The 283,875-nt window shown below is 53.5% G+C and overlaps 2 protein-coding genes and 1 long non-coding RNA gene across 4 annotated transcripts; 1 reads left to right on the plus strand and 2 right to left on the minus strand.

Moving 5' to 3' along the window:
* The first annotated feature begins 429 nt into the window (after positions 1-429).
* On the plus strand, positions 430-139,536 carry PEX14 (peroxisomal biogenesis factor 14). Of its 2 annotated transcripts, none has more exons than XM_070404063.1 (9): positions 430-473; positions 23,729-23,776; positions 60,100-60,184; positions 112,894-113,022; positions 129,120-129,205; positions 131,903-132,005; positions 133,092-133,189; positions 136,230-136,321; positions 138,415-139,536. In XM_070404063.1, the coding sequence occupies exons 1-9, from the start codon at positions 438-440 to the stop codon at positions 138,854-138,856; spliced, it is 1,119 nt and encodes a 372-aa protein (XP_070260164.1). In that variant the 5' UTR covers positions 430-437; the 3' UTR covers positions 138,857-139,536. The 2 variants fall into 2 exon arrangements, with proteins under 2 accessions (XP_070260164.1, XP_070260165.1); XM_070404064.1 differs by lacking the exon at positions 430-473 and adding an exon at positions 23,354-23,379.
* On the minus strand, positions 85,479-88,801 carry LOC139001615 (uncharacterized). The gene is made up of 3 exons (XR_011470078.1): positions 88,599-88,801; positions 87,678-87,843; positions 85,479-85,706 (listed from the first exon to the last, which is right to left on the minus strand). It is a non-coding gene; the product is annotated as an uncharacterized lncRNA (long non-coding RNA).
* A 5,639-nt stretch (positions 139,537-145,175) lies between the features above and the next one.
* CASZ1 (castor zinc finger 1) lies at positions 145,176-201,736 on the minus strand. The gene is given in 20 exon segments (XM_070404065.1): positions 145,176-148,772; positions 151,591-151,732; positions 151,843-151,994; positions 154,031-154,202; positions 155,138-155,336; positions 156,853-157,191; positions 158,041-158,163; positions 158,301-158,455; positions 159,697-159,760; positions 159,994-160,129; positions 162,435-162,546; positions 162,548-163,307; positions 163,522-163,694; positions 164,645-164,809; positions 165,841-165,931; positions 167,412-167,480; positions 168,737-169,571; positions 172,742-173,221; positions 201,093-201,131; positions 201,599-201,736. Coding segments are annotated over 20 exon segments (5,355 nt in total). The 5' UTR covers positions 201,648-201,736; the 3' UTR covers positions 145,176-147,672.
* Positions 201,737-283,875: the final 82,139 nt, after the last annotated feature.

Consider the following 283,875-nt stretch of genomic DNA (forward strand, 5'->3'; position numbering starts at 1 on the left):
TCCCTGCTTCAGCCGTGCAACTAGGGTTGGACTCATAACAAAATGCGTAAGTAAATAGGTAAATATTACGGTCTAAATGAAATCAGAGAGGAAAGTGGAAATGCGAGCCACATCACTGAGATTATATATATATATATAATAATAATATGTATATATGTGTATATATATGCATATGTATGAATATCTGTATATATATATGTATATATGTATATATATGTATATATGAGTGCAAAAAGGACAGGCCTCGGATCTTCCTGGAAAGCAGAGACCTGATGAAAATTGTGCGAGGTGATTCGACGTGGGAGTTCCCCTGCCTCCCCGGGTGGCCTCCATCGATAAGCTCGGTTCGGCTACTTTAGTCTGGGCGGGAGAGCGAGAGCGAGGGCGCCTGGGAGAAGCCTCGCCCCGCGGCGATCGATTAGTCAGGCCTCGGAAAGATGGCGTCCTCGGAGCAGGCAGAGCAGCCGAGCCAGGTGAGGGGAGCCGGACGGCCCGACCGTGGTGGCGGGGACCCCCGCTGGAGGGGGCGCTCGGTGTGCGGCTGGGAGTCGGGTGGGGACCCTGCGCTTCGGAAACCGGGGGCCAGACCTCGCTTGCCCCCTCCTTCCCCGCCCCTCCCCGGGTCCTCGCCGCCCGGCCCCTCCCCCGTGACCCCTCTTTGACCACCTTCCCGAGCCCGGGCCGCCCGCAGGTGCCACTACCCGCCTGCCGGCCCCTGGGGTCTCCCTTGCGCTGGGCCGGGCCGGTGGCGGGACCCCGAGAAGCCCCCAGCCCGGAGCTGCGAGGGCTCCTGCTCGAGGAGGGAGAGGCGCGGTGGGTCTGGCTATCCCTCGGGGAGGGGCCTGCCTCCCTCGGGGCTCGCACCCCGCGCCGCCTCAGCCTCAGGGGTGGCCCCGTCGGTCCCCGCTTCGTTGTCAGTCACCTATGCGCGCCCCTCGCCGAGTGGGAGGGTCGGGGTGACCCGCTCTGCGTTGGTGGGAAGGGGCTGACTCCATGTAAACAGCCGCCACCACGCTGTCTGCTCAGGACCCGTCCTCGCTCCCCAGGGTTCGGTGTCTCCACCACGAGCTCCGGTGTAGCGGTTCGGCCACAGGTTCAGCCGCACCTCATCCGGTGCGGGGACCCCAAGTGTGGCGGGGACCCCGACGGCCCGTGCCCATGCCTGTGGCCCGCCGTCGGGAACAGTGGGTGGCGCGGCTCCGCAGGGGTCGGCGGTCCGCGGTGGAGGGGCTGGGGCGGGGGTGAGCGGCACCTTCCTTGCCTTTACCGAGCGTGTGCTGCCATTGCTGCCAGGCCGAGGACAGATGGCGTGTGTTGTCTCGCCATCTGAACCCCTGAGAAGCACAGGCCATTAACCACCATGTTGCAGAAGCGGATCCTAAGGGTCTGCCTGAGGGAGCCTGGACTTGCAGCCACGCGTGCGCGACTCCACCCGTCGGCCAGGCGTGCGTGCATTTAGTTGGGATGAGAGAGAGGAAGGAGGAAAGGGTTGCAGCCCGGACCGCTTCGCTCATCTCTCACCTCCAAGCACCTGTGGACTTCCGGGCAGCCTCCCGGTGCTTCGCGTCCTCCCCAGGCAGGACAGCCCCGCTCAGTTTTTCTTACTGTTTTGTTCTCCCCGATACGTTTATTAGGGGAGTTGCACGTAGAGGAGTGGAGTGCTCCCCACACCAGCTTCCGTTAGAGGGGTGAGTGGTCAGAAAGATGGATGGTAAAACAGGGGAAGCAATGAAGGCTGAGTGTGGCCTTCTCACTGTCAGGAAATTCTGGAGTGCGAGGCTGTCCCGAGAGAAGGGCCCTCCTGTCTTGCCTTACCCCGTACGGCTCGCTGAAATGCCGGGGCGCCTCGGAATCTGGGCTTCTCCCGACTGTTAAATGTCAGGAGTGCCCACGGGCTGGGATGCTATTGGCATAGAGAGGGCAATATGCCAATGGAAGGGATGAAAGGGTGCCTTCAGGCCCTGGGCGTCTATTTGCCAGTGCCACGTGGAGCCATGGTAGGGCCCAAAGGTTTCTTTGGTTCTGGACTTGCCCCCTCTGTCCCCGTGGAAAGGCTCTAAGGTCCTCCAAGGGGACGTGGCCAGGCCTGTTTGGTTTCAGCTCTGCTTCTCCTTTGCCCTCTTTTCCAAAGTCGATGGAGATGGGATTGCATCAGAATATGCTGGCAGCCCGGAGGAAAACTTGGACTCTTCATGCCAGATTCTCTCACTGACAAATAAGCTGCAAAAGCACACTTGTTAAGTGAACCAACTCTTTTTACCATTTATTGATTTTTAGAGAGAGAGGAAGGGAGAAGAGAGAAACATCGGTGTGAGAGCAGAACATCAATCAGCTTCCTCCTTTATGGCCCCGGGGGCCAAGCCCTCAATCCGGGCAAGTGCCCCGATCGGAACCGGACCAGCAGGCCTTTGGTGCATGGGGCAACACCCAACTGAGTGACCCAGGCCGCAGGTGCCATTTCATTTTTAAGTCCTGATCAACCTGTTTTCTTTTTCTCTAGTCAAAGTAAGTGGAATCGAAAGAACTGTTTGGAGAATTCCCCCAAACTTGGTTTGTATGTAAGAAGAGCTGCATTACTCCTGTGGGGCGGAGTCAGTGTTCTCTCTCCCACAGGAAATTTGTTAGTTGTCTTTGTGGAATCAATATCTCATTTCGAAAGATTAGGAGTGAGTAACCAACTGTTTCTTCCTTAACAGGCAATGAGGAGCAGTGGTTAAAAGTATGAGCTCTGAGGCCATCCCCACTGGCTAGAATCCTAGCCCCCACTATTACCAGCTGGGTGATCTTAGATAAATTACTTAATTTTTCTGGCCTTAGATCCTCCATCTGTAAAATGGGAACGAAACTAGTGCCTATCGCATGGGTTGTCCTTGAGGATTAAGTAAGTTAACATTTTAGAAGAGTGCCTGATATAGTGTCTTATCTATTTTTTTTAATTAAATCTTTATTTTTCAGATTATTACAGTTGTTCCTCTTTTTTCCCTCCACCCGGTTCCCACCCCACCCTCTGCCCTTACTGCCCCCCCCCACTGTCCTTATCCATAGGTGTACTATTTTTGTCCAGTCTCTTCCTGTACCCCCCCGCCCAGAATAGTCAGTCCATTCCCTTTCTATGCCCCTGATTCTATTATATTCACAAGTTTATTCTGTTCATCACTTGATTTTAAGATTCACTTGTTGATAGTTGTGTATTTGTTGTTCATAATTTGTATCTGTACCTTTTTTTTCTTCTTCCTTTTCTTACAAGATACCTTTCAGCATTTCATATAATGCTGGTTTGGTGGTGATGACCTCCTTTAGCTTTTTCTTATCTGTGAAGCTCTTTATCTGACCTTCAATTCTGAATGATAGCTTTGCTGGGTAAAGTAATCTTGGTTGTAGGTTCTTGGCATTCATCACTTTGAATATTTCTTGCCACTCCCTTCTGGCCTGCAAAGTTTCTGTTGAGAAATCAGCTGACAGTTGTATGGGTATTCCCTTGTAGGTAACTGACTTTCTTTCTCTTGCTGCTTTTAAGATACTCTCTTTGTCTTTTGCTCTTGGCATTTTAATTATGATGTGTCTTGGTGTGGTCCTCTTTGGATTCCTTTTGTTTGGGGTTCTCTATGCTTCCTGGACTTGAAAGTCTATTTCTTTCACCAGGTAGGGGAAGTTTTCTGTCATTATTTCTTTAAATAGGTTTTCAGTGTCTTGCTCTCTCTCTTCTTCTGGCACCCCCATAATTCGGATGTTGGTACGCTTGAAGTTGTCCCAGAGGTTCCTTACACTATCTTCATATTTTTGGATTCTTTTTTCTTTTTGTTTTTCCGGTTGGGTGTTTTTTGCTTCTTCGTATTTCAAATCTTTGACTTGATTCTTGTGATCCTCTAGTCTGCTATTGGGAGTCTGTATAATATTCTTTATTTCAGTCAGTGTATGCTTAATTTCTAGTTGGTCCTTTTTCATAACCTCGAGGGTCTCACTAGATTTTTTGAGGGTCTCACTAAGTTTATCGGCGGTTTCTAGAAAATTCTTGAAAAACCTTATAAGTGTGGTTTTGAACTCTATATTCTGTAGTTTGCTTTCCTCCATTTCTGTCATTTGTGATCTGTTTCTTTGTCTCCGCATTTTTTATGCTTCCCTTTGTTGATAGAGTGGCTTTCTGTGCTAGGTGTCCTATAGGGCCCAGTGGCTCAGCCTCCCCAATTACCTGGGGTGGACACTCTTGGTGCACCCCTTTGTGGGCTTTGTGCACAGTCTTGTTGTAGTTAAGCCTTGATTGTTGTAGGTATCACTGGGAAGAATTGACCTCCAGGCCAATTGGCTGTGAGAATCAGCTGTGTCTGCAGTGGGAGAACTTCTGTGCTGGAGACACCCTTCTGGGGCAAGACTTGCTTCAGTGGGGCTTTGGTGCTCACTGAGTCTGCCCCCTGAGTTTGTCCCTTATGGATCTGAGGAGTTGTAATCTGCATGGTCCCACTCTGACCACTGGGTACACTGGCTCTTGGATTTAAGGAGGTGCTAATTTAGCCTCTGCCTGAGGCTACCCAGCAGGAGCTATGGAGGGATCTGCAGATTCCTCTTCTTTGTTTGGGGTTTGGAGGTGCCCAGATGAGGCCCAGCTGTGAAGCAGTGCAAGCTGCTGTGGGGCCTTGGGCTTTCTTTTGGAAGTTCTGGGTCTCTCTGACCCAGCTGCAGTTTGTTAGGTAATTTTCAGATTGCAAAGGGCCAGGCCTTTCATATGCAAAAGCCTCTGCGCACAGCTTGGGTGGGGCGGGGTCTCAGGGAATCAGCAGGGCGGAGCAAACAGCTATGGCTGCTCCTCAGTCCTACCCTAAGAGGCCCCGGGTCTCAGTGTCCTGGTAATCGCTGCAAGCACCTCTGAGAGAAAGCTGCCCTCAACTTCCGAGTTCTGCCCACTGCCAGACAGTCCAGTTTCTCCCCGTATGAGTCTGGGTCCCCAGAAACTTGCCCGGAACTGGAGTTCAGAGCAGTCGGGAGCTTGTGTCTCCCTCCCGATTGAAAAAGAACCGTTTCCTCAGTTGCCAGCCCTTTCCACGTGCGCCTCCGTACTTCTGCACCTCCTCTGAGTCTCAGTGTGCTTTTCTCTTTCCTTCTAGTTGTAGAATATCCACTCAGCCAGCCTTCCTGTGGTTCTGGATGATGTCCGTTTTGTCTTTTAGTTGTATTTTTGAAGTGGTTGTGTGAGGCAGCAATTTCCAGTGTTTACCTATGCCACCATCTTGGTTTCTCCCCTAGTGTCTTATCTATTATTAGTCCATTCAGTAAACTGCATTTTCATTCACAAGTGATCTAAACCTTTCCTCAAGCCCTATTATCATGTGTTAGGGTATGATTTTTCATGTTGTCCATTAAAGTTCTTTATTTATTCTGAAGTAATTTCCTTGGAATTTAAAGCAACACCCCAAATGCTGGTGTTTACCTTAGCTGTTCTTTGTGACTTTTAGATTTCAATGCATACTTGCTTTTTCATAATGGCATAGTCATTTTAGTCTGTCTCCAAGATAGTCTGTTGGAATTGCATTTATTGCTTCCTTTCCTTGTTCTGTTTTCCCCATGTTACTGTCTGATCTCTGATCAAAGTCCCATCTAGTCTGTGCATGTCATATGTCATGGCCCATAGGAAGAGGAAATGTTACCCTATTTCTATACTTTCCCACTAGCTTTTCTGTTTTCAGTGGAGAGAGAGGCTAGTTCAATCTGATTGTCTAATGGTTATTGAATATTGAGTATTATTACAGAACATAAATTTCAAATTTGTGGGGCTCACTGGACATAGTAAATTTTGGATTGAGAAAACACAGAAGCAGGGAAAGGAGATGAGCCCAAGGAAGACATTATGGAGTGGACTAGCAGGGCCTTATGCCTGACACACCGGTTTGAACCCTAGCACTGTCTAACTACAGGACTTGTCCCTCCACCTCTCTGAGCATCCGTTTTCTCCTCTGTGAAATGAGAGTAATAACAGTTACCCTGGAGGGTTGCTCTGGGTGTCAACTGGAATCACAGATGTAAAGAGCATGTTGTACCCTGGCCGGGTAGCTCAGTTGGGAGCAGTGGTCACCAACTGATGGTCCGTGGACCACTGGTGGTCCATGAGGTGCGAAAGGTTGGCAACCGCTGGGTTAGAGCACCATCCGGATATGCTAAAGTTAATGATTTTGATCTCTTCGCCAGGCTACATACAATATTCAACCAATGGCCCTAGCTGGTTTGGCTCAACGGATAGAGCATCGGCCTGTGGACTAAAGGGTCCCGGGTTCGATTCCGGTCAAGGGCAAGTATCTTGGTTGAAGGAGGCAACCAATCAGTGTGTTTCTCTCACACTCATGTTTCTTTCTGTCTTTCCCTCTCTCTCCCACTCTTCTAAAAATCAATGGAAAAATATCCTTGGGTGAGGATTAATAAAAATAAAAAATCAACCAATGAATGCATCTATAACTGGAACAACAAATCAATGTTTCTCTCCCTCCTTTTCCCTTCCTCTCGCTCTCTAAAGTCAATAAATAATAAAAATAAAAAAGCATGTTGTGCATACTGAGTGCCCAATGAGAGTTTTCTTCTCCAAGTCTCTACATGCAGGTTTGGAAGGCTAAGAACTCTTGAATGATAGCAGTGCAAACAAGAGCTTTTCCCCTTAACTTTAAAAAAAAAAATTGATTTTAGAGAAGAAGAGAGAAGGAGAGTGAGATAGAAGCATCAATGATGAGAGAGAATCATTAATCGGCTGCCTCCTGCACGTCCCACACTGGGGATTGAGCCCGCAACCCCGGCATGTGCCCCTGACCAGGAATTGAACTGGCATGAGGGCTCCTTATATATCTTTTTAAAAGGATTTGATAGTAACAGGCATCACAGTATTCGTCCTGTAATGCTTCACCTTGTCTTTCATAAGTGTAAGGTTACACAACTACAATATCATCAGCACATAAGAAATTTAGTATTGACAAAATATTAATACAGTCTACATTCAAATTTTCCCAGTTAAAAATATCAGGATCCAATTAAGAAACAGAGATTGTATTGATTTATTTCTTTAGTCTGCTTTAACGTAGAGTGATTCCCTAACCTTTAACATTAAAAAAAAACACTTTTACTGAAATTTAACAAGAAAACACACAAATTATGTGTCCAGCTTGGTGAATTGTAAGCAGTACTCAGATCAATAAATCAGACATTACTAGGACCTCAGAAATCCTAGGGTCCCTCCCATCACTCTCCAACCCCCAAAGGTTGCCCCTGTTCTGACTTAAAATCCATTGGCTCAGTGGCTGCTTTCACTCAACATTACATTTATGAGATTATCCATGTTGTGAACAGTGACAGTTCATTTTTACTTCTATCTGTAGTTCTTACATTGTGTGAACATACTTGTCCATTTGTTATTAACCATTCTGCTCTTAATGGTCATGTAGGTTGTTTGCCTTTTGGGTTGTTACTGTTAGTGCTGCTGTGAAAATATGCTACATGCCTTTTGTGACGATATAGTATACATTTCTGGTGAGTTCATCTGCCTTTTTGTTTTCATGATACTGACTCTGAGGAGAGGCCAGACCCTTGTTCGGTAGTGTCTGCTATGTGGATTTCTCTGATTTGTTTCCTCACGTTTAGCTCCAGGTTCAACATTTTTTGTGAGAATACTGTATAGTTGTCCTTCTCAGTGAGTCACATCAGGAGGCGTGTGCTACCGGTTTGTCCCATTATTGAGGATATGTCTGATTGCTTGTTAAGGTGATGTCCATCGGATTTCTCCATTGTGAAGATCACTTTTTCCAAACTGGTCACTTTCTTTTGCAACTTTGCTAATATTTGTAATACCTTCTATTAAATATCTTACTGAGTTACAAAGTTCTTGTGGCCAAAAACTTTACTGTGGAATTCAATAGGTATGTTGTAGGTATGTTGTGGTCAGTTTAGTGAGTATTGACAAATATATACATACATCCTATCTAATGAAGAGGGAATATGCAAATTGCCCATCACACCATAATGGTCAAGATGGCTGTGCCCACAGTGGAGGCCGAGTTCCCATAAGGAGTCTTAAGCAATTAAGCAATCAGCAGGGACCTGAGGCTGCATGGTGCTGGGCCAGGGCAGGGGACCTGAGGCTGTGCCCCCCGCCTGGTGGGGCTTGACAAGGGACCTTAGGCCATGCCTCCTGCCCAGCGGAGCTTGATGGGGGACCTCAGGCCATGCTCCCCATCTCGGTGCCAGGCTGGGGGACCTCAGGTTGTGCCCCCCGCCTGGCAGGGCTTGACGAGGGACCTCAGGCCATGTCGCCTGCCCGGTGGAGCTTGACCTCAGGCCACCTCCACCACCCCGGCACTGGGCCAGGTGACCTGAGGCCGTGCCCCTCGCCCCGGCACCAGGCCGGGGGACCTGAGGCTGCGCCCCCACCTGGCGGGGCTTGACGGGGGTGGGGCTGGCCGGGTCTGGATCTAGCCCAATGGGGGTGGGGCTGGCCGGGTCTGGGTCTCGCGAGATTTCTAAGTGCACTTGGCGTGCCCCAGACCCTGACAGGAGGAAGATTTTCATATACATTTTACTAATTTTCTTTCATCTCTGACACTTCTATTATAGAGAAAGGGCAAATAGCAATATTAAAATATTTCCTCTAATAAATTCCCTTTTAATGTGCATGAATTTCGTGTACCGGGTCACTAGTATGTGTGTGTGTGTGTGTGTGTGTGTGTGTGTATATATATGTATATATATCTGTGTAACCACCACCACAATTGAAACAATTCCAATATTCCTAAATGTTCCCTCATGCTGCTTCCCAGAAATTCCCAGCCTTTGGCCTCAGGAAATCGGAACTGCTTTCTATCACTGTAGTTTATAATGTCTTTCCTAGAATTTCATAAGTGAATTCATAATATATGTATTCTTTTGTTTCATTTCTTTTGCTTAGAGTAATGTTTGTGAAATTTATATTGTTGTGCGTGTCAGTAATTAATTTTTATTAGTGAGCTGTGTTCCACGGTATAGTTGTACCAACATTTGTTGCTCTATTCATCAGTTGATGGGAGTTTGGATTATATTAATTACCTATTCCCGCATAACAGTATTACCACAAACGTAGCAGTTTAAAGCAACCTGTATCTATTGTCTCAGTTTCCATGGGTCAGGATCAGGACACAGTTTAGCTGAGTCTCACAGGCAGCTATCAAGGTGTCCGCCAGGGCTGTAATCTGAGTCTGGATGGGGAAGGATCTGTTTCTAGCTCATGTGGTATGAACAGAATTCAGTTCCTTATGGACTGCAGACTGAGGTCTTCTTGACATGGCCACTTGCTTCCTCACAGCCAGCAAGGGAGAGAATCTCTTAGCAAATTGGACATTACTGTCATATGCATCGTTCCCATGTACATGTAATTACATGCATCCGTCGCCTTTGCCAGGAGCAAGCACAGATACACCCATACTCAAGGGGACAAAACCAGCGCATGAATGCCAGGCGGTGGGGATCATCAGAGTCAGCTTAGATTAGAGACTGTTTCTAGTTTGGGGCTACTATAAATATTCATGTATAAGTGTTTGTTTTTATTTTTCTTGATAAATATCTATGAGTGCAATTGCTGGGTCATGTAGTTGCATGTTTAGTTTTATAATAAATTGCTTAAGAGTTTGCAAAGTTGTGCTAGTTTTCATTTGCTCCATATTCACAACAATTCTTGGTGTTATCCGTCTTTTTTCTTTTAGCCATTCTAGTGCGTGTGAGGTGGTACTGTGGTTGGAGTTTACATTTCTGTGATGGCTAATGCTGAGCATCTTTTCCTATGCTTATTGGTGAAGGCTGAGGTCCCTTTTCCCCGTATGCATAGCAGTTCCATTATCATTTGTTGAACAGATTGCCCTTTCTGCATTGAATCATCTTGCCACCTTTGTCAAAAATTTAAAAACATTGTGTACACATAGATCAAGTTCTGGACTCTATTTTGTTCCATTTGTCTATACATTTATCTGTCCTAATGCAAATTAAATAATCTTGAAATCAGGTCAAGTCTTCTGACTGTATTCATTTTCTGAATTGTTTTAGCTTTAGTCTGTTGCATCTGTATATAAATCTTGAAATCAGTTTATCACTTCCTACAAAAAAGCTTGGTGGAATTAGGTGGAATCTATAGGTCAATTGGTGGGAGAATTGACATTTTAATATCGGTCATTAGCATGGTATATATCCCCATTTAGGTTTATTTGATTTTTCCCAATAGTGTTTTTTAGTTTTAAGTGTGTAGGTCATGCATGGTCTCTATTATATTTCTCGACAAACATTTCATATTTTTGCAGGTTATTGAATTCATGAATTTTAGATTTTATTTTTTTTGTTCTTCAGTGCTAGTATATAGTAATAAAATTGATTTTGTATGTTGACCTTACTTTTGCAACCTTGTTAAACTCATAATCTAATAGCTTTTTTGTAGATTTCTGCTAAGATGATAGTGCTGTCTGCAAATAAGAACAGCTTTAATTCTTCTTTAAATATGTTTTTATTGATTTCAGAGAGAGGAAAGGAGAGGGGGAGAGAGATAGAGACATCGATGAGAGGGAAACATCAATTGGCTGCCTCCAGCAGCCCAGGCATGTGCCCTGGCCAGGAATGGCACCGGTGACAAACTGTGCATGGAATGATGGTCAACCAACTGAGCCACACCGGCTGGGCAAGACAACTTTAATTCTTGCTTTCCAATTTATATGCCTTTATTTTTCTTATAGTATTGTACATACAGCCTAGGACTTCTAGTACAAAGTTAAAAGACATAGTGGGAGTAGACAGTCTTACCTTGCTCATCTTGAGGGACATGCATTCAGTCCTTCACATTTAAATATGATGTTAGCTTATAGCTGTTTTGTTAGGTGCCCTTTATCAAGTGGAGGAGATTCGACTTTTAATTTTAATTATCTGAGTGTTGTCAGGTGCTCTTTTTGCTTTCTGTTGAGTTGATCTTACTGTTTTCTTCCTCTATTCTGTTAATATGATGATTTATGTTGATTGGTTTTTCAAATGTTAAACCAATCTTGCATTTGTTGGATAAGTTCCACTTGGTCATAATGTATTATTACCCTTTTTATATATTGATGCGTTTTGTCAATATTTTGTTATGGATTTTTACATTTATGTTTATGAGGAATATTGATTTATAGTTTTATTTCTTTCTTGTTTTAAATTATTTAATTGTGTATTTTAAAGTAGATATAAGGCTATTAAACTTATCTGTTTTGCCTAGTTGGTGTAGCTTAGTGGTTGAGAGTCTACCTATGAACCAGAAGGTCACGGTTTGATTCCCAGTTAGGGCCCACGCCCGGGTTGTGGACTCAATCCCCAGTAGGAGGTGTGCTCTCGTCATTGATGTTTCTATTTTTCCCTCTCCCTTCCTCTCTTAGAATGAATAAAAATATATTAAAAAAAAAACTTTTCTGTTTTTTTCTAGTGTCAATTTGGTATGTGTCTCAAGGAATTTGTTTATTTTAGTTGTGAAATTTGTTGTTTTAAAGTTTTTTTAATATCCCTTTATTATTTTTAATGTATTTATTGATTTTAGAGAGGAAGGGAGAAAGAGAAAGAGAGAGGGAGAGGGAAACATCTATTTGTTGTTCCACTTATTTATGTACTCATTGGTCGTTTCTTGTATGTGTTGTGACCAGAGATCGTACCTGAAACCTTGACATATCAGGAGGATGCTCTAACCAACTGAGCTACCCTACCCGGTCAGGGCCTTATTATCTTTTTCTTTTTTTAATATTTCTATTGATTTCAAAGAAGGGGAGGGAGGGAGGGAGAGGGAGAGAGAGAGAGAGGAGAGAGAAAGGAAGGAAGAGAAACATCAATGATGAGAGCATGCCCCCTACTGGGGATTGAGCCCACAACCTGGGCATGTTCTATGACAGGAATCGAATCGTAACCTCCTGGTTCATAGGTCAATGCTCAACCACTTGAGCCACACCAGTCGGGCTGCCTTATTATCTTTTAAATGTCTGTAGAAATACAGTGGTTTCCCCTTTTTCATTTCTAATAGTGGAAATTAGTGTCTTCAAAAAACCAGCTTTTATTTAATTGATTTTCCTCTAGTTGTAATTTTTATATCATATATTCCTTTCCTTTTATTTCCTTTGGATTTCATTTGCTCTTACTTTTTTCTGTCTTCTTTTCTAAAACCAGTGCTTAAAACTGTAAATTTCCCTCTAAGTACTGCTTTCGTTGCATTCCATAATTTAGATATGTTGTATTTTCATGTTCATTTAGTTCAGAATATTTTCTAATTTCCCCTGATTTCTTCTTTGACCCATAGATTATTTAGAAGTCTGTTGTTTAATTTCCAAATATCTGGGACTTTTCCAATTTTTTTTTTCTGTTACTGATTTCTAGTTTAATTCCGTTGTGGTCAAAAATATACTGTGTATGTTTTCAAATCTTTTAAATTTGAGATTTGTTTTGTGGTCTGTCTTGGTGTATTTTTCTTATGAACTTGAAAATAATGTATAGCTCTGGCCGGTGTGGGTCTGTGGTTAGAGCCTTGGCCCGCCCACTGAAGGGTCTTGGGTTTGATTCCCAGTCAAGGGCACGTATCTAGGTTGCAGGTTCAATACCTGGCCCTGGTCGAGGTCAGTGTGGGAGGCAACCAATTGATGTGTCTCTCTCATCAATGTTTCTCTCTCCTCCCCCTTCCACTCTCTCTAAAAATCAGTGGAAAAAATATCCTTGGGTGAGAATTAACAAAACAAAACAAAACAAATAAAACAAAACAAATAAGATAAAATATGAAGTATATTCTGCCGTTAGAGTGTTCTACAAATGTCGGGCTGTGTGGGTTGATAGTGTTATTTAGGCCTTCTGTATCTTTACTGACTTCTGGTTAAGGAAAGAGGAGTATTAATGTCTCCAACTGTAATTGTGGATTTGTCTATTCTTTGTAATTGTGTCTGATTTACTTCATATATTTTGAAACTGTTATTGTGTGCATACTTATTCAGGATTACTATGTCATCTTGATTGACTCCTTTATTTTTGAAATTTCCCTGTTTATCGTTGGTAATATCTATTATTTTGAAGTTGACTGAGATTTATATTGCCACTACAGCTTTCTGATGATTAGTGTTTGCATGGTATGTAATTTTCCATTCTTTGGCTTTTACCTATATGTGTCTTTTTCTTTAAAGTGTTTTTTTTCATAGATAGCATACAGCGAGGGCTTGCTCTCCCCCAGGCTCCCTTGCTCAGCCTGACACCTCTACCTTTTAATTGGAGTGTTTTGTTTATGGTTGGATTTAAGTCTACCATCTTGCAATTTTCTAAAATCTGTTTGTTTGTTTTTTTGTTTTTGTTTTTGTTTTCTTCTTTTGGGTTGAATTGTTTGTGTGTTTTTTTTTTAAATAAAATCAATTTCTTTATTGATTTCAGAGAGGAAGGGAGAAGGAGAGAGAGTTAGAAACATCAATGGTGAGAGAGAATCATTGATCGGCTGCCTCCTGCATGCCCCCTACTGGGGATTGAGCCCGCAACCCAGGCATGTGCCCTTGGCCGGAATCGAACCTGGGACCCTTCAGTCCGCAGGCTGACGCTCTATCCACTGAACCAAGCCGGCCAGGGCTGGATTGAATTGTTTTTAAGGATTTCATTTTATATCTGCTATTGGTTTACCGCTACTTTTTAGGTTGCTTTTTGTTTATTAGTGATTGCTCTAAGGCAGTGGTTCTCAACCTTCCTAATGCCTGATCCTTTAATACAGTTCCTCATGTTGTGGTGACCCCCAACCATAAAATTATTTTCGTTGCTACTTCATAACTGTAATTTTGCTACTGTTATGAATCATCATGTAAATATCTGATATGCAGGATACATTTTCATTGTTACAAATTGAACATAATTAAAGCATAGTGATTAATCACAAAAACAATATCTACACTAATAAAAGAGAAACATGGTAATTGGCGTACGACTGCTACCCTTCCCATTGGCTAATCAGCATATCCTTATGCAAATTAACTGTCAGCCAAGATGGCGGCCGGCAGCCAGGCAGCTGGAAGTGAGCATGAGGCTTGCTTGCTCCAGTGACTGCAGACTCCAATGTTCCCCGTTCCCCGCCTGACTTGCCGGCCTCTGAGCTGCAACTCTAAGAAACTATGTTGCAAATATAGAAGCTAAACAAAACCCCAGAAAAAAGCTTTCAGCCAGCCGGGATCTCAGAGCTAGAGTTATACATTGTTTCAATTATAGCAGCGGAAGCCTCAGAGCTAGAGCCAGAGCTAAAGCTGGCCCAGAATTAAAAAAAAAAAGGAAAGAAAAAGAAAAAAAGGAGTGGTTGGGAGCTTCAGTCAATTGCCAGCCTGAAAGCAGCCCTCAGCTCCTCACCCAGACTGGCCAGGCACCCCAGTGGGGACCCCCACCCTGATCCAGGACACCCTGGCACCAGATCAGTGTGACAGGGGGCAGCGCCCAAACCCCCTGATCGCCCTGCAGCTCTGTGTGTGACAGGGTGCGGTGCCACAACCCCCCCCCCCCCCAAACGGGCCCTGCTTTGTGTGTGACAGGGTAGAGCCATAACCTTCCCATTGGCCCTGCCCTGAGTGTGACAGTGGCGGCACCCCAACCCCCTGATCCGCCCTGCTGTGTGTGTGACAGGGGGCGGTGCCCTAACTCCCCTATCGGCCCTGCTGTGTGTGTGACAGGGGGCGGTGCCCTAACTCCCCTATCGGCCCTACTCTGTGAGTGACAGGGGGGAGCTCCTCAACCCCCTGATGGGCCCTGCTCTGTGCATGACAGGGTATGGAGCCCCAACCCCCCTGATGGGCCCTGCTCTGTGCGTGACAGGGGGCAGCGCCCCAACCCCCTGATTGGCCCTGCTCTGTGTGTCACAGGTGGTGGCGCCGCAACCTCCCCATCGACCCTGCCTTGAGTGTGATAGGGGGCGGTGCCCCAACCCCCCAATCAGCCCTACCCTGAGCGTGACTGAGGGTGGCATCATAACCTCCCAATCCGCCCTGCTCTGTGCATGACAGGGGGCGGCGCCCCAACTCCCCAATCAGCCCTGCTCTGAACCTGACCAGGGGCTGCACCTAGGGATTGGGCCTGCCCTCTGCCACCCGGGAGCAGGCCTAAGCCAGCAGGTCGTTATCTCCCGAGGGGTCCCAGACTGTGAGAGGGCACAGGCCGGGCTGAGGGACCCCCCTTCCCTCCCCCCCCCCAGTGCACAAATTTTTGTGCACCGGGCTTCTAGTGTAATTATATATGTGTTTTCCGATGGTCTTAGGCGACCCCTGTGAAAGGGTCGTTCGACCCCCAAAGGGGTCGTGACCCACAGGTTGAGAACCGCTGCTCTAAGATTTATAATATGTTACTTGAAGTTATTAGACTACTTTCAAACGATAGTTTACTAATCTACACTAATAAAAGAGAAACATGGTAATTGGCGTACGACCGCTACCCTTCCCATTGGCTAATCGGCGTATCCTTATGCAAATTAACTGTCAGCCAAGATGGCGGCCGGCAGCCAGGCAGCTGGAAGCGAACATGAGGCTTGCTTGCTCCAGTGACTGCAGACTCCAACATTCCCCGCCTGACTTGCCGGACTCTGAGCTGGCAGTTTGAAACATTCTAACAAATATAGCCGGCTGGGATCTCAGAGCTGAAGTTATACATTGTTTCGATTACAGAACGGCAAACAAACCAGCAGCGGAAGCCTCAGAGCTAGAGCCAGAGCTAAAGCTGGCCCAGAAGAAAAAAAAAAAAAGAAAAAAAGGAGTGGTTGGGAGCTTCAATCAAAACATAAGCCTGAAAGCAGCCCTCAGCCCCTCACCCAGACTGGCCAGGCACCCCAGTGGGGACCCCCACCCTGAAGGGTGTGTGACCAGCCGCAAACAGCCATCATCCCCTCATCCAGGCTGGCCAGGCACCCCAGTGGGGACCCCCACCCTGATCCAGGACACCCTTCAGGGCAAACCAGCCGGCCCCCAGGCCTCTATCCTATATAGTAAAAGGGTAATATGCCTCCCGGCACCAGGATCAGCAGAGCCGCAAGGCCTCCTGGCACTGGATCAGCGTGACAGGGGGCAGCGCCCAAACCCTCTGATCGCCCTGCGGCTCTGTGTGTGACAGGGGGTGGCATCCCAACCCCCTGATCAGCCCTGCTCTGTCTGTGACGGGGTAGAGCCATAACCTCTCTATCGGTCCTGCCCTGAGTGTGACACAGGTGGCGCCCCAACCCCCGATCCGCCCTGCTCTGTGTGTGACAGGGGAGCTCCACAACCCCCTGATGGGCCCTGCTCTGTGCATGAGAGGGGGGAGCTCCCCAACCCCCTGATGGGCCCTGCTCTGTGCGTGACGGGGGGGGGGGGGGGTGCAGTGCCCCAACCTCCTAATTGGCCCTACTCTGTGCATCACAGGGGGTGGTGCTGCAACCTCCCCATTGACCCTGCCTTGAGTGTGATAGGGGGCAGTGCCCCAACCCCCCAATCGGCCCTACCCTGAGCGTGACTGAGGGTGGCATCACAACCTCCCAATCCGCCCTGCTCTGTGCATGACAGGGGGCGGTGCCCCAACTCCCCAATCAGCCCTGCTCTGAGCCCGACCAGGGGCTGCACCTAGGGATTGGGCCTGCCCTCTGCCCCCCGGGAGCAGGCCTAAGCCAGCAGGTCGTTATCTCCTGAGGGGTCCCAGACTGTGAGAGGCCACAGGCCGGGCTGAGGGACCCCCCCTTCCCCGCTGAGTGCACAAATTTTTGTGCACCGGGCCTCTAGTTAACATATAATGTAAGAACCTAAAAACAGTATGCTTCTAGTTTTCCTCTCATCCACTATACTATGTGTCATTGATTTTACTTTCACATGTCATAAATCCCACAGTACATTTTAAATTATCTTTTAAAAATAAAAAAATATGTTTAAAATATCTTAGAATTTCTGGCATTGTTCTTTTGTGTAGACCAAGTTTTTATTTGGTATTTTCCTTCTGTTTTAAGAATTTCTTTGAACATTTCCTGAGGTCCAAGTATACTATTGACAAATTCTTCTAGCTTTTTATTTTTTAAAACTATATTTTTATTGATTTCAGAGAGAAGAAAGGAGAGGGAGAGAGTGATAGAAACATCAATGATGAGAGAGAATCATTGATTGGCTGCCTTCTACTCACCCTCTATTGAGGATTGAGCCCAAAATCCAGGCATGTGCCCTGAGCAGGAATTGAACCGTGACCTCCTGGTTCATAAGTGGATGCTCAACCACTGAGCCACACTAGCTAGGCCTTCCAGCTTTTTATTTTCTTTCTGAAAATGTTTTAATTTAGTATTCACTTTTTAAAGACATTGTCACTGGATATAGAATTCTAGGTTGACATTTTTTTTTTTAACCTGTGGGCATTTTAATAATACTATTCTATTTTAGTTTTGACTTACATAGTTTCTGATCAGAAGTGTAAAATCACCCTTAATGTTGACTAATATTTGTAGGTAATATTTCTCTTTTTTTCTGGTTATTTATAAGATTTTACCTTTTTTCATAGATTTTTAGCAATCTATAATAATAAAAGTCTAATATGCAAATTGACTGAACGGCTGAACAGCGGAACGACCGACCGTCTGGATGACCTTCTGAAACTGGGGCTGCGATGACCTATTCTTGCACAAATTTCATGCATCAGGCCCCTAGTTTCATGATAATGTGCTTTAGTGTGGTTTTGTTTGCTCTCCTGGGAGTTTGTTGAGCTTCTTGGATCTCTGAGTTTTAGTTTTCATCAAATTTGGAAAATTTTCAGTCATTATTTCTCAAAAAAGTTTTTTTAGTCTTTTTTCTCTGTTTTTGCTGTCATGTCTTCAAGTGCACTTACCTTTTCTTCTGCAATGTCTAATCTCATTCCATTCAGTGAAATTTTTACTTAGGATATTATATTTTTCATCTCTGTATCTTCTACTTTTTTTCAGGTTTGAAAACTTTATTAGCATATTAAAAATTTGAGCATTCCAGTTAGTTCACATAATGTGAACAGAAAGAAAAATGGCACGCTGATTAAACTGCATTTTATAGCCTGCAGGACACCTTGGACCAACTTTTTTTCTACTCTAGATTTCACTGTTGTCCCACCCAGATTGTTTTTTCACCAACGAGCAATATCAAGTCCTATTTTTACACTTTTAAGGGTAGATCTAGGGTTGCTTTTACCCCAGGGATAATCTGACTCCCCTACCCAGATGTGGCCCTTCCCAGTTTCTACTGAGTGAGCAGTGAGGACTCTGCACTGTGGTGCTTGGGATTTGTGACCCTGTGAGGCTTCTGGGCTCTGTTCAGCTCGCAGCTTCTTCCCTCTGTTTAACCTTGTGGAGCTTCATTCTGTGCATGCACACATTTTAATATTCAGCAAAGACTTAAGGGAACCTCCAAGCAGATTTCTGGAGCTTTCTGCATAGTTCTCTCCTCTCTGGAACTCTATCCTGCGACTTCAGCTGTGTTGGCCTCCCTGAACCCCAACCTTTGTTTCCTCAACTCAGTGAGACTGCCGTGGTCTGCTGGGGACACCCCCTCCCACCCCCAGCTCTCCTTGGCCTGCAATGTGCAGTCAGGGTGATCTTAGGGCTCATATTTGTTTCTGTCCTGTCAGGAATCATTGTCCTGTACTGCCTGCTGTCCAGTGTCTACAAACAGTGGTGCCGTTTATTTTATTTAGTTTTCTGGTTTACAGTAAGAAGGAAAAGCTGGTCTCTATTACTCCATCAGAGACAGCAGTCTGTTGGTTGATTTTGAGTGGAGCAGTGACACTGCCTCTTCATTTCATCCTGAGTGTCAGGTGCTAGTATTATTCCCGTTATTCCCCTAGAGGAGGAAACTGAGGCTCAGAGAGATGGAAAACTATGCCCACTGTCACTCAGTTATTAATACTAGAGTTTATGCACTTGCCGCTGTACCAGTGCCTCTCAAAAAAAATATTTGTTGAATTGAATCTTATTCTTCCTGTCAAAGACCTATAGGCCACACTGGCTTAGGACGTACCAGAGTTACACAGTCACTGGCAGGTGTCAGTGAGTACACCTAGACTTTAGACCGGGATGTCCTTTCAGTGTCCAAACCTGAGCTGTGTGTGCGGTTCATCTTTGCTGTGCAGCAAGGTCAGCGCATGGGCTTGCTCACCTGGCCGGGAAGGTCAATGCCTGGGCAGCAGGAGTGAGAGCATTTTCATCTCAATTAAACTGAAAGCCTTCTCTCTGCCACTGTGGACTTTTTTGTTTGTCGGTTTTTTAAAAATAAATAAATATATATTGATTTCAGAGAGGAAGGGAGAGGGAGAGAGAGAGAAACATCAGTATGAGAGAGGATCATTGATTGGCTGCCTCCTGCACCCCCTACAATCTGGGCATGTGTGCTGACCAGGAATTGAACTGTGACCTGGTTCATAGGTCGATGCTCAACCACTGAGCCATGCCAGCCAGGCTGTCTGTCTGTTTTTGCTCTTCTTCTTTTCTGCTCTTGCAGCCTGGCCCCGAAGGATCCTGACTGTGGATTGCCTAGAGCAGTGGTCGGCAAACTCATTAGTCAACAGAGCCAAATATCAACAGCACAACGATTGAAATTTCTTTTGAGAGCCAAATTTTTTAAACTTAAACTATATAGGTAGGTACATTGTTATTAACTTAATTAGGGTACTCCTAAGGCTTAGGAAGAGCCACACTCAAGGGGCCAAAGAGCCGCGTGTGGCTCGCGAGCCGCAGTTTGCCGACCACAGGCCTAGAGCCTACTTCTTACACCTTGGCAATAGACCACAGCTGTGATTTTTGAACCTTACTATCATTAGGCCATCCTGTCAAGATTTCTAGGAACCAGTTGGGATTTAATTTGTAGGGATTTGTCTCAAGCCAGAAAGTTGACTTGACCACTTAACCGGGGTTGATGGGTAGGCGTAGGCGTTTGAGAAGTGTTGGGCTTTCATGAAAGCTGGACTGGTGAGATTAATGAGCTTGGGAATTCCACTCTGACAAGCACTTATCTGCTCAGACCTTTGCCTCCTTTGACACAGCACGTAGGACTGCATGCTGAAGATGGGGTCTGTCCCCCCCAGCATAAGGAAGCAGTGGTCAGGATTCTCTAAGGGGTCCTGTTGGTGGTTTGAAGAACAGTTCTTCATTGCGTGCCTTGCAGGATATTTAGCCTCCCAGGCGCCTGCCCTCTAAATGGGGACTCCCTGGTCATTGTGACAACCAGAAACACCTGCACACATTTTCAAGTGCCCCTTGCGTGTTGAGAAGCATCAGGCCACAGCACAGCATTGAGAATAGGCCAGGTGTGTGTGAGGTCGGAGGTGAAGTGTTCCAGGGAAAGACAAGGCACTGCCGGTCCTCTGCTTGTCTCGCGTGGGATTATGTATACAGAGTGGTTCCTTTGTTTTAACTTTTTAGGTGAAAATATTTAAGCACGTGTTTATTGAGGACCAGTGTTATTCTAAGTGCTGAAGACCAGCCTTCAATAAAGTACAGTGCCTGTCTTCAAGGAGCTTAAAATCCAGTGGGGAGAGAGAATCAACTAGCTCCCCAGCGAAGAGTTTCAGGTGGTGGTACCGGTATGGAGAGTAGTAGGGCTGTTTTGGTCATCCAGAGACACTTTTCTAAAGGGCTCTGAGACAGGAAATGGGGGATGGACCATCTTAGACTGCAGACATGCTAGAGAATGATCTAGAATATAATCCGTATTGGGCAATTTCCAGATTGGCAAGAAGCTCTGTATTCACTGATAAGGTCAGACTGACCTCAGGCAGCACTGTGAGTTCGTTTGGGGAAACGCTTGCTCCTCTCTTAGTAGCCCTGAGATTGCTTTTGGAGGTCTGGCTTTGGTGTGCTGGGATGCCAGGCTTGAGGAAGCCAAACCTTGAGGAATTTGGAGAGTGTTGCTGTTTGAAGTTCCTTGGTGGGGACATGTACACATATATGTGCTTCTTGTACCCTTTGAATATCCTGGGAAAAATATATAAGGAACTAGCATCAGTGGTGGGTCGCCTAAGGAAGAAGGGACTGAGTGTTGGGATGAGAGGAAAGCTTCCTTTAAAATTTTTTAATATGTAAAGTTTTTTTTAAAAAGCAGAATATATTTTCATGGCTCAAAATTTAAAAAGGTACAAAAGGTATGTGATGAAAGAGACTTGGTACTGAATAGTGCTTCAAGTTTTCCTTCTGACAAATATTAGTTGTTCAAGAGATAAACTAATTTAAGGGAAGTACCTTGGTGGTCTCTCAGGAAGAAAGTTTTGGGTTAAGTCAGAATGAGGCCTCCTAAATACTACGCTGTTTGCATTGGATTGTTTCATCAAGTCAAAAAACCTACATTATTATTGATGGGGCAGCATTAAAGTTGGTGCTAATAAAATGTGGTCTAAACAAAACTTGATTATTTTGATTAATTAGAAAGGTTCAGGCCCCTTTATTATCAGTTACTAACTGAGTCATCGTGGGTGAGTATTTAACATCCCTTGCCTCAGTTTCCTCATCAGCAATAATTTTATAAATTTATTGTGAGAATTAAGTGAAGGATAAGCTAAATAAATGTTAGCACTTAGTATTTACCAAATGGAGTGAAGGCAGCTTCAGGAAGATAATCAACTTTACTATTTAGTCCAGTTGACTTAGAACCATTGCTCTCTTCTTCATTGCTCATCATTCATTCTACAAATGTCTATGGAATGCCTGGTGTGCACCTGATACTGTCCCAGGCCCTAGGGATACAGTGCAGAGCAGACACAGTTCTGGAGTTTATAATGTGGTGGGGGACAGTAGGCTGTTAGTCTATAATAGAGATTTGAGCCGTCATGGGTGTCAGAGAGGGAAGGTTTCCCTGGGGAAGTGACAAGTTAAATTGTCAGAGGGAAAGGAAGGAATAGCATGTGCAAAGGCCCATTTGACAGAGAAGGCAAAGGCCAGTGTGTCTGTTGTGGGCAGAGCTGGGGGATGTGGTGCCACGCAGACTGAGATGTAGTCAGAGTAGATGCAAGGCCTTGCAGGCCTTGCTGAAAAGTTTTTTCTGTATTAGACTTGTTTACTGGGGTGGGCAGGTGGATTCAGGGTGAGATGATTGGATTATCGCTTGGAAAGATAGTCTGTTTGCAGTGTGGAGAATGAATGGGAAGAGAGCCAGCATGGGTGTGGGTGAGCTGATTAGAAGGCCTTTGCAGCGGCTCAGGCAGATTTTGGAAGCATGGACAATGGTGCTGGCACTGGATATGGAGAGAAGTGAATGGACTGAGTCCGTGGATATTTAGGAAGGAATATTGGCAGGGCTTGATAATGAGTTAGCTCTGGCGAGTCAGGGAGAAGGAGCTGTCAAGGATGGCCTTGTGTTCACATATTTTGGTGGAAGGTTGTCCCATCACTCAGATAGGAAACACTGGAAAAGGACATGTGTAGCAGAGGGAGGAGATTATGAATCTGCTATGGATTTAAGTCCAAGAGGAGGTAGGGAGGCAGTCGGATGTAGAACTCAGAGGCATCTGGGCTCGAGATCTAAATGCAGGAGCTTATTGATGCCTGAGCCTTGGGCGGGAGGAAAGAAGGGAGGGGAAGCATGCTCACCTGCCCTGAGACTTGCTACCTGGCTTCATGCTGGCTGGCCTTGTCCTGGGACAAGAGGAGCACTTGAGACAGGACTTTGTATGAGGATGGAGTCCGTCTTCCAGCAGAGTCCTTGCCAGTGTGCATGTGCCAGCTGTGTGGTGGCATCTGGGCGTAAGGACATCGTGGGGGACCCTCTGTGGACTGCACTCTTCCCTTCCCTACCTCCTATTCTTTTTCCTAGGAGCCTACCACTTGCCATCTTGAACTGGCTGGGGGAGTGTGGAGGCTGGAGGCTGGCTCCTAAGACCCACACATTAGCTGCAGTTGTCTGGATTTTATCTGTAGATAATTGGAAATTGGCTTGAACATCAGTACAGTAAACCAATCATATCTCTCGCAAACTGCTTGTTTTATGCTTTTGGAGGTTTGTAAATTTCCTCCGAGCCTGTCTGTCTCTGTCTCTGTCTCTCTCTCTTTCTCTAAATTTTGGTAAGATCAGTCAAGGGTTGAAGGCAGATGTGAGGGTGAGGGAGAGGGAGAGATCCAGAGAAGGAAACAGAACAGATTAGAGCCAGGCGAGTGGGCCACGATGCTGCCTGCCTGCCAGTTAGTCCGTTTATCTGTCAGCCTGTCACTAGCTTATTGTGAAAAAAGAGTTTTAGCCTGGCTTTCTTTTCTGCTGTGGATCGCTGTCCTCAGAGACTAGTGTAGGAACCAGGGTAGATCTTGCTTTCCTGGTTCCAGATAGATGCCCAGAGAAAATCCCGGGTGTGGGCAACTGGGGCCCCCTTGTGGCTGGATCCGTTTCTCCACTTTTGCTCTGCCTTTCCTGGTCAACTCCTTAGCTGGGAGGAGGCAAAAAGGTTTTGCTTTCACTTAACACCTTCCTGCTGGACTTTGCTATTTCCATGGATTTGGTGATGGTCCTCAGCCCCTGCTGCCCAGCTGCTGGTCTTGGGTCCTCCTAAGCCAAGCCCAGCCTTCTCGAGGTGCTGGCACTGAACCCAGACAGCCTCTTCGTGTTCGCTGGAACTTCAGGCTCTTCGGGCCACTGCTTACAGATAGCTCACCCAGCACACTCTACAGTGTGAAAAAACGGAGGGAAATATGAGAAAGGGGTTTGTGTGTGTTGCTTGCGAGTAGAATGTCTTTGGTTTTGATGTCCATTGGGTGGCACTGTGATCTTATTTTTGTTTCTGTTTTTCTTTGCAGCCAAGCTCTAGTCCAGGAAGTGAAAATGTGATGCCTCGAGAGCCACTGGTAAGAATCCAGGTTACATGTGTATCATTTTCTAATAGTTAAAATACAATGTGAGTTTCAAGAAACCCTATGGTCTTACAGTTTTACATCAGTAGTGTCCCTTTAAAAGTAGATGTGTGTGGAGACTAACCCCATCAGTGACCCCTGACTTCCTGACATCAGGAATTAGTAAGATCTCTTTAGTAAAGCCTCGTCTTCTTTTTATTTAATTTCATCTTTATTTATTGATTTGAGAGAGAGAGATTTGTTGTTCCACTTATTTATGCGTTCTTGCACTTATTTATGCATTCATTGGCTGATTTTTGTATGTGTCCTGACTAGGGATCAAACCCACAACCTTGGCATTTCGGGATGATGCTCTAATCAACTGAGCTACCTGGTCAGGGCAAAGCCTGATCTTTTCTGGAACTGAAGCATCCACCACAGTTGGTGATGCACCACTTGGCTTATTGCTGATCAATAGTAGTTAGTGGGGCGCCTGAAACCTTTGGGGGCTGAGTTGGAGTGAGGCTGCTGGGCTTAACCAAGTTGCTGCTTGATTGTATAGAATAGCCGTTCTTTTTTCTTTTTTTAAAATATCACTCGAGGATATTTTTCCATTTATTTTTAGAGAGAGTAGGAGAGGGAGAAACAGAGAAATGTCAATGTGAGAGAAACACATCGATTGGTTGCCTCCTGCATGCGCCCCAACCAGGGCTCAGGCTGGGGAGGAGCCTGCATCTGAGGTACGTGTTCTTGACCAGAATTGAACCCAGGACCCTTTGGTCCGCAGTCCGACACTCTATCCACTGAGCCAAACTGTCTAGGGCTGGAATAGCTGTTCTTTGCCCCTAAGGGTGAGGGCACCTCAGGTGGCCTTTGAAGAACAGGTAAGGGAGGGAACTCCGTTTTGCCTGGTTAGTAGTTAGGTTTATGATATTTGTTTCCTGCTTATATTATTGTCAGGGAAGAGGCCTACTAGGTACCGAAGGTAATTTTCTTGACGAAGTGCTTTTGCTCGGGCGTCTGAGCCAGAGTGCCTGCCCGCCTGCCCCATTTTTATCCTACTTTGCATTTCAGGACGGTTGCCGGTCCTGTTGGTGGGTAGAGAGACCTGTTCTGTACAAACCAGACATGTTTTATGGAGGGGCCAGCTTTAGGTTGAACTTTTCAGAGCTTTTTCTCTCTTTGAATGTTGACAACAATTTTAGGGATGTACTGCCCAGCTTTTGTTTCTGCGGGGCCTGCTGTTTCGCCTGTTTTTCTTCCTTCTCCTTCTGGCAGTAGTGCGAGGAGGTAAGGAGAGGGCCTTAGCGTTGTGAGCAAGTCTGAATCCTAGCCGGTTCTAAGGCTTTCCAGGACAGAGGGGAGAAAGACCAGGGCGATACAAGCCCTGCCTGGACTGTTTCAGGACAGTGCTACTGCCATCATGTCACCTGTTGTTACCAAAAACGGCTCATTTCCACCTGTCCCTGCAGTGGCTTCATTTCACTCTTTTGGGATCCCCTGAGTTCTTCCTTGAGGTCACGGTGGTGTGAAAGCCAGTCTCTTAGGTAGACCTTGAGTATTTCCCACGGGGCCTGCCACACTGCCCCTCGGGCTGAAGTTATAGTTGGTTTTGGAGTGATGTCCAAATTGAACATGACAGTCCTTTTCAATCCTTTATTCCTCAGTCTCTTTAAATTTTGACCTCCTAATTTAACTATTGATCACCAGGAGAGCGGCCGGTCCATTCTGGGGGGTCATGGTTGGACAAACTCTGGGAGGTCCTTTCTAGCAGGGAGCCCCAAGCAGTTGGCAGCCTCACTGATTTCAGGGTATGTGGAGCCCTGCAGCCCCTTTGCTCTGCTAATGTTTCTGTTCATGCTCTTTTCCTGCTGCACTGTGCATCTGCTTGTTGGTTGGTTGTATTTTTATTTCTTTCTTTTCTGGGAGGCCCTGAGCAGTCTTCAAACCCTAGTAGCCTGTGATTGTCCAGAGTTCAGACTCATTCTCTCCAGGCCAACTCTACAATTACCTTATATTTAATTAATATTTTTTCCCCTCTTTACGTACTTGCTGCATAATTGCTCAGAGGAAAGAAAACACATAGCAGCAATTTATATATATATAAAAAAAACAATAATTAAAAAAAAAACCCGAAATAAACTCCCATCTCATTTGGGCTGATCCTATGAGTTGGGTAATTAGAGCCCTATTAAAAGGTAGACCCCTCTTTTTTTATTAAATTTTTTATATTAAACTCCCACAGTCTCTCAGTCATGGCCTTATTGCTTTTGGCCAACCATTTGCAGCAGCCTGATTAAATGAGGGCACCAGCCGAGTTGTATGGTCTTGTGTGAACTACTTCTGCCTCTTGGGAGTGGCGGTGGGAGGGTGCCAGTCAGAGGAGCCCGCCAGGGGCTAGCGAGAGCTCGTGTGGCAGGTTGTGGGTACAGGACAAGCTGCTCTGAAGCGGGTGCTGAGTCACAGGTGCTGGAGAAGGAACGGACGGTAGCCCAACCACAGAAAGCCCGATAGCACAGGGATTCTGGCCGGGGGTGTTACCCATTCCCTGGATGCTCGGGAGGAATAGACAATTGAAGAATAAAACTAAGCCTCTTCTTAAGTAATTTATATATTTTATCTGGGGGAGGAAAGGCATTTGTATACATGAAACAATTAGCAAAAAAACACAGGGCTGTATATAATTTAACGAACAGTATAAAATCGTGTATAATTGGTGCAGAATTGCCTGGCGTGGAGTCTGAGAGAGCCCTCATTATTCAGAGGAGGAGGTGCAGAGGAAGCGGGGTGGAGGGTGAGGGGTACTCAGGGTGGGTTTTGTGGAGCTGGAAGCCAGGTCTGGAGGAATGGGATAGTTCAGTGCTGAGGGAACACCCTGCTATGCTATTTTTGTTTTTGTTTTTAGCTGAGTGCAAAATTCCTTAATGGGAGCTGCCTGTTCTCTACAGTAAAAAGGGCTAAGCACAGGATGCTAAAGGCAAATACTGGTGTTCTTTGTCTCCAGAACTGGATGATCACTTTGGAATAACTTCCCCCTTATGAAAAACTAGAGGCCCGGTGCATGGATTCGTGCACTGGTGGGGTCCCTCAGCCTGGCTTGTGCCATCTCACAATCCGGGACCCCTCGGGGGCATGTCCCGGGCCGAAACCGGCAGTCCGACATCCCCCAAGGGATGTAGTAGTGCTTGAAGCAGCAGGTTGCTGGGGCGCTCCCGCTCATCCTGGCCCCGCTGTGCCTGAGGCTGGCGCCACTGCTGCCACAGCGGTGCTCACCAGTCGTGAGCACAGCATCTGGCGCCCGTTGGTTAGCTGAACAGCACTTCCACTGTGGGAGTGCACTGACCACCAGGGGGCAGCTCCTGCATTAAGCGTCTGCCCCCAAGTGGTCAGTGCTCATCATAGCAACTGGTCGATCGGTTGTTCGGTCGACTGGTCGCTTAGGCTTTAAATATATAGACGGGGGGTTCCGATAGAAGAGGCTCTATTGACAGCAGGTGGATGTATTTGGGCTTCTGCATGATTGTTTGCTTTATTGCTAGGGAAGGAGGGCCTGATTTTATTTCTGTCCTCTCTGGACAATACAAACAGGCTTGTGATTTTGTGCTGAGAAGTATGGTCTTGTAGTTTCTAAATGATATGTTTGTGTTTATGTCCGTCCTCTTGTCTTGATTCTACGCAAGCAGTGACACTTCATGCTACCTTCTCTTGCCCCTTAAATTCTCCCCCCCCCCCCAAAAAAAACGAACCCAGCAACCCTGACTGTATTAGTGGGATATAATGTCATAAAGTTCTCAGTGCTAGAGATTGGTGAACAGACCAGTTTGACAAATTCTGAGAACTCCCAGTTGGAATTCTAATTGTTAATGACAAAACTCTTTGTATTAGTTAAAACAGCTGATTACTTTTTCTTCTTCATTGTTTCTTTATTGAGCTTTTCCTCCAAGGGCAAAGAATTTTGACAGCCCCCCCAGCTTCTCCCAGACCTGTTCAAAGCCTTCTGTAAATTTCCTGTAGACCTGAGTTTTCTCGTCACCTTGTGGACACATGCTCAGGCTCACTCAAAGGCTCTAGGTCAGTGGTTCTCAACTTTCCTAATGCTGTGACCCTTTAATACAGTTCCTCATGTTGTGGTGACCCCCAACCATAAAATTATTTTCGTTGCTACTTCATAACTGTAATTTTGCTACTGTTATGAATCGTCATGTAAATATCTGATATGCAGGATATATTTTCATTGTTACAAATTGAACATAATTAAAGCATAGTGATTAATCACAAAAACAATATGTAATTATATATGTGTTTTCCAATGGTCTTAGGCGATCCCTGTGAAAGGGTTGTTTGACCGCCAAAGGGGTCGCAACCCACAGGTTGAGAACCATTGCTCTAGGTGGATTCACTCTGGCAGGATGAAGTCCTGCCTTGCTGATGGGTCTTTAAGGATGGGTAAAGCCTGGCCAGTGTGCCTCAGTGGTTGAGCATCGACCTATGAACCCGGAGGTCACGGTTCGATTCCCGGTCGGGGCACATGCCCGGGTTGTGGGCTCCATCTCCAGTGGGGGACGTGCAGGAGGCAGCCCATCCATGATTCCTTCTCATCATGAATGTTTCTATCTCCCTTCCTCTCTGAAATAAAAAAAAAAAAAAAAAGAAAGAAAGAAAAGAATGGGTGGACATTGTCGGCATGGAGTAACTCAGTTCCTATCTTGCTTGGATACAGAAACTGGGGTTAAGTAACCTTCCGAGAGTCCTTTTAGTCATATGATTTAGGTTATTTGAAGTAAGCAGTAAATAAGTTTCGTTTACGTGTCTACTTGTTTCAACGCAACAAATTTCTCAATATTCAGCAACACTATTGCTCATCTACTTTATATGCTTATGGGTTTTGGCTAAACTAGAATTTCAGCTTTTTGCTCATTGACATCAAGTTCTTTCTAATGGATGAGTCTTCTGCCGTGTTCTCTTCCTCTAACAGTAAAGTATAGGGTTTGTTGTTGTTTTGTTTCTGTCCTTTCCCTGTATCCACCCACCTTTCCCTGTATCCACCCACCAAAAGAATGCTAAGCTTACATGAATGTATTTTTATAAATGATGATGGTGATTTCTACTTTATCACTTTCCCTAGGACCAATATTTTTTGGTATGCTGGATTATTATTTTTTTAAAAAAATTGTATTTTTATTTCAGAGAGGAAAGGAGAGAGAGAGAGAGAGAGAAAGAAAGAAAGGTCAATGATGAGAGAGAATCATTGATTGGCTGCCTCCTGCACGCCCCCTACTGGGGATTGAGCCCGAAAACCAGCCATGTGCCCTTGACCGGAATCGAACCCGGGACCCTTCAGTCCACACGCCAGCACTCTATCCACTGAGCCAGACCGGCTAGGGCAGTATGCTGGATTCTTAAAAATAAGGACACTCGACACTTGCAGACCCAGGCTGTGTGCCGGCAGTTTTGTCCTCTAAGTAGAGGTGTCCTGAGTCCTCAGGTTTTTCCTTGAGGCTAAGATGGAACCTCGCCCACCTGGATTCTACAACGTGTATTTGATCTCAGGTCTTCTGGGGGAGCTCATCCACCTTACACCTGGACACCTAGGGATTTTCTCTTTACTTCTACGTCAGTTAACCAGAGGCCGGTAATCAAAAGGCCCTTCATATCTCGATGAATTTAGGGAGCTAGGCTTTGAGCCTCTGTTTGAGAATGCCTGTGGCTAGTCTTCTAGAGACCTCTCATGTAGTTCTGCAGGCGCCTCCCTGTGTCTGTATCTTTTGTGGTTAGAGTATTTTGGTGAACTTGCTGGTGGGCTCACTGTGGCGAGGCGGGTTTTCCCCCACCAAGACATTTCTGAAGGATGACATTCATATGCTCAGTGCATTTCTTTGTGTGTACACTCATGTGCACTATGGATGTGTGTATATTTGCATATGTAGAACATGTAACACACACCTTTTAACAAAATTCAGAGCACTTGGCGGGGAAATAAAGTTGATTTTAATATTGTATTCATGAAAGTGTTTTATAAGCATAGGGGCAATGAAACTAGCCATTTAGAGATTTCAGAAACTTGTCATTTTTCCTCCCCAGGAAAAATAAATAAATAAATATAGCAAATGTACAGTGTTAAGCATTATTATTTTAAAAATATATAGTGGTTGATTTCTACGGGCTTGTTGAATAACAGAGTTAGGTTTGCTCATGTAAGCTGTAATTTCCACCTCTGTTTCTCACTCGGACATCAGGATGTAGGTGACTGGGCATGACATTATAGGGGTAATCCTAAATCTGCTATTTATTTATTTACTTATTTATTTCTTGACTCAAGAATATGTGTTTTTTTTTTGTTTTTTTGTTTTTTTTTTAGAGAGAGTAAGGGAGCTGGAGAAACATCGAAGTAAGAGAGACTCATTCATCCATTGCCTCTCCTATGCTTCCCAATGGGTTTCGAACCCGCAATCTAGGTATCTGCCCTGTCCAGGAATTGAACCTGCAACCTTTTGGTGTACAGGATGATGCTCCCACCAACTGAGCCACCCAGCCAGGGCTATTTATTTATATTTAAGAAGTGAGTTATCTGTCGATTTGGGTACTTACACTGTTACTAGCAACACAGGCTGGGGAGGACCCCTCATAACTGCTGCTGAGAAATTTGGGACCAAAAATTAGTGTAAACAGCTGGGGGTGGGCCTCCTGGTACAGCTCTCTGCTGGGGACGATGTCGTGTGCCCAGACCCCGAGTACTGGGCCTGCGGCCTGGGCACCTTCCAAATAGGAAAAACTTGGCCGTGCCTCCTCCTCCGTTCCCCTCTCAACAGTGCAAAACCTCTAGTGAAGCAAACACTCCTCTTGTAACACGGACACCCTTGTGGGAGGGTGCCTGAGGGTCCCACCTGTCCCCCATTGGGGGGAGGAAAATGGCTTAGAACTAAATGCTGAAGAGGATGAACTGGAGAAAAGTCTCCTTCTGTCTCCGGGTGGCTTCTCTGTGATCTCTGGGCCACTTACTGATTTTGAAATGACTGCCTCTTCCTACCCGTCCTTCCTATTATGGACTGGGAGGGTTTAGTCCATAGACCAGGCGGCTGCCTTTCAAGTTCTTTCCTCTTTCAGGTAAATGAAGAGGTTGCTTTTTCAGTTGTAAGGTATCCTTTTACAAATAATTATTAGATGAATCGAAACTCTTAGGAGTAATAATTAGAGGAGTGGAATTTGAAATACTTTTTCAGCTTTGTTTATCCTTTGGGTTCCTGGCTTTCCTGGTAACACTTTACATTTGCTATAGTTCCTGTAATCAGAGGCCTGGCTGTTGGGTAACCACACAGTGCCCTCGTTTCAGAGACGTGGGAACTGAGGAACTGGGCACTTGAGGCCTCTTCGCAGAGCCGCACGGTGCCGGTTCATCTTTCATCTCGTCCCCGGCAGCATTGCTCTGGAGGAAGTGGGTCGTGTCCCCCCTTTTCTCCTGGAGACAGAGCCCTTGAGTCCTTCAGGGCGCGGCCTAACCCTTGCTGAGCACGGCTGTCCAGAGCTTTACTGGGCAGAGGGACGTTCTCAAAGGTTCTTCTTTTGCTTAAAATCGATTATTAATCTCATTTGAAAGAAGTTTTACTTACAAGGGTATTTTTAATTGTGACCTAAAATAGGGTGTTCCATGTGGCAAACTCAATAAAATCCCCCAGTCTGGGGACCACTGAATGTCAAATACTTTGGACAGCCATGTGCCCTGCGTTTTGCACGGGAATTTCAGTTTAAAGCATTTTAGCTCATTGTCAAACCACATAGGCCAATTTGGGTTTGAAAATATGATCTTGCAGTTAATCCCACTTCTACGCTGTGAGAAGCCGCAGGAAGATAAAGTGGTGCTTTGGAGAAGGACGCCTTCGCCGCCCTTCCTTCTTCCCTCCCAGCTCTCCTCTCTTTTATGGTTTGTAGTTATAACCAAGATTTATGCTTGTTGCTCCACAAATCTTCTCTCTGCCATTATGAGTTTGTCCGAACAGCCTAGAGATGGGGCCGACACTGAGTGATTCCTGAGGTAAATCTGCCCAGGGCACTCCCTGACACTTGGGCTCAGAGCAGAGCTAACTCATAGCCCTCAGGGGCCGGGCCGGATCTATTGCCTTGTCTAGAAGACATGCTGTCACCTTTGTGACCTCTTGCCTTAGCAGTGACCCTGGTGGCACAGCTCTCCTGGGTCAGCCGTCACTCCCTTCACCCAGCAGTGTCCACCACGAGGCCTTTCCCTCTCGCTCTGTGTCCCCTGTGACCTAATAGGGCCACAGCAAGAGGGTCTTGAGGGACAGGGCTGCTTTCTCCAGGCTGGTGGGGAGGATCTGCTAATAGAATCAGGCACGTAAGTTGGTTATTTGTATAAATGGTTTAGTTTTCCCACCGTTTACCAAACATGGATTTTGAGGGAGAAGGGGAAAAAGTAAGCAACCTTTGTTAAACATCTTTCCCCCCTTCCTTATTCTTTCCTTTTGCTGGTCCTTTTGTCTCGTGTGTACTTTTGAAAGTCATTTCACATCTCTTGTGCAGTACATACATTTTTTAAAGTGTTAAGAGCTTGCACTTGACACACTCCTTGAAGCAACCAGCTAGCTGATGTGGCACTGGGGGACCTACTCACCCAGGCCAGCGTGCCCTGAACCTGTGTGAGCCAATTGCATCTGTTAATGATTTAGGCTGTTTACTAAACATGCTGTCAATAGGTGAAATATAAATAAATGTGAACAGAGGGACCTACAAATATCATGTGTTTTATAAACAAATGTGAAAAGGGTTCTATGAAAACTGAGCTGAATGCTTTGGTAAGTGTGAGCTGCTAAAAAGATTGCTGTCTTTTGAGGTGTGAACAAGACAGCAGTTAAGCTAGGGGAAGATCATAAAAATCTAGAAGTATTTGGTACTTTGATTTGCTTTACTAATTTCTTTCAGTTCTGGCTTTGCTTTAGAAATGGTGAAGGGTGTGTTATGGGTGGGGTTTATGCAAGAAAGACGTCTGTCTGGGAACTTCAGTCTGTGGGCCCACACTCAAAGAAAAGGTCTTGGCTCTACATCAAAAGATTAGCAAATGACTGTACGTTTATAGGTTTTAAGTTAATGTGAAATGTGTAAGGTATGCAGAGGAGGCTCCATTTTTAATGATTCCCCGCTTTAACTGATTTTTTGATTAACTGACCAATTACAAGCTCTGATCACAAAGGCCAGTAGGGCTTGTGCTATATGAATTGCTGGCCTCGTACTGTTTCTGTATTTTTGTTATCTTGTTTTATCCTAACAAACTGGTGAGAATGACTCTTTTCTTCAGTTTACAGCGAGGAAACAAGCCCAGGGCACACAGGTTCCTATGCGAGTAAGTGGCAGGCCTGGGATTCAAGCCCCAAAGTCGGCACTGCTGAGCTCTTCTCAGGATCACGCAGTGTGTGGGAGAGGGGCTTAGGGTTAGGTCGGGGGGGCGGGGAGGGGGCGGGGTGGTGGTGGTGGTGGTGGGGGCTGCCTGGGGATCCTGCTTCCTCTGAGGCTGCTGCCTGTGCGCTCTCCCTGCGTGGAGTCTTTTGTGTGCATCTTAGCTGTTGAAAAGGCACCTATTAATTTATCACAGGTGATGTGGCCTCCTTGTTCTTGGAGGAGGCGTCTGCACCCATGCACCTCACTAATGACAGGTTACGCGATCGAGGCAAGATAATAGGATCTTTTCATCTTGTCTGTAGAGCAAGGTGCAATGTCCCTGGTAGCTTCTAGGGGGCAGCAGCCGCTTGTTCTTCGTCTCCTGCTGGCAAAGGGAAGGCTTCCACAATTGAGCAGTTTGCTTTTGACTCCAGCTCTTGAAGTGGTGCCGTGCAGGCTTCAGGGAGTCACCTGGACCCACATAGAAGCTACAGCATCCGGCATCTTCCATCTCCGCTTTCACTGCCCTCAGGCAGACCCTTTATCTGCGTCCCTGTCCACATCCACAAATCCTCACTGTCAGAGTTCTCGTGCTTGGAAATGAATAGAGATGTCTTTAAGAGAGTAAAATCTTTTTGTCAGATCTTGTTGCCATTGATAACCACTCTAATAATGTTTAGATGTTTTGAAACTTTCCCCTGTGGGTACGTGTCTTTATTCTGTTGGGAACACTGCTGTCATATGGTTGATTACCTGTTTTTCCTGTCAGCATTCCCTTACCCGCCCCCCCCCCCCAGGCTTTCAGAACTTTCTTTTCAATTCTCAGTGACTCATTTCAGAAGCACATTAAGGTGGGGGGGGGGACGACACTTTGGATTTGTCACTTTTTTAGACTTTGGGACCCAAGACTGACAGGTGTGCCTTGTTGAAGTGGGTACCTAGCTCCTGGTCCTCCCAGAGGCACGGATTTGACCCACGGCCCTGACTCAGATCTTCCTCCCGCTGTGTGGCTGAAGCAAGTGATGAAAAGGAGGGTTGGTGGCAGGCGGGACTGGGTGGTTGCAGGGCCGCGACATTTCAGCCCTGTGAGGTTTATGTAGGTTTAGGCAAGAATTCTCCAGCTTGACTCCACTGTGGAGGAGCTGGGGCCCCGGCCCTGTCTCGGGCTTTGCATGCTTGTGGGCTTTCCTCTGAGGACCCCAGAGCACTGGGGAGGGGGAGGCGTTTCCATCCTGGCTCCAAGAGGGGCTTTCTTCCAAGACAAAGGCGTGCCTCCTAACCTCACCTCCAGCTCCCGCTCTCTGTTGTCTCGCTGAAAAATGGCAGTTAATAGATCTGCTAATGAGCAGAAGAAATAACTGGAAATAGTGGCAGATCATTTGACAGGGACGCGGTTTATAACTCCTGTTTATCACATGATTATTATCATTATTGTTATTTCTGTTGGAGTTTTGAAGAACTCAGCCTGGTCTCCGGAGCCCCATTTTGTTTCTTCCTTTGGAATGTCTAGAAATGCCTTTATTTCAGAGAAATCTTGGTCTTCCCTCCTCTCCGCCCCTCCCCAGCTCCATCTCCCCTTCCTTCCTGCTCCCCTCCCATTACCTCAGCGGCTCCGTCAGGTGGGGTATCCCCTGCTGACCAGACGGCAGAGCTCGGCGGCTGGAGGGATGCTGCGGTGTTTGTTTTTGCAGTTCCTGGATTTGGTTTAATGTACAATTGATTTTTTTAAATGTATTTAATCATTTTTTTCTTACCTCATAAGGATTAACCTGCACAAACCTCATTTTATCCTAAGTGTGGCTTTGGGAGGAAGGGAGAAGAAAATTGAGTTTCTCTCGCTTATTTTATTCTTTCACTTTTTATTTTCCGAATGGCTTTTCCTGCCGAAGCAGCTCTGTAAAACACAATGCCTTTTAGTGGCCATTACTTCCTCATTACTAACTGGTCTCTCCTGCTTCCCCTTGTCTGTAAACTAAGTACAGAGGCCGAAAGGTAATTGGTGGCTCTAGCACAGACTCGCCAATTACTAGTATAGTCAACAGGGAAGCAGCCGGATGGTTTGTGGTTGGCACTGGCTGCCCACCTAGCCAATGCGAGTTGGGCTTGACTGGATGGGTCCTTTCCTAATGCTGTGCCTTGGCTTCCCTAATTGCATCACAGGGTCTCCCTGACTTACAGGTTCCAACCTCATTTTATCCCTCGTGTGGTTCTCACATCCATGTTGTCCTTTCTAATTTTCTGCCTCTTTGCCGTGTCCATAAGGTACGAACATGGAGAGGTTTGGCGTTGCGGTTCCCTGGTGCCTAGAATGGTTAGGTGGCAGGCTGCAGATAAAAGATTCTCTTTAAACTAGTAGTTTCTGTACAGTTTTGTCTGCTGAGTTCAAGCAAATGCATGTCTTTGTGGGTGTCAGTTTCGCCCCCTTTTTTGAGCATTTATCTGATTTGTGTTGTACCTTATCTACTTCGCTCTGGCTTAGGAGGAGGGAAAGTTGCTGTCACTGTCGGGCTGCCATGCCCTTGTGTAAAGCTGGGAGGTGCTCAAGTAGCAAAGGAGTCCCTATGCTGCATGGTCATATTTCCACGCAGAATATATTTTTTGTTTGTTTGTTTCCTAGGTATTTGGCACCTAGGCACTTATTAAATCCTCTAGGGGATGGGCATGTATTCTAACTTGGCTCCTGGCAGGAAGGAGGCACTCAGTACATATTTGTAGAATGTGTGCATGTGTCCTCACGTATGTAGATGGTGGTGGTGAGCCAAGGGGCTGGAGTGTACAATTGCTGCCTGGCTGCCTGCTGGGAACTTCAGGTGCCACATTTCTACTGGGCCACACACTTTTGTGGGTGTGAGTGTATCATGGCCATGGAGGCAACATAAAGCGGGCATTTTATGAAAGGGAACATCAGAGGAAACATTATAGCTGAGACCTTTATAGCCTTTCCATTATTATGGTTTAAATCTCGACAGTCTTTATGCCTGGTGACACTGGGACCAGCAGAGACAGTTGCACTCGCACCGCCCGCTCCCCACATCCTGTCTGTGCTGCGATAGGCATCGTGAAATGTGCGGCGCAGGGCTGCCTTGCGCTTTGTCTAGAAACAGCCCCTTTTGACTCAACTTGGAAACTGGATGACTCACCATTCTGTTTGTTTTATTGCAACTGTCATTTCATAAATGCCCCGAAAACTTTAAACTGTAAATGCCAGAGTGACGTTTTCGCCTTTCCTTTTTATTTTACCTCTTCTGTTATCTCGAATCTTTTTGTTCATGTCTCTCTTTTCTCCTTCCGTTTCATAACTATTTTCTCTTTCATTACTCTCTCTTTCTCCTTCCCCTCGTGGCTGCCCCTCCCTGACTTTTGGTGGCTCTCCTGGCATCTGTATTGGAGGTGGGTTTTGCTGACCTCATGGTGCATTCGCTCCAGCTGCACTGCCATCTGACTGAGAGGGACACCCCCCAGTTTATGTTGTGTGGACGTGGGAATGGCCGTGCACATCGGCGCTTATGAAGTGTCCATTGGCTTCGGCTCTAGAGGCTGAGTGCCGTGTCGGGTCAGAACAGAATCTCACTTTCTGTGCTGCTGCATTTGCTGTCAAATCATGGGTGCCTCTCTCCACCACATATCCATCTCCTCCATGGCATGGCTGCCGTGTAACATTGAGAGCAGGCGGCCGTCCTTGGATGGGCTGTAGGACCGATGAGCGCTGGTGCCCCTCATCAGATGTTTGCCTGTACCATGCCGTCGTCTCCCCTCCTGAGGTGTTACGTGATGGACTTCCTGAAGTGAAGAGCCCCTGCTCAGTCTTTGGGCTTAGGTAGGGTGTTGGGAGCTAAAATTTTAAGGACTTGAGCTCTCAAACTTTCTTTTTTCCTGCAGTGTCTGACACTGTGGCACTTTCCCGAGTCACCTGATTGATGACATGAGCATCACTGGGTGTTAAACACCTGGCCGGGGAGGCAGGGACCCTCTGTGGGTTTACCCACAGGATGGCAGACAGATTGTGGAATCGTAATGAGGCGGGAGGGGCGTCCCCGATGTTCATCTGGATGGAGATAACAGGCCCAGTATCCACCTCAGGAGTGCTGGCTGCAAGTTGGCACTGGTGTCAGTAGTTGTGTTCCACATTTGTCAAATTCATCCTCCAGCAGAACTGATTTTAGAAGTAGCTGCTTATAACGAGAAAGAACAGTGACTTTAAATGCATAGAAACTTCTCTTAATCAAATGCTCCTTGTTTTCTTTATCTTCTTTTTTAAAGGCCTTTGGTGGCGTTTTTTGGCCTTCAGAGTGAGCCATCCTCTGAATTCTCTTAAAATACAACTTCTTTCCTGTATGTCTCCAGGGAAGGAGAGTGTTTCCATGTTGTGAGTAGGGGAAAGGTGGTATCGTTACAGTAGTTAATAGGTGCGTGGCTGTGGATTTTAAAACGAGTTCTATATATCTGCTGGGCGGCATTCGACGTAGAATGTCATGCTTTTCACCCACTTGGCTAGATGTCTGATTCTGACACAACCGCTGTCCCCGCTGCTGGAAAACAGAAAACCACAGACTGTTAACTCAATACTCTTCCCTTCTGGGGCCGGGGCGGGACGAACGGGGTTCAGATCAAGGTACTCTCCTTCCGCACCCGAAACAGACGTTCCCTTACGCCTGACAGTGTGAGCAGGATTCTAGAGTCTCTGGCCATGTTAATTAAACCTCAGTGAGGCGTGCCCTCTGGCCGGCTTATCACCTGGGCATTTACTCCTTGGGACCGGGAGCAGCCTGCCAAGTGCCCCTCGCAGGCTCCTGCCTAGGATGCCTTCTCCCTTCCTGGGCAGGGCGTGTTTGAGCACAAGGATCATTCAGTGCTCATGGCCTGTTCATTCCTTGGCTTCTCTGCTGAGCTCTCCAGCAGGGGTGCCAATTCTTCCATTTAGCTGACTATTATATAGCCCTTAAAAGGGAAGGGTTTATTTTAGCTGGCTGCTATATTGATTGCTATAGGGACGTTTCTATTTTCACTGGCTGCTATATTGACTGGGAAAGGGAAAGGGGCTGTATTGCCGGGAGCTGTCATATTGACTGTTACAGAAAAGATCTGTATTTAAGCAGTACCAGTGCACTGGGATCTCCCAGGCAGGATATTAATGCTAATTCATCCGCTCACCCCCTGCTGTGAGTGTTATTTGTTTAAATCTGTAGATTCCCACAGCGCGTTTATATCCTCACTAGAGTGAGCTCCGCTCCCTGTAATTATTTAACATTATATGCTGATATAAATTGTAACAGTTAAAGAATGGTAATGAGTGGCCAAAAAAGAAAATAAAATAGAAAAGAAGGAACCAGGAAAAAAAATAGAAAAAAGATAGGGAGAAAATACATGAAAAACACAAAACATATACATATATATATATGTATGTATGTGTGTGTGTGTGTATATATATATTTATAAATGTGTGCATATGTGTGCTTGTATGACATGAGAAGTGGCAGAGTTAGATTCTAAAACAGCAGTGAGCAACTTTCTCCCACTCCAAGTCGATTTGTACAGTGTTGCCCAGTCCATGTATTGTGATCTGTGTATGCGCATGTGCTCACGTCACCTGACAGAAAGATGGTTCTGGTGTGTGCTCTCCTATGCAGTTTGCACACATGAGCATAGTTACAGAGAGAGAGAGAGAGTGAGAGAGAGAGAGAGAGAGAGAGAATGAATGTGTGTGTGTGTTCCGTGTAGTGGCAGGAAATTCATCCATAGCGACTCAGCTTTTTGATGAGCAGCTGATACCTGGTTTTCCTTTGAGCTTCCTGTTCATTTGGAACTCTGGGCCTGAGACCTATTGGGGGAAAGCTGGGGGGCGTGCTCAGCTGGGATTGAACTGATAGGCCATTGGGTGTCACTGTCGCTCTACTGGCTATAGTTGAAAGAGGGTTTTTCTGCTGTGGAAACTGGATTTCAAAAGAAAAGTTTTTTTGCTCAAGTTCAAGGTGCTGTCTGAGGTGTTTGTCTGCATTTTGAGATCCCTTTTTAAAGATAGTTGTGTTGTTTGCTCATTTTTGCTGTGCTAAACCCTGGCATTTTGATTGTTCTTGAAAACTGTATGCTGATTCCAAGCTCTGTTTGGAATCACCTGGAGCACAGCAGGTGAGGACTTCTCATGAGCAGAAAAAAAGAGGCAGCTGAACAGCATCCTGGAAACCCACTTAACAGGGAGAGAGGATTTGGGCAAGGACTTTAAAAAGGAGGAGGAGACTCTCCTGCACAGCCTACATTTGGCGGCGCCTGCAGCCCCTCTGGCTGCCCCTCCAGCTCAGAAGGTGGCTGTGGGATGCGTGCTGAGCCAGCCGCCGCTGGTCGCAGAGGAGCGGGCGTGCTCCTCCAGCTGGCTGCTCGGCAGCGTGGAGCCGTGCCAGGCTTCACCACAATTCATACTGTGTCAGTTTAATAAATGCACTACTTAAATTATGAAATTACAAAAGAAAAAAGAGAATGCACTTATTCAGACTCTTAATACATTAAAAATAAGGCATTAAAACTCTGACTTTTTTTTTTCTTCCAGAATCAATAATGAACAGGAAGGGTTGTAGACATTAACAGTCATGGACATTCAAACTCTTATACATAAATTATCTTAGAAAAATGCACATAAGACTTGAATAATGTAAATACATTAATGCATTTAATAATTTAAACATTAAAGCGCAAGCAGGAATTTGAGGCAGAGGCTGCTCTGAGGTAAGGGATTGGTCCTAGAACGCGTGTGCCTAGGATCGATGGGTGATTTCCCCTTGAGACTCCGTGGAAAGAGAGTGCCTGGCTGGCTGGTGTGAGCTCCCTGCCAAGAATCCCTGGACATTCATGATCTCAGCTACCTCCCAGCCCCTATTTTCATATATACTGACCTTCGTCCTCAATTCCGTGTTCTCTCTAGTCTTGTGCTTCTAATTGTTTGTTTGTGAGCGAATTAAATGCTTCCACTTCAAGGAACAATGAACTTTGAGGATGTCTTGGTTGGAAAACCAAACCAAATTAAAAAATCCTTCACCCACTCTGGCTGCTAGTGATTTGCAAACGGGGCAGCAGTGGCTCCCTACGATCACTCAGTCGGGCTCTCGGCCTGCAGCTCCGCTGTGGCTCCATGGTCAGTGGGTCCAGGGTGCAGTATGCTGATGATTTGGAGACGGATCTAATGGAGAGCAGAGATGATGGACTATGTTAGCTCCTGGGTGTTTCATACAGAGATGGCAGGCCACTTGCCAGGAAACAGGACATGCTATGGAGTTAGACTCAGTGATCAGTGATCATGCCTCACTTTGATTTGAGGTTTTAGCCATTGGATAGACTGATGTTACTGTTTTCCCTTTTCTTTCAAAAGCTCACTGGAATGTTGAAGTCCCCTTTTCTGGCAGAATATGAATGACCAAATTAAATTTATTTTATTATTTTAAAATTTATTTAGAGAGAGGAAGAGGGAGAGGGTCGGGGAGTGAACCCACAACCGAGGTATGTGTCCTTGACTGGGAGTCAAACCTGAGACCCTTTGGTCTGCAGGCTGATGCTCTAACCACTGAGCTAACTGGCCTGGGTCCAAATTCAATTTTTGACATCTGCCCTAGAAAGTGTCCTGGGAAGAACTAAGAAGCTAGGACAATGTGCTGCAAATTTTCACTTATTAACCCCAGTGCTGTTCTCCGGCTTCATTTTATAGCCCAAATCACAGATGAGAAACTGGGAAAATTGTAGAAAATGTGTTACTGGGTGCAGAGTCTGAGAACTTTTTCTCTACCTGTAGAAGAGGTGTGTTTACTGGTCAGTAATGCAGACAGCTCCCCACGGGGTTTGCTGTGGGGCTGAGGGACCCTTGAGGAAGGGTTACCAGGTGGTAGTGACTGAATAAAACCGGTTTTCATTATTGCCAGGTCCGTTGAAGTCTTTTACTGGATCTCAAATCTCCTACCTGAAACTTTACCTGGGGTCGTCTTGACTTGACCCAGGCCTTGTCTATTCTGGCATCTGTGGCTTTGTTTGCAACCATTTCCAGTCTTTGTTGCAGCCAAAGGCAGCCTGCTCTCCAGTGAACATGGTTCTGAGCCAACTCAGAGCCACTGGCGGGAGAGCGGCTGTAGGTTGTCCTGGCATGGGCAGCAGATACAAACAGTCCTAGGTTGTGCTGCTCAGAGCAGCCAGAGGAAAAACCTGTTCTTTAAAAACTGCTAATCAGGTATTGGCTTAGAGAAGAGTCATATCAAGAATGGGCACGGACCACCTGGGAACAGGCCTGGAGGTTTAGTTTATCGTCCTTGGGATGTGCTCAAATTCTTCTCCAGAAATTATGAACAATAGCTTCATGCTGTGACCACTTTCCACCTGTTTGCTTTAAGGGGGCACAGCCTTTTCTGCCAGTTTTATTTCAGCTCTGGGATGAGTGTCAGTCCCAGATCTGTTATGTTCATTTCTTGTCCAGAGTTTTCAAAGCCCAGGCCATTCCCTCTATTGCTTGTCCAGCCTGGTACAGCGGCTGTCTTTCCTGCCCTCACTCCCTGCTTCATCCTGGCAGAGGGAAGGAGGAAGTGAAATCCGGGGAGCACTCAAACCAGGGAGAATAGAATTCTCTTTGGATTTTGCTGGTCACACCCAGGAAAGCTTCCTTCTCTTCCCTTAAGTTCCAAGAAATGTTTTATTGCCCTAACTGTGTAATGGGCTTGTTCCAGACTGGGCTGTGAGTGCAGGCGGGGACACAGGGTGGTTGGGCACCTTCCCTCTCCTATTGGAGGAGCGGAGGGCTAGCTGCCCGGGGCAGAGGGAGCAGAGAGCACTGATCAGTCCGTTCACCCTGTGATATATCCCTTATGCAGATTTCCTTTGAAGACAGAGGAGTCAGGTTCATTAATTAAAGGAGCCTGCTCCAGCACCCTGTAATTATAGGTGCTAGAAATCTGAATTTTAAGAGGTCTGTGCAGCTGCATTTTGAAAAATGTAGGGAGGCACGAGAAGTACAGGCTGTGTGGGTAAGAATGTGGCTGAACCAGATTTGGGAGGTTTTGGTTTTGGCAGAATTCCCCTTCAAATTCATATTTATTCTTTTTTTTTTTTTTTTTGTTAATGGGGAAGCTGAAGCTTTGAATTAATTTTTGTTGTTGTTGTTGAAGGTTACACCCTGTGACAGAGAGGTCGGTATGGTTAGAGTATGGAGAGCAGAAAGGAGTTGCTGTAAAGTAGAAGATGCTTATCCGTTTTTAAGAAAGCCAAGGATATCTTTGGGCCCTCGGGATGCAGTTTCGAAAAAAATAAATAATTTCTTTCTTGAAATGAGTGAAAGGGGCAGGAAGCAGAAAGTAAGTTTAAATGTAGTGCAGGGAGGTAAGTCCCGGGAATACATGAATCTTGGTCCCCACTTCTCTCCCCTAGAGCAGTATCTCCTCCTCTGTTCACACAAATCACTTTTAGATGTGAACCCAGAGGTGCAAACAGAACATTTCAGACCTTTATGGGAAGTCCTGACCTGTCCCTTTTCTTTCTCATTTCAGTTATTTGTAGGTTGACCTTTGCTTTGGATGCTTTCTCTCTCTCTCTCTCCTTCCGTCCCCCTCCCCCTCCCCTCCCCCCTCTCCCCCTCCTCCCCTCCCCCCTCCCCCCCTCCCCCTCTCTCCCTCTCTCCCTCTCTTTCCCCCCTCCCCCTCTCCCCCTCTCCCCCTCTCCCCCTCTCCCCCTCTCCCCCTCTCTCCCTTTCCTTATCTCCCTCCCTCTTCTTTTAAAAATTTTCTATTTGATTTATAAGGTTTCTTTTTACTTCTTGTCAAAAAACTTTATTTGAGTCCGTGACCGTTTGCATCTCTGTTAATTAACCATGGCTAATTTGGGATATGAATAGGAGGGGAGAGAGTTAAGAAGAGACTAGTGGTGCGTGAGGGCTCTCCAAAGACCAGTGTAACTGACCACACAGTCGAACACAACTGAGTGCAAACCAAATGCCACCATGAGCCTCCATTCTCCTTATTGGCTTTGTCTCCTCCGAGTGTCACAAGCATTATCCCTCTGTCCCTCCTTTGGGGATTGTAAGGGGCCAAGAAAAAATTATATAGAAATATGTATATATTTTAGGATAATTCTCTGTACTTTTTCCTTACATTCTTGTATTATGTGTGTGCATTGGGAAATCTACCATAAACTGGAGTAGAAGTCTTGAAGACTGTCATTTGGTGCATTTACAATATGCAGATTGCAATTCCAATTAGATTGAAACCTCTATTTAGCAAAGTGGTTTTGTGAAATAAATAACTTTTGAAGAAGGCCTACTATATATAATAAATACATATTTTTCCTTCAGTTGCTGGCCTGGAGCTTCCTGCCTTCCAAACACTTGCCCTGAAATGCTGATGCAGAAGCAGGCGGCATCGCTGGGCTCTTTACAGAAGAAGTGCTTCTCCTTTGCTTTCCTGGCACAGGGATTTCATCCTTGATTTACAGGCTCAGCTTGTTAGCGCCGGCGAAGGGGAGCCGGTGTGAAGGTCATTCTGTCCGTTTTGTCCTCTCAGAGAGAGGAGGCTGTGAGTTTCTCCTTGTGTGCTTGTGGTCGTGGTGGGGTTCAGGTGCCCCCTACTCTGTCCGACTGAATCAGTCAAAACTCTTGCATATCTCTTTTCTACCCTCCGGACTATGTGTCCTCCAACAGGGGTGAATGGTTTTGAAAGCCTAATTCAGAATTTCAGGACGAGGAGCACACCACCTAGGAGAGACCTTCCTCCCAGTGCCCCCCTTTTCATAATCCTTCTCAGCCCAGCCGTGACAAACTGACAGATAATTAACAGATCAGTCCTCCTGTTAGCCCAGTCGGATGCTGGAAGCTGCTCTTGCTTTCTGCGGGCCCTTTAGCAGCTCTGTGCGTGTGGGTGGTGGTGCTCTAAGTGGTCCTAGCAGAGGGCAGAGTGCTTTGGGAAAAGCAAACAGAATGCTCTTTGGAGGAGAGTGCTTAAAAGGCAGAGGGGGCAGGCAGGTGCCCAGCTTGAAAGCACCTGGTGAAAATACTCGGGCTCGCAGGGCTGCGGTTCTGAACACCCCACTGTCTCGGGAACGGTGATCTGAGTTATAATCGGATGCCTGATTACAAAGAACGTTTTGAAGGCCACTTAGTCCCAGGTCGGGCTGTGCATTAGGTGTGCTAATCCTTTGCTGTAACAGTGGACTGGAATTGCAGAATGGGAGGTACACGGTCTGTGTGTTTTAGCTTTGGTATTAAATATTTCTATACAGATGCCGCCTGTGTGGCTTTCTCTCAGCGGCCCAACTTTTCTTTCCCCAGTGGAAACAAAACTCGTTGTGAGAGTATTCTCTTGTACCGACCAGTGACTTTTAAAGTACTTTTGTACTTATGTGGTCACTTTTCTCATCTTCATGATTTGAAATATTAACGTGCAGATAAATATAGCAACGTGTACGGGCTACACATAGACTCAGGTCCGTGGGCCTGGCATGTTGGAGCAGAAAGAAATACCTAATTGCATCAAAACCACTCTAAGTTCATGTATGTGGAGCCCATCAAGCTGAAAGCATCCAGACAGCATCTGCTGTTATCAAATCACTCGTGAATCCAGCTAATTAAAATAGAGCTTCATTTTTCTGAACCATTGTTTGGCAGGAATTCGAAACAGGCCTAACCCAATTTCTGCGTGTTTATGAGCCTTTATTATATCAGGGGTACTTTTCTGTAAATGTACAGGGCAGCGTTAAATGAATTGATCCACGCAGTATCACTGTAGACGCACTGTGGACTTGCTAATGATTCCTCTTCCAGCTTTCTGGTTTCCAGACACATTCTTGAAAGCTTTATGCTTTCTTTTTCCATCCTCTACTCTTCATCCTGCTCTTTAAATTTTTTAATTTTTAACTTTTATCTTTGCTGTTTTATCTTTGAAAACTGGATGCATTTTTTATTTGTTCTGTCCCTTAATAAATATTTTTTTCCATTTTTTCTTTTCGTCCTTTCTTGCTGTTTTTGCTCTTCTCCCAAGGATAGGATTTACCTTTTTAAATTTTTTTCTGTTTTCTATTCCCTTCTGTTCCTTAATTTCTCTCTTTATTTATCTCCCCTCTGTTACATTTTCTTTAATGCCTAACTTTCTCTTTCTTCTCTCTTTCTTCTTTCCACCTCCTCCCATTTTCCCCAATAAAACGTTTGTATACCTTTGTCTCCACATGCAAATACATACTAGGGCAGCGGGTGGGTGCCCATGGCGCTGGAGGGATCTGGCTGTTGGGAGATGATGTCAGCCTGTTTTGCTCCTCTGAATTTGCTTGCATGCTTGATTTTTGGTTTTTAAAAGATTTTTCAAACCACATCCCCACTTTATAGCCTAATAATCCTACTTTGAAGATCAAAAGTGTTACATAAATGCTAACTAATTACTCCTTGTAGCACTTTGGTGAGTCTCGGGGTAGCAGTAGTTCCATTTTACAGATGAGGAAGCAGAAGCAGGAAAGCTGAGTGACTCTGGGAGTCACCGAGGAAGTGGGTGACTGAGTTAGAATTAACACCCGGTCATCTTGGGCTTTGATTCTTGATCACCACCTCCTGGCAGTTCACTCTTCTCCCCCTAAGAGTCGTATATCTTTAAGATGATACTCATGTACTGATCTTCATGTACTTCAGCCTTCTGAAGTTTCATTTGTAGTCTTCCGATGTTAAATGAATTTCTAGGTAATTCCTGGGAAAGAAGGATGCCAAGCCACTTATGGGCTGGTAAAAACCCGTCCATTACAGTCTCAAAGCAGAGCGCTCACTTTCTGATTCCAGCAGCTTCCAGTAAGTGGGCCCACGTCACACGCGCTGGCCCCAGTGATCACAGCATTGTAGGAAGTGCTGCCATGTTTGATTGAATTTAGCCATTCTGCAGTGACGTGTGTATGAAGTCGTCTCTTGCATTACTGTGGCCTTTATTATTGCTAATGCATTCTGACATTACAGGTGTAGCCTTGGCTCTCCCAGAAAGGGCAAGGCTGCTCTTACCAAGCTTAAGAGCAGAATTCATGAAACCGTTATACTGTACAGTGAAACTAGTGCTCACATTTAGTTAATAAGCAGAGTAAGGGAAATGCTTTTATAGGAAAAACAGCCAAGTGACAGAGGCCTGCTGTAATTCCTCACCCAGCATTGTTTCAGAAAGCGAACCAGTTAGTATTGGTTTCCTACAGAGAACTTGGGCCAATGGTAGAAGGTTCAGGAAAGTAGATTTCAACTCAGTTTTTAAACTGAAAATGAATTGACAATCTCTTAAGAGATTGAGTTCTCTGTTCATTATAAGCATTCAAGTGGAGGCTCACCGATCATCTGTCAAGGTTGCTGGAGAGGGGAGTCCTACATCATTTGCGAGACCAGAGGGCCTACGATCTCTTTTGGCTTCTTTCCTGTCCTAGATTGTAACAGCAAGAGCAGCACCTTTGCTTGTTCTGCTTGGTTTTATAAGTGCCTGTGTACTGTGTGGACCCAGTGGATGCTTAGTAACTACTCATGATTTAATCTCTGGTTTCCTGCTTCCTAATCTGATTTAAGTAAAATCTACCCTTGTTCAGTTTAGGAAAACCACCATACCTGCCACCTCCTGGAATGAGGCACTGTGGATAGGCACATTTTCTAGAAATTGTGCCCACATATGCTAGATGGCCATTGAGGTCCACATGAAAGGAATACAAAATACTTTAAAAACTGTTGGCTGGGAATTACATAAAATTAGGGTTATATGCCTTCTTGCTTTATTAGGCAGAGTATCTGGAATATAGTTTAATCCTGATGAGTCGGTATCGTCATTTTAGATGTAAACATTTATATTGTGTTGTAAGTGTAGCTCTGTTTTCAAAGCCTATTGAAATAGAGATATGCTGCCTATTTTTCCCAACTCTAAATGCCCCCTCCTATGCTAAAAGACCCCAAGCTAATAAGCTTTTTGAGGTTTCTGTTTGCTTTCCATAGATGTTTCTCTCTTGACATTTGTTCTTGGCTTTTTTCCGCTTCATAGTATTTGTTCTGCAAGTATCTTTTTAGAGGCTGGCTTGTTTCTCTTTTCTCATTCGCAGTTTTTAATCTGTGATTTGGACACCAGCTACCCAAACTTGTATGTAAAATAAACAGTAAGTAGTGTGAGTAAAGCTTTGCTGTGCGTATAATGTATGGAATTCAGAACTTCTTTTTTGGCAGCAGTGATTTCTTCTCCCTGTCCTTCTCCTTCCTGCTTTCTGTTGGTTTTCTCCCTTTTTTGACTTGGTTGAGATTGGAAAGCTGAGCTGCAGAACAGTTGGGTCTTGTCCTTGACCCTCTTTGACTCAAGCCCATGTCCCTGGTCTAAGTATTCCAGGCTGCCTCATGGAATTAACTTAGAAATTATAAAATGGCATGACCGGAGGGTCCAGAAGGTCATCTGTTTAAGCCCTTCTATTACAGAAATGAAGGCATCGGAGGCACAGCAGGGATGGGAGAGGCTGGGTTTCAAGACATGTTAGTGTCAGGGCTGGATTCAGTGTTCAGGTGTCTTGAGATCCAGCCTACTTTCTTTCTGCCCTGCCCCTCTGCCAAGCAACTTTGAGCAAAACCTGTGTAAATGAGGAAATACATAATAGAGGGTTTGCTTAAGTAAATTCATGATGAAAATTCTCTGCTGGCTACAGGCAGGTTCAGAATTAAAGTACATAAATAAAAAAAAGGTCTTGTTTGTTGCGGTGTTTGGCTGTGTTTGCACTCAAGGCTGATATCGATATTGCAGGAGAAGCTTTAATCCTTTCATTCAAATTTACAAGAAATGCTGTTTCCTTTTAGTTAAAAAAAAAAAAAAAAGTCCAAGAGAGCATTTGATTTGAGGAACCAAAAGTCTAGAAAATGTATCCGGGAGTCCTCGTCAATTTGGGGCATAATGAAATATAAAAAATACTCAATAAAAGCTCCTTTATTACTTTAACTGTTTAAATGTGGAGTTTTTAGCCATCAGGTTAATGTTTTGGTATCATTTTTTTATTTGATTGTGAGCACTTTTCCAGGTAGCTCTGCCACTCGAGCGCTAATCAGATTCCCACAGATGAATGGTGCTAGCTGCAGCCTGACATCACCGCATTTTTGCTTCAACATTATTTTATTTGGTTTTCCTGTAAAAGTTAATAACTCTGTGTCCATGTGTTTAAACAGGCAAGAAGAGAGGGAGAGAGGACAATGAGCAGAAAACGATGAGTGATGTCTCAGGAAGCTTTTGCCAAATTGAGGAAACATAGGGGTTTTTGTAATTTCAAAGTATGTTACTCTGTGAGTGGGGTGTGGACAACCAAGAAGGTTGCAAAGCAGGATGGTAATTCCTAATTCTTCAGATAACAAAAAGTGAACTTCTCTTCCCCAGACAGAGCTGGAAGGAATTAGTAATGAGTTTCCATCGATTTAGGAGGAGGGTGCTCAATAGAACTGATTTGCTTAATGGTGAGAATTGTTTAAATTTTGTGTTACTTGTAAGTAAATTACATGCTTATGTTAGATTACGATGGTTGGTAAGAACATCAGATGTAGGGCCTAAAGACCCTCCCTTTTAACTTCCCATTGGAGGTAGGGGACCTGTAATGAGAGCCTCATAGCCACCTTTACATCCAGATGGCTCTGGTGTCTAGTAGGCCTTTGTTGAATCATTTATTTTTATTTTTTTAAAACATATTTTTATTGATTTCAGAGAGGAAGGGAGAGGGAGAGAGAGAGATAGAAACATCAGTGATGAGAGAGAATCATTGATTGGCTGCCTCCTGCATGCCCCCCACTGGGGATCAAGCCTGCAACATGGGCATGTACCCTGACTGGGAATCAAATCTCGACCTCCTGGTTCATAGGTCGACACTCAGCCACTGAGCCATGCCAGCCGGGCATTGAATCACGTATTTTTAAAAGTGTGTTTGCTTATTGGTAGCTGTGGTTGTTAGTAGAAATGCTTATAATGTTTAGTGAAAGGTTACTGAATGGTTCAGAGCCATGGCGATTACCATTTGATTCTTCCTGTGGTCTATGGATTTCCTTGCTGAGCTAAACATTTCTGGTTGGGTTTATTAGAGGAGGACTGGAGGGATATCTCTTGATTCAGTTTCTCTTCCAGATTTACACCTTGGTCCTGTAGGTACAAATCTGACAATGGGTATGAATCAGTTCCACAGTAGAAAACGATGGCTCTTCTTCACGTGTCAGAGGCTTAGCTTCTCTCTGCCATTCTCTTTGTGTGGGTGTTACTTCTGAAGTAATCAACAGAGATGGGATCTATGACAGCTAACACTTTCTCAGAAAATAGAACCTGACCACCAACTTGCTTCATATGGATGTGAGGTACATCTGACACCTGTCACCCCAGTTATTGCCAGAGTTGGTTCCACCGACTTCACAGTCTGGGGGGATAACCTGTTCCTGTCCACTCCTGGGACTGTGTGCTCGGTGAGAGGGCACCTTTCCTCCGAGGGGACTGATTTCATTCGGCCATTTGAATAGAAGGAGTTTCTAATCCCTGTCATCTTTCTGTGAATTTGAAAAATTTTGAGTCTGCTAGCTTACTCTATTCTGAGTCATACTTTTGGAACTCATACTTCTTTTTTTTCTTTAGGCCAGAGAAGAATCTAAAATAATAGTAGGAACTAGGACTTGGTGGTCTTCTGTTAGTAGCAGATCTTAATTATTTACTTTCTCCTGCTTTTCAGTGGATGTAAAGGTGATTTAGAGGCTACACTCATTTGTCATTTTATTTTTTAAATTTGTGTATGCAAAGTATTTTAAATAATATATTGTCCAGTTAAGCAGTATTTAGTCTAGAGGCCAAAGCATTTGCAGGTTAGCTACATAAAAGTCCAGGTGGGCCTCATTGAAAATTCCCCTTGTTATGGGGAGGGAGTTGTACAAAGTAATTCAGTAGGTTAAGTAGGGAAAACTACAAGCAGAGAGGGAAGATCAAGTATAAAAGCTTAAAAGGTAAGCAGAATGCAACCATATGGAAAGTGCTAGACCTTGTTTCCTCATTTGTCTTGGGCATAGTACAAAGGAAGGTCTCGAGGTATACTTATTTCTATTTTTTTTAAATTTACCTCATCTTATTTACACTACCCATCATCTGTTTGCGCAATCCCAGTATACTTGTATAGTGGTATCAGAATGGCTAATCTGTATTCCCATGGGAGACAGCTTTATTAACTCATACAGTGCTAGTGCGTAGTTCCTGTCATCCTTAGTCTTGTGTCTCTACCCGTTTCCTAAGTTACTTAGGTAAATTTTCCCCCACTTACTTCAGTGAAGTTATGCCATCCATCTGTAAGTTAGATTCTTTAAAAAAAAAGTATGCCCCCTTTACCTGTCTCCTCCCCCCACCTCTGGCAACTACCACTCTATTCTCTATCTATGAGCTTGTCGTTTTTGTTTTTTTAACTTTTATTTATTGATTTTTTATTGTTTTAGACAGAGGAGGGGGGGGGGGGAGAGAGAGAGAGAAACATCAGTTTTGTTGTTCCACTTATCCATGCACTCATTGGTTGATTTCTGACTGGGGATCCAACCTGCAACTTTGGCACATTGTGACAATGCTCCAACCAATCGAGCTACCCAGCCAGGGCTATGAGCTCGCTTTTTTTTGTTTTTTAAATATGTTTTTTAAACAATGTTTTTATTGATTTTTATAGAGAGAGAGAGGAAGGGAGAGGATGGAGAGAGAAACATCAATGTGAGAGAGAAACAGCTATCGGCTGCCTCCACACCCCCTGGGGATTGAATTTGCAACCGGGGCACTTACACTGACTGGGAATTGAACTGGTGACCTTTTGGTGCACAGGACGAAACTCAACCAACTGAGCCACACTGGTTTAGGTTACACATAAGAGAGCGCCTAAGGTATTTGTCTTTGTCTGATTTATTTCACTTAGCATAATGTCCTCCAGGTCCATCCCTGTTGTAGCAAATAGCAAGATTTCATTATTTTTTTATGGCTGAATATTCTTCCATTGTATATATACCACAATTTCTTTATTCACCCATTGGTGAACACTTAGGTTGTTTCCATATCTTGGCTGTTGTAAATAATGACACATTTGTCATTTTAAATTCTTTTCTTGCTATCTTTATTTATTTTTTTTTAAAATATATTTTATTGATTTTTTACAGAGAGGAAGGGAGAGAGATAGAGAGCTAGAAACATCGATGGGAGAGAAACATCGATCAGCCGCCTCCTGCACATCTCCCACTGGGGATGTGCCCGCAACCCAGGTACATGCCCTTGACCGGAATCGAACCCGGGACCCCCCAGTCCGCAGGCCGACGCTCCATCCACTGAGCCAAACCGGTTTCGGCTATCTTTATTTTTTAAATTTATCTTTATTTTTGAAAGTATTACAGATGTCACTTTTTTCTTGCTATCTTTTAGATTCATACTATTTCTAGGCCATGACTAATTTATTTTTGGTATTCAAATCTACTTTTTAACATTTAGCCTTTCTTCACATTTTTTTTGATAGGATGTCTGATAGGAGTGCCATTTATTGACTCCTCAAAGGCTTTTGGTTTGTGCTGTATGTGGGGTGATAGTAGACAGAATTTCTTGGTCCAGAGCTTATCTTCCTTGGACTCTAGGAGCCCATCTCATTGTCCTGAGAGCACCCGGTGCTAAGCTGCCGTGAAGGGTCCCTGTGGCCATCTATTCAGTGTCTAGCCCCCCAGTGATGACTTCATGCTTGGAGGTTTCACTGTCCACCACATAACCTTTCTTCGTCTCCTTTCTAATCACCTCACATCTCAGTAGTGCGCGCTAGAGTTCACCCATCTCCGTCTGGCCCTGACTTCAAAAGAAGGGGGAACCGAAGCAGCATTTCATCTTCTGAGCATCTGAAGGATTTCGAGTGTAGAAGAAGTAACCTTCAGAACCCTCCTGTGTGGAGAGAAAGGGACTGGAAGTAGGGGCAGAGGTATCTTTAGGAAGGGCCCGGGGACTGCATGCTACGTATTTTTAGTGTTGGAGTCACCAGCCACCGTCACTGAGTGAGCTCACATTCTCCTAGGGAGCATCCTGGACACTGAGTCATTACATTCCTTCGGAGTGATTCAGTTCAGCAGCTTGACACCTTCATTAATTTTATAGCACGAAGCCTGGGTGCTCTCTGCTTCCTGAACAGTGCAGGGAGTCAGGGGAATGTGGAAAATACAAAACCAGGGGAGACTGGAAGAAGAGCAGTCGAGGAGCTCTTCAGAGACACTTAAGAAATTGAACTCCTTTTTTTCATGTCTCCTGGGACCGAGCACCCAACCCTTGCCACATGTGTTTGGCACATAAACCCTTCATTTCTGTTCCTGGCACACTGGCTGAACCTCCGCCTCCAGCCAGCTCATTTGCCTGCTCTGCTGAGGTCACTGCTACCGTGATCCGTGTATAATGGCATTTTCCCCCTCTTTTCAGTATGGAGGCTATTACAGTTTCTTCTCTAAACAGGACTTCAAACAATTTGCTGCCAGTTGGATTTCAAAGCCAAGGAAAAGGCAAATGTCATCCTTTTTCTCTCCCCTCTTTGGGTTCCTGCTTTGTTGGTTGCATCAAGAATCAGAGGGGCTGCTCTCTAAATTCAGGTGGGGATGCATGGGGACAAGGCATTTAAATTTGCTTTTCTTTCTCTCTGAAGGAGAAAATCCGTTTCCTTTTCAACCTTTCCTGAGAAGGAACTTTGATCTTCCCAACCCAGAAGCAAGGGTTTCCTTTCCTCTCCGGCACGTGTGAGCACTGGAGCCCTTCTGTGGCGCGGTGACTGTCGCCCTCCGAATCGGCAGCGCTGCTCTCCAAGCTCCGCTCTGCTACGCAGCTGCCCCAGCTCCCTCTGTGCTGCAGGGTGGCATCCAGAGTCTTCTCCAAAGTCACCCTGACGTCCCTACGTTGTCACTTGATATTAAACAGTACATGTTGGTCAAAATGCTTTTTATTCCCACACACATTTCTGGAAAAACTAGTTTCATAAAATGACCAAACAATGGCATTCTGTCTGACAAGCAGTTCATACAATATTTTTAACTGGAAAATTTAAATGCAGAGTTATTTCACTTGGAAAGGTAGTTTTTGCGCATATGATGTGCTTCTTTTCATGAATGCTTTCACTACATATGTCAATGTGTATTTAGAGAGCCGAGGGTCAGTAATGCTTGCTGTGGAATTCCCTCAATACAGATTTACACAATAGACCTTAAAAATACTACCGTCAGTCATGTCAACTCTTGTGCACTTTAACCAGAGATGTGTTATTTCTTTAATGTGAAAAACAAAAGGACAGAGGAAAGTAAAACAAAGGAAATTGGGGCTCACAGCTTAATTAGTGTAGGGTTGAACCCAGATCAACAATGAGAAGGACACAATGACAAAAACCAGGAAATTCCAAGTTGAAAGAGAGGCTCTTTCCTTTAACTCCGTGAGTGCCAGGGCACTTGCTGGCACGCTCCTACCCAGGCTAGCCAGGCGCAGGAGGCTGCCTCAAGTACAAGTCACTGTCTTTATTTTTGAACTTCCTGGATTTTGTTGATTTTCCCCTCCACTTTTTCCCCTTGATGCAAATAAAACATACCTTTGTGTGTGTGTGTTAATTGTAGATAACCGGGCTAAAAGCACCTCTTGATTTTGTAACCCTCAGAGGAGAAAGAGTAAAAAAAAAAAAATCCTGTCACTGTCATCTGTTCATTTTTAATGAGCAATTTTAAAAAATTGAAAATAAAAGAGGAAAATGAATAGGTGTTGAACCAGCCCTGATATGTAAATGCCAACTAGTAATTACCTAAAACCTCAATTTTCATTCTGTTTCATCTCGCAAAACATTTCATTTTCCCTGAGTGAAAACACTTCATTTGGGCTGTGCGACTTAGCAGGGCGGCCACCCGGGCCTGCGCGGCCGCCGCCTCCGGCTAGGGGGCACTTTGGCTCCGCGCTGGGGCCGCTGGAGCGCCTGTCCACCTCAAGGTTATTCCCCTCTTGCCATTCCAGTGGTTTTGCTCCGAGCGGTCGGTGGCGCCCCTCCCCCACTCCCACTCGTCTGGTTTCGGGGAGCCTCACTCCTCCTTGTCCTTGCGGAGGATCGTATTGAATTTTGGCTGACGGAGCCTTCCTCTGCATATTAACTTTCCCCTCTCACCTGCCTGCTCGCCCCTCGGCTTCCCCGAGTCGCATTTCACACCCTGCGAGCAGCTTTCTGCCAGTCTCCCTTCCTCCCTTCGACATAGATGGCCAACACAATGGCCTCTATTTTCTGTTTATTGCCTCTTCTTTTTCTTCTTCCTTTTCATTTTGGTGTCCGGCAGTAGCTTTCCTCTATTGAAGCTCACACCCATTGGCTCCCTTGCCACACTTACAATGACAATTCCCACATTTCTTCTACACACCCACAGGCTTCCTTCACTCTGGGTTTAGGATCTGACACCTTGGGATGTGTTTGTGGAACATTTTGGAATGTGGCTGTGGACGGCTCTGCTTCCAGGGTGCCTGCCCTCCTCTGCCTGTCCCCTCGCTGGAAAGAGAGCCTGGGGCTGTGAACCGCAGCTCCGAGAGGATTCCGGCTGCAGAAAACCAGAATTATGTCGTCCTAGGACCCTGGCTCCGAGAGTGCTTTGCCTAGAATCTCAAGGAACACGGCCTCTTTAGCGAGATATATAGCTTCATAATTAGCCCGTTGCATTTTTTTCACGAGTGCTAGCATCAGCGTTCTACGACGCGTTTCTCTGATTAACAGCTGCTTTGCAACTATTTCCTTGTGCCACCGATGACCATATTTGTCAAGGAACTCCTGACAGAGTACTGATTTCTTACTAAAATGCAGCATTTCTGTTTGAAGAGGGTTTTCTCATTCTCGGGAGTGCCTGGTGTTGAAAGTCAGTCCTTGCTAAAACTTGAGTTTCTTTGGCTTTTCCCGCTTGTTAACAGGATTCTGGGTATCTGTCTACTTCAGAGTCCGAGTGGGGGAACCTTTCAGCTCTGAGCGGCAGGTGGAGCGCTGCAGTGTTGGAATGGGGTCTCGGCCCGCATAGCGGTCATTTTCTTTTGCCCCGTGGTTGCGATCTCCCTGGGTTAAAAGGGGCTTGGCTTTGGTTGTTAGTGTCATTAATTTTTGAATATTTTTAATATTTGAAAATGGCTAATGAATGCTCACATTTTGGGAGATAGATGTGTATGTAGCACAAGGAGTGCTGGAGTTGGTGGCATTCCAAGTGTCACCAGAGACAGGGCATCAGGTTTGCATGTCAGTGCGAAGTGGGAAGGCTCCCTCAAACCCCAGGTTCATTACTGGGCAAGCTCAGCTCTCCCATCCTCCCGGGCGGAAAATACAGTGTGCATCCCGGAGATGACAGTGTGCAGGGCTCTTGTAGGAGAGCAGAAAGCACATAGGAAGCAGCTCTTCCGCGAGGACTGTCAGGAACCTCGATTCTTCTCACCAGGGATTACTTATCCTACACAATGCATTTAACAGCACATAGTTCATCGTAGATAGCCCCTGAGTATACTGTATTCCATTGATTTATACAGTTACAAATCCTGGTCTCTCAAACACAAATCTCTCTCAGTTGGCCAATCATCTTGGATGCAAAGGTGTTTTCAACCTGAAGTCCTCTTTTTTCCCTGGGGTTGCTCACAGTCATTCCAGCAGAGCCATTGCAAAGGCAAGAATTTACTCCTGTTCTTTGTACCTCAGTTTCACCTCTAGCTTTAAGGCAGTGGTTCTCAACCTTGGCTGCACATTAGAATCACCTGGGAATCTTTTTAAAATCCTGGTTTCTGGGCCTCATCCTCCAGAAATTCTGTTTTTTTGTTACTAATGTTGTGGCCCCACCCCATAACAAACAGAATTTCCGGAGGATGAGGCCCAGAAATCAGGATTTTAAAAAGATTTCCAGGTGATTCTAATGTGCAGCCAAGGTTGAGAACCACTGCTTTAAGGGATAAACAGTGAAAATTATCAAATTCCCCTAAAATCGTGGAGTTGATGGTGGCAGGGTTGTTTTACTTTGCTTTTAGGAAGAGGGGGGCAGAAGACAAGGTCACAGGAATATGGTGGTAAGAAACTCTGCTGCTGTTTTCTCCCGAGTTCACCATCTTTATTTTTATGAAACCAGCCTCGGGTAACGAGGTGCACTCATTAGGAACTCTCACGATGCGCGAGGAGGAGAAAGGAAAGCCAGTGCCATGTTTACTGTGGTCTCAAAAGCAAGTGGCTTCCACAGCGGCATCAGGAACTTTGCGCCAGGCTTTCCCCGGGCTTGCTGCTCTCCCACAACACGCAATCAAGTTCCTGTTGCCGTTTTACGTCTTTGACATGGAGGCGGCAGATTTGGCCTGAATTTATGTAATTTAGTTGGGCACAAGTATAACCCATGAATAGTCAGTCACATTCATCTCCTAATTAGAAAATCAAGTGATAATACAGGACATGCTGCAGGCACCCCATCATTTCATCCAACAAAAGCATGTGTGTGTGTGCTGGGTCTCTGCAGGGGAAAGAGTCTGTTGAATTGCTTCATGAAGTTAATGAAAAGTGTCCAACAACAGGGGAATGCAAGATGCAGACCCAGTGCACCGCCAGTGTATTTAGTGTGTTAACACCTCTGCATTGGGGGGAAAGATTTTGGGGAAATCTAGGTATAAATCGTAGGGCTTATGAAATTCTAGATTGGACAGGCCTTCATCCCCCTATTGTAGTGCTAGTTCCTATGCGGCGGGAGGAGGAGGGTAGAGAGTAGCCAAAGAAATTAGTGGCAGGAGAGAGGCTTTCCTATGTTCACACTTACATGTAGCTGCTTAGCTGGGTCTCCTCCTTATTCAGCACATTATGTGGAGGCTGTTAGTTTGGATGCTTTATATTTTTGCATCTGGTGTAGTGATATCGATGCTGTTAAATATGTGATTTGCCTGTCGCCTGCATTTTCAGATAAAGATCAAGAGGAGCATAAACAAGCCCCAACTATACTTTATGTAGGTGTTTGGCAGTATTATTTTATATGGCATGAAATTAGTGAATGGAAACTTTAAAAGAAATTGTTCATATTTTTGCAAGTTTGAAGTGTGCCGGGACTTTGTCAAATTCCCGTTAAAATAAATACGTCAATTTCATCTCCCTTCCAAATTCATTTATCTTGCTTTTTTAAAAGGTGTTTTCTACTTTACCTGATGTTTAAATTGGATTCGCTCGTTTATGCTGTTCTTTGCTATATCCCCCACGTTTTTCTTAAATGAATTACTAATGACAGAGCACTCCATCATCCCCTCTCTACAGCCACTTTAAGGAAAGCATGGTGATCTAAACCTTTTAACCTATTAAAGATGATTTTTCCCAATTGAATCAGACCCACCACAGGTGTAATAACTAATCATTTAAACTACACCTGCTATTATGTATTTTTAAGCCATTATGCGTGTTGGATAGATGATAATTCATGTTTATTGCATTGTCCGATGGATCCGTTTTGCCTACACCAGGCTGATTAATGTATTTAAAGAAATAAGAGATGCAATTTTTTAAAAAAAATTGATGGAATGCGCCAAGCACTGCATTGAGTGCACCATTAAACCCATCAGAACTTTGCTCTCTGACCAGAAATGCATATACCAAGGACTATATTAAAAAAGCAAGGTGAAACCTGTGCGTTTTAGTGGTGGGATTCTGTTTTCTTTCTCTGTCATGGAAAATTTTGGAAGGATGAGGGGAAGGTGTATGCTTATGGGTAAATGAGCGGAACTGTGCTGTTAGCATCTCCTGCCTAGGACCCCCTTGGTGGGCCACACCGTCTGGCGCCTGGTACACATGCCCCCCCCCCCCCCCCCGAGAGCGGAGACTGCGCCTGGTGTGAGCGCTCTGACTGTCTCGTGCGTCGAGGTGTACTTTTTTCTCCAGGTGAAGAACATTGATTCCCGAGCCATCTGAGCTGTGCACGTTGGCATTGACCCCGTGGGCCGGCCCGTGCCAGTGTGACTAACTGTCCTCTTCCAGGGCACAGGCCTGTCTTCCTGTAGTTTTCTCCTTCCTCCCCACTTCTCCCCTTTCCTGTTCTTTTGCCTCCCCTTCTACTCGGGCTCCTCTGCTTCCTCTTGTCCGAATGCCCCTGCCTTCTTCTCCCCTCCCTTCCCCTACTCCTCCCCTTTCCTTTGCTTTTTTCCCTCTTCTTTCTTTCCCCTCTCCCATCTCTTTATTAAAATGCACCCATTTGGGGGATGTTTGTCCAATTCTTGATTTTGGTGCAACCTGAGATGATGTGATCGAAGGCTGGGAGGGGGTGAGTATGTAGTTTTGGGGTTCTAGACTCTTCAGCATCCGTTTTCTGTAGTTTAGAACTGGTTGGTGATCACTGCAGTTCATGATGGGAGCTAATATGTTTGCAAATTATAACCCAGTCTCAAGGAACACTAGGTTTCCTATCATTTATAGGCCCAAAACTTAAGAACTGGGATCTCTGCGTTCATCCTTTAGGGAGAATGTGTTAGGGAAATATATAAGGAATTGCCCTGGCTTTTTTTTTTCTTTTTTAAAAAAACGTACTTTTTATTGATTTTTTACAGAGAGGAGGGGAGAGGGATAGAGAGTTAGAAACATTGATCAGCTCGCAACCAAGGTACATGCCCTTGACCGGAATCAAACCTGGGACTCTGGGACCCTTAGAGTCCGCAGGCCAACGCTCTATCCTCTAAGCCAAACTGGTTAGGGCTTGTTTTTCTTTTTATTTATCCACATATTTTGTCATCAAAGAAGTCTGTCTGGTCTTAAAATTTAAATTCATATAAAATATAAAAAGAATATTTGTAATTTATGTTCCACTTGTAGTCACAGTACTTTCTGTTTGAATCTCTGTATATGTATTACTCTTAGTCTGAAGGATCTTAGAAAACTTCCTTATATTTGGCCCCTTAGACATTTTTTCTCTCAACAGCTTATGAGTGAACTGCAGGCCTGTTGACTTTACCTGTAACATGAGACTATATTATTCTTTGGTTTTGATGAGATGAATCACGGCAGTCATTTAAAACAGCCCCCTTCCTACCGGGGGCAGGTTCCCATTGCGCTGGTGTCTGGGATGAGAGCAGGCAGGCTGTGTGCAGTCACACTGTGTGCTGAGTGACGTGAAGGTGAATACCTTCAGCGCTTCTTCCGTCCTCTTCGTGGCTCCTTCACAGACATGAAGATTTCTTAACTGTCTTGCCAAGGTAGATAGACAATCTGTCAGTCTGTCAGCTTTTAGCCATAATTACTAAAGTCTTTTCCGAATCGAGCACCATTACAGGAGGGGGACCAGGGTGAAAGGCAGTGCATGTTGCCTCATAGGTGATCGGCCCAGCGGATGTTCCGCACTTTGCCGGGCTCTGCAGAGGCAGCGCAGTCTCTTCCTTCAGGTTCTTGCAGTGCGTTTGAGAGGCAGCCTGGACATTAGAAGACAGTGCAGTTATGTCTTTGGTACAGTGCACATGACACGCATTGAGGAAATTGAGAGAGTAGGGAGACCAGAGATGGCTGGCTGACCTAGGGAGGGCTTTAAGGAGTTAGCACAGGCCGTAAAAGGGCCGTGCTGGGGTGTGTGTGTGAGAGAGAAATGTTCAGACAAGTAGAGGCGGGAAAGGGAAGGCCTTCTAGAAACAGGGTATAACATGGGCACACGTGTTGTGACGTAGGTGAGCCTGGGAGGAGAGAGCTGCCTGCCGAGGAGGATGAAGAGTCAGCTTGAACAGGGAGAACAGGAAGAGATTGTGGCAGGTCTTAAACGCTAGGCTGAGGGGATTAGATTTGATAGAATCAGATACAGGAAACCAGTGAAGGCAGGGAACTGACATACGTTTGGTTCAGATAGATTTTAAATATGAGAAATAACTGCTTATAAATGTGACCCCAATGGTGTGTTATTTCTATGGACATGGAATAAACTTATAGGATTTTTAATCTTGAAATTCAGACTATTGACGTTTACTTTTCTTCTCTGTTGTATTCCCTCCCACCAGATTGCAACAGCAGTGAAGTTTCTACAGAACTCCCGTGTCCGCCAGAGCCCCCTTGCGACCAGGAGAGCATTCCTTAAGAAAAAAGGTACCGGTTCCTCGTGGCCATGCACCGTGGCCTGCAGAAAGGGGCAGGACGGGGCAGATGGACGCAGTGCTGATGAAGGGATCTCCTATAATTGTCCCACTAAAGTAGGGGTGGGTGCGAGGGGTGCCCCCTAAGGGGGAATGCTGGCTTTTTCCTAACGGAGGAGCAGAGATGATCTAATTTGGATCATTGAGCTCCAAATATAAGGCCAACTACTTAGCCCAGAACAGCCTGGCATAGCTGCATTCAGCAGCAGAGAGGCCCCTTGGATAAGACTCCTGCTTTCTGCTCCGATCTTCTGATAATGGCCCTGGCTGGAAGGCGGCTGGCCTCAGATTAGCTCCTGTAATAAAGAATGAGGAAGAAAAAAATGAAGGAAAAGGGAAATGAGATGAATAAACAAGGTCAGGTTAAGGTCAAGCTTGGGGTCCGTCTGATTTACGGATTGAAGTGGTGAATTACTGGTTTGGTGGTATTTCTGTAGGCATGGAGTAAGTGGGTCTTGACCAATTCAGTATTGTCTGAAGCAGACAGACTCTATTCTGGCTCTGTTAAAATTCAGGATAGTTTTCTTTTTGTTAAACAACAACAACAAAAAACAACTACACCAAAAGCCCTCAAAACAAAGAAACCCAATTTTTCATTTTTTTTTTTTCTAGAAAGCTCTTATAACCATGAGGGAGGAAAGAGACCCCCCCAGGCGCGCGCCCCCCCCCCCCCCCCCCCCCCCCCCCCACACACACACCAGACTCTCTTTACTTGAAGAGCTGGAATGCCAGCCTCAAAATTCTGGGTTTTGAGCTTTAAGTCATTTGTGGCTGGAAAAGCAGGTGGAGTGGTTTGGTGGTATTTCCTAGGTCTGCTCCATGGTATCCCGCTGAGGTGACCCTGCAGGACGGAGTTCCAGGGCTGGGCTCGCAGGCCAGGGCGAATACGCCCGAGCATTTCATTCACAGGCAGCGAGCTGTTGAGAGGTTGCCTCAAGACCGTCCCTGGGACCGAGCTGCAGAGGGGCGCTGTGCGCTCGCTGGCGGCATCCTGCTCGCCCCCATCAGCAGGAGATTATTAAAATTTGGAGTGCGTTGGCTGGCCTCTCCACTCCACAACCATCATGCCATAAAAGAGTTTTTCCTTGAAATATGTGTACCTATGGGGAGTAATTAATCATAAAAGCTTGGGGATTTCAGCTCTCTCATCAAAGCATCGAAGCTGGGGAAAGCTGAGCCTAAAAGCTGTGTTGATTACCCGGGGTAACCTGAGACAAAATCTATGGTTGCCGAGAGATCCTTCGCCCCAGTATATTGTGCAATATTATAACTGCCTGATCTTCTCTTCCACTGACAATGACCAGTTATTCCTCATTTTCTCTCAAACGCATCTGGGTTAGAATTTCATTTGCAGAGGGTATTTAGAGCAATTTAGAGACAAATGTCTCTGGTGTTTGCCCGGCACTTCCCCACCGCAGGCTTTGCTGAGCAGTTTTAGTATCAGGAGCTCCATCTAATCTGTTTAATTTTAATAAATCCCTGACTGGGAGAGGGAGAGAAAAAAAAGAGAGAGAGAGAGAGAGAAACTCCGGACCAAATAATACTTCTTTTGAGTTAGTTGGCTAATAATCGCTGTAGAGAGGAAACCATTTTGTATAATTGTTATTTGTTGCTCCTTTTTAAAAGAAAACACAACTGGTAGATTAATTCATCTAAGAGTGTTTACTCTGTGCCACGCCCTACGTTAGTCGGAGCCGAGGAAATCCCTGCCCTCTCAGAACTTCAGTTCTACTGAGGAAGGCAGACCAGTGAGTGAAAGAACGACATGTGTGGTATATGGTATGGCAAGTGCCCTGGCTCGGTCGTGGGTTGTGTACAGATCGTGGTGTTGGTATGGGTGTGGGTCACAATTTTACACCGACGGTTAGAGCAGGTCCTGCTCGGAGGTGGTAGCTGAGCGCAGACCTGAAGGAGATGAGTATTCGCTGGCAGTGGGCTTCACCCCTTCCTGACCCCTCGTGTGGGTTAGCGCGTTTAGAATTTTCGGCAGCAGAAACCTTGAGAGGCACCCTTCCCTTCTTCCCCAGGCGTTTACTGTATTTAAACTTGGAGTAGCTGGACTTAATCCCACATTTCCATTCTCTTTGAAAAGATATTTGATAATTATCTTTGATAATTATCAGTAATTACCCATTTCTGAGCTGAGTCACAATAGGCAAAGTTCTGGCAGGACCTTTTCTGGACAGAGAATTCTAAGGTTTGATCGGCGTCTGGGGGAGAAGAACCCATCGTGGATTTAAACTTCACTTTTAAAATTTCCTGTTGTTCCCAGGGTCAGGGGCTGATTAGTGTATCTTGGCACCATCCTGAGAATAGGATGAGGGAGGAGGGGTTTTTGCAAAGGAGCAAGCATGTGCCTGTCCCTAACAGAAGTTGGGAAGGAAGGAGACTCGGTCTTTGGGGCTGGGGAGGCTGTCTTAGGGGGTGGGGGGACCAAGGTTCTGGTACCCTGACCACTGGTGTCTCCCCGAAGGGCTCACTGCAGTGGTGGGTTGGGAGTGCTGGCGTGAGGCGAGCGCACAGCTACTGTCGTCTTGGCTTTTCCTAGCAAATGTCACTTCGGGGAATTGCAGTGGAGCTCTGCCTTGAATTATAATCTTGACTTTCTTTTTTTTAATAAACATCTCTTTCCTGAAAAGGCAAATCCAATTTTGTTTTCTTTTAATATTATTTAATATTTAATATAGAAATTGAGATCCCTGTAGTGCATGTCAGTTCGGTGGAAAATGAGGGTAACTTGAGGCGCATCAGCTGAGTTTGTTTTATTGTGAAACTGCAGCGGGAGCAGGGGCTGCTCCTGCCCCCCGTTACTGACAGGAGACGGATGCTCTGATTTCTGGGACTGGAAGGCGGGGGGAGGGGTCGTGGAGAGTGGCATAGGGATGGAAGAACGTGGTTTGCAAAGGTCTTTTGTGTTTGTGTTTTTTTATTTTTGTTTTTTGGAGATCTCTTTCGGATGCTTTAAAGTCTGAATATGGAGTCATTAATGAGAAACATGAAGTTATTAGAGTCATTTATCATTTTCTTTGAAGTTTGTACTGCCATTTTGTGTAATTTACAACATTTCTTTTATCGGGAGTTTTTTGGATGAAAGAGAAAAGCAGCTGTTCACCTTCACAGCGTTAGAAGAAATGTTTCCCCTCAACCACTCGATTCTGCAGATGACACATCAACTGCAGAGCCAGCCCACGTGCAGGGCAGTGACTGCGCGTGGGGTTTAAGCCCGCACAGAACCGGCCTCTACATGGAAGCACTTCTTGCCAGACAGGCATCATTGCCAGGCTCTCAGCAGGCTGCGGTCCAGCTTACAAGCAGCAATCGAATCAGTCCAGAAAGTTAGAGGCTTGGTCATTGTTGTCAATAGGCTTATGTTGATCTGACACCCTATCCAACCACAAAATGTAGGAGGCAGCCTGCCTCCAAACGTGTGTGGCAGGCTGAGCGTAAGGTGGGGAAGTACTGCCCGTTCGAGGGGGACGAACGGGGGCTGAGGCGCTAGGTGAGGTGGAGGCACGGGGAGTTGTCTGTCTGCTCACTGCGCTTTCACTATCACCCTGCGTAGTGCGGCCTGCTTATTGTGCCCTCTCCAGTGGATATACCTTCTCCCTCATCTGAGAAACAGTCTGGGGTGGGAGGAAAACTAAGCAAATAAATCTCACCGCTGTGCTTCCTCATTCTGAACGGTGAGACAAGACCTTCTCTTTCTTCTGTTCCTGGAAGCGGACCCCCCAGTGGAAAACTGCCTCCTTGCAGGAAGTGAACGTGAGGAAGAATCCGGAGGGTCTCAGCCTTGGGAGTGGGGCAGAGGGGAAGGCTTCTCTCACTGGACTATTTTAAAGAGATGTAAATTCTTACACAGATTTCAACTTGGCTCTCTTTTATTACTTTTCTTTTTTATCATTTACTCCATTTCAAGAGGTAGTTTGCATGTCCTTGAATGGAATCTTGTTACCATGAAAGCTTTTTTAGCATTGATTTCATAACAGTCTTAATTTAATAGTGCCATCATTACTGAGAAGCTCTGGGAGTGGGCCCCGGCTTTCCAGGTCACTGACCTTTTAATTACAAACCTTGTTCTGATGGCCAGGTTATCGACTGGACAGCTCCCAGCTTGTGCCCCCAGGATGAAAACGAAAATAACTGCGTTTCCTCCCCCATCTCCAGGAAAAAAAAGTAACCTCATGTGTCTCTAAAATTAATTTTCTCCTTCAGCAATTAATTCTTTAATGTGTCTTAGAGAAGCCAGAAGTCTTGTTATAACGCTGTTTTTTCTAGAGCGTGGGTCCAGCAGATAGCTTGGAGGGGCCGGGGAAGAGGACGGAGATCATGCCAGCTACCGCCCGCGCTTGATCGCGGCCCATTTCCTTGTCCTTGGAAAACTCCTGCGGCTGAGCTGGAAGGAATAGCACTGGCCCTGTGAGGGGCGGCCTGGCCCTTCTGACTCTTTGTTGATGAGATGTGGGATGCAGCATCAAGACTTAAATTCATTCCCGTACTGCTGGAGCCACCTTAAAAAGATGTTCTCGTTCTGAGAAAGACAAGGGTTGGATGATTTTTCTTGGCATGTGTTACTTCTCTGCTTGTCTCAGATGACTACACGAGGAGTTCTACTCAGCCTTGAACTTGAACTGAATAGGTTCTCCCTCTCTCACCATGAAGAGGGAGAAAACACGGAGAGGGCAGTGGCCCATAAGTAGGACAACCATTGGTTCTGGTTTGCCCAGTACTGTCCCGGCTTTAGCACCGGAATTCTTAAGTCCCGGGCAGCTCCTCAGTCCTGGGCAAACAGGTCACCCCAGCAGTACAGCCTTACTCAGGAGCGAGAGCTACCAGAGACAAAGTGGGTTTGTGTTTACAAGCTGGAGAGAGAAGTTCGGCAGTCAATCCCTGAGAACCCAGCTGCGGCTGCGTGACATCTTCCTCACACACTGCCTGCTGCCACTCCCCCGGCCCTGCCCTGGTTTGGGTCCAGTGCAGAGAGCCTCTGGGGGTGGGAGGCTGTGCCCTGCAGGTGTGAGGGGAGCCGCTGGTGCCAAGCAGACAGGGCTGTGTGTGGCAGCCACGTGCTTGTTCCTGAGGATGATTGAGCATCTCCATCCATCTGTTGTAAACGGACCATCTTCCTTCCCTGCCAGTCTTGCATCTGCATATCTGTCACCTGCTGTTCTGGACCAGCCCATTCATCACACTGACTGGTGTTCCCCCCATCAATTTTCCTGCTTCCCTTGTTATCCAAACTTGTCTTGAGCTCCACAGATTTTCCTAGGCATCCGGGGTGAGCTATAGCAGCTAGACCAGCTGAATGCCGTGGAAATAGGGTTTCCATGGCTTCCCCATTCAGAGGGGAGCTGATAACACTTGCTCCCCAAAGTAGGCTGAGTCAAGTAGGTACCTACACTTCACCCTATGATTGTGGGGTGGGGGGGGCAGTGGACAGCTTGGTGGGGTGGGCGGGAATAACAAAGCTCTCTGGATTTACCCAACTGCTATGAGATTTTCCCCTGAAAATGAAAAATGATTCTTCTTTTCTTAAACTTGTGTACCTGAAACAATATTACATTGTGCAATAGTCCCCCCTTAATCTGCGGTGGATAAGTTTCGAGATCCCAGTGGATGCCTGAAACCGTGGATAGTACAGAACCCTGTATACACTATATTTTTTCCTATCAGACACACCTTTTCACTTAAATGAGGCACTTTATGGCTTCTCTTTGGCATATCCGAGTTGCCAGAATCACGATTCTTGTGCTTTTACTATGAGGTAAAAGAAGGGTTTCTGGAACACAAGCACTGCATCCCGTGACAGCCAAGCTGATAACTGCGGGGGCTACTAAGTGACGAACGGGCGAGCGCGAGCAGCATGGAGAGGGTGGACAGAAGGATGATTCACGTCCCTGGAGGGATGGAGTGGGAGGGTTCGAGATTTCATCTTTCTCCTCAGAAGGGTGTGTAATTTAAAGCTTATGAATGTTTACTTCTGGAATTTTCTATTTACTGTTTTTGGACTGTGGTTGACTGTGGTTAATTGAAACTGTGGATTTGGGGGGACTACTGTATTAAAGGTTTTCTTTCATCTTTTTGAAAATGTAAGATATGTACAAGGCTTAAAAAATTCAAAACCGTAAAGAAGGATATACAGTGAAAAAGAACTTCCTCCTATCTCTTGGTCCCGTCTCCCCTCCTGCTCTTTTTCCCAGAGGATGCTATTACCAGTTTCTTATGCATCGTTCCAAAGGTAATGTGTCCATAGAAAAGTATGCCAACATCTATTACTCCCCCCACAGAAACAAACACCTTTTAAATACAGTGGTAGCAGGTTTACACTTTACACTTGACGTTGTCTTGGCAGCCATTCCATACCAATACACGGGCTTGCTTCATTCTTCTCAGTGGCTGCATAGTATTCCATTATACGTGTCTCAGTTTCTTTTAACCAGTCCCAAGTTGGTGAACATAGAGGTTGATTCTTATGTTTTGTTGTTTCAAACAACGCTGCAGTGAATATATCGTTGTGTAGACAGTGTTTGACACGTGTTAGTTTGGCACTCTGCTAAAATAAAAGCATTTTGTATATGGTGAGTAGATAGGGCATATTCTTTTTAAAAATATATATTTTATTGATTTTTTACAGAGAAGAAGGAGAGGGATAGAAGTTAGAAACATCGATGAGAGAGAAACATCAATTCAGCTGCCTCCTGCACACTCCCTACTGGGGATGTGCTCGCAACCAAGGTACATGCCCTTGACTGGGATCGAACCTGGGATCCTTCAGTCCGCAGGCCGACACTCTATCTACTGAGCCAAACCGGTTAGGGCTAGGGTATATTCTTCTTGCTTAAAATTTCATGAGATTGTGTTCCCCCAAAGAGAATATAAAACTATTTTCTAGGTAGAAAAAAGTTAATGAGAAAAAAAAGACAGCACAGGACTTCTTATGAACATAGCACAGATTTGGACTTTGAGAGGACATTGTGGTCATCGGTTACATGAAAAATGCTTTCGTTCTAAAAGAACCCTTTTAGCCTGTTTCTGAAAGGATATGGGCTCATAAATTTAAGTTTTGATTCCAAATAAACATTTAAATAAATGGAAAGCTTCAGAAACTTGAAGGTTATCTTTTTTCAGATGAAGTATACAGCTTAGTTTTCTTTGTCATTGTTGGACATTTTATGGGTCCGAGGGCATTGGTTAGGTAGTCAGCCTTTATTTAGTGCCTCTTGTGTGCAGAGTATTATTGCATTAGGCACTCCACGAAAGGAAAGCCAACTCTCCATCTTGTACAACAGGCTCATCAGGAGGTTGTGGGAATGATGCTGAGTGCTTATCAGCTAGGCCTGTGTGTATCCATGAGATACAGCAGTGCCTCAGCTAGAAGTCAGCAAAGCCAGACGGGGGAGAGGCCAGAGTATAAAGCTCACTAGACTGTGAGCTCCTCCAGGGCAGTGACCACATCTCACTCTTTCCAGCATCCTCAGCGTGCAGCTTGGCCAGCCTCAGCCAGAGACTAATGAATGAGCGAGTGAGTGAAGGCACGGCTGCAGTCAGAAGACACGGGAACAGTTTCAAAGGGGCTCGGTTATTCCTAAGTCTGTGATTTAGGTGTTTGTTCAACTCTAGTGTCATGTAAAGTAGCTTCAGGATTGCTAACTTAGGTGCCATTACCAACTAGAGTACAGTGTTTATATGCAGTTCTTTTTGTCTTCAGTCTTTTTATTTTAAAATATTTTTATTGACTTCAGAGAGGAAGGGAGAGGGAGAGAGAGATAGACACAGCAATGATGAGAGAGAATCATAGATCGGCTGCCTCCTGCACGCTGCACACTAGGGATTGATCCCGCAACACGGACATGTGCCCTGACCTAGAATCGAACTGTGACCTTCTGGTTCATAGGTTGAAGCTCAACCACTGAGCCAGGCCGGCCAGGCTTGTCTTCAGTCTTATAGTATCCAGTAAAAACACTCTTTTCCAGGTTGCTCAGGTTCAACACAGCTCACTTTTGACCTAGACACTGAGGGAGGCAGTGGGCGTAGATGGTCAGAGAAGAGTGGGAGGGTATTGTGAGTAAGGGAGGCTTATGCACAGGCATGTGTGCAATTAGCTGGGTTGGACCAGGGGTTCTGCACAAAGGCAGGGAATTGAGTTTGGTGAGATGGGCAGTGAAGGAGGAGCCAGTGTTAGGACTCAATATTATAAATAATTAGAGACCCAGTGCATGAATTCGTGCATGGGTGGAGTCTGGCTGGCCGCGCCCCAATTGGGGCGAATCGGAGCCAGGCCTGTTGGGAGGGGGAGATGATGGGAGGTTGGCTGGCTGCGGGGAGGGGCCCCGGGCGATTGGCTGGTGGTCCCCGCCCCCCGATTGTGGTTGGGGGGCTGATTGGGGGTCAGCAGTTGGAGAGGGGTCATGGGAGGTTGGCCGGCCAGCCCCATCCCCAATTGGTGTGTGTGGGGGTGATCAAGGGCGGAGCTGGCTGGAGGAGGGGCCTCGGGCTAATGGGGGTGGTGGGAGCTGATTGGGGGTGGGGCCGGCTGTGGGGAGGGGCTATGGGTAGTGGGCTGGCTGGCCCTTCCCCCAAGTGGGGCAGGGAGGGGCTGATCAGGGGCCAGTGGCCTGAGGGAGGGGCCATGGGTGGTTGGCCGCTGGCTCTGCCCCTGACCAGAGTGGGGGGGCCATTCTGGGATGGAGCTGGCTGGGGGGAGGGGCCGCGGGTCGATTGGCGTGGTGGGGGCCCATCAGGAGCAGAGCTGGCCGTGGGGGGGGGCCGCAGATGGTTAGCCGGCAGGCCCTGCCTCTGATTGGGGTGGGGGGGGGCGATCTGGGGTGGGGCTGGGCGGGGGGAGGGGCTGCAGGAGGTTGGCTGACTGGCCCCAGCCCTTATTGGGGTGGAGGGGGGGGGGCCGATCAGGGCAGTCAGTCCCCCCCCCCCCCCCCAATCAGGCCGGTTCACTGGCCACAGTGGGCATCATAGCGACCAGTTGTTCCAGTTGTTACAACGTTCCAGTCGCTGGCTTTCTATATATATATAGGTAGTCCACAGGGCTTTTTGAACCAATTGATACTGTGAAAACTCTACCTGAGGAAGTTTACTCTGGGCTCTGGATTTAAACTGAATTGGCTTGGCAGTAATAAGACTCACTATAATGAAGGTCTTGCTGAGTCCCTTGTCAGGTGTGGAGGATCTGGACTGGGAAGGTGGCAGGAGAAAAGGTAAAAGAAAGATAGAATATTTATGTAGAGACTTTTATGGCTTATAAAACACATATATTAAAGTCTTCTTCACTATAAACTTTGTAGTAGGCATGTTACTAAATACGTGTTGGATGAGTACATGATTTAATGAAGCTCCCATTTTACAGATGAGGAAACTGAGGCTCAGAAAGGTTAAGTAGTGCAAATAAATGGCAGAATCAGAACTAGGACCCAGCGTTCTGAGCTGTGTCACAGACTTTCTGGAAAGGAAGGGCAGAACTGCAGACTGTAGAAGAAACTACGCGTGCTTGTAGTGGGTTGGATGTGGAGGAGAGGGAGGCAGGACTGAAGGCGGCCCTCAGGGTTGTGCCAGTGTGTTAGGCAGCTCTGTTGGGGTATAATTCACAGACAGTGAACTATACGTATTTAATTTGTACAGTTACAACATTTTTGTGAATTTTTAAAAACTTCCAGTGAAACCATCACTGTAAGACAATGAACTCATTGATCACCCACAAATGTTTCCTCGTGCCCTTTGTAATTCCTTCCTCCTGCCTCCCCCAGCACACCCTGGATCCCAGGCGGGCCCTGATCTGCTTTCTTTCACTATAGGTTAGTTTGTATTTTCTAGAATTTTATATAAAGGGAATTAATTACACAGTATGTTCCTTTTTTTTCTGGCTTTTTTCATTCAGCATAATTATTTTGAGATTCATCCACATTGTTACATATATTATTTTTATTGCTGCTAGTATTCCATTATATGGACACAATACAATTATTTACCCATTCACCTGCGAGAGTTATTTGAGTTCTTTCCAGTTTTTAGCTATTAAAAATAAAGCTCGCCCAGCTGCGGTGGCTCAGTAGTTGAGGGTCAACCTATGAACCAGGAGGTCACGGCTCAATTCCCGGTCAGGGCATATGCCCGGCTTGTGGGCTTGATCCCCGATCGTGCAGGAGGCAGCCAACCAATGATGTTTCTATTTCTCTCTCCCTCTCCCTTCCACTCTGAAATCAATAAAAATATATTTAAAAAAAAAGAAAATAAAGTTGCTAGCCCAGCTGGCATAACTCAGTGGTTGAGCATCTACCAATGAACCAGGAAGCCACTGGTTCGATTCCTGGTCAGGGCATATGCCAGGGCTGCAGGCTCGATCTTTAGTAGGGGGCATGCAGGAGGCAGCTGATCAGTGATCATTGATGTTTCTTCTCTTTCTCCCTCTCTTTTCCTCTCTGAAATCAATAAAAATATATTTTAAAAAATAAAGCTGCTATGAATATTTGTGAATAAATCTTTGTAGGGACATATAATTCCCTTTCCCCTGAGGGGTGGAATGTCTGGGTCCTATGGTATCTGTATGTTTAACTCTAAGAAGCTTCCAAACTGCGTTTGAAAGCAGATGCACCATTTCATGTTCTTCCCAGTGGCGGTGCGTGTGTGTCCCGGGGTTGTGAGCTGGGAGCAGAGGCAGGTGCAGCTGTCGTATTTGCAGTTTGTTTCTAGTAGTGAAACCGCATGGCTTTGGAAGCATTCTTAAGAGTGACTGAACAATTGACATGTTTGGAATACTTCCGGTAGACTGCCTGGGTCCAAGTCCCAACCTCCTTTCCACGTGTGTGGCTCTTTCTCGATAAAATACTTAACCTCACAATGCCATAGTTTCTTTAACTGTAAAATGGGCTCAATGATAGTATTTGCTGCAAAAGGTTCTTGTAAGAATTAAATAAAAATGACGTGACAAGTGCTTAGCAGAGTGTCTGGCACTAAAAAGAGAGCTTCATTGACAGTGACAACGATCATAGTATATTTCCTCTTTGAAGGTTATTCTTAATGTGCTCTACTGAGTTTGCTGTAATGTTATGTTAAAGAGATAAACTTGTTGATAAAAAATTCATGCAATCGGAATCTCTACGAATTTTGAGCAGAGAGGAATTTAATACAGGCAGTTAGAAGCTTGCTCACTATTTACAGGGCCAGAGGAGTGGACTCAAGGTCAGGCCTCCAAGAATGACTTCCAGAGCATTGAAGGGTGACTTCCAGGGGAGCTGATCCCTCTTTCCCCCACTCAGGAAATTGGGGGATCAGAAGGCTACCACTGGAGCTTTTTTAAAAAATATATATTTTTATTGATTTCAGAGAGGAAGGGAGAGGGAGGGAGAGAGAAACATCAATGATGAGAGAAAATCATTGATTGGCTGCCTCCTGCATGCCCCACACTAGGGATCAAGCCCGCAACCTGGGCATGTGCTCTGACTGGAAATCAAACCGTGACCTCCTGGTTCATAGGTCAACACTCAACCACAGCCACACTGGCCGGCCACCACTGGAACTTTTGAGTTCAAGAGCACACCCTGGTAGGTAGCTATGACTCAGGGGTCAGGACCACTGTGTTGTGTTCTGACATCCGTAAAAACAGTGACAGGACATAGGAATATGAACTTGGCTTCTACCTCTGTAAGCAGCTGGAGCCTAGAGAATGGACACCGCAGTGGGGAACCTCGGTGTTTCCCTCCAGCTCACCAGTCAACTGATGTTTGCAGCAATCAGCGGCTCTAGTTCTTCTGCCTCCTTCCACTCTCCAGCTCACTGGTGAGTGCACCCAATTCCCCCCCGCAGAACTCTCACTGCCAGGGAGTCTGGGAAGTGTAGCTTTTGGCGTTCCAGCCTCTCTGATACCAGAAGGCACACTAGAAAGAGGTGGGGGTGGATGCTGAGTGCTGGCAGAGGAACCGTAGGAGGAAAAAGATTCACAAATTTGCCCCCAAACAGTACGGGCCCATTTATACAACAAGCTTTTACCAAAGGCTTAACTTAGGATTTTTCAAGCCATTTAGATAAACAGCCCATAAGATGAGGGGAGCGTTCATTTTGCTCCAGAGCATGCTAATAAAAAAAGTCAGCCAAAGAGGGTTCATGTTTTCAGTCTGAGCAGGTGGCAGTGGTTTATTGTAAATCTGAAGTATTCCATTCAACACAGCAAATGGTGTGTATATATGAGGGAAGGAGACTTTCTTAGTCAACTATTTTTGTTGTTTTTGAGAAGAGCTGGGCCCTAAATTGTTAACAAAAGCTGTAGTGATGTATCTCCAGTTTGTCCAAGAGATAAATATTGATGTGTTCTGTATCACCACTGGCTTTCTGAGATGGTTTTAAGAATACTTGTCACTCCTTCCTGCCTCACTTAGGCCTGGGAGTTCTTCTAATGAGATTGATTTGGTCAGGGCAGGCAAGGGAGTGTCACCACAGGGACTACATGATATGTGGGTTTATAGGAGCTGTTGGAAAATGTGGAAGCAGGGACTTCTGAAACTTAACATACGGTACAACATAAGGCAGCCTCTACTGGAAAATATTTTATGTTGATTGGACTATAATTAGAAAGACTTTAAAATATTGCATAGTATTCATTCGCCAATTCATTGCTTTATTAACATTTTTTGAGCCTATGCCTTATAAAAATGAATTTATCTGCTACCATTGCCGTGTGTGTGTGTGTGTGTGTGTGTGTGTGTGTGTGTGTGTGTTGGTTGGAGTGGCTGTATTTGTAAAGTGTAAGTTAGTGTGCTTTTATTTAAAATTTACATTTAATTGTAGTCTGGCTAGGTTGGTCAGTCAGCAGCTTTATCACCTTTGCATTTTTTGAGGTAAGTAGAGGTAATTCAGTAACTGTCCTCAGTAAATAAAATGATGGGTAAATTGTGCTGACACTTGAACAACACTGCTAATTTTTCCCTTCCAACTTTAGACAGACCTGTATTTGGTTTCTAAGACATTCTGGTAGAAGCTAGTCCTCTCAGATCTCACCCCTTTCATCAGACAGAGGACTTGGGAAGGCTCTAGTCTCTTACTGTTAATTATTCTTTTTAGTTTTAAAGCCCTTTAAAGTAATCTTTCTGTAATTAGATTGTTGGGGAGATGGTCTTTAGTAAGTAATATGGTGGTCTTTAAATTCTGTGTAGATTTTCAGTTTGTTAAATGATTGCAAAGGCTTTCATTTGTAAAGTTAAAGTTGACCCTGTTATGGCATTTCATGGGGGGGAAATCATGACCCTCTGTGATAAATTAAACATCACAGCCACATAAATGTCATCTTTTCAGTGAAACCTCAAGTGCGTAGGAACGGGCACTCTCCCACTTCGTTTTTGGCTTTAACAAGAAGACGCTTTACCACGGACAGTGGTAAACCTGGAAGCTGCAGAGCAAAGCCAGGCCCTCTGCTGCTTGGTGAGGCGCAAGCAGAATTGTCAATTAAATTATTCTAATTGCAAAATTGGGGGTCTTGACCCAAAGAACACAGGTTGAGTTTGAAGAAGAGGCAGTTGGAAAAAGCAGTTTAACTTACAGACGGAGCTAATTTGTACAGAATGTAATTGAAAGAGAACAAATACGGAGTTTCGTGATGACCTCTTTTGAGCCCATTTCTGATATTTACTTACTTTTTTTTTTCAATCAAAGACTTTCCTTTAAGCAGTTCGGAAAAGAGGATACGAAGTACTAAATTGGAAATAATACAAAATAGCACTGTTGTTTGGAAGACCGTAATACTTGGTTTTGAAAGATTTTTACTAATCATTCATCAGGTCGTCAAGTATTTACTGAGTGCATATTTTTTACAAGGCGCTGCACTGGCTCTGGGACAGGATATATGGTAAATAAAACAGACAGTGTTTTGGAGTGGGTACAGACTCCCCCAGAAATGTGAGATGTGCAAAATTGTTACAGTTGAAGTGCTATCTATGGTAGGGAATATTGGGAGGGCAAGGGGGCCGAGGGTGGGGCCAGAGGGTGCGGAAGGTTTGCATTGGGAGGTCCCTGGGACTGGAACATGAAGAGGAGCATCGGCAGAGGGACAGCCAGCTCCCAGGGATGCAGGAGCCCATGGTGGGACTGTAGTTGTCAGTGAAAATAAGAGGGACATCACACCAGCTTCCATCTGGAGATGCCATTGAAAATAATAGTTCTACTGAGTTTTATATCCCCTGAGCTAGACTTTTTCATGTCACCAGTGGCCAAGTTCAGCTCTGTTCACCAAGCACTCCTGGTCTGCTGTTTGCTGAGCACTGTGCTGAGTGGCATGAGGACACAGATGTCTGTGCCCTCCGAGGACTCGGTGATGAGACAGTGGAAACCACAGTAATACAGCTACTGTAATTTATCAGCAAGGCTGAGATGATTCGATGCAGACGGAGTAGTAACCATTGGCACATGTATTTTGCTTTATAGTTTAAAACCATTCTCACATACGTTTGCTCACTTAATCTTCCTGTTAACCCAAGTTATTTCCTCAAAAAATGTGCACGTGAGCATGGAGAATGACGGAAGTCCACTGAATCTGAGGACCAGGTCTCCGTCATCACTGAGCTGAATTTCAGTGCGTCTGCTACTGTGGACTAGGGCTCTCTCCTGGAAGAATCACGTGGTTAGAAATGAAGCCTAGAATGACCATGGAGGTTGTGTCATCCATGCCTTTTCATATACATTTCCATGATCGGGAATAGAAGATGAATATAATTTGAGTTTTGTTCAGCTCTGGAGATTTTCTTGCTGCCTTCCACGCGGGCTCTCGCCCAGAGAGTCTGTTCTCGAGCTGGAGAAGAGGAAGGCTTGGACTTCCCTGTTAGTAAATGCTGTTGACTTTGTTGTTCTGTGCGAGGGTTTTATCAGGACAAGAAAGGGTAAACAAGGTGATCTGTGCTCCAGCGGAGAGGTCGAATGGTTACATTACACAATCTTCCAGAGCATCTTGCAGCAAATACATGGGTTATATTAAAAATTGCAATCATATCATTTTTTATAGTAAATTGCTGACCTTATGCAGTAGAATCAGCTTTATTGAATTTCGCCAAAAATGCGTTTATAATTCTGCCATACACACATGATATTCATGTCCTTGCTGTCCATGTGGAAATGTCCCTTTTTATGATATTAAACAAATTAAATCGACTTTCTCCTGAGCCACTGTGCCTCACCTTTAAGATCCACTCTCAGGAGTCGAACCTCCACAGAGCAGAGCTCACCTCCATCAGCGCGGATGTCATTCCACAGAACAGGGGAGTCGGTGCATTAGGCGGCCCTGCCCCGGCGGCACAGACCGGTGCTCAGATTATCCCGAGGCGGCTCCAGGCAGTTAATGTATATCCCGGCCGCTGCTGGATGCTAGCTCGGCCTTGCTGTAATTACTCTGTTTGTTTTGAGGAAATGGTAGTTATTTGTTTAAAAGGATTTCATAGTAAACCAAGAGTACACAGGTTCAGTTCTCAGCTATTCACTTGTGAATGTTCACCACAAAAATTTCATCTTAAACCTGCTTTTCTTTGATTCTCTGTAGCTGTGCTTCCTTTCCAACCCATGTGGGACCAGGGATGCAAAATAATTTCAGTGTTAGTCTAACAAAAACTTAATCAGGAAGTTATAATGCATATGTTAGTAAAACATAAAAGTTTTAAAATTATCTGCTTCTTAGAGTAATTTGCTCTGGGTTTGTTGCTCCTTTTCATGTGTCTATTCTCTATATATCTACATATGTGTTTGTATAAATTGCTAGTTCCGAGACAATTTCACACATAGAGGCAGAATGATACAGTGGAAAAATCATCCATCCATCCATCCATCCATCCATTCGCTAATCACTTATTAATCATACAATTCTTTCATGTCCTGATATTTGTGCTGAGCACTGAAAATACAAAAATGAGATTGAATGTTTGTAGTCTAGTGAGGTGTCACGATATGCAAGCAGGTGTAGTAGGGGTGATGACTTTACGGTCCTATGATAGGTATGTGGAGAGAGGCGCAGAGGGGCGGTCAGTTTTGTGTGGGTGAGGAGGACTAGTGGGGAAGGGTTACTTTAATAAGGGGTCATAGACGAGGTTGCCTTTATGGGAGCCCTCCGAGAGGGTTAGTTGTGTTTAGGGCTTGGGAAGAAGTGGTGACTTTATTCCATGCAGAGATGGGGCGGGAACACAGTGTCCAAGGCAAGGAATGGTCCAGAGAATTTCAAGAAACAGGCCGATAAGTTGGAGAGGTGGACTGGGGGTCAGGCTTTATGTGTGTTTTGCTCAAAGGCTTGGGTTTTGTTATGTGGGCAGTGGGGAAGCTACTGAAGAGTTTTATGTGGAAGAGTAGTGTATCATGTTTTACTCAGAAAGCCCTCTCTGAAGGTAGACTGGGCAGGTGAGTTCACTGCAGTAATTTCGGTGAGAATGATGGAAGAACAAGGGCAGTTGTGTGGATGGAGAGGGTGGGCTAGGGAGAATGAGGTGACGAGGCGTGAGAAGAGGGAGAAGCCTGGCTTACTGTCAAGCTGCTTGGCCTGGGGAGCTGGCATGGAGGCAAACTGGAGTGGAGAGAGTGTGGGACCAGGAGTTGGAGACAGCGTGAGGGAAAGAGAAGGCTGAGAAGGAATCCCTGGAGACCTGTCATGTGGCTGGTGATCATGCAGCCGCCACTCCACGGCCAGCCCGTGTCCCCCTCAGGCGTCAAGACGCACAGCGCAGGTCTCCTGGCTTTCACAGGTGCCCCCACAGGATGACTGCTAGGCTTGCCCTCTGCACAGACACCATTAAGGGGTTTCACTGAACCCTGAGGCTCAGGAGAAAGAGAAGATGGCGTCTGTGGGGCAGGCACTCTTGCATCTGCTCCTGAGGAGGGCTCCTTTCCTGAATGGGACCATGTTCAGGGCGGGCTGCTACCCTACCTGCCGCCGAGCGCTCGGCTCCAGGTGCCCCCTCCCCTCCGTCATCCGCCCTGGTTTGCTCTTCCCAGAGTTAGAAAGGGTAGGTCGTGTCTGCGTGTTTCCACTGTCTTCTCATGACAGCCGGCTTTGCCAAGGTGGCCTCCACGGTGTCAGGCCTCCCTGTACCCTGAGTGACACGGTGGTGACAGTGACCTGGCCCTGCGTGTGCCTTGGCTTTCTGGTGGCAGAGGGCCTTCTCTGACAAGTCAGTGAGTCCGGGGGTAGCAACTGTCCTGGAGCAGAGGCAGAGCCTAGGTCAGAAGCTCCAGCCGCGGGAGTGTGGGAAAGGCCTGGTTATTAATCACAAGACTTCCTGGGAGATCCCAGAGCAGTCAGCAGAGGGTGCCAGTCGGAACTGGTTCCGGTCACCTGTAGAAAGGATGGAGAGGATCATTTCCTTCTTCCAGCCCCTCTGGTGCCGGTCCAGCCCCCAGGGCTCAGGCCGCAGCTGCGGGTCTCACAGGACGGCAGCCTCAGAGCCCGACAGCTCGTCCCGCCTGTGCCTAGGCACCAGTGGACGTGCTTTGGCAGTGACTTGGGATCTGCAGTTTTGAAAAGCATAGGGGTTATATAGTTGTTTTTAAAAGTATATCTGCAAGCAAGCTGCTTCTCTGTAAGTGTCTTGCTTAGTTGGCATTTGTCCAGCCTTGCCATGGAAAACAGCTTCCTTGTTTGACTTGGGATGGCTTTAAAGCATGTGCTGGGCATCTTGGAACTCACCCCTCCCGTCCCTCAGTAAAACCACGGAGCCCCCAGTAACCTAGCCCAGGCCTACCTGGTGTGCCTTGTGTACCTGCATAGTCTCTCACAGACCATTTCTGCCCCAGACCACCACTGTCGCAGCCCATTTGGTGGCCTTTACCTCTGCCTCTGCCTTTGGTTTTTTTTTTTAGTTAAAAATATTAAATTAAAAAGATTTTTAAATAAATGGTTTGAATGTTTCGTATTATTATCCATTCACTTCTGAACTAACCTTTCAAGACATTGACTTAAAGCGCCTTTCTCCTTCTTCCTCCCCTACATGTGTAGTGGGGGGAGGAGGGGGGAATTGTAGAGAAAAACATGTTAAAAATGGCTTTCAGTATAAAATGAGAGGGGAAAAAAAATCAACGTTTAAGGAAACCCCAAAAAAGCACTCTCATTACAGCACTTAAATGGCTGCATTTAACCTATCAGAATGTTCTACATGGGAGAGACAAGCCAGGGAGCCGTGTGTCTCAAATTAGAGCTCTGATCCTCAGGGACTAGAACAGTTAAACAATCTGTTTTTGAGGTGTAAGAGCAGAGCCGGCTAGGTGTGTGAGTGTGTGTGCATGCCCATGTGTGTGTATGTGCATGCGTGTATGCACACCCGTGAGGGTGCGGGGCCCAGGGGCCGTGCTTACGAGAATACCCTGGGGTGGACATGTGACAGCACCTGTGTGCTGTCAAGAAGAACTCAAGCTGCTGTGGCCTGTTCATTAGGTTTCCAGAGGAGTCAGGCCTCACCTGTGGCCAGGTGTTGCATCATAACAGCACAACTTGCTTCATTGCGGCCCCTGGGACACATAGGAATAGATTTGAGAGACAGAATGGCACAGACGGAGAAAGGGACATGCGGGAGTTCGGGGAAGGAAGAAAGCAGAATAATTTTGAAGAATGTGCGTGGCACAGACTCCAGGACAAAGCTTCCTGGGCTGGCACTCATGACCCAGAGTGGGCATTCCACAGAGCACTGACCAAGGGGCGCTTACAGGTGCCTTCCCCACACGGCATCCCCTGCCAGCGTTCACTGCTGTTGGCAGGATCCTCTGGGCCGTGGGGCGGTGTGGGGATTTGTGGGAATGGCGGGGATTTGCAGTGTGTCCGTCTGCCCCTGTGGTGGCACAGCCTGTCTGTCTCTCTGTCCCCCTGGCTGCAGTGTGTGATGTTGTCAGTGCTCTGTCCATTTCTCCAGGGATATTCCCAGAGCTTGGCAGCTGCCATCAGAATTCCACAAGATAGGCTGCCACGTGGCAGAGGGGAGCGTGCACATCTGTCCCTGCACCCTCCTTAGGGGAGGGGCCCTGGAGTGACTGGGGGGTGCTGAGACACGCGTCTTCCTTTTGGGCTCAGTCTCTGTGAGCGGGAAGCGTTTCTGTTATACTAATAAGGAGCCCTGGGGACGCAGGTTGCAGGGTGATGATCGTCCCGTGGAGGCAGGGGCATCGGTGAGCCTGGCTTCGTCCTGGGGGAGCGCTGATGAAACCCGGCCGCCTCACCCTGTGTTTCTTTTGCTTCATTGTTACCAGGCTTGCTTGCCTTTGGGGCATTTCATCAAAACTTCTTTAGTTTTGCTTAAGAACTTTAAAGAGCCGAGGAGCCTGATGGAAAATTTCTGTGATAATTCAGTACAGCAACACACTTCACAAATACCGCTAATTAGTCCTCAGAGCACCCTGGGGACAGCGGAGGGGGTGATAGTGGCGCTTGTGTTTTTTATCCCCACTTTATAGGCTGAGAGACTGAGGCACCTGGAAGAATCTGTGACCTGGCTGGGAAAGGGGGGCAGCGGGGAAAGGAGACACAAATCTGGAAGCTGAGGGTAGAGCTCTCTCTGCCTTTTAGCTTCTGTTGGAACTGTTGGGTCCTACCTTCAAGTCATTTAGAAAATCACCCTGGGTTTTGCCTCTCCTCCCATCCTTTTTTTTTTTCTCCTCTTTCCACTTGATGCTTCGTTTTGGGCATAATACATGTCTAGAAATACAGATCTCTGTCATCAGTTTTAATTACTGCCGGTTATTCTGCCGAGCGTATATACCATAATCTGTTTTAACCAGTCCCCTTGATGGGCATCTACATTATTTTCATTTTTCACCTTTTAACAACTCTTCCTTAATATTCTTGATAGAGGAATTTTCTTTTGTGATTACCTTTTTTAGGGTAAAAACCCTAGAGTTGGAACCCTGGGTTGTTTTCATTTTAATCTGCATTGCTGACCTGCCCTTTAGCAGGCTCTGCCAGCTGCCAGCCTCGGCGGCAGGGATCGGTGCGCTCAGCCACAGCCTCCAGAGCACACAGTTACTTACCTACTGCTTTCTTTTATGGTTTTAGTTTTCTTTTATGGAGTTTATTTTGTTGTTAGTAGAGCATCGGGCAATATAACTTTATTTTTTCCTTGTGACCAACCTGATTGTTTTAGCACCATTTATTGAACAATTTATTTCTTCCCCCACTCATTTCACCTGTCACCTTTAGTGTATATGATGTTCTTCAGTACACTGCTCTGTGATGAGGACGTCTGTTCTCATTCTTGATACACCTTTTGGTGGTTATGCTAATCCTGCAATGTTTTTATTGTTGCAGATTAGTTACACGTTATCTGTTATTGTAAGTTGTAACCTTCTGTTTTTCTTTTAGAATATTTCTGGCTTTTCTGGCCCTTGTGTACTTCTAAACTTGGCTTAGAATCACTTTATCATGTCTCCTCCTTGATCGCACCCACCCCCACCATAGCCAGTCAAAAATAAAATCCTCTTGGAATTTTGATTATCATTATATTCAATGTAGAAACTACTTTGGAAAGAATTGGCACCTTTGCAATATGCAGTTTTTCCATCCATGGATGTGGTGTGTCTTTTAAGCAAAACATATTTACATAGTTCTTGCACATTTCCTTGCATATTTACATAGTTCCTACACATTTCCTTTAATTCTAAGTTATTTATTGTTGCTATAGGGCTTTTATTTTCATTATATTTTTCTAATTTATCTTTGCTAATATTTGGGAAAGTTATTGATTTCTGTGTGCTTAAAATTATCTTTATTTTTAAAAAATATTTTTAAAATTGATTTCAGAGAGGAAGGGAGAGAGATAGAAACATCAATGATGAGAGAGAATCATTGATTGGCTGCCTCCTGCACACCCCCTACTGGGGGGGAGGGTGTCAAGCTCGCAACCTGGGCATGTGCCCTCGGCCGGAATCCAATCTGGGACCCTCTGGTCCACAGGCTGATGCTCTATCCACTGAGCCAAACTGTCTAGGGCTTATTGTATTCTTTTTAATGGTACTAATTGTTCTTATTGGTTCTCTCAGATTTTCTCAGTAGCACATCATGTGAAAATAATATTTCCCTTTCCAGTGTTCTGTGACTTTATTATTATTTTGGCTGGGCCTTCCAGAACAGGAGTAATTAAACCCAGGTGCTCAAGGAGGTAAAATGGTTATGAGCTTGCTACCTCCTTTTCTTCAAAGCATTAATTTAGAAACCCAGGGCATAGGAATAGGAAAGAAATAATCATAATGATCCCTAGACTCTTGCTGTCCAGGGCACTCTACTTTTCACCTCTTTTAGCCAATATTTATTCTTTGGCCAAAATTGTTTGACATGCTTATAACAGCCTTGCATTAGAGGAGAAAGTCTGTGTTATTTCTGTGTTTTTTTTTGTTTTTTGGGGTTTTTTTTTGTTGTTTTTTTTTCCAGACAGAAAAGCTGAAAGACAGTGGACATGACTTCCAGAGTCACTTGGCCAGTAGCTAGATGGCTAGGTCATGATTGTCGCAGCCCGTGGGAAACAGTGGAGAGGGGTGTGGACGGGCTGGGCTGGGGGTTCAAGTCAGAGCTGCCCCCTGGCCAGCACCACTGCAGCCCCTCTGGCAAACAGGGAACTCTGAGTATAAGGGCAGGTTTGGGGCTGAAAGAGTACATGAAACATGAACACTGTGGGACATCGAAAGTGACTATTTATTCTACAGAAGTGGAGAGACCTTCCCTGTCTCAAGGACAAGGATACTAATGGCAGCTTCTGTGTCATCAGGCTGCTGTTACTCTCACCCTGAGACAGATTATGGTAATGGATGGAACAGTGGGGTCATTTTATTAACTCGGGGCTGGGTAGCTGCAGGCCAGGCACTGTGTTTCCCGTCTCACCACTTCTGGCGCCCTCTGTGCACAGCCCCCAGATGATAAGACTCCAGCTCTGCTGGTAGCTGCTCTTCCTTGCTCAGAAACTTTGGGCAGTCCTTTATTTCTTTTTTTTAAATATATATATTTATTGATTTCACAGAGGGAGGAAGAGGGAGAGAGAGATAGAAACATCATTGATGAGAGAGAATCATTGATCGGCTGCCTCCTGCACGCCCCACATAGGGGATCGAGCTCACAACCCGGGCGTGTGCCCTCACTGGGAATTGAACCGTGACTTCCTGGTTCATAGGTCGACACTCAACCACTGAGCCACTGTTCTTTGATTGACTATCTGGCCGGCTGTTCTTCATTTCTTACAGGACCAAATCCTGTCTGCTCATATTCTTTCCAGCTTGATTTTTTTTTTATCTTCTTATGTTGAACAATTTCAAATATATAAAAAATCTAATGATGCAGTAAACACCCAAATACCTTTTATCCAAGTTCTTAGTTAACATTTTGCCAAATTTGCTTTATCTGTTTCTCATTCTTTCTACACACATTCTCTCTCTCTCTCTCTCTCTCTCTCTTACTGTTTAAAAGTTGCCAGTATCATGACATTTCAACCCTAATTACCTCAGCATGTATCTCCTTAAATAGGACAGTCTCCCATATAACACTGCATTATCACACCTAAGAAAATTAACTAATTTCATAAAATCATCTATTTTACATTCCATATCTAATTTCCCAGCTGCTCCTACAATTCTTTTGTAGCCTCTGATCAGGGCATTTCCCTGCTCTCTCCTCATCCAGAACTGTTCTCCTGCCTGCTCTTGTTTTCTTGTCATTGACTTTCCTGAAGTGGCCAGGTCAGTTTTATAGAATATCACACGTATGGGTTTGTCCCATTGCCTCCTCTTCATAAGAGTAAGATAAATCATTCTTGGTGCCCTAACCCGTTTGGCTCAGTGGATAGAGTGTCGGCCTGTGGACTGAAAGGTCCCAGGTTTGGTTCCGGTCAAGGGCATGTACCTTGGTTGCAGGCACATCCCCAGTGGGAGGTGTGCAGGAGGCAGCTGATCCATGTTTCTCTCTCATCGATGTTTCTAACTCTCTATCCTTCTCTCTTCCTCTCTGTAAAAAAATCAATAAAATATATATTTTTAAAAATTCTTGGCAGGAGCACTTGATAATAATATGTGTGCCTGTTACTGTGCCACGCCAGAAGGCAAGCAGTGTCAGGTTCTTCCCACTGGTGAGGCCGAGTTGATCATTTGGGTAATGAGGTGCCTGCTGGATCGCCCCATTGTAAAGGTACATGTTCCCCTTTGTAATTAATAAGTAATCTGAGAAGTGCTTCTGTGAGATCACGTTATCTTGTTACTCAACAACCTTTCATTCGGTGGTTTTAGCATTTGTTGAAGATCCTTGTTTGAACCAACTATTTCTTTGTGATTTTAAAAATTATAACTTTCTAACTTTATTATTTTTAAATAATTATCTAGTATTCTGTAAAAAAGAGCTTTCTCACCTGCCCTCATCCCTCTCTCTGTCTCTCTCTGTCTGTGTCTCTCTTGCTCTCATTTGCTTTTTTTTTTTTAAATATATTTTATTGATTTTTTTACAGAGAGGAAGAGAGAGGGATAGAGAGTTAGAAACATCGATGAGAGAGAAACATTGATCAGCTGCCTCCTGCACACTCCCCACTGGGGATGTGCCCACAACCAAGGTACATGCCCTTGACTGGAATCAAACCTGGGACCCTTGAGTCGGCAGACCAACGCTCTATCCACTGAGTCAAACCAGCCAGGGCTCTCATTTGCTTTTGAGTACCACTATATATTCAGTGTTATTATCCATTATTGTCATATTTCTTTTTTTAATTTTTATTGACTTCAGAGAGGAAGGGAGAGGGAGAATTAGATAGAAACATCAATGATTAGAGAGAATCTTTGATCGACTGCCTCCTGCACGCCCACTGCTGGGGATCAAGCCCGCAACCCGGGTATGTGCCCTTGACCGCAATTGAACCCTGGATCCTTTGGTCCACAGGCTGATGCTCTATCCACTGAGCCAAATTAGCTAAGGCGTCATCTTTCTTTTTAATGCTCACATTGTTCCAAGTTTGGTCAGTGGGTGCCTATTTAGGCTGGCTCCTGGGACCCCTGCTTTTTGGCACGAATGTCTCAGGTATACCTGGTATTGTCTGTGAATCAAGCCTGGAATCAGACATTTTCCCAAGGTTTCTTTTAGTGAGAATGATACTTAGAAGTCAGGATCTGGACACTAGTTACGTGCATTGCTCCTGGGCTGTCTCCGCTTCCTGTCTTCTTTAGTGCACAGAACTACGCATGCACACATATGCATGCACATGGTATTGTTTGTATTTATTTACATGAAACGTGTGTATACATATGCACATAATGCAAACAACATTACAGGATTTTCTTTACATCTCTTATGTTATTACATTTCTCTTTTCTAACAGTGAGAAACTGGGTTCTTCAAGTTTGATAGATTATCATTTACTGTGTCCTGTAATATAAGTAAAGTGTTTTTTAAATTACAAACTAATATTATTATCAGCATTTCTTTGTAAAGTTTAAAATTTCCTTGCATTCTTTTTGTCCTTAGATTAGATCACCGGCAGTTCTCAAAACACTTGTGGGGAGTCTGTAGATGAAGACAATTTCCATAGCCAGTAGAAGGACATTATTTGCCTTTTTCACTGTGTTGACATTTGCAGCGATAAAGCAAAAGCCTTGGTCGGTCTCTCACTGTATTTTTACTGCATGCGCTTGCAGTTTTAAAAAAGCCCATTTCACTTAAGAGTGTCCTTGAGGAAAGAGTAAAAATGAAGCCACTTGAGTATGCATCTTGGTAATGTCTGTGGGACACAGTGGGAAATGCGCATTAAGTGCTTCTGCTGTGTGCTCACGTACAGTGGTTGTCCTGAGGAGCCGTGCGTGTGCCATTGCCTGAGTTATGAGCTGACCTAGCACTTTTTTCTAGGGTATCATTTTTACTTGAATGAATGACAGAGAAACTGTGATAAGTCAGACTTCAGTATATGGAAGACATTTTCTCAAAAACGAACCAAGTGAGCCTGTTGTTGCAGGGAAAACATACTGACTATTTGTTGGTCATTAATAAAATTTAAACTTTCATATGAAATTAGAATTTTGGAAAATGTGTATCCACCATTGTGAGTTAGGCAGTTTCCTGATACTTAAAGCATCCTGAAGAGATTATGGTGATACCGAGTGTGCTTTTTGATATTGTATATAAGTATGTCAACATTTGGAAGCTCTGTGTATCTTATTGAGCTGATACTTCCTAAATTATCAATGCATGATTTTACAAAATTACATATGATTAAAATATCCATTCAAAGTGCAGGCTAGACCAATGGGATAATATATGGAAGTTTATTGATATGGTTACAGATTCCACATTGCAACTAATCCTTGAGAAACTACCACTTGTCCAGTTTGGTGTAGTATCACAGAAGAATAGCCACAATTATCTGAGAGAGCTGTTAGAAGACTCCTTCCTTCCTCCACTGTATATTTATGCGAGGCTGTGTTTTCTTCACTTGCTTTAACCAAGCCAACTCGGCACAACAGATCGGATGCAGAGCAGATAGGAGAATCCAGTTAGTTGTCTTCTATTAAGCCTGACAGAAAAGAGATTTGCAGAAAAGTTAAATTGTGCTACTCTTCTCACTAATTATTTTGTTTTGGAAACTAGTTATTTTTTAAAATACTTTTTATTGTTAAATGCATTAATACTTTAAAATTTCTCAGTTTTGATTTTGCTGTAAGTATAAGTATATATGATGCTCACTAACAAAAGGTATTTGGGATTCTGCATACTTTGTAAGAGTCTAAAGGGGTCTAGAGACCACAATGTCTGAGAAGCACTGCCTTAGCGATTACAGAGCGTCCTTTGACTGACTTATATAAGCCAGGATCCTGACCATTTCCCACAGGCTAGACCTTAGAGCAGGGGTCCTCAAACTTTTTAAACAGGGGGCCAGTTCACTGTCCCTCAGACCGTTGGAGGGCCGGACTATAGTTTAAAAAAAAATTATGAACAAATTCCTATGCACACTGCACATATCTTATTTTGAAGTAAAAAAACAAAGCAGAAACAAATACAATATTTGTATTTGCATGTGGCCCGCGGGCCGTAGTTTGAGGACCCCTGCCTTAGAGCACCCCAGTCTGGCACCCTCTGTCTGCCTTTTGTGTTGTTGTGGGATTTTTATTTATTTTTTTTACAGTTTAATACTATATAGATTTCAAACCCTACATACTGTTTTCTATAACAATATGTTTTTATATTTGTTCCTTTCTTTCCTCCTTCTATCATCCTGCATTCCCGTGCTTTGTCTAGGATCCTTTTCCTTCTGTCTGACAAGCTCCTGTAGTATTTCATTTCCTGCAGTTATGCTAGTGATGAATCCTCTGATTTTGTTTGTTGGAAAATGACTTAATTTTTCTACAGTTTAAACAAATTTGAAGTGATTCTTTAAATAACAATATTGTATGATAAATAATATATTTTAAAATAAATTGTAAGAGTAGTCCTTTGTACCTTTCATCCAGATTTCTGAAATGTTAACATTTACTTCATATATATTCTCTTTCCACTTCTTCCTCCCTCCTCTATGCCTTCCCTCTCTCTTCCCCCTTCTTCCTTCTTTTGCCCTTTCTCTCCCTTCCTAATATACATATACATATACATATACATATACATATACATATACACACGTGTGTGTGTATAAAAATCACACATATGTGTATAAAAATCAAGAAAATAATGTGATAAAATCCTATTTAATCTATAGACCTTAGTCACATTTAATCAGTTATCCTAATCATGTCCTTTATAGCAAAAAATTTATGTATATATTTTTCTAGTCCGCAGTTCAGTCCATGACCACGAGTTGCTTATGATTGTTATATCTCTTTAACCTTGAATTTGGAACAGTGTCCCTCAGGCTTTCTTTGTCATTTATGTCCTTGACATTTTTGTAGGATGTATAGGCCAGTTTTGTATCCTGCACCTGAATTTGAATTTGTCTGTTTTTGTCTCATGACTAGATTTAGTTCTTGCATTTTTTGGTAGAAACACCACAAAAGTGATTCTGTGTCACATCAGGAGGCATATGAGATTGATTTGTTCCACTGTTAGTGATTTCACTTACTCTGTTGGTTGAGGCGGTATCTCCCATGTTTCTTCACTATAAAGTTACATATTCCCCTTAGTAATTAATAAATGTCTTTTGAGGAGATACTTTGAGACTGTGTAAATAACTTATTTTCATCAACTTTTACCCACTATTTTTAGCATTCATTAATGACTCTTAGTTGTTACAAGGATTGCTGAATCCACATACCAGTTGCTTCATCTAATTTATTATGAGGATTTCTGAATGGTGATTTTCTAATCCTCTTAATTTTTACATATAGTCATGAGCCACACACCAATGTGAAAATCAGAGGTCCCAAAACATCATAAAAAACTTAAGAGAAAACAAACTATTTAGAGAAGAACAGAAACAGTGGGTCACTTATATGACGGTGGTCCCATCAGACTATAATGGAGCTGAAAAACCCCCATTAACCTAGTGATATGTCACCTAGTGATGTCGTAGGCCATGACTTCAGATGGTTTGCCAAGGAGGTTGCAGAAACCCATAAGGCTGTCGTTGAACCTTGGTGTGGGTGAAGATGACATTGAGGAGCTGCTAGAGGTGATTCCTGAGGAATTGACTGAGTTTTTGGAACTGGAACAGGAATGCTTAGCTAAAGAGGAGGAAGAGAAAAGGAAACTTCAGGAAAAGAAGGAGAACCCCCAAGAAAATCCACAGTGAAGCGTTTAGAAGGAGCTTTTGCAGACTTCCATAAGCTCCTTAAAAGTTTGAGCACGTGGCCCCCCACACTGAAAGGTTTTCATTAATAGAGAGGAATGTCCATGGTGTACTGTCTGCTTACAAGCAAATCCACGGTGAAAAAAGATAGAAACCAAGCACACCACCTCATATTTCTGAGAAGATTGGTACCTCCTCAAGAAGAGCCCCGGCAGGTCCTTCAGGAGGCATCCAGAGGAAGGAGAGGACGGTTCCATGTATATTTCTCTTGAAAATGTTTTTCTGCCCAGCTCTTTAATTTACAATAAATAGTGACACCCCCCCCCCCCCCCGTCCCCCGCACTGTCTTGTTTCATGTGTGCAACGTATCTTTTTTTTTCCCCCCCTGAGAATATTATTTCTGTTCTTCTCTAAATAGTTTGTTTTCTCTTAAGTTTTTTATGATGTTTTGGGACCTCTGATTTTCATTTTCAAGGTTTCTCTCAAAATCTGGTGATCCCTGGCTGTCTGTTATTTAAGAGAGAGGCCCTAAAAAGCTGATTGGAAGGTCTCTAGGATGAAGCCTTTTTAACATGTTAATTAATGTAGGATGAATTAAAATAAAAATCAGAACTATGTGTTGAAGCTGCCATGTCCAGCCAGAAGTCTCCTTTTCAAGAGCAATTTTGACTCTGCTCATTGTATACATACCTTTAGAATCTTAGGCTAAGATGTAATTCCATTTTGTGTTCAAGATATTAACAGTAATTGCTTCTGGATGGTGGGCATGTAAGTGATTTTTCTCATCTGGCTTCTTTCAGCTTTTCTCTATTAAAACAGTTGTTTTCAATTTTTGAATATTGCTTTCATAATCAGAAAAATATCAAAAGGAGTGAGTTCTTCATGCTCCTTTCTTCAATAACCATCAATCTGTGGGAAAAATTGAAGCAGAACCTGGAGTTTTTTGTTAAGTTAGTGAAATTAGGTGGCTAGATACTGGACACAAGTTAAAGAGATGTTACTCAGATCGAGAATTTTCTGAAGTAAAGGCTGACAGAACCAGCATGCTACTGCTCACTAAATTCCATGAGGGCAAGAACATCTTATTTGTTCACGGATTTATCTACAACTCCAGCACAATGTCTGACTTAGTAGGCTTTCTATAATTATATGTTGATGAGTAAATAAATTTAACAGAATGTGACATTGCTCCAAAAAAAATGGTACAGGGATAATCAGATACTCATGTGAAAAAATCAACTTTGACCCTTAGCTCACATATATAAACGAGAATGGTAAATCTATAAAGCTTATAGAAAAACACAAAATATTTTCTTGACCTTGACGTAGAAAAATATTTATTAATTTGGCTATAAAATGCACTATCAAAAAAGGAAAAAAAACTATATCAAAAAGAAAAACTTATATTCATACAGAAAGTGAAAAAGACAAGAAAATGAAAGAACAAACCATACACTAGAAGAAAATGTTCATATATATGTATCTGACAGAGGTCTTGTATCTGGAATACATAAAGAACGCCTACAAATCAGTGAAAAAAAGCCAAATAACCTAATTTTTAAAAGCTATAAAAGGCTTGAACAGGTATTTTATTAAAGGGCATCTCCAAATGGTTAATGAACATATAAAAAGATGCCTGGCATCATTACTCACAGAGTAATATAATTTGAAACCAGGATAAGTCACCATTACATTCCTACCAGAATGGCTAAAATTAAAGACTGAGAGTACCAAGTGTTGACACAAATGTGGAACAGCTATAGCCCTCATTCATTGCTGGTGGGAGTGTAACTACTTTGAAAAAACTATTTGGCATTTTCCACTAAAGTTAAATATATGCTTATTCTATGGCCCACCAATTCCATTACTAGGTATAGACCTAAGAGAATGAGTACATATATCCATGTAAAGACATGTACGAGAATATCTGTAGCAGTTTTGGATGGTGTGGCTCCGTTGGTTAGGTGTTGTTTCATGCACTGAAGAATTACTGATTCGATTCCCAGTCAGACACACACCAAGGTTTTGGGTTTAATCCCCAGTAGGGGTATGTAGGAGGCAGCCAATCAGTGTCTTCCTCTTGCACTGATGTTTCTCTCTCTCTCCCTGCCCTGCCCCCTCTCTTAAAAAAAAAAATAAATAAAGAGACCAAAACCTGGAAGGAAATATCCATCAACAGAAGAATGGGTAATTTGTGGTATAGACACACAATGGAATCTTACATAGAAAGAAAAAAGGATAAACTATTGGTCTATGTAACTTCATGGATGAATCTTGAAGCATTCTTTCAAAGAATCCAGATATAAAAGAACACATCTATATTTATAAAGAGGTAATATGCTAATTGGTCCTAACGATGTCATAATCACGACCGCTAAGGAGGAGGCTGCCTGCACGTGTGCGGTGGGGCGTTGCTCCCGGAGATGGGATGGAAGCGGGAGGCGCCTGGAGGAGGCCCGTGCCGGGAGGGCAGGGGTGAGAGCCCGTAGTGCCCCCCTCACCAGTCCTTCGCCACCCACCGCTCGCACTCAGAGCGCCCCACCGCTCACCTGCCTGGGGAAGGAGCACAGCGCAGCAGGCGGGAGGTTTCCACACTCTCTTCCGGCGCCATGACAGGGCAGAGCCGCCATGTTGCTCTGGAGACAGGGTGGAAGCGGGGAGGCGTCTGGAGAAGGCGGGACCAGCCCGAGGCGACTCAAGGGACTGAGGGGGTGGGACTTGAAGTGGCCAGAGCCGTCAGTGGGGGCTGGGCCAGGCACGCTGGAGCTCTGCGTGGAGAAGTTCGGGTGTCAAGGCAGGGCCGCGCAATTTCACGCGCTGGGCTCCTAGTATAATTATATAAAGTTTAAGAACAGGTAAGACTAGTGTTGACCAGAGTCATAGTGGTTACCTGGAGTAGAGTGTAGATGGGAAGAGAGTACTGCCTTTTGGAGTACTGGGTTGTGTTCTGGATCTCAGCTGGGTGGTGGTTATAGTATATGCATACACACAAATTCGTTAAGCCCAGTACTTAAAATTAACTACGTATAGAATGTCTCCATTTAGAAATATTATGGCTCATCTCTATTAGACTAGAAGAAAATAAGATTTGGAACTTCTAAGCCATAGTCAGAGGGAAGAAAACATGATCAGATCAGCAAAGGTCAGGAAAAGGGAAATAGAAAAGCAAACAAATCTGTAAAACTAGTGAACACAATAAATATTCATGCAATTTTAAAAAGTCCTATATTAAAAGATCCCAGACGCAATACAATCTGAGAACAAAGCAAAGGCCAGTTCTATGCTATTTAAGAGACATACCTAAAATAACACAACATAGGAAAGTTGAAGACATGGGATGGGCAACATGTTGAGAGCAAATGCAAACCAAAAGAAACAGAATTGGAAGCATTCAAATGAAACAGATTTGGAAATATTAAAAAGAATGGTCAATTTATGCCATTACAAAGTTCACTCCACCTAAAAGGCAATAACCATGAAGCTTTATACACTTAAAAATATTTTGTCAAAATATACAAAACAAAAGCTATTAAAAATATAAGAAGCCCTGGTCGGTGTGGCTCAATTGGTTGAGCATCAACTCATGCACCAAAATGTCCTGGTTTGATCCCCAGTTATGGCACATGCCTGGGTTGCAGGCTCAATCCCTGGTAGGGGGTGTGCAGGAGGCAGCCGATCAATGTTTCTCTCTCACATTGATGTTTCTCTCTCCCTCCCGCTCCCTTCCTTTCTCTCTGGAATCAATAAAAACCTACAAGGAAAATTAAAAACCACTTAGTTGAAGGTACTAACATACTTCAGAATTTAATAAACCAAAAAGCAAAAAATAAATGAAATAATTGGAAAGCATAATTAGTAAACTTGTTTGATATATAAATATATAGACTTTTGTACACATAAAACAGGGCATATTAATTTTTTTTCAGGACCCATGGTACATTTATAAAAAGTTATATAAATTAGCCACACACAAAAAAATCTCTAAAAAGCAGAAATCATGTAGTGCCCGCCCCCCCCCCACTTCTCTCTCCCTAAAGCAGTGGTTCTCAACCTTCTGACCCTTTAAATACAGTTCCTCATGTTGTGACCCAACCATAAAATTATTTTCGTTGCTACTTCATAACTGTAATGTTGCTACTGTTATGAATCGTAATGTAAATATCTGATATGCAGGATGGTCTTAGGCGACCCCTGTGAAAGGGTCGTTCGCCCGCCAAAGGGGTCGTGACCCACAGGTTGAGAACCCCTGCCCTAAAGCAATAAGATAAAATTTACAATAAGAAAAATTTGGCTACTTTGAAAATTTAAAACACTCTTCTACAGAACTACTTTTATCTATTTTGTTTGAATGTTTCCATTGTTCTTTGAACTTCTTGAAATGAGTACTTAATTTTTCTTTTTTACATATAAAAATTAGAGAAAACCCTCAAAAATAGATTCCTGAAATGAGGAAGTATTGAATCATAGGGTTTGATATTTTTATTCAAAGCCGCAGTTTTCCAAATAGTCACACAGTTTCATTACCACAGGCTGCGAGTGCCTGTCTCAGGACGCTCCGTGTGTCCAGTGACTAAAAACCAGCCCAGCAGCCACAGGACTGCTTCCTCAGGTTGTTCTAGTTTGCATTTGTTTGATTAATAACACAGTCGAACTTTTAAAGTATGTTTATTTCTTCTCAGAAATGTTTATTCAATTCTTTATTTTCTACTGGGATATTAGTGTGTAACTTATTGATCTTTAAATGCTCTGTATGTATTAAGAATATTAATTCTTTGTCATGTTTGCAAATATTTTCTCCTTTGTTCCTTGCCTTTTATGTTTTTAATATATAAAAGTGATTATTTTCACATAATCAAATCTATCAATCTTCTGATATTTTCTCTATTATTTTTATGAGAGTTTTTCCCCCATAATTATTAAATAATAGTAATTACAGTAACAACAATAGCAACAGCTAACATTTATTGAGGGCTGATTATGTGTCAGGCAATGAGTGGAGTGCCCTTATTTTGCTTAATCACAAAAAAACCCACAAGGTAGGTATTTTTTTGTTATCTTCTTGCCTTTGAGGAAAAAAATGAGGGAGAGAGGTTCAATAGTTTGTTCACAAACACCAAACCAGTAAATTAAATGTTCACTCATATTTTATTTTTGTTTTTACAGTTTATGTTTTGATATTTAATCCTTTAATCTGAGATTAATAAAGTGATATGAAATGAAACTACTTTCAGACATCACTTTTTCCAAAACTGCCCTTTAAAAAATAGACAAGTAATTTTTCCCCATTTGTTTGTTATACTTCATTTATTATATATTAAATTTCAATATGTAACAAGGTCTCTTTCAAGAATATCTATTGACCTCCACACTCTTACACAAGTGCCTTAGTGTTTTAATTGCTGTATCTTTAGCATCAAATTTAATATGTACAAGAAAAAGGCTCACTTCATTCTCTTTAAAAACATTCTGAGTTAGAGTCTGGCTTTCAGTAATGACCGAGTATGTTGTATCAGCATAACATTCCCACCAATAACAATATAAATTCTGGACAAAATATTTTAGAAACATTGTTTGAAGGCACAGGAGAGCAGCCAGAAGCAAGCAGACATTGAGTGGATGTGATTCTTGAGAGAAGGAACCACTCTGAGTGAGAGCCATGTAACTGTATATTCCTTTTTCCTTAGGGACATTCCCCAGTTCACCAATTTCTAGCAAATAGAACTCAGCGGAAAGCTGCTGGGATATCGGTTGGAGGAATTGGGGGATGGGTTTTAAAAATGCCAGAGTGACTGGAGTTTGAGGATGGATACTCCAGGAAGAGACTCTTAGAAGGGGTAACCCCAAACTCTGCATATAAACACACCTCAAATTCTAGGCTAACTCCTGAACTGCCCATGCACACAGCAGGTGGCACAGAGTCCAGCAGAGATTCAGCAGCGACCTTCTGTAAGAAAGGCAGAAGTTAGAGTTTGCGTCTTATCCAGTTAGAGGGGTCTTGGTAAACACTTGGGACTTTCCTTTGAAACCCCAGAAGGACCACCCTTACAAGCACACTGCATCCTAGGACTGTATGGCATTTTCCTTGGGACTAAGCACAAAAAAGAAAATTGTAAAAACAGAGCTGCCATAGATCAAGGTGACATGCTAGTAATTTAATGAAACTCAGCCCTTCAGAAGGCGGACCATAATCCAGAACTTCTCTAGCCTGTCACCCACAATGTCCAGTATAAAAACACACTCACTAGACAGGTGAAGATGAAGAAACAGGAACTTGTGACCCATACCAAAGTGAAATATCAGTCAATATAAGTAGAATCATGAACAAAAAAAGAACTTTAAAGTCATAGGAAAAATTATCTGGAAAGAATGTATATTAAAAAATGGCTGAGCCCTGACAGGAGGTTAGAGCATCAGCCGGTGCACCAAAGGGCTGTGGGTTTGTTTCCCAGTCAAGGGCATGTACCTGGGTTGCAGGTTTGATCCCCATCCCCTGCCCCAGTTGGGGCATGTGTGGGAGGCAACCATTCAATGTGTCTCTGTTTTTCTCTCTCCCTCCCTCCCTTCCTTCCTTCCTCCCTTCCACTCTTAAAAAAAAAAAAAATCAATGGAAACAACATCCTCAGGTGAGGATTAACAAACAAAAATGGCTGAAAGGATGCATGGGGAGTTGCAGTAGAGATATCCTATATAATAAAAGGCTAATATGCAAATAGACCAAACGGCGGGACAATCGGTCTCTATGACGTGCACTGGCCACCAGGGGGCATGCGCGGAACATGGCAGGTGTTGGCCACAGTGGGATGGTGGAGCAGGTGAACAGGGGTGCCAGACCAAAGTGGGCGTCAGTCACTGTTATCGGGGCGAGCCTCTGGTGGCTACTGAAAATTCTTTGCTCCTGTGCGCTGCGGTCCTGCCTGGCACTCACACCTGCTTCTGGCGCAGAAGCCGCCGCTCGCACGCACTGCCAGCACTGGCCCCACTCACACCTGCAGCCAGCGTCAGAGCTGCCACTCGCACCCGCTGCTGGTGCCTGGCGCTGGTCCCAATTGCTCAGCACCATTAGCAGGTGCGAGCGGCGGCTGCCAGCCCTGATTGCCCCTGAGGGCTTCTTCACTTCCCCCTGCTCCTGAGGGGCAATCAGGGCAGCAGCCACCGCTCGCCCTCGCTGCAGTGCTGGCCCCAATTGCTCCGCGCTGTCAGCGGGTGTAAGCGGAGCCGGTGCCGTCAGCGCCTGGGAGCGGCAGTGGGGCTGCCTGCAGACAGAGGACTGGGTTGTGGTGGGAGGGGCCGGGTGGGGGCATGGAAGATGGGCCGAGACCCACCCCTGTGCCTACTGCAGCCTTGCGGCCCGCAGTTCCTTTTAAGGTGCACGGATTTGTGCACTGGGTCCCTAGTGGAAGTTATAAAAAAGAATCATGTGGAAGTCTTAAAATCTGTCACTGAAATTTCACTGGATGGGAATAGTAGCAGATTGGGCACAAGAGAAGAAAGGACCAGTGATCTTATATACAAGTTGATAGAAATCCAAACTACAGTATATAGAGGGAAAAAAAGATTGAAAAATAGGACCAGAGTCCCAACAATGTGTGACACAGAATCAAGTTGCCTAACACATGGGTAATCGCAGTCTCAGAAGTTGAGAAGAATGAGGCAAGAAAAAAAATACTCAAAGAAAGGCTAGCTGAAAAATGTTCAGTTTTGATGAAAACTTCTCTGTCCCTAGCAACCCAGGAAACATGGCCAGCTCCAAGCAGGATAAATACAAAGAAAATAACGTCTAGGTATAGTGTAGTGAAACCTGTTGGATACTGAAGACCAAAAGGGAACATGATCAGAATGATGGCTGACTTGCAGTCTGAAGCCATGTAGCCCACCAGACAATGGAATGATGTCTTCAAAAAGCTGAAAAAGAAAAACTGTCAACTGAGAATTCTGTACACAGTGAAAATATTCATTAATCATCAAGAAGAAGTAAAGATATTTTTAGATAAAAGTTCAGCAACAGGGTTGCCAGCAGACATGCATTGTAATAAATATCAATGGGAGATCTTCATATTGAAGAGAAAATAATATCAGATAGAAGTTTGAATCCCAAGAAGAAAGCACAGGGAATGTTAAATAGGTGGGTAAATATAAAGTACTATTTTAATTTTTAGTCTTAAATCCTGTAAAAGTTAATTGTCTATAGCAATAATAAGGTATTGTTGGATTTATACCACCCATATGTATATATGTATATGTGATGAACATTAGAACATAGGACAAAAATCAGAAGGGGATGTAAATGAAATTACTGCTTCTTAATGAACTATATCAATACATACAATATGGCACATACAATAATATGCATCATTTTAAGATTCTTTTTTTTAAATTAAATATATTTTATTGATTTTTTTACAGAGAGGAAGGGAGAGGGATAGAGAGAGTTAGAAACATCGATGAAAGAGAAACAGCAGTCAGCTGCCTCCTGCACACTCCCCACTGGGGATGTGCCCGCAACCAAGGTACATGCCCTTGACCGGAATTGAACCTGGGACCCTTGAGTCCACAGGCCGATGCTCTATCCACTGAGCCAAACCGGTTAGGGCCATTTTAAGATTCTTAATATGTAAAGTGGTATAATATTAACTTAGAGTATAATTTGGTAAGTTAAGGATGCATATTGTAATTCCTAGAGGAACCAGGTTTTTTTTTTTTAAAGTATATATAAATGTCTAGTAGAAGAAACAATGAACTACCAAACATTCCTTATTAGTCTTGTGCATTCTTTTTTTTTTTAAATTAAATAAAGAATTGATTAGAGAGGGAGAGAGAGAGAAACATCATTGTGAGAGTGAATTATCAATCTGCTGCCTCCTCCATGCCTCTTCCCAGGGATGGAACCCCAAACCCGGGCATGTGCCCTGATCAGAAATTGAACCGGCATTCTTTTGGTGCATGTGACGATGCCCAACCAACTGAGCCATACCAGCCAGGGCATCTTATGTGCTTATGCAAAATAAGCTTTCAGCACTTTTGAGAAAATAATTGCGATCTTTATTGGAATTGTGTCAAACCTTTCAAATTATTTTGAAAAGCCTTTTCCTTTTATTTCAATACTCTCTTACTTCTCTTTGTAAGGTTTTCTTTTTTCCCCCTCCTGCTTCACTAACTTTTAGATCTATATAAAGAAAACTTTTATATAGATCTAACATTCCTTAAGGCTATGAATAGTAATTTTGTTTTTAAAATTTTTCAATTACAGTTTACATTCAATAATGTTCTGTATTAGTTTCAGATGTACAGTAGTGGTTAGAAAATCATGTACTTTACAGACTGGACTCACCGATATCTCAGGTACCCACCTGGCCTCATGCATAGTTATTGTAATATCTTGACTATATTCCCTATGTTGTACTTGACATTTTCTTGACTGTTTTGTAACTGTGAATTTGAACTTCTCAATCCCTTTTCAATCCTTTTTCACCCAGTCTCCCTGGCCCCTCCCCTCTGGCAACTGTCAGTCTGTTCTTTGTATCTCTGAGTCTGTTTCTGTTTTGTTTGTTTATTTTCTTTAGATTCCACACAGAAGTGAAATCATATGGTATTTGTCTTTCTCTGTCTGAGGTCAGACATAATGATTTTATATTTCTTATGGCTACTCTGAAAGGAATTTCTTTTCATTTAATTTTTTAATTACTTATTGCTGGTGCATAAAAGTGCTACTAAATTTTAAAAAATAGATATTATATATCTAGCCACTTCATTAAACTTTCTTATGATTATGTTGATTTTTTAAAATACAGAGTTAGGCAAGAGTAGGTTTATAGTTGTGAGTACACAAAACACTGAGTTTATTCTTGTTTTATTTATTAATTATTGTATTATTTTCCATAAGAACAATTGTAAACCTACTTTTTTCCACCCCTATACAATCATATTGTTTGCAAGAGATCATTTTGTGACCTTCTTTTCAACTCTTAGACATTTTAATTTTATTCCTGCTTTATTTCATGGGATGGATGGAACTTCAAAAATAGCGTTAAATGTCTGAACAAATATTCAGTGAATGCCCGCTACAAGTTGGTCAGTGTTTTAGGCTTTGGGGATACAGCAGCGAATAAGTCAGACAGTAATGTTCAACAATATTAGAATCCTTAGAAAACCATAGAAGACAAAAGGAAGGCTACAAAGCAATCTGTGTTTGACAACCGGCGGAGCGTTGTATAGCTAGTCATTGCTATAGGAACGTGCTTTCGGCTGGTGAACAGAGAAGGTTCTGGTGGTGGCAGAGATGACCCAGAAGCACTGACAGGGCCTGGGTGGGCCTGGGAGAAGCCTGCTGTGGTAGGTGGAGCATTGGGCAGAGACTGGAGAACGCAGGCGCATCAGGGCTGAGGGGCAGACTGGTTTGTCTTAGTGCAGGGTGAGTGCATGGTAACAGGGCTCCTTGGAGGTTCTAACGAGATATTTCAGAGAGGGGACAAGAAGGTGGGACTCTGGGTTTCCTCCATGCTCCAGCTGGCGCCCCAAACCCCAGCAACATTACTCTTATGTTTTGCATGTTGGGATTCCATTTATTTTTTCTGCACAGTTTTGTTGACCACCTGCCAGCTGCCAGTAGAACTAAGTACTGCCCCAGGTACTGGGAAGAGAGCCGTGACTAAAAGAGCCCCACATCCCTGCCTTCATGGAGCTTTCGTTCTAATGGTGGAAGAGAGACAGAGTAAGTGGAGCACAATCTTCTAAGTATATAAAAGCCTAATATGCAAATTCTCCCCTTGGGAGTTCGACTGGGAGTTCGATTGCTCGCTATGACGTGCGCTGACCACCAGGGTGCGTACAGAACGAAGGGAGGCCCTGGCCAGCAGCCAGAAGGCCCGGATCGGCCCTGATTGGCCCTGAACACTGGCCAGGCCTAGGGACCCTTCCGTGCATGAATTTCATGCACTGGGCCTCTAGTGTAAGCATAATGGAAGCAGAGTACAACAATGAAGAGTTCGTGGAAGGTTATAATTTTAAATGGAATGGTCTGGAAAGACCCCACGAAGGTGACATTTGAGCAAAAACTTGAAGAAAATGAGGAAGCAAACCATGCAGATTTCTGGGGACTGAGTTCCAGGAAAAGGGAACTGCCCTGCAAAAGCCTGAAGAGGGATCCTGTCTGGCAAATTCTAGGAACAGAGAGGAGGCCAGTGTGCAGGCAGTGATGGGGGGTGGGGGGTGTCACGGCGCTGACAGGGAGCGGCGTGCAGAGCAGTATTGATCCGTGTGAGGACTTCGGATTCACTGCTAGTAAAATGGGAACCGTCCGAGGGTTTTAAGCAGAGGAGTGATATAATCGGACTTAAGCTTTAGTAGGATCACCATGGCTGCTGCATTAAGAACAGTCAGTCAGAGAGCAAGGGTGGGCGCTGGGAGATGGGTCAGGTGGTGGAAGCCCTCAGTCAGATCCCTGAATATTGTCTGAAAGTAAATCCCACAGCATATCCCAATTTGTTGGATCTGGAGTCTGAAAGAGCAGCAGAAATTAAGATGTCTCTAAGGTGCTGGCCTTGTGCCTAGAAGGATGGACTTGTTAACTAGGAGTGGTGCGGTTCCATGGGGGAGGTGAGCTCAGTGTTGGACATGCTAAATTTGAGATTTCTGTTAGACGTCCAGGTGCAGGTAGAAGGTGGGCAGATGGGTTCATTCGAACTGAGGTCAGAGGAGAGGTCCGAGCCACAGACATACATTTGACAATGTACTGTGGTAATGTGCGAGCATGAATTCCCCCCTCCCCACATCAGTAGATGAACACTGAGATATTTTGGAAGAAATGGGTATCATATCTGTAACTTAGTCTCAAACAGTTCAGGGAAAGTAATTATATCGATTGATAGAGAATAATAAAGGGTAATGAATTTAACCTCTGAAAAATCTGGGTGAGATATATGAGAATTCTTTGTGCTACTAAGTCTGAAATTATTTCACAACACAGCACTTGTTAAAAGCAAAGGAAAATACCAGCATTTCCAGATAAACAACACTGAGAGAATCCCTTGCCCGGATACCTCACCGGAAGAAACACGGAGTTCTCAGGCAGAAGGAGAGCGGCCCTGCGTGAACACAGAAATGCAGGAGCGGAGAACAGCCTGGGGAGGGCAAGTAGCGATGAATGCGTGTCCATGTGTTAACGTCTTGGCGGTGGGTTTAAAATGCGTGCACATTGAAATGTGCGACAAGAACACAGGCGGAGGGATGGAGTGAAAGTGTTCTCGGTGCTAGAATTGTGGGCAGAGTCAAGGATGGATTGTGACATCCAGGATACTGGTTCTCAAACATATTAGTCTCAGGACTTCACGCTTGAAAACTGAAGAGCCCCCACTAGGCAACCACCACAGCAGTGATCACTGCAGGCAGGACCCACCGACGGTGCCAGAACGAGAGGTGGGCGTCTCCTCCACGCTCTCTCATAACTACAGAAGGGAAGTTAGTAACTTTACCGTGAGAAGTCCATCAGAAACCACCTTGACTACAAGGAAAAACCTGAGTAAAAAAGTTGGCAAGAAAAGAGAAAAGAGGTCATTAAAGAGATCAAAAGGAAAACAAATCGTAAGATGAAAGCTATCAACCCCCGAATTTCAGTATTTAAAAATAAATGTAAATAGACTATTCCATTAAAAGCAAAGTTTGTCAAGACGAGATAAAAAACAAAACTAAACCCAATTCAGCGCTGCTTACATCAAACACACCTTTAATGAAAAGACACAGGATTAAAAGCAAAGTGATGGAAAAAGATACCAGAAGCATTAACCAGAGGAAACCTGGTCCTAGCATCACACGAGATAGACTGAGAAATGAACGTCAGAGCGGTCATCAGGAGGAAGGCTTACCATTTCTCAGTAAGCAGACCTTCAATATATTCAAACCGGATTTGGACAGAACTGAAACGAGAACTGGATGAAGCCATCATAATGGAAAGTTTTAAAATACCTTTCTTGGTAATTGATGGTACAGACAAAACATTCTGACAACACAGTTAGCAAACTTAGCCCATTTTTATATGGATATGATACCATATAGGGTGACCACTTCATAAGATGGTCAGTATCTTGTACACCTAAAACTAATATAATACTGTATATCAACTGTAATAGAAAAGATGTCTTATATTTTAAAGATTATATGTGCACATACATACCTATGACGCTGTACCCAGTAAAGGCAGTAAGTGTACAAAAAGGATGCCCAGCCCCATTAGTCATCAGAGAGATGCCCATTAAAATCAGAATGAGCTGTCACTTGATACCCATCAGCATGGCTGAATCTGAAAAACCGAGGGCTTTGGTGTTGCATGTGAAACAGCTGGGACTCTCGTTCTCACTGGTGTGAGTGTAAGTTGGTGTAACACTCAGGAAACTGTCAACAGTACCTGTTAAAGCTGATAACACACATACTTCAGATGATCCAGCAGCTCCCTCAAATAGCTCTGTAAGAATGTTGATATCAACAGCACTATTCATAGATGGTCCCAAACTGGAAACAGATAAACTGTGTAAGAACAGCGTAGAGCAGGAGAGTGAATGAGCCATGGCTGCAGCACCAGCGTGGGCGATCCTCACGAGCATAATGCTGAGCCGCAGGGCCCTTTCTACAAGAATGCGTTCTGTGTTACCCCATTTATGTAAGATGGAAAATAAACAGGCTGCTCTGTGCTGTTTGCGACACTGGGCACTAGGAGTGGACGTGAGGGAGGCTCCCGGAGGCTGTCACTCCACATTGTCATCTGGTTGGTACTTACGTGATGTTTTCACTGTGCGAGAATTCACTGAGGAGTATACTTAAGATGTGTGTGCTTCTCTGTATATTGAACACCAACCAAAGTTTACTTAAAACTACAATGAGGCCTTTTTTTTTTTACCTTTTAGAACAATAAAGAGGAAAAGCTCGATAGCATCGTGCAGTCAAGGTTGTGGGATAGAGAGCACACTGGTGGGAATGGAAGTGGAAACAACCTCTGAGGAGGGCAGTGTCAGTACTCATGGAGCTGAAAGCTGCCTGTACCGGAGCCTTCCTGCAGGCCAGCCTGGCAGGTGTGCAAATGGCACAGACAGGAGTTGTACTTGAATATTTGTCGCAGTAAATGTTCAGTAGGGGGCAGTTAAGTAAGTTATAGTACCTCCATTTAATGGGACCCATACAGCTATTAAACAGAATGGGAGAACTATAGATACTAATATTTTGGAATGCTAATATGTATTAATTTAAAAAAGCAAGGTTGCCAGAACCGGTTTGGCTCAGTGGATAGAGCGTCGGCCTGCGGACTGAAAGGTCCCAGGTTCGATTATGGTCAAGGGCATGTACCTGGGTTGCGGGCACATCCCCAGTAGGGAGTGTGCAGGAGGCAGCTGATCGATGTTTCTCTCTCATCGATGTTTCTAACTCTCTATCTCTCTCCCTTCCTCTCTGTAAAAAATCAATAAAATATATTTAAAAAAAAATAAAAATAAAAAATAAAAAAAGCAAGGTGTAGAATATTGTTCATACTATGCTATTATTTGTATAAAAAAGCACATACACATACCCATGTATATATTATAGAAAATACATATTATATGAGTATATAACAGCACTTTCATACTCACAGACTTTCTCTAGACGGTATGTAAGAAACTAGTGGCCTTGGTTGCCTATGGAAGGTATAACTGGTGGCCAGGTGGCAAGAGTGGGAAGGAGTTGAATGTTTCACTATAGACCCTTTTATATCTTTATAAGATAGCATGTACTATGGGAATATACCTACTAAATACTAAATTTTTAAATAATTTCTGAGCCCTGACTGGTGTGTCTCAGTTGGTTGGGCATCATCACATGCACCAAAAGGTTGCTGGTTGGATTCCCGGTCAGAGCACATGCCCGGTTGTGGGCTCACTCCTCAGTAGGGGACGTGCAGGATTGATGTTCTGCTCTCACATCGATGTTTCTCTTTCTCTCTCCCTCTCCTGTCTATCTCTCAAAATCAATAAAAATATTTTTAAAATAATAATAATTTAAAAATATCTCTTAGAAAGATATTATGCGGGAGACCAGTGTTTTGCCTTGCAATAAGTCTAGTACAGCCACATTTTTCTTCACATTGAAACAGATCTTTGGTTTAATGTGGTTGGCTTTGCATATGCATGTGAAGATGTATGGGAAAATGTCCTGGGACTGGGTGCTCAGGCTACAAGGGTATGTGGGAATGAATGAGTGATAAGCAGGCAGTAAGTTCAGGCTTCCCCCTGCGGCTCATTCGAAGACACCCCACTCCTTGAATGAAGTGGTGGACCCCCCACTGTGTCCTCTTTCTTCTGGACGTTCTAAGTTGAATTCAGATTAAGTTTAAAATGATGCAACCCTGCTGCTTCCTTTTGTTCTTTTTAAGAATGTAATTGAGATCACGCTATGAATATAACATCTGCTTTTTATGTCTTAATGTGTCAAAAGCATTTTCCCATGTCGTCAGAAATTGTTCATATGAATGTGAGCCTTTGACTATTATTACATTATTGTAATATGTGATAACTTACCTAATCATTCCTCTTTAGACATTTATGTTATTTAAATTTTTTACTATTGTTAAAAATATAGAGATGATCCATCTTTGTACGTTATCCTACACTGTTATTTCTTAGAAGTAAAATAGTTGAGTCAAAGGACATGGACATTTTAAAATGTTCCTGAGATTTAGTGCTGAATTGTCTTCCAGACGTTGCTCAGTTTGCCCTCGCACAGCACCCTTGCCAGCTTTGAGTATTCTCATGCAAAAAGTGGTTTTAGCCCTAGCCGGTTGCTCAGTGGTTAGAGCATTGGGCTGCAGAACAAAGGGGTGCAGGTTCAATTCCCGGTCAAGGGCAGGTACGTTGATTGCAGGCTTGTTCCCTGGACTGGGTGAGGGTGCATGTGGGAGGCAATCGATCCATGTGTCTCGTATCAATGTTTCTCTCTTTCTCCCCCTCCTCCCTCCTTCCCACTCTCTCTAAAATTCAATAGAAACATATCCTTAGGTGAGGATTTTTTTAAAAAGTTACATTTAATTTGAAAAAGTTCAAAACTTTACCAACACATCTAAATGCCGAAGCCTCTGCCAAGCTGAACAAAGGTCTGGAATGCTTCCCCTCATGCTGTGTGGCATTGTGGGAAGGCCGGGCTCCGAGCCCCCCTCACTGGGTTTGTGCTCTGCTCTCCACCACGACACCGGGACCTCAGGTAGGCTGCTGACTATTCATGTGCCTCGACTTCCTCACCTGTGAAGTGGGTAGAACGCCGCTGCCACCTTTGGCCACGTGGGCTAGGCACTGCACAGCCCCACAAGGTGCCATAGATGCAGTGGCACGGAGCCTGGAGTTGTGCACCACAGCGGCCTGTACAGGGTTAGTGTTGGGATTCAAAGAATTAAAAATGTAAAAAGCTCCTAAAACATTCTTTGACACTGGATTTAATCAATTTTGGCTGTTATTTCTGGGTAGAGAGTGAAAATATGAATTCTTTATTTTCTCTCTGCTTTTCTTTATTTTCCCTGTTTTTTTGCATGTGTGTTTTCTTATCAATAATGTCCTATTTATATTACAGGTCATATATCTATGTATTACATAAGACTATATGTGTTATAGTAGAAAATAGACCCAGCTTAAGGAATTGGGGTAAGGGGTCTTAGGAAAGCTGCCGCTTAATGGGTAGGGAGGCTGGGTCTTGACTCTCTCCCACTGCCTGGAAAGTGAGCGCTCAGATATCTATGGATTTGAATAAGTGCTAACTGTGTGTCTCTCCATTAACAAGGCTGACCATAGCAACCAGCACCAGATTCACTTGAGCTACACAAACAGGTGGTGACAAAATAATTTAGGTTTTGACCTACCAGCACATAGTATGTTTAAAGTGTTAATATCAGGTCAATATGAGGACTTTAACCATGGCAATTAAAGACTCTAGGGAGTAAGTCGAATACCAAATAATAAACCTTCTGATCGCATGCTTAAGGTTCAAGGTGCAAAACAGAACCTGAGTCGAGCCTGGAACATTCACGGCACTCCGCTACGTGACCAAAGACCGTGTCTCGGTGCCCTGGACTCTAGTGACAGGGTTTCCTCGAGGAGCAGAAATCCCCCCTCGATTTGTGCCCCACAGTAGATTGTCTCCTGAATCATGCCGTTTCAAGTGACATCTGAAACGGCGTATGGCTGTCCCTCCCATCCCAAAGCAAATGTTTGTTTTGCTGCGGGGATGGAAACATTGCCACTGGTGAAGCAAATATTTAGAGCTGGAAGAAACACTTCTTCCAGGATGTGTCAAAATAGAGCAGATGCCTGCCTTGTCAAACACATTTTCAAAAAGCCACCTTGTACTTGGCTGCTGTGGTTACAGCCACAATGGGTTAAGCAGGAGGCTAGAAACTGTGTGTGCCCTTCTAGTCCCACACTGCGCCCATCTCCTCTTCTGCCTTGGTTTTTCTCTTCCAGAAAGGGAGAACCATTCTAAGTGATTTTGTTTAGGATTAAGGATTTTCCCCTCCAAATATTTTTTCTTAAAAGTAAATTTAATGTATCCTTTTGCATCAGAAGTATATTCCCACGGAACACAGTGCATAAGAATATGCAGGAAAAGCCTGCCTCAGTCTCTGTCCCCAGCTACCAGTCCCCTCTTCACCCAGCCCAGTGCTACCCGTTTCTTATCTACATTTTATGCGTAAAACACACAACGAAAATAGATGTGTTTGTATGTGTGTATGCTTACATTCTTTTTTTATCATAGCAGTCCCACGTACCCTTCGCCTGGTTTCCCCATGCTCTGTATATTCTTTTTGTTTTTCTGTTTTTGGAAGTGGCTGATTCTAAGACTTTGCTTATTTAACATGTGTTGGCTGTCAGAGAGCAAAGGGGAGCAGGCATGGCAGGCTGCTACCCCCCCCCCCCCGCCCCCCCGCGCGCGCGCGCGCACACACACACACACACACACACACACAGTCAAAAGAGCACTGTGCTGGAGTCGGGCCCTGCCTCTGGGGCCCCCATGCGCTGTGGGTAAGTTGCTGCCCGGCTCTTTGATCTGTGAAACAGAAGGAAAAGAAAAGAAAGGGAACAGGAGATGGATCAGATGAGCTCCGACATTTCTTCCGGGTCTGAATTTCTTTGGTTGTCAAAGGTGATTTTTAAAAAAAAAAAACTTCACTGCCTCTTCTAACACGGGAGGAAGATTCAAGTACAGTGAATGGTGTTGGCTAATTTGGCTTTCTGCATATGCACAGCACACCTTAGGTCACCTGGCCTTTGGCCTTCAGGTAGCAGTGATCCCTGGTGATCGTAACCCTTGGTCTCTAAAGAGGGTGCCTTCCCGGGGCCTGGCCAGTGCAGGGTGGGCAGGCAACGTCCCAGCCTGTTGCCAGGGACCTGCAGGACCCCACACTGCCGGCTGTGACAGTGGCAGCATATTTGTCATGCTATTAATCTTTTGGAATTGATGATCAAATACCACAGTCACTCCTCTTTATTTTTGTCTTTAATTTAGCAGAGAGGGATTAAAAGAAAAACACCCTAGACTATAGACCTAAAAATAGACATCACGATGCTGATTGGAAGCCCTCCCAGGCTTTCCTGTGAGAGATCTCAATTTGTGCTACACAGAGGGCAGCTCACTTCTGTCTTGTTCACCAGTTATACTACTCCCCAGGGGAGCTCCATAAATTTTACAGGGAAATTTCCTCCTTATGCGGAAGGAGCTAAGCTCAGTGATGGTGTGGCTGAAATAATTTAGGGCTCCCAGGGAGTACGTCCGCCGCGTGGAATAACACATCAGAAGTAAATGTCCAACAAGTTTTGATTTTGGTTGAGTTGGCCACCTCATTGATACCACTGGGCCCTGGGTCCTCTGACCCTAGCAGTCGGGTTTGGAATCAAACTGCTCCCCCAAACTTGCACTTAGTTCACTGCTAACCCGGTCCCTCTGTCTGCTCCACTGGCCGTTGCCGCGGAGCTGCCTGCTGGTGTCTGCTTTCTGCACACTAACTCCACGAAACCTCCTGACTTGGACGTGGCTGAGTTTCACATCTTGCTTCTGCCTCTCTGAGAGTCAGAGCTCATCCCACTGAGTCAGGAGAGCAGATCCGCCTTCCCTTTAGGCTCAGAGCGGAGCAGGGCCGCGGCTCCCAGTCCTCAGGCTGGCGGTGCGGTGCGCTTTGCCCTGGCTTTTTACTCAGTGATTTATACTCGGAGACGTGGCTGGGTGATAGCCAGTGTCCTTTTGTCTTTGTGTTTATTTTTCTTGCACGTTCAATGTATTTAAAGGATATATTGTCTTTATGGTTCACTGGGATAAGGAGGGGATTGGTGCAAGTTTTAATGAGAGGCCCCTGCTTCCCGTGCTGCGATGAGAATTATATCCTGGGTTAGATATTTTTCTTTCTTCCCTTAGGTGGCAGGAGGCAGTGTTTTGCTTCTTTTTGAAATAGCATTTTTTCCGAACGATCTTCAGAAGGGTACTGAGAGGACACTCACTTTCGGCATCCTTGGCAACTTTTCCTGCTGTTGGAACTCCTCGTTGGGGAGAGGGGACAGTCTCGCCTCTTGTTCGTGAATGCACATGCCAACGTCAGGATGCGGGAACCGGCCTCTCCTCAGAGCAGTTTTTAGAAAAACTCTCTCATTCAGGCTAATGATGTTTGGAACTAGTTTGCTCAAAAACTGTTTTGCTACTTGGGGATAGTTAATCAGCAGAAACAGCGTTTGGCTCATTTGCTTAATATTTTAACCAAGTGAATTAGACAGGTTGGGGGGCTGGGGGAGGGGATTAGGAAGTGGGTGGGGGAGGCCCCATAAACAAGGTGATATATAATATTTTTTTTGTTCTCCTTTTAAATAAATACCGATCAGCTTTATGTTCAGAGACAATAGGAGCCGTTGGCTTAAATTTGCAGTTTACTGTATTTATGGCTGTAATATCAAGGTGCTGCCGTCGTAATTTCATGCCCCAATGAGAAGAGCAAGGTCGAAGCAAATGCTTCCATCGGCATCTGCTAACACACTAACTCATAAACAAGGCCCGGCTGGATCAGGTGGCACGGAATAATACAGGCTAATGAAATACAGCACAGCTTTCCATTACTGTTAGTTTTTACAGTGTCGTCATTACGTGTAATTTATGTTTAAAAAATTCAATTTTATACAAGGCACTGGGAAATAGGGGTCTACAGGTCATCCAACGACTTTTAGAGGCTCTGAGAGTCCTTATTGTGCTCCTCTGTTCCAACAAAATGTTAATAAAATAAAATAAAAATACTTTTTCCCTTTCCCCTCCCCTCACCTTTTCTGAGAGAGTTGATTTTTCTTTTAATGTGGGGAGTGTTTTTAGCCAGCTGTCTTCTCTGCCTCATCTCCGCACAGAGTGTGCACGGTAGATAACTAGTTGTTCTGAGAGAGGTCACCCTGCTCGGTCTCTGTGAATCACCTGAGTCCTGTGATGAGAGGGACTGTGATGGGGAGGACGCTGGCCAGAGTGGCCAGCCCGGAACTGCCGCCCTTTGCCGCTGGCCCTCTGGCCCCGTTTCCTAATAAACCTGGGGCTGGCCTGGCAGGTGCTGTCAGGCGTTCATTATCTTGCTTATGTCCCGGCTCTCCCTGACCCTGGTCTCCTGCTTGTTGTCTGGCCTGAGAGATGCAGAGAACACTGCTGTCTGCTGTCTTTCTGCTTCACCTGCTCAGGGCCAGGCCCCGTGGCAGTGCCGTGTGGTCGCGGAGAAGCCCACGCACAGCCCGTCCCACAGAAAAAAGCCAGCCCTCCTCCAGGCCCGTTTGTCTGAGTCCTGGGAAAGGACCCTGCGTCCTGCAGCTCAGAGTCCACCGGTTGGTTTGGGTTTGTTTGCATTTTGACAAAACGTTTAGAAAAAGAAAGCACATTTGTTTATCTTCTAAGGGATAAAAATAAGCAGGTGTGGCAGTCCCGAGGCCACTCACTTCATAGAATGGTCCATAGAATGTAGCTCACTTGCCTGTTCTTTTAAAGGGATCCCACCCTGAAGAAAGTGCTGGAAAAGAAGTCGTTGGCCGGCTTCTGCATCAAGGGAGGCTCCCCATAAAGGGAGCTGGTTCTGGAAGTAATTCCCAGAGAACCGGGGGGTCAGGGCTGGGACTTCACGTGCGCAGTGGGGTCTGAACTGAGAGTGCGGCTTTGCAGGTCAGATAGCTGTGACCTTACAGGCAAAACGACAGCCTCTCCGAGCCAGGCACCCTGCTCCTCCTGCCCACCTGGGACAAGTCCCCCGTCCCTTCCTCCTCCTCTGCCGGAAGCCAGTGAGTGGATGGGATCCTTGGGCAGGCCTTCCTTAGTTGGCTCCCTGTCAGATAGATTTTCATTGTCAGTGTCACAGATGGGGGAGGGCTGCTGGCTCTTGGAGGCGGCAGGCGGCAGACAGAGGTGAGGTTACTGAAGGAGCCCCTACACGCACAGGGCTAGTGATATCAGGTAACGCAGTTGACACCCCAACTGAAAAATTTTAGGTTTTAGTAAAATTGGCTAATTCTCCCAAAGGTAGCAGCTAAAGGAAGACTTGGGGCAGACGGGAGGGGAAGAGGTTTGCCTGCCATAGACTGACACCCTTAGCTCCATCTCTGCTCAGCTCAGCCCTTGCTCGGTCCCTGGGTTGTTAGATTATTTCTTGCAGATAGCAATCAACTGGAAGGAAGTGTGTGTGTCTAATTTGCATGAGATTATTTAAAACAAAAAAAAAAAAGGTCTGCATTAGTCAGGGTGATGGTAAACAACGCAAAGAGATGCCTTTTATAATGTAGCCAGGGCCTCAGCTTTCAGAGCCAAATATAATTCACTTACAATTGGCAGTTTCCTTTATTATTCCTTTTAACCTTTTGGATTCTGCAAGGTCTCACTCTGAGCTCTCCGGTGTTTCTCAGCGGGAGTGGGTGGCGCCTGGATGTGTCGTGTGGGTTCTGTGGCAGCACCTCATCCCTAAGGGTAAGGCCATTCAGCACCAGGAGCCCAGGACTGGGGAGATAACGGTGTGTTCAGAGAGATGACCCCTCCGCCCCTCGGCCCCTCCACCCCTCCGCTCAGGCTCCAAAAGTCCCAGCCGATGCACCCGAGAGGTCCACCTGTCGAGCCCTGACCCTGGTCACGCTCCCTAAGCTGGGACACACCAGAGGAAGAGGCACTGAAGGGTGGGCCGCAGCCTGCGGGAGGCTTCGGGTTTATTCGGGGTTAGAATACTAGGATGAGATTAGGTCACCTACCCTTGTCACTCCGGGGTGTTCAAAAAGTTGCCCAGGTGTCGTTGCAGGGAGGACCCAGGTGATAAGCCGTGAAACAACATCCATGGGCTCCTCCCTGTGGATGGGGTGTCACATGGGATGGGGGGAAAGAGGTTTAGTCCTTGTCTAAACCTCCTCCCCAAGATTGAAGACTTGAGACTTAATTGTGCAGTTGTGATGTGACTGCGCTGTAGTGGGGAGCCCCTGGGCTGGAGGTGGGAAGCCCCACTTGTCACCGGCAGTTCCATGCCCTTAACTCATATGCTTTGAGGGCATATTTTTCACCCTCCTTGGGCCTCTGTTTTTTTAATCTGTTAAATGAAGGCAATGACTGGGATAATGGTTCAGCTCTGAAATTATATTGTTCAGTGAGATCATTAAAATGCTTATTTTTTTAAAAAAAGAAAAATGATTCACTTTGTGTAACTAAATCAAAATCCTGACTCTCGGAGGACTAGGGATATCAGACTTCCAGCCAATGTAAATTTAGGGCATCAAATGATAAGGTCTCTGAAAAACAAGAGCTTGGGAGGATGTGCTGATGCCCTTTAAACCGCGGCCTCACTCCTGGGCTCGGCTGCAATAATGCAAGGAACATGTTTTATTAGGAAAATAGGCTTCGGCACAGCTCAGAGCCAGAGGGCAGAACAACGGGCAGGGAGTCCTGTCCCTTTAACCAGCTCCGGCTCTCAGGGCCTCAGCCCAGCCTGCAACTCACTGTATATTTCCCCAGCGTTAGACATTATCGTACTTGTTTATATTTGAAAGAGCCAAAAGGGAAAATGAGAATGCAACTGAATGCTCCTTTTGGGAAAATTATCCTTATTTGCAGCCAGCGGCTGACAAGGCACACGCACCACCAGGTTTGTAGAGTCCGTGGCGCACCAGTGACCGGCAGCCTGTGCTGACGGCGCACGGCCGCTTTCTTCCCCGGTGGCTGTGTGGACCGGTTAAAGCAGCATCTTCTCTGCGAGAACCCTGACGGGGGTTCCCTTCCTGTCTGGGAGGGGGCATGTTCTCGGGTTTTCCTCGGCTTGTCTCTCCCTCCTGCCCCTGTGCTGGGGAGGTGAGGTGACGATCAAGCAGCCCCTTTGCAGTCAGCGGGGGGTGGGGAGGAGGGACGTGCCCCATCTCGCCCCATACACTCGGATCTAGCCTTTGCATTGTGAAGGAGCTCAGTGCCCGTAGATGACCCTCCTTGCCCCCTGGCAGCCTTTCCATCTGCTCATCAATGTGCTGAGAGACTTCACGGAGCTGTGGCCTGGCCTGTGTGTGCGGAGAAGGGGGAGGGCCGCAGTGTCCAATGGGGCCACATCTCAGCTGCCCAGCACAGGGAGGCGAAGGAAGGGGCCGGGGCCGGTTGGAGCAGTTCAGGCATCCTCCCCAGAAAAGTTTGTGGGGCGGCTGCAGCCCACTCACGCCATGCTGTAGAGCATTAATGTGCTCCATCTAGTAGCCCCTTGGCACGGAGCGTGCGGCACAGGCTTCGGAAGATGCTGATCCTCAGAACCTCCTGTACTTACGTCATCCACCCCCAGGGGCAGATAGACCACGCTGTGGCCTCTAATGGAGGCTGCTGACCAGATGTGGAAAAGCTCCAGGCTCTCATTTAAAAGCTCCGTGTTGCGGCCGGCCTGGATATTGGGATTCCCGGAACAGCACGGCCGGCCGGAGCGGTCTTTCGTGGCGTGGCCTAGCCGCGACCTCCCACCTGCCTTTTCCTCTCTTAGTGGCGAGAGCGATCGCACGCGCACGTTACTTCCGAGCTGCCCCTCAGGAGAGGTTTCTCCCACCCGTGTGTGCACTTGTTCCTCGCTTTGGGCTGGTTGGTGCCCTCCCTCCTCCCGCAGAGCCAGCGCCCCAGGCTGCCTCGGAAAAGCTTCCGGCCGTGTGCCCCCTGGAAATGGGGTCCGCCTGGGTCTTCCACTTGCCTTTTATTCTCCCTGGGTTCCTCCGTGGGCAAATCCTCTCCACATGTTGTAGCCACTGCAGATGGCGCCCTGCTATTTCCTCAGGTCCCGTGCGCAGCGTGGTGTAGAGTGTCGGGAAGACTAAAAAAAAAAGGGAAAATGAAAAACTAGCCAAAGGCGATATAGGCAGCCTGTGATAGGCTAGAGTAATAATCATCTCAAAGTTTGGGCCTGGCCTTGTTTTGATCTGTTTTCTTGTTTTATTTTCTTCTTTACATTCTATATCCCATTCATACTAATCACAGTCAGTCCTGATTTTTCTTTTTATTTCTGCATTTGTCATAAAATAAAGCAAATTATTCCCGTCTTCGGAAACGATCTAGACTAATTAGTCGTCTCACCCAATAATTAGTTTTTTGTTTCCCTGTCTGTTTTCATGCATTATTGTTAGTTTTTTCCCCTCTTTTTTTTAACACCATTACAGATTAAAATGAGCCACATTTGCAGTTGATGGTATCTGTTTTCAGGGGAAGAATGGAGAATTGCAGTACAGAGCGACTTCAAAAGCAGCAATAAACTCAAGGATAAATTAAGGAAATTGAATGAGCCACATTTGGAAGCAGTGTTGAGGCTAATATTCTGTCGCTTAAGGTTAAATTGCAACTGAGAGAGGTTCCAGAGAATCCGAAATCGGAGAGGCAACTTCCCAGGATGCTAGGCGTTCCGTGGCTCTCGGGGTCTTTTCTCAACGCAGATTTCGTAGCAGCCGTGGGCAGTGGGCAAGGTACTCACCTGCAATCATGTGCTCTTCTCCCCCAGGGCTGACGGACGAAGAGATCGATGTGGCCTTCCAGCAGTCGGGCACGGCGGCCGACGAGCCTGCGGCCTTGGGCCCAGCCACACAGGTGGTTCCTGTCCAGCCCCCTCACCTCATGTCTCAGCCATACAGTAAGTCGCCCATTCCAGCCCCTGCTTTCACCTTGATTGGACGCAGGGCTCTGGCCAAGGGCAGTGCTCCCCTCTCCCAGACTCAGCAAGCCGGGGAGCTGGGAGGCGTAGCCGGCGGCTCCTGTGTTTTTCCCGAAGAATGTGACACACCCAAACCTTCTAAACAAACTTTGAAGTCTGTGACAAAGGTTTAAGAAGAAGAGACGAGGGACCAGAATAAATGAGTTTATTAATGTGTTGTGTCAAGTATTATGGTTACAAGTAAGAATCTATCAAAGTACGCATTGGCTCAGTTTCCATTTTCTTAGAGCAGTGCTTTTGCATGTTATTGTTGCTCTAAGAGGAACGAACATGAACTTTGGATTCATGAGTGCATTCTCGTTTGCTCGCTAAAATAACTTGCCTCCCAATTTTATTTTTTAAAGTTCATATTAGTAGATTTAGATTGCCCCCTCCTCCCTCCCTCCCTCCCTCCCTCCCTCCCTTTCTTATCCTGGCTATACCATGTATATTTATGCAGTGGCAGTCTGTTAGAAAATTTCAGATTAGATATAAATGTCCTTTTTGTATGTAGTGTTTAATTATAACATGAGACCATGACCCACAGGAGGTTTTGTTGTTTTTAAATAAGAGCTGTTTTAGGAATTGAGGTTCTTTAAACTAGTAATAAATGTACACCTCAAATACAGCCAGAACCCCTTCTTTCAGTCACCTGTACAAAGTCTAAAAAGGTTAAAATTGACTCCAAAGTGATGAAAAATAGCTCAGTTTTGTGTCTTTAATGTAACTCAGCCTTGAATTTGCCATCTTTCAAAATGCCTTTTGTATAATTGTCTGTCTTGGAAGTTTTATTTTTTCAAAACATGATTTAAAACGGTGTTAGCTATCAGATTTTAAAAGGTGTGATTTAAACCCTTGCCACGTGGTCTGGAGCTCCTGTCTGGCTCACTCTGCCATCCTCCCTGGCTCAGCCCCAGCGGGGGCGACATCATTGTGCAGAGGCAGGGCTGGGCAGTGGTTAGAGCCTCTCGCTGTGTGTGCCCGCTCTCATTTAGACTGTTGCTTGCTTTTCTTGTGGATGAGGCCGAAGGGGTGAGACCAGGTCACACACACTCACATGCTCTCATCTGTGGTCGCCTTGTCTGACAAACCACTGGTGTCATGTGGCCTGAGACGAGAGGAACATGCCTCGTTGTGAGCCTTGTCCTGCGGCTCCGGAGTCAGTAGCAGCTGCCTGTCGGCCTGGAACTCTTTCCTCCTTCCTGGCCAGCATTCTTCCCCACCCATTGTGTTTGCTTTGCGTCCCTCACCATACTCTGTGTTTCCTTTTAACCAAAGATCAAGTCTCCACACTATGCTTACTGTGTCTGGCCCAGCCGTTGAGTGGGATTTGTTGAGGACGGGCAGTGGCAGCTGGGGTGCAGAAGTTTCTAAGATGCACATCTGTTCTATTCCAGCTGTTTCCTCTAGTGCTTAATACCGAACAGGTCTCTCGGCTACTTGAAAACTTCTTGCTCAGGACAGAGTGTTCCTGCGCTTGCCTCCTGTGAGTAGACACAAAGGGTTAAACTGTTCGTCTTCCTGAAGAGGCAAAGCCTGGGATGGGGAGGGGCGGCTCAGTCGTTTAAATCATCCTCTGTCCGGATCGCTCTGAGAAAAAGCATTACCCGGTTAGGTATTTAGGTAGGAGTATTTTTAAGAGTCTCCCAGCCCTAAAAATAAAATACATCTTCTTAGAGACAGACTCCTTCCTGCACTGACGCTGGTGTAAAAACAACTGGAATGGCAATTCTAAATACCTGCCGCTTTGGTGTCACCGGGGAGGGCCATTCTTCTGGTGCCGCTGCCCCGCTCCCTCCAGCTCCGGGCTGGCGCTGCCTCTTCACTTCTGTACTTTTGCCAAGAGGTGTCAAAACTGCTCCAAAAAAAAAAAAAAGCTTGATTTTGATTAATATAGAGAAAGAAGACTTTGCCTGACTGATAATAAAACTGATAAATGACATTTGAATTACTTGTAGCAGTAATTTATTACATAAAATATCTTTTATTTGACATGTGATTAGTTGCTGGAAGCATCACTCAACCTGACGAGTTTAAACACGCTCTAAAATGAACCCCAGTAAAAACCAGGGCTGTCTGCGCCGGCGTTATGAAATACACTAATCCTGGAGTGAGGGGAAATCTGACTTTAAATATTTAAATGATTAATTGGGTTTATATTTTTTTTTTACCTTTCTAACCCCCTTAATTACAAGCAAACTCAGGGGAGTTTCTGAACTAGGTGTGCAATCTGCATGCTTATCGCCGAGGCATTGTCTGCGTCCTGGGAGGGATTTATGGCCTCCATTCATGTGTGTTCCTGCCGGTTTACATCTGGAGATCAGGCAGCCCTTCCCTTCACGTTTCTTGACTTTTTAAGGACATTTTCTCCCTGAGCCCAAGTCTAGAAAATGGGATTCTCTGGGCTCAGCCCCAAATGCTCACGTCTTGGGGAAGGGTAGCTTTTCCGAGATCGCTGCAAGGAGCCCAGTGCCCCGGATTGTCACCTCTGGGCTAGCCCGTCCTCCTGCTTGGTGACAGATGTCCTACTCGGTGCTTCTTTGGGTATCTCTGCTCTTTGGTGATTGTGGTGGAACTTGAGGTGGTAGTAAATGCCAGTGTCAGCAAAGAGAACGTAGAGACCTACCAGAATGGTCAGTTCTTCAGTGTTTGTGAAGCACCTACTGTGTGCTCAGGACAGTATGGTGGGATTTGAAACATGATCTTTAAGGATCTTACAGGCTCTCTGGGAGAGAGAAGACAAACTCGCAAGAAAAGGATAATAATATAAGACATGATTAAATGCCAAAATGAATTATACAGACAAGAAAATTCCACAAGAATACAGAAAAGAGAAGAATGAAGAAGTCAGAAGGCTTTGTGATAGTGGGAGGAGGTAGCACCACAGGGAAGCTTGGTGTCACATGGGGTGAGAATAAACTGAGAAGGAAGTCGGGGAGAGCTCAAGAAAAGCCAGGCCGAAAGCAGAGGAAATGTGACATTCTGTGCTCCTCAGTCTGGTTTCTTCTTCTCGACTTGGAAGCAGGAATCTATGTGTGTGTGTGTGCGGTGCCTAGCACGGCCCTGAACGGAAAGTCCTGATAAATGTTTGCTTGATTGATTCGTTCCAAGCTGATTTCTCCTCTTTCCTCCAGAGAGACAAGAAGCAAGGTAGCTTTGAGATAGAGGCAGGACCGGTGTGAATTTTGTGGAATAATAATTTTTTTCCTTAGGCCTTTCAAAGACAGACCTACAGCTTCAGTTGCCTCTTAAAATAGGATGTAAATGGGGTTGGGGAAAGGTTTTGACATTTCATTAGAAATCGTGAGAGAGAAAGTGTGTTCTTTCTCAGTTGTTTCTCTTATAGCCCATATAGCCTTATACACTTTCCCCCTTAATTCACTGAGCCGGCACGTATTATGGAAGGCCTGCTATGTGCCCGGCACTGTGCTAGGCCCAGGGGTGGGAGGGTTAACAAGGCCTCGCTAGTCGCTCTCTCCAGTTGCTGTTGTCTGATAGGAAAGGCAGGTGAGCGAACGCAGCAGTGCCTGAGCTCAGCCCAGGTGAGGCCAGTGGCACCGATGAGGTGAAGGACAGCAGGATCTGGGGGACGACTGGTGCAGTGAGCAGACAGGATGGACAGGAGCCTCTGGGCAAACAGCCTGGGATGGGAGTGTCAGATGAGAGGACCCGAGAGGGAGGCAAGAGGCAGGCCACCCCCCTGCTGGAAGACAGTCAAAGCACATTGGGTTTCTTACTTTGAAACGCATCATTAATTATTTTTGAGGCAGTATTACCTATGTGACTATATTATTCTTAGGCCAGTGTTAAAATTATTGTCTCACCTGAGCAGATGCTGCAGGGGGGCCAGGGAAGGCCCCTGGGAGTGTATAGACAAGGCAGTCAGATGCTGCGCCCGGTTGCTGTTCCGCGGGAAGGTGCAGCTCCGCCCCTGCAGGGTGTGTCTCAGCTGCCTCCACTCCGGCTAGGGTGCACTAGGGTGGCCGTCCCCCTTGGCTCCGCCAGCCCCTACTCCCACCAAGATGCTCTGAAATGTTCATTCACTGTGAGCTCCTGGAGCTCAAGGGCTTTTTATATTTTTGAACTATGCCCGAGATTCTGTCTTAGCAGGTGTTCCAGAAATACTTGTTGAGTGGATAAATGGGGATGGAAATGCACTTCAGAATTGAAAGGCTGTCCAGTCAAACCAGCAGCTCGGGGCAGCCCCGGGAGCCAGCGAGGCCTCCTGTGTGCTTGGTCGTGCAGGCTGTGGAAGGAGAGGACAGGCCTTGCCACTGACTAACGTGAGGGAAGCGCAGTGTTTGGGGAAATACACGAGGACCAGCCTACGCCATGTGGTATGTGTGAGTGGTGAGAGCTTTAGGAGTTGACCAACAACGGAACCCTCGAGTGCCAGCTAGGTGAGGCTGTCCGGGGGAAGCAGGGCTGGAGCTGGGCCCTGAAGGCCAGTCAGTGAGGGCTGGAAGGAGAGCATCCCTGGGGGTGCAGCGAGGGCCGGAAGGAGAGCATCCCTGGGGGTGCAGCGAGGGCCGGGCGGGGTGGTGTGTGCGAGCCACTCTGCAAGTGACGTTCCCACCAGGAAATGAAGTGGGGAGCCCTCCCATTTTCTCTCCCTTTTCCCTCTCTGCCACTTTAGCACACAAATCTCACTTTTTGCTACATAAAAGCTGCCAATTTGTATATGAAAAAAAACCTTCTCTGATTTTTAAGAAAATAGCTTAAAACACAGCTTTTCAGGGGCCACCACCCTGTCCGCTGTGTTGGCCGTGTGTTTCACCCAGGGAGGTGCCGTGTGGGTGCCAGGTAATGCCGTGTGCGGATAGTGCCCCGGGCGAGTGTTACGGGAAAAGAGCGGAGTGGCAGAGCCGTTCCCTAGGTCTTTTAGGCCAGGAAAGAGTCTTTGGTTGGTGGCAGCCAGGATTATGGCTGTGCTGACAATGCAGCCTGTGTTCATTTTATAAGGTTCTTCTGCAAATAACAGAAAACCCAAAATAAAAGTGGCTTACACAAAATAGAAGGATACCTCTCTGTTATGGAAACCTCAGCAGTGCAGGCTCTGATGTCAGGGCCCCAGCTCCTCCCAGGCTCTGCGTCCCTGACACCTGGCTGGTGGCATCCAGCTTGTGCTGTGGGTGAGCAAGGGGCACGGGGGTGGGGGGGGGGGGGAGGAGAAAGGGCAAGCTCCCTTCTGAGGACACTTCCTGGAAACTGCCGACATCACTGCCACTTTCTCTCCATTGGCTGGAACTCAGTCACGTGGTCATGCCGGCTGAAAGGGAGGCTGAGAAATCCAGTCCTTGCGCTGATGGGCATGTTCCCAGCTTTCCTAGCTCATGGAGAGTTGGAGTTAGAATAAACACTGAATTTAGCATAATGGCTGCCTCTGGGTGGAGAGGAACACCTGGAGCTTCGGTGGTGTTTGGAAAGTTCTACCTGGTACAGTAGGTGGGGCTAGGATTGCTCATTTTATTATCACGCTTCAGCACTTAGGTAAATGTTACCTCCTTTTGTATGTGTCAAATAGTACAGGATGCATTTTTAAAAGTTGAATTGGAATTCATAGTTCTTGCTTTTTTCCTTGGTCTCAGCTGCTAACTGAGCAGAGAGAGAACTTAGAATCTACTCTGCTAGGTATTGTTCTCAATCACTGCTGACTTCCTGTAGCTCCCTTTTAAAAAAAAAATCTGGACATAACTTTTTAAAAAATCAGCTTTATTGAGGTATAATGTGCAGAAAAGAAAATGCACCGATTTCAATTCTACGATTTGAGTTTTGACAGGTGTGGACTCCCGTGTAGCCATCACCACATAGTAAACATTGCCAGTACCCTACAAGGTTCCCTGGTGCCCGTTCCCAGCCGATCTCAGCCCACCCGGACTCGGGCAGCCACTGGTCTGCTTTCTGTTGCTTCTGATTAGACCTATCTTTCCTAGAGTTTGATATAAATGGAATCATACAGTATGTACTCGTTCGTGTCTGGTTTCTGTCGCTCAGCATGATGTTTTTGAGAGTCATCCAGGTTGTGTGGATCAGAAGTTCCTTTTTATTACAAGTGGTATTGCATGGTGTGGACGCACCAGTTTGTTTAGCCATTCACCAGTTGATGGCCTTTGGGCTGTTTCCAGCTTCGCACTATTACGAATAAAGCTCTGGTGAATATTCGTATACAAATCTTTGTATGTTTTTTCCCCCTCTTCAGTAAATGCCTAGGAGTGGAATTGCAGGGTCATATGTTAAGTGTAAGTTTAACTTTATAAGAAACTGCCAAACTGTGTTCTAAAGTGGTTGTACCATTTTGCACTCCCTTCAGCAGTGTATGAGAGATCTCGTTTGTTTCATAGCCTCACCAGCAGTTGGTGTTGTCAGTCTCTTTCATTTGAGGAGTTTAATGTGTCATGGTGTCTCAGAGTGGTCTGAGTTTACATCTCTGTGATGACTGATAACGTCGAGCATCTTTTTGTGCTTGTTGTTATGTGCATATCTTCTTTTGTGAAGTGTCTGTTTCGGTCTTTTGCCCATTCTTAATTTTCTTCTAATTATTGAGCTGGAAGAGTTCTTTAAGTTTTCTGGCTTCAGGTTCTTGTCATATATGTGTATTGTTAGTATTTCCTCTCCGTCTGTGGCTTGCTTCCCTCCACCCCCCCTTAACAGTGCTTTTCGAAAAGCAAAAGATTTTAAATGTCATGACAACCATTGATCTTTTCTTTTTCAATGTATGGGTTTTTGTGTCCTAAGAAGCCTTTGCTTACCCCAAGGTTGGAAAGTTTTTCTCATAGAAGTTTTATAGTGTTCACTACTATGTTGAGATCTGTTTCATTCTGTTATTTCTGTGTGTGGTGTTAGGTGAAACTTACGGTTTGTTTTTCCCTTTGTGGATATCCAGTTGTGCCAGCATTGAATTATTTGTCACTTTAGTAAAAATTAGTTGTTTATATATACACTAGAGGCCCAGCACGTGAAATCGCGTGAGACCCCAGACCCACCACGCCATGGGACCCCATACTCCGCCGCGCCGCTGCGGGAGCGGGACCCCAGACCCGCCATGCCGTGAGACCCATCAATGCACCTCCGGGTGACCGGTCGTTTGGTCGTTATGGTGTTATGGCCACAGGCCTTTTATAATATAGACTAGAGGCCTGGTGCACAAAAATTTGTGCACTCGGCGGGGGGAGGGGGGGTCCCCCAGCCCGGCCTGTGCCCTCTCGCAGTCTGGGACCCCTCAGGAGATAATGACCTTCTGGCTTAGGCCTGCTCCCGGGTGGCAGAGGGCAGGCCCAATCCCTAGGTGCAGCCCCTGGTCAGGCTCAGAGCAGGGCCGATTGGGGAGTTGGGACACCGCCCTGTCATGCACAGAGCAGGGTGGATCGGGAGGTTGCAATGCCACCCTCAGTCATGCTCAGGGTAGACTGATTGGGTGGTTGGGGCATCGCCCCCTGTCACACTCAAGGCAGGGTCAATGGGGAGGTTGTGGCGCCACCCCCTGTCACGCAAAGAGCAGGGCCGATCAGGGGGTTGGGGCGCTGCCCCCAGTCACTAACAGAGCAGGGTCCATCAGGGGGGTTGGGGCGCTGCCCCCTGTCACTCACAGAGCAAGGCCTATCAGGGGGTTGAGGAGCTCCCCCCTGTCACTCACAGAGTAGGGCCGATAGGGGAGCTGGGGCACCGCCCCGTCACACACAGAGCAGGGCCGATCAGGGGGTTGGGGCACTGCACCCTGTCACACTCAGGGCAGGGCCAATGGGGAGGTTATGGCTCTACCCCGTCACACACAGAGCAAGGCCCATGGAGGGGGGTTGAGGCGCCACCCTCTATTACCCACAGAGCAGGGCCAATCAGGGGGTTGGGGCACCGCCACTGTCACACTCAGGGCAGGGCCGATGGAGAGGTTATGGTTCTACCCTGTCACACACAGAGCAGGGTCGATCAGGGGATTGGGGAGCTCCCCCCCATCAGGCACAGAGCAGGGCTGATCAGGGGGTTTGGGCGCTGCCCCCTGTCACGCTGATCCCAGTGCCGGGAGGCATATTACCCTTTTACTATATAGAATAGAGGCCTGGTGCACGGGTGGGGGCCGGCTGGTTTGCCCTGAAGGGTGTCCTGGATCAGGGTGGGGGTCCCCACTGGGGTGCCTGGCCAGTCTGGGTGAGGGGCTGAGGGCTGTTTTCCCGCTGGCAGTTGACTAAAAGCTCCCAACCGCTCCTTGTTTTCTTTATTTTTTTTTATTCTGGGCCAGCTTTAGCTCTGAGGCCTCGCTGCTGAAAACATGGATACAATGTTGCGGTCCGGGGCTGACTGACAGCTGGTTTTGTTCAGCTTCTTATTTGCAACATAGTAATAGTTGCTTAGAGTTGCAGTTGAGAGTCCGGAAAGTGAGGCGGGGAACGTTGGAGTCTGCAGTTCCTGGAGGAAGCAAGCCTCCCTGCTCGCTTCAGTGCATGGCTGCCGGCCGCCATCTTGGCTGACAGTTAATTTGCATAAGGATACGCTGATTAGCCAATGGGAAGGGTAGCGGTCGTACGCCAATTACCATGTTTCTCTTTCATTAGTGTAGATGGGTCTGGGTTAGATATTTTTTAAACCAAGCTTTTGAAGTATATTTTACATATCCTAAAACTCACCCATTTCAAGTGTATAATTCAATGATTTTTAGAGCACTTTTATCCCCCAAATGGGATCCATTGTGGCCTCTTATTGTTAACCTCACCTCCAGCCCTAGGCAGCCACTAATCTGTCTGTCGCTATGACATTAAGTGGAATCGTACACTGTGCAATTCCTTGTGGCCCGCTGCTTTTCAAAGGAGCGTAATATTTTTGAGTTTCATCCATGTGGTGGCATGTAGCAGTACTTCATTCCTTCTTATTGCTGACGAGTATTCCGCTGTATGGCTGCACCACATCCCGTCTCTCAGTTCACCAGTCGATGAACATTTTGGTTGTCTCCAGTTTGGGCCAACTGCTGCTAAGGACGTTGTGTGCCAGTCTTGTGTGGCTGTAAGTTTCATTTCTCTTGAGTTGCTGGGTCATATGGCAGTTTTATATTTCTGGGTTCCTCTGAATTTTTTTTCCAGTCTAATCAGCTTTTTTGAAGTAGAATTTACATACAGTAAGAGTAATTATTTTTAAGTATACAACTTGATGAATTGTACAGGTGAGTTCTAACTTATATAACCAACACTACAATTACAATATAGAAAATTTCCATCACCCCAAAAACTTTCTCTGTGCCCATTACATCAGTCCTCTCCCCACCTCCTAGTTCTTGTCAACCAGCAATCTACTCCCTATCACTAAAGTTCTGGCTTTTAGATAATTTCATGTAAATAGAATAATATACTATACAGTCTTTTTTGTGTGGTTTCTTTATTATCATACATAACATATATACATACAGGCCCAGGTAGTAAATATTTTAGGCTTTGTGAGCTACACATATTTCTATCACAACTTCCCTCCCCCCTACCCACAGTCTCTTGTATGAATATACCACAGTTTATTTATCCAGTGACCAGGTTCCATTTTGCGGCTATTATGAGTAATGCTGCCATGAACATACAAGTCTTTGTATGCAGATATGCTTTCCTTTCTCTTAGATAAATACCTAGGAGTGGAATGCTTTGGTCATACCTTAGCTGTATGTTTAACTGTATAAGAAATTGTCAAACTATTTTCCAAAATGGTTGCACCATTTAACCTTTTCAGCATTAATGTATGAGAGTTTCTGTTGCTCCACATCCTTGACAACACTTGGTATTCTCAGTTTTTTAGTTTAGCCATTCTAATGTGTATGTTATAGAATCTCATTGTGCTTTTAATTTGTATTTCTCTAATGATTGATGATGTCAAGCATATTTTCATGTGCTTATTGGCCATTCATATAGCTTTTGTAAAGTGTCTCTTCCAATCTTTTGCCCATTTTTAAAATCACCTTATTTTTTTTTTAATTTTAATTTTGGTTAATCCTCACCTGAGGATTTTTCCCATTGATTTTTAGAGAGAGTGGCAGGAGGGAGAGACAGAGATAGAAACATTGATGTGAGAGAGACACATAGATTGGTTGCCTCCTGCATGTACCCCTACCGGGGCTAGGGATTGCACTACAACCGAGGTATGCACCCTTAACCGGAATTGAACCCATGACTCTTCAGTCAGAGGTCCAGCACTCCATCCACTGAGCCAAACTGGTTAGGGCACCGTGTGTGTGTGTTAATTAATGAATTGTAACAATTCTTTATATATTACCACTTGGAGTGCGGGAAACGAGTTAAGACGGCTCGCGTGAATTGCTCGTACTCCACGGGAGCCGTCTTAACTCGGTTCATATAGATTTGCGGTGGAGTGCGGGAAACGTGTAAACTCGGGCCGATTGTAACTGCGTATTACCAAATATTTGTTTGTTTGCCGTTCACAAAGATACCTACCTGCGTATGCGAACCGTTTCATACCCATTGGGGTAATAGGTATCATAAAAATCCCTGATTTTGCGCGGGAAACCTAAATAATTGCCCGCGCCATCTTATATTTTGGCGGGAAATTCACCCGACACCGTAGTGTTACTAAAGGCCTGGTGCACGAATTCATGCACGTGTGGGGTCCAGCCGGGGCCAGGTCGAAGGGCCACAGAAGGTGGGCCGGCTGGCCCTGCCCACCATCGGGTTGGGGGAGGCTGATCAGGGCCTGGGCCAGCCTGGGGGAGGGGCCACGGGAGTTGGCCATGTGTCCCTACCCCCATCAAGTCATAGCGACCAGTCGTACCTGTCGATCCGGTCATTCGGGTCGCTTGGTTTTTATATATATAGATAGATAGATGGTTATAAGTCTTTTATCAAATACTAGAGGCCTGATGCACAAAATTCGTGCAAGGGGCTGGACCCTCGCAGCCCCGGCTTCATCCGGAAGGTCATTCGGCTGTCAGGTCTAATTAGCATGTTATGCTTTTATTGTTATAGATATATTTTGCAGATATTTTCTCCCAGTCTATATGTTGTCTTTTCATTTTCTGGATAGTTCTTTTTGAAAAGCAAAAGTTTAAAATTTTGATTAAGTTCAATATATCAGTTTTTTTCCTTTTATGATTTATACTTTTTGTATCTTAAGATTCTTTGCCTGCCCTGAGGTTGCAAAGATCTTTTTCTGTTTCCTTACAGAAGCTTTAGAGTTCTTGCTTTTTTGTCTAGATGTGTGATCCATTTGGAGTAATTTTTGTGAATGGTGTAAGGTGAGGGTTGAGGTCCATTTTCCCTCTATTGATTTCCAAATGTCTCAGCACAAACCTTGATCTCTTTGTAAAAAAACAGTTGACCATATAAGCACGGGTCTATTTCTGGACTCTTCTGAGTTCATACAGTTTAATTAGGGCTCATATTTTTATCTATGAGTGAGGATATAGATATGCCTCAGTGTCCTTCCTGCCTGCAGATGACTCTGCTGATAGCACTGCAGCTCCTGGGAAGGGGAAGATTGCCTTTCACAGGATGTTCATGTGAAGAGGCCTTGGGTGTGCAGACGCAACTGCCGTGGGCCGATGCGGTGCCTCTGCCCCACCAGCTGCCCAGGTGCTTCTGCTCAGGGCAGAGCTGTAGTTGCTAGTTGCTGCGCTGGGTCGGGGTGTATCTGACCGCTGCCAGTGTCCCCAGCTCAGCCCGCAGGACCATGCAGCTGGTCCCCGTCACTTCGTGCATTCAGCCCAGCAGCCGCTGCGAGGAGCGCTGGCCTGGTGGACGGGTCTTAGCCTGGGGCCTCACTGTGGACGAGGCTTTATCAGTGAGTGTGCAGGGCAGCTTGTGGGCAGCGCTGAGGGGGTGATCTGAGAAGCTGGCTGCACCGCCACCAGGAGTTGTGGCTCCAGCCTCGATGAGTGTGGCGGGACCAGCTGGGCTGGCCGGCTTCTGCCGCTGTCTTGCCCTCCCCCGTTGTCAGCTGTCACAGAGGCCTCAGCAGGATGAACCTGTGGCAGTTTCAGCCCCGTATCGATGAATCTTGACTGGTTTGCGGTGTCAGTGAGTCCCTGACCGTGGTTTCAAGCTTCTCAGCCCCACGCACGTGTTCGTACGTGGCGGTGCTTGCTCTCACCTGCCAGGCGAGTTTCCTGGGGGACGTAGCGGGAGGAATTGAGTGGTGCTGGTTTTGCAGGTGTTCAGTGAGGTTACGGAGCCATGGACAGCTTTCGTTCCCCTGACTTGGCTGCCGTACACCGTGGATTCCCCCGAAACCTCCGGGACTGCGGGTCTCAGGCTAATGGGTGGAATCCGTGGAATGCTAGGGAAGGTGCTGAGTTTCAAAGAGCCCCATCCCCCTCTCCCTGAGACAGCTTGTCCCCTGACCTCATGGCAGCCTAAGGCACAGGAAAGCCCCCCAAATGCCAGTTGTGTGGGATGAGGTTGCTGCCACCGTGGCCTGTCTCACCGTCCTTCCCGGGACACCGGTGATGTGGTGTGTTGGCGAAGCGCCGTGCCACTCGGCTCGTCCGCTAGTCCTGCTTGTGGAGAAGTGCTCTGGAGCGTTTGAATTGGTGACAGTAAAAGTGGCATTGCTCCAGGCTCTTTAACTCCAGCTGAGCCTGCCTCCGTCAGCTGTCTGTGCTTCATGGGAGGAGAAGCGTGTCTTTGGGAGTCATCTGGTTGGTGGTGGAGCCAGGGCCCGACCTCGTGCTCCTGGCCCCATTGTTTGGAGGCATCTGCTCCCAGACTGGGGGCTCGGAGCTTCCAAACAGCTCAGTTCATGTCCCTCATTTTCAGGCTAGAGCTGAAGCGTGGCCCCGTTTCCACCTTGACTATGATTCTGGACATTTGGGAAGCATGGTGACAGAGAGGCTCTTGTAGCCCCAAACCCTCCCAGGCGCCCTGCTCTCACTCCTTCATGGAGCCTGCACCGGCCGGCGTGGCCCCGGTGGGCGTGGGGAGGACTCCAGGGGGTCGTAGCGGGTTGGCCGGGTGGGTCACACCACTGCCTTCTCTGCAGCCCTTTGGAAAGGCACGCAGCGGATGAGGGTGATCTCCGACTTCGCTTTCCTCTGCTTTCATTTTGCCACAAGACAGAATTGTATCACCCGTCTCCAGAACGAGTAAAGTGGCATTTCAGCTTCTTGTCTTTATAGACTCTCTGAACTTTAGGAAAGATCATTCTGGTCCCTTTTCATTAATAATGAAAACCAGGGGGCAATAAAATGTTCTTAACGCGAGCATGGCAGGAACGAGGCGCCGTGAGGGGTGAGGGTGCGGCTGGCAGGGAGCCACAGGTGTGCGTGGTGCGCGAGGAGGTCAGAGCTCTGGAAGGGTGGGAGCGGCTGTAGGAAGGAGAGGTCCCAGTTCTCGGACCCTGAGCTGCGGCCTCTTTTCCACCTTGTTACCTCTGGTACCCGGGTGGAAGGGAGAGGAAGGAAGAAAGGGGCGGGGGGGGGGGGTGGGTGGGCGGTGGAGAGAACACCATCGATGTGAGAGAGAAACATCAGTCGGTTGTCTCCCGCAGGTGCCCTGAGCATGGGTCAAACTCATAATGTGGGCGTGTGCTCTGACCTGGAGTTGAACCTGCCAGCTTGTGGCGTACAGAACGACGCTCCAACCCACGAGCCCATGGCCAAGGCCAGAGGCCGTTTTGAAGATGCTTTCTCTGGGGACTTTGGCTGCACAGACAGATGTCTGGGACTCTCCTGAGGAGTGGAAAGGCTGCTCAATATCTTCACTTTTTCCTTCTAAAAATGGACTTGCCCTAGATGTGGGATTTTGCAACGAGGCAGTCTGAGCAGAGGAGGTCAGGAATGAGAGCACAGGGCAGCAGGCCTGGGACAGAAAGCCCCGGCTCGATGCCACCAGCGGGTGTCACTTCTCTCCGTAGCTTCTTGTTGGATGGGATGTCACTGTAGGGGAGAGCCGAGACGGCTAAGAGCCGTGAGCACCGAGTGTCGCCGCACAGCCTGGGAAGGGAGTGGAAGTCCTGGCTTTGTGATCCAGACCCCAGCACCATAGAAGGCTAGACTGGTGGATTCATATAAATATGAAAAACACCTGCTGCCACATACACCAGAAGCAGTCAAAAGAAAAACAAAAAGGTGGTTGCAACTCCTGTCACAGGCAGGGCTCATTCCCGGCTGTATAAAACGTTTCTGTGAATTGATAGAGAAATGGAGTAGAGCCCGGCCGGTGTGGCTCAGTGGTTGAGTGCTGACCTGTGAACCAGGAAGTCACGGTTCAATTCCGGTCAGGGCATATGCTTGGGTTGCGGGCGCTCAATCCCTGGTAGGGGACGTGCAGGAGGCAGCTGGTCAATGATTCTCTCATCATTGATGTTTCTCTCTCTCTCCCTCTCGGAAATCAATAAAAAAAATAAATAAATAAATGAAAAGAAATGGAGTAGAAAAGCATGGAACGGGTAGACTACACTGACAGGGAAATGCCGATGAAAGGACACTCTGTCCTCGGTCCTAACAGGGTAATGCAGGTGAAAACGGAAGTATGGCTTTCCCGCTCCTCTACTGGCAGAAATCTCCAAGTGTCAAGTAGCCATGAGGGAGCAGGCGCGTGGATGGGGCCGGGTGTCCCGCAGAGTTGCAGGTGCATGTACCTCTGCCGCAGCCTCCCGGATGTCCACGGCTACAGATGTGCTTGTACACACATGCGTGGTGAGGTGTGAACACGGTTGCCGGTGGCAGGCAGCATGGCGGGAAGTCGTGAAGGACTGGGATCGCCTAAGCATCCATCGGAAGAGAACTGATTAGATAGAGTATTGAGCAGCCGTAGAAAAGAAAGAGGATGAGAAATAGGGAAAGAGAGAAGGGAAAGAATACATGTCTGTGTTGCCTTACATGTGCATAAAAATTCTCCGGCCAGATGAACAGGATGCGATCAGCAGCGGCTGGTGGGGAAGCCTGTTGAGTAGACTGACTGCTGCCTCACGCTTAGACCATACGTGTGTGCTACCTGTTCGAAAACTAAAACCAAAGAGGGAGTCCAGCTGCAGGGAGGCCACCTGTCGATGACATTTTGTGCAGGAGAATCCGGGGCTGGGCCACACTGGAATCCATAGGCCAGGCGGGCGGGTGGAGGGGGAAAGAAACACCGAGGGGGGTGTGGCGGTCAAAGAGAGACTCAGGGAGGAGGGAGCATCTCCCTTGCCCCCATCCCGGGGCATCTTTGCCACTTGGACCCCCCCCAGACGGCTGCATGTCAGCAGCCCCTTCTCCCCGTGTGCCCACATCCTTTCCCACTCCTCCCACCAGCCGCCCTCTGCTGCTCCCAGGCTTCCTGGTCCCTCTGTTCTTGGGCTCTCTCTGCCAGGATAGCCCTCCCCCCTTGGTCAGGCCCAGATGCTCCCCGTCCACACTGGCCACCTTTTATCCTTTGAGCATAGGTCAGCTACCTTTGCAGTTGCTCGTGCCCTGCCTGGACCCCGTTTTCCCCTGGAACCTGAAGGTCTCAGCGTAGGCCGCCAGAACCTGCGAGGACCCCGACGCCTCCCTGCCATCCCCACTCTCCCATCTCCCTGTCTGGCCTCTGCATCTCTGGAGTGAGCTCGTTCCATCATCTGTAGGTGCTTCCTCTTCGCCGGATCAGTGGGAGAGCAGGGCGAGACTGGGCAGAGACCTCATCACCACCGCCCCGGCCCGTGCCTCCACACTGCAGGCACACAGTCTACCCCGTCCACCCGCCTCGCTCTAAAGTGCTCTTAGCTTAGCCCTGTCTGTAGCAGGGCCTGTGGATGTGCACTTAGGCACATCTCAGTGTGTTTATGGCAGCCTCGCGGGACCCTTCCTGCCTTGCGAGTGGACGCCATGCCCTCGGTCTTCAGTTCGCCTCTGCACCTGACTCCCCGGCCGGGACGTAGCTCACTGTAGGCACCACGCAGCAGGTGCACCCTGAGCAGGTGGTTCTGAGGCCTGGAAAGAGGAGGGAGCCGCAGCCGGCCCGTGTCCCTGACATCACACTGTCTCCCACAGCAGAGTTGCCGGTCCTTTGAGATGAGGACACTGAGCACTTAGCTCTCCCCGGCCCCGGGGAAGGACGCATGTACCCCTTCTCCTGACACGCCTTCTCTCCCAACTGTAGGCCCTGTGGGTTCCCGATGGAGAGATTACAGTGCCTTGGCTGTCATCATGGCGGGCATCGCATTCGGCTTTCACCAGCTCTACAAGGTAGGTCCTCCCTTCCATGGCCCCTTGGCGTTCAGCCCCGTTCTCCCCTCTCCCGAGCTTCTCCTGCGTGGCGGCACTCAGCCTGCAGTGCCGTGGCAGGAGCAGGGCTGTGTGCAGAGGCAGCATGTCCCAGCGAACACACTCTCTGGAGGTTCAAGTGCAGGTCCTGCTCCACCCGGACGGGTATGCTTGGCAGGTTCAGACCCACCTCATCCACTAGCCTTGGCATCTCTCCCAGGGGACTGTACTTACAACAGTGCCCGGCGTGTGCGGAGCAGCCCTCCATTTGAGAGGCAGTGACAGGTGGTTGAGAGCTGGACAGTGAGCCCAGCTGCCTGTGCTGCATCCCGGCTCTGCCATGTGATAGCTGTGTGACCACAGGCTCAGGGGTCTCATCTGTAAAATGGGGACATAGAACCTACCTCACAGTTGTGAAGCTCAAAGGTGCTGCTTTGCGGAGTGCGGTGGCCTGGCACATAGGAAGTGCTTTATATGCCATTTTTCTACCTTGGTATTTAAAACCAGCTTTGAGCATCTCAGCATATCATATTATAGGATCTACCCTTTGTCTCCTACGTATTATGTTGGTATCCATGTAAATCTAGGATTTCTCCAGACTCCATAGTCAGCCCTCAGGGTCCAGAGGTCATTGCTAACAGGAGAGCTGCAGGCGTAAGTGAGCATTCCCCGCCTTGATAGCAGGTACCAGGCACTAACTGATGGGAAGCACAGAGTCTCTTCTAGAAGATGCAGAGCCAGGGTGGGCCCCCAGAGACAGAGGTAAACCATGGCGGAGGACTTGCTCCCTCCTGGTCCTGGAGAGAAGTTCCTTCCTTTCCAGGCCACCTGCTCCTCCCACCACGTAACTTTTAGCATGTGAGCCATGCTTCAGCATTGCACTCTGGGATTCTTAATTTTTGACTTAGTAGCTAATGACAGAGTTGTAGCAGAATACATTTTTTTTCAGTGTAGCATCTGTTCTTGGAGTTGGAAATTTCCAGTCAGAAATGCGGAAGCAAACTGTTTTGTGTCCTGGGATAGTCATGTGACACCCCCCCACCCCCACCCCCGCTGACCCGATGCCTCCCCTTCCCCTGCGCAGGAAGCTGCTTTCCCATCACTGTGCGCAGTCACCAGGAAGGCAGAGCCTCCCTGGACGTCCAGGCTGCGCTCAGCACCGACCGCCTGGCCCTGGAGGCTGGGATCTGGGCCCTGGCAGCAGGGTCAGTTGTCTGCGTAAAAAAGGAAAGAGACGTGGGAAAACCAGTCACAGTGGTGACAGGAGAGTTTCTACAACACCTGCTAATAGTTTCTTTAAATTAAACAAGGAGAGGTTTATAAATACCTACAGGTTTAGGCTGGGGTGGTTAGTGTACTAGGATGTGTGCCTTCCCCTGGCATTTCTGATCTCAGAAATGGAACTTGTAGTTTGTTACACATATGAGAACTTCTTGACTTTTGTATTAGGAAATCCTCACCCTGGAGCTGCGGCTACACTGAGCGAGTTTCGCTCGGTTGCAGGCAGTAACTCCCGTGGTTGAAAGCACTTTGCAGAATAGAGTGCTGCGCGCCACTAAATAACCTCTCCACTCGGGAGCCGCCCTCGGAGCGCGTCCCCGCAGCCTGCGAGAGGCCCCTGCCTCCCAGCCAGACCCTTAATGGGCAGGTTGCTGTTGTTGTCCAATCGGGGGCCCAAGTGGAGTGAGAACCAACATTCTCCTTGGTCCCGCCAGCCAGTTCCCACACCCGCCAGCCCGCACCCACCAGCGGCTAACCAGGCTGTTCTGAGTGGTGGTGGCAGCCTCAGCTCTGCACCGGGAGGCGCCAGGTCCTGAGCTCTTGGACTTCAGAGCGCATGTCCTTTCATCAGCTCTCCCAAGTGGCACCGCTGCCCACCTGCCTTCTTCCTGAACGTCCCACAACCTCATCCTCCCCAGTCTGTTTCCCCATTCGGGGCCCCTGCTTGGTTGCCCTTTTCCCCAGGGCCACTTTCTTCAGTTTTTGCCCCTTCCTCTCCCTTCTGCCCCTGGGTCTCAGTTCTGGGGGAATCCGATGCATCTGACTCGGAGCTGAAGGAAGTGTGTTCTGAGGACTCAAGGCTCAGTTTAGAGAAAGACCAAAGTGAGCTCTCCCGACGGCCGCAGAACATCCTTGTCTCATCCCTGGTAAAAGCACCAAGGCCCCAGAACCTGCTGTGGGTTCTCATCTAGTTCCTCAAGTAATTTTTCACTTACTTACTTTTACTCGTTAGTTTCTGAATGGACAGTTCACTCACATGGTTCAGACTGTTAGAGGTTCAGAAAAGTGTGAGAAGTTTCTCCCCACTCCTGGAGGTCACATGTTATATTGTTATCTTACAGCTTTTACAGTATAGTTTACATATTTTTGTTACAGAGAGAGTTTATATAACACCATTAAGAAAACTACATAAAAGAACCGAAAAAGTGTTTCATAAGAATAAATCAAATGGATTTACTCGTCCCTGTTCCCTGGTCCTTGGCCTTGTTCAGACAGGGTTTTTACCTGGTTGGAATGAGCCACAGTCTCGTAGCTTTCGGATGCCTCCTTCATGGATGGTGTTTGCTTAGAGAGTTCCCACAACCTGGGCGTGGCGGGACGCAGGCTGGTCTGCAGACTGAGAGGTTGGTGGACAATAACCCAAATACGCACCCCTCCTGCCCACCCTGCCTCTTGTAGAAATACCTGCTCCCCCTCATCATGGGCGGACGAGAGGACAGGAAGCAACTGGAGAGGATGGAGGCGAGTCTCTCGGAGCTGAGTGGCAGCGTGGCACAGACAGGTAAAGATTAATGACTCCATCAAGTCACCCCTCAAAGCTCCCCGAGCAGCCCCTTCTCTGCCCCTCCCTCTCCCCTCCGTCTCCACTTTATGTGGTGACTTCATTTATCTGCTCTGAGAATCTGTTCACATTTGCAAATGAAGCCGCCGTCATTTCGGTTTAATTTGAAATTGCTTGTTTACTGTCGGCACGGCCTCAATTAATTATGTTTTTACGGAAAGGCTCCCAACCTCAGAATATTAATAAGGGGAATAAAATGACAGCCTTTCTAAGGGCTGTAAAGTTCATTTTTAATTTCTGCTTCTATGAGGTTTTCAGGGGGGTTTTCAGCGATTTTCCCCCTTCCCTCTAAGAATCCGACGCAGGGTCAAGAGAGGCTGTAATTACTGCGGCTCCCGGGACCCCAGCCACCTCCTCTGTCATCGACTCCACGGGGCTCGCGTTCATCACCCGGTGCCCCGATGATGGTCCAGATTAGCTGGGACCTGTCGCGCCAGAGGTGGCTTTTCTCCTTGATAAACTTGTTTACTAGGTGCAGGCTCCGAATCTAAAAACTCAGGCAAGGGCGGGAGCCGCTGTCCCAGGCAGGCCTCAGAAATTCTGCCACATGGTGGCCCCAGGCCCTGACGAGGCCACAGGACTGGGAGCTCCGCACCTCAGGGTTGGGTGGGGAGGGGAAGGAGCAACAGGGCATGGGGGTCGGCAGTTTTCAACCATCCTGGAGGGTGTGGAACCTGAGGTCCACCTCCGGGACTGGACACTGCAGCGGTGCCGCGAGGACATGCCAAGGCCGGGGTGTGGGCATTACCGAAGCCGAGAGCCGGGCAGATCAGCAGCCGGTGTGATTAGAGGGGAGAGGTTGGATGGATATATGTTGACCTTGGACAGCGACACAGTGGGCAGAGGAAGTAGAGAGACTGCAGGTAGATGCAGTGCAGGTGGATTGCCCAGAGCTCAGGTAAATGATGTGGCTGGGTGTCTGCAGTTCATTCAGAAGCTGCAGCTTCAGGTGTGTGAACATGTCACTAGAAGAAGAAGAATCCGTTTATGTCATTTAACAGAGATGCCACTGCTCTTCTCTCCCAGTGACTCAGCTACAGGTGACCTTAGCCTCCGTCCAGGAGCTGCTCATTCAACAGCAGCAGAAGGTGCAGGAGCTCGCACATGAACTGGCCACAGCCAAGGTACTGGTCCCTGACCCTGGTCCCCCAGGGGTGCCCTGTCCCGCTCTTCACTCTAGTCCTTTCTGCCAGCTCGCCGCTTCTGTGGGGTCTGACTTGGTCTTTTCTCACGCTGACTGCACGATCGGCCCACACTGCCCTTGTAGAGGAAAGAGGCGTTCAGATCGGAGGCTGTCCTTTCTGTCTCCCTGGCACCTCCCCGGGAGCCAGGAGGAGCCGCTCTCTGCCCGGGGCCTCCCGTGGTCGCACGTGCCCACCTCTGAGGCCGATGGTGTAGACACAGAACAGTCTCCACTTGCATGTGAGGTCACAGATCACAGTTGCCAAGAGGCACTGGGCTAAACTCTGTGATGATGCCCAAGTTCTCGAAGCCCAGCACTCAGGGCAAGGCAACCCCAAAGGGATGTAGTGCCACCTGGAATTGACTGGGGCAGTTTCCACGTCTCACTCCAAAATCTGAAGCTGTCTTAGTAATATCAGAACTCAGATCAGACTGCCTGGGTTAAAACCCTCCCTGCCACCTGCTAGCTGTGCCACCATAGGCAAGGGTCTCAGTTTCCTCATCTGCAAAATGGAGCTGTAGTGACACCTCCTTCATTGGCATGCTTAGAACAGGGCTGGCTGCAGCCAGCTCCAGGGTGTCAGGCTTCTGGCCTGGGGTCTGTGGGTGAGTGACAAGGTCATCCCCGAGGCATTGTCCTGGACCGGCGGGGCCCCGGAGATAGTGGCCCAGTGACTGCTTTCTGGCTGCTTCCACCCCCGGGGCTGTAAGGATCCCACTCTGAGGGCCTCTCCCAGGGGGCCCACCCGAGTGCACAGCTCCCGCATTTGTAAAAACCCAGCAGAATGGGCATCTTTCCATTTCCCATGGAATCTGGGTGCCTCCTGAGAATCCCCTCCTCAGATACCCCCACATAGAGGGGCTGCCTGTACTTCCTCCTCGGGTGGCGGGCGCCGTTGCCGGGTGGCCACCTCCAGCCACCGTGTGTGCCCCAGGGGCAGGTGGCCCATAAAGCACCCAGAAGGCTGGTTACGACCCCGCCCCGCGATCCTCTATCATCTTTCGGAGCGGTGGCCTGCCCGTGGCCAGAAGCCATTCCGGAAATTGGAAAACTGTTTCAGACCTTAACCATTAAGATTAAGACCACATGTTGCATTTAAGAGGGGGGAGGCCAGGATGGCGCTTAGTGGTTGAGAGCCGCCTGAGTGTTTTGTGCTTGTTTTTCTGATGGCCCCCCACGTGCCCCCAGCCCCTCCCATCCATTCTCTCCTGGACGGAAGCGGGGCTCCTTGGTTTGGTGCCTAAACCATATGTGTGAAGACTGGTTACCCCATAAACCAAGGACTTGGAGCTGTGTTTTCTCAGCTGTAATATAAGTTTTTATATCTGGCTTCCAAGCTCCTACTGCAGCACTGTAAAAAATTAAAAAGAAGAGCATTAAGTAATTAAAAAACCTACATAAAACTGGAGGCTGGGACTTTTCTACAACTGTTTTTAAAGAGACTGGCTAAAAAGCCCCAGATGTCAGGTTTTATTTCTAAATCCTGGCATCTGGCACCACATGCGTTTGGAAATCTGAGTCCTTTGCAGGCCGGTGAGTGGAAATTGCTCCCTTGTTAATGGGCTGCTATAGTTTCAAGGCTTCAGAGAAGCCAGAACAGTGGCTCCGGGTCTGTGCTGTCTGGTGGTCTGGAGCGGGGCCCCCAGGGAGCGTGTGTGGGGAGGTGGGCGTTTGCACGCGTTTGCTCTCAGACTGCCGGCTTTTCCTCCCCAGCCCCGTGGCCATCTGAGCCTTCTCCCTGCAAAGGTGTGCTGGGCAGCGAGCCCCGGCCCACGTCAGAGGCCCAGCCTGGGGCTCCGCGTCCTCCTGACCTTATGCTGGGGTTTTCTGTGTCAGGCCAGGGAGGCATTGTCAGGGAAGCAGGGGCCTCGCACAAGTCATCTGTGCCCTTGCAGCCACCTCGGGTGGCCTCTAGCCCGGGTGATGCAGGCCCGCACACCTGAGGCCACCACCTGGAATGGGCCCATAAACACTTCACAGGCAGCTTGGCCACTGGCAGCGCCTTTTCGGGGACCGTGATTTCCTCCTCCATCCATCCCAGCCAGATTTGCGGGAGAGGGCGGGCCTCTGAAGTTTATATGGCAACAACATCCAAGGGAAAAGTGTTCGGGGAAGGATGCTGTTTGTCAGAGGTCACCGTGGCGGTTCCCTCCCTGGCCATCCTCGGGGAAGGAAGCGACGTGCAGTCCTAGGACGGCTGCTTTCTCTTTGCTGAGCCTTCAGTCACCTCCGAACAGCAGCGGCTGGGGATGGGTGGCCTGGTTGCGCTGACAGCGAGGTGCAGTGCAGGGTCTGGCCTTCCTGAGCCCGGGCCGCAGGGCTCCGAGCCGCGCGGGGAAGTGCACCCTGGGTGCAGCCTGCCTGCTGGACTGACCCTCTGAGACGGCTCTGGGTACCAATCTCTGGTACCTGCGGGGGCAGGTGGCTGCCTGGCTCAGCCCCCAGTTCTCTGCTGTGTGTGGTGTGGTTGTCTGCAGGGAGGGGGACTTAGGTGGAGGGCGTCGTTGGTGTAGAGGTGGATATTTATTTTATTAGTTTTGTTTTAATGGAACATTTCAAACACACACAATGGAGGCACCGCACAGCCACCCACAGGCCCTCGCCCAGCGCAGCTGCCACTTCAGCCGGTCCTGCCTCAGCTCTGCCCGCACCCCCACTCCAGACAGCTTCTCCAGTCACAGTGCAAACATTTTGGTTTGTATCCCTAAATGATACAAACTCTTTTGTCATTGTGTCATTCTATTTTATATAACCATTTCTACACCTGAATACATGTCATGATTCCTTAGTGTTGTCATTAAACAGAGACACCCAGGCAGGCAGAGCCCTGAACGGGCAGCGGCTGAACCTTCCGAAGTGGGTGCCCTGGGTATGCCCGGGGTCCCCCAGACCCCGCCCTGCCCACCACCGCAACCACCTAGCTCCACGGGCAGGAGGGGGGCTCCACTCTAATCCTTGTTCCCCCGTGTTTTGACCTTCAGGCCACCACCTCCACCAACTGGATCCTGGAGTCCCAGAACATCAATGAACTCAAGTCGGAAATTAACTCCTTGAAAGGGCTTCTTCTGAATCGGTAGGAACGAGAAGGCGGGGCTTGTGCTCTGCGCTCAGCCTAGGGCTGGGGAGGGGTCTCCGCTGGACTAGCTGCTGGGAGGGGGTGCATCGCCCCAGGAGTCCTGACTATTCTGTGTGGTTCAGACAGTGAGTTGGGATCTTTCGAGCCTCACTTTTCTGTCCCCGGTAGGCCCCTTCTGCCCTCTCAGTCCGAGTGCCCACAAGAGTTTTGAAATACACGTTCCTCGGCCCTGTCAGACCTGGTCCGGGAAAGCAGGGCCTTGGGCAGAGGATAGCGTTCATCCCTCGGACAGGCCACCTCCTCTACCCCGAGTCCAGCAGGTCCTGAGAAGGTCCCCACAGCAGGTCGATCCTTAGTTTGAAGGGTCCTACGGTTCAAGGCAGGGCAGACGCACGCCTGCCTCCCCACCCCCAGCGGTGGTCCCCCTCTGCTGTCCCTCCGCAGGAATGGCACCTTCTGAGCCCGCCATGCCAGGGGACATGCTAGAGGGAGGAAGGGAGAGAAACATGGATATGAGAGAAACACCCATCGGTTGCCTTCCATACGTGGCCCGACGGGATTGAACCTACAACCCAGGTGTGTGTCCTGACGGACTCAAACCGGCAATTGTTGGCGCGAAGGGCGCGCTCAACCAGCTGAGCCGCTCCGGCTGGTCAGGGACTATCTGCTTTTTTTTTTTTCATGTTTTTATTCATTTTAGAGAAAGAAGGGGACAGAGAGAGAGAGAAACATCAATGAGAGAGAAATGTCATGGGTCAGCTTTCTCCTGCATGTTCCCTGCTGGGGATGGAGTCGCAATTGGGGCATGTGCCCTGACTGGAACCAGTGACCTCCTGGTGCATGGGTCGATGCTCAACCACTGAGCCACACCGGCCGGGGCAGGGACCGTCTGGTGTTAAAAGTGAAAGGCCTGTGTCCTGGGACACAGGTTGGTTGGCCACCTGATCTTCGGGCTCACCTTCCTCTGCAGGCTCGGGGTTTGGGGCCGTGTGAGGCAGTACGAAGCACAAGCTGGCCCTTAACTCAGGGCCAAGGATGGGGCCCCAGACGGAGGACCCAGCTCTCCAAGCCGCCTCCTTGCAGGCCTTCTCTGAAGAAAAGAACTGGCCTTGTAGAGGGGTGACTGGCTGAGCCTGGGAGTTGTCGTTAGGGAAACCTCTGTTTCCAAACCTGGGAGACAGGAGCCCTCCAGGCCCGGGGACAGAGAGCAGGTGTTGGCTGATGTTGGAGACAAGAAAACTGCCAATTGAATGTCTCCTTGGCGTCCATGATGCTGATGACCGCCCTGGCCTCGGCGTGTGCTCTCCCCGGGGGGTCCGAGGAGGAAGAGCTGTCCTGCCCGGTGCTGGGCACTGGGCAGCCAGGAGGCTCAGGCACACAGGCGGCCGCTGTCCTAGAGCTGGATTCCCAAGCTGTTGCCAAGAGGACCTGACCTCCCAGGTCCCTCCCAGGCTTGGCTGTGGTCTGGGCTGGCTGTTGGCGTGGTGCCCAGGGCGGGGAACTGGGTAGGGAGTGATTTCCCTGCCCACTGTTGAGCCCAGAGGTTTTCTAAGAAAGTGCCTCAGGGCCTCCCTTCTGGTTCTGATGTGTTGGACCCGGAGCAGTGCACACTCCACCGCACCCCCGCACCGCCCCCCCCCCCCCCCCCGCCCCGGCCCTGTGCAGAGCTGTAGACACGTTAGGAGTCCGAGGCCCAGGTGTTTGGGGATCCGCCTCCCCTCACCTTCTCCCTCTCCTGGGGCTGGAGGCGGGGATGATGTCAGGACCAGGACGGAACAGGCTCCAGGGCTTGGCAGGCCCCTGGGGGGGGGGGCGGGAGGGGGTGTCCAGCTGTGAGGAGGGCCCAGGAGGCCCCCGAGTGGGCAGGGCGCTCTGTGGGCAGCCAGGCGTCTCTGGCTTCCGTCTCAGCTGCTCCAGCCTCCAGAGGCCGTGGATCCAAGCGGAGGGAGTGGGAGGGAGGAAGGGAGGGTGGCTGCCCGGCTCGTTTCTGTCCCCTGCGCAGTGGTACTGTGGCCGCGCCGTGGAATCCGGGGCGGGGGGGCGGCCCAGGATGTGGTCATGACCCCGCCCTCTTCTCCCTCTACCGCCAGGAGGCAGTTCCCACCCTCCCCGTCAGCCCCGAAGATCCCCTCCTGGCAGATCCCAGTCAAGTCCACGTCGCCCTCCAGCCCGGCCGCCGCGAACCACCACAGCAGCAGCGACATCTCGCCCGTCAGCAACGAGTCCACGGCGTCCTCGCCCGTGAAGGAGGGCCACAGCCCCGAGGGCTCCACGGCCACCTACCACCTGCTGGGCGCCCAGGAGGAGGGCGAGGGGGTGGTGGACGTCAAGGGCCAGGTGAGGATGGAGGTGCAGGGCGAGGAGGAGAAGAGGGAGGATGAGGAGGACGAGGAGGACGAGGATGTGAGCCACGTGGACGAGGAGGACTGCCTGGAGGTCCAGAGGGAGGACCGCCGGGGCGGGGATGGGCAGATCAATGAGCAGGTGGAGCGGCGGCCGGAGGGCGCCAGCAACGAGAGCGAGCGGGACTAGGCCGTGGTGTCCCTCACGAGGTGGCCGGGCCTGGCCCCTCCGGTGGCTCAGGGAGGCGCTTTGAGCCAGGTGGGGGCACGGGCCTGGGCAGTGTGAGGCCGGCACACCTGGCCCCCGTGTACACCTGACCCTGCGCGGGCTGCACTCTATCCACCCAGCCGCACCTGCGCTTCCTCAGCTCCGCCCCACAGACGGCCACGACCTATTCTCCTGTCAGGCCGAGGGCCCTGCCCGGGCTCCTGGACCCATGGCTTGTCCAGGCTGTGTCTGCTGAGCGTCTTAGCTGACCTAACACCGTGCATGACAAGAGGTAGCTGCTACCTGACTGCTGGCCCTCAGGGGGCAGCAGCGTGACCCTGTCTGCTGTCCGCCCCCTCCCCGCCCTGGCTCCTCCCTTCGTTTCATGCTGTGGGGGCAGGGGCTCTGGCCAGGGCCTTCCAGGCTGCCTGTCCCAGCCCCACTGTGCCCTGTCGTCCTCCCAAACCAGTGAAATCACACCGCACGTGTGACTGTCCCTGCTTCGTGGCGAGGTGTGGCTGCCACTCTCGTAGGAGCCAGGTGTCAGGGCCTTCCTGTCTGTCCTTCGGTCCAGAAACACGTTCATTTGTGCGATCAGGTATAGGTTCAGAACATGAGATGCGACTGTACATAATTGTAATAAATGAGTTGCCACTATTTAATTCCTGCCTGTGGCTCCCTGTCTGCTCCCTGCCCAGTTCCTGGGGGTCTTGGCTGAGGCTGGGCCAGGTGAGCCCGGGGAGGACCCGTAGGGGAGGGGGGTAGGTGGGGGGCCGAGCCCAGAGCCTGGAGGGGTTCATCCTCGGCCGTCTGTCGAGGGCGACACTGCTCGGGAGGAGAGCCGCCGCTGCTGTATATAGACCTGCTGTGCGCGCGAGGAGCTTCCTTCCTTAAATGGATGCATGTGCTCCCAGGAGCGTGTCTTGCTCTTCCTCCCCCGGCTCCTCTCCCTCTCGCCCTCCCCTTCCCTGTAACCTTCACGCAGCATTCACTGAGCCCAGGGAAACCGTGCACCAGCTCCTTCCACGGAGTGCTCTGCGCCCTGCAGCCGCAGTGCTGGGGCCCGGGCCTGGGGCCGGAAGCCTGTGCAGACACAGGCTTTGGAGACGGCCGGGACCTCCAGGTGAGCCCCTCGGTGGCCTCCTGACTCGCTGGCTGCACCACCGGCCCCCGCAGCCCTGGCGAGGGAGGAAGCTGAGGGCCGAGGGCTGAGTGACCCGTTGTTAGGCTGTTTTGTCTCAGAAACATTGCACCTCCTGCCTAGGCCCCTTTCTAGGGCTCCGGGCCCAACCCCTCCCCTGGCAGCAAACCCCTTCCTCACTCAGGCCCAGGGGCCACCACGGAGGTGTCGGGTCATGGCGACATGGGCTCTCCCTGACCAGCGTGTCCATCCGCTGGCCTGCTTCCTCAGGTATTGTTTACAAAATAAATAAACACACACACACACACACACGCACACACACACACTTCAGAGAGGAAGAGAGAGGCATGGAAACATCAATGATGAGAGCAAATCATTGATCGGCTGCCTCCTTCAGCCCCCCTAGTGGGGATTGAGCCCGAAACCTGGGCATGTGCCCTGACCAGGAATCAAACCGTGACCTCCTGGTTCATAGGTTGATGCTCAGCCACTGAGCCACACTGGCTGGGCTCCTCAGGCTTTATCTCTGATGCTTGCCACCTCACGTGACATCCCTGCAGTCTGTTTTCCCGCCACGCGCTTCCTGGGGACCAGCCGAGCCGACACTGAGCGTCACCTCCGCCGCCCTGCCATCCCCAGAGAAGCCAGGTTCTTGGTCGCCTGGGCCACCAGCCTGTGGTGGACGAGCCAGGGGAGCCGACCTGACACGAGGGCTGGAGGCTGGTCTGGAGCCCCTCGCGCCCCCAGAACCGGCCTCCCACCCAGTCCTAAGTGGGCGGTCATGGGGTCTCTCTTTAGCTTGGTGATCATTTATCCTCTAATTTTCCAGAGGTTCATCCTGCAGTGGGACCAGACTGGGTGAGCAGAGGCAGGTGGCCTGGGGCGGAGACACAGCCAGAGCCGTGGGGGTGCCACCGGGAGCACAGCAGTGGCCCGGCTGCCCTGGGCCTCACGTCCTGGAGGCAGGGGCCGCAGCGTGCTTCCTCCTGCCCGGCCAGCGGGCTCACAGGCCCTGGGCTCCCGTGGAGAAACCTGGGCCAAGGCCAAGGCCCCAGGTCCTGAGCGGAGGTTGGAGTTTGAGGATAGAGAGCCTGGCCTGAATTCAGGGAGAAAAAACCCCTCCCCAAAACGGCGTGAGTGCTGCCTAATAAAGGCAGCCGCTGGACAGAGGGAAACAGCCCTTTGAAAAAAAGCCTTTCATTAGAAAAATAATGCATTTCATCCAAATAAGGTAAAAATATTTGGAATGGGGCAGAAGTGAGCAGCAGGCAGGCCTGTCAGGCCCTTTCTGGAAGGGAGAGATTATTACACTCAATCACGATGTATTTTCCTAAAGTGTCTTTCAGGAAAGCGCCCGTCCAGCGCGGGAGCGAGCAGGGAGGCTGCGGGCACCTCCCGGCCCAGGCCCCACCGTCAGCCGTGCCCCTGGGTTTGCGATGCCCTGGCAGGCGGGGCAGTCCCGGGCCGCCCTGCGCAGTGGGCTGCTGGGAAGGGGAGCACTCTGCCTGGGGAAGGGGTGCTGAATTTGTAGATTTTGTTTGTTCTGCTGCGGACGGCCATGTCCGATGTTTAAAGGGAACAGAGTAAAACCTCTTCCACCCCGTGCAGTTTCGCAGGTACAGGTGTGCTCACGGGCTCACCCACTGTCTCTTCTCTAAATAAAAACGGGAAACTCCTCTTCCGTGTGTGTGGCTTGCTTGTCTTACTGAGAGTGAGCCCTGTGTCCGTGGGGACTCACACCGGGGGGAGCAGAGGGTCTCTAGAGGCTCCTGGCCCTCGGTGCCCAGCCAGGACACAGGTGCTGGGCTTCGGGCCTGGGCCCAGCACCTCCTCTTCTCTGCTGATTGCCCAGCCCTGCCCAGAACCCAGTCCCTGCCTCATCCCTGCCCCAGCCCCTGACCCTGCCCCTGTCCCAGCCCAGAACCCAGTCCCTGCCTCATCCCTGACCCTGCCCCTGCCCCTGCCCCAGCCCAGAACCCAGTCCCTGCCTCATCCCTGCCCCTGCCCCAGCCCAGAACCCAGTCCCTGCCTCATCCCCAGCCCCAGCCCAGCCCCGCCCCAACCCCAGTCCCTTCCCCAACTCCTTCCCTGCCCCAGTCCCTTCCCTGCACCTGCCCCAGCCCAGCCCTGCCCCAGCCCACACCCAATCCCTGCCCCAGCCCAGCCCTGCCCCTGCCCCAATCCCTTCCCCAACCCCTTCCCTGCCCCTGCCCCAGCCCAGCTCCTGTCCCAGCCCAGACCCCAGTTCCTGCCCCAGCCCCTTCCCTGCCCAGAGCCCAAGGAGGAAGGGCAGGCGGGAGACGCTTTCTGCAGGGCCTGACCAGGGAGTCCTCGGGAGTTTACTTAATCCTCAGTGTTTCTTGGCCTGTTTGTTTAAAATTGTTTCTGCCAAGGCTCCCAGAGAAGACGTTAGGAGGCTCTGGACAGAGCAGAGGTGCCCCTGAAAGCTGCAGGTGGTGACCTCAGCCTCAGGTGAAGTGCTCACCTGGGTGGACCGGAGTCCTGGCTGACCCCTCCCTGCCCCGGCCACCTCTCTGGCCCCTGCTTTTCCTGCACAGGCGTTTCCCACCCCAGGACCCTCATCCCCTGCCAGGGCAGACAGTGCCAGGATGGGCGCCACCTTCCTGCACTGGCTGCCCCTCCCCCTGCACTGCGGCCCCAGCCCGGGCTCTGGACTGCTGGGTGCCATCCTCTCCTCGAGCACTTAGTCGATGCCTTTCTGTGGGAGAGATTTTATTTCGTACGGAGGCGCCGAGCCTCTCCCTGCTCCCCGGCTGAAAGGCTCTTGACTGCATCTTGGAAGCGGTGGTGCCTGCTCCCGCACCCCCTCCCCCCCCCCCGCCCCGAGCCTGGGGAGTTGTTCTCGGGTCAGCAGAGCCAGAATGCCTCAGACACCCCAGACTGGCCGCGGGGCCTCGGAGGCTCCGAGCAGGGCCTGGGTTCTTTGGTGGGAAAAGGCTCTCAAGGCCGGGGTCCCCCCCAGGGGCCTGGGGTGCGCGGTGCACAGCCATCTGCCCTGCGCTGGCTCCGGGCTCCTGCCTCCCAGGGTGGCACAGGCCTGGCCCCTGTTCGTTCCCAGCAAGATCCCAAGACTGCTGCCGCCTTGCTCCCTGGAGGCCTGACCCTGACCCTGGGCAGCAGCACTTTGTCCCCCACCCCCTGGCCTTGGGCCACGGCTACCTGTGGGGCCGGGGCCACCTCGCGTGAAGGTGGCTGGACTGGCTGACCTCGTCTGGGTTGGCTGGGCATGCCGGCCGGCCCCACAGCCAGGGAGGGGGCTGCCCTGTCTCTGCTGGGCCGGGTGGGCCGGGCCAGGCTCCGTGGGTGACTCAGCGGTTAGCAGCACCCAAGCCCTGCCAGGCCTGTGGGAGGTGGGCAGGCATCGAGCGCAGCCTGAGCCTGTGCAGCTGGGCCTGACTCTTTCCAAGAGGCTGCGGAAGGCTTGCACTTGCCCAGTTTGGGTGTAGAGCATCACACCACCGCTAATTAAATCCCAGAGTGAAAACATGTTTTACTGCATTTCCCACCGAGTCCAACAAGCCACAGGGAGTGTTGTGGGGCCTGCAACTCCGCACGCCTGGGGTGGGGCACCGTCCCAGCTGCAGGCCCCTCCCTCCTGGGGGTGGAGGGCACAGGCTCTGGGCACCAGCTCCTGGTGGGTGTGGTGGGCACTTCTGGTCTGGGCAGTGCCTGGGAGTCAGCACAGTGGGCAGGCCCTTGTCCCCTGAGGCTTCTCTGAGGGGTGCCTGGGACCCAGTGCCCCTTCCCTGGGCTTGGCACAGGGCCCTGCCTTGTCCTGAGTCTCGTTTGGAAGCTGGCCCTGCCTGTCCACTGTGTGGGGGTCTCCTGAGGTCCACCCGGGGCCCAGAAGGCCTGGGGCAACTGAGGAGGGGGCAGTTTTGGGGCATCTACCCTGAGCGCAGCTGAAGTTGGAGCCCCTGGGAGCTGATCCCCCAAAGCCTTTGTGGGCCCCACCCCACTGCCCCCCATAGCAGCGCCCAGAGGGAGCCCTGTGGTCGCCCCACCCACCCAGCAGTGGAGGGCCAGGCTTGGCTCCTTGCCTTGCCTCGGGCCCCACGGGAAGGCTGCTTGGCCCACCAGGGCCCATGAAGCTCCAATAATGGTTTTAATTTGTTGAACTTGTGTTTTATCCCATAAATTAGTCACTGTTTTATTTAACAGAATCGAGATATCCACAAACAATAGGCGAGTTCCAACTTGAACATTTTAATAAGACAGAAAAAAGTATATATTTTCACGTCTGTTACAAACATATTTATGTAAATAGCCCATGGGCTGCGCTCCAGAGGGAAGAGAGGGAAGGGCCTGGGAGCTGGGCGGCGGGAAGGAGCTTCTGCGGTGGGGATGGCACTGAGCTGGGTGCTGGGTGCTGGGTGCTGGGTGCTGGGCACGCAGAGGCCCGGGGCACGGGAGAGGCAGCCCGGTCTGAGGCGGACTTCCCAGCCCTGTCCCCTCCTCAGGACAGCGGTGTGGTCCCTGCAGGAGTGGCACCCAGTGAGCCGTCCTCAGAGTGGAAGAAGGCGATGGGGGCCCTGGGAGGTCTGGCCCCCTGGAAGGAGGTCGGCTCAGGGCACAGCTGGCGAGACCGTGCAGAGGATGAGGCTTCATGACGGGTCACCGTTCAGGAGTGTCAGGGTCAGCGAGGCGGGAGGCCCCAGGGGAGTGCTCCCACTACCCGGGCTTCTGGGGGAGCCCCAGCCATGGTGCCACCAGGGCCTGGGGCGGGTGGCCACAGACCCGGGAGTTGGCCCCCTCTGGCTCTGCCCCCACGGGCTGCAGGCAGGAGCCAAGCCAGCATCCGGATCGGATCTGGGTACACGCCGTTCCCAGCCCAGGCAGGTCCCTGCAGGAAGGAGGAAGGAGCTGAGGGAGGAGGCAGATGGGTGACCCTGCCCAGCGCCTGCCCAGTAGCCTTGGCCGACAGAGGAGAGGGCTGCCCGGGTAGGGGGGCCTGGGGAGCTCGTGGAGCCCGTGGGGTCTTTGCCGGAAGCCTGTTCTCGGCCCGAAGGTGGCTCTTGAATCTCCTGTGGGGCCTTCAGGCAGGGCTGAGGGAGGAGGCCATCCTTCAGACGGACAAGCCCAAGCCCCCACCATCTGCCCCAGCCCCCTGGGAACTTGGCCTGACCCCAGGGGCGAAACTGGTCCTCCCCCTTCTCTCCCAGGGTTGAAGGGTCACGGACACCCCCGCCTCCCTGCCCGGCACACGCAGCTCAGTGGGGCGGGGTCACCGCCAGCTGCTTGGGGCTGATTTTAAAAATAAAAGATAACTTGATAGATTTTTTTTTCCAGTTTTTATTGAGTGAAAATGTCAAACCTTGCATCAGTCATGCAAAAAAAAATCAAATAAATAAAACACATATATTAAATTTCTAATAGCACTAAATTCAAGTGGAAAAATATTCAGTTCTTAATAACCAGGTGCCGAGGAGACCAGATTCAAGTAATCAGAGCACACGCTGTTCAGTTTGGTTCTCACGTTCTGCATTTTTTGTCTCAAAACCTCTCTATATATCTCTCTATATCTATATATGTATATACATATAGATATATACACACATATGTGCATACACATTATTTTATATTTATATATATACACATACATAGTTATAAAACATTAAAAAGAGCATTGGTGGATCAAGCATCGTTTTCCCCACAGAAAGAAAATAAAACAAAAATTACACATTAAAATTCAAAATGAGCTAGCAATGGCTTATAGTCCTAGTGTGCAATATGAAGGTTACAAAAGGCTAGACTTCGCACTGTCGGCGTCTTCTTTTTTCTTTTTTTTTTGTTTTGTTTGTTTTTGTTTGATTTTGCTACATTGAAAAATGTTTGTTTTTGTTTTTTTTTCTTTACAAAACTTCCTCCACAGACTCCCCGGTCTGGGGCCGGGCACAGTCTGGGCGAGCGCTCAGCAGCAGCACGTGGTGCCCACAGAATTCAGGAGGCTCTGGTGGGGCTGTTCTAGAAACGCGACGTTTCCCGGTGAATCAGGCACACTCCGTCTGACCGTCCTCCCTCCCCGCTCCCTCTCCAGTTCCGATGATCCTGGCTTCTGGCTGTGGGCAGGCCAGAGGACAAAACAGAAAAAAAGAAAGAGGACGCCACGGCCCCCAGTTGGGTGGGGCTCCCCTTGGCGACCTGTAGGGAGGTGGCTCTGGGTGACAGGCCTTCCCCCAGGCTGGGCCTTGCTCGCTTCCTGTGGCCGGAGTCTCAGGGGCCCACCGGAGCCCAGCTGGGAGCCTGGAGGGGACAGGAGGTGGACAGGAGTGGCCGGTCCTGGGTCCCTGTCGCCCTCATAGCCACTGGCCAGGCCGGTGCCTGTCAGGCGGGGCCGCTCCGGGCCTGGTGATATCATCTCCAGGAAGGGGGGATGTTTTGAAAAGGGAACCAAATCTGGGTGGGTAACACCAACAAAGAAGCATCCCAAACAAAATAATAAACTGGGAAAGGGAAAAAAAAAAGCCCTATAAAGCCACACACATAACCAATAGAGAAAAACTCAAATGTTAACTACAAACTTGTATCAATGGTAATAGTCCTTTTCTCTGGCCTCTAAAAAATTCAAGTGAAAAGTTGGAATCGCGTAGCTCCCGTCAGTGCTAGCGTAGAGCCGGCCTCGGCATTAGGCCTCCGGTACCGCCCAACAGCCCCAGGAGCCATTGCACTGTCTCCAACCTCAGGGCAGGCGGAGGCGGGCGGCGCCCTCACCTCCCGCCTGCTTTTTTCTCTTTTTGTTCTATGTAGAATAATAACCTTGACAGGAAAAATACTGTACAACTTTCTTGCTTTTTTCCCCCCATTGTGACTATTAAAGCCCCAGTCGCATCTCTCCTGGCTGAGACCTGGTGGGCCCAAGCACCTCTTCCTCTAAGCCTTTCCCGGGGCTGGTGCGGGGCCGTCCCCAGGCAGGCCCAGGGCGCCCCTGCCGTCCCCAGCCCTCGGGAGCAGGTGCCGGGCCAGGCCCTGCCGTGGGGACAGCGTGACCAGGGAGCTCCTAATCCCATGAGGTGTCCTCCCAGGTCCTGTATGGTCGCCCTGCTGGCGCCTTCCGCCCCGCCCTCCCCCAGGGCGAAGGGAGGGCCTGCCAGATGCTACAGGTGCGGCTGCCTCTGGTGGTTACGGGTGGGGGTCCCAGTGACCCCCAGCACCCGACCCCGTCCTGAGCAATAGGAATCCCACTGGCGTGGGCTTGGGGCCCGGGGAGGATCGCGGGGGGGCAGCTGCCCGGGGTCTGCGCCCGCCTCGCCCTCGGGGACCCCTGCTCCCCTCGCCTACCCCGGACAAGAGCACCTAATTCCCTGAAGAAGACCCCCGACCTGCAGCCAGAAAGGGGCCCTCGCAGCCAGTCCTTCCAAACGCGGGGCTGCGCGGGCGGGCGGCGGGCGCGGGGCGCCCCGGAGCACCAGACAGGGCCCCGCCTCTGCCCTGAGACGGACTCGGGGTCCGGAAGCACCGGCGGGGCGGCGAGGGGGGCGAGCCCGGAGCGCCCCGACGCCGGAACCACGACAAACATCTAGCTCTGTACAGAGGGAAGCTTGACGTATAAATACCATTTCTTAGAAAATTAATAACAATAATAAACAAAGGGGCGAGCCCCCGAGGCGGGCTGCCGTCCCCCCGCGGGGCCCGGCGGCTAGGGCGAGGCAGCGGCGGGCGCTGCGGGCGCGGGGGGCGCTGGACCGCCCAGGCCCGCCCCCTCCGGGCTCCGTGCGCCCGGCCCCGCCTCGGGCAGCGACTCCTCCGAGTCGGTGCGCAGGTCCTCGTCGTCCTCGTCGTCGTCCTCATCGTCATCATCGTCCTCGTCCTCTTCATCCTCGTCCTCGTCCTCCCCCTCCTCGTTCAGCTCTTCCTCGTCCTCCTCGTCCTCCGGGGACGACTCCCCAGCCACGGGGCCGGGCGCGGGCGCGGGGGCGGGGCCGTCGCGGGACGCGGCGCCGTCGGGCGGGCCGGGGTCGCCCGCGTCGCCCAGCTCCAGGCCCAGGCCGGCGGCCCTTTGCAGGAAGAGCAGGGAGCCCGCGGGCTCGGGGCCCAGCGACAGCGAGCTGTCCAGGCCTCCGGCCGGGCCGGGCGCGGGGCCCTCGGGGCCCGGCTCGCCGCGCTCCTGCTTCTCGTGCTTGCGCTTGTGCGAGTCCATCTGCGACATGCCCACGACCGTGTGGCGGCAGCCGGGGTAGGTGCAGTGGAAGTGCGAGCACTTGAGCTTGTACTTGCAGTCGGGCACGGCGCAGTCCGCGCTCGAGCTGAACTGGCAGAAGCCGGCCGCGCTGATCACGTCCTGCTTGCCGTGGTGCTTGCGGTGCGCTGTGACCTTGGTGCTGTCGGTGCAGCGGAAGCGGCAGCGCAGGCAGTGGAAGTGCGTGCTGGTGCCCGAGAAGGGGCAGTCGGCGAAGTGGCAGCTGAGCGAGGCCTTGAAGCGCTTGAAGTCGTCCAGCACGAGGTTGTCCACGCGGTCGTGGTGCTGCGCGTGCTTGTACATGTGCGTGCGCCCGCAGAACTTGTAGCCGCAGTTCTCGCGCGTGCAGTGGTAGTGCGTGACCTTGAGCGAGAACTGGCAAGCCGCGTCCTTGCAGTCCTCGTAGAGGTCGAAGCGCCGGAAGCCCTCCAGCATCATGCCCTCGTCCAGCATCTTGCGGGAGGAGGCCGTCTTGCGCCGCTTCCCGAAGGGGGACATGTCCTCGATGATCCAGAAGCGCTTCTTGGCCCCTGAGGCTGTCGGCATGGAGATGGTGTTCCCTGGGGAGGGGCGGGGGAGGTCAGTGCGCTGCTGGCACCATTCCCAGGATCCCACCCACGTAGGTCCCGAGTCTGGCATGGTGGCCAGAGGGCAGCATTTAGGGACATTCCTTGTCTTCCCGTGGCTGTGTGTGTGTAGGGGGGGCCTCCCACTACTCCCCGCCCCCATAGCCCGGAGCCGGGCTTCCCCTTGCGTCATCATGTCTGCAGGGGGACCGCAGGCGTCTACCCCGGTGCAGAGCGAGCGGCTCTGGGGATGTGGTGGCTGCTTCCTGGCCAGTTTGGGTGGGAAGTGGGGGCCGTCCTGGCGCTAATTGAAGCTGAAGGGGGAATCTAGGTCGGAGCGTAATTACTCAAGTTGGACGGGGGCCAGGACGCCATCATGCATGGCCTCTATAAGGAGGGTCAGGCGCCCCTTCCCCGCTGCTAGCCAGTTTCCCTGGGGCCCGCCGGTCTGCGTGTGGGACTGCCTACTCGCCAAAGGGATGCCAAGCGCCCTCGGGCTGTAAGTCCTTGCCCCAGAGAGCAGCAGACAGAACCTCCTTGGTACCAGAAGGTTCTTTAGGTCTTGCTGGGGTTCTCTGCCCAGTGAGCTGGGAGAGGCAGTTCTGCTGACGGCTGAACTGGAGCCAGCCTCAGGCGGTGGTGGATGGTGCCTATCTGTGCCCACCCCCCAGCCCCATCTGCCTCCCTGGACTCAGGATGCCCCATTGCCAGGGCTGTCCAATCAACTGTGATCGTGCCCCGTTTCTGGGGGGCACAGTGACCCTCAGAGCTGCAGCGGGAGGGGAGACCAGCCCCTTTTCTGCACAGTCAGGGGAAGGGGCAGCAGACCTGTGCTCCCTGCCCCACATCCCAGAAACAACAGAGAAGCCCCCAGGCCTAGACCCACGGCGGGGGCGGGGAGGTGTGGACATCCTCCAGGCTCCTCCCACATGGCTTGCCTGCCAGACCCCCCTGAACCTGCCTGGAATGCCAGCCTCCATGGCAGCACCCTGCTGTACTGTCCATTCGGCACCCAGTCACCACCCTTAGCAGGTGAAGAGACACCAAGGACTGCAGTGAGGTGGGGGCCCTGGAAGGACAAGGGAGGGCCTGGGGCCTGGAGAGCCAGGTGGGTGAGGAGGGGCTACTTTGGGGGTGAGGTCACGTGGCTCCATCTGGTTATGCCGGCAACGGAGCTTTTCACGGGCTGCATTCCACATGGGGAACCCCCTGCCCTGCTCTCAGCCGTACACCTGGGGCTGGCACTCAGGAAGAATGTGAGGCGAAAGTGAATGGAGGCAGAGGCAGAGCCGGTGACAACTCCATCAAGGGACAGGGGAGGGCAGGTCCATCTGTGAGGAGCAGCAGACACTGGGTGGGCCAGGAGGCAGCTCTGCCATTGCACACGGCGAGGGGCTGGGGCACAAATGCCCCCTCTTCCTGCTTGGCTCCACGGTTGAGGGTTCAGGCTGGTGTCGGGACGCTCAGAACCCCGAGCAGGTCCCAGGCTCTGGCAACCTTCCCAAGAACACCTTCTGCCTCCCTGTGCCAGGCGCCAGGTGAGCTCCCAGGCCCAGAAGGGGCAGGCTCTGGCCTAGGAAGCTGGGGGAGGGGCAGGCACAGCCTCTGGGGGTCTGGCCAGTTGCAGAGATGGAGTGAATCCCAGGGGACCCTGGTGGCGATCTTGTGCCCTGCCCAGTCTGAGCAGCAGCTGAGAGGAGCGGACCTTGGGTGAGAGACTAGGCTCTCTGGTCTCGAGGGCGCTGGGCTGTGAGGGGCAGGGGGTGTCCCTGTCCTGAGGGAGGCTCGGTCCTGAGCCCCGGCCTCGAGGGTTGGCCGGGGCGACAGACACTAGTGAGAGGGCACGTGTGCGTTACCTGCAGCATCCTGAACTAGGGGGACATCACTTTTTACTGGAGGTGGAGTGGCAGTGACAGGCGGGAAGCTGGGCTGGCTGCTGATGGGGTGGGCCAGGCCCCGGGTGGCTCCGAGAGTGGCACTGAGCAGAGAGTATGAGAGACAGGGTGGAGAGAAGAGGCAGGGGAGGGCGGGGAGGGGCGCCCGGAGCACGGCCGGGGGGAAGGACGGGGCCAGTGGGGGCTGCGGAGCCACGCGGGCAGCCTGGTCACCGGCGGAGGCAGCAGGAGGAGGAAGAGGAGGAGGAGGAGGAGCCGGGCAGCCTGGAGAGGGTGGAGAAAAGCAGAAAACAAAACAAAACAAAACAAAAAAACACACACAAAAATAACAAAGAAGAAACAAACAAAAAAGAACCAAAATGAGAAACCCAATGGTAGAAGCAAGTATGATATGAAAACGTGTGGACAGGTGAGGAGCAGAGAGGTGCCACGGAGAAGAGAGGGAGGAGGTGGCGGAGACAGACTGGGGGCGAGGCAGTGCCCGGGCTTGGCGAGGGCCTGGGGCCCAAGGTCCGTGCTGGGGCCAATGGCAGAAGGGCCAGAAGAGGTGCCAGGGTTGGGTGGGGCGGGCGCCTGCCTCCGCCCTGGGCACTCAGGCCCGCTCACTGGCAGGGGGCAGAGCTGCTTTATTCCGTGGCTCCAAGCCTGGGCCGCTCCTGGGAGCTGAGACCGAGGGCAGATGCTGGGGAGTGGGCAGGATGGCCGCCGGTGGCCTCAATGACCCATGTCCCAGACCACTGCACACTGGGCTGCCCTCCTTTGAGGCCACTGGACCATGAGCCTCCTGTCCTAACATGGGCTCAGCAGTGCTGGCCTTGGGAGGAGGGGTCTGGCCGAGGCCGGGAGCTCCCAGGTCCCCTCTGCCCTCCGGGCCTGCCCCTCGCCCGCTGTCTGCTTGTCCCCCGGGGGCCGCTCACCTGCGGCCGTGCTCTCGTTGCCCACGGGGGTGCTGGAGCAGCTCCGGTCCATGGTGGACGACTCGGAGGACACGGCGCCCGGGCTGCAGCCGGTGTAGTCCATGTACTCATCTGTCTCCGTGTCCATCAGGCTCGGGGGGCCCTGAAAGGAAGCGGGGGGCCCTGAGAAAGCTGGGCTGTGGGCAGGCTGTCCGTTCAGGCAGGAGCGGGACCCTGGGTGGGCGAGGGGCGGCCTGTGGGCTGGGCCCTCACCTGGGAGGCGGGCACGCGATCGAAGTTCTTCCCCAGCATCCTCCGCATGTGCTTGCGGGCGTGGGAGGTCATCTGGTGCTTGAGGAGGAAGGAGAACTGGCAGCCCTCGCGGATGCAGTGGAAGTGGCTGTTCACCTGGTTGTACTTGCAGCCTGTGGACACAGCCCCCTCGGCGTGAGCCTCCCCGGCCAGCGCTCAGGGCACCTACTGCGTGTCAGGCACTGTTCTGGGCACAGGGAAGTGTGGCCAACAAGGCAGATAGCATCTGGGGAAAGGGCACCGTCCCCGGGGTGGCATTCCTATCAGGAGGGCCTGTACCCCACCCCACCTCCAGGAAATTAGGCCACTGGGCTGTCCAAAGCCGGGGCCTCCCCTCCAGCCTAGCATAGAGGCACGTGACCCCCGTCCCCTACCCCAAACACTGAGAGGTCGGTGGGCTCCAGGGCAAGGGGCCCTAATGACCTGTCCACTAGATCAGCCACCTCCCAGCGAGCCACCTGTGCCCACGCCGCCGATGGGGAGCCCGCGTGCTGCCGGCCCCCAGACCTTGTTTAATGGCTGCAGCTGGCTGGCCCCCGCCCTGCCCCCTCCTACCTCTGTTCTGCTTTGGGCTGAGAACAAACAGAACAGGCGGGATTGAAACAGTATCAGCAAAGGGCAGGTGAAGGCCTGTCCGTTGCCATGGCACCTGAGCTGGCCAGGTGTCTTATATCATCCCCCAGCTTTGTTTGGCCCCAGCTACCACCCAAAACACCCCAAGTTGGGTAAATAACAGCAACTACAGAATCCCCCGACACCTGCAGACTGAGCCCAGGACCAGCCGAGGCCACCCCGTGTTGACATCTGTTGCCACGGTTACCAACCCTCTCCCAGGCCATGAATTCTTTTTGAATTAATACGTGAAGGAAAGGTTTGTTCTCACCCTTCCCCTATGGAAGGGCCAGTCAGCAGCAGGCAGTGGCCCCACCTGTGCTCCCTCCAGGTCCCTGCTGCCATGACCACCTGAGTCACAACAGGGCTCGCCCACAGAGCAGGTGTCTGCCCAGCCTGCTGGCTACCCCCTGCCTCCAGGCTCCAGTCCCTCCTTGGGCAGATTCTTGCCCCACCGCTGCAGCCTGTGGGCACGAGGCGCTGCCCTCCTGCCTGCTGGTCCTGGAGGCCCCTCCCCAAGGCACCCCCAGGGCAAACTCTGGAAAGCCCGGTTCTGGTTCCGGTTCCGGGGCCAGGGGGCAGCTTCCCTGCTGGGGGTCCAATTCTCGGCAGCAGAGTTAACACGGAGGCACCTCCTGCAGAGCTTGGGGCCGTTTGAGGCCTCCTCTTCCCAGCCCCATGGCCACTTCCCTCTGGGTCACCTTAGCCCACCGTGCACGTGCTGTCCACAAGGTTCCTGGCACCGAGCACAGTGCCGGCCACAGCAGATGACAAAAGCACTTTGGCTGCTGCTGCCTTCACACCCCCCCAGCCCCCCCTCGCCCCAGGGCCTCCTGCAACAGCGTAGAGCTTGGAACATGGCTGTTCCTCAGTGAACCTCTGCCGAATGAATGAACGAACCATTGAACAAATCACGGCACATGTTAGACAAAACCCTCCCAGCTGAAGCCGTGGACAAAGATGCCAGGACAGGAACCTCGGGAGCTCCCCACACTCACTGGGAAGCCCTCTTGAAAGGCAGAGAGCCCGGCCGGTGTGGCTCAGTGGTTGAGCGTCGACTTAAGAACCAGGAGGTCACGGTTCGATTCCCGGTCGGGGCACATGCCCGGGTTATGGGCTCGATCCCCAGTGGGGGGCGTGCAGGAAGCAGCCGATCAATGATTCTCTCTCATCATTGATGTTTCTCTCTCTCTCCCTCTCCCTTCCTCTCTGGAATCAATAAAAATATTTTTTTAAAAAGAGAGAAATGAAAGGGAAAGAGAACCAAGTCCAGGCCTGGACACCTGATGAGGGCCAGGCGCTTCCCCAGGTGGGCGTGTGCTCTAAGTCACCTGCACCCCCTGCCCATGGGCTCCTGGGTTCTGACGGTTTTCCCAGTTTGACGATGCCTGGCTTGTGAGGTCTGTGACATTTTTAACAAAATCTGGAGCCTGATGTGCGGGGGCAGGAGGTAGGTGCCAAGAGAAGGGACCCGGGGGCCAGGGCCCCAGCCCCGCCGCCTGCTGCACGTCCCCGCCCCGGGCCTGGCCGTCGGTACCTAGCCGGCCGCACTCCTCGCGCTTGGTGAAGTACTTGAACCCGTTGGCTGCCCGCCGCTCAGCTTTCTCGTGCTTCTTTATGTGCCACGGCAGCTTGGTGGTGATGTTGGTCACAAAGTAGCAGCCGGTCCGCAGGCAGTGGTAGTGGCCGCGCATCCGGAACTCGCAGTGCTGCGGGGAGGGACAGGAGGGTCGGGCCAGGTGGGCAAACTCTGAGTCCCACCTGCCCCGGCCTGGGGGCGGCGGCAGGCCCCTTGCCTACGTGTTCTTCCGTGCTCAGAATCCGAAAACACAATCGGGTAAGGACCTTTCACTCGATAAAAGGTAGTCCGCCCCCTTTTGCCATTTGACTAAAACAGTGATGGCGAACCTTCTGAGCTCGGCGTGTCAGCGTTTTGAAAAACCCTGACTTAACTCTGGTGCCGTGTCACATATAGAAATTTTTTGATATTTGCAACCATAGTAAAACAAAGACTTATATTTTTGATATTTATTTTATATATTTAAATGCCATTTAACAAAGAAAAATCAACCAAAAAAATGAGTTCGCGTGTCATAGGTTCGCCATCCCTGGACTAAAAAATCCTACCTGGTATTGACGGCATCCTTCCCTAGACCCACACCCAGAGCAGACATCACTAATCTATCCTGGCACTCTTCTCTGTATGCCCAGACCGAGGCAGACATCATTAATTTATCCTCCCACTTCTCCGTACCCAGATCTAGGTCCGGATTCCTCCAGAGGTTCACCATGAATCTGACCTGCCCTTCCTGTCTGGGCACGGACAGCTCAATCTCTTTATGTGTCCAAGGTGCCTATTTTAAATCTAGGCCTTTGGGGAAAGGGAGCCTCGCTAGTTCCAGGAGGCAGAACGATGCCAACGTCACCGTGGCTGCCCAGGATATAGTCGCCACTGAGGCTTAGGATGAAATGACAGACTTCACCAACTAGCACCCATCCGAACCCCTGCCCAGGGCCGCCGGGGCCCGGGGCAGACAGTGTCCTTTCCAGAATCTGAAGGAGCCTCTGCCAGGAGGGGTTGTCCTGGGGCGGGACCCTCCCTGCAACCTCCCTGCCCCGCCCTGCCTCCCCCTCCACTGCTGACCTGGTTGGGACAGAGACACTGCAGGGAGTAGTAAGCGAACTGGTCTCGCACGTTCACCAGGCTGTTGTTGGGGTTGATGTGGTCCAGGCAGTGGGACTCGGCCTTGCCGGAGGTCTTGCAGACGTACTTGCAGTTCCCAAAGAGACAGTGGAAGTGGAACTTGTTGGCGTACTTGCAGTCCGTCGCCAGGCAAGGATCGCTGGAACGAAACCACAGCCCAGAAGGTCATTGGCATTCCCGCTGCCCGCCCCGCTGGTGTCCTGCCATTTGCCCATGTTGGGGTTCTGCTCCCCAGTCCCTGGTGGTGCAATCAAGAGGAATGGCCCCTGGGCTGCCCTCCTGCTCAACAGGATGATTCAGTCTGTGGAGATTACAGATCCCAGCATGCATTCTTGCCTTCCTTTTGGAGCTCTGAAGGTGCATAAGGGATCACAGTATGCAGGCTGCCCAGAGCATTGCATGCTGGGACTTGTAGTTTCCACGGCCACACCTCAGGACTACAGATAAGGATGTCTGCAATGACTTCTTGGATATGAAAATGAGGGATGGTGCTGCCAGCCCTGGCAGGATGCCAGTGAGGCCTGGCTGTCATGGCACAGGCAAGGCCCTGGATGTGGCTGACTGACAGGGTGCAGATGGGCGGGTAGAACTACCAGGAAGTGTGGCTACCATGGGGCCTTGGCCAGTGGGAATGGGCACCTGAGGTCAGGTCCTGCTGAGGTTCATACTTGCTAGGACTCCCAGGTCAGCTGGGGGCTTGGGGAACCCATCTGCTCACAGAACCTAAGCCAGCCGAGTGACGGGGCTGGCAGGGGCGGGAGGAATGCCGGGTGGAACCCCCGTAGCTGGCCTGCCCTGTGAGTGGCAGCCCCTGCCCCTTGGCGGGGCGTCCCAGGCTGCAGACAGGCGTGGAGGCTGCTGCACTCCGGCCTTCTGCCCTGGCTGCAACTCGGCTGCCTCCACATCGACCCGGTGGGAACTCTGACCAACTCTGGAAAACTGGGGGGCTGCCACTGTGGGGAGGTGAGTGGGGGAAGGGAAGCTGGGGATGAACGGAGGGGAGTGCAGGTCCCCTCCAGGCTGTGGGCCCAGCCCCGGTGCTCAGAGAGGGAGGACAGCTGCCACTCAGGCGGTGTATGTTCACATCCAATTTATTACTTTTATTGAGAACAGGAAGCCGCACACATCATGATACAGAGTCACCGTTCTCGCCGCAAGTAGCCACCACCGTCCAGTGAGGAGGTCCCTTCCCCCCCTGGAGCTCAGACCCTGTGCAGGTGGCCGTGGGCCTGGAGCGGGGCCCGGCCCTCACCCCCCAGGACCCGGGGCTTCGCTTGCCCTGCTGAGGCTCAGCCAGGCCGTGAGCCGCCGAGGAGCCCACAGGTGGCCCAGAGGGAGGGCAGCCTTCCCCGCGGGCAGGCCCACCACTCCGGCCCCCTGCGTCGGTCCTTGCAGGGTCACCACCGGCCTCTGGAACAGCGGCCACCACCACCACCATCTCCCCCACCCTGGCCACCTGCTCTGGGCACAGGACGTGGGTCAGAGCAGCAGCATCTTTGGCTAGAAGGACATTGCCTGATGACCGGGTCCCAGAGAGGCCGGGGACGGCCAGGGCTAGCTGCAGGCCGGGCGGCAGCGCCCTCGGCGGTCCTTGCCAGCACCTACTCCCGAGACACGCGGGGGACACGGGACTCCCGGGTCATCGAGGGACTCACTTCTCCTGGAACTGGAGGAATCCGGGTTTGACCTGGGGCTTGGCGTTTTCTAGAGAAGTCGTTGCCAAGGGCGAAGTGGGCAGGTGAGGCACTGACGTTGGAATCTGAGGCATCTGGGGTATGGTGGAAGCCAGCTGCTTCCAGGCGAGCAGGGTGGGGGCGGAGGGCACCGCGGCCAGGCTGGGAGTGGGTCCCTCCAGAGAGGACACCGTGGCCGTGGTGACGGGCGGCGCCGGCGGGGACGAGGGGGCCAAGGAAGGTTTGGTCTCAGCAGCCGAGGCCGGGAAGGAGGCCTCCGCATTGCCTTTCGCGGCTCCTCCCTCCGTCCGGAAGTGGAAACTGCAAGAGGCAGAATGGGGGTCTCAGGTGGGCAGTGGGGGCCCCCCCCCCCCCGGCAGGTCCGCTCTCCCCTACTGGCCTGCCTGTCTCCTCAGAAGCCCAGGGCCCAGTGTCCCCATGTCGCCCCCAGTGCCAGTCGCTGCCAGCAGGGAGGGGCTGAGTGGGAGCTGTGCCCTCCAGTCCTGAACTCTGGCTTCTGGCTCAGTCCTAGCACACCTTCCTGCCGTGACCTCTGTCCCTACTCCTCCCCACACGGAGGGGGCTGGTGGCCAGCAAGCCCTGGCCTCATGAAGCCCATCCTTCCAGAACCTGCTCTGAAATTCAAAGGTGGGTCTTGGTATTTAGTCGGCTCTTCTGCAGACAAGCAGCTGGGGCTGCGCAGCAGTGAGCACGATCCGGGCGCAGGGAGCAAGGATGAGCTGTTTGAAATGACTGTAAGCTCTGGGTCCAATTACAATAGGCACCGGGCTTGCCGCTTTTCAGCTCAATGGGTTTCACAAATTAACTTCTTTATTTTTAGGTCAAAGAGAATCGACAAATGCACTGTTTGGGCTTGGAAAGGCCTTCTCTGGGGGTCCCTGCCCGGTCAGAGAGGGGGCTCTGCAGCTGGCTCTGCAGGCAGCGCCTGGGGTGGGGCTGGGGCTGCCCTGGGCCTGGTGAGCTGGGAGGACAGGCTGGGCTGAGCATGGGAAGCATGGAGAAGCCTGCATCCGAGAAGAAGCCAGCCCAGTGTCTGGGGTCTGGTGGGAAATGGACATGGGTCCTCCAGCCCCACGGGGCCCCGAGCCGAGCATGGATAAATACATGGGGCTGGGTTTAAACAGGCCCCTTCCGGGGACCCCGACTCACTTGGCATGCTTGATGGCCCCGTCCAGGGTGCTGAAAAGCGCGCCGCACTCCTCCACCACGCAGTGGAAGTGGGCCTTGTGAAGGAAGTCACACTGGGCGTCGCAGAAGTCCTTGGTACCGAACCTGGCCAGGGGAGCCGTCTGGTTAGAGGAGACCCTGGCGCTCCGGTGAGGCCGGGTGTGCAGTGTGGCTGGGCGCCGGCCCCCAGGACAGGTGGCCTGGCCTCTCCCTCCCCCTGGCTCTCCCCGCTGGCCCCTCACCTGCGCAGGTACAACTTCCAGGGCTCTGGTAGCTTCTCCTGAACCAGCGCCTTCGCGGCCTTGCCCAGGAAGGGCAAGGCCTCCACGTTAGGACTCCCCTCTGCTTCCGTCTTGATGTTCAACAGGCTGCCGAGGTTGGGGTTGCCCTGAGACATCTGTGGGGAGGACAGGGGCCATGCTTGGGGCTGGGGGGCCTCAGGACACAGACCCGCTGCCCTGGGCGTGGCAGTAGCTCTGGACCCCTTGGGCCTCTCACACCGACTAGAGCCGGCAGTGCTGCCCGGCCCGGCCCTAGGAGAGGCCAGGGCTCCCGCACGCACCCCATGCTGCTGGGCCCCGGGCGGGCACACGTTCCAGCCCAGCTTTCCCCAGACTCCGCGGCTCCCTCGCTATTTTCCTGCCAGGTTTTCAAAAGAAGTGCGAGAGGAGGAGGGGTGGGGAACCCCTACGAATTTCTTGAGAACAAGAGAAGGCACACAAAGGAGGAGCAGCGAGGAGGGAGGGGGGCTCCCGGGGTCAGATGGAGACAGCTGGATGCTGCTGGGCGAGGAGGGGGAGGGTGCGCGTGTGCGCACGCAAAGGCTTGCCGCTTGCCGGAGGCTCCGGCCAGGAAGGGATGAGGAGGTGCAGGGGGCAGTGACCAAAGGAGGAAAGAGAAGAGCACAGAGCCACCAGGAGAGGGAGGGAAGGAAGAGGCACCAGGTGCTGGGCAGGGGGCAGGGGGCAGAGGGCAGAGGGCAGAAGGCAGAGGAAAGCGGGAGCCTCCTTCCCGGCCAAGGGCCCGGCCAGGGCTCCCACCCGTGAGGTCTGGCCGAGGCCTGGCTCCCTCCTCAACAGTCACTTGTGTACAGTAACCAAATTAATCTCGCTGTAGTCAAATTTATCACGTGAAGGGGGAGAATGTATTTGAGATGATGTATAATTTACAAAGACCCTGCATTATTTAAAATAAATATTCCGAGCGACCTCTGCAGAAGGCGTCCGAGACCATCACTCAGCCCGAAAAGTGGGGGTTGGTGCTTTGCTCCCACTTGGGCCCCCCTCCCCCACCCTTTCTTAAACAAACAAAACAAAATATATAAAATAAATAAATGAAATGAATAACTAACAGCGGGGGAAGTTGGAGGGCTCCGGAGAAGCTTTAGGAGCCCTCCATCTGAAGGGGGGAACGGGGTGTCGGAGGCTGGGATATATTTCTTCAGCCAGTTCATTAAATTAATTTGTAAGCAGTGGCTCTGAAATTATATCCGATGAAAAATGGCCTCAAAATTTAAATGGTACAAACTCATCTTATTAGAGGCAAAACATTAAAAAACAAACACATCCCCCCCACCCCCAACGCAGCTTTAATTTCTCCGGGTGGGGGCACGGGAGGCGTGTGATGGATGGTTCTTACCTTATTCATAAGCGAGGATAAAAGAGATGAATTTGCCGGGACTGCGTGGCCATTTGATTCATTACTGGAACACACAAACCAAGGGGCTTTAGCTCAGACGGACGTGGGACTGAGCCCGGAGCCTCTCCCTCCCAGCCCGGCCCTGGGGCTCCCGCCAGCGGCTGCACCTTCCAGGAGGGAGCGGACCCCCTGCCAGGAGGGCTCGGCCCCGGTGCCCGGTGGGGTCTGACTCGGAGGGCGCTGTCCCCCGAGCCTCCTGCAGGGGAGCAGAGCAGGGAGGCCCCGGCCTCGCCTCACCTGGGCTCCTTCACAGTCAGGTCTGCACTGCGGTCCTGGGAGGCCTCGTGGGAACCTGGGGCACCAGCGTTCTCACCAGGCTCCTGCTTCACTGGGGCCGGGGGGAACCTGGCGGGGGTGGCCTGCTGCCCATTTCCTACAGGGGAGGGGAGGGAAGACGGTGTTAGAGGGGCTGAGGGCTGCCAATGGGCGCCAACCGGAACCCCCCGGAGGGAGGGCAGCATGCCGGGTGGGCTGGGGCCCCTGGGAGCCCTGGCTGCCGGTCAGCGGTTCTCCCCACTGACGTGATCGCCGGTGACGCGTCCCCCTGTGTGGCAATTCTTCAAGTGATAATTATTGCAAAATTATGTCAAAGTTGTCCAGGCTCAGGGCCTCCTGGATGAGCAGGGCGGGAGGCTGGGGAGGGGGCCGGGACCGGCGTGGGGGCCCTTCATTTTCTCCACCGACTGTCACAGCCAATTTGTGGGGCTGCCGCTTAGGCTTTTATTAAAGACTCTGTTAACGCTGAGGGGAAGTGGCAGATCTAGACTGGGAGCGGCGCCCCCTCCGCGGGTCCCCTTCCCACTGTTGCCGGGGCGACGGCCCTGCCTTGCACTGAGCATGCCTAGGAGGGGCATCTGCCGGGTCAGGGCGATGGGAGCTGACAGCCAATCAGGGCGGTTCAAACTGTGTGACCTCGCCCGTCAAGCTGTCCAGGACGGAGATGAGGCTGGGCGGCCCCGGTCGGTGGGAGCCGTGGGGTGTGGACGTGGCCGGGGGGCCAGAGGGTTCGGGAGGCCAGGCCGAGAAGGGGCACAAGAAGTCGCTGACAGGCGCGTGTCCGCCAAGCCTTCCTCCATCATCCCCCAGTGACTGAAATATTAATCTGCCCCCGGGCGCTGCAGCTGACAGAGAGCTGCTTCAGACAGCAAGTGGCATTTTATTAAAAAGTAAGGAAAGCGAGCCCTCTCCTCTTGGCCTGACCTTTCTTTTGGGGAAAGGAGATTTTTCTATTGAAACGGAAGCACTTGACAGTCTGGCCGCTGAGCCCAGTGTGGCCTTGCAGGAGGGGGGGCCCACCCCGGCTCAGCTCGCAGGCTCCGGGCCAGAGGGGCGTGGCCCAGGCAGTCCCCCCCCGCACCCCCCCGGGAATGTCAGGTGAGTCACTCCAAGCTGCCGGCTGACAGGAGCGTCCCATTGGGGACGTTATAGTTTTCAGAACTCAGGGTGTCCACATTCCGGCAGCTCTCCAGTCACTTGCCCAAGGTCCCCAGGGAAAGAGGCCCCCCCCGTGTCAAGCACTGGCGGCCCTCAGGGGGCTTGGGGGGGGGGGTTATGGGCCACAGGGACCCTCAGTCATGGCCGATCGCAAGACAGTCTCTCGGGGAAGTGGGTGCGCGGGCTCAGGAGCCGGACGGCTGGGGTCTGAGGCTCAGCTTCGCCTCCTCCTAGCTCTGTGCCCGGGCACAGACCAGCCCACGCTTCCGTCAGCTCCACAAGCGGGGCTTCTGCCTCTCTTCTTCCCTGTCACGTGCCTGGCACCGCTCGGTGCCCAGGCCTCAGCAAGCACCATGGGTTGTCGAATGAATGAATGAATGAATGAATGAGTGAATGAACTGAGCCACGGCCCACACCTGAGCCAACTCTTCTCAGGGATTTGACTAATGCTAATCGCCCGGAAGTGGGAAAGGGAGAGGCGTGAGGGACACAGAAAAACCAAAAAATTCCGGAGGAGAGAAGCAGAAACAATTGTAAAAGAGCAGGAAACGTGAGCAAAAGGAGGCCCCCCTCCCGGTGGGCCAGCGGGGGGACAGATGTGACCGGCTCCCCGGACCCCACGAGGGAGCCAATGGTGAGGCTGAAATGAAAGGAATGCCACGCCCCCAGTCCCTGGGCTGCACCGGCCACTCCAGCCCTCATGATGGAGCAGCCTGTGCCGGGGCTGCGTGCGGACAGCGCGGGTCAGGGCGTTCCCTGGTGGAGAAAGTTCTACTGGGCCGGCCGGACTGAGCAGAGCTGGGAAGGGCCTCCGCAGCCTCGGGGGCCGTCTGGGCATGAGTCTCCCCACGTGTTCCTGAAGTGCAGCCACCGCCACGGGGCTGGACTCCTGTCCCCGCCACGCCACCTGGAGGGAACTGGGACTCGGGGCCTGCTCCCGGCAGCAGCTGGTGGGAGAAGACCAGGGCGGGGGGCAGCCAGGCACCCCCACTTCACAGATGAGGAGTCAGAAGCAAGAGCTGCCTCGGGTGGGCCGGTCAGAATGAGGGGCCCCAAGTAGGAAAGAAACAGGATGGAGGCGGAGACGAGGCAAAGAGGGGGGCTCGAGGGGCAGGGGACTTGGGTGTAGGGAGCAGGAAGATGCCTCTGCCAGACACCCCCCCATTCTGCTCTGCCACCCGAGGCCAGGGAGCTCCTGGGGCCTGCAAGGTGCTTGCTTCCTGGGCAGGGCCCAGCCTGCTCACCTGGATCAAAGGTGGCAGAGGGCTTGAGGGCGGCCGCGGCCAGCCTGGCCATCATGGGCGAGATGAGGCCCTTGCTCGCAGAGATCCTCTCCATGATGGAGGCGGGGGGGCACCGAGACAGAGGCGGCGGCAGCGGTGGCGGGGGCTGAGTCCCCAGCTCCCGAGGCGCCCAGAGTGGCTGTGTCGGGTGTTGCCGCGGCTGCTGCCCCAGACGACATGGCACCCATGAGGCCGGGGGTGCCCACAGGCAGGGAGGCGCTGCCCCTGCCTGGGAGGATGGGGAAGTAGGAGGCAGCGGTGGGCAGGCCTGAGTTGGAGAGGGCCAGGGCCAGGGGGATGGAGCCGGGCAGGCCCTGGGACAGCAGCCCGGAGATCTTGCTGTTGGGAGGCTTGGTGGCCCCGGGCACGGCCTCGGTGGCGGCAGCAGCGGCAGCGGCAGCGGTGGCGGTGGCGGTGGCCAGGGAGGCGGAGGACTGCTGGCTGGTGGGGGAGGCGCTCAGGCTGGAGTTCTTGCTGCTCAGGGCGGAGAAGTCCACCAGGTCGTCGTTGCTGGACTCCTCCTGCTCGGTGTCCTTGGCGCCCAGCAGCGAGGGCGGCAGCCCCAGCACGCCCGACGAGCGGATGTGCCGGCGCTCATGCTTGCGCTTGTGCGAGGTCATCTGGCTGGTGGAGGTGAAGGTGAAGCCGCAGCCGGCGCGGATGCAGTGGAAGTGGTTGGTGGCCTTGCTGTACACGCAGCCCTCGTACTTGCACTCCTCGTACTTGTAGAACTTCTTGAAGCCGTCCTTGGCGTAGGCGTCGTCCTTGATGTGGTAGCTCTTGTGCTTCTCGATGTCACACTTGTTCTTGAAGGTGAATGTGCAGCCGGGGCGCCTGGATGGGACATCGGGAGCCTGTCACGGGGCCGCGTGGGGCCGGGAGGAGGCCCCGCCCTGCTCCCACCAGCCGGGGCCTCTGAGCCGCCCTCTCTGCTGTTCTTGCTCCTGTGAGGACACAGGGCCCCCAGCCGCCCCTGGGGCCTGGTTACCAGCCTTCTGTCCCTCCCGGAGGCCGGCGAGCCTCCCTGGACAGCCTCCCAGGTAGGTACCTGCAGTGGAAGTGTGTGGTCTTCTGCCCGTAGAACTGGCAGTCGGCCGTGCCGCAGTCCTCGGTGGCCCGGAAGCGCTGGAAGCCGTCGTTGATGAGCTGCGTGTTCTTCTTGTGGAAGTTCTCGTGCGTCATCACGTCCGACGTGCTCGTGTACACCTTGTTACAGCCAACCTGCGGGGGTGGGATGGCTGTCAGGGGAACCCGGGCCAGGCGCTGCTCTGATGGGTGCAGCCGGAGCCTGGGGGCCTGGGCCGCTGGCCTCCCGGCTCAGGGCACGTCTGCGCCTGTACACACCCAGCTGGGGGCCCGAGGGTAACTCAGGGAGCACAGAGAGAACCCCTCACGACCCGGCAGGCCTCAGGGCCTGGCCCTGCCTGTGCTGAGGGTCGGGGTGCCCTCTGGGACCCAGGACATCCCGGGCAGAGGCGTGGGAGCCCCTTCCCGCAGGGGGTGGGTTTGGAGTTCCAATCTGTGGCTCCAACTCTAAAGCCCCCAGGGGTAGGCAGGCCGGACCCGGGGGCCTGGCGGTCACCTTTAGCCCAGGGACGCGCTCAGCGGCAGGTTCCTGGCACAAGGCCCTCCCCTCCCACCCCAGCTGGGCCAAGGCAGGCAACGTTGCCATATCGAGTAAAAACCAGTGGAATCTGAACACCAGCGAAGGCTGGGCCGTGCCAGTGTCTGCACCATCTCAGAGCCCAGTGAGTGAGCCCCCCTCTCCCCTGGGCCCAGGTTGTCTCACGGAGGCCATAACAACCCCCTGACAAATACCGGGGGAGGCACGGCGGCTGCTATTTGCAACCCAAAGTCGCTCCCCTGGACCTGACACCTTGAAAAAGCCCAGACTCTGCTGTGGCATTAAAACAAAGAATTAAACAAAAACCTCCTCAGGAATCATTTGCAATGCCGCTCTTGGGTGTTAAAGCCTGAAAAATGTCGGTCTGTATAAACAGCTCGCTGAATTTCACCCACACCAAGTATGGCCATGGGGAAGGCCCCGCCCTGGCCCACCAGCCGCTGCCTGAGCCTGAGCCCCCAGGACTCGCCACTTGCCCCCCGCCCTGTCCTGGGACCTGGGACGGGAGGAAGGGAGGCTCCCCGCCGGGGGTGGGGGCGGGGGGCACCTGCATGCAGTGGTAGTGGGTGCTCTTCCCGTTGAGGTGGCAGCCATGGTAGTAGACGCTGCAGTCGTCCAGCGGGCTGAAGCGCATGAAGCCGTGCTGCAGGGAGTTGTCGCGCTTCTTGTGCATGTTGTAGTGCCGGATCACATCCTGCTTGCTCGTGAACCTCTGCCGGGAGAGGGCGGGTTGGCGGGAGCCTGGCCGGCCTGCCAGAGGCCAAGAGCGCCAGGCCAGCTGCTGGCCCGAGGCAACCTCAGGCCTCCCTGTGAATAACCCTGCGTGGGGTCCGGGCAGCCCAGACTGCCCCAAGGCTGGCACACGGGACCCTGGAGGGAACAATTCCAAGGTTCCAGAACCACAGACTCTGCCCTGACCTCCCCTCAGGCTCCCGACAGCCATGCCCAGGAGCAGAGAGGATGAACTGGACCAAGCCTCTAAGGCAGGGGCTCTGAGGGACACATTTTGCCCAGAGCTACCGAGGGGCTCTGCCGGGCTGGGCTCCCTGGCGAGGCAAAGGGAGCAGCCTCTAGGCCAGTGATGGCGAACCTTTTGAGCTCGGCGTGTCAGCATTTTGAAAAACCCTAACTTAACTCTGGTGCCGTGTCACATACAGAAATTTTTTGATCTTTGCAACCATAGTAAAACAAAGGCTTATATTTTTGATATTTATTTTACATATTTAAATGCCATTTAACAAAGAAAAATCAACCAAAAAAAATGAGTTCGTGTGTCACCTCTGACACACGTCTCATAGGTTCGCCATCACTGCCCTGGGCAGACTGCCTTTACTCCCATCACTTTCACGAGCTCTGCACTCACCAGCGGGTGACTTTGAATAGAAGTGACCATGGACCTGAGCCTCAATGTTATCATCTGTAAAATGGGGCAGTAATGCCAACCTCATAATTCCCTGGGAAGATCTATTAGGTAAGGTGCTTGGGCTCTGGCACAGCCCTTGGTGCAAGGCAGACGCCGTGAATGGGCATTTGAATTATTAGCACCAGGTTGCAGATGGCTCCAGATCCTACCAGATGCCTGTGGGCAGGGGTCTGGGTGCACGGACAGGCCAGTGGTTTTCTGGCCTCTCTGCCTCCCGGAGTTAAGTCCGGGCAGCCCGGGCAGAACTGAGCTCCCATCCCACTTTGGAGAGGCTCCCACGGCCGTCGGCACTGGAGCAGGCGGTGCCCGAGGGGCCTTACCTGGTAGTTGCACTCGGGGTCCAGGCAGTGGTAGTGCTCGCGGTACTGGTAGGCGCAGTGGATGTGGCCGCAGTGCTGGCTGCCCGAGAACCTGCAGGGGAGGGGTCGGCTCAGACCTCTCCGGGGCCAGGCCCAGGGGACCGGGCCTAAGCAGCCAGGAGGAGTCTATGCCTGTGCCGCAGAGAAGTGCCGGGCCCTGTGTGGGGGTGTGGAGGGCAGAGGTGGTCTGCAGGGGTGGAGGGGTGGAAGCCTGAGGAGGCCAGGACAAGCGATTGAGCCCATCAGGAAGCCTAGAGCCATCTGCCCGGGGAGTCCCTCTCCCCTGGGAGTGAGTGCCAGGGAAGGCACTGAGGCCTGGCACCAAAGTGGAGAGGAAGGAGCTGGGGCAGCCAGAAGTCAGAGCAGAGACGGAGCAGAGACCCGGATGGGATGGAATGGGATGGGATGGGGAAGGCAGGAGCCCCCAAGGTGGCCCAACTGCCTCTTGTGCAGGTGCTGCCGACCGCCCAGCACTGGGCCAGGTGCCGGGACCCTGCTGAGCCGGGCCAGGGCTCTATTGCCGAGAGATGCAGCTAGACAGTTCTCTTTCCTGGGCTCTCCTGACACTTGAAACAGGGCAGAGCTATGAATTTTTAACGCACAGCATCTGTTTGGTTTCCCGAGGCGGGGGGCTCACTCTCCAGCCGACTCTGAAGCCAGGAGCCCCAGCTGCCTGGCCACTGCCCACCTCCCTGACACCCCAGGCCGTCTCCAGGCCACGATGTTGCCGGGCGTGGCTCTCCCAGCCCCGGGGACGGCCACCCTGGGGAGAACATGCCATGACAACTGCGGAGGAGGTGGCAGGCTCAGCCCGCCTGCCCGGCCGGGATGGCGAGAGACGGCGGGAGAGAGTGAGAGGAGGCCCCCTTGTCAGGGGGAGAACCACTTGCAAATAAATATTTAAGCTGAAGCTGCCAAAAGGGCCATCTGCTGAGGCGCTAATAATAATGATAATAATAATAATAATAAAGAGAGCAGAGCAAAGCTGGAAAGACAGAGAGGGACGGGCAGAACCTGGAAGATCAGCAGAAAGGCAGCTGCCGGGCACGACCTGCCATGTGCTGCCCCGTCAGGCGCTGGCAGCCAGGGCCCTGATTTGGGGAATCTGTTGAGGGGAAGGTTACCTGCCAGTCCTGCTGCCTTAAGGGTGTAAAGGGGTAGGTCTGGAGTCAGGGGGTGAGGGCCAAGGCCTGGCCCCCGGGGAGTGCATTCTGGCCAGTTCCAGGGGCCCACAACCCACCCAGGGCCCCGTGTGAGCTGTGGACGGGCCCTACACTCACCTGTGGCCAGGCCCTGCCCTTGGGCCCCTTCAGGTACCCCGTCTAGCCTGGGGTACAAGCTGCTGAAGGGTGTGTGGCCCGGGTCCCACCCCGGGGTTGGGGCCTCTGAGCTGGGGCAGGAGTGTATGGGGATGGGGAGGCACCTTGGCACTCGTGGTCGTATGGACATCTGGTCCCAGTCCCCAGGCTTTCCTGGTGCCCCCCCCCCCCCCCCACTTGCTCTCTGTGGCAGTCTCCTCCCCAGGGGCCTACCTGGCAATATATTTCTGGTAAATGTTTACATCTTCGGTGACAGCTGGTTTATCTGTGGGCAATCCGTTCCTGGTGAGAGACACAGGGCACAGCCGATTAGCGGACAGGGGGTGGCCTCATGCCTCAGGAGCATCTGGGAGGCAGCTCCCTGCCCTGGGGCCTGGCCCTTTGCTCCCTCGCTCGGTGGTTGAGGCACTCAGGGTGGGACTGAGCGAGTCCCATGGCGAACGTCTGGCTTGGGTTCAATGAGCTCAGACCCAGCCAGGAGTCCGGAGCGGCAGGGCCGGGGGGGGGGGGCTCCATCTCGGGCACGGGCCTGGCCTCGTCTAACCGGCAGGAGCCTCAGAAGTTGGGCCTGACCCCCCCTCACACCCCAGGAGTCAGGAAGCTGCTGGCTGAGGAGGGGTGCCAGGTACCACAGGGACGTCCCCAGGGGAAGGGGCAAGACGGCCCCAGAGGGCAGGCGGCTCCCCAGATCCGCTCCCAGGTGTGGCCCCATCTCGGGGGAGAGGGTCTCATTCAGCCCCACCATCCGTGACCAGTCATCTTACCATTGGCTGGGGCAACGGTCTCAACCTTTTTCATCTCGGGGCGCACACAAGCTACTTACTAAGACTCTGCGGCACACCCCAAAATACACTTTTTGCCGATCTGACACAAAAAACTAGGTATCACTTTGATTCATTTCACACCAGGACTATTGTGTTGGCCGTTGTCATTTTTTTATTTGACAAACTCAGGGGAAAGAGGTCAGTGCTCCTGACTAAAGAGTCGGCTATTGCATGTTTTTAAAAATTCTTGGGGCACAGCAGCTGAAAACCACTGGCCCGGGGGTTAGGGCTGAGTGTGCCCGCTCCCTCCCCAGCCTCCTGCCTTCTCTTGCTGCCTTCCCTGTGGCCCAGGCTCTGGACCGGGGAGCCATGGCCACCAGCTTGGACCCCGGAACCGCCCCCCCCCCCGGGACTTCCCTCAGCCTGTATTTGGGCCTGGAGGTGGCAGGAGGGAAAGCCAGTTACAGGCAAACAGGGTGGCAGGAGCCTGTGGTATGTGTGTTAGCAGAAAGCACATGCACACAAGTGCCCAGTGTGAGGTATGTGTGCACAGCAAGACGTGTAGTGTGTGGGCCCCTGAACTGGGCATGAGCGCTCACGCGGGCAGAGGGACACGCGTGAATGTGTGTGTGAGCACACACGTGTGAGCAGCAGCACATGCGTGAGAACCCTAGAGTGTATGAGCGCATAGCAGATGTGTGTGTCCACAGACGTGCGCTTCAAAGGCAGGGCAGTGGCCCCGGGGGGCAGGCAGCGGGGAGGGGCGTGCCTTACTTGACAGTGGAGACGGTCCCCGTGGTGATGGAGTCTGTTTTGGAGAAGGTCGACTTCAGGTACTCGGGGGTGTTGAAGGGCAGGGAGGCAGGTGGCTCGGGCCCCGGCCCAGCGGCGCTGGGGGCACTGGGCACGCTGGCAAGGGGAGCAGGAGCCAGGCTGGGAGCGGGGGGCACCTTGGCAGGGCCCGGCTTCTGGATGGCCCGGACGTCGTACTTGGAGGGGCGCCCCACCTTGCCCGTCTTGAAGGCGATGGCCCCGCCCATGTCGGGGCTGCCCTCCCCGGGTTTGAAGAGGTGCAGGTACTTGACGTTCTCCAGGTCGTACTTGGACGGCTTCTTGTAGGTGCTCCCGTTCTGGGGCCGCAGGTTCTCGCCCCTCTTCAGTTTCTGGATGAAGAAGTCGTACTTGGAGGCCCGGGCCACCAGGCCCTGCATGGGGACGCTGCCGTGCGAGGGCAGCGGCAGGATGGTGGCCTTGGTCTCCAGGTGCGCCGTGTGGCTGGGCAGCCGCAGGCCGGGCAGGGGGCCCAGGGCGTCCTTGCCCGCGCGCTCCTCCGCCTTGGTGCCGTGGGCCGGCCAGGAGAGCTGCTCGCCCGCCTTGAGCTTCCGGATGTACTCCTCGTACTTGGAGAAACGCGCCCGCTTGCTGAGGGCGTCCTCCCCGGCGGGCAGCGCGGAGGAGGTGGCCACCTCGGGGGCGGAGCCTGCGTGCAGCTTCTCGAAGCTGATCTTCCTGGCCAGCTCGTCCCTCGTGTTCTGGTCGTCGTAACCGAACATGCCCAGGAACTCGGTCATGGTGGAGGCCGCGTAGTCCCGCAGCGAGGAGGCCTCTCCTACGGCAGAGAGCACGGCGGTCACCTCTGGGAGGGAGCCCCCCCAAGGGCAGGAGCCCCCACCCGCAGAGGGAGGGGGCCGGTGTGGGGAGGGGCGGAGCGGGACATGATCTATGGACATTTGGCTCACTTGTTAGGTTTTACGACTCTTAAATTAATTTGTTTAAAAAAAAAGTAATTAATACTGGGGTAAAATAAAACGAGTTCATCAATGCCAGGAAAATCAATTTCCTAAATGTTCTGGCCGATGGCTTTTCAGTACATTAAACAAAGTTTCATAAATGTCTCCGCTCTCGCCTTGGCCTAATATGAAGACGAAGCCATTTTACTGGAAGTAAGGCAGATCCCAGCCTGCCTGAGGGGTGGGGGGACAGGTCCGGCCAGGTGGGACGTGGGCCGGCGGCTGAGGGAGCCTCCGTGGGTGGGGTTGGGGTGCGCCTGGCTGAGCCTGACCGAGGACCCTCCCCGAGCCCCACAAATGGACACCCAGGACCTCACCCCTGGGAGGGCCTGGCCTGGTGGCCCCGCCCAGAGCCCCCGATTCCTAATGATCCCAGACACAGGGCTGAGGGCAGAGCGCCTTGGTGCACTCGCTTGACTTGTGAGTCCTCTGGGCACACGCTCGTGCACAAGGTGGCCACCCGCGGCGTCGGGGCCAGAGAGGCAGCAGGCCCAGGTGTGGCCCATGTCTGCCCCACCCGAGTCCACGCCAGGGACACGGAGAACCCGAGCAACCCCTCACAGGGAACCACGTGCACACACGCTCGCCATCGAGCTCACATCCCTGCCCCCTTCCCGACTTACAGACACACGTACACAAACCACCCACACGCCACGCGCCCAGCTCCCCGAGACTCGTCTCAGGATGCGGAGGTCAGATGATCCGACTCTCTCGGGGCTCTTCCCTGGAGACCCCTCCCTTCCACACACGACCTTCCACCCCATCAGACAGGTGACCCCTCAGCTCGCACAAGACACGCCTTCCTGCGCTGAACGCTGGCTAAACACCTACTATGTGCTCTGCCCGGAACCAGGGGTGGGTGCACACGGGAGGATGAGACCCCCATGGGCCCCAGGGGGCGTTCGTGTCTCCCCACTTGTGTCAGAGCCCGCACCCCCAGGCGGACACACTCAGCGTGTAGGGCCCCAGGCTGCGGGGCCTAGAAGCACAGTCAGGGAAAGATGTGGCCAAAGACAGGGTGGGAGGCGCAGGACTCTGGCCGCGTAGCAGATGGGGGTCTCCTCCCGATCCCCGCGCCAACCTGCTGGGGCTGGAGTTCTCAGACCACACCTGGAGGTGGTCTCATAGGGCAAGACTGGGCTTGGGAGCAAGAGAAAACCCAGCCAGATGTGCAGGGAGAGGCTCTGAGCTCCGGGGGCGGGGGTATGGGGGGAGCAGTCCTGGCAGGACTGGGATCCCCCCCCCAGGTAAGGAGGAGACGGTCATGGGCAGCACCTGAGGCGGGCAGAGTGGCTCAAGAGCGGACAGACAGCTGTCCCCCTGGGGGTGGGGGTGGGGGTGGGGCAGTGGCCTGTGGGCTGCTGTCCTGACCGTAAGCTCCACCGGCGGCCGCGGCCGGGGCCCAGCCTGGGGGGAGTGGGCTCTTGATGTCAGATTCAGTGGCTCAGGGACCAGGGAAAGGGCCTAAAAATAGCTGGAGGCAGCTGAGCCCTCACTATATATGGCAGAGAGACAGAAGGCTGTGAAGGGCAGGCGGCTTAGAGCAGGGAGGGGGCCAGGCTGGGGTCCCAAGTCAGCCCACAGGCCTGGGCCCAGAGAGGGCGGCTGGGGCCCAGCCCGTAGTGGGTCGCTCAGCCCTGGGCTCTCTCATGGCCACACCGGAGTCCCACGGGGCCTCAAACCAGAAGGGTGAGGCCTGGGCCATGAGACTCACTGGTGTTTCCCGCCCCGCCTCCTGTCACCGGCTCTCCACTCCCCGGAGCACAGGAGGCAGGAGGCAGAGGTCCAGGCGAGCTGGGCAGGACAGAGCTGGGCGTGGGAGGGGCTGGGGCGCTGAAGGAACAGAGGCCCTGTCCCTGCCCTCCCCTCCCCTCCCCTCCTCTCCCCTCCCCTCGGGCCCCGCGCAATCACCTTGCGTCTGGGAAAGGCAAGGGCTTTTCCTATCAGAGGAAACTGAAGGTCACACTTTTCCTCATTGATCTTGCAATGTTTGTTAATTACTCTGTCACTGATGTGGCGAAGGATAATTAAACAGCTCTGTTTATATCTTATATGCATAATTATGTGGCTGCGCAGGGCTCCCCGCACTGGGAGGGGATGTGCCCCTCACTGCAGGGGGAAGGGGGCAGGGGCGCGGGCAGGGGAGGCTCGGCACCAGGCACAGGCCTGGGAAGGAGGCTGGGGAGCTGAGTGAGACCCCAAATCCTGGGGTTCCAGTCCTAGGGGTGACCCCCTCCCTCCCTAGAGCAGAAGGAGTTCAGGGCTGCTCTAAGGACAAGGAGACATCAGCCAAAGCTGGGCCTCCGCCACCTCGTGGAAGAGGTCGGCCAGAGGACGTGTCCGGGGCAGGCAGGTGTCATGGGACATTCGGGCTGGGCTACCCTGAGGTCCTGTGCCCTGTCTGAGGGGTCCTGCTGAGGGTGGCCGGGGTCCCCGGGAGGGAGAAGGTGGCGGGGGGGAGACAGTGGGAAAGCCGTCAGGGAGCAGGGAAGGGAGAGCGGGCGAACAGGCCTGTCCGACAGCCACGCGGAGAAACCTCCCTGGGAAACAGCCTCCGTGGACAGCCTGCGGGCGCGTGTGCTCCCGTGGCCGTGTCCTCCACTGGGCTCCTCTCTGCACACGCATGTAGCTGTCTACCCACACTGTCCGTCCACCCGCCTGCCTGTCCACCCATCTATCCCTCCACTCACGGCTTCCTGAAGACCCACTGTGTGTTCGGCAGCCGCCACCCCCAGACCCGCTCACACACTAGGGAAGCTGCCTTCTCAGGCCCGTCCCCTCTCACCCCTGGTCTCACTCGGATCCCTGCCCAACTGGCCTCCCCGTTCTAGACTGTAGCTCCACCCCAGCCCCCTCTCCGCAGGAGTCCGGACTCGGCGCCAATATTTGGAACAAGAGTGAGAGAAGCGGGCATGTTCCGTGGACACACCCCTCCTTCCCGCTGGGCCTCCTCACCAGGTGATGCCCGTCCAGGGCTCCAGACACCCACCTGAGGGCTGCTTGGCACCGGGACCACCGCTGTCCTTGGAGGCTGCCCTGTCCGTGTCCTTCTCGGCCGCGCCATCCTTGGGCTCCTCGCCGTGGTCCTCCTCGTCGCTGCAGCCCCGGGGCTGCACCATGTACACGCCCTCGGGCGGCAGCTCCAGGCCCTCGCGGGCGGTCCGCCCCAGCAGGGGAGCGGGCGCCGGCTCCTCACTGTACTCCCCGTTGACCCACTTTTCGATCACTGCCCGCCTCTTGTCTTCTTCGCTGCGGGGGGCCCGGGCCACCCCTGGCTCAGGGCCACTGCGCTCTTTGTCCTGGGGCCTCAGTGGGCTGCCCTCCGTGTGGGCGCCGGCCTCTGCTCCCTTCTCCACCACCACCTGGCGGCTCAGCTTGGCGCAGATGGCGTTGAGTTTCAGGCCGCCTTTGCGCTTGGCCGCCATCGCGGGCTTGCCTGTGGGCGGGTCGGTGCACCGGGTGCCTTCAGCTGCAGAGGGTGGAGAGAGAGAGGTCAGAGGTCAGGCACAGGCACCCACCTCAACAGCCGGGGCTGAGGCTCTGCCCCCAAACCCCGCAAGCCAGAGGTTCCCCACTCTGTCCTGAGACTGCCCGGCGCATGTCTGAACCCCTCTTAGGCTGAGCTGTGGAGGGCTAAGCTCGCCCATCGCTCTATCCCGGGGCCTGGCTCTAAGCCGGGCACGTGCTCCAGCCGTGGGCAAACTACGGCCCCCGGGCCGGATCCGGCCCGTTTGAAATGAATAAAACTAAAAAAAAAAAAAAAGACCGTACCCTTTTATGTAATGATGTTTACTTTGAATTTATATTAGTTCACACAAACACTCCATCCATGCTTTTGTTCCGGCCCTCCGGTCCAGTTTAAGAACCCATTGTGGCCCTCGAGTCAAAAAGTTTGCCCACCCCTGTGCTAGCCGGTCCGAGGATTTTGGAAATGAACGAATGAATGAACGACTCCTCCCACACAAGGTCTTCTCCCAGCACTGGTTCCTGGAAGCACTTCCTACCCTTGTCTGGCCCGAGACACCTCCTCTGAGAGGCCGGCCGGCCAGGCCCCCGTTGGTATAAAGGCGGCGCAGGCTGAGGGCTGGGCGTGGGGCAGAGCCAGCAAGACAAGCAGCCTGACTCCACTTGTGAGCATCTACCCCACGGTCCACTGGTGAGGAGACCGCTAAGAGCCAGGGGCAGCCGGGCAACCCCGTGCCTTACTGTCCCAGCAGCCCTGGTTGGCACCTGTCCCCACCGGGGCGGCTCATCCCAGGCTCTCCTCTGCCTGGCCCACCTGGTCCCTGGGCCTGACTGAGTCCAGCCTCTGCCACGGGGGAGCCCGAAGACCTGCTCTTCTCCAGCCTTTCCCACCAGGGTCCTCTCGGCCCCTCCCTTGTCTCCTCCGGCCCTTTCCTACCACCTCCTCCCGCAGCCCTCAGCCAAGGGCAGAGCTCCTCACAGCCCGTCCGAGGGCCCTTGTCCCTGCCCGAGGCCCCGGCTCTGCCCTCTCTGCCTGGACCAGCTCCTGTAGCCCTCGAAGGCCTGGCTGGTCCCAAGAAGCCCACTTCCCAGCTGAGAAGGCGCAGGAGCAGTGCCTAATCCCCAAACCCGACAGCCCAACGCCAACGCCCCAAAGTCTAACGCAGCTGCCTGTCTGCTAGCCACCTCCCATGGCTGCTGAGCAGGCTGCCCAGGGTCCTGGTGGCACATGGCAACCCAGATCCCCATGCAACCTGGGACCTGCCTCAAAGACCAACAAGGGTGCATCTGTCTGCCTGTCCGTCCATCTGTCCATCCGCCCAGCAACAGAGCTGCTCCTACTGTGTGTCCCTGCGGCAGAGCAGGGGCAGGGCGGTGGCCACGACAGACACATTGTGCACAGGCAGCCCCAGCGAAGCGTCTCGATGTCAGGACTTCCTCACACGTCCCCCAACAGGAGGGGGCACGTTCACGTCTCCACACAGGTCAGAGGCTAAGCGAGGGGAGCGGCTCTGCTCCCCAGTCCATGCTTAGAAGAGGCTTCGACAGCCACACTCTAAACACCCCCACCTGGGGCCCCCCCGAGAGGCGGTCAGACAGGGGTGCCCACACCTGTGCCTGCCCACAGGTAGACCTGGCTTGTACACATGGATGGTTGTCCCCCAGGATTCAGGCGATGCCCCGTGACCCCAGATCCTTGCCCTGAAGCCAGCTGCCCGTGTATGGCCTCGCTTGGCCCAGAGGGGCCCGGGGATCCCAGCCCAGCCCAGCGTCAGGGACAGGTCGGCTTGGCTCACTCCAGTCCTCCCAGTCCTGTGGCCCTGGCTCTGCTGGGCCCCACCCTGGCCCAAGCCGGATGCCCACTCTCCCCATGTTTGTCCACGTCTCCAAGTCTGTGCTGCCCACACCCAAGTCTCCAAGCACCGACATGGGGCTCCTTCTCCAAGCTCAGTGATGGGGCCCCTAATCGCACATCTCACCCAACCTCCGGGCCAGCCGCCAGGCTCCGTGACACCGAGTTTCCTCCAGCCGCCTATGGCGAACAGAACGGCCTCACCTGGTCCCCGCGGTCCCCTGCCCTGGTGGGGACGGGGAGGGTGGGCGTGGGGAAGCCTGCTCTATTTTTACTGGGAGGTAAGCAGCCAAGTGTGTATGGCAGACGGCAAATGAATCTATAAATATTTATCCCGAGGAAGAGGGAAGCAGAGGCTCCCAGGGCTGCCCTTGCTGTTGGTGACACCCCCTCCTTGGGCCCCCACCCATCCTGGAGCCTCCCGGCACTTGGGCCCACCCAGCCCTGCCCACCCCTCTCCCCATCTCCACTGTGTGCCTGGCTGGGTTCCTCCTGGGCCCCCACCAGCTGCGATGCAGCTGTGCGCCCAGGGCCCACCCCCCGCCTGCAGGCCCCTTTGCTCCACCTCCACCCCCTCCACCTGCCCTCCAGCTGCTGCTCTGCCCCAGCCCACCTGCCTTCCAGATGTTGCCCTCCCTCTGACTCTACTGTGGGTCCCAGGGGTGGAGGTGAAGAAGGCACGTGGGCCTGGGGTGCAGGGCAGGAGGCGGGGACTGGCCTTCCGCGGTGAGTGGAAACGCGTGCGAGGCTGGGGCGGCAGATGGGGGGGTAAGAGCTGGGGTCCAAGTTGCCTGCACGCCCACCCTCCCTCGCCCATCAGGGCCCTGGGACCCTGTAGACTACCCCCCTCGTGGCCTGACCCCAGGCTCCTGTCCATGTAAACATTCCCTGACTTTCTTCCCTAAAATATAAACGCCATGGCCAGGCCTCAATGGGAGGAAGCCATCCGTCCCCGGCCCTGTCACTGCCCCTTTCATCTCCTTCCCACCACCAGCCTGCCCGCTGCTCTATTTACACTGGACACTTCCTCTGGGAACAATACTGCCCAGGAGGCAGGCTCGGGCCAGAGGGTGGAAGGCGGGGGACTCCTGTGCCGCTCACCCAGGGACGGGCGCCCCCGGTGAGGTAAGGGGCGGGCAGCTGTGTGGGCCTGGCCAGGCCTGGGAAAAGCAGGGGGCCCTCCCGCCTCAGCCGCTGGCCCGTGGCTCTGGGAGGGGGCACAGCACCGTGGTTACGGCCTGGCCTCTGGGGCCCGACAGCTGTGAGTTCACAGCCTGGCTTGGCCCCTTGCTAGCTCCGGGCCCTGGGCACGCTGTCTGCCCGTGAAAGGGCTGCAGGACTGTAAGGGGAGAGGGAGCCTGTTGGTGCCAAGCACAGGGCCTGCCTGGCAAGCAAGGGCCTGGGGAAAGGCAGGCGAGTCCTAGGAGGGGAATGGCAGGCCAGTGTGGTGCCACACCTGGGCACGAGATCCCGGCCAGGACACCTCACCTGGCCGGAGAGGTGGGGGAGGAAAGAGCGGCTAGAGAGCAGGGCTGGGGCAGGCGCCCGCTCAGTGACCAATGGCCGCTCCCCAGCTCCCGGGGTCTGAACCTTCCCTCCCAGGCTCCCAGCTCCAGCAGCCCCCAGCAGGCAGCTCTGGTGTCTGACCCGAGTGGCTCCTGCTCAGGTGGGAAAGCAGGGCCGGACGGGACTGGCCGTGCCCTGAGAGGCCCTAGCTCCCGATGCCTCGTGGTGAGCCCGCGTGGCAGGTGCTGGCGCGGTCCCCTCTGAAAGGGAGGAAACTGATCCCGGAGCCACGAGGATACCGAGTTCACGAAGGCCGGGCTCAGCCAGGCGCCGGGGCCGCCAGGATGTCCCCGAGAAGCTACTGGGTGGGCTCCCAGTAGTCCTAGGCCTCCGTGTCCTCCCCTCCTCACCCCACGCCCGGTTCCCAGAGCACGGAGCCCCCTAAAGTGTTAACTGCGATGGGTAAAATGGTGCAGCAGATTGCCACAATAAATAATTTACTGATATTTATAAATATTCAAATCAGCCAGCTTCAGAAATCCAGTGAAGGGAGGGCCCCGGGAGAAGGGCCCGTGCTGGCAGGAATCGCATCACTCCCTGCACAGGCTGGGAGGCCAGGCTCCTGCCAGTTCCGGGGTGAGGGGCTCCGGCACCTGGGCCCCTCATCCTCCTCTCTGGGGACCAGGGTGTTGGGGTGGCTGAAATGCCTCCACCTCCTCGCCTGGTCAGGGCCAGGCCTTCCCCCACCCCGCCCTGGGCTCCAGGGGACCAGGGCTCAGGGCTCAGATCTGCTAGTCCTGACAGTGGGGGGCCGTCCCCAGGGGCCGGGCAGGCCTCCCGCCCGTGAGTAATGCGTTTCGAGGCTGGGCGGCCTGTCAGCGACCAGGCTCTGGGTGCTTTATGGGCTCTGCCTGGTGGCTCTGCACTCCCTGGTAGGAAATAAAGTTCTCCCTGAGCGTCCCTTCTAAACATTTCACTCAGTGGAAACGGTGTTTAAGAAAAATGAGGACATATTTCTTCCTAAGGATGCAGTGTCCCCTTTGGGCGGCCTAATGCCCGCTGTATATCAGGAGGTGGTGAGGCAGGGGCCAGGCACCGTCCCCCGGGGTGGGGGTGGTCCAGTGCCCGCCTGCCTGCGGCCGGGCAGCGCGGGGACCCTGGGCACCGCGGGGTCACCTGGTGGCGGCCCTGGCCCACCCCGCCTAGAGCGATGCCGTGGCTGGCACCCGCTGACCACCTCCCTGGCGCAGCGGACGGTGCTGAGCGCTTCACAGTGTCACCTCGGTGACCCCCCAAGGTCCCCACGTGGCCACTGTCCTGTCCATTCCAGATGAAGGGACAGAGCCAGCGAGGCTGGTAACTGTCCATGGCCACCCAGTGTTCCTGCTGGAGCCAGATATCGACTACCGAACTCCGACGCCCAAGGTCACGGTCTGAGATCTCCCCCCACCCACCTCCCACAGCCTCCCATCCAGGTGGAGCAATGTGGGGCCTCCGCTCCGCGACCCCCATGAACCGGAACTTGGCGGCCACAGCCCGCGCTCGGGTGCTGTGCCTGTGTGTATTCACGCACCACCCTCGCAGGGCACCTTCCACAGGCCAGTCCTGGGGGCACGATGCCAGCAAGGCCGACTGTCCTGTGCCTGCATCCTGGGCTGTTTAGTTAATTCATCTACTTGTGTATTGACTTTTGTGCATCCTCACTCCAGGACGTTTCCCCATTGATTTTTAGAGAGAGTGGAAGGGAGGGGGAGAGACGCAGAGAGAGACATATCGATTGGTTGTCTCCTGCATGTGCCCCAACCAGGACTGGGGATCGAGCCTGCCACTGAGGTACTTGCCCTTGACCGGAATCGAACCCGGGACCCTTCAGTCTGCGGGCCGGGCTGACACTATCCACTGAGCAAACCCGGCTAGGGCGGACTGTTTAATTGAGATGAGAGGTGGCATTCAAATCACTACAAGCAAAATCACTGAGGTACCCAGGAGCTAGGAGTGTGGGAACGGAGGAAGGGTCCTAGAGACACTGGCTCTGGTCCCTGCTCCCCCACACGCTCCCTGGGTGGCTCCACCCCACTTTCCCCTCCCCCAACACAAAGCCCATCTCCCATCCCAACAGTCCCCTCCCCTCTCTCCCAGTTATGGCCCCTTCCTCCAAACAGGACCGTCCCCCAGGGGTGGGCGGCCTTCCCTCTTGGGCCCTATCCCACCCCCAGCTGGGAGCGGAAGGGCCGCCCAGTTTCCGCGGGTGGAGGAGGGCTCCCGGTTCCCCCAGGGCTCTCAACCAGGTCCCCTGGTCCCCAACAGCTCCACGCTGGGGGCGCCTGCTGGGCCCTGCTTGCCCCTTTTTGTTTATTTATTTATTATGATTTTTTAGTCCAGTTAAAAGGTTTACTATCCAGACGCGTCTAAGTGGCCTCACTTAGCGTAAGTAACTCTATAAATCAGGGGAACTGTTAGCATCCACCGCACAGGCTGGCTATCAATCTCCCCCAGGTCACAGCCAAACAGGAAGGGGAGAAAAAAAGAGTTACCACCCAGGGGAGATTTAAAACACACCCGCGGCGCACACCCAGGCCCGGTGCGTGCACACACTCAGGCGTCTGTGTTTGTGCAACCAGATTACAGTCACACGTGCACACGTGGAGCGGCCCGGAGACGGGCCCCAAAGCAGCCCAGGCACGGCTCCTGCAGCCCGAAGGGGAGACAGTGCCTGCGGGGTGCACGGGGGGTGGAAGGGGGGGGGAGGCTCTCAGTGCCCAGCTGCCCTGCCCGGGCAGGTGGCTCTGAAGGGCTCTGCTTGGTCCCCGTCCCTCTCCATGGCCCCTGCCTCTGCCGAGCCCAAAGGCACCAAGCTTTCCCTTTCTGTGTGCCCGAGGGGAGCACTCGGCTGGGAGGTGAAGCCAAGGAAAGGGGCAGGGAGCTGTCGGCTGCAGCCACTGCAACGGGGCCGACTTTGTCCCAAGTCCTTGCCTGCCTGCCCAAGGCTGGGCTCCCCCAAGGCTGGGCACCCCCAAGGCTGGGCTCCCCCAAGGCTGGGCTCCCCCAAGACTGGGCACCCCAAGGCTGGGCACCCCCGAGACTCGGCACGGGACTCCACAAGGGCAGCTCTGCCCAAAGGAGTGACCAGCAGCCGCGCAGAGAACAGGAGAGGCGAGCGCCAAGGAGGGCGAGTGCCGGAGCCACCCCCGCAGTGGCCTCAGGACACCCCGCCTTTTCCTTTCAGGTGTGACCGGACGTGCAGAGCAGGGGACACAGGCTCCCCCTCAGCCCCAGAGACCCCATTAGGGCCTGGAGCGGGGAGGTCACTCCGGGTGCCCCTCAGCCTCTCCCAGTTTCCCTGCTGGGTCCCCACGGCCAGGCCGAGCAGCCGGAGGGTGGAAGCCCCCGGGCCGCCTCCTCTCCCACCTCGCCCCAGGCCTCCCTGGCCCACCCGCCGCCTGCCCTGCCCGCCGCATCTCCCCGTGAACTCTATTTCTCTTTCCTCTCTGAAAACAACTGAGCTGTAAATACTGTTTAACCTTCTCTCCCCCTCCCCCCCACCCCCTCCCCTCCGCACTATAAAAACACAAATATGCCATAACTCAGCCGGCCAGGCCGCCCAGCCTCCAACATGCCCCGCGCCCGGGCCTCTCAGGAAGGTCATTACAAACGACTTTCCGATTCACTGCTCCTGAAATAATTTTGTGTATTAAAACCTGAATCTGCACTTTCTGGGGCCGAAAGCCTCGCTTAATTATGGCGGGTGTCCTTGGGACGGACAGCGATCCTTCACTCGCCAGCCGCGCTCCAGCCCTCCACCCGCCAGCCCGCCCCCCTCCCTGGGCCCAATCTGTTTTCAAAGTGTGTCTGTCCTTTATTAAATTGTTTTCTTTTCCACATTATCAGTTGCCATGGAGACCTCATCTCTCGGATTATTTGAATTTCATTATATCTATTGATTTGGGAGCATTTCATCTTTTTTATTGTTTTTCTGTCAATTTTCAAAACGAATAACCATCTAATTTGCGTCAGTGCTGATTATGTTTGTCCCTCAATAGAGGTCGGCAGCTGCGCTGGGGAAACAAATCAATGAAAAACCATCATAAAACTCCCCACTCCGGTCTCCAGGATGTGTGGGTGACATTCCCCGCCTGCGAGAGACACACTCATCAGCTCCAAGTTCGGCAACGGTGGCGGCAGCTCCGCTCCGCGTCCGCCTCCTCTGGCCTTAATATTTAATTCCGCGATTTGGGGCATTATTAGTGGTGTTTTTATTAGCGCGGGTGCCTGTGAGTGCTGGGTAGCGGGCTGGCCGTGGCGTTAATTTGTGGGTGAGGCAGGGAAACCCCCGTGGAGGGCAGGGCGGCCGGTGGGGAGTGGAGGGACGGACGGACGCTCGGGATGGAGGGCGCCCCGACGAGGGGCTGGAAAAGGGGGGGACGCAGACGCGGGACCGAGCGAAGGGGAGGAAAAGAGGGAATTCAAATTGCTTACTTTGTTGGTTTTTTTTAAATAATTTATGCAATTTTAAGCATTTATGTATAAATTTTTTAATAAGCCACCCTGGAGCAGGATGGCCATTAACATCCCAACGTCCTTCTGTCCAATGGGCTGGCGGAGAGGATCAATTTCTGAGAGTACTTTCCCTTTTTTATGACATGATAAAATGCTTTTAAAGCAACTTACACAAATATGGAAATTTTTTTTTCTTTTTTTCCCCCATCCCCTCTCCCTTCCCCTAACAGCCTTCTTACCCACCAGGGAGGGGGGGCGAGTGGGCTCTCTCTCTCTCTCTCTCTCTCTCTCTCTCTCTCTCTCTCTCTCTCTCTGGCACGCCCGCACGCTTGTGCTCACCCTCTCCCTCCGGCTGGGGTGGGGGCCGCGGGGCTGGCAGGGAGACAGCCCCAGTTCTAACTGGAACTGGCCGCCTGTCCTTTAACAAGGGCATAAACTTTCATTACCCATGCACGCAGTCAAAGACAATTTAGGGAAACGCGCTGCTCGGAAAAGGAAAACCTCAGCGATTCGTGGCCCACGCTGCTGCCATCTGGGGGGCTCTGGTCTCCAGCACCCGGGAGCCCGGGCCCTGACCCTGGAGCCCCGCCAGGCAGGCGCAGGGAGGAGGGTCTTCGCCTGGGCTAGAAGAGAGCACCCGGCGGGCAGGGGCTGGGGCCCCTCACACCCCTTCACTAACCCCCCAGGCATGGGCCCTTGAGGGCAAGAGCTCTTCATTTCTGCCACCCCTGCTGGCACAGAGCGGAAGTCAGCTCTGTGGGCGGGCGGACGGACAGACGGACAGAGGGACCGAGTGCAGACTAAGGAGGAAAGTGGGCCCAGCAGTCCCGAGTCCCTTCCTTAGATCCACCAAGCAGGGGAAAGGCCCCCTCTCCGGTGTCACCCTCTGGAAGCAGGTCTAGGAAGGGATGCCTGTCCAGGTAGAGGATTGGGGTAACTAGAACGAGAGCCGGTGGCCCGGCCACCATCACCCCTGCCTGGCTCCGAGTCCCTAACTCCCTGAGATGCAGCCAGGCCTAGTGAGAAAGAGAACAAGTGGTCCATGCCCAGTTTTGGGGACAGCCCTTACTTCCATGACCCTTCCACCCTGCACCCCTCCTCCTGATGGGGTGCGGGATGGGGTTGGGGGGGGAGGAGGCGGTGCTGAGGGGTGAGCCCTGCCCGAGGGCTGAGAGGGACGACCCTGCCTTCCAGCAGCCGGCCCGGAGCCCTTCCCCACCCTGTCTCTGGGACAGTGTCCAGGCCTCCGAGACCACACTCGGCACCTGGACTTGGCAGCTTCCAAATAATACACAGCGACATCCGAAACCTGGCCCCCTGGGAAAGCCTGTCCCTTTAAGCGAGTTCCGCCTCTGCCCTGGGCCTCAGTGTTCTCACGTGAAACAGGGCTGCTGAAGGGATGACGTGGGGTGACGTGTCTGGCACGGAGCCGGTGGCGCAGGGTGCCTGCCACTCTGCTGGGTGGGAACGTGAGCCGGGCTGAGTCCAGCCTCGCCCGGCCCTGCCTTTGCCCAGGGGTCTGGCAGCGCTGGGTGGCCTCCTGCTTCCCCAGCTCTCCAATCCCAACTTTCTCCTCGGACCCTCGCCTGCCCAGCACAGCCAGCCCGAGGACCCTCTCGCCCTGGGTCCCCCGAGCATCTCCTGGGAGGCATCCCTCCTTTGGGGCGAGGCTGACTGCGGGCAGCCCGGGGTGGCCCCACAGCACCCGCGATGCTGGGCGGCAGCAGCGAGGGAGGCCACTCCCGGCCGCCCGTGGGGACTCGGGGGAGCGGGGGCTGCGCCCACCTCCTCCTCTTCTGTACTCAGACCCCCCCCAACTGCCATTAAAATAACAAGTTTCTGTTACAATCTAAACATTCCCACATCGCATAAAGGGTTATATTACACCCGAGTCACTCCCGGGCCCATGTTTGCACAGAAAAGCTCACGGCAGGTCCCCCCCTCCTGACGAAGTGACTTATTAAAGTTTAAACAGTAATTAACAGAACAATAAAAATAAAGGGATGTTTGGGGAGTCATAGCGCACACGGGGTTTTTGGCAGTGCCAGCAGTTTTTCAGTGCCCTGCGCTGGCAGCAAAATGCGACTGTGCAGCCAAGGGGACGGAGGACAGGGCCGGGGCCGGGCCAGGGAGACCTCGGGCCTAACGGGCGAGAAGCGAGGGCCAGGCTGGAGGGAAGGGCTGAGGAGTCCAGGAGGCTGCAGGGGTCTGTGCGAGGCCGCCTGCCCCACTGGGCTCTGGAGTGGCAGGGTGGGCTCGCCGGGAGCAGGAGAGGCGACATGGGCAGGAAGTCCAGGGAGCTGGGCTGCAGAAGCTTTGAGAAGCCGGAGCCCAGGCCGTCCCCAGGCACTTCCGGGAGCCCAGGGCCTCAGTCACATCCAGCCAACCCCAGGTGGACCTGGCTGGGGGAGGGGTCAGCCCCTGCAGGGAATGAATGATTCCTGGGGCTGGACCCCAGCCACTCTGGGCTTCCCTCCCAGTCGGCAGGTACTTGGGGCGGGACAGCACGCACCTGGGAGCTCTCCTGCAGCTCCTGGCCTCCACTCAGCGTGAGGAAGGACTGGAAGGGGGTGGGGGGGGAAGGCCTTGCTCCCTCCCTCTGGGAGGGTGAGACCAGCTAGCCAGCCGGGTCCCACATAAGGGCAGGAAGCACCTGGCTGGCAAAGGTTCTCAGGGAGACGGGCCTGGGGGAGCTGGTCACCCTTCAGCCTCTGCTGTTCTCCCTGCCCAAGTTCCACCTTGAGGCTCGGACACCTGGCTGTGGGGATGGCAGAGAGCAGGGAGGGGCCTCGAGAGAGGAGGGCTCCATCGGAGGAGCCCAGCCCGCCTGGGGCCCGGGGAAGAGGGGACAGCAGGGACCCTTGGTGGCCACAATACGTGTGTGATCTCATGCCAGTCGGTCATGGACCCCAAGGTCCTGCTGGGCTGGCCCTGGACTCGCCCCTCCAGCTGCCCTGTCCCCTGGGTGCTGTCACAGGCTATGCTGGGGGAGCGGTGCTCTCCCGTGGTGTCCTCTGACCTTACTGTCCCCAGAGCCCACGGCCACTTTCGCTGCCCTCGCCTGCCCAGCGCCCATGCCTGCCCTTCTCCAACGAGAGCCGCTATCGAGTCAGCTGTCTCTCTCCTCGGCACAAAGCACTCATTCCCAAAAGTGGCTTTTAGTATGGCGTCCCCAACGCGGGTTCTTCCCACGAGGCAGAGTGCAGGGCCGACCGGGGGACCCTGCGAGGCCCCTCCGACCACGCTCCACCCTCCTGGTGGCCTTCTCCGTCTCCCTGTGCGCCGAGCGCACCAACCTGCCTGGGCCTGCCGCAGCCTCGGTCCCCCCTGGCGCCTGCCTCTGACGGCCTGGACCAGCATCAAGCCCAGAAGCCACCCCTGGCCCGGGGCAAGCAGCCCCGCCGGTCCCTGGCACCGGCTCCAGCGCTGGTTCCTCCGCATCGCGGCCTCAGGAGCTGACGTGAGCAGCGGCGAGCCACACGTGGAGGTGAGATGCTGGGCTGAGGCCAGAGACGCTCTCTAACCTCGTGTCTCCTGAGATCTGGCTCCTGGGCAGCTGGCGGGCACACAGGGCAGAGGCCATGCCAACTGCCTCTCACCAAGGGGGGTGCAGGGGCCCACGGACCTCAGGGCCACTGGGCTCTGGTCACGAAGCACTCTGCCCTGCAGGTGTGACCAGGAGCCAGAGCTTTCCTCCCCCCTCTCCTGGGCTGAGCTCTTTAGGGCTCCACCCCCGCCCCAAGATGGGTGACTCCTGTGAGGAAAGACTGGAGGGTCGGGGCAGAGAGGTCAACACGGGGGTAGGCGATGCCACCCAAGCCCCAGCTGCTCTGCTTGGGAGCCAGGCTGGGAGGAACCAGCGGGGCTCAAACCCCCTCGCTGCTGGGGGAAGCCGACGGAGTCACCCAGCGCCGAAGAAGGTGGCCGGGGCATGGAGGGCACACTCGGGGTCAGGAGAAGGGCGGGCGGAAGGCCAGGCTCCGAGGAGGACTGGCAGGGGCAGAGGCCTTCCAACAGGTCCGCTCTCAGCTGGGCCGACGGGGAGCAGCTGCGCATCCTGAGCTGCTCCGTTTCTGGAACCCTCACCGTCTCCCGTCCCGGGGGCATGGCGAGGAGCTCCCAGGTGGCAGCTCTCAGGGCAAAGGCTGCCCTCGATCTGCACGGAACTTCAGACCTGGGATGGGCCGAGGGCTGAGAGGTGGAGAGGCTTGTTGAAAGCCTAGGTCACTCAGTCACTTGTCAGCACCAGACAAATCCAGAGACTCCACTCCTGCCCGGGCCCTCTGACGACCAGCAGATCCAACTGCCACTCGACTCTGTTCTAAAGGGAAGGTTCTGAGCCCTGCAGACCGCTCCGCGGGCACCAGCCCAAACACCGCACGTGCTCCCTGCCGGGCAGGCTTCCAGCCTTACACACGGGCCCACCCAGCACGGACCCAAGGGCTCTGGACCAGCACTGGGGGCGGGGGGGGGGGGGGGGGCGGGGGGGGGCGGGGGGCGGGCAGGACCTGGACTGCAGGCTCCTCAACGCTCCGAGGGAACCCATGAGGTCCGGCTCTCTGCGGCCCGGTTCACGCGCTAGAAATGGGAGGACACGTGGGTGACCATGTGAGAGAGAGTGCACTTGGGCGCACGGAGGGTGCTCCAGTGTCAGAGTGGGGGGGCCTCCTCGTGCTGTGAGGGGAAGGGGGGCCTGGGAGACAGAGGCCCCCAAAGGCAGCCCCAGGGGAGAAGGTGGGATGGCAGCAGGTGGCAGAGGGGTGCTATGGATGCCGCCGCCACCCACCTCCCTACAGCCCATCTCCACAATCCCCCGCTCAGGTCAACAAGGAGGGCAGGAGGGGACTAATTTGGGAGGATTTCTAAAACGGTGGCCCTGGTGGCGGGGCTTAGCGGTTGTCAGCCATCTGGAGTAAGGAATTACTGTCACCTCCCTGATCCTGGAGGCCCTAAACCCAAAGCTGGTTACTGCGTGTGGGGGAGGCGGCAGGTGGGGGGGGAGGTTTGGGGGCCTGTTTCAGGGAGACACTCACCAGCTTGGGAAGCACCTCCCTTGCCCTCGGAGGGGGCCCGGGGCCCAGGGAGGGGCCTGGCGAACCCCGTGTCCTCTGTGCCCATCGGCTCCCCCACCAGCTCACGCACACTCACTCCCTCGGCCGCGCCGGCTCGCGCAGGGGCCGTCAGGTAAATTAGATCTGAAAGCTGACAATTTCTGACCATATTTCCTTGATTATTTCAAACAAATGCACAGCAGCCGCTGTAAGGAGATTAAAGTGACATAAACGTCCCGAGTGGGAGGGGGGAGGGCAGAGGATTCAGGTCACCCCCATCCGTCCCCCGCCTGACAGACGCTATATCGCTATCCAATCCAATAAAAAATCCCCCCCTTTTGCTTTAATTAATTTTACAGCTAGCTTGCTTAATTACTTTCAATCAAAATCCTCCTGCCATCGCAAAATTAGAGATGGTTGAGCTCCATTAGCCTAAATTCTTCATTTCCATATAGAAAAGAGGCTGTCTGCACAGCCAGCCTGGGCCCCTGGCAGGACAGACGCCCGTCTGCCCGCCCGCTGCCAGCCAGCCCGCTCCTGGCTTCCGCTCCATGGCATCTCTGGCCCGCACATTTCCCCTCATTCCCCTCCACCGCTGCCCCTTGGGTGGAAGGAGTTGAGGTCCAGGAGGGGTACACGGTGTCCCCAAGTCTCCCCATGATTCATGCGGGGACTGCAGACTGGGGCTGGGCTACCTGGGCCGGCGGCTTCCAGCAAAAGGCATGGCCAGTCCTGGGATCCGGCTTCCCTGCTGCAGGGCCCTGCGGCTCTCCTGCTAGAGCTCATCCCCTGGCTGCCCCAACCTGGGCACCCCGTCCTCCTGGGCCCTCTGCCCCATCCCCCTCAGGAGCAGAGCTCCTAGCAGGGCAGGAGCCTTCCAGCCTTGGACGTCGGCCCTGGGCATCGAGACCCCTAGAACCAATGTCACCCAGGGTCCCCTCTCTGCTGTCTCCTGACCGGAGTCCTCCCTCACTATCAGCGGGACTCCCGGGGCCTGCTGTTTAGATGGCACTAGCAGGCCCTGTAGCTACCCCCCGCCCCCCCCCCCCCCCCCAGACTCTGGTGTTCTCCAGGGGCCCCTCCTCGCCCTCCCATAGCCCTGGTTCCCAGCCTGCAACAGCTGCTCCTCCACCCCCAGCCTGGGTCGGGTGGGTGGTGGGTCTGGGCTCCGTCCACATCCTGTGCTTGCACTGGCTCCCATCTCCTCCCCTCCACCTGCCTCACCCTCACAGCCCCCAACCCCAGCTCCGGAAGCTCCACTTCAGGTTTTCCATGCTGCAGCCCCGAGTGTCACCACGGGGTCCAGCCCAACCTGGGCACCAGCTGATTAAGGATCTGCAACAGGATGTAGGGATTACAGTAAAACCTGGCTCCGGATCGACAGGGGCAGAGGGCCAAGTCCTGTCTCCGGGACTCCCCTCCCCTCCCAGCTGCCAAGTGCCTAGGAGGGCTGAGCCTCTGCCCTTCACGGGGTCTTCACTGGACTCTGGGAAGTGGATGACAAAGGGTAGCATTAGGGGACCCGGGCCAAGTCTGGCAGAAAGGAAGGACCAAGATGGGGTGGGGAAGGGGATTTAAGGCTAAAACCTGCCCCAGGTCCTTCATGGGGACAGGAAGCTAAGGTCCTCAGGGAACTGGTATGGAGCAGGGTGCCCGGTCTGACTCGGGGCAAAGGCAGAGACACTAAAGTCTCCGGGTGGCCCTTCTAGTCAGCGGGCCTTCCAGCTGCCCCATCCCTGAGGCTGAATGACTCTGGGGGTGAGGCCAGCTCTGGAGGGGGGGCGGGTGGCAGGGGCGAGGAAGCTGAAGTTGAACTGATCTCCCTGGACCCCAGGGACCACGGGTCGTTCTGCGGACTCCTTGCTGGTCCTGCTCTAAAGGTTAAGGTGACTCCTCTTCCTGGGCCGGCTGAGTTTCTCGGATATGTCCCAAGCACCTGCTCCACTGTCCCCGCTGGCCCAGAGACCCAAGGAGACTGGGTTCGGGTGTCAGGTGGCTCAGAGTCTAACGGGGAAGACACGGCAGCACCAGAGGCTGCACACACCGCTGAGGGCACAGAGGGGGGCCAGCTGTGTTCCAGGAAGGCTGCCTGGCGTCCAGGTGAGGAGGGAGGCAAGCAGACGCAGACACACCGCCCATCCCAGCCAGGCTTCCTGGGCAGGCTCCTCCCACAGCTCTGCCCCATAGGCAGGGCTCCCTCCTCTGCCCCCTCTTCAGTACAGTCATCCACACAGGGGTTAGGTGGCAGGAAAGGCAGGAGCAGCCCCCGTCCTTGGTGGCACTTACTGACTTCCTGGTCGCTCTCCGTGCCCCTGGGGCCTGGCTGAGCCACATTCCTGCTCTGCTTCTGCCCACCGTGCCAGGCACTCGACGGGTTAAGTTGGTAGCAAGGCAGCTGGAAGAGCACATTCTGGGCCAGTTACCCAGAGTTCAAAGGGGCACAGCCACAGGGAGGGTAGCATCACTCACCATCCACCTCTGGCCTGCCCCCTGTCCACCAGCACCTGTGGAACAGGGAGCACCTGCCTCCTTCAACCCAGGGCCTGGCTACCCCTCCTTCCTGTGCATCCCTCAGAGGTCCCAGCTGAAATGCCGCTTCCTCCGGGAAGCTCTCCGGGATTATCACACTCTGCCTGCTGCCCTCTCACCGCAACCTGCCCAGTGCGGTGGCACTTCCATAATAACTGGTTTAATCACCCCTCGGCCTCACTCTTGACTGTAGGATCTGCGGGACGGGGCCATGGCTGCAGCCCAGAGCCTGACCCAATAAATATTTACTGAACGCATACAGAAAACCAAGTGCTTCTCAAGTTCATTAGGGGAAGAGCCAGGATTGGGGGTGTGTGTGGCCTGACCTCGGTACCAAGCCCTGTGGAGCTCTAGCCAGCTCTCCTGTCTGCAAGGGTGGGGACTCCCTGGGGGGGACTGAGGCCGAAGCCCCTTCGCTTGGGTCTCCGACCCTCTCTGCGCTTCCCGCTCACCTCCACATGCCCTTCACGGGCTCTGCCAGAACAAAAGAGGCCCCAGTTGTCCCGACGTTTCTGTGGGAGAGGAACAACTGTTCCAGCCAGGCCCTTTCTGAATAAATCCAGCAACTGTTTGCAGCGCGGTGCAACTCGCTCCCCACCTCCTGCCTCCTCCCAAAAAGGAGAAAAGGAAATTGAAAGAACGAAGGGGAAAATCCCACCCCGGGCCCCGCCACCTCCCTACACCCGCGATCGAGTCTGTCTGAAACGTTATTAACACAAAGAGGACACAGGACAGCCACCTGCCACTGGGACAACTGGGACAGCCGCCGCAGAGGGCGAGGCTGTGAGATCAGACCCAAAAAAAGGAGGTGAGGGAGTGAAGGATGGGGGTTGGGGGGGGTGTTGGGACACGAGAGGAGGAGCCACGGGGAAGATCAAAGAGAAGGGAGAGGAGAGACTTGGAGGGCAGTGGAGCACCTGGCCCACAGGGAAGAGGCGGGGAGGCCAAGGGGAGGGAGAGGCCGGAGGCCTGCAGGGCCCAGAAAGGCTCCTGGAGGCCAGGCTGCATGGGGGGCAGGAGGTTTCCAGGGGGCAGTGGGTACAATGGGGGCGGGGGGAGGTGAAGAAGGGAAAGAGAGTTGACTGGGGAAGAGGGAGCGAGGTCTATTAAAAACCTCTCAGTGCGTAACACAAAATGTCAGGGTTTATAGCTTCATTCTTGGCATTGCCGGGACTGAGAACCCTGCACAGAAATGTCACCGCTTGTCATGTTTAATCACCTGCTGTTTGTTAACACCTTCCCTGCAAGGAGCCTGTCTCAATCTGCCCCTGGGCCCCCCAGGGACCCGGAAACAGAAAACATCGCAGCTTCCTTCCCCGGGCTCTCGGTCTCCAGGGAGGAGCTCCCTTTGCTGTCCATCTGAACGCCCCCCAGGAGCCCCAAAGGGCAAGGGGCCCATGTGACCCTAGCGAGGGGCCGTGACCTCCAGCCGCAGGGGCTGGGTGCTGCCGGGCTCACTGCCTTTCCCCTGCTCCTTCTGTCGGTCTTTCCAGGGCTGTCTGTCCATTCTGTCTAGTTCCCCGGAGTCCCGCGCCCTGCGGGTGGGAGAAGATAAGTACCAGCGGGCCCACTCCGGTCCCCGCCGCCTGGAATTCACCAATCTGTCTGTTGGAACAGCAACTGCCACATAACGTCTACCATTCAAAGCCACCACCCTTCGGTGACAACCCCGGACCACACCATCTGTGGTTCTGGCGTGGCTCTCTCTCTGAGCATGCTTTGCTGGGTTGTTTAGACTAGGGATTCTCAGTCCTACTGCCCCATAATTCCTTCCTCGGGGGCGGGGGTAGGTGTGGGGTGAGAGGCTGGACCAGGCCACCCCAGCAGTGCAGGTCTTTCCCAGAACACCTGGCTGGTCTGTCCCTGCCCGCCCCACCGCCCCCCGCAAGGCACAGGGTGGTAGACACCAGGAAGAGCTGGGTCCTCACGCAGATGACACCTTCGCAAACTCAGGCGGCCGGGGGCGCAGTCTGCACAGGGGCAGGGGCAGCTGTCTGCACAGCAGCCAGGTTATCCTGTACGGTGCCCCAGGCAGCCCCGTGCCTTTCAGCAGCCAGGAGGCCGGTGGTGCGCTGAGCTGCAGGGTCTCCCAGTGAGCCAGGGGCCGTGTCCCCATCTTCCCTTCCAGCAAATTCCATGCTCGCACAGAAACATATCCGGCAAACCCGTCACCTGGAGCATCCGCTCACTTAGACTTTCTTCCTGAAGACCCCATGCCTCGTCTAGTCCGTTCACTTCCATTTCACTGGAGACAAGTCACACTGTTTCCAACTCCCTCCCCGCTTCCTGCAAACAGACAGGGGTGCCCCTTGCTTGGGAGACAGGCACTAATGAACGAGGAGTCTTCCCCCCAAAGCTCACAATGCACTGGCATCAACAATTGCATTTTACGCAGGGAAGGCCCAGGGCCGTGTCCACATGTTAAGGCAGGATACGTATGGGGCCCAGAGATTCGGACCTGGCAGCACAGGAAACATCGAGCACGCGAAGTGTCCGTGACGCAGCGCTGCTGTTGGAGGGATCCCGGGGAAGCCCCTCTCCCCAGGGGAAGGAAGCCCTGCTTCGCTGTCTCCCTGCATTTGGGAACAAGCCTGTCGGTGTCTGGGTACCAGGACAGCTCCCTGCCTTTCTCTGCGGGAGAGATGAGCACGAGGATATTGGACGTGGCCCGCCCTGCTCTCAGAAGGCAGGCCCCGGGTAAACTCACGGGGTCCTGTTGCCACAAATGTGCACGGTATTCCATGTCCTCTCCGGCGGGGGGGGGGGGGGGGGGGGGGGGGGGGGAGGGGGAGCGGGGAGGGCAGTGTTGGGGGGTGAGGAGGAGGTTTTCAGGCAGCTCTGTCGTGCCTGGGGACACTTGTGTGCACCCCCCCTCCCCGAGTTCACATGTTCCCAGGGGAACGCACAGCCCACAGGGCGAGCCTCAGTTGGTGTTGGTGGTTTTAGGTGGAGCCGGTTGTAAGGAACCCTTCCCGGACAGAGGCTCCTATAGATACGCAGGATCCCCTGGACCCCGAGAGAGGGGACTGTCAATTAGCCCGTCCCCCTGCCTCACAGACTGGGGGTTCCTAGGACGTGGGTCTTTCCAGGCCTGGGCAAACCACACTGCTGACTACATGGCATGACAGTTGGAAACTGCTCCCACAGCCCTTCCTTCTTGGGTTCCAAGAGAAGTGATCCACCCCGGGGCGAACTGACGAAACAGGGCCTTCTCTCGCCCAAGACGGGGCTCACGGGAGCCTCTCTCAGCTGGGGGTTCTGAAAAGCTGGTCCCCGCCATTGAGAGGGACCCCGAGCACACATGGGACACGTCCTGCCAACTTAGCAGGCCACGGTGGAGCCCCAAAGAGCCAGGGGTGGGGCCTGGCCCGAGATTTGGGGGAGTCCCCCCGTCTAGCGCTGCTCTGCCTGAGTCACTTGGACTTATCAGATGAGCACAGCCTCCCTGCCAGGCCCCTGCTCTAATCCTTTCATTAATTTACTATTGGATGGAAAATTACTCCTCACCCAGGAATTTAAGTTTTCATCTTAGTTTAAGTTAGATTCTTAAAGCAATTACCAAGGCATCTGGCGATGACCTCACCGAGGCGGCCGGGCTGGAGGAGAGAGGGCAGCCCTGAGGCTGCACAGACCCCTGGCTCCAGGTCCCTGAGGCGAGTGCAAGGAGGACGGGGCCCCTGAACACCTGTCTGGGGCGCTGGGAGGGAAGCGGGGGTCCCCGGCAATCTCTCATATTTGCTGTTTGTGGAAAAACTCCTTTCGAGCGCCACCTGCCCCGTGAACTTACTGGTGACAGTTGTTGAAAAGCCTCAGCAGCTGGTGCCGCGGGAGCATTTTCTATTTTTAATTGTTTGATCAGAATATTAACTCATCTAGGCCCATTCCCAAGGCACACTTCCCAGCCAAAGGGTTTCCCCCACTCCCAGACCTTCCTCCCTCTCTCTCCCTCCCTAGTCAGAAACCGACTCTGAAATGCATCATTGGGAACACAGACCTCCGTGAGTTTGCAGAGGATCAGAGCAGCGAAGAGAAAAAAAAACGTAGGCCCCTCGCGGACCTCCGCTCTTCCCCTGAGCCGCCAGGGACAGGCTGGCTCCAGGACCCGAGGCACTGCCACTCCGACCTGACCCCCCCTTTTCCTGGCTAGCGGAAGACTCAGCTTCCTCCTCTCCCCTCCGGGGAGCCCCATGGACGCAGTCTGCTCCCTTGTCAACTTGGAGGGCAATCAGAGACACCTGGACACTCAGGGGACCCCCAGAGAGGGGGCCCTGGGGGGAGACACATGCCCCTGGGCTCAGGGGGACTGGCAAGAGCCTGTCCTCTTAGCTTCCGTTTCCAAGAGGAAAGACAGGAGGGCAGCGTCTCTACGGAGCCCACAGGAGCGCCTGCCAGCAACCCCTCCGGCCCAGCCCCCCAGGGAGAAAGTCACACCGCCCAGGCCCAGGGAAGCGTCACTCAAGCTCGAGACTGGCCACGCCGCCGCTGGGAAGGGGCTGCCGGGGACAAACCCACCCCCTTGGCTCCCTCACCCCATCCTAGGAAGACCTCCCACCCAGCACAGGGGCCACTTGGCCTCCTGGCCTCCTCTCCCTACACATCCTTGGCCCCCCTGCCATGCTCTTCCCTCTCAAGGTCACAGGGCTGTCCACACCAGGGATATTTACTCACCAGACTGGCCCTGTTAGCAACACTCACCACAAATATGCTTTCTGATAAAGTTGGCAGAAAAAAAGTTCTAGAGCTCAAAACAATGTCAGAAACCACCGCCCACCCCCACCGCGGGCGAGCGGGGTGGGGCCGGCCGACAGGTCACCCCGGCGGCGGGCACGCGTCCTGGGAGGCTTTTGTCACTCTCACCCCCTCTTCTCCTTCCTGTTCTACTTCCCAACATACAGCCTGTTGCCAGGGGACCGAGGGCTGGGGATGGTTCTAGGCTGGCACGAAGTCTGGGCGCCCAGAGGGCACGGCCAGCAGCAGGGCCGTGGGGAGAGGTCCCCCGAGACCGAGACCCGGACTGGCGGCCAGGAGCTCCGGGGGCCCCTGGAGGACAGGCCTGGCGGCCTCCCCAGGCCGTCTCACCTCGCTGAGCCCCTTCCCACCGCCCGCCCTCCCTCTGTGCACATGGGCCTTAATGTTTTTATTACCTGTTTGACTCGCTGCCTTATTGCTTCTCCCCTTAATGGGGCCGTAACCGTGGAAACAAGGAATAAACGGCCACCAGAAAATGAGATGATTAAACAGGTCACCCTGGCAAAACAAACTCAGCCAAGGAACCTCTGGGGGTGGGGAAGGTAGGCTTCCCTTCCCCCCACCCACGGCCAGAAAGCTTGGACCAGACCCAGGACCAGCATCCCTATCCCTAGAAACTGGGGCAGGTATCGTGGGGCGCCCCCTGCTGGGCAGTGGGGCACCTGGCCAATCCTTCCCCCAGGCTCCCCGGAACCTCCAGGCAGCCCTTCAGGTTGGCTGGGGCTCCTGGGCTGAGGGAGTGAGGCCCTGATCTAGAGGGAGCTGAAAATCACAGGCAAGAAGTGCACCAAGTTTCCCGATGCTCTCCCCTGGCCTCCCGGGCGCCCCGATTTCTCCCTGTGCCGGCGTCCCGGGACCGAACGCGCCTCCTGTTCTCACACAGCACATTCCCTCTGGGCGCCTCAGTCCACGGAGAAAGCCCTGTAAGAAAAGGCCGACACAGGCCAGCGCTCAATCCAGGACGGTTTCCTCTGGAAGCCCCAGAATGTGTCCGTTCCCTTCTTCCGTCCCTCTCCCCCAACGCCGGGCAGTGCCCTCTGCCAAGGGAGGGCCCTCTTGGCTTCAGGAAGGGGTCCCAGCCGCCACGCGCCTATGGCGCTCACGGAGACTACGGGGCCAGAAGAGCCCTCGGGAGGGAGGCCCCACAGCCGGCTCAGGAGCAGCCGAAACGCCAGGCCAGGGGCCTTGCCCCGGTGGCGTGGGGTCAGTCCTCTTTCTGGCCCTGGGTCCACCCGCCTGGAGGAGTTCTGGGACTGGAAGTAGGACCTAGAGAGGATGGACATGCTGTTTGGGGGGAGATGGAGATGGACAAAGGAGGAAGCAGAGAAGAGACCCGGACCATCCACTGGATCCTGCCCTCCTGTCCCGTACAGGCAACAGACGTCATATGCCAAGTCTGATCTCACCCCTCAGCCCCTCCCAGCCCCAAGCCACGGTCATGGTTAGCGGGTACCTCGGGGCCCCATCCAGCTATTCAATGTCTATCTCTATCTTTATGCCCCCCTCGTCCCCTTCATGCCATCCCTAATCCCAGCCCCACTCATTCCTGTAAATCAGGCTGCAGAAAGCTCTCGAGGAGCGAAAACCCGGGTCCCAAGGGAATCGGCCAATGTTTCCTGCCTGCCTCCTGCCCCCACTAAGAAGCCGAGGAGGCACTTGGCGAAGAGGCACATCCATCAATCAATTCCACCGGCACTCAGAGTGGGCGGGCGCAAGACCAGCCCCGTATCCAGCCCTGGGAGATGTCCGTGCAGGGCTGACGCTAACGTCGCCATTACGAGCAGCTGTCACAGAAGAGAGGGTTCCCGGCCTTGGCCTCTGGTGGCCAGAGTCTGGAAGTCTGAGTGCTGCCGCCCTGACACCCCAATGTCATGGGCACGACCAGACCCTCAGAGGAGCAGATCCCCAGCCAGCCTCATCTCTTTCCAGGGGCCGCTGGGTATGAGGCTGCCAAGGGGGAAGGGGGCATAAAAGGTAGGCAGCGGGGCCTGGCTTGGGGAGCTGGGCAGCCTGGGCAGTAAGGACAGAAAGCTGTGGTCACAGAAGGTGAAGCAAGAGTTACACTCTTGGGGTGGGTGGGGCATACAGGACAAGAGAGGGACGAGCCCAGGTGGAACCCTAGAAGTTGCAGACGGTTCAGGGAGCATGACCTGCCTAGCTCCACCAGTCCCAGGACCTCCCATCCTTTATCAAGTTCAAAGGCCACTCCTGCACAAAGCTCCCTGGGCCCTCTGTCCCTGGCTTCTCTACCTGATGTGACCGATGAACACACTGCCCCCCGCCCCCTCACTGGGCAGGCCCCGAAGACCTGGGAAGGACCAGTGGTCTTCATTCCTGCAGCTCCCACCCAGGGCTTCCCGGATGCTCCCTGGACTGCAGACCTCACCACCTGAATGGGGTCTCTTCCCCCACAGGGGACACACGGCTCGATGACTCTGGGGTGTGGAGATGCTATGCTGGAGTCAGGCAGCGGCACGGTGAATGCTGGACCACCAAGGTGCCACCTTTCACAGTCAATCCAAGGGAAGCAGTCTCTCCTCTGCACACGGGCCGCCAGCCTTCCTCCCCCTCCTCCTCTCCCTCCTCCTCCTCCTCTCCAGCTCCTTCCTCCTCCTGCTGTACCCTGGCCCAGCTATCCCAGCACAGCTGCTGCTTGCCTAGGGGACCCACAAGCTGTAATTACTGCAGAGCAACTTCCTTCCCCCTGAAGATGAGGAGAAGGAGGAGGAAGAGAAGGAGGATGAGGAGGGGGGGGAGGAGCTACAGCCAGTGGGTCAAGGTTTAAAAACCAGCGCGGGGAGGGCAGTGTTACAGAGGAAGCCTTGGGGCTGGGGATGGAGGGCGGGGAGGGTGGGGGTCGGGGGATGAGCCTGACCCTTCTGAGAATGGTGGGCCCGCCAGAGGAGGCTGACTGAGCAGCCAGCGCCCGGCTCACCTGGCAGGATCTAGGGAGAGGAGGAGTCAGGCCCGGAGCCTGGCGGGGCTCCGCCCAATCCCTGGCCAGGGACTTGAGCCAGGGCAGCAGCTTTAATGAGGAGATGCTGCTGCCGTGACTCAGCCCTCCAAAGGTGCCTCCATTTATTTTATTTTTCCATCATAAAAACCCAAGCTGCAACTCGGCCAGATTCCCTGGCCACGGGGGAGGGGGAGGGGGGAGCATGGGAGTGACAGTGAGGCCTGAGAGATCGACTCCACGGCCCTGGGCCCTCCCTGGAGAGGACAGTTCATGGGTGTCCCTGGCTGGTCCCTACAGGGAAAAGGGGCCTGGGGCGGGGCCCGTGGGGTCCTTCCAGCCCTGCCCTCGCGGCTTCTGCCTCCGGTTGGAGGGAACCGACCCGGCGAGGTCTTTCATCCCGAGGTCTGCTCTGACGTCTTACAACCGAGCCGGGGCTGGTTCAAGGGGCCGCTTCACAGTCCCGAGCTGTCTGTCTCAAATGCTTTCTGCCGAAGAAAGGGTCCAACGGATGTGCTGCTCACCCCGACCACGCGACCCCGCCCACGAGAACGCAGCACTGAATCCTCTGGTCAAATCAGGCTGGGAGTCGGAGACCTTAAAGGTCATCTGATGCTCCCGCCCCTCCACACACACAGCCAGCCTCTGTGTGGATGGTACCCGGAAGCTCGCTACTTCCCCAAGAGCCCGTTCTGTCCTGGGCTCTGCCTGCTCCTTCTTGCCAAGATGGCACCGAAGCACCCACCCCCTGCAGCAGACTGGCAGAACCGGTGTCCAACCTGACTGCAGGGATTGGCCCCAGCTCAGACTGGTCGAGTGGGTGGATCTGGCCAAGTAAAGGCTTGAGGAAGGAAAATCGAGGGCAGGCAACCTGCTCTGCCCCCAGCCCGGCGTGGGGTCTCCTCTCCAGAAACAGCACAAGAACCTTCCCAATCCCCCAAACACATGGGGCCTAAGGTGTAACCAGAGCCGGCCGGCCGGCCAGGTTCCTAGAAGCCTCCATTCCTGGCAAGGAGCTGGCCTTGCCCGGGAGGCTCGCCGGAGTCCCGAGAGTCTGGAGGGGGCTGACACTCCGGGCAGCAGGGGCCTGAGAAGTCCACACGGAGGCTGGGCTGGGAAAACCACGTTTTTGCCCACTGGGGCCAGATGCCACCTGAGAAAAAGTCTTCTCCTACCTTGAGACTGTGTGCCCTCCAAGCACGTGTCTACTAGGAAATTCCACTCCAAGAACCAGGCTGCCAAGCCAACCTGGCTCAGCTCCCTTGACCCCATCCTTCCTGGCTTCCTCCACGGCCGAGGCCGGGGCCAGGAGGCAATGGGGGCCTGGATGCAATGCAGGGGCCCTCGGCCTGGAGTCCCAGCAGCGCTTAATCCAGGGGAAGAGCAGCAGGCCTGGCTCAGCCAGTGGCCTCGACTCCTCCCACTGACCCACCTCTGCAACATGGCTGCGGCCCTGGTGCCAGGTGGGCAGTGCAGCCCCTCATCGGCTCCCGCTGCGGTCTGTGGCCACCCTCTTGAACTTGCCTACTTGGCCCTTGACCTGTCAGAGCCGACCTTGGATCCTCTGACGGGCAGCTCTAACCCCGAACAGCCCCTCCTCTTCTTCTCGAGTTCCCCCTGGGGCGAGTGGGACAATTTATAACCAGATCCCAGAAAAACAAGGAAAGGGCAGCTTCCTTTCCAAAGCTCTACCGCTGTTCCGCAGCCACTCTCACCCGGCCCCCGCTGGTCCAGGGCCTAGGACTCAGCCTAATCCTGGGGAGCTTCCCAGCGGCAGGATGGATTTACCTGCGTCTGAAAGCTTCCTCCGGCCTCCTCTCCCCTTCCCGTCTCCCGACCCCAGGGAAATCACTCTAAAAGGGCCTAATGGAACTATGTCCTCCTCTCTTCCTCTCTCCTCCCTCCCTCTCTTTCTCTTTCCTTTTTTTTTTTTTTATTAGCATTTGTGGAATTTATTCCCAAACTCTCCTAATCTTCCGTACACAACCATTTGATTTGCATAACCCAACCCCCTCTCATAAAAACTGGCTGCTAGTTTAATTAAAAAATGTAAATTTGCTGTCATCTCGGGGCCTGGTGAATTAGGACGACATCGGCATTTTTTATTGCTAAAGACGTCCAGATTGATCCAGCCCTTGGCTGAACTATGGTGGGGGGAAAGGGGCCCACATGGCCCCTGAGGGTCGTGAGATCCTGCTGTCCCCTCCTGAGAAGCTGGGCTCTCCCACGACTGACTTACTTAGAGCTGGAGTGCTTCAGGGCCTAGACCTGGCCGAGGCGGGAGGTGATGCCAACCCACGATCCAATGCTCACTGGGTCCCTGGTACCAGCCAGCAGTCATCTGGGGCCGGTGCTCCCAGCTTGTGCTGCTCTAGAGAGGCCCAGGGTGGCAGTGCCCATAGTCCCACAAAAGAAGAGGGCCCCTAACTGCCCCAGCCATGAGCCCTGGCCACACAGGAGGCCCCTGGCCCTGGCCGGGTCCAGGAGTACATTCCAGAGATGGAGGGAAGATGACCAGGGAGTAGCCAGAAGTGGCTCAGAGGGGGATCTCAGAGTTCCCACCTGCTTCCCTTTTTGTGTGAACAGGGGAAAAAGTGTTTTTCTTCTGAAGATCTGAGATTATGTGAAACTTCCAAGTTCAAAGAAAAGGCTGAGATGGTATCACCAGATGACTCCTCCAAGAAAGAGTCAGAACTTTGACACCCTGGACCTCCCCTCACCGAGTGGCCAGAGTCCAGGTCTGGGGCCTGCTGGGAGTGCCTCACTCCAGCTCCAAGAGGGCCTGGCTGACCTCAGGGGCCCTTCTAGCTTCTAGGAAAAGTTTCCAGGGCCTGTCCCCGGGGTGCTGGGAGAAGCGAGTCTCCCTCAGGCCCAGGAGAGATGTTGCAAGAGGTTCTGCCACCCACAAGCCCAGGGAGCCCTCCCCCGAGTCGGGGACACCCTACAGAAGGGCTCTGCCGCCGTGTCCCCACCACGGACTGGGGAGGACTGGTGGGTGTAGGGCAGGAGGGTGGATGCCCGCTCCAGTTGGTACCCAGGTTGGAAGGAGGAATACGGAGGGCCCGCCCTCCAGCTGAGTAATGTCCGGGTCCCCTGTGCCCGCCCACAAGCAGAGGCTCGGCCCCAGGTAGGGAGTGGCGCCTCACCCAGCCCATCTGTAAGGTCTGCTCCTCATAGGGATGGGTGGGGGCCCTGTTTCCGAAGAAAGGGGCTGGGGCCTGAGAGGGCGGCGATGAGACACCTGATTAGAGGTGGGGGCGGGCTGCTTCTGTGTGGGAGTGGAGGGCAGGGAGGGGCAGGGAGGGGCAGGGTGGCAGCAGAAGCCTTCGCCACCTTCACCGCTTTGCCCAGCAGGGGGTGTCACACCCTTCCTGGGCACAAAGGTCCCCGGGACCTCCACATCAGATACATCTAGGTCACCCCTGGCTGGACACAGTCTTAACCCTCTGGGCGCGACCCCTTCCCCCTCACACATCCCCTACCCAAAGCCCACCACCATGTCACCTCCCTGGGCCCCCCAGTGCTGCCCTCCTGTGCTCTCTGCCCAATCCCCTTTGACCTCAGAAGGTCAAATGTCAGCTCATGGGTCCCAAGGGACAACGCTATGAACTTGGGCCCATGATAAACAGCAGCTCTAATAGCCACCAACACCACTGATCCTCCTATAAATGAAGCAGAAGGGTTCAGAGGTCAGTCTCAATGGATTATCAACCTGTTTACTACTGACTTCTTTTTAAAAACATTTAGGAAGAAGCCAGCGGCTTTTGTCGGCCTGGGATCCGAGGGTCCTGGTCAGAATTTGGTTTCAGTAGAGAGGGCTGATGGGAAGCCTGACGGTAAATCTCACTCGGGCCTTAGGTTAGAACCCCGGATGGGGAATGAAGAAAAATATGGAGTGAAATTAGATTAAAACCAATAAAACACCCAGATCTCTGGATACACTCTGCCCGGGCCAGCACCATGCCCCTGGGACCCTGGCCTAGGTGCCAGGCTAGGCCCCCCCAAAACCCAGAGTCCACATTTGGTCGTTTGTTTTGGTCCACCCCCTCCCAGGGTGGGGACCGGGAAGGGGGATGGAAGCCAGTCCTGGGCCCAACACTTTGAACTGATAACAGCCACCTCATCCCACGGATTCTCAGGTGAAAAATACTCATTAGCCATAATAAGCAGCTTGATCATCCGACACAGCCTTGTCCCAAATAAATTAAATTCCTTTACCTTGAGACAGTCGCCCCGAAACCAGACTAACCACCTTTCCCAACAGGACGCTGCTTTCAAAAACTAAACCACCCCCCACTAAAAAAATAAAAACACACACCCCACAGCCAGAGACAGAGATCTCTGCGGGGGGGAAAAAACACACACACACCGACACAGAAAACACACGGAGCCATTCAAAAGACAGGGAGAAGCAAAACCCCCACAAAAAACCCCTAAATCCTCTCTCTGGGTGCCCCCCAGCTCCCTCTCCCCTCCCTTCTTTCATAATGACAAGCATGAGATTAGTCATAGTCACTAAGCAAGTAGCAAATAATAACAATAATATCATCCGAAGGAAGCCTCGCAATCCAGAAACCGGGGCGAGAAGCCGGGCGCACGGACCCTCTCCGGGCCAGCCCCCGCCCCCTGTCCCCCGCCCCCCGCCCCGCCGCGACCTCATTGGGCTAAAAATAATAACTTCCGTAAAAGAACCGAAAGAAAAGTGAAACAGCCTCCCCAGGTTCCCACCGGCCAGTACCTGTACCAAGATCCATGCTCCTCTCCTTGGTCCCAAACTCTTCCAGGATCGCCGAAAACAGCAGAGGGAAGGAAAAAAAGACTCTGTTTAGTCTCTCGCCGCGCTCCCCGCTCCACACCCCGCCGCCCCCTCCGCGCGCCGCGCCCCCCATCGAGGGGCGGACGGGTCCCCGGGATCCGGGACGAAAGGCGCAGGGGGTCCGGGGCGGGAGAGCGAAACTTTCCCTCCCTCCCCCGTCGCTCTCACGCTCGGGCATCGCACACGCAGAGCAGCTCCGCTCCGCTCCCGAGTTTATTAAACTAAAAGAGAAACTATTTATAGACGCGGCCGGGTCGGGGGGCCCGGCCGGCCCGGGAAGCAGAGGGGCGCCCCCGCCCGCCCGCCCGGCCGCCCGGCTCCCGCCGCCCCCGCCCCGCCCGCGCCCGCGCCCCCCGCCCCGCGCCGGTCCCGGGTCGGAGCCCCGCGGCGCGCCCCCCGGCCCTCCCCCGCCCCACTCGGGTACTCACCATAGTCGGAGAGTCGAAAGCCGAATTCACTTAAATAATCAACTTTCATAATACTTAATTAATGCCTAATTGCAACTGATTACTCCCCGAATAACAAGTTGTTTTAAAGCCCTGATGTCATTGCTCCTGACGGTAACACTCAGGGTAACAGTTTGGCAGGAGGGAGCGGCGGGCGGGAGCGGCCGGGGGCGCTGCCAGGCGCCGAGGTGATTGGCAGGGCGGCCGCGGCGCCGCCTCCTGCGGGCCCGCCCGCCCGCGCCGCCCCGGCAGGTGAAAGAGCAGCCCGGCCCGCGCGCCCGCGGCCGCGGAGTGAATGGGCTCGCGCTCGCCCGCCCGCCCGCCCGCCGCGCGCCCGGCCCTCGCCCCGCGCGCCCGCGCCCCGCGCTCGCTCCCCGCGCGCCCCCGCTCCCCGCGCGCGCCCCCGCCGGCTCCCTCGCGTGCGCACCGGGCTGCAGCGCACCGGCTGGGGCGGCCGGCCTTTGGGTTCAGTGTTTCACCGAACCTCAGACTTCGGGGAAGGGGGTGCCCGGGGGGACTCGGCGGCCGAGGCTCGCGCTCCCACGCTCCCCTCTGCGCTCGGGCCTCGCAGGCGCGACTCGACGGCGGCGGCGCGCGGACTCTCCCGGGCGCCGGGCAGCCCGGGGTTCGCGGCGCGCGCGGCCGCGCAAACTTTTCCGCGCGGGTGGGGAGCGCCACGGGGTCGCGCAGCCGAGCCGCACGCTCTCGTGCTTCCCCTCGCGCGCCCCGCGGACTCGGGGTGCCGGGGTCCCAGGGTTCCCCCCCCCCCCCCCAGCTGGTACCCGAACCTCGTGTTGGTGGTGGTTTGCTTTTTTAGCTCGAAGAAGAAAAATCTCTGGGCGCTGGGGCTTGGTGTGTCAGGGGAAAACTCGCGGCAGGCTCCCGGAGTGCGGGGGACCCCCTACCCCCCACCCCCCATCACTACCACCCGGCCCCCGGGCTTCCGCCGCTAGGGTTTGGCTTTGCCTTTAAAATGGCCCTGGTGCCCTGCCCACCTGGGCCGACTGCACAGCCCAGCTCTCAGGCCTCTCTTCTCCCTCCTCCTGCCCAGAAGTTCAGTCCCAAAGCTGCGACCTCCTCCCTCCTCCTGCCAGGGCAGAAGCTTCTATCATTTATCTGAGTGTCATCCCCTGGGCCCCACCTCCCCCGCCTCCCTGTAGCAGATGTGTGTGTGTGTGTGGGGGGGGGGGGGGGGGCACAGGCACCCCTCAACCAAGGAGCCAGCATCCTAACACTTGTGTCTCTGTCCACTCCTTGCCTCTCCTCATTTTCTCTCAGAGAAGGCACGCTCAGAGGTGGGTCTCTCTGCCATGGCCCCCAAACGCCCCTGCTATGCCCGGGTAAGTTAAACTTTAGTGGCCAAGTTACGCACTGGGCCTGGGGGGCTCAGGGGAGGAGGCAGCCAGGCCAGCAGGAACGTGGCCAGCTGAGCTGGTGAAGCACCTGGATCGCACTGCCCCCAGCTCCCCCTCTGTCCTGGCTGCGCCCATCCTCCTGTTTCAGGGAGGCCACACTGCCTTCCATAGGCCAGGACCCCTGGCTTTCTCTGGTCTCTGGGTGGCACCCAGCAAATGGGTGCTGGCCTGTGTTTGCAATATTTCTGTTTTGCAAAGCCAAGGGCCCACGGAGGCCTCAGGGCAAAGACGTCAGTTGACAATCTACTCCTTCTCCCACGTTCCCTTATTTTTCTTTTTTCTTGGATTGCTCTTTAGTTTCAAATGGCCTCACAGGGAGGTTAGCATCCCTCACCTACTTCACTGCCTTCCTGGCATTCCTGGTTGTCACACAACCCTCCACCCTTCAGGCCTGCCCCAGACCCATGTAGGAACAGTAGGTGGAGGCTCAGAAGCTTCACCGAGTGTCCTCTGTCCCTCAAACTCTGCGTAAGGGAGCGGAGCTCTTTAAACAAACCGAGGCACGCGCGACCCAGCGGCTGGGACAACTGCTGGCACAGGGCAGCCGGGCAGAGAGGACCATGAGCTTCTGTTCCCCATGCAGGACCTCAGACAGGGCATCTCTGGGTCCAGGACTGCTCTGGGGTACACACACGTCTCGGGGTGCTCCCACCTATGACTTCCCAAAGCAAGGTCTATAGCTTCGGGCTGTCACAACAGAGAGTCCATCCCATGCCCCAATCCTGAGTGTCCGTTTCCCCATGTGGGCAATGGGCTGCAGAAGGAAGCCTGAAGACAGGGGCAGATGGATGATTTCTGGGTGCTTTTGAAGGCATCTCATGTAAGGGGAGCTCCCTGCAGATATGGCCCATGGCCTGCTGCCTCCTTTTGAAGACCTGCTGGGCTTCTGCTGATGGTGATCAGGAGGCAAGGCTGCACGAGAACTTTTGAGGTCTCTGGTGGACCAAGACTGGAGAGGAATGGCCGAAGGGACAGAACTCAGGGAGCTGGAAGGCAGGCAAGCAGGCAGGGCCAGCCAGAGGGACCGCCAAGTGTAGCCAGTGGTGGGGGGAGGCGGGGGCTTCCCGGAGAGCCTCTGCCCTGACAAGGCGATGGCCACAGTCAGCGACTGTGGGGTTAAGAGGCCCTGCCCCAGGTTGAGGGGCCTCCTCGGACAGACCAGAGAGGCCCAGGAAACGAGGCCATCTTGTGTTCTGATTTGAGAAGGTCTGAGAAGAAGGCTGAGCCACCGAGGGCTTGGGTGTGAGTCAGAGGCCGCATAATGGAGGGGTCCCGGGTTTCTATCTCTGTCTCTCTCCCTTTGGGTGTGTGCTCGTAGGAACGGGAGAGGCCAGAACTCTGGCATCTGTGGCCCATTTCTAACTTGAGGATCCTGATGTGCTGACACCTCCTTAGACCCTGAGGCCAGGCCACGGTCAGGACACTTGTGCCTGGGACTTGGGGGACGAAAAGAACAATGACACAATCCCTCCCGGTCTCGAGGCCCTGGGCCCAGAGCCTCCAGCTCCTCCGGACACGCCTCACCTCCGAGAGAAAGAGTGGAGACCTGCGCAACCAGCCCACCCCAGGCCCCTCACAGGAGCCCCGGAAACGGCTGGCTCCCCAGCGCGCTTCAGCCGCTGGCTCCTGTCCCCTCGCAGCCCCGGTTTGCCCACTCATTCTCCCTCCCTCCCGAGCCTGCGGCCTTCTCACTCACCAGCCTGTTTACACACCAGGTATCTCATGCTTTATCTGCTCTCATTTTGAATTTGTAACTTTCACATAAACTTGAACAAAGCTCCTTTTGTTCCTGCACCCCACCCCAGGATCCCAATAAACTGGTTCCCTCCGAGGCGCCTGGGCCAGGGCACAGAAGCCTTGGCCAAAGACTGTGTGTGCATGTGAGCAAGCATGTTCGCACCTGCGAGGGAGTCCGCGTGCTTGCGTGTGAGCGTGCTTCCCAGGCTGACGGAGGGAGGGTGGCAGGGAGAGCCGTGAGCGAGCGCAGTGTGGACAGGACGCCATGGCACAGGGACAGGACAGCCTGCCAGGGCACCAGAGGCGGTGGGCCACGGAAGGGTGGGTGTCAGGGCAGCGGGGAGACAGGGCCAAAGGAAGCAAAGGGCAGGGGGAGCAGCAGAGCGGGTGGCGGAGCGAGGGGCCGGGGCCGGGCTGGAGCTGAGCGTGAGGCAGAGCCGGGGATTGCATGATGGTGGTAGAGGGGCTGGCACAGCCGCACGCTTGGCCCCGTAATCCTGTTAGCCAGCAATCTCCATTCCGAAAGAGCTTCATTTCTTTGTGAATATTTGTAAACTAGATATCTAATGGAAAATTATAGGAAAATTATAGTGAAATTCATGACGGAGAAATCCGATTATCCCTAATTCAATTATGCCATCTTAGCCCACACAGCACATTTCCCATTTTTTTCCCATAAATACCGATGCCAGGGGTCCCGGTAATCAAATAAAATTGAAAATCATCTTCCCATTAAATTCAATTAGCCGCAATTTCTAAAGCCTATCAGAGATTTTAATTACTAAATTATAAAATTCTCCAATGCTAAATTGAAACCAAAAAAATTGCACATCCTTATATTTCACAGGAAAAAAAAAAAAAAGGGCCAGCAAAATCCTTGAAAAATGCCCTCCTCGCCGTGCTCAGCTCCAAAGCAGGTTCCCCACCTGGAGGGACCTTGCACAATGCCTACCTACTTGCCCACCTGGGGAGGAAGCCAGTGGGCAGGGGATTGGGCCCTGTCAGGGGAGGGGCTGAGGCACATTCATGGAGCAGAGGGGCAAACCACACCTCCAAACCCGAGCAGCTCGGGGCTGGGCTGATCCCTGGAGAGGACCTGCCTTCCTTACTGGCGGTCCTGACCCCTGAGAAGCCCTCAGCCCTGTCCCTAACCAGGAAGTCTGTAATTGCCACCTTCTTGACCCTTGGACTGGGCTCAGGCTCAGGCCACAGCTTGGCCTCAGGGCTCTCATGGTTCTTGGGCAGGAGACCAGAGGCAACTAGCTTCCTACCCAAGTGGCAGCTCTCTAACCACCCTGCCTGCCCCGTGGATGGCTGGGGCTGGGGCGGGGACGGAGCCTGGTGTTAAGGGTGGACAGATATCATGGATGGTTCCATGGCTCCAAGTCTTCTCCACAGTGTTCCTAAGGGCCCTGGGCCCTGGCAGTGGACCACTCTCCTGGGAGAAGAGCTGAAATTGGCATAGTCCAAATCTGGCCTCTCCCCTGCACTTCTAGCTCATTCTCTCTGGGAAGCCGCCAGACAACCCAGAACTGGCCGGGAGACGTCCCCCTGCCCCATGGGGAGTGCATGCTTTACCCCACCTTCCTTTAGGGAGGTGATGGCCACCACCCCCTTCCCCGCCCAGACCACTTACCCTGCTCTAAAGGCTTGTCTAGAAGTCAGAAGAGCCTGGGGAGGTGGCATCAATGGTGGCATAAAGTGACCCCAGGTGGGTGGCCGGGTGGGCAGCCGATGGGCCCGGCAGTTTCGGGGCAGCCGGCAGGAGAGTTGCCGCAGCCCAGCACCCAGGGAGCAGGTTTAATTTGCCAGGCAGCCAGGAGTGCCAGCAGGGGAGGTACCCGCAAACAAAACAAAAACAAAAAAGTTAATTATCTTTGGCTTTTTCTTAATAAATATCCAAACTGGCCCGGCCGGATCCTCCACTTTGGAGGGAGAGAGAAGAAGGAGGAAAAAACCCCAAACCAAATCCAACAGACACGCATTCTCTCGCGGCTCCCTTTCCTTTGTCTCTGGCTCTTGGATTTATCTCTTATCGGAGGCAGCCTGTTTCACATTAATTCCCAAATTTTTAAGTGTAAGAGTGTGGTCTAAAGCCTTTTTTTGTTTGTTTGTTTTAGCTTTGGGGTGGGAACGTGAGAGTGTGAAGAAGAAAGAGGTAGATGGGAAGAGAAGGGTGAGAAGGAAAAAGAAGCGAAGGAGAGAGTGGGAGATGGAAGGAGAGACAGAGTGTGATTCAGGGAACTGAGCAGTCGCCTTGCCCCTGTGGGCACGGCCCAGCCTGTGGCCCCAGCCTGGGCAGGGACCTGCTCTGGAATGTGGTGCTGGCATTTTATTTCAGTCACAATTATCGGCTACAGGAGATACGGGGATTTCTCATTTTAAGATTCCGAAACCACCCAGGTCTCACTGGCCACTTCAGCTCCTCTGGCTGCTGGCTCCTGTGCCAGCCCTCCGTGCCCGGGGCTTGGCTGGGGACGCGACGGGGAGGCTGGCTGTCCTTCTGGGGGGGGGGGGGGGGCGGTGAGGTTTCTCTGTATGAAATCGTACGTGTACCTGGGGAGGGAGATGCCTGTTGCCACCTGGGCCTACGTGTTCGGATGGTGCTCATACACGCCTGAGCCCATGCTGTTGGAAACATGCGTCATGGCATGTGGGTTGGGGGGGAGGGTAGCCAGGACGTTGGGCGGGCAGGCCCTCACGGAACTGTGGCTCTGGAGACCCACTACCTCGGTTCAAATCCCAGCTCCGTCGCTCACTGGCTGTGCAACCGTGATCAAGTCACTGCTCCTCTCTGAGCCTCCACATCCTCAGTATCAGAGGGAATAAGGATGAGTCATCGCCTAAGGCTGGGGGTCGAGGGGAATGGAGAGGGACTGCTACTGAGTCCAGGGTTTCTTCCTGGGGGAGGGCAATATTCTACAATTAGATAGGGATGACGGTTGCACAACCTTGTCAATGATACACGTGCATGTAAATTATATCTCAATAAAGTGGTTATTAAGAAAGTGAGGACAAAACGGGGAATAATAATAGCATTTACGGCATAGAGTTGTTGTGAGGGGCACGGAGTAGGCACTCAATGACCATAGTGATTCGTGACTTAACGTGGATCTGGGAGGATGGCTGGCTAGGGCCTGGGCTGGTGTCCGTGAACGTATACTGCTGGTGCATACTAACGTCTCCCTGGGTCCCTGGCGCCCAGCCTGTAGGTTGTCAAGCAGCTGAGCTGCCCCGTACTTGTTCGGGGCTCCTGAGGGGCTGCTCCCTGGCAGGGATGGGAGAGGGCAGGTCCCCCTCCCGCCCCCCTGCCCGGGTCCCTGGAGAGGAGGCTGCCCACCGTGGCGGGCAGACGCCGCCCGCTCTCCCGTCTCACAGCACTCATATTTTCCATGTGCAGCAGACCGTGAATTCACCTTCATACTAGTTACAGGGTTATTTAGCTTCTCCTGACACTGACAATCACCAAACTTTAATTCGCTACTTGTCTTCTCCCTGCTGCGCCCTCTGCCCACCCCCAAAATCCCTGGGAGAGGATGGGAAGGACCTAGTCTGGCCTCCTCTTGACAAAGCTTGCCCTTCGGAGTGATGGAGTGATGGGGGGGCGGGGGGAGGGTCGTGGGGGTTGGTCAGTAGGAGAAGATGACGGCCGAGTGTGGGGGGCAGAGACCAGTGCAGGAGAGAAAATACCAGGGCCAGGGGACCTTCTGGCCTGACATTAATGTATTCAACCCGACAGCCACCCTGTCGTGAATGAAGACTCGGCCGGCCGGGCCGCGCGTCTGAGGGCCGGCAGCCCCAGCCAGGACCTACGGGCCAGGACTCACTGAGCTCCCAGGACCAGGCAGCCGGCATGAGCTGGCTCCTTCGCCTTCTGCTAGACAAGCAGGTGCCCATCAGGGAACCGACGGGAGGGAGCTCATTCTGACCAAGCTGGGGAGCCAGCTCTTGTGCTTTCCTGCCGCCCCCCTGCCAGTCTCCGGCCAGGCAGAGCCATCTACCCTGCGGCGGCCTCCCTCCAGCCGGCTGCTCCGTTGCTTATATCCCGTCTCTCTTCCCTTGACGGAGGCAGGGGGGTCTGTTCTAAGCTACTCCCAAGTCAGATGGGAAATAGAGGCTCTGAGACATTGCTCCCCGAGCACCCAAATCACAATCCCTGGCCGAGTGTGGGAGATGCGGGCCTGCTCCCTCGCCTACTGGGAGAGGCAGCGGCTGCCCACACCCACGGCCACCCAGCAGGGTCTTTGCCTCTCTTTCCCTTGGCTCCAGCAGATCCCCTTCCTTCGGTCTCCCCTGTGCTCCCACACTTGTCCAGGAGTGAGTCCAGCTTCCAGAAGGTCCACAGAGGCCTCCAGTTGGCTCAGGGGCCAGGTGAACCCAGAGAGTCAGACTCCGCCTCTCAGCCACCCTCCAGCTCCTGATCACCATCGGCTTCCCCCTCAAGCTTTGCTCTGACAACCATTTGGTGGAGCCAGGGATGCCGTACTCCCCAAATCCAAGCTGGGCCGCCAGCCACTCATTATGCAGAGCCCCGGAAGCAGAGTGCTGAGCTGAGAGGACCACGGAGACCAGAGGCCTGGCAAGGACTGGCAGGGGAGCTTGGAAAAGCAGAGGCAGGGAGGGGGGGTGCAGAGGCGGCGGGGGGGCAGAGGCAGGGAAATGCACGGAGGCATTAAGCGGTGCCTGCTTCCTTCTAGCCCTGTCCCCTTGCCCCACCCCTGCCGGCGGGGGAAGTGGCCACGGTGGCCTGGGCAAGAGAGACGTCCACGGGACCGATGGCAGCGATGGGAGAAGGGGCTTGTTGACTGCAAACTGTCCATTATGGCTCAGATTATAAGCATATTGTGCAGGGCTCTCTGCACGATGCCGAGGAAATCCAATACGCTGAAAGGTTAATGCAATCAATTAGGGTGACAAGGAAGTAAAGTAAAGCCTTCGGAGTAGATGAAAAGGAGAGAGAGAGAGACAGAGAGAAAGAGAGAGGAGGAGAGAGCAACGTGGAGTTGGGGTGCCGCAGTACCGGTGGTGGGAAGGCGAGGAGGAAGGGAAGCTAGTGGGATGCAGAGAGAAGGCTGGAGGCATCGGAAAGGCCTGGAGACCAGGAAGACAGACAGGGAGGCAGCGGCAGCGGCAGCGGCAGCAGGAGAGGCGGCCAGTGAGCGGTGCCAGGACGCAGGCAGCTCCGTCTCAGACCTCCGCCTGCTGCACGGCTTCCTTTCCTGCCTCCTCCCCCGCCCTGTCCTCTCCCCCTGCCTGCCTTTCCTCCGGGGCTGGGAACCTGGCTCCCACATTAGCTCACGGCACCAGTAACGTGTCAGAGCAGCCTGGTCCCTGCCCCTGCACAGAGCAGGTGCCCACACATGGCCTCCTGCTTCCCTCGCAGCAGCAGCAGCAGCAGCCGCAGCACCCCCAGCATCCTGGCTCCTACTTGCAACAGGCCTGCGCCGGGAGAGCGTGGTGGTCAGGAACCTTTTGCAGATGGAGAAACTGTGCTCAGAAAGGTCACCCCCGGAGCCTCTCCTGCTCCAAGAAGTCAGGCTCAGAGGTCCTGGGCAGGGGTGGGGGGCTCCGGGGACCTGCCCAGGGAGAGGAGGGAACATGGGCTCCTCCACTTGCTAGGCCCCAGGCCAGACACCTTGGACGACATGAACTCGCTCACTTGTCCCAATAACCCTGCAAAGTAGATACTCTGCTCACCTCATGGACGAGGAAAGGGTGGATCTGAGGATCAGCTAAAGGCGAAGGATAGAGGCGCAGGGGATGCCGGGAGCAAGAGCCCAAGGAAACAGTGGCTGTCGTGGGGAGGCCAAGCGGGGACTTCTAGGTGGGACTGAGGAGAGGAGGAGAGAGCAGGTCAGGGCTGCAAGCAGCCAACAACCTGAGAACAGGGCTCTCAGACCACCGCCCCGGCCCCTCGAAAGACAAGAGGGACAGGAGCACAGGGCGGAGTGAGGGTTGCACAACATTGTGAACGTTCTGAATGCCAGGAAACTGTACACTTAAACGTGGTGACAATGTTAAATTTCATGTTTTGTGTATTACCATTAAAAACACAGAGAGAGAGCAGAAGGCAGGAGCCAGAGCCTCCAGAGCACGAGTTAGCAAACACGTTCTGCGAAGGGCCAGATGGTAAGTATTTTAGGCTTTGCAGGCAAACCTCCTCTGTTTAGCTACCCAGTGCTTCCATTGTAGAGTGAAAGCAGCCACAGCCAATATGAAAACGAGTGGGCGTGGCTGTGTCTCAATAAAACTTTATTTACAAAAACAGGCAGTGGGCCACATGTGGCCCATGGGCTAAACTTTGCCAAGTCCTGCTCCAGAGAATGGACATACCTAGGACTGACTTTCGGGATCAGGGATGCCAGACTCCCTCCCACTGTCTGGGGGACAGACCTGTCCAATCTACACTTTGCCAAGAAGTGGAAGGAAGGGATGGGCAGAAGCCTCGGGGGAAAGTCCGGTTCTCTTTACCAGCAGAGGACGGAGAAAAAAGAAGGGAACAAGAGCAAGCGCTGGCGTGGGAAACAGATGTCCAGGAACCATCTGTCCCAGCTCCCATCAGCCCTTCGCTGAGCTTCAGATCCTTACGGGTGATACGCAGGGCGGAGACTTGCAGCTCCCAACATTCTGGGCGGCTCAATGCCAGGAGAAAGGTGTGAGGCTGTGGCTAAGACAGGGGGCCGGAGCGGGGCAGCGGGTTGGGCTGCCCAGCAGGGACGCCAGGGGAGAGGAAGGCGAGGAGAGAGGCCTGGGGAGCGGCGCTGTAACCAGGGTGGTGCTGGTGGCAAAGGGAGGAATCCATGGGCCCCAGCGAGAGCGCAGGGCGCGGGCCGGGCCTGCCCTACACCGGCCGCCTCTGATCACGTTTTCAGGGCCACTGCCCGCCGGCACAGACAATGCTGGGGGAGCCTTTGAAGTCCCAAAGGGATGCCGCGGTGGGAGCCTCTCGAATCTCCTCCCTGCCCCCCATCCTCCAGAGGGAGGGGGCCAGCAGGACAAAACCCGGAGCCAGCCGCAGCCGGCCAGAAACGCGGGAGACAAAGGGAAAACAAACAGGTTTGGAGCCAGGCGCGCGGTGCCGTGTCTGTCCCCCGCCCCGCCGAGCAAGGATGATGGATGGCTGCAGCCAGCCAGCTCGCCTGCCGGGCAGGCCCCGCTATTTACATAACACTGGCGTTCCACCGGTCACCTCTGACACGGCGCTGCCTGGGGCCTAGGCCCGGTGGCCCCCGAGGTTCCTGGAGCCACTCGGGGTCTGAGGCAGCCTGTGAAGCCCTGGTCCTGGGGAGCCCTAGGCCTGGGGAAGGGCAAGACAGCAGCCTGCTCTGGCCTCGGCCTAAGGCCTTCCTGCCAGGCTCTCATGGAGGAAGGAGGGGGCCACTGGGGGCCACAGCCTCCTCCCAGGAGAGAGGGTTTTCAAGTCAAGGAGATTCCCCACGCTCCGGGCTATAACCAGAGCTTGAGGAGGAGGGGGCAGGGTGGGGAGCCGGCAGCAGCCAGCACAGCAGGCACATGGAGCTGCAGGGAGCTGGGCATGGTAACCCCGGGCAGGTGAGCCCTGGCACCATAGATGCCGCCTTGAACACACTCGATGCCCAAAGACTGCATCGCAGCTGTCCCAGACCGTTGCCAGCCTGGGAGCCAGTCTGAGGGTGAGGCCACCTTTCCCACCAGGTCCAAGTGGGCAATGCGACTCCAATGCTGAGTCTTCATCTTCCCAACCCTCGCCGGATGCTCACATGGCCAGGCCCAGCCAGGGACACCCGCAATAGCCAGGGCTCACCAGTGAGGGAAGGACACAGGATCGGGAGGAGCTCAGGCCTTACCTCGTAGCGGGTCCTGGAGGCTCCTCTTGTGCAGTAGGGGCGTCACTTCATCCTGAGGAGAGAGAGAGAGGAGCCCTGTTAGCCTTTCAAGGCAGCGTGCCCGCCACTCTGCTGTATACCCACGGCTCCTGCCACCCTGGGCCTAGGGGTTGATCCTCTGGGACCTGCCAAAGGGGTCAAAGATTCAGACACACAGAGTGGGCACTGAATTTGTCAGGGGCTGATCACAGTGGAAATACGATCCTCAGGACACCCCCCACCCCACCCACCCCCCCACCTAACCAGAGACCAGAGGCAGCGATGGGGGTGGGGGGAGGGGACGCTCCCATGAGCTGCAGGCCAGGGGACAGTGACAGAATCCAGCAGCACCCACTCCTTGACTCTCTCCCCCCAGCCCCTGAAAATAAAAATGCCAGCTGCCAAGCTGTTCACCACAGCAAGTGGGTGACAGGGTCCAGGGTGGACCCGGGGCCCACGCACTGACAGCACCTTCCTCCCTGGGGTCCTACTCACGAGTCACAACAACCCACAATGGGGCCACGGGAGGAGGAGGTAAATGGGGCAAGAATGCACGTCTTTAGTCAACTCACTGCTCGGCCCCGCCTGCCAGGCGCGGGCCCTGCTCCTCAGGGGGGTTTGGAGAGCCAGGGTCAAGTGGGTGGAAACCCAAGTAACCCTTTGCCTGCTGACCTGGGCCCCCTGCCCTTGCCTGAGCCGGGCCCTGCCACCCCCCATCCCCGCCCCCCCCCCCCCCCCCCCACCCCTGGGCCTCAGACCTCTACCCACGTCAGGAAAGCGTTTTCTCTTTATTGCGTTTTTCCTCCCCACTCCTTCATGTGTGGCTTATCAATGATGCAAGAGGAATAACACCAATTTCCTTAGGCTGCGTAATCCCCAAATCAGATTGGGGGATTGAGAGAGGTGAGGTGACCTTGCCCAGGGCTGGGACGGCCACCCAGTCCTGCTGCCCACCGCCCGCCCTTCTCAGGACATATTTAGACAGATAATATTAATTGTACTTGACACGTCCTCCTGAGGAGGGCTGGGTCCCCCGCCAGCTTTTGCTGCCTTTGCTGGGCTGCCTGGGCAGAGGTGCCCACCAGGGCAGAGCCCGCCCTGCTGGACACCGGGCTCTGCTGGGCATCGAGCAGTTGGGAGGGTTGACCCGTGGGCCTCTGAGACCCCCCCATCTGATCCAGATGGTGAGAAGCTGGGGTCTGCGGAGAGCTGTGCCAACCCAGATAGGGGGCAGCAGAGAGGAAGGGGAGCCATGCCAAGGCGGAAGTGGGGGGCAGAGGTGGAAAGAGTGGAAAAGGGAAGAAGCGGGAGAGGAAATGGAGGAAGTAGAGGCCAAGCAGGGCAGGGCCGCGGAGTGGGGCGAGGGCCGGAGCCCCTGCGACGCCACTGAGAGGCGCTGGGCAGGCCTGGCTGTCGGAGCTCCCATCCCGGCCCACCAGCCAGCCAGCCAGGGGCCCGGCAGGGCGGCATCTCTGTCCTGTCCATCCCACACGCGCCTGCCTGAGATCTCTCAAGGCGCCCTGGCTAGCCTCCCTTGGACCCCCAAAGCCCCCCAACTCCACAACTCCAGTATCTCCCTTCCACCACCTTTTTCTCCCCTCCAAGCCTCCCCGGCAACTGTGCATTTATTAATTCATGAGGCACTAATTAGTTCTTTGTTTAATTTTGTGTTAAACAGACTGACCGGAATGATAACGACTTGCAGCGCAGTGTTGCCGTCCCCAACCAACCCTGCTTTCTGACAACAAGGGAGCGCGGGAGACCGGAGCGCTGAACCCAAATCCCTCAGCAGTTGCACTTCATTAAGTCAAAATGTGACAAGAAGCTTAGAGAGCAACTTGCAGATCTGATCGCACGGAGCCATCAGGGAGGAAACTTTCTGGGAGTTGGTCAGGGAGGAGGGACGGGGAGGGGCAGCGATGTTTACCGGGTGGGGACCAGCAGGTGAGCTGGGGTTCTGTCCCTCACCCGCCCCCGGGGCAGGTGGCCCGGCTGATGGGAGCAGAGAGGTCGTATCTGGGTGGGATCTGGGATGCCCGGTGGATTCTGGAACCCCAGTGGGGACCTGAGAAGTTCAACTTCATCTCTATAGCCTTGCCTGGTGTTTTCCGTCTCTCTCTGCCTCTCGCTGTCCCTGATGTCTGGTTCTGGCCTGCGTGAGTGACTGACTGAGAATCAGAAAGCTGCCGTAGTGAAGGCGGATTCTGCAAGGCCAGGGGAGAGGTACAGAGCAGGAAAGCACAGGAGAGCGGGTGCCCCTACACGTAGGAAGGTTGAAGTTAAGCACACCTTACTGGCTAAGAAGAGAACATGCTCAGGAATCATGACCAATGTATCCATTCTCTGCCAGCTGCCCACCCGCCCCACCCACCCATCCATCCATCCATCCATGCACCCATCCATCCATGCACCCATCATCCATCCATCCATCCATCCATCCATCCATCCATCCACCCATGCACCCATCCATCCATGCACCCATCCATCCATGTACCTATCCATCCATGCATCCATCCATCCAACCATCCACCTATCCATCCATCCAACCATCCACCTATCCATCCATCCACGAACCTATCCATCCATGTACCTATCCATCCATGCATCATCCATCCATCCATCCATGTACCTATCCATCCATGCATCATCCATGCATCCATCCATCTATCCACCCATTCATCAATCCACCCATCCATCCATGCACCCATCTATCCATCCACCCATCCACTTATCCATCCACCAACCATCCGTTCATCCACCTATCCATCCATCCATCCATCCATCCACCTATCCATCCACCACCCATCCATCCATCCACCTATCCATCTATCCACTCATCCACCCATCCATCCATCCACCCATCCATCCATGCACCCATCCATCCATCCACCCATCCATCCATCCATGCACCTATCCATCCATCTACCCATCCACCCATCCATCCATGCACCTATCCATCCATCTACCCATCCACCCATCCATCCATGCACCTATCCATCCATCCATCCATCCATCCATCCATCCATCCATCCACCCTTCCACCCATCCATCCATGCACCTATCCATCCATCCATCCATCCATCCACCCACCCACCCATCCACCCAATGTTCTTTATCCTAAGTACTCTGACCAGAACACTGAGGACCAAGAGGTTGAGTTCTTTGTAGAGGCACCCAGCAAATCAGAACCAGAACCGGGCCCCAGAACACCCAGGCTGTGGTGGTTGACGGCGGGCAGGCAGCTGAGCTAACAACAGCCTGTGACCGCTCCCTCCTGTCCACGTGAAAAAGCAGAATGTTCACCCCTGAGGTGTCAAGCCCCTGACCCCTCTGCTCATGGCACGAGTGAGGACGGATGGATCAAAACCAAAGTCTAAAGGCAGGACCGCCCTCCCTCTCCCTGACCCTAGTCTCTGAGGATGTCCACAGGGCCTTGCGTACGAACAAGAACATGGAAAGGCAGAGAATAAGAACACAGAGGACCTTGACTAACGCGAGCCCAGTTGAGTGGGAAGATCCTGTTGCCTTTTTCCCATTGGCCGCTGCACCTGTCCAGGTGTGGCCTGACCCTCCCTCTAAGAGCCCGCCCAGGCAGCCCACGGGCCCAGGCAGAGCCCACCGGTCAGCCTTGCCCAGGCCTTCCCCTGGCCAGGCCTGAAGCACAGTGGTCTCTCACTTGAGCCTGGAAGCCCTGGGCTGGCTTCTGTTAATTTGCTGTTAGGCTGCCTAAGCAAACCAATTAAAACTAATCATTAATTATAAAAGAGCAAGAAGAGAGCGGAGAGGGTGAAAGATGGAGATGGGAAGGAGGAAGCGGGAAAGTGGGATGGAGAGGGAAGACCCAGGAAGACCCAGGAAGACCCAGGGAGCTGTCAGGGGGGTCGTGGGCCTGGGAGCTGGGAGGGACGTGAGGCTCGCCCTGCGCAAGGGGTGCTGGAGCGGAGGGAGGGCGGGAAGGAAGGCAGGGTTGGTGGAGAGGGGGCTGCCATGGGCCGGGGGAAGAAGGGCCGGGAGAGGTGGGCAGAGGCCGAGGGAGGGTGAAGAAGCTGCTGGGACCGGCGTACCAAGACCCGAAGAGGCCTCATCCATCTGCAGTGCCCGCTGTGGAGCCACTGACATCCCAGGACGTGGCTTCTGAGAGCTGCCCCCGGCTCCCAGGCTCCATATGCATGAGGCTCAGCTGATTATGCAGCAGCAGGCCAGGCTCCTGGTCCCTGCGCCCGACCTGCTCCCAGCCCTCTCAGGCCATGGAGGCTCGGGGCAGCTGCTGGCCGCCATCTACCCCCCAGCGCTGTCTCCTGCCCCTTCCCCCGCCTCGCACACACCCTCTCCCAGGCCGGCCTTTCACAGCGCTGAGGCCATGTCAGCCGGCAGCTTGGGGAGGGGGGCGCACAGACAACAAGGGGAGTGTCATGGAAACGGGCGCTTCCCCCAGAAATATTCTGTTTGGCCCCCTTCCTGCACGGAGGGCTGTCAGGGGCCTGAGTGAGAGCCTCACCACCCCGGGACCAGGCGTGACAAAACCTATTTTCTGCCTCAAATTTGATTGATTAAAAAACTTTTTAGGAAAACCATGTTAAAAGAGTGAAAAAAAGAGAGAGGGAGAATGAGAGAGAGAGAGGGGGAGGGAGAGAGAGCGGGGGACAGTGGGGGGGGGGGGGGGGGGGAGAAAGGCAGAGAGAATGGAAATGTGACCAGGGGAGAAAGGCCAGAGGCAGGGGCCGAGCAGTTACCCCGGCGATGACAGCCAGGGGGTGCGTGCCAGGGGGACAGCCGCCGCATAACCGGCAGAACAGAAAGGTCTCCGGGAGCAGGGACTTTACTCAGCGGTGATCGGGGCAAGGAGGGGAGAGGGCCCCGCTCACTGCAGCAGGTGCCGGGTCTGGGTCCGGGTCCAGACGAGGCAGCAGCCAGGGTGGGTTGGCTGCCTGGCCTGGGGAGAGGAGCCAGCACCCCAAGGCAGGCAGGTGGCAGGTGGGGGTGGCCGCCAGCACCAGGAGTCAGCAGGTCTCTGGACTGGCTCTGGAATTTGGCCGGAATCCTGAGAAATCTGCCCAGGGTCACGAGGGAGGCTCCAGTAGTTTGGGGACAGGAAAGGGGTTTTCCCACCTTGTTCTCAGAAGCCCTGGCTCAGAGGACAGTTTTAAATGAATAAGTAAATAAGCTGGAGGTGCCCGGCTGACCCCCCCATGCCCCCTTGTCCTGCAGCGGTTCAACGCCAGCCTCGGGCCTCCCCTCTCCTCCCTCCCCATCTCAGCCTCCTGCCAGCAGTCCCATGCCTAGCTTGCCCTCTCTCTTCCCATCTCAGAAACCGAGACAGACCTGGCCTGACTTGGACGGGATGGGACCCTGCCATACTCCCTCAGGGCTCCCTCCAGGGGAAGAGCCAGCCTCCCCACCCCTCCTGACACCCCGCGGGAGGAAAGGACAGGCCTCGCCTCAGCTCTCCCAGGCAGGACCCGTCCTCTCCCAGAAGACGGGTCCAGGTCGGTGGGCAAGTTTGTTCCCCTCCACCTAAGGGCCTCAGAAGTCAAGGTGAGGCGTGGTTCTGGCCAAGGAGTCAGCAAGAAGATTTCTCCCGGGTGCTGGGAGGGGTGCTCGGCAGCGTCCAGTCCGGCCTTTGCCAGCTCAGGGCTCAATCGGGCGAGGCAGTGCCTGGCTGGACAGACAGGTGCAATTCTGCAGACAGACGCACACAAAGACAACAGGGCTCCGGGCCTTGCCCCAGCGCTGGGCCAGGTCCACAGAGCCTGGTCTCTCCCCGACCCTGTTCCACGGTGATCGGCAGGTAGCGACTGTGCACATACTGCACGCATGACACGGTGCTAGGCGCGAGGAAGGTAAAACGTACGGCACACAAGACACAGGCAGAGTGGGGAGCCTCGGGGTTGAAGCCTGCCTCTGCCACTTACTGCCATGTGACCCGGTGGGGCAGGCTGCTTCACCTCTCTCGGCCTCAGCTTCTTCGACTGGAAAATGGGGATATCAGAGTCCCTGCCTCAAAGGTAACTCTTTCTCGAGCACCTGCTTTATGCGCGATCCTGTCCTAGGCCTGGGGAACAGGGGTACGCCAAAGAAGCCCCCCGAGCTGCCGCTCTCGGGTTGTCACGAAGACCCACTGAAACAACGCTCAGTTCTGTGCTCTGGCGCATAGCAGATGCTCAATAAAGGCCACCTGCTTTTGCTCTCGGGGGTGCCTGCCGTTGAGACGCCAGGGAGAGAGCCGGCAAGTCCACTCCTAGGGTTAAACCCAAGAGAATGGAAAGCAGGCAGGCGAACAAACACTTGCAGCTCTCGTCACAACAGCCAGAAGGTGGACACGCCCCAAATGCCTGCCCACCGACAGGGGGACTGGATAAACAGGACGCGACATACCCACACATGGGACATTATTCAGCCATAAAAAGAATGAAATTCTCTGCCCTGGCCAGTGTTTCTCAGTGGTTAGAGCATCGGCCCTCACACTGAAGGGTCACAGGTTCGATTCCCAGTCAAGGGCACGTACCTGGGCTAGGGGCCCCCCCTCCCCCCAATCGGGGCGCCTGCAGGAGGCAACCAATGCATGTGTCTCTCCCATATCAATGTTTCTCTCTCTCTCTCTCTCTCCCCCCCCCCCCCCCCACCCCTCTCCTTCCTTCCCTTCTACTCTCTCTCTGAAAATCAATAGGAAAAATATCCCCGGGTGAGGATTAACAACAAAAATAATGCCCTTCTCATATATGCTACAAAGAGAATGGACCTTGAAAACGTTCATGCTCAGCGAGAGAAGCCAGACACACAGAGCACACGCTGTGTGGTTCCAGAACACGCAAATCCCAGAGACAGAAAGCAGGTGAGTAGCTGTCAGGGGCTGGGGGGGGGGGGGGGGAGGGGGGGGGGAGTGACTGCTCATGGGAAGAGAGTCCTGTTCGGGCTGATGAAAAAGTTCTCCACCTGGATACGGGCGGTGGTTGCGCAACATGGTACGTAATGCCACTGAATGGTGCACTTTCAAATGGCGACAATGGTACCTCTTCTTCCCACGTGGCAGCCACCACAGGTGTTAGAAGGGCCAGGCAAGGGGGCAGGAAGGCCAATCCGCCATCTCCGGCGGATCCTCTTGCCCTCCTGTCCTCCATGACAGCGTGAACTACTGCCCGACATATGCTTAAGCCTCGCAAGACCTTTGGGGGTTGGGGGGAAAGGCACTATAGCAGTGATGGCGAACCTATGACATGCGTGTCAGAGGTGACACATGAACTCATTTTTTTGGTTGATTTTTCTTTGTTAAATGGCATTTAAATATATAAAATAAATATCAAAAATACAAGTCTTTGTTTTACTATGGTTGCAAATATCAAAAAAATTCTATATGTGACACGGCACCAGAGTTAAGTTAGGGTTTTTCAAAATGCTGACACGCTGAGCTCAAAAGGTTCGCCATCACTGCCCTATAGGAAGGCTAGGATGGCTCCAGCGACGGCCTCCCCTTAGCACACATCACTCAAGTGCCTACAGTTCCGTATGCCCAGTGCTATGGGTCCCCTGCACACACACATACACACACACACACACACACACACACACACACTGATCTCCTCTCACATGTGGGTCCCAACACACCCGGCCCAGCCCACCCACCTCTCTCCCAGGCTCCCAGGTAACTGTTGCTGCCGCCCAGCATCTTGGTGCAACGCGCTGCCCTCCGGATGGAGAAGGAGGGTCTGAGGGCATGACTTCCCCACCCGCAGGGCTCGGGGCTCCCCAAGGTCGGGAGTTCCACGTTGCAGGGGAGGCCTGGGATCCCCAGAGCCAGGCCTTGGGGGCAGCCCCCCGCCCCCCACCCCACCCTCCCGCCTGCTCCCGAATGCTGCGCACACAGAAACCCTTGCCTTGGCCCGGGAACTGTCAGGAGATCAACAAACAAAAGCTGCTTCTTGACAGGGAGTCATTTATATTTTAGCTTCGTTCCATTATCCTAACGAATCCTTCATCAGCAGATGCAATATTAACAGCAGAAAATCAGCTCATTACATCTGGGGGGATTTCATCAAGACGGCAATCATGCACGCCGCTCCCCGAGCCTTCGAGAGGCCAGTGCGGCACTTATTTATTTATTTTGTTACTTATTTATTTAATTTTTGGGGTTCTTTCCACGTAATTGCACTGCATCTCAGATCTTTAATAAATAATTTGTAGGTCCTGCACTCACGCAGCTCCGCTCTCTGCCATGAGAGCCTGCCATAGCCAAAATATTTACCAATATTTAAAAGTCATTAGAATCGGGGGGGGGGGGGGAGTGGGGAGGGGCCCTCTTTCTTCTGGAAACAGCCTGGAGTGGGGCTACGGTGCGTGGCCCTCACTCGGGCCCTCCCACCCCATCGCTCGGTCCGAGGGCAGCCGTGTGGACTGGGAGCTCCTGGGGGCAGGCCCACGCCGCTTCTCCGGGCTCACTTAGTTGGAGCAGGGATTCCTGGGAGCTCTCAGAGAGGGAGGCGGCCATCCCTAAGGGGTCCCGTGGGCTTCTCACGGCTGAGAAGGCCTAGCTTCTGGAAAGGACCCCCGTGGTGCAGTGGCAGGAACTTTCACACGCCTGTGCTGGGCTGGGGCAATTCTTTTGGGGTGGCATCCTGGTTCCACCCAATGCGGGAGCTCAGCGAAGGAAAAGTCATGGTTCCGGCAGGCCCTGGGGCTGCTGCGGCTGAGAGTGAAGAAAAGCCTAACCCGTTCCTCTCGGCCTCCCCGGGTTACGCCTCTAACTTCAAAGGAAAGGAAGTTCAGCTGGTCCAGAAGGCAGACCTGTCCCATTTCACAGATGCGCAAACTGAGGTTCAGCAAACGTAAGCTCTCTTCCCAAGGCCGCACGGCTAAGAAACGGCACCGAAGCAGGATTCACACTCCAAGCGGTTCAGCTGTGCCTCCGTTCTTTCCGCTCGGCGAAGCCTTCAGTGCCACAGCCCGGCCCTCGAAGGCGCCCGGCTCCGCCCACAGGCTGCGGTGGCCACGGGGCCGGCAGCCACCCCTGCCACCACCGCCGGGCCGGCCGTGCTCTCACAGGTTTTTCCCAGCGGGGTCTGGATTCCTGCCCAGCCAGGAATGTGCTCCCAGGATGTCAATTCTAATCTCCCCGGCGCTCTGGCAGAATTAAGCTCCAGTTTGTCGGACAACATCCCAAAGTTTCAGAAATCCAGGGCAGGCTTCTCTAATCAGGCTGCAGGACAAAGGTCTGGCCTGACCCTGTCACTTCCACTTACTCCTCCTGTCTGTCTCCCCGCCGCGGCCCTTCCGCAGCTTCCTCCACCCTCTGCCCTTCCCTGGCCAGCTCAGCGCGCCCCCCCCCCCTGCCCGCCACCCCCAAGCTCCCCTGTTTCTCCGCCCAGCGTTTCCCCTCTCTAAGCAGCTGTACTAATCCTGTTGTTCCACTATCCAGAGCAGAGGCCTTGCTGTGAGACCGACCTGCGGCCGGCCCCTGCCTGCTGGCCTCGCCTTGGCCTGGCCTCCCTCGAGTTCACTGCCTCTCGGGGTCATGCAGACAGCCCCTCCTCGGCTCCAGGGAGAGGTGCTCAGAGCTGTTCGCAAACTCCGCGTCCCCTTGCCTTCGGTCAGTCTGACTCCGGTCCCCGTCACTGCCCCTGAAGCATCCCTTAGCCTCCATCCTGTCTGAGGGGTCAGCTCGTGGGCCCTGGAGAGCCTTGGCCCCCGGCCATGTCTGGGGACGCACATGCAGGCAGAGACCTCCCCTTCCCAGCCAGCCCTTCAAGGCCCCGGGAAGAGCACGGGTGGGGGACACAGAAGCAGCCTGAACCTGGGATGGGCAGGGCCCATGGTGAGGACCTCGAAGCCTGGGCTCTCCCACACGGTGGCCATTAGGACGGAGGAGGAGCCCAGGAGCCGGACAGCGTGGCCAGGGGAAGGGCCCTGTGCAGCCAGGCCGAGGAGTGCTCCCAGGATGCCGGAGAAGTAGGGAGGCCTCTTTCTCCACCACCCCTAACCCCCAACCCCTTCCCTTTCTACATGGACTCAGGGCGCTGAGACCTGCCTCAGTTTCCAGGGGAAGTTAGATGCACAAGCCGGTTGGAAGAGGCAACACCTTTACAGCTCAGAAGCGTGGGTGATATCTGGTTTGCTCACATCAAAAGAATCACAGAAGGGGTGGGGTGGGGGGTATGGACGGTCAAGAGGACACCAAGTGTGGCTGCGTGTGAGCCTGGGCGCCGACCAGAAAACCAGAGGAGGGGGCAGGACCCCGGAGAAAGCAGGGCAGGAAGGCACGGGGGTAGGGGGTGGGGGGGTGGGGGGTGTGCTCTAAGGGAAGGCTCAAGGAGGGAGAAACAGAGATGGAAATGTCGCTGTGTCCTTTTGCTGGCCCTCCAGAAGGCGCAAGAGATCTAGCGTGGACAGGTTAGGGGTGTGTGTGTGGTTGGGGGGGTCCCCAAGAGCCGCCCAACTGGCAGGGAGCCGGAAAGTCCTGGAATGCCACAGGTAGGCAGGGCCATGCCACCGCTCTCCTGGCTTCCCCCTGTGGCTGGGGCGGAGCCCTCACCCCGGGCACGGAGTCCTGGCCTGCACGGCCATTCCCTCCCCTCCCGGCTTCCTCGGCCATGTTGTAAGGACTCGGGATCCCCTTTCTCAGAGTTGTAATAATGGGCAACTCCCCACTGCCTAACAGTCTCTCCTGCATCCTGCCAGACACCCCCATCCCACGCTGGCCCTGCCTTCACCACACAGACAGCCCGGGTGGCCTGAGGGATTCGCCTAGGTCAGTGGTCGGCAAACTCATTCGTCAACAGAGCCAAATATCAGCAGTACAATGATTGAAATTTCTTTTGAGAGCCAAATTTTTTAAACTTAAACTATATAGGTAGGTACATTGTTATTAACTTAATTAGGGTGCACCCCTAAGGCTTAGGAAGAGCCACACTCAAGGGGCCGAAGAGCCGCATGTGGCTCGCGAGCCGCAGTTTGCCGACCACGGGCCTAGGTCATGGGTGGGCTGGTGCCGGGACTGGAGGCCTCCTGGGGATGGAAGAATCGCCTGCCGGTTAGCACTTTGGAGAAAGCCCGGCTGTTCCCACCACACCCACCCCCCACTCCCGCCTCCTACAGCTCCAAGATCCCCCAAAATGTCCCGCTTGGCTCCTCTGCCCGCCCCTCCACCTCACCGTTCCTCCCCTGCTGTGCTGGCTGTTGGTGAGATGTTGGTTTTTTTTCTTTTTCGAAATTTATCAGCAGATTGTGTGGAGCTGAGTGGTGTGAGCCTCACCCTGCTAAATAAAGCTTTGGTATTTCTGATAAAGCCATCAAATTCCTTATCACACTGACACAAAGTGCATTTAAAGAGACAGACACCCGGTTCCTCCCTTCCCACCAGCCCCTGCTCCCTCCACTCAGTTCAGATTTCCACCTACTCAGGCTCCTCTGGGTCAGACTCCAAATACGGCTGCCGTGGGCGCGCAGGGGGCGAGGGCGGAGGGCAGAGGCCGGCTGCCCTCTGCACCTCCCACCCACCCCTGCTGCTGGCACCCTGACCAGGGACTCGGGTCCACAGGGAGCAGCATGTACTTCCTGCCCCAGCTCTGGAACCAGAAGAGAGCTATCAATAGACACGTCCTGCAGCAGGGGATGTCCTTATAAACAGAACAGTCCTGCGAGGACAACAGCCGGCAGCTGGAGGAAGAGCCCCTGGTAGGCCGCTCGGTCGCCGTGGACGCGTCTGGTCGCCTCGGCCGCAGCAGTACCCAAGGGGGTGGCAAGGACAGGCCCGAGAGGCTGACCAGGGTGCACAGCAAGCTTGACCGCGGGCTCGGCACAGTCCTGGTTCCTCGCACAGCCCTGTGAGGCGGGCAGAGCTCTCACCCCATCGGACAGATGAGGAAACCGAGTTTGGCTCAGGCCGGCCGACGGCTCCGCGGAGTGACAGACACTCTTCCCCTAATTTGATTGCAGCGTTTACCCCTAGGCCACCTACCTCCCCGTGTATGGTGCCACAAAGACAGGGCCTCCCGTGTCCCAGTGCCCTCTCCGCCTCCCCAGCCTTAGCTCGCAGCCCGGGCCCCGCGCCCACACACAGCCTGTTGGTTGAGGAATCAAATTTATTATTTTTAATTATTTTGATTTATCAAAGCAGCAGCTACAATCATATTAAACCCACTTGGCTTCTTGGCATTTAACAGAGACAGCTGCCGCAGGGCTCCCCCAGACTCCATAAAACACCCAGCCTTCCCACCTGCTCCTCAAGGAGGGCACCCCAGGCCCCTTCTCCAAGAACCCCAAATTGGAGGGCCACCAGGCCCGCCACCTGCCCTGCCAGAAGCACATGCCGCCGGAGTCACCGAGGAACGGACTGAGGTGGGAATGAAACCAGCTGGGACAAAGCTGCCAGGCGCTTTAGGAAAAGTCACCTCTGTGCCCAGCCCCGGCGACCCTCCCAGGGTCCTGACCCGCCGGGAGGGGAGGAGACCCAAGCGCCGCCTCCCCAGCGGCACTGTCGGGCCTGCACCATCCCAGGCCTGCGAGTGGGCATCTACGCAGATGAGCCGATTACTCCCAGACCCCTGCCCGCAGGAGGAGGCACTGCCCGCTTTGTGCCAGGGAGAGAGTGAGGCTCGGAGAAGGGGGTGCACACGCACCCAAACAGCCAGGACAGAACTTAAACTGACTCATGTAAGACGAAAAGCCCTCGTTCTTCTGCCCAAACCTCCCGGCTTTCCACTTAGAGCCAGAGCAGAGTCCCTGTGGGGAAGGAGCCATAGAGGAAGCCCCTGAGGTTCGAGGCCATGGGCCACGGCTGTGTGTAGCTAACACTTAGAATCTGGGTACTCGGGAGAAGGGGTGCTCAGGCGGCAGCACCACACAACAGGTTTCCTTGGGTGCCCGGGGGCACGAAGAGGCTGGCCCCCCTGAAGGGCACAGGGTGCAGGGGGTGCAAGAGGAGTAGATTCATGGCTCCACCCGGAATTGGACCCAATCCCCAGGAGTTCAGGAGTCTGTGGCACAGTGAGCTCAGAGCCAGCAGGGTATATAGCGCAGTGGTTCTCAACCTTCTGGCCCTTTCAATATAGTTCCTCATGTTGTAACCCAACCATAAAATTATTTTCGTTGCTACTTCATAACTGTCATGTTGCTACTGTTACGAATCGTCATGTAAATATCTGATATGCAGGATGGTCTTAGGCGACCCCCGTGAAAGGGTCGTTCGAACACCAAAGGGGTCGAGATCCACAGGTTGAGAACCGCTGGTATAGAGGAACCGGGCACGTCAATATTCCCAGCGAAACTGCACACGAAGAGCACAGGCGATTCTGCCAGGGCTGGAAGGGGCACCCCCGGGGTTCAAGGGCCCCCCGCCCAGTGAAGGCAGCTCTTCAGCCCTCAGGGGAAGGCAAATGGCATAAACACGGGCAGGCTTCTCGGGGTAAGAGGATGCAGGAGACAGTCTCAACACCAGTCCTCCGACTTCATACACTAAACTTACAGTCGGCTGCGTCAGAGCGGGAGCCGACTCCCGCCGGTCCCCACGGCCCTGCCCGGAGGCCCCGCAGCCTGGCGGGAGAAGCTCGGCTCTGGCTGCCAGTCCTGATCTCTGATGGGCATGTTATCTGGCTTCTCTGAGGTTGAGTTTCTTTATCTATCAAACGTGTGCAATGATAGTGCCTATCTCAGAGGGTTGTGGTCAGGATCCGGGGAGACCGTGAGTGCAGAGCTCTCAGCAAAGTGTCTACACATTTTCTATGTGCAAAAAGCGGTGGCAGTCATCGTCACCCTCATGATCGCCATCACCATCATCACCATGAGCTAAGCACCTCTCCAACCGGCACACAGCAATGGGCAGCGTGACTCCGGGGCTGGTTACAGCACAGAGACCGGGAAGCCAGTGGTGTGTTGCCGACCAGCCGCTCTGCTAGGCTCCCCCATGGGTCAGAAACATCTAGGGGAGGTGGTCCCTGGGGCCTGCCCAGCAAACCTGCCAAAACAGCCAACAGAAACCTAGAATGTCAGGCCGGAGGGGAAACCAGGGTGATGTGCGGCAGTCGCATTTGCCTATCGAAAACTGTACATTCACTCAGCTTCCCGCCGGGACTCATGCCCTAATAAGGGCCAGCAGCTTTCTGGGTTATTTCGAGTGTGTGTGATAATGACTCCAGGCTTTGCTTCTGCTGCCCCCAGAAAACTTTCCATGTGGGGAGAGGGAGGATTGTTGGCAAACAATGAGAAGGGCACAGGGAAGCCCAAGGTCGGAAAGTATGCAGGGAGTGGGCACAGATGGGTAAGCCCCGGGGACGGGGCGAGCAGAAGTGGGCTGACCCAGGGGCCCAGGGGAGCGAGGGAGGACAGAGAGCTGGGGAAGGCAAGCCAGGGCGCCAGGGACCAGTTTCCTTGCCCACTGCCCTGGGCAAACGCGAGGAGCAGGACAACCATCGGGCCTGCCCCCTGCGTCCTGGCCTCGGGGCCCCTGGGCTCCTGGACTTATTTGCATATTAATGAGCTTCTGCCCAGACTGCACGGGGTTAACTCCAGACGGAGGGCCTGGCTGGCTTTGCCTTCACTCTACCTCAATTTCTACTGCTCCCATCACCTACCTCCCCCACCCCCTGATCTTAGGAAAAAAAACCCATCAAAATAACTATTTTATGTCTCCAAATATGCAGATCATTTTCTTTAATGAAAGATGCTTGACGTCTCCGATCCAATTAATATGCAAATGCAGGAGAGGATTTATTTGTGACATTCTGTCTGGGTGAGAGAAAACAAAAAAGGCCTGTTAACCAAAACACTAATTGCTGTGACTGATTGTCACATATCATCATTTTCATAGGGTCTCCATTCCCGGCTCTCAGGGAGCTCAAACCGGGACTCCTCCACGCGGGCATCAAGGAGAAACAGGGCAACCTGTCGGTCCCTCCCCACCAGGTCCGCGTTGGGGTCAGCGAGGTTGGAGGTTCCCACCGGTCCCCGTCCCGTGGGGCCCGTCGCCAACAGCCTGCGGACCTTTGCCGTCTCCCACGGACGGAGGAGGGAGGCCCGGTCCCGGTCTCCTGCGATCTGACAGGCGGCCGGACCCGCAGGCGCCCACCTTTGGCCTTGCCACGGCACAGCTGCGGTCTGGCCGCCTGCTCATGCCTGCGAGGAGGTAGGGCCTGTCCAGGTTCAGAGGAAAGAGGGGGAGCCCCTGGGTCCTCTCGCTCACCACACTCCACTCTCCGCTCTCGCTGTTTGCACTGTATCTTACACCTCAAGGTCCTCACGGCACTTGGTGAGAGGAACCACCTGGGGAAACTGAGGCAGGGCAGGGCATCCTCTCCTTAAGATGGCACAGGGAATCTATGGGAATGTCTGAAGATTACCAGGCCCAGCTGCAGACACCTGCATCTTAGCGCCCCCCCCACCCCCGTCACCAAACTGAAGTGGGCGGGTCAGCTGTCACAGCCTCATCTCCCCTGAGCAACTCAGACCCCTCAGCAGGACCCTGCGCTTCTTTTAGGGAGAGCAGGAGGGTGGGGGGCGGGGGGAGTGAGTGCCGACGGGCACCCTTATTCCCAGAGGCCAAGGGGGAGCTGAGAGAGACACGCCTTGCTGACGACACGAGGGTGCTGGGTGCCACGCGGTTCCCGATTCAAGGCCCGGGAGCGGAAGGAGATGTGTTAAAGCAGGGGGCAGCGGACATGGGGAGACTTGGGGCCCCAGGAGCTTGGAAGGCTGATCTCACAACACTCGACCGCAGAAGTTCGGGGCGCTCAGAGAGGGCCTCTCCACTTTCCTGACGCCTCCGGAGAACTCCCCTCGTTTCTAAGGACACTGAAACCTGGGGTGTGGCAAGCCACAGTGGGCAATGCCAAAGACCCTGAGGGTCCCTGGGTCCCTGAGCCCCTCCCTGGGTGCTGGGCCCAGCCGAGCGCCCGGGGGTGGTGTGAGGCTCTGCATCGTGTAGGAAAAGTTAGGGTTGAGCCTCAGACACTGAGGGACAGCGAAGCAACAGCCATCTCGCCTAAATCGGCCAGGGCCCCGAGACGGCCCCTAGTGGGCGCGGCGGTGGCAGGAAGGTGGCTGCGTCCCAGGTGACTCCCATCTCAGACATCCCGGCCGGCCGCCCTGGCCCAGCTGCCTCCCTCGGGCAACTCCACGGGCCTCCAGGAAGAGCTGGCGCCAGGGCAGCAAGGGGCAGACACTCTCCCCCCAAAAGGCCTGCCCCCGCACCCCGGGAACAGGCTCAGCAGGATGCCGTGCGGGGGAGCTTGGAAGCCTTCCGGGAAGAGCCCGGCCCTGGCACCGGGCCCGCCGGGAAGGAGGTGAGCCGGGTCTGCCACTCTGTCTGCCGCTCACCTGACTCGCGCCCACGGGGGCTGAGCACCAATGGGGTGTGCGTGGGTGCAGACGGGAGGCGCATCATGGCGCCAGGAGCCAGAGGGGGAAGGTGGGCGGCTGGGGCGTGGCAGCAGGTTGGCTGGTCAGCTGAACGGCACTCAGGCTGTAAAGTCGAGGTGTGAAGGCCCCACCCACCCGTGTGGGATGAGATGAAGGGTCCCCATCGAACACCGAGCCCGTCTTGGCCCGGAAGCACCCACGTTTCCCTGCCCCTGCCCTGCCCGCCACCATGATCTGAATGAGAGGCCTTGCTCCTTAACCTATGCCCACCCAGTGGGCGCTCTCGGGCACAGCCTATGGGACGCTGGGGTTCAGGGAGCATCCACATGGCCTCACTGTGCCATGATTCTGAGCCCCTTTAAGACCAATCCATCTGTGTATTAAAACTTCCCATAAAACGAAGGAGTAAGTGGCTGTGGCTCTGAGCAGTCTATTAAAGCCAGATGCCTGCCCCCCACCCAGCGCTCCACCCTCCCCCGGTGCCCAGCCTGGGGGCAGCACAGGCCCCACCGACACGGCAGCCCGTGGTATAGACGGTCGGGTCCGGCTAGGTGGGCTCCTGTGCTGGGCGAGAGGACCTTTGCTTTGGCAGCGCTGTTGTTGGGGCTCCGAGGGAAGGCGGGACCCCAGGGAACCAAATGCTAGCTCCCTCTCGTCTCAGTCTTCCTTGGCCCTATCCCCCACTGTCCTCTCCCCTGGGACGGGGCCCTCAGGCATGATGTCTAGACGCCTTGTCCTACTGTTGATTTCCCCTAACTCCCACCTGCACCCTGGCTACTCTCCCAGTCAGCTTACTCGGCCATCTTAGGTGGCCGCTCCAGCTCCGCACTGCCTTAACCTTATGCACCCCGACCCCAGAGCCCTCCTTCCCCTGGATCCTGGGGTTCTTCCCAAGTCCAAACCACGTCAGCCTGGGTCAACCCCCAAACTGACACCCACCTTAGCTTCTGCCCAAGTCCCCCAGCTCATTCAGGTTCCTGGTGGGGACAAGTCTAGAGTCTGTTACCCCAGTGGGGCCCTGGGAGCTCTGACACCACCGGGCCCTGCGGAGAGGTGGGAGAGCCCCCCGCCTTCGCTGAAAGGGGTGTCCGGTTAACACCACGCCGGCGTTGAAAGAGCCCCGGCGTACGGTCCACCGGGTTGGAGCATAGGCCACGCGGTCAGAGCCAGGCTATAAATCACCCCAGCGAATCCTTCCCCACAGCCGCGGCCCCCACGGCCCCCTCCCCAGCACCCAGCACCTTTCTGAAGAAATCAAAGTGAACACAACTGTTACCAAGTCACTACTAAAATATTTACCAGCCTGGCGACGTGCCGAAGGTGCTTGGCACCGAGGGTTCGCTTATTTACAAGGCTGTTTTAAAGGGTAGAAAGCAAAATAAGGTAACCTGAGCTATGAGACCGAGGGGCCAGGTGGCACCTCCCAGCTGTCAGCTGTCCCGGGCACACGGGGCGCCGGAAGCGCCCCGAGAGAGACTCCCCCAGAACGGGTGGGGAAAGTGGACGGGCTTTGGAGCCGCAGAATAACCCAACCAGCGGGGGTCGGGGCTCCGGCAGTGGGGCAAAGACAGTGAGCGGCCCAAGTTCAAGACATGTCTCCCCAGCCCAGACCACTGGGCGCACAGCACAAGCCCCATGCGGCCCCGGGTTTCTGCATCCTCGCTCAGAGGGGTTGGGGGGCGGGCACTGTGCCTTATCCAGGGGGGCCCCCAGTCGGGAGAAGGGAAAACGTAGGGGAAGGCTGACATAAGGGGGACATACGGGGACCTGAGGGAGAAAACACACTCAAGTTTCTTCTTCTTCCTCTTCCTTTGAAGTTCCCTTGTGGTTTGAATTTAATTTTGATTTTCTCAACTTTAGCAGATTGAAGTTGAAATAACCTACAAATTACTTAATGTGTTGTAAATCTGGGGGAATTCAGGAGTAATGGGGACCACATGGTGGCTGGGAGGGAGCCCACGGAGGGCTAAGCGAAGGCAGCCCTCGCGAACACGCAGGTGGCTGTCCTGACGGGACTCTGGATGCCCGCGCTGCCCTGGAAGGAGGGGGCCGGGGCTCCCCCAGGTGGGGGGGCGGGGGGTGGGGAAGGACTCCCGGGCTGGCCCAGGAGCCCTGGGTGGACACGGCGAGAACGTATTAAGACCTTGGACCGACCAAGTCGCCGCCTGGGGCAGCCCGGTGACCGTGGACAGGGGGCAGCCAAGTAGGCCGGGTGCCAGGCGCCTGCCAGGCCCCTCGGCCGCGCCAACACCGCTCTGCTGGCCCCGCTCCCCTCTGGCCTCCCGCTGCATGTGTGCGGCTGTCAGCTGGGCTCCCCCCTCCCTGCTTCCCCTCCCGCCCGCCCTCTCCAGCAGATTTCTCTCAAGTACTGAGCCATATGGTTCCAGTTAAGCTCCATATTTTTCCTTGTCGATTGAAGAGACACACTTTCCTCTTTGCCAGACAGTTTGCAGATTGCTCTGTTGGCTCAATTTCTTATTGGATTTCTCAAAAAACCTGACATTTTAAATTAATTTACAGCCACAACAAAAAGAGTTCAGAATTTTAATGGTGTTGTAAGTAATTTTTAGGTAATCCACTCCAGATTTTGATATTAACCTTTGAAACCGGAGTTCATTCAGCTACTATGTTACAATACCCAGTCAGATTCCAGGCCTGGGGGGAGGCCTGGCTGGGGTGGGAGGCAGAAGCTGGGTGCTGGGGAGCCCTTCCTGCCAGGGAACCCCAGAGAGATGGTGCCCAGGGAATCCTGGACCCGTGAGTGACAGAGCGAAGATGGGGACCGGAGGGGAGGGCAGGGAGCCCCGAAGACAGCAGGGCAGGTGTGAAGAGTAAATGTGGGGGGTGAGGGGGGCCCGCGGGACCTTTGAGAAGGACCAGCCAGACTCAGCAGGGGGCAGCACGCCCAGCAAGAGCAGGCAGGCTCATGGATGCGCGAGGCTCCGCCTCAGTGCACCAGGAAATAACAATGATAATAGTAATAATAATGATGACAGCTACCATGCGCCGAGCACGGACTGTACGTCAGGCCGCGTATTAAGTGCTTTACATACATTATCTCCCTGGCTCCTCCAAACCACCTATGGGGTAGCTACAATCGCTCCTCTTGCTACGAATAATTATTAGCGTTTACCGAGGGCTTATCAAGTCCCAGGCAGGGCGAAGCCCTTGATACACAGACACGGCCTCCTTCGATGGCAGCAGAAACCCTCGGAGGGGGACTCGCTGCTCACGCCCGCGTCTTCCCGCGGAGGAAATGAGGCTCCGAGAGGTGAAGCCAGGTCTCCCCTGTTCCAGAGCTCTGGGTCCCCGTCTTCCTCTGGCTCACCCCACACCTCCATTCTCCCGTCACAAAATGCTACACGGTATTTATGGCGGGGAGGGGTGTGGCCCTCCAGGCTGGGGCCTGCCCGGGACGCACTGTCCCCCCCGGGGCCGCCTCGGGCTCAGGGAAGGCCACACGCCAGTCCCGACAGAGGACACGCCGAGCATGGGGAGCGCAGCCCTCGCCAACGTCTTTACTAGGCTCTGGCACCGAGCGGCCCCTGCCTGGGTACGGTGCCAGCTTACTACACCAGCAGATTGTTAGCATTCCTTTCCTGCAGGAGCTTCCCAGGGCTCCCAAGAAAGGAGATGCGAAGACGGGGCCCCGGCCAAGGCCGCTCCAGGCCCTGGGGGGTCCTCCCTCGGAAAGGAGGCCAGAGAGAGGATGGACAGCAGCTGCCCGAGACCAGGGCATCTTCCCTGGCCTTCTCCTCGTCTCGAAAATGGTTCAGGGGCTGAGTCAGCCCCTGCCAATCCCACGGAGATGTCATGTAAATAGGATGGGGCCTCGGGCCTGCTTCCCACCCTCAAAGCTAAGACAGCAGAGGGAGAGCTGATGGCCGGGAGGGCCGGGAGGGCAACCAGAACGGTTCCGGTTCGCTCACGAGGGGAGGGAACAGAGCCCCGAGCACATGAGTGAGCAGGGCTGAGGACTGAAGGGAGGACAGAGGGGAGCGGCCAGGCCAAGGTCAAGTCCGCGGCCTGTTAGGGAGGGCGGCATGGACAGGGCACGGGCAGGAGAAGCGAGGCGGCTATGGGAGAGGCTGTCGACGAGGGTATCAGAGCAGGAATTGCAAAGCCACAAGGCCCACGGCCTTCAAGCCCAGCACACAGTCCTCAGTACAGGAGGTGGCCCTGGAACCCCAGCCAGGGCATCCACCCATCCACCCATCCACCCATCCACCCATCCATCCATCCATCCATCCACCCACCCACCCATCCATCCATCCATCCATCCATCCATCCAGTCACAGCGATTCCAGGATTGCGCAGGGCCTCGGAAGTCCCCATGACTCTAGCCTCCCAGAGACTCAGACTCAAGAACCCCGCCCCTGTCTCCCCAGGGACCACGCTGACACCTGGCCGAGGCCCACTCTCTGAAAGGCTCTGCCCTCTAGGGCAGCGGTTCTCAACCTGTGGGTCGTGACCCCTTTGGCGGTCGAACGACCCTTTCACAGGGGTCGCCTAAGACCATCCCGCATATCAGATATTTACATGACGATTCATAACAGTAGCAACATTACAGTGTTGAAGTAGCAACGAAAATAATTTGATGGTTGGGTCACAACGTGAGGAACTGTATTTCAAGGGCCAGAAGGTTGAGAACCACTGCTCTAGGGTCTCCTCTGCTTTCCCTCAAGCCCCATATCAGATTCCCAGACTCCATAAATGAGAAAAACAAAAATACAAAAACCACCACGTGCTAGGAACCACGACAGGAACTCCTGTCCTCTCACCGTTTCCACAGAGAAAGGGGGTCTGAGCGCTCGATGTCAGGGCGCCCGCAGCCCCGAGAAGGCAAGGCTGGGGCGGACGAGAAGCTGGCCTGCGCCTCCTTCCTCATCAGCCTTCTCGGAAGGGCCAGGCGGCAGCTGCCAGGGCTGCCTGCTGCCCGTGCCCAGACCGTGCAGACCTCGGAACCTGTGGAGCCCTGGCCAGCGGCCAGGCAGCACGTATGCGTGTCAGGGGGCAAGGTGGGGGAGAAGGCAGGCGCTCCATGCCCCCGGCATCACGCCAGCACGTGGAAGGTTGAACTCACCCCTGGCGGGATGCCACGTGCCCAGGGAGTGGGCATCTGCTGGCACGGCCTCCTCGGAAGAACGAGGGGTCCTACCGCCGCCCGTCACTGTGGGCCTCCCCTGACACGTCACCGGGTAGGTCCGCTTCTTCCCCGAAGGGCACTGAGCCTGGGGGCCCTCCAATGTCCCCTTGGCGCCATGCCCACCACATACCGGGGGCCATCCCATTGGCACCGGGCCGCACATGGCAGGGCTCAGACACTCTGCTGGACTCTGGCCAGGCTCCGAATGGCTCTCCCTGCTGGCGGGAGGCCACAAACTGGGCATCTCTGGGTGTGGGCCCATGGCCCCATCTCTTCACCGAAACGACGCAGAGGACTGCCCTCCCTCCCACGCTGCCCGCAGACATCACTTTACAGACGCGGGAAGGTGCCGGAAGCCTGCGTAAAAGGAGCTATAACGTGCAAACTATCCGCAAAAATTAAAAATGAGTGTCCTTCCGCCCCGATCGCCGGGACAATCCCGTCCGGCTGATTAAATTTTCATTTGGGCTCTCACTGAGGGCGCACACCCCAGAAACTTCCTGAATGGCTTCCCCCACCCCGGCTGTCTACTGGCCCCTCACTCTCTTCCCAAGTCTTTCTTTTCTTGGCTTTTTTATTATTATTATTATTATTATTATTTTATTTTTTATTTCCCCCTCTTGGTCAGGTTAAAGCGCTCCTGAGGGGTGATTGACGGGGGTTGCCATGGAGACCCCGGCTTGAAAAAAAGCCTCCTTAGTTGCCAACTCTGTGTGTTGTTGTTTTACAACTGTGACCGACCGTCACATGAGAGGGGGGACAGCTGGGGGCCGGGCGGCACAAAGGGGAATGGCTTTTTAATGGAGTGCCTGGCCAGCGCTTGAAGACTCAATAAAGAGTTGCTGGTGAGTCCCCTCGCTGGGCCGGGCCCAGCACACGGGGGCCGGGGGCCCTTTGTTCCCCCGGAGCTGGGATGGGAAAGTTGGGAAAACCAGCCGCTCGCTGAGAGGTGAAAACAAGAGGCCTTCCCCCACGGCTCACCGACAGCTATTTTCTCTCACTCTCAGGGTGCCCAGCGTCTGAACAGGCTGCCATGCTGGGGGAGGGGAGGGGGGAGCAGAAGGAGGCGAGGGGCCAGCAGGCCTGCCTCTGGCTCCTGCCCCCCCCCCCCTTAGCCCTCAGCATGAAGGCAGGTGGCGGATGGGAAACTGGGCCACCAAGGGGCGGGGGACACTGAGAGGGAGCCCCAGGATGCGGCTGCAGTCTCATGGGAAGCCAGAGGCCGCAGGAGGGGGTTCTGGGGGAGGACAAGACTCCGAGAGTGACTCACGCCACAGGCCGGGAGGATGCAGCATCCAGGGGCATGGACGGCAGGGGGCTCCTGGCCCCCCTCCCCCCACCCTATCCCTCCCACCCGCGCTCATGAGCACCCCTCTGGGGTCTGTCCTCACAGAGGCTCCGGATGGGCCCTGCCCCACACAGAGGCCAGGAGAGCCCGGAGGATGTGCTGGGCCATGCCAAGAACTTAGGGCAGAAAGCAAGGGCGAGAGCAAAACCGTGTTCTTCAGCCCTGACCAGAGACAGAGACACAGAGAGGTAGAGAGGGAGAGACGGACATGGAGGCAGAGAGTGAGGACAGTGGGGTGGATCAGGGTAGCCGTTCTCAAAGCGTGGTTGGCAGGCCTCTGGGGGCTCCTAGGACCCTTTCATAATAATAGGAAGGTGTGACCTGCCTTTTTCGCTGTGGTGGCATCGACACCGATGGCGCAAAAGCCACGGTGGGTAAAGCCCTGGCACAAATCTCAGCTGTGCCCGGGCAGGCACTGTGTTCTCCGTCGCCGAGCACTCCATTCAAAAAGGCCTTATTCACTTAAGAATGTCCTTGTGGAAGCTATAAAAATAGTTAATTTTTATGAAATCTTGACCCTTGAATATATCTTTTTAATATTCTGAGGGACAGAAAGGGAAGTGCATGGAAAGTACTCAAGCTGCGTCTGGAAGTCCAGGGCTGGTCGCGAGGAAATGGACTGACTGTGTGACTGCGCCCAGAGCCCAACCAGCCGCTTTTTTTCATGGAAAAAGCAGCCATTTTTACTTGAAAGAGCAACTGACAGACAAACGATGATTTTTCAAATTCGAGTATTTGGCAGACATTTTCTCCAAAGTGAACAAAATCTCACTTCAAGGGGGAAAAAAGAAGCTGACAATATTTGTTGCCAGGGATAAAATGTGAGCTTTTAAGAGAAAAAACGAGACGTTAGGGAAATTATCTGCCACTGTGACTTTGGCAACATCCTAAAACTTAACGTTTCTGAGGAGTCCGGTGATGATACCAAACAAATGTGGTTTAAAAAACCTATCGTGTAATGAAATGTGTCAACATTTGGAATATCTGCGTTCCTCGGCGAACCCGTACCTTCCAGATGATGCACGCCTGAGGTCACGAAACCACACTTGGGGGAAGATTCAAAGTGCAAGATGGACCAATGTTTTGTGTGGTTTTTTAAAAATATATCTTTTTATTGATTTTAGAGAGAGGGAGTCAGGGAGAGAGAGAAACATCGATGTGAGAGAGAAATATGGGTCGGTTGTCTCCTGTACCTACCCCGTCTGGGGAGTGAACCCGCAACCTGGGTAGGTACCCTGACCGGGAATTGAACCTGTGACCTTTCAGTGCACGGGACGACGCTCGACCAACTGAGCCACACGGGCCAGGGCTGGACCCATGGGTTTCAATGTGACAGAGTGCCAAGTTCATCGATGTGGTCTCAGATCCCACACGGTAGCGAACCCGAGATACTTGCCGAGTTTTAGTGTAGTATCAAAGGCGAACATCCCCGGTTTTCTGCAAAGGCTACTAGGATAGTCCTCCCTCTTCCAACTGCACATCTGTGGGAAGGGGACTCCACAGACCAACCAAAACCACCTACCAGCCACCCTGACCGCAGAGGCGGACAGGAGAGTCCAGCCTGTCAGGTCAGGCCTGGCAAAAACTTGCAAAAATGCAAAGCAGTGCCCCTCTTCTTACGGAAAGTTTGCTTTGGAAAATACAGTTTCATAAACTGTATGTTCTTAAGGTTAACATGTAATGGGTTCATCGTTGTTTTTAAAAGAATTAATAAATACGTTTTATAAAAAATGTTGCCGCTTTCATCTCTAATATAATAAATCTCGATAAATGTAACCATATACGCCAAAGCACTCTGGGGTCCGGAATTCTGTTTAAGAGGGGAAAGGAGTGCTGAGACCCACGTGTTTGAGAACCACTGGCCGAGGGCAGCTGGAACAGAGAGAACGGGGGGGGGGATGATTCTCTGCCCCCACCGCTGGCCTGAGACCTGGGGGGGGCCTGCCTGACCAGCAGCGCCAGGGCGCTTGCAGAGAATGACACATCACATCTATGGCGAGAGACACACCCAGGGCAGGATGGTGACCTGGGAGTGCAAAGGCTAAGGCAGCGTGAGACGGCCCTGGCGAGGAGTCAAGGACCCACCCAGGGACCCTGAGTGAGCAGAGGGAGAGTGGGAGGAGGCGGTCACTTGCCCCCGTGGCTGGAGCAGGGTCTGGCCGAATGGGGTGGCAGCTGGGGATGCAGTTGTGGTCACATGACCCTGGGCCCCGCTGCCCCATGTGAATGTAGACAGGAGCTGGTGGAGGGGGTGCCCAAGAATTTAGAGCAGAACAGGGATTCTTGCCCCCGGGTGCAATTCGCAGGATGCCCTGGGCCCCTTCCCAGGGACGTGTTAATTACGCCCCCTCCGGTCCCACGGGTAACGGTTAGGGGCGCTGGAAATGAGCAAGGCCGGCTCCAGCTCACTTTGCCCTGTTCTACCAGGGAAAACCAACGGTCCTCGCCCCAAGCTCGGCTCTAGTGCAGAGATGTGGAATTTTCCAGGAAAACTTCAAAATCAGCACCGAAAGGAGAAGACATCTGAAAACTGACCTTGAAGAGGAGAAAGAAAAGAAAAGGCAGGCCAGGCCCCCCCGGGGGCCTCGAACGCAGGGGCTGGGGGCGTCAAAGCCCAAGCTACCGGTGCTCATCTCACACCCAAAGGCGCCAGGACAGCACCCAAACTTGACCTGGGGCCCCAGGTCAGGCCTGCCTCCTGGGATTTGAAGTTCAGGGACGCACAGGCCCTGTGGCCTCTGCTGAGAGCGGCAGCTGAGAGGCGGCTCCGTCCAACCAGCCAAACGTCTCCGTCCCGCCTCCCTAACACCCGCTACCCTGGGCAGAGGCGCAGGGCGCAGCTCCCCTTCAGACACACCTGCCTGCTCGCCTCGCCCACAGACCGCACATTACATGCGGGGGTCCAGCAGGGACAAGGCAGAGAGCCCTCCACCCTCACAGGCCTCTGCTCTCAGGTAACCCGGCAACTGCTCAGTCGGACAAGAGCCCTGACTGCCAAGCTGTGGGAACACAGGGAGAGAACCCTGACTCCGGCCTAGGCAATCCGGGAAGGGTTCTGGGAGGAGGTGGCATCTGGAGGACCTGCTCAGAAGAGACAGTACAGCGTAGGCCACAGGCACCTGGGCTCCAGGGACAGACTTGGGTTTGGATCCCGCTTCTTAGCCCTGTGATGCCAAGTCTTGGCCCCCCTCCTCTCTAAACCACAGGTGATAGTAGTACCGGCCTCACAGGGTGGCTGAGGGATTAAGTGAAATAATGCAGGCAGAGAGCATGACACAGGGCTCAGCATATACTAAGCACTCAATAAATGGTAACTGCTGTATTATACCTGTGCAAAGCCCTACTCTCAGCCCCGACAGGTGCAGCCTGGTCAGACCCGCCCCCCCCCCCCCCCCCCTGTCTGGCCCAGACCGGGCTGAGCTGCCGGCCCAAAGCAGGAGCACTGATACACCCCGACCCTCTCCCCGCATCAGGCACATACACGGGGTGGGAGGGAACAACCCAGGGCGCCGTCTAGCAGATGACAGGCCGAGGTGGCGGCTGCCCACCTCCCCTGGGTCTGGGGAGTGTTGAGCATGACTCAGTGCTGATCTTAAAGAGACGATCTCCCCGCACGGAAAGTTCGAGTCACCTGCCTGGGAAGAAGCAGGAAGGAAAAAAATCCCACGACCATGCCCTTCCCCGGAAAAAAAAAAAAAAAAAAAAAAATTCTAGCAAACAAAATACAACGACATCTTTTTATTTTTGTTTTTTTTCGGTAATTATACTAAAGATGAAAACTCATAATAAACATCTCCCAGTCCCCACCTGCTAACAGTAATTATAATAGACTCCACAATAAATGGTGAAGCAGGGCAGAGCTGCATCTCGGGGAATTCTCTAGGGCATGTGGATTAGCTCGGAAAGCCTGAATGATTAAAATACACTAATTAAAATTTTGTGTTCCTTGGTAACTCGTCTGCCTGGGCCCCTGGTGTTGGCAAAATGGGAATTAACGTGACAAAAGCAACACACAGGGTTTTTGTTTTAAATAAAGAAAAAAGAGAGGGAGAGAGGGAGAGAGAGAGGGAGAGAGAGAGGAAGGGAAGATCTGTATAAACAAGTTAGACTCCAGGAAAAAAAAGAAAGAGGAGGTGGTTTTCTCTTTTTCTAACTGGAGCACCTCACTGCCTGAGAGGGTCCTGGCCCTGGAGGGGAATCCCTCTTCTTGTCCAGGGGTCACTGTTTAAAAATAACTAGTGGAGAGAAGAGGGTGGGAGGGAGAGGAGTGGGGGCAGCAGGCACCCACCCATCCGGCTTTCCAACGGCATTCCTCCAGGGCAGGCCACATACCCCCAACTCCCCACCCCACCGCCAACGGAACCCTGGGAGGACGCAAGGGAGCTTCTACCCCACTGCAGTTGCACAAAAGAAATTGAACACTTTTGAGTTGCCCTTAGCAACCTAATTGCATCAGTACATTGCACACAGGAGCCAAAGTAACTGAATTTTGATGAAAAGACGGCGGTAATTTACGGCATCACAAAATTAGTTGTCATGGCGACGGGTTAATTACATCTCAAATTAACAATGCAAGTGTGGTGAAATTAAATATAAATCATATTTTCTGCATAAATTATAGGGGTTGATTAGACCGGGGCTCTGGGAGAGGGAAAGGTTGAGCCGCCACGGGCCCCAAGCTGCATTCTGAGCTGACGAGAGAGGCTCCTGCAAACGCGGGTGCGGATGGGGAGCATGTGGAGGGGACGGGGGACCCGCGGAGTCAGGCGCCGGGGCTGCCTCCCTCTGCTCCTGCTGCCACTCGCAGGCTCAGGCGGCTCCACGCAGCAGCACCAGGGCTGTCCCCAAAGTTTGTTTCTGTTTGGATCAAACTTTGGCTGGGGGAGGGGGTGGGCAGGCCAGAAGGAAGGACGGCCGGTGCCTGTTCGCTGAGCGCCGGGGATGGAAGTCCTACCCTCACCCGTTCCAAAGGACTCTCCCCGCTTCTGTGCCCTGAGCCCTAAGAGGACCTGCCACAGATGGCGGGCTTAACCTCGCTCTCTGCAGTTAAATGGGGTCAAATGGTTGCCGAGTCACAGGCATCTGTCCACCAGGGGACAGGCCCCGTGCCACCGAAGGCTCACAGCACATGGCCAGGCTGCCCCAAGTGGGCAGCGTGTGCCACGAGTGCCCGGGGTACACAGAGGCAGCAGCTTTGGACCACGGGGAAGGTGGCAGGCACATCTGGCTGAAGGATGTGCTTTCCAGGCCGGCTCTGGTCAGGCAACTGGACGATTGATGTCGCTCCCTCCTGCCCAGGGGCAGGGCAGCTTGACCCCGCCCTCCTCAAATGGGGAAAAACTGCGAGAGTTCAAAGCCAAAGGGACCCCAAAGACCACTGTGTCCTTCTCTCCGGGGCCTCTGCCTGGCCATATGCTGCCCAAGACATGGTTAGACTGAAGGAGGCGCTGCTGGGAAGTGGGCAGTGCCCCCAGGTGCCCACGCCCGGGCCCCACCCACCTGTCACTGCTGGGCAGCCCTGGAAGCATTTCTAGGCCACTGGGCACTCCTGGGCCACGGTCAGCTTGGTCTCTGGAAACCCCCAGGCCAGACGGCTTCCCCGGAAGGCCTGGGTCGATAGGTCCTTTAGAATAGCGCCGCTCTCCTCCCACTCCTGGCCCCGTTTCTCGGGTTCTGGGGAACACAAAATAGAACTCGGTGCCCACAGAGGGAAGCGCCATTTGCTACCTGGACAGAGACACCATGAGGCGATAAAGCGGGAGTTCCCAACGTCAGTGAGCGGCCAATCGCCAGAGAAGCGCGTGAAACCTGCAGAGCCCGCAGGCCCTGGCTCCAGATTCTGACTCTGGACCTGGATGGATCCCGAATCCGCTTTTTACACCCGCTCCGCCAGGGAGTCGGATACAGGCATACAGGCGGTCCCGGGCCCACACTTAGGAAGCACCGGCAACACTGTTAACCATCCCATTTTGCAGATTCGGAAACTGAGTCTCAGCGGGGTTAAGTCACTTTCAAAGACAGGGCAGGGCTGATATTCAAAGCCACCTCTGGATTGTTCCCCAGCCCAGGTCATGCCCCCTCTCAGGGCCCGGCGACGTAGGAACACAGGGAGCATGAACCACAAGCTCGTCCTTGACCAGGACATGGTCTAGTGGGGACACAGAGCATCAGGCGAACCGCCACGGCCCCAACATGTCCAATTCCTCACGAAGGAAGGGACAGGAACACGGGAGCGCAGCAGCAATGGTGGGGACAAAAGGAAGGCGGGCGCCAACGTGCGCTGAGTCAGCCAGCCAGGGTGGGAGGCGCCCCTTGGGGTCCCTGTGCTGGGCTGAGCACCAGTGGGGCTGTGGCTCGCTTCACCTGGCCCAGGTGGGAGGGATTTCCTGAAAGGCTTCTGCAGGGAGATGGGGCCAAGGAAGGAAGCGAGGGCCGCTGGCGGTCCCCCTGACCACGGATGTGCATGTGCAGCTCATGAATATTTCAGTGGCCATTTATTTATCCCTGCACCATCCAGCTGCTGGGGCCACAGACCCACGGTGGATAAATATAGCCACTGGGCGATCAATGAGGCATCCGCTCCCCCCGAGCCACATCCATTAGGCCCCTCGTTCCCACAACCTGCTGGCTGGGCACCTTGTCCTGCTCAATTGGTTTCCGATTTTCATTAGCGGTGGAGGCACAGCCCTGCTCCCAGCCCGGGCGTCCCCCTCACCCTTCTGGGCCCTCCCCCCTCGGGCTGGGCTTGGAGCCCAGAGGCTGCCAGCAGTCTGGAGGGGCCTCTCGGAGAGCCCAGCCCACCAGGGCAAGGAAGCAGGAGGTACAGCGCTCAGCAGCCAGACCTCACTTCCCTGTGCAACACAGCGGGTGTTCCCAGGACTCTGCCACCCGCGCCAGGTCAGCCGGCAAGCGCAGTCTAGTTACACAAAGCTGGGGCTCTCGTTGGCTCATCCTGAAATTCGGGGGGACCTCTACATCCCCGAGAGAGAAATGCCTGAGGGGCAGTTCTCTGGCTGCAGGGTTGGGGTTCCCTGAGCTGCCACGAGGGGATCCCTGGCTCCATTCCCCTCAAGCTGGAAGTTGCACACAGGCCACCTTGGCCTCCTGGCCTCCAGGCCTGGCTCCAACCTCCCAGCCAACAGAACCAGACTGGCTGCTGTGCTCGCTTTGGGGGAGATCAGAGCCAATCCCTAGCCCAGCCGTGGGCAAACTACGGCCCGTTTGAAATGAATAAAACTAAAAAAAAAAGACTGTACCCTTTTATGTAATGATGTTTACTTTGAATTTATATTAGTTCACACAAACACTCCATCCATGCTTTTGTTCCGGCCCTCCGGTCCCGTTTAAGAACCCATTGTGGCCCTCGAGTCAAAAAGTTTGCCCACCCCTGCCCTAGCCCCTGCTCCTCGTGCCAGGCTGAGGGCATCTCAAGCAGGCTGGGGCTCATCACCTGGGGCCCTGTGACTCCAGGGGCATCTCAGCCCTGATAGGGGCCTGGGACCCTCTCATTCATTCATTAAATAGTTACTAAACACCATGATGTGCCGGGCATTGTCCCAGGAGGACAGCTGTGAACAAGAGACCCAGATCCCTGCCTTCGTGGGACTTAGCCTTGAGGGGGTGGGGGTGGGAACAGGCCATCGATCACACAAACAGACTAATGAGTTCTAAAGGACAGTACAGCAAGGAGCATGCTGGGCAGTGACAGAGGAGAGAGGTGGGGCCACTTCAGCTACCTGTGAGGAGGTGACGTTTGACCCAGAGACCTGAATGGTAAAAGGGAACATGGCCACCTGGGCCTTTCAGGTGAGGAAGGTGGGGCCAGTCTCCGGCCCCAGGAGCTGAGAAAATGACAGAAGGAGCACTCACCCACCCACCCCTCCTTGGTGCCGGGTGGCCGAAGGCTCAGGTCAGTGGCTGGCAGGACCGGTGCCCCTTGAAAGCTTGTAGAGCAGAGGGGAAAGGGCACGGCTGCCAGAGGACCAAGGGCAGGAGGCCACTTGCCTGGTGGCTGTGAACATGGGCCCCTCCTCCGAGCCACCACCAGGACAGCAGGGAGCCCAGCAGGCCTGAGCGGGCTGCAAGGCCAGGGGTGACCAAGGGCCAGGGCTGCCTCCAGCCCCTTGACTCCACCCTGAGCCAGCTCTGAGACAGAGCCCGCGACCCTCCTGTTCATGACCCAAAGGGCGGGGTGGGAGGTGAGAGGAAGAGATGGTGCATCAATCCCAGAGGGAGAGGGAGAGGCAGAGGGAGGCAGGCCTGTGTCTTTAAAAGAATTTTCATTTAAAGGCTCTTCTCTCTTCCACCATTTCAGTGATCTATATGCAAATATGCTAATGCATGCAAATTAAGACACCACTTTTAGTCCCAATTTAATAGAAAGCATTAAAATACCATTTTTTTTTCCAAAAAACTCCATATGCATGAAGGAAGGATTTTTTTTTTTTTTTTTTTACTTTTCGCTAAAGTCACATTCCGGCAGCAATTTTATGCTGTCAAAATGTTCTCGACAAGGGGAGGTTTGACTGGCTTCTCTGAGAGCCAGTCAGAGGAAGCTTCTTGAGTTTTTCTTCTTCTTTCTTTTTTTTTTTTAAATTTGGAGAAGTGGGAGAAAAGAAAGAAAGAAAGAACAACAAAAAACAAGACCCCCAAGATCTTTTGAAGGGAAGCGTCCATTTTCAGGCCTGGGCCCCATCCCCTGGGCCCAACTGCTACTGAGCCTACAGCCGCCGAAGATGCCCACGTGGGACACGGTTGTGTGCTTGGGGGTCAGCCCTGCCCTCTGGGGTGGGTGCAGATAAAGCTTCGAGCGCTGCTCAGTGTGAGCCACTCGGCAGCGGGAACATCCTCCCAGGGCCCCTGAACCACCGGCCCTCGTCCTCCGCAAACCCCTCGGGAGGGCGGTGCCCTTGGTGAGGATGGAGGTAGGCGCCCGCGCAGGGGAAGGGCCTGGGGCGGGGGGGGGGGGGGGGGGGGATGGCATGTGCACTGTTCACGGCCCCAGCTGCACATCAAGGGCTCTTTTCACTCCATTCGCTGCTCCCGGTTGGGCTACCAGAGCTTCTCCAGTCCGGCTCCCCCACGAGGTCCATGCCCGTCTCCCGGCCTTGCTGGCCACTTTGTCTCCCCACAGGCCCTTCAGGACACTCCAAATCCTTGACCTGAAAGGCCTGTCAAAACAATGGGCCGCCAGCCCCTGGGCAGCCACTCACTTCCTGTTTCTCTGGACCCTCTCTTGGGTCCAGGTCCTGGTGAGACCCGGGCGACTCCAGCACATGCATCGCCCCAACTCCCCACCGTCCCGGCTTCTCCTTCCGGCTGAGGTTAGCCAGGGCCTGACCACTGGGAAGCCGTGAGGTGCTCTGATCCTCGCGGGCGCCTCCGGAAAGGGTGGCACTCAGCCAGCAGGGAGGAAGGGCAGGAGCGATGCCGCCGGGTGGGTGGCACCCTTCGTGGGCAAGGTCTCGGTCCCGTGTCACAACACGTCCCTGTTTTAGAGCCGGGTGCACACCGACGACCACTCCCCCACAGCTGGCGATGGTCATGAGCCGGCTCCCTGACTCCTCTCAGCGACTCCAGGTTACAAATACGGCAAAGCAGGGCTCAGAGAGGCCATGCCACAGGCCTGAGTCTCACAGGAACTACCGCCAAGTGGCAGTGAGGCCCATGCGGCTCCCACACGCCCAGAACCAGCTAGAAGGCGAGGGGCCGCACTTCCTGCCCCGCTGCCCCGTCCCGGTCAGGAGCCCCATCTGCCCACTCGGGCCTCAGCTCCCCATCTGTATAATGGGAGAGGGAGGTCACGCCATCTCCAGCTCCTTCTGGCTCCATCTGTTCACCACCGGGTAACAGATGGAAGAGAAACAGGATGGGGTTGGGGGTCTCCCCAAGCCGGGGAGTGAGGCAGCCCAGCTCCCCAGGACGGCCCGCAGGCACTGTGCAGAGGCCCTGAGGGCAATGGGCCGGGAGGTCAAGCAGAGAAAGGGGAGAGAAGGGTCTAGAAGTGGGGGGGGGGGGGGGGGCGGGGGGGGGCAGAAATTGAAAATCGGGGGTAGGAGGTGCTTAATGAAATCAGAGAAATACTGAGACTGGGCTTTAAGGGATAATGAGGGCGGGAGCCCCATTCCCAGGAACCGTCCAACAGAAAAAGAGCAAAGAGAAGACCCGCTGCGGTTGGCCCAGAGGCGGGTGAGAATGGAGGGTGGGGACTGGTCGCAGCCACAACTGGACTGGGGCCCAGAGGTCGGCGTGGGGTGCAGGGAGGGGCTCAACACACGTTTCTCCAGCGACGATGAAAAGGCAGGTCAGGAGAGCCGTGCCGGGCTGGCAGGGCCCGGCCAGCAGCGCCCATGGGGGCAGGAGAATAGACATATAAGGGAAATACATCTGTTGGTGCCAAACCCCTGGTTTTATTGTCAGGGGAAAAACAAACCCAACCACCGAAACTCACCCTCAACCGAGAATCTACGTGGAGGGAAACGATTTCCCCATCAAACCAGTTTTATTGGACGTAAATATCTAATTATTCGTACCAGGCCCTGGAATGCCAGACATTTTGAAGCTTTTATAACATGTGTAGGAGTCTTTACAAACGACATATATTAACGAACCCTGATTTGAATTTTATCTGAACTATTTTTTGCTCAGTGGGCAGTTTTTTTTTTACACACCCGGGAAAGAGCCGGAATGTGTTTGGTGCTGCTCACAGTGTGGCCTTCCTGGGGCGGGGTAGGAGCATTTTCTGAGCCCCCCACATGCCTCCCCCAGAAAGCTCCGGGGAGCGGGACCACTTCGAAGTGACACGTGTCCCCGCCCCACGGCGGTTCTGATACACACACTTGCTCATAGCACTTTACAACCGCAGGACCCACAGCGGCACGTCAATCCCTCACGCGTGACACAAACCCGATGTCCCCAAAAAGACAAACAAAAGCATTGACTTTTCAAACATCAAGCACACGACTGTGCTCATAGCAACCCCGGGTCAGCTTTCCACAAACCGTGGGGCCGGGCAGAGGGGGCGGGAAGGCGGGAGGGGGCGGAGGGGAGAGGGGACGTTGTCTTGTGGGGAATAATGTGGATCAGCCTGTCATCTGGAGACCCATCTTCATCTAGAATTAATGCACTAAAGTTCTTTTGTTTTTCCTCTAAATGGCTTTAAAGAGGTGGTGAATTCTCGGCCCGGACACGGGGGCTCGGTGTGCAGCTGGCCGGGGCTCCGGGAGGTGAGCAGGCAGCCCACCCCAGCCAGGCCTGAGTGCATTATCTTCCCCACCCTTGCCCTTGCCCCAGCCTCCTGCCACTGTTCTCTTCCAGTTTGTCGAGGTGGAAAGAAAGTTTAAAATCTCGGGCTTTCATGGTTCCAGCAAAAAGGCTGAGCTGCAAAGGAGTGAAGGACGCGAGAGCCCTCGGCTGGGGAAGATGAGGGGCAGGAGAGGAAGAGGGTGGGTGGCCGACCGGGACCTCTGGGCAAGTGCCTGGGGCGGCCCCTGGGCTGGGGGGCTGGGACCGGGGGAGCTGGCAGCTGCCCCCCTGGATAGTGCTAAACGAGCACATTGAGTACTGGGAAGGCCCATCTTCCCCAAACAGGAGTCCCCGAGCCCCTGGAGCTGAGGGCAGAGGGGCGGAGGCTGGGGGAAAGGAGGAGTTAGGGCATGAACCAGAGGATGCCCGGGGACCCTCGGGAAATCAGGGGAAGCTGTCCCTTGAGGCCCCAGAACCCAAGGAACCATTCAAGTTTGAGTGATATTTGGGGAGACTCTAGCCGGAGGCTGGCCGTCTGCATGGACGGCGAGAAGGAAACCCACTACATCTGCCGATGGCCACACTCAGACCGATGGGTTCGCGGGGAGAAAGGGCCCGAGATGAAGGAGCCCCCGGGCCTCCGCCGAGGACCTCGTGAGGGTGCCCACAGTCCCCCACTCGGAGGCCCGTTCTCGGGGGGCGGGCGGGGGGCCGGGGGAGCCGAGAACAAACGGCACCAACAGGAACAGAGTTGAGCCATTTCAATTATTCATGTGCCAGATGGATTCTTTTCCTGCCCTTTTTTTTTTCTGCGAAAATGAGGGAGGGAGTAGGTCTAAAATGGGGGAGGGAGGGGAAAGGGGAGAAAAAAGATCTCGAGTCCCCCACTTGTACCCATCCCTTGCCCTGGGGACCCCCGATCTCCCGGTGGGAGGGTCAGAGGGTCAAAATGCCCTCTGCCAGGCAGGGACCAGAGGTGTCATTCAGGTTTTCTATGAGCAGAGAGCAAGAAGCAAGGAAAATTGTTGAAGAAAGGGAGGGTGAACAAGAGCAAGAGTGAGAACCAGAGAGAGAGAGAGAGGAAAGAGCATGGGGTGGAGGGGGAGGCAGGCAGAGAGGGTTCCGACCTTCTGTGAAGGATATAAAAAATCCAGCCGCCTCAGGGGACACCCAACTATCTAGCATATTGCTGTTAAAATGTCTGCAAAATTTAATACACTCGGCATGCCATCTCATCAGTCCTTGGGAACCCGGGCCCGCTCCCCTCCTACAGTCAGAGCGGTTCCGACCCTGCGCCTTTGGGATTCCCACCCTCCCCCTGTCCCCCGACTTTAGACGAAGTGGCTCCCCCTTCGTAAAAACAGCTGCAGTGGCTTTTTAGGACACATTTCATCCTGAGACTGGTCCAAGGTGCAGAGTCTAGAAGGTTTCCTAGGAAGCAGGTGGAACGACAGGGAGAGCCAGGGAGGGGCCCTGGGGCCAGGACTCTGGTACCCAGGCTTCTTGGGGAGGGTGCGTGGCAAGAGAGAGAAAGGGCTCCCGGCAGGCAGGGACTGACGAAGGGACACGGTCCCAGGTGTGCAGGCAAAGGCTGGTCTGTCCGGGGAGGCCAGGGAGAGCCGTTCATCCCGGCGGCTTTTATTTAAGTAGCTGCCGGCACACAGAGCCGTGTCCTTACGGGGACGCAGACACATACCAGGGTACACCTGGACGCACGCCCGATCACGTGCTCCATCAGCCCTTCGTGAACCCCCCGAGATTCCGCGGCTATTTCAAGTCCCCAGCAGCCAGCTAGGACGCTTCCAGATTGGCCCAAGGAGCGGCCGCCTGACCCCCGACCCCCGACCCCGAGCACAGCGCTCAGCCCAGCTTGCATGGCTACTTCGGCAGGTCCTCGCGTGCTCTGGCCCGACAGAGCTGGTGGAGCTCCTGAACGGGACTGGGAGGACCAGTCCCCAAAACCGTCACCCGCTGCCCCAAGGAAAGGAAGTTCTTACCAGACCCTCACCTCTGACTGACCTACGTCTCAGGCAGCCTTAAAGAGGCCTAGGGGACCTTAAGAGGTGCAGGGAACCCCAGAAAGCCCTCCCACTTCCGTATAAGGTGGGGTAAGGCAGGTCTGACCAAGAATCAGGAGCATCTCCATGGGCAGGAGAGAGCCACAGCAGCACAGGTGGCCTGTTTGCCTCCCCGGGCCCTCACCACACAGGTGGGGACAGAGGCGAGCAGGAGAAGGGGGCTCAAGGGCAGGGCCAGCTCCCTATGTGGGCCACCCACACAGTCATGCAGGGCCCGATGCCCAGAAGGGCACACACTTGGCTCTGTCCTCCGGTCACCGTCATGAAATCCTTCGTCATTTTAAAAACGCGTTTTCGTTTTGCACTGGGCCCACAAATTACGTAGCTGGTCCTGGGTGGGGTTTTGGAAGATCAGAAGACTTGAGTTCGAATCCCAAGACTCGGTGCCCTATAATCCTAGTGACATCAGAAAAGCCATTATCCCTGGCTGCAGGGGGCCTCATCCACAGAGTGGGGTGATCACACCTGCTCTCAGGGTGGCCGAGAACTGGAGGGCTAAAGCAGGTCAGGGCTTGGGGACCACGGTTATGTCCAAAAGCAGGTGCGCTGACCGAGAGGGGAAAGCGAGGCCTGTTCATGTGAGTGGTGGCTTCCTTTCCGCCAGGATGACCTGCTCCGCTGTGGCCAGAGGTGCAGCGGGGCGGCCTGTGGCATGCCCAGCCCGCTGGCCCCATTCACAGGTGAAGACACCTGGGACAGCGTCAGCCAATGACCTGCCTGTTGTCACAGAGCTGCCGCTGGGCGGGGTGAGGCTGAGGACGGACTGTTCCCGCCGTCCGGGCTCTCCCTTGGCCACAGGACACTTGAGGCGGAGACAGTGAGAGGGAGGAATAGGAGGCAGGATTTGGAAAAAGAGAGGGAAGAAAGGCCTCATTACACCAACACATACACATACACACACACACACACGCACACGCACACGCACACGCACACGCACGCATACACACACACACGCACACAGCGAAATTGAAGCTAAGAACTTCCCCTAAAAGAAAAATCAACCCTGTTCCATCGAAACTTATTCCAGGGCAGGAGGTAATTGCCAAGGACCCAAATAAAAAGCCAACCACAGGCTGTAAACAGCTCCGAGTCTTTAATTAGGCCCCAAGAGAAAATAGTGGCCGAAAGAAAATGAAAGCAGGGAAAGGCTCCCCGAGGAGGGAGGACGCATGCGGTCCCTTCCCCCTTCCCAAGTCCTGGGGTCTCGGGTGAAGGTGACCCCTCCCTGTGGCAGGCACCGGGAGTGCCCACTGACGGGCTGGCGCTGCCCAGCTCGGGGCAGGCATGCAGCTATGATAGCACTTCACACCCAACCGAGGGCCAGTCTTTGTCCTGGGTCCCTCCCCGAGGGCCTTCCGATGTCCCAGCCCACGGAACACATCCCAGCCCGGGCCGGGGGTCAGGGAACCACGGGGCCGAGGGGAAGGCGAGCTATTCCTACCAGCCCTGGAGGTGAGGGAGCAAGGAGCGCAGAGAGCTCTGGGTCCCGAGTGGCCCCTGGTCCACTGAAAATCTGCCCATCAGTGAAGCCAACCAGCTCCTTGGCTGCTGACCAACCGGCCCACACAGCACCCCTCCCACTCGTGGAACTGTCTCAGGCGGGGACCCAGGCCCTTCTCCTGGGCCCACATGGAGCTGGTGGCTCTGAGGTCCTCTGAGCAAAGCAGAGGTCCCCACGCTGCTCTCCAGATGGTCTCTCTTGAGGAGGAGTGGCAGTGGCCTGCGGTGCAGCCTCCCAGGCTTCCGTGCCAACCCTCCAAGGGCAGCCCCAGACCCCTCACTCCAGGTGGCATCGGCCACTCCATCACCCCCTTCCGAGCCCAGCTGCTGGCCTGTGGAGAACACAGGGACCCCCGACTTTAACTAAGGGTGGGGCTGGGAAGGAAAGGGGACAGTGTCCTTGGGAAGTGGGGATGTGCAGTGGGGGGATGCTCAGACTCTCAACCTCTCAGCAGACACAACCCGTGGGCCAACCAAATCCCACGGCAGGGGATCCTGCTGAGGGCCAGGACCAGCGTGCGCCAGACAACGGCAGAAGCAACGCCTCCATCTGTGGTCCGCAGCGGCCAGGTCCCGATGGCAGAAGACAGGCATCCGTCCAGATGTCCGGGGAAGGGCCCAGGAACAGGACACACCCCAGGCGGGTCGGGTCAGAGAGCAGAGGCTGCCACTGGTCCCCGCCTTTGCAGCCTGAGGGGATGTGAGGGGGGCTTACAACCAAGGGAGGGCCAGGCAGACCCTGCCTCACCACAGCTAACATCACAGGCGGGGGGCGGGGGGGGGGGGGGGGTGGCGCTGAAGGTCCCATCCTTCTGCTCCCCCTCGGGTCCCTGCGGCCACCGGCAGCCAGTGACACCCACCCACACCTGGCTCCCCTTCCGGACCAGCACTCGCTGAGAGCGGGGTGCACTGTGCTCCCCTTCCAAAGGCTCTCCTCTGCCCCCCTGCCTCTCCCAAGCCTCGTTCAGGGGGATAAGCGCCAGAACCCCCCTGAATGGACTGGCCCGTCCCACCTGCTGCTCTAACTACCCCTTGCGGAGCGGCCGTGCACACTGCGCCTGCGCCCATTTCCTCGCCCATTTCTCAAACAGGACGTTGAGCAACCACGTTGGTGTTGGATTAGGTGCGGGTCCAACAGCGAGAAGGGCAGCCGCTCCTCTTCATTCAGAACCTCAGGGCCCCGGGCCCTGTTGCAGGCACTTTGCAGACCACATCCCTGCACAGGTCTGATCGTGCCGTTTCACCAAGGAGGGCGCAGAGGTGAGCGTGGTGAAGTGGCAGCCAAGCAGCTACTAAGCGGTCAGCCTGACTGCACTCCCGGCGGCCTGCGGCCCACAGTCTTCCTCTCCGGTGGACCTTCCTCCCCGTGAGTTCCCCTGTCTGGCCACTAGCCCTCGGCAGGGCAGGCCGGGCCGGCCCCTTCCCCGGGTGTTCCTGTACTGGGCTCTCTGGTCACTGGCTTCATGCCCGGGCCTTGTGCGCCCAGAGTGTAATGCAGCTGATAGGCATGACTCCACTCCCAGCCACCCACTGGGCCAGGTGACGACCAAGGCCTGCAGGGCCACAGCACGCTGGGCGATCTGCTGGACCGCCTTCCCACAGAAGCTGGCGTGATTCCCATCTGCGAGGCAGTCCCGAGGTCAGGGTTAGGTCCAGTGGGCCCCCTTGCCGGCTCCGGCCTGCCTGTTGTGCTCTGTGGGGTGGTCAGGCCTCCCAGCCATCGGGGTAAGAAGTGGAATTCCTCCTGGACAAGGAGCCCCACGGCCGCTTTCCCGACTTCCTCCCCAGCTGGGGATGGGCTGAGAGGTGTCCAGGCTCCTGGCAGAGCAGCGGGAGTCCTGCTAATTAATTAGCTCTCTGCCTTCCCCAAGTGCTCACCAGACACAACCAGATGGTCCCAGCGACTCGCCCTCCACCCCCATCCTCCCCGTGGAACAGCGAGGCATCTTCACCTGACACTCCCCTCCAGCTCTCCCTTCTACATTGCAAAACCCCACGGGGGCCCCTTGTGCCCCTCAGCCAGGCCCGGGCCCAGACAGCGCCCAGTGGACAGCGGGGGAGAGTGTCAACTGGGAATGAAGTCTAGACAAGGCTCCACTTTCTCTTCTCGACTTCAGACAATTCAGAGAGGGGGTTGGGGTGGGGGACCCAGAGCTGAGTCTACCCGCATTCCTTGAAAGTGTCAAGAGATGGCTGTACATCCAAGAAACTCTAACTTACAACCCCAAAAAACCAAGGCCTGGCTGCCCCGCACCTCCCCCCAGCACCTGTGTGATGTGGGTGGGTCCTCCTCACTGTTCCCACTAAAAAGATGGTCCAAGCTGGAGGACCCCTGAGGTCGCCGGAAGCATGGAGAGCGGCTACACGGAGTGATCAGCAGAAGGCCCGCTCACAGCGCTCAGCGATCGGCAGCGGGAGTAGCTGCGGCTGCTGTTATTTTCATGAGCGTCGCTCTTTTTGATTCCAGATATTCTATGAACCTCCTTTCAGACAGAACTACAAAGGAATGGGGACGATCTGAGCGCTTACAGCTTTTTTAAAAAGCCACATTTCTTGAATTCTTTATGCCCCGGAATAAGAAGTAGTGAAGGAGCGGGTGTGAAGATCTGATTAGAAGCTGTGAGGAGTCTGGCCAGGTTTTGTGAGCCCGAGTGACCCAGCACTGGCCCCCACGTGATCCCAAAGGCACTGACCTCAGAGCAGCCAGGAGCTGGAGGACATGTGACTGGCTCTTCCAGCCCCCTCTTGGGGCAGGGCGGGGGGGGGGGGGTCTTTGGGGTGAAGCATATTTATCTAGGGCAGCAAGGGTTAACGCCGGGGCTGGGAGAGGCCAGGCAGCACGGAGCACTCCCTGTTTATTAATAAGCTATTTATCACCAGCTTTGCTTTTAATGCCATTTGGGCTTAATGTCGTTAATGAAATATAAATACCCACGCTAACGATGTCGGTCAGGGGCAGCAGACGGCTCGCGAAACAGGGCCAAACCGCCGGGCACGCTGGGGAAGAGGCTGAGAGCTCGGGAAGCGGAAGAGGTTCCCACCAGCTCGGCACCCCCAGCCCCCCTCTGCTCCACCACAAGACGCCCCAGCTGGCTCTGCCGGGAAAGGCTGGGAGGGGGGCAGCCGGGGCTGGGGGAGAGGAGGCCTCCCCAGGCACAGGATGCTGTTAACTCCTGGAGAACGGAGCGGGAGCCAGCGCTCCCACCTCGGGGGCAGTGCCCGCCTGGCATCAGGCCCCTTGGCTGCAGGAGGCTGGACCAGCACCAGCTGGCAGCAGGCCCCTCTCGTTGCCCCGAGCTCCCTGACCACTGGGAACAGAGCGAGGGTGAGCAGGGTCATGAGAGGGAGCCGGAAGGACCCACCAAGTTTTCCCATACAGACCGGAAGGACATTCGGGCAGCCCTGTCATTCCCACTGCATGGCACACCCTCCCTGAGAGCTGGCGCGGGGCTACCGGAGGCCTCGGGGAGGGGCTCGGGAGGTCAGCAGACAGGTATTTCTGTTCAGTGCCCAGAGGCCTTACAGCAGGAAGGAGGCCCCGCACAGCAGGCCGGCTGTGACCTTGTGCTGACCTGGCCGGCCCCTCCCACATAGCGGATGACCACCTAACCCAATGTCCCCAGGAACTTCCGGCTGTCCCCTCGGGAGGGCCCTGACTGCTCCTAGACACCAGCCTCACCTGCGGGAGGTGGCCCTGGCCACAGACCCTTGGGAGGAGGCTCGGACTCTACTCACCCAAGGGCCACGCGGCCCAAATATAGGTTGGAGACTCGGGCAAGCGGCTGGCCCTCGCTCCTTTCCCGCCCGTGCCAAGGGAGGTCACCGTGCCCCAGCCTCGGCCCGCTTGCCAAGGCTCCAAGCAGCTCCGTGAGGGTGCCGCCTCTTCCCAGGGGACCTCCAGGCTGTTCCCGGGAGGGAGCCCGCAGCCTCGGGCCCTCCTTGCTCAGGGTCCTCAGAAATGGCAAGAGAATCAGTGACATCTGAATTTCAGATAAACTGTAAATTGAATACTTTTTTTAGTGTAAGTTTGTCCAAATACTTCATGGAACATACATGAACATTTTTTGCGTTTTATCTGAAATTCTCATTTCACTGCGGGCCCTGTATTTTTATTTACTAGATCCGGCAGCCCAATCCCTCTGCTCAACAGGTGCTGCCTGGCAGGTGAGGAGGGTTTCTGGTGGGTGAGCGGGGCTGGGAGGGGCAGTGAGGGAGGGCGAAGTCCCTGCCCCTCCGAACAGCAGTCTCCTGACAAGAGGCCCTGGTCAGAACTGTCCCCCTTCCTGCCCTCTCCCCTCACGGGTCACTTCTGCACTGTCTAACGCCATGGCTCACCTAGGGGGTCCCCTCTCCCTGCACCCCCCAAAGTCACCTCCACATCCCCAAGGAGTACAGGGCTCATTTGCTGGGGCTTGGTGGAGCTCAGCTCAGCCGCTAATCCCCTGGGTGGCTCCTGTCAGATTATTAATTAGCTAAAGCGGATCGGTCCTGGAACAACATGCGCTTGGACTTCAGATAAAGCAGGCCAGGGAAGCGGGCGGGGGGCTGCTTAAAGGGACAAGACCCTGTTTCTGAACGGCTCCCTGAGGGGGGACTGGGGGAGCAGGCAGAGGCCGAGGCAGGGCGACTTCCAACCGAACACTCAGCACCCTTCCCGCCGGCTCGAGAGCACACGGGAGGGGGTGGGGGTGCAGAGGGACCTAGATTGGGCACAAATGGGACCCGTCCGGGGGAGGAGTTGGCGACAGTTGGGTCTTGCTTTTTAATGAAGAGCTTGTGCTTAATCAGATCATGTCCCTCAGAACCTTTCAAAAAGCCTCTTATATCAGTGGGGGTAAAAGCCTTGGTTCTCACAATGGCTCTGGGGGGCCCCACCGGGACCCCCTTGGCCTCACACGGCATCTCCCCCACTCACTTCCCTCCCATCCGTGCTGCCCTCCAACCCTCCAGGGTATTCACCAGGGTGCTCACTCCCTCACCTCCTCTGTCCTTCCCCAAATGTCACCATCTCAGAGCCGCCTTCCCCAGACGCCACACCTACAATTACAAACCACCCACCCACTCCCCCTGCCGCTCACACTCCCCTGGTCTGTTCTCCAAACTGCTTTAGTTTCCTCCTGGACACACGGCGCCTTCGAACATGGATGTTATGTCTTGATCTCATCTCCCATTGGCCCCCCTCCGCTCAGATGCAAACTGTTCCCTGCTGCAGACAGGTCTAGTTCTTAGCACCCTTCGATGATGCTCCATGAATGAGCGGAAACAAAAAGATGAATGACCGGAGGTCAGAAATCAGGATTTGAGCCACCACTTCTTCTGGCTTTGAGCCCCAAGTGTCTGGGCCCCAGCCTGGCCCAGTGGGCTCCCCAGGAACCCGTCTCCTCCCCGCTGACCCTATAGATCCCACCCTCCCCCAGTTCTGCGCCCACACTAGGTGATCCTCCCACTCCAGGCCTACCTAGCAGGTCCCCTCAGATGCACTTCCAGGCTGTGGGTCTCCTGAGAGATGGCCTGGGGGACCCATCTCTGTGCCATGCAGACCCTCCCCTACCAGCGGGGACTGCTGCCCTCTCTGGCTGGAAGCAGCATGAGGGTGAGCCGAGCCATGAGCCGGGGAAACGCCGGGACTCCCCGCTGTTGCCGGGCCCAGGCAGCTGCCTGCAAACTCCTGGGCTTGCATTGTTTTGACTTGAGTCGGTGAAGCTGAAACATTGAGTCACAACGGCCCTAAACTTCATTACCAGCTCTTAACAGATTACTAAGGGAAAAAAGTTGCTTTTAATTGCTTTTCCCCATTAGCATTTCTGGAGAAGGAACTAGTGATTAATTACATCTTCCTCTCACCCGCTCTGGTCACAGGGGCCCCAACCCCAGGCCTCCAGGAGAAGGCTCGGGGTCAGAAAGGGCTCCTGCTCCTGAAGGTCCGAGACCCCCGAACCAGAGAGGAAACCCGGGGAACGGAAAGGCTCATTTCCCCGAGCGCAGGCAGCGACCGGCATGGGTGGCCCCGGAGGGTGGCCACCCACGGTCCTGTTGAAGGTGGGGCTGAAAGTCCCCCCTGATGGCCTCATGCCTCAGGGTGGCCTCCTCTGGGCTGAAGGACTTGCGCCTGGACCAGGTGCTCTATACCTGGGTGGATTCTAGACAGTTGGGAGAAGGTGGAATGAGCGTGGGCTGTCTGTAAGGGAAGACGACACACTCACAGCCACCAGGGCTCCTCTCGTGTGAAAACCTCTCTAATGCCAGCAAGTCCCCGGTGGAGGCTCCAGGCCATGGGGATGGAAGCCGGGCAGACATGCCTCTCCCCTCATCCACAAGACGTTAACCTCCCAAAGCCATGGGCCGCTGTCACCAAATGAGAAGAGGCCCCTGGGTGGCTTCCGGTGGGGCAGGTACTGCCGGCCCCTCCCAACTCCTGTCCCTTTGGGCCTGTGCCTGGTGGAACCCAGGGGCTTCCCGACTCTGCTGAGAAGGCAGAAGGCACGAGGGAGACACTGAGGCAGGAGGCCCCAGGCAGGGATGTCGGTAACATCAGGCAGAATTCTCACAGTTTAGAAACCAGGAGGATGAGTAACTTCCCAAACCATCTCCCCATCAGATCTCCCTCCACCCCAGAGGGGCTGTGACCTTGCAGCTCACTTATCCCCAACACATCATCACCTGGGGGTGGCAGCGGCCCCCATTCCCCTTAGCCAGCACCTCGCTCTCCTGATCCTGCCCCCCCCCCCCACACCCCCCGCCCCTGACTGTGTGCTCTGGAGCGCCAGCCCCACATCAGATCAAAGGCCCGGAGGATGGGGTTGGAACTGTCCAGTCCAGTTATGAGTGAAGGCCGCGGATCTAGTGCAGGCCACGGAGGCAGCAAGCAGAAGGGCCTCCCACGCACGCACAGACACACGCTCCTGCCCACCCAGGCACACCCTCCCCCGGGGCTCAGCCCAGTGTTTTGATGCCAGCAGACACACCCAGGAAGAATGGCCGACACCCCCTTGGAGCCAGGCGGCGGCACCAGCTGCATGCTTAGCACATCCCTGTCACCCCCCACGAGACGTCGCCAGCCTGCTCCCTTCTGTCACTCCCCCTGGAGGTCAGGCCTCCAGAGGTTTCCTGGAGGGCTGACCGGGCCCATATGGCTGGGGATCTGTTGCCAGCATGGGCCAGTACGCGCTGGGGCCCCCGCAGCTGGCTGACAGCTTCCTGCTCACTCCAGCCAGGCCTCTGGCTTGCTGTTTGGGCTGTGCCATGCCTGCCCAGGGGGGCTGGGGACCACTTCACTGTCACAGCTTGGCTCCTGGGATTGCCTGCCCCATCCTGGCCCACGCCCACGACACCAGGACCCAGGAGAGTGGAGCCTCAGATCAGAGACCCTGGAAGAAGGGACAGTGGCCCAGGTCATTTCTGATGGGACGCCCATGGCCGTTCAAACCGTGAACTGCACCAAGATTTTCCACGTGGAAAGACTGCTAGGATCTCGGCCCATGAGCTGAGGCTGGAGGCTCCGCTGGCCCCGTGGGAATGAGGAGGCCTTAGCCGAGCCCACGGCTCGGCTCTGCGTCCTGGCGCACGGGAGAAAGACCCGCAGAAGCTCAGCCCGTGAGAACACAGGTCACACCTGAAGCCACAGTGAGAGGAACTGTATGAGCATCTAGGCCCAGCCTCAGGCCCCACACAGAACCCGTGGAGCAAAGGCACAAAACAGCTTCGGGGCAGGGTCTCGGGGCCGAGGGGACAGTGAGCTTGGAAACTGCTGCTGGATATGGTGCTGGAGACAGGCAGGCCTCTGGCCTTCCCTCCGTGTGGTGCTGGCCAAGAGACGACGACCCCACTCAAACCAGCTTTCTCAGCAGCCAGGACAGTGCGTCTCCCCCTAGACCACGAGACTCTGAAAGCCACGGGTCCCTCGGCACTGTCAGGCCTGGGAGGCTGGCGTCACCCTGGGGTCTTTCCGGCCCACGGCAGGCCCTGGGACCTCTCCCTCCGAACATGTGGACTCTGCCCCTGCTCTCCATTTCCGCCTCCGTGTCTCAGTCACAGTCTCCCGCTCCAGTGGCCACGGCAGCCTCCTCTCTGGCCTCCTCGTTCTCCCCTTGCCAACCTCCGGCCCCGCCATCTTTTAAAAACAAAAATCAGATCACTTTCCCTCCCTCCGGCAGCTTTCCGTCACCCAAAGAGTAAAATCCCAAATCCCCCAGCCCACCGAAGCCCCGTGTACCCCGGCCCCCACCCTGTCCACACCCGGGCACTGGAACCTTCTTTCTGCTCAACACACACCCCGAGCGCAGCCCACCGCAGGGCCTCCGGGCCGGCTGTGCTCTCTTTGGGGAATATTCTTCCATGTGCCTTTCAGGTGGCTGTCCACTGCCTACCCATCAATTCCAGCGGTCACCTGCCTGGTCACCCCCACCACCTCATCCCATGTCCATTCTGCACTAATGGCTTCCTTGGTCTTTTGTGGGTTTGCTTATTGTCTGCCTGCCCAACCGGAACTCCACGCGACCCAGGGCTGTCTTATCCACTCTGTCCCCAGTACCTGGCAGACCCCCGGCCCCTGTAACTGGAGACTAGAGATGACAAGCCCTTCTGTGGTGTGGCCAGAAGTGGGGAGAATCCTACCTAGGCGGGATCAGGCCTGTGGACCAGGCCCGAGCACGGCCTCACCCCCTCGCCCACAGTCCAGTGTCGTGAGGCAGGACACCTCTGAGACCACAGGTCACCCTTGCCACAGAGGCCCCTGTGCCTGGAAGGGGCTGGTGAGCGAGGCAGGGCTTGGTCAGGACGGTCCCTTTCAGAGCCCTTGGAGTTGCCAAGCTTCAACAGCAGCCCAAGCCCGCCGATGCCAGGAGGCAGGGGTCCCGCGGGACGCATGGAGCCCATACCCCATGCTGGGTGCAAATCCCAGCTGGCATGGGCCCTGGGAGTCAGCACTGAGTGGAAACTTCAGGAAGGAAAAAAACAAACGGGCATGATTTGCTGAAGAAACAAAGAAAACAGAAGGCCTGCCACTGAGAACAGCACAGGCAAAGGTGCCCCCTCGACGGGGTTACCACAGCACTTGGGCAACCTGTGATGTCAGGGCACAAGGGAGTACATCCAGAGGCTCGAAGGCATGGCCAGCTGGCCCAGGACCCATGCTCACCAAGGAGGCAGAGTCGGGCAAGAGCCCAGGAAGGTAGAGATGGCAGGTGCTGGTGCCGAAACCCAGCAAGATGGCAGCCGAGAGTCTCCACAGCCCCCTCCCCGCCCTCAGGGACCACGGCGGCACAGCCTAAGAGTGGACAGGCCAGTCCTGGAGTATGACTGCGTGCTGGATGCCAGGACCAACAGCCCCAGCACCATGGCTGCTCCAAAGGCCACATTTACATCTGATTTGCAAATCCCTGGGCTGTAGTTAAGGCTGGCGACAGCCCCCGAGGTGGCATGGCCTGCCGCTCTGGGAACCTCTCAATCCCCTGTGGGCACCATGGCACCATCTCTGCAAGTACTTCCTCCCCAGAAGTTCAAAGTCCGGAGGTGCCGAGCCAGGCCTCGGAGGGAGGGGCAGGACACGCCTGCCTGCAGCGCCCCTGGGGAGGGAGCACGCAGGAGGGGGACCAGGGCTGCTGACCCCCATCTGGCACACACCAGAGGGCGGCCCCCAGCCTTGCCCTCCCAGCCATTCTCCAGGCCCTCAGCCCCACCCCCTACCCTAAGACCTTGCCCATCACCTTTACCAAAGCCCAATCCTTCTAGGCTGGTTTCCTCAGGGTCATAAGAGAACACTGAATAATGATCAATATGTGAAAAGTAACCAATCATGTGTCAACCCCCCGCCCCAACCCTGAAAACCACATGTGATACCTGAGGGTAAACATCGGACAGTATCAGTCCCTGGACTACCCATCCCTGGCACATATGCCCTTCCTCAGGCAAGGGGCGATTCCTGAGCCTGGATCAAGACACCTGTGGGCCCGGCTGGTGTGGCTCAGTGGTTGAACATCAACTTACGAACCAGGAGGTCACGGTTCAATTCCCAGTCAGGGCACATGCCCAGGTTGCAGGCTCCATCCCCAGTGTGGGGCATGGAGGAGGCAGCCGATCAATGATTCACTCTCATCATTGATGTTTCTCTCTCTCTCTCTCCCTCTCCCTTCCTCTCTGAAATCAATAAAATGTGTGGGGTTTTTTTAAAAGACATCTGTGGCTTCTCCTCTAAGGCGGGTCCTGCCCGGGCTGGAGGCCCACCTGGGAGAGCCCCGCCCAGCCACACGGGAGCTAGGGGCGGAGCAGCAGCCCCTGGGTCTGCGGATGGGCTGGACCTACCGTCCTCAGAGATGCCGCTGAGACATGACCTGATGCTTAGCTCCAGGCAGGGGTCTGCTAGAGCCCAGGCCCCCCTGGAACGCCTGCAGGCTGCTGGCACCATTCAGTGCCATCCAGGGGAATGCTGGCAGGACTCTTAAACCCCTTTCCTTTACGGGTGGGGAGCCGGGATCCAGAGGGGGAGAGGGCAGTGAGTGAACGACCCAGCCGGGGCCGGGACACAGGTGCCCGAGGATTTTCTCAATCCTCCATTTCTCGCTCTCACCTCGGGTGCCGTCCGGGTCAGAGCCCACTGAGAAAGGCCTCGGCAGCCCCCCCGACCACAGCCCCTGCCCACGCTTCCCTGTGGCGTCGGGAATCAGGAGCAGCTACCTTTGCTTCCCAAGGGCCGGGGGTCCGAAGTCCATGCCAAAGCACACCCTGCAGCTGCGGGACCCCTTCTACGGGAGGGACAGCGAGGCCGCGGGGAGGTGGTGGGCTGCGCGGGAGTCCTTGCCTTCAGTCAGCGAGGTCTGTTCGCCTACAAAATGAGAAGGGAAATGGAGGATTAGGCTGCAGCTGAGACCCACCAAGCGACTCCAGGGAGAAGGGCCACGGAGAGTAAGGCCTGGCACTGTGCGCAAGGTAAGCGATTCTCGGACCTGCCTGCCAATCAGCAGATGGCATTGCTGCGGCGAGTGCCATGCCTGAGCTCACGACCAGTGCACCCGTGGCACAATTATGAGCCAATTGCTACACCGTGATCACACCTAACAAAGAAATCGAACAGGTAGAAACCATGATAGACCGTCAGGTGTCACCCCAGGTAACAATAAAGCAATCACACCCCAGGCCCGGCACCGGGGGTGAAAGGTCAGTGTGACAGTGGATCAAGCCAACGCTGGAAACCAGGTCAGACCCAGACCCAGGCAACCGGACCAGCCCTCGGGCTCCCCAACCTCCTGCACCCTCCAGCCTGTCCCTCGACCAGCTCCCAGCTGCTCCCAGGACCCCCGGTGGCCTATGGGAGTCTCTAAAAATGGAATCAACAGGTGTCCCTGCAGCTCCCGGGATGGAGTTTGGTTTCCTGTCTTTTCCTTTCCCCCTCTCCTCTGGGACTGCGCCCCTTCACATAGAGAAGAAAAGAGGGTGTGCGCACCCCCCCCCTCCAGAGAGGGGGATGTTGAGATTCATTTGTTATAGGTGCTGGGCCAAAAGAAAAAAAATGTGGCCAAAAAACGTTGATGCCCTGCTACCGGCAACCTTTGTATCAATTTAAGCAAATATTGTGGTGTTTCCATGGTGATTCCTGTTTTGAATATCCACTACACTCACTTTTTAAAGGGCTTTTCCTGTTTGCGTTTCAACTTCAAACCTGTAAATATTTTCGGCCTTTTTAGAAAACTTAGCCCACGTGTGTGCAAATAGACAGACGCTACTGACCTCGGCGCACAACCTCCCAGGCCTGGCACGGCCCTGCCTCATGGATGTGAGAGAGGGGTGGGGGGCGGAGTGGGGGGGAGCCCTCTGTCCACTCTCGCACCCACCCTGCCTACAGGCTGGCATCAGGGAGGGAGGTGCTGAAATCCAGTCCTTTCCTCCCTGCCAGCCAGGGGATTGCGGCGCCTCGATGTTCCTGAAGTGAGTGGGCTTGGCCTGACTCCACTGTGCGGCATGGTGTGGGCAGCTGCCCGGCAGGTTCTCCAACTTGGCCCAGCCCTTGGCTCCCCCAGGGCCTCCCCGGAGTACACGAACCCCTCCTCTGCTGCCTCCCAAGGTTGGGCCATAAGTGGACGGGGGAGTTGGCGCTTTGAAGGCCAGAGCTTCCAGCATCGGCTCTACCCCGCCTCTGCTCGGGGCAATGCCTGGGAGACCAGCTCCTTGGGGGAAGCCGCCGGAGGGCCAGCGACCCTGGGCCGGGGCTGGGCTCCCGGCTCCCACCCCACCCTGCAGGCACACAGGGTTAACGGCGGGTTTCCTGGTTTCCATGGAATTCCGCCAGGCCCCTAATGTGAGTTTCGTGTGATTTGGGGGAAGTGGATTTCCTTTGTTTTCCAGTTTGGGAATATTTTTTTCTTTAAAAAAGAGGAAAAAACACTTTAATGGGAACTTCAGGGCCACTGGGAGACTCACTCCTCTGAGCTCTGACACTCCCTTGCTTGTTGGTCCAGATTCCCCAAAAGCCCTGGGCAGCCCCTTCACCCACCCAATACCTCTGGGTAGAGGCAGGGGTGGCTCAGACCACCTACAGCTCCCACCCCCAGAACTCTCTTCTGCTGGGGGCGCTCTACTCCAACACCATCAGAATGGCCCCTGCCTCCCCCCGCCCCCCCCCCCCCCCGCCCCCAAAGCAGCATCTGCTACAGGCGGCCAACACTGCCCCCGGCCAGGCAGACACATTCCCCAGAGAAAGGGTCAGGAGAAACACTGCCTCCTCCCTGACCTTTGGCCAGGAGCTTGGGAGACCAGAGTCTGACCACCAGGAATGATGAGCATGAACCGTACCAGGGTCTTCTGTGCTGGCTCAGAAGGGGGTCCTAGTGATGGGGAAAGGGTGTTCCAGGCCCTTGCCTGGCCTCCTCCAGCCGACAGAGAGGCATGCCCCGGGCAGCAAGAGCAACTGGATAAAGGGTGTGGCCAGGCCGCCGCCTCCTCCTCCTCCTCCTCCTCCTCAGTCTTCCCCATTCCTGCCATCCTTCAGCCCTGCCAGGGTGTGGCCAAGCTCAGGGACTGTCCCCTACCAAGTGGCCTGACCCATTTACCAAACCAGGGCACAGGCCCCGGGGTCTGCCATGGACGGGCCCCCCCACGCACAGGCCCTGGGGCTGTGGCAACAGCAGGATCCCGGTCAGGAGGTGCAAGCCCAGAGCACGGAGCTCTCTGGCCAGCAGCTCAGGGGGAAGGTGTGAAAGCCATGCGCAGTGACAGGAATAAGCACTGGGCCGCTGGGCCGAGAATCAGGAGCCATGGCTCTGAGTCCCAGTTCTGCCACTTAAGTCGCCCTGGGCTGCTGGACGAGCCGTCTCGTCTCCCAGTGCCCTCACTGGTCAAATGGAGGCAGCAGCTTCGTCCCTCCTACTGAGCGGGTGGGGGTGGGGGTGTCAATGATAAGAGATGTGAGCCCGGCTGGCATGGCTCAGTGGTTGAGTGTCAACCTATGAACCAGGAGGTCATGGGTTCGATTCTCAGTCAGGACACATGCCCGGGTTGCCGGCTCAATTCTCAGTGGCGGGGGCATGCAGAAGGCAGCCGATCAATGATTCTCTCCCTTCCTCTCTGAAATCAATAAAAATATATTTAAACAACAACAAAACACAAGAGATGTGAAAGGCGTTAACAGTGCTCCATAAACATCCTGCCCTCTTCCTTCAGCCTCTTCAAGGTAACCTTCCAGAATGTACCTCGAGCTGGCCCATACGCCCCTCTCCTCTGCTCCTCATGCAACCTTCCCTGTTGACTTTAAATCCCCACCCGATGAAAGTCACCTGCTCACAAGGCTGTCTCCAGCACTGGGTTTCTAACCCCTCAAGGGCAGGGACCAGGTCCTAATTAGCCGTGCGTCCCCAACAGTTAGCACACCAGCTGGCCCGCAGTGGGCAGCGAGGGCATTTGTGGGACTGAACCAGTCCCTGATTTCATGTCAGAATCAGATGGGCCCGAGCAGCTTCGCGCCCCCTCCAAATGATTCCAATAAGAACTGGCCGGGCACCTACTATGTGCCAGGGAGCATGCTGGGAGCGGAGGGCACCCTTGGCCGAATGGTTGTCCCCCTCGGACAGGGGGCCTGTGTGCGAACTCAGCCGACTGACTGGACGCCTCCTATTTGCCAAGCACCATGCCAAGTGATGGCACCGAATCTTGGCAACGCGAAGCAGGAAGGCTTCTGGTCCCTGTGGACAGACGCGGAAGGGCAGGCGCAGAGATGCAGAGGGACGTGCCAAAGGTCACAGCTCGCAAGTGCCGCAGCCAGGCCTGGGCTCGGGGCTGACGGCTCCAAGGCCCAGCTCATTGGAAAGCTCCTCTCCGTCCCTGCCCAGGATCGGGGCACCCCCCCACCCACCCCGAACGCCATTTCCCCGCCTGCATCTCAGCTCTGCCCTCCAAACGAGTCCCGGAGCCACCAGGAAGCACCAGAGATCACACCAGAGGGAAGGCAAAGGCCTTCCTGGCTCGGCTCCAAGTGCGAGAGGACGAGTCCTGCAGGGAACCCCCTGGTGAGCAGGAGAACCCCGAAACCTACCTGGGGACCAGAGAGCCACCCAGGAGAGGGCCACGTAAGCGAGGAGGTGCAGTGGGGATGGGACAACTTCCGTTTCTTCTCTCCAGACAAGGGGCAAGCCATGGGGCTCTATCCTGGGTGGGGGCGGGGGACAGAGATTTCTCCTGCCTCCCCCCACAGCAGGACTTCCTACTGCAATGCCGGGATTGAGAATCGGGCGGCAGGAACCTGTTTTCACCTGCGTGAATGTATGTTGGGGGTGAGGATGGGGGGGGTGCACCCATATCCTCCCCAAAGGAGGTGTCGGGGAAAGATCTACGCTGAGCGGAAAAAGGGGTGGAAGGGCAGGCTGGAGGTGGGGAGAGGACAGCGCCCTAATGAGCAGATTTCATAAACCACCCGGAGTGAAAACAAAAACACAGACGTGCACGTTGCCCAACTCCAGGGCTGTATGGAAAAGGAAAAAAAAACAATAAAAAAATCCACATCTTAATACAAAAATCCGACACGATGTGTTGTGGCACGAAAGTGTTTTTCACTGCATTTTTCATCTGTGATCTCACACAGCCTACGACGGGTACGCCCAGCGCAGCCGGCATTTGATGGTAGGTACACAAACAGGGCAAACACATACACAATTAGCCAAAACAAGGGCAGCTCGTATGCAAATGGGTCCACGCCGGCATCTCCTGGCGTCAGGTGGCCTTTGGAGACGGACAGGTTGGCACCGAGAAGGGGCCCCTTTAGGTTTCTGAGGGCGAGAGAAATGGGGCAAGAACGCAGCTCACGCGCAAGGGAAGAATTCTCAGAACTTCACCAGCGGGACCCCCGAGAGCCCGCCTTTTCTGTGCGTACGGTGGTGCCCTGCTGCTGGCCGGGGACAGGGAGGGGACCCACACCCCAGAGGCCCTCCCGCCTGTCACTCACCCCGCAGTTACGATCTGCCTCCCTTTTGTCCCACCCCTCCCCCCTTTTTAATTGTTGGATGAGTTTACAGAGCTGTGTGCCAAAAACAATCAACTCGAGGGAACAGAGTCATACAAAAAAGGGCGTGTCACCAGAGGAGACGGATATCCATGGAAACCACCACCTTTTCTCAGCAGCCTAGGTGAAGCCAGGGTGAGGGGGAGGGCGTGGGGGTGGAGATACGCTCCACCCAGCGCAGGGCCCAGAAAATGCTGGGCCCACTGCACGTGAGGTGGCCACATATAGTAGGGGAGGGGTCATAAGTGGGATCAGCCGGACACCCCCACGAGGGCACGGCTTTTGGCAGGCACATGAGCACACACACAGGTGTACGCACACATATGCCACCCTCCGCCCCCCCCCCCCCCCCTTCAGATCACTGGGGCGGCATAACCTAGTAGGTTAATATAGGAGCTTTGGACCCAGGACCCAGACCACCAGGTGTGAATCCTGGCTCTGCCATTGACAAGCTGTGTGACCCTGGGCAAATGACCTTCGCCTCCCTGTGCCTCAGTTTCCCCATCTGTCCAACGGAGACAACAATAAATCAAACAGGCTAAATGAAGAGAGAGGAGGAGAAGGTGTCCAGACCCTGCCGCAGCAGAGGAGGAAGGATGTTTATTAAGTACCAAGGATTCTAATACCTTAAGACATACGATTGTCGCAAGTATCCGATGAGACAGGTTATTATTTCAACTGGACAGTGGAGGAGCTAAGACTCAGAGAGGGATGTGACCCACCCAAGGTCACACCCTCGGAAGCAAGGTGAACCCAGGCTGGGCTGACACTGGGCACTATGCTGCTTGGGGGGCGGGGCGGGGGGGGAACCAGGGATGGTGGGCTTTCAGGAGGCCCTCCTTCCCGACTTGACTGAGATGTGCAGCAGTGGGACCAGTCACGTTTCCCCAAGCTCACAGAGGGAAACGGAAATCCTCTGAGCCAGGGACAACGGATGGAAGGAACAAGAAGCTGGAAAAGCGGAGGTGGCCCCCAGGCCCAGGTGGCCACATTCCTCGGGAGTTCCTGTCTCAGTCCTGACCCCAGGAGGCCAACCGTGCCCTCTGACCTTTCCCTCTGCCCAGGGAGCATCTCCAGAATGAGGAGGTTCCTGGGGAGAAAGCAGCTGAGCTTGGGGCCCACCTCCAGCCACAGAGGCCTGAAGCCTGGGCGAGGCCCTCCTCCTGGGTCAGAACCTGTGAATAACCCCGCTGTCTGCCTCCCCAGGATCTAGGCAGTTCCCTGCAGGGGACGGGGCGAGGGGAGCAGAGGGAAGCAATGGCCTCCCCTGCTGTCAGGCCAGGCCCAGGGAGGCCCGGGAGGCCTGGAACCAGGGAGGCCGGGAGGCCCGGGAGGCTGGGAGCTGGAGCGAGAGGCCGCTGCCCTGAGCGGTCTGGTCTTCGCCCTGCTCGGAGTCAGAGGCCACGCAGGCTGGTGGCTCAGCCCTTTCTGCCATCGACCACCCCAACTCATTCAGATATTTCCTCTCTCACTTGCTTTTTAAAAAAAATTTAATGTTCTCTATAATTCATCCATCCCAGAAGATAATCGATAGAGCCCGTAATGAAAATCTGAGCCATATTTTATGATCCGCTGTGAGCAGAAAGGGCCACATCAACAGGTCCGGTTTCGGCTCTCCCTATCCGTCTTGCCCACTGCCCGGGGGGTCACTTCCCTGGCCGGTCCTTCCCACGGCCTCCCACCCAGGGCTCTGCCCGTGACTGTGCAAGGAGGGTGTCCGGCTAGAGGAGAGGCTCGGGCCACCACCCTGGCATCACCCCAGCACCCCAACACTCACCCCACCTGCCCGTCACAGGATGGTCAACCACCATTGCAAGGTCTTCCTGGAGCTGCACCCTGACTTGGGACCCAGCACCCCTACCCTGGAGTCTCCCCATCTTCAGTCTGGAAGCCTGAAGACCCTCACTGGGATCTGGAGGCCTGCACAGACCTTGGGAGCCAGGCCAAGCCAACCCCCCCACCATGGTATTCACTCCCCAACAAGCAAGGCTACCTGCGGGCTCCCTAGGGGGATCGGGGGGGGGGGGCGGTGCTCAGTGGAGGGTGGGACACTATTGCTCGTTTTTTTGCTGCCTTAAGCATGACCCTCTTCTTCCTAGTGAGGTGAAGGGTGTGGGTGAGCCAGCGGAGGGAATGCACTTGGGGACTGAGGGGGCAGCCCCTCTAGTTCCTCTAGGGCAGATGGGGGAAAGCAGAGCCCCGCCCCTTGCTGCCTGGCACCAATCGGAGTGCGTCATAGCACCCGTGGGCCAACCAGAGCCCAGAAGATGCTCCAACAGCCCAGCCACGAAGACTCAAAACCAACAAGCCACACCGTGGACTACTATGCAGCCAGGAACAGACACTCATGGACAGTAGGAAACGAATGTGAAAAAACTGCAGTGACTCCGGTCTAGCATGGTGCCCTGGGGAACACTCGGTGCCGTCCAGCATGGCCGCCCCTGGCCACGTGTGGCCACCGAGCACTTGAGATGTGGCGGGTGCAACTGTGGAGCTGAATTTTTCATTTGATTTAATTTCAGTCCATTCCAGTGTAAAGAGCCACATGCGACTCAAGGCTACTCTACTGGGCGGCGCGGGGTTCGATGGAGAATTTCATCAATACAAAACAAATTCTTAATAAAAGTTTCAAAGCCTATTATCTCGAGGCCGTGGAATAGCCATTATTAACTACAATAACAGAAATCGCTGATGTTTATGGGCTCGGTATTTCATACGGGTCATCACACTGCCTCCTCACCCCCTCCAAGGTCACGGTGCCTACTTTCTAGATGAGGGACTGAGATTCAACAACGGTAAGTAACTGAGCCAAAGCCACAGCCCCGGGCGGAAAGCTGGGGCGGGAACCCAGGCCGCGGCTCCCCTAACCCCGTGGTCGGCAAACTGCGGCTCTCGAGCCACATGCGGCTCTTTGGCCCCTTGAGTGTGGCTCTTCCACAAAATACCACAAAATACCACGTGCGGGCATGCACGTACAGTGCGATTGAAACTTCGTGGCCCATGCACAGAAGTCGGTATTTTGTGGAAGAGCCACACTCAAGGGGCCAAAGAGCCGCATGTGGCTCGCGAGCCGCAGTTTGCCGACCACGGCCCTAACCCATGCTTTCAACACCTGCGCTACACAGTTTAAACCCGTGGCTCTCAACCTTCTGGCCCTTTAAATACAGTTCCTCACGCTGTGACCCAAACACAAAACTATTTTCGTTGCTACTTCATCACTGTCATGTGCTACTGTTATGAATCGTCATGTAAATATCTGATATGCAGGATGGTCTTAGGCGACCCCTGTGAGAGGGTCGTTCGACCGCCAAAGGGGTCGCGACCCACAGGTTGAGAACCGCTGGTTTAAACTTATTTCCTTCACACTTCCTTGTGAAAGAAATAAGTTTTCAACGAGCCATAAGCATAAGTTATAATTAGGGAGAACATGTGGGTTTTTGTGTTTGTTTGTTTGTTTGTTTTTAAAAAAAAGATTAAAAAGAGGCAGATCTTTCTTCCCCCGGAGAGGAGTGTATGCAGAGGTTCCTGGGGCCCCTGGCAACTGGGCCTCCTGCTTTCGGATGGGAAAGCAGAAGGCAGTGTGGTCACAGGTCCCTCTGGACCTCGTGCTCCTCCTGCCCAAGTGCCCAGCGCGCAGGAGGCCCCGGTGCCCATGGAGGATGCCGGCTGGCCGGGCCTAGGACTTTGCAGCAACCGGGCGGGCGGGCGGCAGTGGATCCAGTTTCCACCCAGCCCCGCCCTGGAGTCAGTCCCTGACAGGTTTCTCAGCAGTGTTGCATCATCACCCAGGTCTACATCTTTAAGACGGCAGCAAGCCACGGGGCTGTCCGCGGAGACAACGTGCCCCGTTCTTACCGGGGACCACCCGTGCCCTCTACCTCCTGGCAGGGCCAGGGGCTCGGGGCCAGCGGCCCAAGCCTGGGGCTCGCCGTCTGCCCTCGGCGGGCGTGGAGAGCTGGTTTTTCACTGACCCCCCCTCCCCCCCCGACCTTGGGATCGCATCGAGGTTCAGAGCAAGGGAGCGGGGAGAATCCTCTTTAAAAGTCTGTGATGAAGGGAGACGCCCCAGCAAGTACTGAGCCCGGCCAGCAATGGAATCAGGGAAGAGGCCAGGCTGTGTTTGCTTTGTACCCACACTACCAACCGGGATGTCGGGGACAGGGAGCCATTACCCCACTTGGTCTGGTTTCCATTTCAGCTCCCCCCTCCCCCAAGGTGCACAGACTGTTCTGGTTTTGGGGGCGGGGGGGGGGGAGGTTAGACAGGAGAAACGTCCTTGCTTAGAAGATATCTGTATTATTCTTACTATGGATGTTCGGTCCCCCGCTGTCTGCAGTTCTCCGCCATTTCCAACCTACCTGCCGTTCCCCTCGGACTTATATATTTATTTTGGGGGTTGGTTTCCGGTGCTTCTAGTTTATCAAACAATCAGCCCTGTGAGGTGCGCTGGGTGTTTCCAGAAATTACATCACAAAAAATCATGCAATTAAAGTGTAAGGGGAAAAAAAAACATAGCTGTTGCTTAATTTTGTGTTTTAATTAGCGACTTATTGTAAACGTAGACTTTTAAAATGGAGGCGCCTAAGCAGAGCCAGTAAACAGGTTTTTCAAATGAATTAATTTCACCTCTTCCCTCCTCCTCCTCCTCCTCCTCCTCCTCACCAGCCCAACTGCCACCTTCCAGGTTTTCACTGCCCTCTTTCCCCCTCTTGCCTCTCAATCCTTGCACAATACATATTGGAAAAAGAATACCCCCAATAAAAGCAGGCGCCCAGGGCTCCTCCGGGAGCCCAGGCATTTGTGGCTACAGAAGCCGGGAGGGTCAGGGTGAAATATGCGGCTGCACCTTTTGCCCTGTCCCCAGCCCTTCCAACCCCCCCTCTGCTGGGACCCAGAGAGGCCTGCGCCCTGGGAGTGCCCTGAGCCCAAGAGGGGAGACAGGAAAGGCCCGGGCAGCGCTGATTGCCACGGCAACGGAGAGGGTGGAGACATGGGACAGGGGAGCCGAGCTGGATGGAGGTTTGGGGACCCGGAGAGAGGGAAGCTCAGGTGCTGTGAAACCCAAGAGACCTCTGGCTGCGTGGAGGAAGGAGAAGAGAAGGGGCGCCGGAGAACGAAGGCAGAGGGAGCCCGCGGCCAGGGAAAGGGAAGCTGACATTAGGAGGGTCTGTCCAGCTCACGTGGCAACTAGGAGAAAAGACACGCCCACCATCCCAGCCACCCCCGGAAGGTCTACCCAAGCTACCAATGGTGGCCACGCGGCCACCAAGGTGAAGAGTCCTTCTCCTCCTTCAAGGAAAGTTCCCAGTGCACTGGGGGGAGGGGGGGCGGGTTGTGGGGGGAGTAAGTTCATTTGCCTCTTTTAGCCACGTTTCTGGGAGACAAGGCTGAAGATGGGTGCAGAGTTCCCTGCTCTGGTTCAGTCCTGCTGGTCCTGGGAGGGTAGGCAAGCCCCAGTGTCCTACAGAAGGGAAACCCGGACACCGGCCCCTTCCCCACAGCAAGAGTGTGTCCCACTGGGAGCCTCAACGTCCCTACTCACTTGGGGAGCACCCAAGCCCTCCTGTCACCCCAGAGGCCGGCCCATCTTAAAGCAGGCAGGTGGCAGGTGGCCACCCGAGTCCCGGAGGGGAGCTCGCCTCCCTAGCACTGGCGTCTCCAAAGCCAATGCCCAGGCCCAGTGGGTGAGCAGGTTTGTCTTAGGGACTCTCCTGGGACAAGCCGGGTTCCTGGCACCCCGAGCAGAGCCCCACGGGGGCCGCTCTGTCCTGAGCGGGAGGCACGGGAATGGTGGGAAGGGCTGTCGTTCACCTGCTCATTCCCACCTCAGACCACCTTCAAGCTGGGCGCCCTGGGCCTCTGACACCAAGACCAACCTCGGCCCCCGCCCCTCCATCACAGCACGTGGCCTCGTGGCCTCGCTGGCACAGGGGTTGGGGCCCCCAAGAAGGCCCTGGAACACCTGGTGGCGGAATCCTGGCCCCCACTCACCGAGATTCCCCAAGAGAGGAAGGCGGAGAGGAAGGAAGAACCAGAGAGGAAGGGGCTGGGCCTCCGTGTCATCGCGCACCGGTGGGAACCCAGACCCCAGCCCACGACAGATCCTGCTCGGTCTGAGCTTCAATCGGAAAGGAAAGCTCCCATCAAACATGGGCTGGGCAGGGATGTGGGCACCGAGATTAGGAGCTTGGAAGCCCATCTGAGGAAGCGGGCCCTGGGAAGACAGCAGCAGGATTTACTACCTTATCCCGCTGTCTGGTAAACACCCTGAGCCAGCCCCGCGCTCCGTTAGGCAGCTCGGATCCTCAGGTGTGCCGGCGACGGGCAGGTAGAGGCAGACGTGGGCAGAGACAGGAAGGGAGGGCGTGTGGGCCTGGGGGGAGGGGCGGGAGGAGCTGGCCTGGGAGGATAGGATGGGTGGCAGCCAAGCCAGACAGTCAATGAAACAGCTGACAGGTGCAGGGAAGGGGGGCGGGGAGAAGGGAGAGGTAAGCTGAGCAGGGGGCTCGGGATACTTGGGGATGCCCCCATCACACCCCAGGAGGCTGAGCAGGATGAGAGGAAGCAGAGGCTTGCAGGCTAAAGACCTAGGCGTTCTGGCCGCCTTCTCTCCCAATTAAAGGGGAAAATGGGGAGGTGCTGTGGACCAGGCCGCCCCCACCAAGTCAAAAAGGACAAAACAGCAGGTGGGGGCCGGCTTCCAGGGCTCACTGTGGCCACCTAGGAGAGCAATGCACTGGTGTCCTTTAGGGTCACCCTCTCCCCGACACACACCTCTACCCCATGCCAAAAAGGAAGTCAAATCAATCAAAATGGAGCATCCTTCTGTCCCAGGCTGGCTGACGTGTGACAATGAGCATTGCAAAGAAGCAGGTGGCGGCGGGGGGCGAGGGGGGGCGGGGTGCACAGCCCTGGGGCTTCTCAAAGGAGCCTCAACTCTCCAGAGGTGACCTGGGGCGTTCAGAGTGGACAAGTAGAAAAGAGGTGCCCGGTGTCCTGGCCGCTGGGCGGCGGACCACCTCGGCTGTGACCCAGCACAGAGGCGGAGCCCCAGAGGCGGTCCGGGTGCCTCCTCCACCGCCAGGCCTGATCCTCTTCCCATTTCCGGCTGCTCCTTGATCTAATTACCGTTTTGGATTGAAATGCACCCGGAGCGTGAGCCCCCCCGGCCATCGCCGCTCTCCAGGTCCGGGCACACAACAGGGCATCTCCCCGCTCGCAGAGCCGGAAACTATCTCAGGTGCTAAGAGACGCTCTTCTCGCGAAGCTGCCCTGGCCTTGACCACGTCCACCAGCTCAAGTCCTCCCTCTCGGCCCCCTCTGCTAGGGAGCTGGAACCACCGGGGCCTCCTGGGGTCCCAGCTGAGGGAAGGAGCTTCCTGGCCTGTTCCGGGGCTGGGCTTAGGGTCCCTGGCCTTCTGTACATTCCCTAAACTCCCCGGTCCCAAGAAATCCCATCCACAGCCCCTTGACCCAAAAGGAAGCCCAGAGGCCCAGATGGAGAACAACAGCCACATGGGCGCTGGCCCTGCTGCTGGAGGCCGACCTGGTCCTTGTATATTTCCCACCATCAAGACTGCTCCAAATAGGACCCGTGGACACTAGAGGAGCCACCAGGAGAGGCTGGGGGCCGGTGCTACCCTCCTCTGCCTCGGGGCCCAGGCCCCTCGCGCCCACAGCACAAAGCTACCCCGGAGCTCGCACCGTCCGTCCGTCCGTCCGTCCGTCTGTGGACAAGGGGCGCCTTGGGTGTCTCCTGCCACCATTTCTGCTCCAGTTTCTTGCCCAGAATCTCTCCTCCAGTTTCTCAACTCTGGCCTTGCCAGTATCGGCAGTTTGGATCTTTACAGTAAAAACACACACACACACACACACACACACACACACAACACTCCCAAACGAGGGAGAGACAATACATGAGAAAAAAAAAACCCCACAAGATCAAGGGTTGGGGCTGGAAACTGGTGTCACCGGCTCCCCGTTTCCCCCGCACCAGGCAGGCGGCCAGAGAACCCTGGGCAGTACACGCTCCTGACCTCGCCAGACATTAGAACACTTGTTCGGTCCCTACCCCTGGAAGCGGGTCCCCCAACGCATCGCTTTGGGCCATTTGCTGCCGATAATTTTTCAGAGATAAACAAACCGGTTTGGATAAAACAAGAACCAACCTGAATTCTTCTCCCAAAACTCAAAATGAAGCTCTCCCATCACCCCTTTCCGTCCCTTCTCCACCTTTCCTGTGCCATCACCCAGTTCCCTAAGATTCCGGCCGCTGGGAACGTAAGACATCCGTCCCCTAGCCTTTTCGTCCACGGCACTGCCGTGCCTGGGACCACCGGGCCAGCTCGAAGGAAACGTCCTGCCTCGAGTTTCTCAAGTGCGGCCTGGTCAGAGGGCAGAGCGAAGAAGGCCAGCACGCCTGGCCCTGGGGGCTGGTGTCCGGCCGGGGCCTTTTTCCTGGGCCCCTTTTGGGCTCAGGGTCTTCCCTCCAGGCTGCTACCACTGCCCTCAAACTACAGCCCCTTTGAAAGGGGTGTCTGTGGACAGTACATCTGGTCGACCCCTCCTAACAGCCCCTCCTCGATAAGCTCAGAGGAGAGAGGTTGCTCAGTTCCCCATGAGGTTTCAGCCAGTTTATCGAGGCTCGATGTCAGGACAGGGAGGAGGCCAAAGGGCAGAGAGGACAGACACAGCCCTGAGGTCTGCGGCCACATACGTCCCCCCGCAGGCTCGGTGTGTGACATGCCTGCCCACAGCCAGAGCCACTCGTGCCTGACACGTCCTCACTCATCACCCCACCCCACCCGCTCAGGCTCCCGTGTGCCCCCAGCCTCCCCGTGGAGCCTTCTCGGCCTCTGCCCTGAGCCAGTCGGGAACCTCTGCCCAACGCCCGCCTCCCAAGTCCCCACCAGTGGGGTCTGCTCCGTCCCTGTAGCTAATTTACACCCGTCAGGGTTTAAAATAGCAGAGGCATAAATGAAAAGTCCAATTTCTTCAAATTTGCATTGTAAAACCATCCTTCAACTTCCTTGAAATAAATTTTACTATTTTATTAGTGCAAACAAAATGGTAATAAAACACTAATACGGCGCCTTGTATCCAGGGGAAGAGCTAAAATTAACATAGAGCGAGCAGTGTTTGCTATTACATTCAATTACCTTTTTACTTGAGATTTACATTCTCATCCCCTTAATCTCCATAGTAGTGGCTTCAAAATCATTCCTGCCAGCTCTGCCCTCCCAGAGCCCCCACAGCTGGAAGCCAGGCCTCCTGCCCAGATGGCACTCACCCCGGGCACCGCGCCTACCCCTTCTCCACGGCTGCCTCTTGTCATAGGTACCACTTCTCTCCCCAGCTCGGAATCTCCTCGCGTCTCAGCCTCAGAACTCAGGGGGTCCAGGCCAGAGGGCTCTGACACGGGCACATTCAGACACACAGGTATCACCGAGCAGGTACAGGGGGCCTGGGCCGGGGCCCTGCTCTGCCAGCCTGCTAAGGCTCCCTGGCAGGGAGCTCATGGGCGCCCTGGGAAACTGGCATCTCTGGTTTGGCAGGTTGTGGGAGAGGGCTGGCTGCATGGCACAGCTGGGGACTGTGGATCATGGCAGGAAGGCAGCCATCCTGAAGTGGGAAGGGACGAGGAACCCCGGGGCCAGCCTCTTACTCCACAGACAGCAAAGCTGAGGTCTTGGGAAGGGGCTGCTTGTGGGGGACAGAGATGGGTGCTCTTTCCTCAACAGAAACAGACCCTAACATCAGAGGGCCAGTCAACCCCCGACCACAGCCACAAAGCAGCTGATCCTCCGGGAGGGTCCCTTTGTCCCCGGGAGGCGAGGGAGGGCAGCATTCCCTGTCTGGGGCTGGTCATCCTAGCCCTGAGCCATCGGGGGAGATGGCTCTGTTTGCAAGTGGCCTCAAGACTCTGTCCTGGTTCCAAATCTGTCACTGACTAGCTGTGTGTTCTTGGGCAAGTGACCTCCCCTCTCTGGGCCCATTTCTCCACCTGGAAAACAGGCACAACAGTCCCTGTGCTGCCTGCTCAGGAGTGAATGGTCACGATGATGAAAGATCAAGAAGGCAATGAAAGCCCACAGGGCAGGGAAGCTCGACAGGGAATCCGACCACGGGAAAGCCTCGCAAGGGGCACAGGGGAGCACCAGAATAAGGGGTTCCATCGAGGCCACGGACGTGGGCGTCTGCGGGCGAGGCCAGGCCACCCCAGATCTCTGTGACTTTCTTTATCTCTAACTCACAAGCCTCCTTTCTCTTACTGGTCAAACCTCTGCCAAGACCCTGGATTATTCCTACAAAATCCTTCAAACTAATTCTGAAGAAAGAATCCTGGGCCAGCCTGGGGTCCAGGCTGCCTCAGGGTTCACTAGGAGAGCTGGTTTGGGAGAGGGGACAAGGGGAGGCAGGACAAAAATGACGTTAGTCCCCTGAGTTTTACTCAGCCGGGCTAGTACCACCAGGAAAAAGAGTGACTAAGACTAAACACAACCACATACACCATCAGCCGCTCAGTCTCACACACACAACCGCTCACAGTCACACACAATCATTCTCACAATCTCACACAGTCACACCATCATTCACACAATCTCACCCATAATCTAATACACAATCACTCCATGATATACACACAGTCAGAGTCACACACAACCATTCACAATCTCACACAATTGTTCACACAATCTCACCCATAATCTCATACACAATCACTCCATGATATACACACAGTCACTCACAGAGTCACACACAACCATTCACAATCTCACAGTCACGCAATCATTCACACAACCTCACAGCCACGCAACCACACAACCTCACAAACAACCACACAAAATCACTCCATGATATACACAGTCACTCAGAGTCACACACAACCATTCACAATCTCACAGTCACGCAATCATTCACACAACCTCACAGCCACGCAACCACACAACCTCACAAACAACCACACACAATCACTCCATGATATACACACAGTCACTCAGAGTCACACACAACCATTCACAATCTCACACAATTGTTCACACAATCTCACCCATAATCTCATATACAACCACTCCATGATATACACACAGTCACTCACAACCACACACAACCATTCACAATCTCACAGTCACACAATCATTCACACAACCTCACAACCACTCAACCTCACATACAACCACGCACAATCACTCCATGTTATACACCCAATCACTCACAGCCACACACACTCATTCACAACCTCACAGCCACACAATCATTCACACAACCTCACAGTCACACACGATCACTCGATCTCACACACAACCACACACAATCACATATACAACCACTCAGTCTCTCACACACAATCAGAGTCACACGCCCTCATTCACACAGTCTCACACACAGCTGCACACAACCCCTCACACACTTTCACATTCACACGATCACACACACATTCCCAGTCCCAACTCTCCCCTCCCAAGGTCTTTGTTCCTGAATCTTATTCTTAAAATGTCGCCCAGTGGACACGAGGAAGAATGTTCTGGCCCAAACTAGGACAAGGCAAGCCCATCCTCACCCCCGGCCACAAGGAATTCTGAGTCCCACTAGAGCCACTTCTGGGACTCCAGGAGGTAGGAACCTTCTTTAAACCCAACTGGGGGTGAGGGCAGCCGCTGCTGGCAGTTGGGCATTATCAGCCAGAACAGCCAAGCGAACATCCATGCTCACTAGAGCCCAGCCGAGCTGTCCTGGCTCCAGCCCTCTCTACCCCGTCTCATTCTGGCCCAGAGGCAAACACCACGAAATAGCTTTCATGTTCCACAAACAAAAGGCAAAACCCACTGCAAGGCGCCACCAACCCCACGCACAAAACTCGAGGCGCTTAATTTGGTTCGGACGGGCCCTCTGCGTTTTTTTTCCTCCTGTTCTCCCCACGGGAGGAACAAAAGAAAGTTTGTTGTTGAGGTTCAAACGTTTCTTGGGCCTTGTCCGAGTTCTACCTTGTTTTTCTTTGCCTTTCTGTCTGCCCCCCACCCCCACCCCACCTTCCCTGCCTCCCCACCTTGAATAAATAAAGCGCCCGAAGCTGGCACAGGCTGGTAAGGAAAGTACAAACTATCTCTTAATTTTATACTTTTTTTTTTTTTTAACACGCTGGCCTAGGGTTTTGGGCAAAGGACAAAAGCTATTGTTGAACAGCACAACACGAAGGTCTGAGTCACCGATACGCCTCGGCTCCTGGAGATCTCATAGGTTTCTGTGGCTGGCACAGCCGGTGAGCTCAGCACCCTGCGGGGGCCGTGGTGCCAGCATCCCAGCGTCCTCTCGCCCGCCCGTGCGGCCCGCCCCTCTCCCTCCCCCTCCCCCCCACTCCCCAGGGCTCCCTGCTGGGCCGACACCTTGGCTTTGTTGGTTCTTAATCATAGGGGAGAATTTAAAGAAAATGTTAGGAAATAAAGAACAAATCACCGTAGTACCGGCACACGAACGCTGTAATTTTCACTTTGGAGGATTACCTCTCCAGCTTGGTTCGTACGCATTCGAGATTTTTATATAGTTTCTACCACGGCGTTCACAGCCCTTGGCCTTGGTGGGTATATTTTTCCCCCACTCGCCTAATAAACATTTTTCCATGTTTCGAAATCATCTTCGGGCTTATTACTCGCAGAGGTGGCACAGTATGTCTTCTGCCGTGTTACTCTTGGGCTGATGCTATGAACGGGAGAGGGAGAGGGGGCCTGGGGAGACCTCTCCTCGAACTGAATCATTAGCACATGATGCCCACCAGGGTGGGTGGGGGCTGTGCCTGAGCAAGCCAGATCACCTTGGCCCTGGAGGACAGGCCGAGGCCCCACCAAAACCTGCCCACCTTGCAGCGGGCCACGCACGCCCCTGCCCCGGTGCCCAGAGACAGGCCGGTTCCAGCAACGGCCTTCACCCTCGCGCTGACCTTCACCCCCGCGAGCTGCACTTCCTCTTTAGAAAGCGCCCTGGCAGCAAAAGGCCCATGACGACGCTCTGCTCTCCTGTTTTATATCTGAATATCACAAAGCACTTAGCAAAGACTTTCATTTTCTCATTACCCCAAGGAGAGGAGGTCATTTGGGAAAATGGTACAAATATTCCCATTTGTCAAAAAGCAAGAAGGAAGTGAGTTAAAAGGAAAATTCTACCACTTAACGGAGCAAAACCAACCCAGGGGGGCCTGCCGGGGTCTTTTTCGCCTCCCCATTCACCCAATTTGCTTTCTCCGGGAGCCTCATTACCGAAAACATGGCTGGAGGCCAAAACCAGGTTTCCATTTTGCTGAGGATCAATCACTCCCCAGTGGCCCCGGCTCAGGAGACCCTCCCGCCTCGGCCTGGGCCTCCACCGAACCCTCATCCTCTTCTGATTACAATTATGTAAAATGCACAAATAGAAACATACACAGTCACCAAAGGGAAAAGGCCCCAGGAGCAAATACATTAAATACTAAATCAGGTGCTGTTACCTTAGTTGAATTATTGGTAATATTTTTCCTTTTATTTAACTTCAAAGCCAGTTTAAAATCTGGGTCTGTTTTCCCAGCAGCAGGCGTTTCAGAGTCATATCCACCTGGATTCACGCCCTGGCCCTCCTTGAACCACCTGGGAGAACACGGGTAAGTTTCTTAACCGCTCTGAGCACAGTCCCTGACGGGGACAGTGGGACCTGAACCTGCGCCCGGCTTGTGTCTTTCAGTCCCACAGAAAGTCACAGCACAGCAGCTGACAGGTCGTGGGTGCTCGGTAAATGTCTATTTCCTTCCTCCTTTAATAAAATGAAAATGTTAAATCCACTCGGCTTGCTTGCTGCCCCGTGGGGACAAAATTAAGCTGCTTCACCTGTACCCTCTCCTGTTCCACCCCACCTTTTACCCCATGACCTCCTCCCCCAGCCCCTCCCCCCCAAACAAGGCCCCAGCACACAGCGTTCGGGATGGTCCCGGCTCTCCTGTGACTCACCTGGAGGGTGAGGAGGGGGCTCTGGGACGAGGGACGAGCCCCTCTGGGACCTCCTCCACCAGGACAGGCCCCGGCGAGCCCCTCCGGGGAGCGAGCAGGCCTCATGCGAGGACTCGGAGGACGCACAGGGCGATCCCCGGTTTGCACCTTCCTGGCAGCCGCCCTCGGGAACAGGTGCCAGGCTGCAAAGGCCACCTGCTCCTGGGGGAGGGCAAGGGCCACTCCCCACGGCGGAGGAAAAGCCAAGGAAAACCAAGATGGCGCCAGCGTCTGGGAGCGACTCCACCCTGGGCCAGGCGGGCCGGCCGGGCCGCCCCCTCGGGGATCCCAGCCCAGCCCTGGGCAAGCACGCCTTCTCCCTGCTCCCTCCGGGCCGGCACTGGGCCGACATGTTTGCTTTGCTGGTTCAGCAGTTCTGCTCGCAGGATTCTGGTGGACACAGGGACAGGCCTGAGCCCCCACCTGCCTGCCTTCCTGACGACAGGTGGGGAGGAAGGAGTAGTCATAGCAAGAGTAGCAACAATAGCCACTCCTCGTCACTGGGGGCCAGGTACCTTCCCAACATTCCCGCTTCATCTTCACAGCAACCCCATGCCACAGGCTCTATGATTAGCCCCCTTCACAAATGAGGAAACTGAGGCTCCCAAGGGTGGGGCGGTGCCCAAGGTCCATGGAAGTGGGGACTTGAACCTGTGCACTTCACCACCTTTCCGCGGGGCCTCTGCATGGGCCGCACGCCCCGCTTAGCCCCGAAAGCCACTGCACTCCACCAGGCCTCTTCCAGAAGGCGCTCCTGACAGGCACCCCAGCCACGGTGACACATGAACCCCCAAGAGCAGGCTGTGATTCTGCAGAAAGAATCCCCAGACCAAGAGAGGACATCAGGCTGAAGTGATGCCAATTTAGAAATATGGGGGTGACCGGAGTTGCATCAGCAAGGTGGCAGCATTCCCTCCCTGGCTCTCTTGACAATGTTTACGTGGGGGGGGGGGGGGGGGGAGGCCTAGGGACATGGGACCATTGGCAGGGGCCAGGGACCAGTAGATACCTAGTGACAGATTTACTGGTTTGGAGGAGGGGAGGGCCCTTGGCATATGAAAACCCTCAAAATTGCAGGCCTTCTTTGCAAACCAGGGATGATGCCAGCTCAAAAATGGTGTGCCCTTCCTTTTCACGTTCAACTAGGTCTCTAACAGGAGGCTGGCCATGGGGAGGGCACCTGGCAAGGTCCCCACAGCCTGGGCCACTAGTGCCCCCCCACACACACACACACACCACACACCCCCTCCCCCCACCACCCACCCCCATTGCCAGCAGCAGGTCCCATGGGAGCTGGTGGAGCCCCGCGGGGTGGGGGCGGGTGGGCCATGGGGGCAGACAGTCTCCAATCGTGCTGAGCACAGCACATCGCTTCATTCAGGAACCAGAGTAACATGTACAGCTGGGTCTCGAGTTGATTCAGCCCTTAACTCATTCGGGATCGCTGGCGGGATCGCTGGCTGGCGGAGCCACCCAGGCGACAGAGGTGGCGGGGGGAGTGCAGCGACCCCTTGGAGGGGGCGGGAGGCTGGGGCAGAACCCTGCGGACGATGTTGAAATGTAGAAAAAGAAATCCTAATTGTTTTCAAAACCCCTCTAAAAAGCAGACAAGCGTTGGCAGTTTAGGGAGGGATGGGCGAGTGTGTGTTAGGTGGGGGCCTCGGGTGGGGAGCCCGTGTTCCATCCGCTGCCAAATTCTCACCCACTGTCAGCTCCAATCCGTTCGGAAATCACTGACTCAACTGCCTTTTCACGGGGAGAGGAGCCTGCACAAAGCCCCACATTAGCACCCAGGGCGCTGGGCACTGTCCGCGAATAAACACACGTCCCTCCCAGGGGCCACCGCCCCCCACAACCTGCCAGCCCTGCCAGGGCCACATCTGCTCTCCCTTCTTTAATGTTTTGGGGGTTTTTCAAATGCAGTTTGGCCAGTGGAGAAGTGTGTGTGTGTGTGTGTGTGTGTGTGTGTACACGCGCGCATGGGCACACGTGTGTTGGGCAGGGTATGGGCTCTCTCACAAGTAGAAGGACCTGTAAGAGCTCATTTGGGGGCTCTAGCCGGTTTGGCTCAGTGGATACAGTGTCAGCCTGCGCCCTGAAGGGTCTCGGGTTCGATTCTGGTCAAGGGCACATGCCTGGGTTGTGGGCTCGATCCCAAGGCAAGTGCCCTTGACCAGCCTGGGGCAGAATTTAGGGGGTGCACAGGAGGCAGCCAATCATTGATTCTCTCTCATCATTAATGTTTCTACCTGTCTCTCCCGCTCCCTTCCTCTCTGAAATCAATAAAAATATATATTTAAAAAAAGAGTTCAGCCTTCATCAGTTTGGCTCAGTGGATAGAGCATCGGCCTGCCGACTAAAGGGTCCCAAGTTCGATTCCGGCTAAGGGCACATGCCCTGGTTGTGGGCTAGATCCCCCCCCCCCCAGTGGGGGGCGTGCAGGAGGCAGCCAATCAATGATTCTCTCTCATCAATGATGTTAGCTATCTCCCTTCCTCTCTGAAATCAACAAAAAAATATATATTAAAAAAATAAAATAAGTGGAACAACAAATTGATGTTTCTCTCTATCCCTTCCTCTTCCTCTCTAAAAATCAATAATAATAAAAAATTTTTTAAAAGAGTTCATTTGGGGAAAGTTCCAACTCTTCCTTTTGCCCCAAAGAAAGGAGGGATGGTGAGAGGTGGAAAGAAGGGATCTAAAAAATTTCCCAGAAGAAAGGGATGCGGGGCGGGTGCGGGGGGGCACTCATTGAAACTAATTCTGGAAAATTTTTATTATGGAGAAATCAGCATGTGGTCGGGGAGTGTCCCTAAGAACTTGGCAGCCACAAAAGCTCTTCAATAATCGTGATCATTATAATCATGGTGGTCCCCACTTTTCAAGCGCTCGCTCACCACCGGGCACTAGCTCCTAAGCCAGTGACGGCGAACCTTTTGAGCTCGGCGTGTCAGCGTTTTGAAAAACCCTAACTTAACTCTGGTGCCGTGTCACATATAGAAATCTTTCGATATTTGCAACCATAGTAAAACAAAGACTTATATTTTTGATATTTATTTTATATATTTAAATGCCATTTAACAAAGAAAAATCAACCAAAAAAATGAGTTCGAGTGTCACCTCTGACACGCGTGTCATAGGTTCACCATCCCTGGCCTAAGCACTTACGCTCATCAGGTCGCCTCATGATGCCGAGGACCCAACGAGGCAGGTGCTGATCACTGTTAACCCAGCTCCACAGGGTCAGAGAGACCCAAGGTCACACAGACCTGAGTGGGAGAAAGACTGAAACCCGCTCCGCCTGACTCTGGCCCCACCCGTCACCCTCCCCCAGGAGAGAAGAACCCGCAGTGGGATCTAAAGAGAAGGCCCCCCAGCACCACCAGGTAGGGAGCCCCCTTTGACATTCGGGTATGGCCCTGCCGCCCAGCCCCCACCTCCATCACTGTCCCTTGGGGTCATCCCTTTAGCCAGAGCTCGGAGGGAAGCATCCCTCTGACACCCTCCCGCCCAACAGAGCTCTGTGTGATGACGGGAACGTCCTTATCTGTGCTGCCCAGCACAGGAGCCACCGGCCACATGTGGCTATGGAGCACCCGAAAGGGGGCCAGTTCGCTGAGGAACTGAATTTTCTCATTTCATTTCATTGAAACTGTCGCACGGACTAGTGGCTCCTGCCCTGGACGGCACAGACCCAGAATCCCTCCAGCTGCCCTTTCCTCGCAGCACAGGAGCTAGTTAGGAAATAAACTAAAAGCATCGGGGAGACGGGAGCATGGCCCACCAGGAAGGCCTCCGCCGCAGTGCAAAGCTCCTCCCACCCTGTCATGGCCCCTCAGAGATCACCGGCCTGCGGCCAGCGGGCCCTCCCTCCCGTCCCTCTTATCTTTCTTTCCTTCTTCCTTCCTTCGTTCCTTTCCTTCTCTCTCTCTTTCCTTCCTTCTTTAAAAAAATTCATTTGACGGAGAGGAAGGGAAAGAAAGAGAGAGAGAGAAACATCGATCAGTTGCCTCTTGTACACGTCCCAACCGGGGATCGAATCCACAACCTGGGTATGTGTCCTGACCAGGAATCGAACCGCCACCTTTTGATGTATGAAACCTCACTACAACCAAT

This window comes from Myotis yumanensis, unplaced genomic scaffold (genome assembly GCF_028538775.1).
Source record: "Myotis yumanensis isolate MYYU_CA2020_CCGP unplaced genomic scaffold, mMyoYum1.0.hap1 SCAF_2, whole genome shotgun sequence".
NCBI classification, from domain to species: Eukaryota; Metazoa; Chordata; class Mammalia; order Chiroptera; family Vespertilionidae; genus Myotis; species Myotis yumanensis.

Coding starts and splice junctions, on each gene's coding strand:
- PEX14 (XM_070404063.1), top strand. CDS start 438: ATGGCGTCCTCGGAGCAGGCAGAGCAGCCGAGCCAG. Junction 474..23,728: donor AGGCAGAGCAGCCGAGCCAG/GTGAGGGGAGCC, acceptor TTTTCTTTGCAG/CCAAGCTCTAGTCCAGGAAG. Junction 133,190..136,229: donor ATGAACTGGCCACAGCCAAG/GTACTGGTCCCT, acceptor TTTGACCTTCAG/GCCACCACCTCCACCAACTG.